The sequence below is a fragment of the Fusarium coffeatum genome (genome assembly GCF_003316985.1).
Source record: "Fusarium coffeatum strain FIESC_28 chromosome Unknown BRIP53273_contig_284, whole genome shotgun sequence".
Taxonomy (NCBI): domain Eukaryota; kingdom Fungi; phylum Ascomycota; class Sordariomycetes; order Hypocreales; family Nectriaceae; genus Fusarium; species Fusarium coffeatum.
The window spans coordinates 1-208,927 of record NW_022158075.1 but is presented as its reverse complement, the minus strand read 5'-3'; the positions used below and the strand labels follow the sequence as shown (position 1 = coordinate 208,927).

The 208,927-nt window shown below is 48.6% G+C and overlaps 63 protein-coding genes across 63 annotated transcripts; 32 read left to right on the top strand and 31 right to left on the bottom strand.

Annotated features, from left to right (window-relative positions):
* Positions 1–2,540: 2,540 nt before the first annotated feature.
* FIESC28_10124 (uncharacterized protein) lies at positions 2,541–2,912 on the top strand (the record flags this gene model as incomplete). The annotated part of the gene is made up of 1 exon (XM_031164259.1): positions 2,541–2,912. One exon carries the CDS (start codon positions 2,541–2,543, stop codon positions 2,910–2,912), a length of 372 nt encoding a protein of 123 aa, XP_031011744.1.
* Positions 2,913–4,448: 1,536 nt separating this feature from the next.
* FIESC28_10123 (uncharacterized protein) lies at positions 4,449–6,939 on the top strand (the record flags this gene model as incomplete). Its single annotated transcript, XM_031164258.1, has 3 exons — positions 4,449–5,236; positions 5,290–5,997; positions 6,054–6,939. 3 exons carry the CDS (start codon positions 4,449–4,451, stop codon positions 6,937–6,939), a joined length of 2,382 nt encoding a protein of 793 aa, XP_031011743.1.
* A 193-nt stretch (positions 6,940–7,132) lies between these two features.
* Positions 7,133–9,250, bottom strand: FIESC28_10122 (uncharacterized protein; the record flags this gene model as incomplete). The annotated part of the gene is made up of 2 exons (XM_031164257.1): positions 7,133–9,173; positions 9,234–9,250. 2 exons carry the CDS (start codon positions 9,248–9,250, stop codon positions 7,133–7,135), a joined length of 2,058 nt encoding a protein of 685 aa, XP_031011742.1.
* A 598-nt stretch (positions 9,251–9,848) lies between these two features.
* On the bottom strand, positions 9,849–12,648 carry FIESC28_10121 (uncharacterized protein; the record flags this gene model as incomplete). The annotated part of the gene is made up of 4 exons (XM_031164256.1): positions 9,849–10,991; positions 11,106–11,151; positions 11,868–12,411; positions 12,468–12,648. 4 exons carry the CDS (start codon positions 12,646–12,648, stop codon positions 9,849–9,851), a joined length of 1,914 nt encoding a protein of 637 aa, XP_031011741.1.
* Positions 12,649–13,172: 524 nt separating this feature from the next.
* Positions 13,173–14,383, bottom strand: FIESC28_10120 (uncharacterized protein; the record flags this gene model as incomplete). Its single annotated transcript, XM_031164255.1, has 3 exons — positions 13,173–13,863; positions 13,918–14,190; positions 14,256–14,383. 3 exons carry the CDS (start codon positions 14,381–14,383, stop codon positions 13,173–13,175), a joined length of 1,092 nt encoding a protein of 363 aa, XP_031011740.1.
* Positions 14,384–15,966: 1,583 nt separating this feature from the next.
* Positions 15,967–17,364, top strand: FIESC28_10119 (uncharacterized protein; the record flags this gene model as incomplete). Its single annotated transcript, XM_031164254.1, has 1 exon — positions 15,967–17,364. The coding sequence occupies one exon, from the start codon at positions 15,967–15,969 to the stop codon at positions 17,362–17,364; it is 1,398 nt and encodes a 465-aa protein (XP_031011739.1).
* Positions 17,365–18,050: 686 nt separating this feature from the next.
* Positions 18,051–18,652, bottom strand: FIESC28_10118 (uncharacterized protein; the record flags this gene model as incomplete). Its single annotated transcript, XM_031164253.1, has 3 exons — positions 18,051–18,072; positions 18,127–18,571; positions 18,622–18,652. 3 exons carry the CDS (start codon positions 18,650–18,652, stop codon positions 18,051–18,053), a joined length of 498 nt encoding a protein of 165 aa, XP_031011738.1.
* Positions 18,653–19,749: 1,097 nt separating this feature from the next.
* On the top strand, positions 19,750–20,637 carry FIESC28_10117 (uncharacterized protein; the record flags this gene model as incomplete). The annotated part of the gene is made up of 3 exons (XM_031164252.1): positions 19,750–19,761; positions 19,810–20,067; positions 20,296–20,637. 3 exons carry the CDS (start codon positions 19,750–19,752, stop codon positions 20,635–20,637), a joined length of 612 nt encoding a protein of 203 aa, XP_031011737.1.
* Positions 20,638–20,825: 188 nt separating this feature from the next.
* FIESC28_10116 (uncharacterized protein) lies at positions 20,826–22,185 on the bottom strand (the record flags this gene model as incomplete). Its single annotated transcript, XM_031164251.1, has 4 exons — positions 20,826–21,479; positions 21,533–21,619; positions 21,679–21,821; positions 21,879–22,185. The coding sequence occupies 4 exons, from the start codon at positions 22,183–22,185 to the stop codon at positions 20,826–20,828; spliced, it is 1,191 nt and encodes a 396-aa protein (XP_031011736.1).
* A 524-nt stretch (positions 22,186–22,709) lies between these two features.
* FIESC28_10115 (uncharacterized protein) lies at positions 22,710–23,606 on the top strand (the record flags this gene model as incomplete). Its single annotated transcript, XM_031164250.1, has 4 exons — positions 22,710–22,877; positions 22,938–23,052; positions 23,119–23,269; positions 23,582–23,606. 4 exons carry the CDS (start codon positions 22,710–22,712, stop codon positions 23,604–23,606), a joined length of 459 nt encoding a protein of 152 aa, XP_031011735.1.
* A 1,127-nt stretch (positions 23,607–24,733) lies between these two features.
* FIESC28_10114 (uncharacterized protein) lies at positions 24,734–27,638 on the top strand (the record flags this gene model as incomplete). The annotated part of the gene is made up of 4 exons (XM_031164249.1): positions 24,734–25,327; positions 25,383–27,344; positions 27,400–27,542; positions 27,596–27,638. 4 exons carry the CDS (start codon positions 24,734–24,736, stop codon positions 27,636–27,638), a joined length of 2,742 nt encoding a protein of 913 aa, XP_031011734.1.
* Positions 27,639–30,506: 2,868 nt separating this feature from the next.
* On the bottom strand, positions 30,507–31,043 carry FIESC28_10113 (uncharacterized protein; the record flags this gene model as incomplete). Its single annotated transcript, XM_031164248.1, has 2 exons — positions 30,507–30,789; positions 30,841–31,043. The coding sequence occupies 2 exons, from the start codon at positions 31,041–31,043 to the stop codon at positions 30,507–30,509; spliced, it is 486 nt and encodes a 161-aa protein (XP_031011733.1).
* A 186-nt stretch (positions 31,044–31,229) lies between these two features.
* Positions 31,230–34,574, bottom strand: FIESC28_10112 (uncharacterized protein; the record flags this gene model as incomplete). Its single annotated transcript, XM_031164247.1, has 1 exon — positions 31,230–34,574. The coding sequence occupies one exon, from the start codon at positions 34,572–34,574 to the stop codon at positions 31,230–31,232; it is 3,345 nt and encodes a 1,114-aa protein (XP_031011732.1).
* Positions 34,575–36,311: 1,737 nt separating this feature from the next.
* FIESC28_10111 (uncharacterized protein) lies at positions 36,312–37,079 on the top strand (the record flags this gene model as incomplete). Its single annotated transcript, XM_031164246.1, has 2 exons — positions 36,312–36,583; positions 36,641–37,079. 2 exons carry the CDS (start codon positions 36,312–36,314, stop codon positions 37,077–37,079), a joined length of 711 nt encoding a protein of 236 aa, XP_031011731.1.
* Positions 37,080–37,376: 297 nt separating this feature from the next.
* FIESC28_10110 (uncharacterized protein) lies at positions 37,377–38,475 on the bottom strand (the record flags this gene model as incomplete). The annotated part of the gene is made up of 2 exons (XM_031164245.1): positions 37,377–37,537; positions 37,596–38,475. 2 exons carry the CDS (start codon positions 38,473–38,475, stop codon positions 37,377–37,379), a joined length of 1,041 nt encoding a protein of 346 aa, XP_031011730.1.
* A 1,018-nt stretch (positions 38,476–39,493) lies between these two features.
* FIESC28_10109 (uncharacterized protein) lies at positions 39,494–41,165 on the top strand (the record flags this gene model as incomplete). Its single annotated transcript, XM_031164244.1, has 6 exons — positions 39,494–39,568; positions 39,721–39,831; positions 40,026–40,292; positions 40,378–40,566; positions 40,642–41,031; positions 41,109–41,165. 6 exons carry the CDS (start codon positions 39,494–39,496, stop codon positions 41,163–41,165), a joined length of 1,089 nt encoding a protein of 362 aa, XP_031011729.1.
* Positions 41,166–43,765: 2,600 nt separating this feature from the next.
* Positions 43,766–45,371, top strand: FIESC28_10108 (uncharacterized protein; the record flags this gene model as incomplete). The annotated part of the gene is made up of 2 exons (XM_031164243.1): positions 43,766–45,039; positions 45,092–45,371. 2 exons carry the CDS (start codon positions 43,766–43,768, stop codon positions 45,369–45,371), a joined length of 1,554 nt encoding a protein of 517 aa, XP_031011728.1.
* A 771-nt stretch (positions 45,372–46,142) lies between these two features.
* Positions 46,143–48,174, top strand: FIESC28_10107 (uncharacterized protein; the record flags this gene model as incomplete). Its single annotated transcript, XM_031164242.1, has 2 exons — positions 46,143–46,268; positions 46,321–48,174. 2 exons carry the CDS (start codon positions 46,143–46,145, stop codon positions 48,172–48,174), a joined length of 1,980 nt encoding a protein of 659 aa, XP_031011727.1.
* Positions 48,175–48,291: 117 nt separating this feature from the next.
* On the bottom strand, positions 48,292–49,293 carry FIESC28_10106 (uncharacterized protein; the record flags this gene model as incomplete). Its single annotated transcript, XM_031164241.1, has 1 exon — positions 48,292–49,293. The coding sequence occupies one exon, from the start codon at positions 49,291–49,293 to the stop codon at positions 48,292–48,294; it is 1,002 nt and encodes a 333-aa protein (XP_031011726.1).
* A 1,449-nt stretch (positions 49,294–50,742) lies between these two features.
* On the bottom strand, positions 50,743–55,955 carry FIESC28_10105 (uncharacterized protein; the record flags this gene model as incomplete). The annotated part of the gene is made up of 4 exons (XM_031164240.1): positions 50,743–50,804; positions 50,995–54,668; positions 54,714–55,013; positions 55,060–55,955. The coding sequence occupies 4 exons, from the start codon at positions 55,953–55,955 to the stop codon at positions 50,743–50,745; spliced, it is 4,932 nt and encodes a 1,643-aa protein (XP_031011725.1).
* A 2,102-nt stretch (positions 55,956–58,057) lies between these two features.
* On the bottom strand, positions 58,058–60,214 carry FIESC28_10104 (uncharacterized protein; the record flags this gene model as incomplete). The annotated part of the gene is made up of 1 exon (XM_031164239.1): positions 58,058–60,214. The coding sequence occupies one exon, from the start codon at positions 60,212–60,214 to the stop codon at positions 58,058–58,060; it is 2,157 nt and encodes a 718-aa protein (XP_031011724.1).
* A 1,068-nt stretch (positions 60,215–61,282) lies between these two features.
* On the bottom strand, positions 61,283–72,201 carry FIESC28_10103 (uncharacterized protein; the record flags this gene model as incomplete). Its single annotated transcript, XM_031164238.1, has 15 exons — positions 61,283–61,694; positions 61,767–62,233; positions 62,295–62,477; positions 62,533–62,547; positions 62,611–62,876; positions 62,927–63,142; positions 63,194–63,209; positions 63,315–63,442; positions 63,509–63,563; positions 63,609–63,667; positions 63,733–63,795; positions 64,208–65,559; positions 65,619–71,248; positions 71,363–71,524; positions 71,575–72,201. 15 exons carry the CDS (start codon positions 72,199–72,201, stop codon positions 61,283–61,285), a joined length of 9,651 nt encoding a protein of 3,216 aa, XP_031011723.1.
* A 2,094-nt stretch (positions 72,202–74,295) lies between these two features.
* Positions 74,296–75,806, top strand: FIESC28_10102 (uncharacterized protein; the record flags this gene model as incomplete). The annotated part of the gene is made up of 2 exons (XM_031164237.1): positions 74,296–75,270; positions 75,342–75,806. 2 exons carry the CDS (start codon positions 74,296–74,298, stop codon positions 75,804–75,806), a joined length of 1,440 nt encoding a protein of 479 aa, XP_031011722.1.
* A 1,066-nt stretch (positions 75,807–76,872) lies between these two features.
* FIESC28_10101 (uncharacterized protein) lies at positions 76,873–81,575 on the top strand (the record flags this gene model as incomplete). Its single annotated transcript, XM_031164236.1, has 5 exons — positions 76,873–77,503; positions 77,562–79,570; positions 79,626–80,196; positions 80,261–80,634; positions 80,688–81,575. 5 exons carry the CDS (start codon positions 76,873–76,875, stop codon positions 81,573–81,575), a joined length of 4,473 nt encoding a protein of 1,490 aa, XP_031011721.1.
* Positions 81,576–85,769: 4,194 nt separating this feature from the next.
* On the bottom strand, positions 85,770–89,272 carry FIESC28_10100 (uncharacterized protein; the record flags this gene model as incomplete). Its single annotated transcript, XM_031164235.1, has 6 exons — positions 85,770–86,195; positions 86,245–86,613; positions 86,663–87,404; positions 87,457–88,420; positions 88,474–88,928; positions 88,977–89,272. 6 exons carry the CDS (start codon positions 89,270–89,272, stop codon positions 85,770–85,772), a joined length of 3,252 nt encoding a protein of 1,083 aa, XP_031011720.1.
* A 1,632-nt stretch (positions 89,273–90,904) lies between these two features.
* Positions 90,905–95,174, top strand: FIESC28_10099 (uncharacterized protein; the record flags this gene model as incomplete). The annotated part of the gene is made up of 14 exons (XM_031164234.1): positions 90,905–91,029; positions 91,076–91,185; positions 91,236–91,494; positions 91,547–91,577; positions 91,653–91,705; positions 91,752–91,820; positions 91,866–92,260; positions 92,307–92,380; positions 92,432–92,458; positions 92,508–92,599; positions 92,647–93,323; positions 93,374–93,695; positions 94,037–94,089; positions 94,711–95,174. The coding sequence occupies 14 exons, from the start codon at positions 90,905–90,907 to the stop codon at positions 95,172–95,174; spliced, it is 2,751 nt and encodes a 916-aa protein (XP_031011719.1).
* A 78-nt stretch (positions 95,175–95,252) lies between these two features.
* On the bottom strand, positions 95,253–98,183 carry FIESC28_10098 (uncharacterized protein; the record flags this gene model as incomplete). The annotated part of the gene is made up of 4 exons (XM_031164233.1): positions 95,253–96,219; positions 96,440–97,357; positions 97,412–97,701; positions 97,941–98,183. The coding sequence occupies 4 exons, from the start codon at positions 98,181–98,183 to the stop codon at positions 95,253–95,255; spliced, it is 2,418 nt and encodes an 805-aa protein (XP_031011718.1).
* An 808-nt stretch (positions 98,184–98,991) lies between these two features.
* On the top strand, positions 98,992–102,031 carry FIESC28_10097 (uncharacterized protein; the record flags this gene model as incomplete). The annotated part of the gene is made up of 3 exons (XM_031164232.1): positions 98,992–99,298; positions 99,371–100,130; positions 100,336–102,031. 3 exons carry the CDS (start codon positions 98,992–98,994, stop codon positions 102,029–102,031), a joined length of 2,763 nt encoding a protein of 920 aa, XP_031011717.1.
* Positions 102,032–103,527: 1,496 nt separating this feature from the next.
* Positions 103,528–105,187, top strand: FIESC28_10096 (uncharacterized protein; the record flags this gene model as incomplete). Its single annotated transcript, XM_031164231.1, has 3 exons — positions 103,528–103,863; positions 103,912–103,970; positions 104,020–105,187. The coding sequence occupies 3 exons, from the start codon at positions 103,528–103,530 to the stop codon at positions 105,185–105,187; spliced, it is 1,563 nt and encodes a 520-aa protein (XP_031011716.1).
* Positions 105,188–105,876: 689 nt separating this feature from the next.
* Positions 105,877–107,583, bottom strand: FIESC28_10095 (uncharacterized protein; the record flags this gene model as incomplete). Its single annotated transcript, XM_031164230.1, has 3 exons — positions 105,877–106,049; positions 106,097–107,152; positions 107,232–107,583. 3 exons carry the CDS (start codon positions 107,581–107,583, stop codon positions 105,877–105,879), a joined length of 1,581 nt encoding a protein of 526 aa, XP_031011715.1.
* A 1,471-nt stretch (positions 107,584–109,054) lies between these two features.
* Positions 109,055–109,495, bottom strand: FIESC28_10094 (uncharacterized protein; the record flags this gene model as incomplete). Its single annotated transcript, XM_031164229.1, has 1 exon — positions 109,055–109,495. One exon carries the CDS (start codon positions 109,493–109,495, stop codon positions 109,055–109,057), a length of 441 nt encoding a protein of 146 aa, XP_031011714.1.
* A 2,547-nt stretch (positions 109,496–112,042) lies between these two features.
* On the bottom strand, positions 112,043–114,055 carry FIESC28_10093 (uncharacterized protein; the record flags this gene model as incomplete). Its single annotated transcript, XM_031164228.1, has 3 exons — positions 112,043–112,114; positions 112,166–112,215; positions 112,273–114,055. The coding sequence occupies 3 exons, from the start codon at positions 114,053–114,055 to the stop codon at positions 112,043–112,045; spliced, it is 1,905 nt and encodes a 634-aa protein (XP_031011713.1).
* Positions 114,056–117,077: 3,022 nt separating this feature from the next.
* Positions 117,078–119,228, top strand: FIESC28_10092 (uncharacterized protein; the record flags this gene model as incomplete). Its single annotated transcript, XM_031164227.1, has 1 exon — positions 117,078–119,228. The coding sequence occupies one exon, from the start codon at positions 117,078–117,080 to the stop codon at positions 119,226–119,228; it is 2,151 nt and encodes a 716-aa protein (XP_031011712.1).
* Positions 119,229–120,486: 1,258 nt separating this feature from the next.
* FIESC28_10091 (uncharacterized protein) lies at positions 120,487–121,029 on the top strand (the record flags this gene model as incomplete). The annotated part of the gene is made up of 1 exon (XM_031164226.1): positions 120,487–121,029. One exon carries the CDS (start codon positions 120,487–120,489, stop codon positions 121,027–121,029), a length of 543 nt encoding a protein of 180 aa, XP_031011711.1.
* Positions 121,030–121,615: 586 nt separating this feature from the next.
* Positions 121,616–123,082, bottom strand: FIESC28_10090 (uncharacterized protein; the record flags this gene model as incomplete). The annotated part of the gene is made up of 1 exon (XM_031164225.1): positions 121,616–123,082. One exon carries the CDS (start codon positions 123,080–123,082, stop codon positions 121,616–121,618), a length of 1,467 nt encoding a protein of 488 aa, XP_031011710.1.
* A 2,329-nt stretch (positions 123,083–125,411) lies between these two features.
* On the top strand, positions 125,412–126,642 carry FIESC28_10089 (uncharacterized protein; the record flags this gene model as incomplete). The annotated part of the gene is made up of 3 exons (XM_031164224.1): positions 125,412–125,615; positions 125,665–126,379; positions 126,434–126,642. The coding sequence occupies 3 exons, from the start codon at positions 125,412–125,414 to the stop codon at positions 126,640–126,642; spliced, it is 1,128 nt and encodes a 375-aa protein (XP_031011709.1).
* A 501-nt stretch (positions 126,643–127,143) lies between these two features.
* Positions 127,144–128,737, top strand: FIESC28_10088 (uncharacterized protein; the record flags this gene model as incomplete). Its single annotated transcript, XM_031164223.1, has 5 exons — positions 127,144–127,316; positions 127,365–128,004; positions 128,048–128,419; positions 128,476–128,582; positions 128,638–128,737. The coding sequence occupies 5 exons, from the start codon at positions 127,144–127,146 to the stop codon at positions 128,735–128,737; spliced, it is 1,392 nt and encodes a 463-aa protein (XP_031011708.1).
* A 309-nt stretch (positions 128,738–129,046) lies between these two features.
* On the top strand, positions 129,047–131,347 carry FIESC28_10087 (uncharacterized protein; the record flags this gene model as incomplete). The annotated part of the gene is made up of 1 exon (XM_031164222.1): positions 129,047–131,347. The coding sequence occupies one exon, from the start codon at positions 129,047–129,049 to the stop codon at positions 131,345–131,347; it is 2,301 nt and encodes a 766-aa protein (XP_031011707.1).
* A 1,301-nt stretch (positions 131,348–132,648) lies between these two features.
* On the bottom strand, positions 132,649–134,586 carry FIESC28_10086 (uncharacterized protein; the record flags this gene model as incomplete). Its single annotated transcript, XM_031164221.1, has 1 exon — positions 132,649–134,586. The coding sequence occupies one exon, from the start codon at positions 134,584–134,586 to the stop codon at positions 132,649–132,651; it is 1,938 nt and encodes a 645-aa protein (XP_031011706.1).
* A 12,994-nt stretch (positions 134,587–147,580) lies between these two features.
* Positions 147,581–149,997, top strand: FIESC28_10085 (uncharacterized protein; the record flags this gene model as incomplete). The annotated part of the gene is made up of 2 exons (XM_031164220.1): positions 147,581–149,500; positions 149,599–149,997. The coding sequence occupies 2 exons, from the start codon at positions 147,581–147,583 to the stop codon at positions 149,995–149,997; spliced, it is 2,319 nt and encodes a 772-aa protein (XP_031011705.1).
* Positions 149,998–151,717: 1,720 nt separating this feature from the next.
* Positions 151,718–153,258, bottom strand: FIESC28_10084 (uncharacterized protein; the record flags this gene model as incomplete). The annotated part of the gene is made up of 3 exons (XM_031164219.1): positions 151,718–152,261; positions 152,309–153,026; positions 153,075–153,258. 3 exons carry the CDS (start codon positions 153,256–153,258, stop codon positions 151,718–151,720), a joined length of 1,446 nt encoding a protein of 481 aa, XP_031011704.1.
* Positions 153,259–153,865: 607 nt separating this feature from the next.
* On the top strand, positions 153,866–157,450 carry FIESC28_10083 (uncharacterized protein; the record flags this gene model as incomplete). Its single annotated transcript, XM_031164218.1, has 9 exons — positions 153,866–153,966; positions 154,017–154,331; positions 154,379–154,638; positions 154,683–155,173; positions 155,235–155,256; positions 155,308–155,356; positions 155,413–155,424; positions 155,844–156,438; positions 156,485–157,450. The coding sequence occupies 9 exons, from the start codon at positions 153,866–153,868 to the stop codon at positions 157,448–157,450; spliced, it is 2,811 nt and encodes a 936-aa protein (XP_031011703.1).
* A 617-nt stretch (positions 157,451–158,067) lies between these two features.
* Positions 158,068–158,714, top strand: FIESC28_10082 (uncharacterized protein; the record flags this gene model as incomplete). Its single annotated transcript, XM_031164217.1, has 2 exons — positions 158,068–158,540; positions 158,648–158,714. The coding sequence occupies 2 exons, from the start codon at positions 158,068–158,070 to the stop codon at positions 158,712–158,714; spliced, it is 540 nt and encodes a 179-aa protein (XP_031011702.1).
* Positions 158,715–159,021: 307 nt separating this feature from the next.
* Positions 159,022–159,982, bottom strand: FIESC28_10081 (uncharacterized protein; the record flags this gene model as incomplete). The annotated part of the gene is made up of 3 exons (XM_031164216.1): positions 159,022–159,131; positions 159,182–159,617; positions 159,665–159,982. 3 exons carry the CDS (start codon positions 159,980–159,982, stop codon positions 159,022–159,024), a joined length of 864 nt encoding a protein of 287 aa, XP_031011701.1.
* Positions 159,983–160,767: 785 nt separating this feature from the next.
* On the top strand, positions 160,768–162,596 carry FIESC28_10080 (uncharacterized protein; the record flags this gene model as incomplete). The annotated part of the gene is made up of 3 exons (XM_031164215.1): positions 160,768–160,943; positions 160,993–161,075; positions 161,128–162,596. The coding sequence occupies 3 exons, from the start codon at positions 160,768–160,770 to the stop codon at positions 162,594–162,596; spliced, it is 1,728 nt and encodes a 575-aa protein (XP_031011700.1).
* Positions 162,597–163,310: 714 nt separating this feature from the next.
* On the top strand, positions 163,311–164,639 carry FIESC28_10079 (uncharacterized protein; the record flags this gene model as incomplete). Its single annotated transcript, XM_031164214.1, has 1 exon — positions 163,311–164,639. The coding sequence occupies one exon, from the start codon at positions 163,311–163,313 to the stop codon at positions 164,637–164,639; it is 1,329 nt and encodes a 442-aa protein (XP_031011699.1).
* A 1,509-nt stretch (positions 164,640–166,148) lies between these two features.
* Positions 166,149–167,063, top strand: FIESC28_10078 (uncharacterized protein; the record flags this gene model as incomplete). Its single annotated transcript, XM_031164213.1, has 2 exons — positions 166,149–166,597; positions 166,673–167,063. The coding sequence occupies 2 exons, from the start codon at positions 166,149–166,151 to the stop codon at positions 167,061–167,063; spliced, it is 840 nt and encodes a 279-aa protein (XP_031011698.1).
* Positions 167,064–167,400: 337 nt separating this feature from the next.
* FIESC28_10077 (uncharacterized protein) lies at positions 167,401–169,030 on the bottom strand (the record flags this gene model as incomplete). The annotated part of the gene is made up of 3 exons (XM_031164212.1): positions 167,401–167,532; positions 167,584–168,725; positions 168,781–169,030. 3 exons carry the CDS (start codon positions 169,028–169,030, stop codon positions 167,401–167,403), a joined length of 1,524 nt encoding a protein of 507 aa, XP_031011697.1.
* Positions 169,031–169,967: 937 nt separating this feature from the next.
* On the top strand, positions 169,968–170,217 carry FIESC28_10076 (uncharacterized protein; the record flags this gene model as incomplete). The annotated part of the gene is made up of 2 exons (XM_031164211.1): positions 169,968–170,084; positions 170,134–170,217. 2 exons carry the CDS (start codon positions 169,968–169,970, stop codon positions 170,215–170,217), a joined length of 201 nt encoding a protein of 66 aa, XP_031011696.1.
* Positions 170,218–170,449: 232 nt separating this feature from the next.
* On the bottom strand, positions 170,450–171,902 carry FIESC28_10075 (uncharacterized protein; the record flags this gene model as incomplete). The annotated part of the gene is made up of 3 exons (XM_031164210.1): positions 170,450–171,407; positions 171,452–171,510; positions 171,558–171,902. 3 exons carry the CDS (start codon positions 171,900–171,902, stop codon positions 170,450–170,452), a joined length of 1,362 nt encoding a protein of 453 aa, XP_031011695.1.
* A 429-nt stretch (positions 171,903–172,331) lies between these two features.
* Positions 172,332–174,370, bottom strand: FIESC28_10074 (uncharacterized protein; the record flags this gene model as incomplete). The annotated part of the gene is made up of 2 exons (XM_031164209.1): positions 172,332–174,218; positions 174,266–174,370. The coding sequence occupies 2 exons, from the start codon at positions 174,368–174,370 to the stop codon at positions 172,332–172,334; spliced, it is 1,992 nt and encodes a 663-aa protein (XP_031011694.1).
* Positions 174,371–175,052: 682 nt separating this feature from the next.
* On the top strand, positions 175,053–175,550 carry FIESC28_10073 (uncharacterized protein; the record flags this gene model as incomplete). Its single annotated transcript, XM_031164208.1, has 3 exons — positions 175,053–175,067; positions 175,117–175,201; positions 175,255–175,550. 3 exons carry the CDS (start codon positions 175,053–175,055, stop codon positions 175,548–175,550), a joined length of 396 nt encoding a protein of 131 aa, XP_031011693.1.
* A 934-nt stretch (positions 175,551–176,484) lies between these two features.
* On the bottom strand, positions 176,485–177,024 carry FIESC28_10072 (uncharacterized protein; the record flags this gene model as incomplete). Its single annotated transcript, XM_031164207.1, has 1 exon — positions 176,485–177,024. One exon carries the CDS (start codon positions 177,022–177,024, stop codon positions 176,485–176,487), a length of 540 nt encoding a protein of 179 aa, XP_031011692.1.
* Positions 177,025–180,098: 3,074 nt separating this feature from the next.
* Positions 180,099–180,798, top strand: FIESC28_10071 (uncharacterized protein; the record flags this gene model as incomplete). Its single annotated transcript, XM_031164206.1, has 4 exons — positions 180,099–180,101; positions 180,155–180,418; positions 180,475–180,731; positions 180,789–180,798. 4 exons carry the CDS (start codon positions 180,099–180,101, stop codon positions 180,796–180,798), a joined length of 534 nt encoding a protein of 177 aa, XP_031011691.1.
* A 276-nt stretch (positions 180,799–181,074) lies between these two features.
* On the bottom strand, positions 181,075–182,976 carry FIESC28_10070 (uncharacterized protein; the record flags this gene model as incomplete). Its single annotated transcript, XM_031164205.1, has 3 exons — positions 181,075–182,447; positions 182,497–182,608; positions 182,656–182,976. 3 exons carry the CDS (start codon positions 182,974–182,976, stop codon positions 181,075–181,077), a joined length of 1,806 nt encoding a protein of 601 aa, XP_031011690.1.
* Positions 182,977–184,382: 1,406 nt separating this feature from the next.
* FIESC28_10069 (uncharacterized protein) lies at positions 184,383–186,187 on the top strand (the record flags this gene model as incomplete). Its single annotated transcript, XM_031164204.1, has 5 exons — positions 184,383–184,558; positions 184,611–184,890; positions 184,938–185,149; positions 185,201–185,468; positions 185,519–186,187. 5 exons carry the CDS (start codon positions 184,383–184,385, stop codon positions 186,185–186,187), a joined length of 1,605 nt encoding a protein of 534 aa, XP_031011689.1.
* Positions 186,188–186,571: 384 nt separating this feature from the next.
* Positions 186,572–188,395, bottom strand: FIESC28_10068 (uncharacterized protein; the record flags this gene model as incomplete). Its single annotated transcript, XM_031164203.1, has 3 exons — positions 186,572–187,838; positions 187,884–188,009; positions 188,355–188,395. 3 exons carry the CDS (start codon positions 188,393–188,395, stop codon positions 186,572–186,574), a joined length of 1,434 nt encoding a protein of 477 aa, XP_031011688.1.
* A 486-nt stretch (positions 188,396–188,881) lies between these two features.
* Positions 188,882–190,226, top strand: FIESC28_10067 (uncharacterized protein; the record flags this gene model as incomplete). The annotated part of the gene is made up of 2 exons (XM_031164202.1): positions 188,882–189,990; positions 190,037–190,226. 2 exons carry the CDS (start codon positions 188,882–188,884, stop codon positions 190,224–190,226), a joined length of 1,299 nt encoding a protein of 432 aa, XP_031011687.1.
* Positions 190,227–190,506: 280 nt separating this feature from the next.
* Positions 190,507–191,984, bottom strand: FIESC28_10066 (uncharacterized protein; the record flags this gene model as incomplete). The annotated part of the gene is made up of 2 exons (XM_031164201.1): positions 190,507–190,566; positions 190,617–191,984. 2 exons carry the CDS (start codon positions 191,982–191,984, stop codon positions 190,507–190,509), a joined length of 1,428 nt encoding a protein of 475 aa, XP_031011686.1.
* Positions 191,985–194,152: 2,168 nt separating this feature from the next.
* On the bottom strand, positions 194,153–196,101 carry FIESC28_10065 (uncharacterized protein; the record flags this gene model as incomplete). The annotated part of the gene is made up of 3 exons (XM_031164200.1): positions 194,153–194,173; positions 194,223–194,741; positions 194,797–196,101. The coding sequence occupies 3 exons, from the start codon at positions 196,099–196,101 to the stop codon at positions 194,153–194,155; spliced, it is 1,845 nt and encodes a 614-aa protein (XP_031011685.1).
* A 2,867-nt stretch (positions 196,102–198,968) lies between these two features.
* On the top strand, positions 198,969–200,330 carry FIESC28_10064 (uncharacterized protein; the record flags this gene model as incomplete). The annotated part of the gene is made up of 2 exons (XM_031164199.1): positions 198,969–199,369; positions 199,430–200,330. The coding sequence occupies 2 exons, from the start codon at positions 198,969–198,971 to the stop codon at positions 200,328–200,330; spliced, it is 1,302 nt and encodes a 433-aa protein (XP_031011684.1).
* Positions 200,331–200,462: 132 nt separating this feature from the next.
* Positions 200,463–201,136, bottom strand: FIESC28_10063 (uncharacterized protein; the record flags this gene model as incomplete). The annotated part of the gene is made up of 2 exons (XM_031164198.1): positions 200,463–200,581; positions 200,659–201,136. The coding sequence occupies 2 exons, from the start codon at positions 201,134–201,136 to the stop codon at positions 200,463–200,465; spliced, it is 597 nt and encodes a 198-aa protein (XP_031011683.1).
* A 5,460-nt stretch (positions 201,137–206,596) lies between these two features.
* Positions 206,597–208,262, bottom strand: FIESC28_10062 (uncharacterized protein; the record flags this gene model as incomplete). Its single annotated transcript, XM_031164197.1, has 2 exons — positions 206,597–207,575; positions 207,628–208,262. 2 exons carry the CDS (start codon positions 208,260–208,262, stop codon positions 206,597–206,599), a joined length of 1,614 nt encoding a protein of 537 aa, XP_031011682.1.
* Positions 208,263–208,927: the final 665 nt, after the last annotated feature.

Sequence of the window (208,927 nt, the reverse complement as noted above, 5' to 3'; positions counted from 1 at the left end):
AATATTGGGTTTCGGCTGTGCATAAAATGCGTTGCTTCCATCCGGCTTTTTCCCTCTTCCTTCCACCAACACCGCCCATTACTACACTGAAACAATAGACTGCTAGTTTTTAGAAACTACTAATTATCCTTTATGTGACAGTGGTGGTTCCTAAGGGATAAACTAGTCTGTACTAGGTTTATGTTAGCAGATACGTAGAGTATAGATACTAAGTATTACAAAGTATTACATCTCTGTAATAAGGTTGTTAGCTTTACGTAAGCTACTTTGCTAAAAGGCAGTCTTAGCTCCTATAATTGTTATAGGTAGCTGAGTAAAGGTAGCTTATAGAGGCTAAACCTCTGTAAAGCCCTTATAAGACCTCTGTAAAGGGGGACTTTTAGTACTCCTTTACAATCTCTTAATAGTAAATAAGTAAGTAAGGTATATCTGCCTGTAACCCTGGTTGCATAACCCGAATTCTTAAATCTTAAAAGTTGTATTTATTGCCCGACCAAGCGAAATCACCATGCTACAGGAACCTCTAACCTGTCGCTTTGCGCAGGAACTTGCAGCTTCTGATACGTTCTCTGTCCTTGTATGCATGATAGTATTGTGCAGGGAGATCGATAGCCTGTCAATTGACGTAAAGAATTAGATACGGCAGGCTGAGATCCAAACAGGCCACCACTGTTTTACCAACCGATTTGAGATGCCAGCCTCTGGAGATCTTGTGCAGCTGTCGGCAGCCATGAGCGGTTCTATGTCAGATCTGGCAGTCCTCACGAGACGATTGGGCGTCTTGGCAATACTACAGAGGTGGGCCGATAATGTAGCGGCAGAAGACGAGACCAACCTAGCTTCAGCTACGGCGGTCCTATGCACCGTTCAGCAACACTCATCTATGCAGCAGCTAGACGTTGACTTCTTCAAAAAGAGAACCCAAATTCTACAAGCTGTAAGTAACCAGCAATGGTCTGTTCTACTATACTGGGACTGACTACGTCAGATGTTGCACTTGACCGGCGAGCAAGGGAACCTAACAAGCCGAGATATCGCAATAGACTCGCACAGTCTCGCCATACTTGCACGGAATGATACGTCAGTAATGAAAGGGCTTGCATTTTTAGCAGCTATCTTTGTTCCACCCGCCTTTGTCTCGTCCCTACTGAGTATTCCTCTCTTCGACTGGGGATCCCCAGATGAGGGTTCAAAAGATACAAGTTTGTCTCTAGGAACAAAGATCTCAGCATCACCAGCCCGTTGATGCTGATTACGTTTTCAATATGGGGGATATTCCTGTATTGGGAAAGATCAGGGCGTAAGAAACGCACCAATACCTTGGCATCGTCTGGATTTCAGGAATCTGGAGGGCGGTCAGAGACAACTTCCCTGATTGCAAGGCGGCGACTTTCATAGCACCCGCTACAGAAAGGGGAATAGAGTCGCTTTGTCCGTCGGCCCTGAGGTCCAGAGACGAGTGCTGCGGGAATTTCTGTTGAGCCGATTAGGTCCAAGCTCCTCAACTCACGAGCGGCACGGGACTACTACCTTGCAATGCTCCTGATGGATTCTCATAATCTGTGACTACAGATGTCTTGGACCAAGTTGAGTTAGCAACTGAAGTGGCAACTTCCTCTTTTGCTTCGTCTAAGAACGAATTGGCCGGAGACAAACGCGTCATCTTCATCATCTGATCCATGGCCTTCGTCAAGTCCAACAGTATCGTCAGCTATGAAAGGAGAGGCATTTTTTGGATGATCAGGTAGAATGTATCCTAACACTCTTCGGACTATTTTGTACTGCGATAGTCCGAGTGGTGGAATTAGCGAGAAGCGAACGACGAACGTTGAAGAGCGATTTTGCAGGGTATGAAAGCATAGCCTCCGAGCTGATGACAAGGTACAGTGTGAGGATAACAGGGTATGTGGGATGATCAGCTAGCTCTATTGCGCTAATTTCATCGTGTAAGTGAGGTTCCAGAAAGCCTTGCGCATTCTAGATTTAGGTCGCAGGATTCCTCGCTTGTGAAGCTACGTCAGCTATCCACAGGCAAAGCTAAGCGGAGCAAAATTGAGCCGAAAGTGGTCGGACGTGTTCCTCCACACACAACCTCGTCTCGTGCTGTGGCATGTATCTTCTTTCACCACGTAGGATACGGTAGCTGCTCTTGTTGAATTGAATCGAATTGTAATTGTTTTTCTTAGGTAAAGTATGTCGCTGTTTCAATGTTGGGAGCGGTGGAGGGACGTAATAAATTGCCACACAGCCGCAATTGTTATGTCTCAAAGTGGTAATTGCCGAATGAGGCGTCTTTGACTGGGGTGGCTGTTGGTCGCGAGTTCTCGGCTAATAGCTGAAAAATGTCAGAGTGTCGAATGTTTCGAAGGGAGAAATCCACTATTGGATTGAGTGCTTGGCAAAGGAAGAGGCTTAGATGAAAAAGTAATCTAGAATTCGAGCCGCGACAACTATAAGAATAAGCTTAATCCCGTATAACAAAACTATCAACATCTCACTTCAATCAATCAATTCAATACTCAAACAACCAAACCATCATCATGCATTTCCCTACCATTCTCTCCAGCATCGCTGCCTTCTCCACTGCCGTCGCCGCAGTCCCCACGGAGAAGCCCTACGTCGGCGTCGCCATCATGACTTACAACGGCGACGACTCCCTTCCCATGAACGTCCCTCTCGGCGTTCTCACCCACGACAAGAGAAAGGTTACCGAGATCGAAATCGCTCGCGTCTACTCCACCGTTGATGGTGTCAAGGCTCCCAAGACCGACCAGGTCACTTGCCAGATGTACAAGGACCAGTACGGCACTGTTCCCGCCAGCAAGGACTTTACTGCCAAGAAGGGCGCTGTTATCAGCACCAAGGGTGTCGACTTCGGATGGATTCTTTGCCGTGTCAATGCTTCCAAGTAGGTTGCAGTGAAGCAGGGAATGTTGGAGGATCGCATTGGCTTCTCTGACAAAGTACCCGATGAGTACCTCGTGGAACTGAGACGGGAGGTTTAGTTCTGAACTTTCGCTTGTATCTATTATCCAGCTTAACAACGAGTGTGTTATTCTATGTTGCGATGTGAGAAATGACATATGGTGTGTCATAGTGATTTGGACTTGTCAGTAAGCTATTTGAAACAAGAAGACTTCTCACGTGCTCATTGAAGAGACTTCTGGTCCATCAAGGTTGTTTTATCAGAGAGAACGACCGCATCAAAGTCCTCAGAAGTGAGTGCACCTTTCACATAGGTAATTATAATGTAGGGCTACAGCTTGTTGTGATCTGTTGTTGCTGACGATGGAAATAATGACGTTGGGCGGGTCTAGGTTAAGATGTCAACGGAAATAGGTCGGGCAAAAGTGACACGATAAGCAATCGGTAGGTCATCCGATAAGAGACGATAACCGATAAGAGACTAATCGATAAGCTCAGATAAGTTATCAGCCAACGCGCACGATCAACACCACGCGACCGTTGTTGTAACTCATGGACGTAGAATGCCACCCTTTGTCTTGTGCGACAAGGTTCAGGATACTAAAGTCCAATTGACAGTGGCGGTCCCAGTTGTCAAAAGACACGTGATAACTCGGCAATCGGGCCCCAACGGTCCCGGCCTCCCCTTGAGTTCAAAATGACCAGCTTTCATTTGTGACTAACTGAGTATCGCGTCGCGATGGACTCGTCGGATGTTGCTAAGTGCAATTTCATCGGTGCCATGGTAATTCATTCCCGGTTGCGTTTGCTCAGTTTACTGGGTTTGTAGCTGGAAACCTCCAAAATACGTAAACATCAACAAATGTTCTCCGCAATCCGCAACGACCTTAGCCAACAGCTTGTTTGCTCTGTTCCCCAACAAAACGGCGGAATTTTCTATCGGGAAATGCAGCCGTGCGAGTTGCAGCGGGCAGGATATCGTAGATGAAACATGCAACGGGAGGAATTAAGCATAAGCGAAACAATGGCACAAATGGGATTGATCGGGTAGGCAGATGTCTATTGTAAACGGTGACACAACAGCCCGGAAGGTGTTTCCGACTGCCACTTTCAATCCACAGCCGATTTAGCTGTAACCTCCGACACCAAGTTGACTCCACTATAAATGTTTATGCAACCCTGAAAACCAAGCATTCAGCTTGCACTTGCGGACACTGTTTGTCGGTGCGGGCAGTCGCTGTTTGCCAGCAGTTGCGGTGTTGCAATGCACCTGCCCTGGAAGGTGCGAGAATTCATTGCAAATAAGAGTTGTGGCCTTGCCACCTGATAACCAGCGCTCCTTCCCGTCCAACATCAGTCCCGGACCTTCCTCATCTCAACATCCCACCCCTCCTCAACACCTCTTGCAACTTCTTCCTCTTCAACTTTCTCTTCCACAACAGCAAACTTCTCCTCTTCAACCACCACGATCGCTCTTCACCCCCTATCACCAACACCGTTCACGCAATTGCGCCGCCGCCACCATGGATCTCGTCGACGGCTCATTCGACCCGACCTTTGTCAAATGGGTCAAGACCACCGAAACGGCCCTGGCCGAGGCCCAGACGAAGAAAGGACAGCTTGCCACCGACCATCCTGACAAGGACACCGTCAACTCAACCTTCATGATCCGAGCACTCGGAAAGGCCATGATCACGCCTGGCCTATCCCCTGCTGGCAACTTTATTCGAATGGCCTGCGGAAGTGACTACCCCTTCCCGAATTCCAAGCTTGTCGAGGACTATATGATGGCTCACCCCATCACCACTGTCGAAACACCTTACCCACCCTGCACTGTTCCTGAGAAGGACCTCAAGCCGATCAGCATCTCCGAGATGCGCCTCGAAACTCACCATTGGGGATCAAAGGTCCTCCTGCACAAGATGTCGTCTACCGACCGTCATGAGGCTGTCATGTTCATCGCTGAGGATCAGGCGGGTAGAGCTGTTTTGCTCAAGCTGTATCACCAGCCCTTGGAGAAGGAGATATCCTGCAATACGACAATGTTGGACTATCGTGTTTGCATCGTCAAGAACCCTTTCTTTCAGCTGATTAATGACACCATCTCCCCAAACTTCTCTCAGATCCCCCAGTCTTACTACTCACTGAGAGTCGATCATCCCGGCGATATCGTTCCCCTGCGTCATGGCGATGGACGAATCCCCGAGACATGGAAGGTTGATCCATGCCGAGATGACAAGACCAGTCAGGGTTACCGCGATGACGGCAACAAGGCCTTTCGCAAGAAGAATTGGGCAACAGCTCACCACTCGTCAGTCACACCCCCTCTATTCCCTCAATAAGATCTAACATCTTGAACTACAGGTACTCCGAAGCCCTCGATGTCGCCGAGACTCCCGAAGAAAAGCAGTTGGCCCACCTCAACCGCGCGCTCACCAACCTCAAGCTTGGCCGACCCGCCGAAGCACTGTTGGATGCAACTCAGGCTTACGATCCCGAAGCGCCTACCGAAAAGGCTTTGTTCCGTTCTGCCACTGCCCTCTACAAACTCAACCGGTTCGAGGATTGCGAAGCCATGCTCATCGACATCCTGGACAAGTTTCCCGACAGCAAGGCGGCCGAGACGACTCTTCTGTCCGTAAAGACACGACTGACGGAGCAGCACACTGGCAAGTACAACTTCAAGAAGATGTATGAGGCAGCCAAGGCAGCAAAGGGTGCTCCCCTGATTGATTGCGCCACCTACTCGAAGCCTGTTGAGATTCGGGAGTCGCCTGGTCGTGGGCGCGGTCTGTTCACCACCAAGGCTGTCAAGGCCGGCGACTTGCTCCTCATTGAGAAGGCTTTTGAGTATTCATTCATCGACGAGACTCGAGTGATGGACAAATGTACCCACATGGTCAACTTCAATACCAAGCGCCTGACGTCTGGTGCATCGGCGAATCTCTGGCCCAAGGTTGTTCAGAAGCTGTACCATGATCCGGAAGCTCTCTCTGCCTTTACTGATCTTCACCATGGGAAGTACAAACCAGTGGCGGCTACCGAGGCGGATGGACGTCCTGTTGTCGATGCGTAAGTTGACCTGTCCCTGGTTCCCGATGGAATACTCACTGATCATGGTGTCGTAGCTTTCTTGTCGAGAAGATCCTTTCTCTCAATTCATTCGGTGCCCCGCGATCCACTCGCGACTTCTGTGGCAACAATGTCTGGAGCGGCAACCCTGCCCCCGAAGTCTGCGCCTCAACCCGCGAGAAGCCTCTCTTCACCTCCGTCGGCGTCTGGCTTCTGGCTGCTCGCATCAACCACTCTTGTGTCGGCAACTGTCGCCGCTCGTTCATAGGCGACATGCAAATCATCCGGGCTGCTCGAGATATCCCGGCCGATACGGAATTGACTTTTCCGTACCGACCGTCCACTCACTCGGAGTCGTACCAGGATGTGCAGAAGGGCTTGGCCAAGTGGGGATTCAAATGTGATTGTGAACTCTGCAAGGACCGACTCAAGACCACCGAGGCTGTTCGCGTCCAGCGTAAGGAGCTCAACGCGGACTTCAACAAGCAGCTGCCTTCCGATAAACAATTCGACCTCGACAAGGCCACCAAGCTTCTGCGTGTTGTTGAGAAGACCTACCGCGGCAAAGCCGCTAAGCAGATTCGTTGGTGCATCGCAGACCTCTACGCCTACGTTGGAATCCGCTGTCGTCAGGATGGAGAGTTTGTAGAAGCTGCCGAAATGCTCATCAAGGCACTCGAGACCATGGGCTTCGTCATTCTCGCAACTCCTCCCGATGATGGTAGTGCCCAGGCTCGTTTCGAAGTCAAGCAGTGGGGAATGATGGAACATCACATCCCGTGGCTCTTCTTCCAGCTGATTGAGTGCTACGAGGAGATCAACCCGTACTTGGTGCCTGTAGCCGAGCACTATGCTCAGATCGCGTACTCGATCATTGTTGGTGAGAAAGATTCTATGTGGGATGTTATGCCCGCTACTGGCAGTAAGGCGCCGCGAACCTGATATTGAAATGGCTTTAGGCGAGGGTTGTGTTGATGAACAACAAACCAGTGTCCTTACATAGCCAGGATCGAGAATCTTGCTATCGTGGATGGAAATACGCGCATGTACCGAGGTGTAGGAGTGCCATAAATTGAACCATCACCCAGAAATTTGTCTTCGTACCATGAACTTTATTCCAATGTCGCTGATTGTTCTAGGGTGCTTGATTTACTAAACGCGATTCTACAACAACTCTAACACGGTCCAAATTCCAAGCCAGAGCAATCTCTGTCTCAGTATTTCCATCCCGATGAGAGGCGGCTCGGACACCAGCGAAATAAACCCCAGGTCTTTTGTACGCACACGAGAAGCGCAGATCAACCTCAGGCCCCACGTCAATGTCTATTTTGGTATACTCGCCGATGCCAAGAGGATCCCATTCAAGCGCAACGATCTGACCAACGCCATCCGGTACTTGGGCTTTGACGTGGAACTCTTTTATTTCTCCTGGAGCTACATGGGCGCGCTTCGAATTGTCCACAAAGAGCTCAACAACAGGTTGGATGCCCTTACGTGCCGACACAGATAAGGGGACCTTAACTTGTCCCTCGACGACAGTGTAATTTGTAGGCGTCGGCGGAGTAACGTTATTCTCGACCCACGCCATCATATCTCGCAGATGCTGCTGGTAGAGACCGGTGAAATCGACGACCCGACTCGAGTGGGGAGCTTTAACCTTTCCCATGACATGGTCTGCGTTATCGCTGTAGTACAGACGATAGTGATCTTCAAGGCTACCTTTGGCTTTAAGAACCTGGTTCTTATACCAATCTGCATGCCAGGGTAGGGCGTCAAAATCTAAAAGGTTGTCCATGACAATCAACTTCATCGTGATGTTAACTGTATGTGTACCACCTCCTGAGGCTGATTTTGAGACGATTGGTCCCATCAAGATATCCCGTTGAGGGTAACGTGGTTCACCGTTCTCATCGCGAAGATAATCATAGCCGTAAAACCCGCTGTCTTCCGGTGGTAATTGGTGACGGTGGTAGGTATGTGTGGCGAGGTACCAGCGATTATCAACCTGGATGCGAGCACCCGGCACTAGAGCGCCAAGCGTAGTATTGGAAGCGCCGGCCAAGATGTGTACGGTTCTCGTCTTGACATCTAGCATGCCCGAGAAATGACTACGTGAGCCATTAACCCTGACGGAAAAGCCGAAGCCTACAACGTCGGTAACGTTCCCCGGCACAGTCTTCAGTACAAATTCGGATATCAACCCATCGTGACCTGCAGTTACGGTCTCAATGGCACTATCAAACCGGACGAGGGCAGCGCGAAATCTTTCTCCCAGTGCAGACTGGTCACACCCTGCGTACCCATCTTTGTTCCAAAAGTCGTCAGCATAAGTGGGATCAATACGCTGGAGAATGGGAACCGTCGTATCCTTGAGCGTCTGCCACAGTTGCGTACGGTTATTTGCGATAGACTCCCAATCTTCCCATGCTCTGGTGGGGACGCCTAGGTGTTGCGTCTCGATCAAAACCGCTCGTTCAAGTTCATCAAGGACCTCATAGGGGTCGCCACTGCCACCAGGTTGAACTGCATCGATGACCTCTTTGGCGCGCTTCTCCAGGATCAACCCACCCAAGGCTCTGATGCCCCAGTCATAAGGTATAGACATCGGCGTTGCCTGCACGAGAGCAACACATCCATCCCAGACTCCAAGCGTGTTCTCAGCGGCTCCAATGACTTTGAGAGAGCCACCACTACCACCATAGACATATCCGCGAATCTGGCCAGAGGAGGTATTATAGTACTCCTGTGCAATTTGTCGGGAAAGTTTGGCAAGAGCTGCGTCGGCGCGGTATCCTATCGTTCCCGAGGCCTGAATCGTGTAGCCACCACTCTCGACTCCAAACTTAATAGCATCATCTTCGGCGATAGATGTCTGGAGAGGGTACATAAGCTGGAAGAACCGCCTCTCCCATTTCGACTTGGGAGTGAGATAGATGTTGAAGTCGACGTCGGTGCCGTTGAAATGGCCGGAAATCCTGCGATGGGGTGTAGGGATCGTCTCGTCCGTCTCGTTATCGAGGATGGGGGAGTCGTAGTTTGGATCCACACAGTCTGCCGTAACGAAGAGAGCACCTGTCTTGTCATCTGCCACGCAACGTACTCTTTCTCGTTGAGGGAGTAAGGACAAGGCAGAGGCACCTGATATCGCAATCAAGGTAGTCAATCCTGTGAAGAACCTGTAAAGTAGAGCGTTAATTGGCTTATTCTAGGCAAGGCCCGGTTAGAGAAAACCATACCTCATGGCAGAAAGCATCGTGCCGGGAGAACATAATGTGGGTAGGACACTTCTGATTAGACACCTACATAGTCATATAGACCTGCTCACAAGAGCTCTCCCCCTTCTGACCTATTCGTCCCTTAGTCTGACAGCTTAACTATACTAGAATTAGAACTCTATTCTTACCGTAATCCCCGGAACGATGACGTATGTCCCAGAATACTTATTCCGGTACGCCGGGATAACTCTGACTCTGAGCCCCGAAAGACTGGGTTATTTTCGGAACCAAGACGAAAATAAGGCGATTGGTCGACAGCTTCGGCGAACTCTAGGCAGATACCATCGGTTGACGTGGCCCCCCATGCAAGCCATTTAGGGCGGATGGGTACTGTCCCAACAAATCGGCTTATTTACGCATCTACTCGGGGTCTACTAGTGACACATCTGGTGATAGGATACCCGGCCATGCGTACTTAATATCATCAGATACTATATTTCCCAGGCCCCTAATAACCAGAATCCTTTGACCCATACTCTCTCTAGACAAAATCATTATTTACAGCCCATTTCATGTGACTTATCTCCTCGCTCATGATGCTTGCGACATCTTGTTAATATGTCCCATATATTTCAACTATTCTTGTAACTTGAGATATGAGATTGGCCAAGAGAGCCACTGACGAGAATCTTCTGTAATAGCGAGGATCTCTTTTATGATATGGGATGCCCAATCATGTATGAACCAATGCCGGAACTCAACTGTCCAAAGTAACACGCAGAAATGTCCCAAGATGACCATCGGGATTAGGTCTCTTTGACGCAACCCTTCCATGTAATCGTCCCCAAGCTGGTAAATCCAGCATATAACATCTTCAAGTTTGCCAACTGCATCCAAAGCAGCGTGTTGCCCATTGCCAAGCGTCCTTTCAAAACAGCTCTCAAGCACTTCCAGCTCATGTTCGTAGGCGTTTTTGAGCTTCTCCTCGGTAGTTCCAGTGATTGCATGCGAGATATTGATCAAGGATGAGCGCCAGTCTTCGATGCCCTCGGCCGTGTCGGTCGGGGTGCTGTCTCCTGATATATCGCCGCTTGGTACTGGAGCATATTCTGCCAGTATGCCTGAGAATATTGCCGGCCAGCCTGCTACTTCAACAACTGAACGTACACCCCGAAGGAGATGGAGCCATGAAACGTGCCCTTCGATATTGGTCAGAAGGAGATTCCCAGGGCTCGGGCCTTTGGCAAGAGCCACAAAGCATATCAGGACGGATGTCAGATAAGCCGCCGGGCTATTATCTCCACCAAGGCGGCTGATCAATACCGTCGCTGGCTGCAACGCAGTCGTCAAATGCGTTTCCGCAATTAATAAATATCGCGACTTCTCAATAGGCTTGAGTTTAGCCAGATGATATGATGATAACGAGAGTAGAAGCTTCAGTATACAGTTGTGCTGAAAACCTATTCGAGGAGCACCTTCAGACCAAAGACCGGGTTGGGTCCCGTCGTGAAGGGTGTCTGCAGTCTTGGTCATGTAATTGTGGAAAAGCTCAAGATCCATAGTATTTAGATATTCGGAGCGTTCTATAGCAGACTCAGCCGCGTGGCATCGAATCTGATCAGCCCAAGATACCCAATCTGATCTGGGACGTCCTGGACCCCGAGGTTGAGATTCGGATCGGGGATTGGGAGAAGCCTGAGGTGGTGGTAATTGGGGAGAGAAGTCGCACCAGACACCAAACTGGATGCATTTTCCGCATTGCGGTTTCACTTCGTCGCACTTGAAAAGTACAGATGGTCAGAATGATGTATTATGGCATATCTTGAGTAAGCGCAGAGAAAAGGGTAGGATGAGATGGGATGAGCAATGGCTGGGTAGGTCAACACTACTAACCTTGATCTTTCTTCTTTTGCAGGTTTGGCAGCCGAGCCGAGATTTTCTGTGGGGTTTACGCATATTCGTACAAGAGCCAGCGCCTAGGGGCAGTTCAGCGGCGAATTCACTTATCAACTAGACCTGCAGCGGTATGTTGACGTGGGCTGTCCTGTTGTTGATGATTTGGCAGAGTAGAAACTCGGTAGACTGAAAACTCTCTATGACGGTAATACGCGTATTCTCGGACTCTCGGATGCACGGATCACTGCACTTAGACTAGCTTATACGCATCTAAAGCGTAAACACATGATTGGTCAATCTCTGGACCACGACGAACGGCGCCTGACATATGGCGGGAATGAAATGAGTGCAAAACTGTTACCAAATGCCGACAGGGACAGGAGGTTATGGGGCGTTCTGCTTTTTATCACTCGGAGTCAAGTCAATCGCAAAAGTGAGGTCAGACTTTACATACATTTATCTGGGAATCGCATTGAAATTAGAGGTAACTTTCATTGACAGCTTAATTAAACTTTATCAATAGTTATACATGTAAGGCTGAAAATAGGATATCTCCTAGTAATCTGAGCACAAGGAATAAGAACGGAAAGGGCCGAAAACTAAACTAACAGAACTTTCTGTATGTCCAACTATCTCGATACCAAGGGCAGATCCTCCTTCAAAACGTCTAGCCGTCGAGCCTTCATAATCAGTTGACCCGGATGTATGACAAGAATGATTACGATAATAGCCAGCATAAAACAACAGTCGAAAACATACAGGAAAGCCTCATTTGACAAAAGAGGGCCGTCACCTCCTTGCTTATACTCAACAATCCTGACCAAATTGCGTATCAAAAACAGGCCGCTCGTGCAGTATAGCGTGATAAAATATCGGCGATAATGCGTTATAACACCTGCAAGACACTCGACAGGCGGGTTTGAGCGGATCCTGAGCTGCAGAGTGAGAACGCAGATTATGAACAAGGCAAAAGCAAGAATCTGAAGAACCAGTCCGGCAATGATGATGGTCTGACCTCGCTTCGCCTCTTCAATGACCTCACTGCCTGACATGATGGCACCTGCAGTCTGCGTGACAAAGCAGATCAGATCAATCAAGACGAACAGTTTGGTGTTCCAGCGCAAACTTATAAGGGAGGTTTCTTGAGCCTTCAGAGCTCTCGTGATTCGACCGAGACACATATAGATGGTGGCGGCGAGGAATGGTGGTGCCACAAGGACGAGTAGGTTTTGTATTAGAAAAGGCAGTGTTTGTCGGAGATTGTCGTGAGATCGTGATCGAAACCAATAGGCGGTAGCCCCCACTACAGATGATATTAGCTACCGGGAACTACTAGAAGGTGGTAGAGAGGCTACTTACTGCCGCATCCTATGATCATGGGGATTGGAAAGGCTGATCGATAAGGGAACATCATAATAAAGTGCGCGATACCGACCGCTGCAAAGAGGCCTAAGAAGGCATATGCTGGAGCTTGAGATGGATTGTAAGGGTACAAGTCAAAAGGGGCGTAGCCTTGCGGTGTTGATGTATCGTTTGCCATGGTTTGTTCCGGTGGATGGCTCCAATAGATTGATGGTGGTCTTCGAGTGGTTTACGTGTAGTATGATAGGTATAGCTCTGAGAGTGAGGTGTGTGTGTGTCGACAACGTTTGAAGAAATGATAATAACGCTAACAGGTGTGCTGAAGAATGACGGGTAAATGTTTAAAAAGTCCAAGACCAGCAATTTCGCAAAGGAAATGCTTTATATACTAGAGACGTCCCGACAGTCTTGCAGCCTCAAATAATGCAATGAAGAAATGATACGGTATCTCCGAGAAATCGATTGGTTGTCGATGTTTACGCATTCGGATATGCTTTTGGTGGAACCTCTAGAAAGGTCCACCCTGTTTCTGCTTGTCTGACAGCCTCCTGACCCACTAACTTGACCACCTAATTCAGGACCGAGCAATCTCTTTCCTGTCTTTCAAGACATGATGGCAGTGCACAAGTGGGGTATTAGTGATAGACGAATCTCGTTCAGACATATTCTATAATACGGACTTGAGACCGCTTCATCTATAAACTAAAAAGCAAATACCTGGTCCTCTAATTTGCTGACAGGCCGCGCCTTGTCAAACCCTAGACTCTCTGTGATTTTCTTCATTCCACTGACCATAGGAGGAGGTCCGCATAGTAATATCTTGACATCCTTCTCCGGCTTCGGTAGCCAAGTCTGTGTCATCTCTTCTGTGACGAAACCAACTCCACCAGTCCAGTTCTCGGGTGGATTATTAAGGACAAAGTGGACTCGAATGCCGGCATCTTGACTAATTTCGTCCAAATCCTCTTTTAGTAGGATATCCTCAACATTCACATTGGCAAAGATGAGATCAACTTCGGTCTTGTCACCGTCGCCTCGCCCACGTATAATTGCTCGTATGATTTGGAGCATGGGCGTTATACCAGTGCCGCCAGCAATCATGCCAAAATGACGAACCATGTTGGGTGTGTAGATGAAAGCACCCTTTGGTCCGCGGATTCTGATCTTGTCTCCTGTTCTAAGCGAGGCCACATGTTGAGATATGTTCCCTTGAGGATATGTCTTGATCAAGAGATCAAAATATCCAGGTTGGTGATCGCCTGATATTGGTGTGTAGGACCGAATGATCTCTTTTGTCGTTCTGTCGGGTTGGGGTATCATTTCTCCGATGGAAATGTGCTGGCCAATGGGCAGACCGAAGATGGAGTCGGGTCTGGGTAGCTTGAACCGGTATCTGGCAGTCTCGAGTTAGCAGAATTCCATTGATATAGGAGCATCCATGACTGACATAGCGACGTTGTGAGAAACAAGAGTCTTTTCTTCAAGTTCAAACTCTTGAAAGACGTCCGGTTTCAGGATCTTCATACCAGTCTCCTTTGCGTGCTGAACAATAGGATCAGGTAGTTGCTGTACAGGATCCATTTTGGAGGCTGGGTCCAGCTTCAAGGTGCCAATTTCAAGCTCGGGGAGAATCTCATGTGCTTCGTCTGAGTGTCCGGCATTGTCGTAGGCTTCTGTAGCATCTTCACCCGCAACTTCAAGCAGAAATTCTGCGCCTCCGCTGTAGGTCTCCAGATTAGTACGATACAAGATAGCAAAAGGCGTGATTGGAGTACAGACACTTACGGATGTTCTTGTAGGAAAGAAGTTACATTGTAGACCTTGCCGTGAATAGCGATGTAAATATTATCCTCGGTATTGTGTGACTTGACATCGGCAAGACTGAATTCTTGAGGCAACATAAAGGGCGACATTCTGAGACCTTAATACGGTAGGGAAGATAAATCAAGTTAAAACTTATCGACTTGTATCCAACGCTTCAGAAGATAAATAAATTAGAATTACCTAGACTAATTCGTTGACATGATATATTTATAAAACACCTTATACACCGTTGTCCTTCCAGAATTGCTTCCCGAAGGGTCGGGACTCTCGGGTTTTTCGGGTCGAGAAGCCGATGCGTCTCTCCTCTACGCCGATGTAGGAATTTAATCCCAATGTAGTAAAGATCCAAAACTCATCACGTGCCACCCTCGCTTGTCTAACCGAAGTTCTGGCGCTAGGACTCAAAACGCGTCGTTCGGATCCGACGTTTTCGCAGGCTGCAGCAAAGTGCTCCAGGGTAATATTTGATCCACATCTCAGCCTCCCGTCACGTATTACTAAATGTACTGACGGTTAGTGAATATAATAGATTTGAATCGTAGAAATAGTATGACCGATGTGTTTAACTTAACTATACAGTAGATAGATGAGCTCATGACACTACATTCATCCACCCCTTTTGCTCACCTTTCCGCGAAATACCGTTAATAGAAATGAGTGTTTGAAACTTCTAGCTCGTGAATTCCTCGTAATTAAATGTCTAAAAGGTCGCGAACTTTGTCTTGTTTGCAAAAGGAAATAATTCAATTTACAGGGTCAATGTAGATCGTTCTCAAGGGGGCTGTGCAGCTCCCTCAAGAACGATGGCGCATCGCACAAACCTCCTAGCACCGAAAACGATCGGGTCCAATTCGGCGACCAGAACCAGCCACATCTTTTATGCAATGGTCAACCGCCATCATGAATTACTGTGAAAGATGACGAGAGATATATCTGAGGCCCATCTGCCGTCTCTGTTGTGAGGACAATGTCACGCCAGGTAACAGGAAAGAGGAGTACATGTATCCTAGTAAGCAGCTGGACTGCATGGTGAGTTGTACAATGCAATACGATGCCCTGTCAAGCGTCACGCGACCGCGCCATGCCTCATAGAGGTAGATCTAATAGGCCGAGTTTACATTTCAGCTTTGATGGTTCCAGGCTAACCTCAGACAGACTAGGTCTGACCAATCAAATGCGTGTTGTATGATGCTCCCTTAATTACATTACCCCTGAGGGCTGGACCGTTCTACAGAAAGTCACCACCCATTCCTGGCTGCCTCCCGTCAATAGACTAAATCAAGACAGATCGGTAGTTCAATCGGTATTGGCCGATTCCGAGCCAACTGTAACGCCCTTGCGAAGCTCAGGTATTTGTTTCTTGCAAGAGTCTCCACTTCTGGTCAGGGTCCTCATTTAACCATGTTTCGGTCCAACCCATCTTGGCAAATGCTTATCTTTGAGCTTATTTCATGTCTCAATAGTCTGAACGCTAATTCCCCAGACCAGCCATCTTTACCAAGTACCGTTACCCATTAAGGAATGTCATTGCCCTTCCTGATGAGCGGCGCAGTACTCGTTGGGTATATAACCTGACTCCCTTGCCCCTGTTGTCCCCCAGAACTTCTCATCCGTACCCCACAAGCGTAATCAGCTCTTTTCTTCCAGCTCACATTCAAAGACCTCTATCGTCATGTCCGACGCGGGTGATCACGAGTCGCACTCCAAGTCCCATACCACTTCGGAAATCAGAGAGCGCATACAAGTCTCACACCACCACACTTCCCCGCCTTCTCCCTCCGTCAATCCCATCAACCAACCTATCCCCGACGATGGACAAGATGATCTCAACTACTTCAGTGGTCCTCGAGATCTTCAAAGGCACTCCAAATGGCCCCTCATGCTACAGCTCCACGGCTCTATCATGCCATCCCTGATCCTCCCTCTTTTGCTCGTCGCCGGTTGGGCAACCGCTATCACCGTCATCTCCAAAAAGGTCCATGACTTAAGTGTCAACTCTGTTCTTCTTACTATTCTTGGTTTTGTAGTCGGTCTCAGTCTTTCATTCCGTTCTTCTACTGCCTACGAACGTTACGCTGAGGGCCGTCGATACTGGGGAACGTTGGCTACTGCGTCGCAGACCCTTGGTCGTGTTATCTGGATTCATGCTGATGATAATGGCGCTGGCAACCAAGACCCTCGGGAGATTCTTGTCAAGAAGCTTGGTATGCTGAAGCTTATCGCTGGCTATGCTGTTGCTCTTAAACATACCCTCCGGTTCGAACACTGTGCTAGTCAACCAGACATGCAACCATACATCGCACACCTGGACACTTTCGCCGGGAGGACAACCGCACCAACCAAAAAGGCCACAGCTTTTGGAAAGGTTGCTGGCCACTATCTTGGTCTCTCGTTTGCCCAAAGCGATCCTCGGAAGCATCTCAAGAGAGCTGAAGAACACCAAGGAAACCTTCCCGTTGAGATCTTAAACCATCTGGCGATAGGTCTTGACTCTATCATTGCCAACAAACAGCTCCCAGTCTCTATCCACCAGACCATCGCTTACAATCATCTCACCACTCTCAACGATGTCGCTGTCGGTTGTGATCGTGTCCTGAACACCCCCTTGCCTGTCGCATACACCATCGCTATCAGTCAAATCACCTTTGTGTATGTCATGCTCTTGCCATTCCAACTGACTGGCCCACTTGGTTGGATCGCCATCCCGGCTACTATCACGGCGGCTTATATCATCTTTGGTTTACTGTTTATCGGCCAGGAGATTGAAAACCCCTTTGGTCATGATGTCAATGATCTGCCGCTTGATGTCTTCTGTGAACAGATTGCAAACGATCTAGACATCACTGCCTCGTTTGATCGACGGGGATCCGATCACTTCTTGCTTGGAGGCACGCCACTACACCCTGTCAGCTCTGCTGTGGGTCACACATGGATGGAGTACAGTGAGGAAAAGCTCAGAGAGTCTATCAGAAACAAACCTCATGTTCTCTTCAATTGGCGACGTCAGGGCGGAGTTAGGCCGTCTCCTACAGGCGCTCAGACTAAGGAGAGAGATGGAGACATGGTTTGATGTAGGATGCGAAAGATCAAAAACATATAATAGTCGTTTTAGTATTACGAGATAGCTTATGTATTGATAACACTAGAATCTTTCCTCCAACCCAGGCAATTTAGACAAGCCTATCCTCTTGGCGCTGTATCTCGGCAAAACGCTACCATTTTAAGCCTAGGTCCTTTATTCACAAAGGAGGCAACGAACATCAACGTTATCCGCGTATATGCATACGCCGCAAAATCAGGCAGCGGCCAAGGAAGAGTCCTACTTGAGAATTACGAAAGGTAATCATTGTTCAAATACACAAGTAAATGGCGCCTACAGATAATCATCTTTACTCTCAATGCACCTATTATCATTACCATCAATCATAGACTGTCTTCTCATTAACTACTCATAATGTCGGCATTAGACGCAGACCTCGCTCCCAAGTTTGCACCATTCCTTGGCATGAATCAATAAAGTATGGTGGGGTAGCAGCAGTCACAGGCGGAGCGGTGGTTCGGCCAAGATGGTGGTCAGGTAGACGTGTTAGCCTGACGTGTCCATTGATCTTCGAAGTCACAACGCGGCGAGACTTGCTTTATAGTATGAAGTATAAAAACTATAGGACGCCTACTGTAGGGCCATCTTGACAGTAAATACTATCATACCCAACGGTCCACCAATGGCTGTGAACATATCAATTCGAGCCGCTCGATTCAGTCATCAGTAGTCATAAGCCTAACACACTCATGTTGAAAAAGACCATGTTGCCAGAGAGTCGGAATGGCATACCACTCCACCCACTCAGTGCACTTCCAGAGAGGTTTTCGCTCTTCGCCTGGACTGTAGAATACATATTCGTAGTCTCCAACTTTCTCCTTGAAAGGCTCGACTTTCCCTTGTTTGCTCGGGTTTGAGGCTTTTTGTTGAGGCGGCGTGGGTAGGGCACTGAGAACCGAGTCCCACTGGTGAATAGAATCCGTGTAACCAAGCAGTTCCTTGGAGTAAAACGTTTCCAACTCCTCTGGATTCTCAGTCTTTTTGCTCTCATAGCTCATTCCTTGTCTCGATGTGACGTCGCCGGTAACATGATAGACGGTACCAGAGCCATCATTTTCAGTTTTGACGAATATCGCGTGGTGGAAACGACCAGCGGGCATATCGGGGTCTGGGAGAGCCATCTTGCTCTTAACCTTGAAGACATGCTGATGCAACCTTATAAACAGAATGGTGGATACTGAATAGACATTAATGGTGTTCTGAACCAAATGAATTGGTATTACGTACTGTAGAGTATCGACGAAATGGCGCCTTTCATTCTGAAGTGACTTCTGAGATCGTCGCTGAACTCTTGCGATGTTTACCCCGCAAGCTCGAACAGAAGCTTTACACGCGCGGCTAACGGAATAAGCATCAAATGAGGAAGCGCAGGTGAGGCGCTTACGATCAATATAATATTGGCAGCTTTCGCCGAACGAGTGGCCAAGGTCTACCGGAGCCAAGATGCGCTTGACAATGCTTAAAGTTGATGCCTGATAACTTGCATATGAACACGATTGACCAGATCTGGACTCTCAGCACATGGCGCTCCTGCATGGATTCGAGACATGGCGGAGACTATTGTATGTGTAATTCCATGGTCCATAGTCATTCGTTTTGCAAGATTTCCAAATTACATTCCGTTCGTCGCATGAAATTGTATGTTCAGCTAACTCCAACCCTACTGCTCTTGTTTGTTTTTGTCTCTGGTTATTGGCCAAGTCATTTCGGCTTGCATTATTGTTTTCTATATTTTGCGAGGTAATTTTGGGAGTATCTTAGATGGCCTTGTCCAACTTGACTCAACATTCTGCCAGCGTAGAACTTGCCAAAGTCATGTAGAACATTAGCCCCTGGTCCGAAGAAGCCACGGCTGTAAAAAGTCTCCAAGCAGTAGTCGCTCTTGCCTGGGCCGCAACAATCCTCCCTACAGCATGTAAGCAGTAAGCTTTGTGGAAATGCCCCGAAGGCAGTACAGGCTAGACTCAAGTCTTCAGCTATATCAAGATTGTGGGCGATACATTGTGTCGAGGAGAAGAAAAGCTCGTTCCTTCCCTGGACTTTTTTGAATAATAAAAAACTCAGCTTCAATCTTAATAACCATACTTAGCTTCTTGAATTGGATTGGATGGGTGGGGTCTCCGGCTTGGCTTAGAGTATTTAAGCCACACGAAACCAATGTCCAAGCACGTGGGCGCCACAACAATCTAGCCACCTATCCACCTACTGCCTGTGTCGACCCAGAAGACTCTTGCTTCTGCTTGTCCCATCCTTACATCATCACTTGAAGTGTCGGCAGACCAGCATTCATTAGTCTTTTGCATAAAACTAGATAGATATAAATCAGTCCGTCTGCAATTCGAGATCCACGGCACAATGCCCCGCAAGGTATGTTGAACAAGCCAAACATGGGCAATTGCCACTCATCCTTTACAGAACAAAACCGCAGCCACTGTTGCAGAAAACCGAGATGCTCAACGCAGGTCTAGAGCCCGGCGACAAGAGCTGATTGCGGACATGCAGAGTCGATTAGAAGAGTACGATAGGAAAGGCGTAGCGGCCTCTATAGAGATGCAACGCGTTGCTCAGGCCGTCAATGTCCAGAACCAACGACTGAAGAGGTTGCTTGTTATGTACGGAGTCTCGGAACCTGAAATTGTGCAGTATCTATCTTCCCCAGAGGGAGATCATGCGGTATCTAATTCTCGACGCCGATGTAACACGTGTGGACATTTTTCACCTGGATTATCTCAAACAAGAGCTATATTGACGGATGATCCGCCACGGAGGTTGTCCGGGCTTGCGTCACTCGCGGCTGAAGAGGCCGTGCCGACCCTCATTTCAGCACCGTCGAATTCGATCCTGCCAACACCTGGCCGAGAACAGCCATCATTTACCGAGCCACTGACCGTATCAATACAGACCCGCGAAGAAGATGACAGAATTTTCATGCTTGAAGAAGAGGAACCAGAATTGCACCATCCAACTCACAAGGGGACCAGGATGGATCACAAAGCGTCTGACAGTCTTCCAGCCCAAAGGGACGTGCTCTCTGACACTTTCGAACCATCAAACTCCATTATTCATTCTTTTGACCATCCGGAACCGCTAGAGACCCCGTGTGACAAAGCGGCAGAAATCCTTGTTGAGCTTCGCGGCCACGCAGATTCGTCGTGGGCTCGTGTGGCCCTGGGGTGTTATGGGGTTGGTAGCTGTTCTGTGAAGAACACCGAAATCTTTCGGCTCATGGATGATATCGACTAGGTTCGCGTCGCCCAGGACCTTGAATTTTGCTACTTCGACCGAGGATTGGAAACACGCTACTATTGATGGATTCACAGACTTCAGATTGAGAAGATTGGGAGAGACTAGACATTTCATCTATCAATAAATACAGAATCATCTACAGCATGTCTGGATCCGTGTTTTCTGTCCAATTTTGGCTCAACACTTTACTTCCAACCCCATCTGTTGGCCATCCAGCGAACAGCATACACCAAGACTATCAAGACCGGGACTTCGATGAGTGGGCCAACGGTGGATGCCAGGGCTTGGTCGCTGTTGGGGCCAAAGGTCGCAACTGCCACGGCAATAGCTAACTCAAAGTTATTGCTCGCAGCAGTAAAGCTCTGCGTGACCATCATCGGCAGCCGGAAACCGAGCATCCTGCTGATCAATAAAGTAATGAAGAAAATAAGCACAAAGTACACAATCAGTGGCGCTGCTACCCGGATAACTGATACAATCTGGTGAATAACTTGTCTACCTTGGGATGCAAACAGGATGAGGATAGTATAGAGTAGACCAATGAGAGACCAGGGTGCAAGATATTTGAGGAAGGTGTGCTGGTACCAGTCCGGTCCAGCAATCTTGCGAAGGACAATTCTCGTGATGATGGCTGCTCCGAGAGGGATGCCTAGGAATACAGCTACACTTTTTACAACGACACTGTAGGATATATCGATCGTACCCGACTCGTGGCTGATGACGCGGATAAAGAAGACAGCCATTGGGGCAAAGAGGATCATTTGAAGGATTGAGTTGATAGCAACGAGGATGGCACAGTATTCGTCGTTGCCGCCAGCAAGACCGTTCCATATGAGGACCTGAAGGCAAGGTGTCAGTGTTATTTGTCAATGCCTGAACGCGATGAACGAACCATGGCAATACATCTCCCAAGACCGACAAGGATGAGACCAGTGCGAAGCTCCGGCTTATCAGGGAGGAAGGCCCAGGCTAGGGCAAGCTGTGAGGTACGTCAGTATCTTGTCTGTGAAAAGCGACGTCTCGATGGAAAGGATTCACCATAAGAAAGGGAGCAATGATCCAATTGACAAAAATGCTAAAGCCAATCTGCTTCCACATCTCTCGATGAGAGAAAGGCTCGTGCAGGGACTCATAGCGGACTTTGCAGAGGATGGGATACATCATAACGAGTAAACCAACAGCTTGCGTATGCGTTAGTTCCATGGATTAAGAGATTAAAGCTTCTGGGGAAAACATACCGATCGGCACAGAGACATCAACAAATTTTCCCTTTTGTAAGGCTGGTCCGGTTTCAGGAACAAAATTTCCCAGAAGTATACCAATGACCATTGCCAGGAATATCCACAGGGCCAGAAAGCGGTCCAGAAGACTGAGTCCTTTGAAGGCAGACTGTTGTTGCTTCGCTGAATCATCGTGGTTTGTGGTCACGTCTGTGGACTCTGGATCTTGGCCAGCCTGTTCAGTGCTTTCGTCGTTTGGGCCTGCGCGTGGCGGGCTAGGGCTCGGCTCATAATTGCTTGGCTCGTTCTTCGTCTCCGGATTCATCTTGAAAGCAGGCAGGTGGCGGCGCGTGGGAGGTCTGAAGAAATGCAGTTTTGCTGTGCGGTAGATGGTATCTGTTTGTAGTCCTGCAAACTTGGACGCGAATACAATCTTATTTATGTGTTAATTGTGGCGGTCTCTCTTACGTTCCAAGACTTACACCAATTTAGACAATTCCAATGGACGCTGCTGGAAACTTGTCGTCAGCCAATCGCAGCCTCGACCTGACAGGGCCCCCTGCTAAGCGAATTTGCCTGGTTCCTCGATTGCCAATTGACCAATCAAGGCTTAGGTATGACAGTGTCCCTGGAATCCCACGTAATTTTGAACTCCAACTAATCATGGTGGGGGTATGACACACTCTAGTAGGCCTGATGTTTCGCATTGTCCGATATGTATTGGGCCCTTCAATGGCTTAAAGTTCAGGGGCGCCTTCTTTCCCCTCTGCCAAGTGATCAATGAACCTCGGAAACTCTCTCTTAAAATCGAGCACTCGTCCTCGCCTCTTTCTTTTCCGCTGGTCCAAGATGGCCTCTACTGATGCCTCCACGTCCTGGCATGCTGCCTACCCTCCTCCGATCAACAAGACTCCCGGGGCTATGACACGCCATGCGGTGCTTGATATGATGAAGGACAGCAACCTTATCGCGGGCAAGGACTACGTTCTCGTTGATCTCCGTCGCACAGATCACGAGGTAACAATCACCCTTTTCGTTTTACGAAGCAAGCATGAACTTACCCATTCCATTATCTAGGGCGGTACCATTCGCGGATCTATCAACCTACCAGCACAAAGCCTTTACCCGACGATAAAGACGCTGTACAGTCTATTCAAGTCGGCGGGAGTCCAGAAGGTCATCTGGTACTGCTGTACGTCTTTGGTTCACTAACCCCCCAGCTCTAAGCCTTACGGAACAAGCATGCTAACCTCCCCAGCATCCTCTCGCGGCCGTGGCCCAAGGGCGGCCGGGTGGTTCAAGGACTACCTGGACGAGCAAGGGGATAGCTCCATGGAAAGTGTGATTCTATCTGAAGGTATCACTGGCTGGGCTAAAGCTGGTAGCGAGTTCGTTGAGTGGATGGACCAGTATGATGCAAGTGTTTGGAGTAGCAAATAGTTGACCTTTGCAGATGTCAGCATTATCAGTCTAGCTTACAGGCTAACTCGTAGTCTGCATCCCTGGTAGCCAAGTAAGATTGGCCCAGAAAATCCGTCAAATGACGTTCCATCTCATGCGTTTTCGAGCACGTGTTTGGGCTTGTCCAGTTGACCGTATTCCCAAAGTTCAGGCCGAGGCTCGGCGAGTTTATTATCCCCAGAACTCTCAATTTACCAGCTATCCTTAGTGAAACGACAACCTTTTAGTCCTATAATTGCAACTGACTTAATTGCGTAAAGCCCCGACAAGCCCTACGGCAAATAGTAGCTATTGCGGAACTAACGCTCTGATGACTACCTACCTTTGTGTCTCTTCTCTGGCTACTAACACCGACCCCCTTCCAGTTTCAGGTGTTTCTCAACTTGTCGTTACACGGCGTCTACTAAACCACTAACACTAGGATCCTTGAAGTTTCATCTCAATCTCAAAACGAAGGCTAATGTTGTAATCAACCCAGGCTCAAAATTGGCTTACGCTTATCCGATGGCCTGTGGCAAGTAATATAGGCGCGCGGCTAGAGGAATGATTCTGGAAGCTCACCAGATTATCCAACTAAGTCTTGTCAATTATACTAGAGGTAACGGGGAAGGTAGGACGTAGCAGTAAAACACTTTCGGAGGCTACTATTCGAGCAGCTCTCCCTGTTCACAACGAATATAGCATTCAATCTGAGGATAGAAGGGCCCATACGATTGAACATTTTATTGGTTCGAGTGTGCATCGAACCCGGCCTAATATAAATTCTCTGTGGTTAAATTTTGCTTTGCCATACCTACAGCATCAGCAAGTCTCGCGATTAATCTTATCTCGATATCTTTTTGATATTTTCAATTCACTTACTGTTAGACAAAATACGCTTATTTACAGGTTGGGTTGGCATGATACATGTATTTTTCCCACTCTTGCCAGTACCCTTTTTTTCTTGACTAGACTCATTTGGATGACATTCGCCGGCATGAATAAAACAACGAAGAGAACAGGAAGCCTTTGTTGCTTTGGTGTTTGCATGCACCTTTCTATATGCTCAAAAGTAAGTACCGCACTACCTATCTTTCCTGCTGGAGGCTTCTTGAAAATCTGCAGGACTGTCGGTAAGCTTCGAGGGATTATACGGTAGCATTTATAATCGAGTTTATGTTATGCGCAAACGCGCAATTAGAGGAGCGACATTCGTCTGTCTGCCAAGCATAGGAAATAAGCCATGCCTAAGCCTGGTTGGCAGCCTGCTCTCCCTTGTCTCTTGGAGATGTGTCGGCACATCATTGGCTAACGTTCTTTGCTTTTTCTGTATGACCATCAAGCCAATGCCTGACTTGACCCCGTTTCCCCGCTCACCTTTTCTCCTGGATGCTCGACAAATCTCTCTTGTTACATCACTAAAGCGATCAAAAATGAAGAAGCGATATGACAGGCTCAAGCAGAGATTTCGCTCTCGCGATGACGATATTGGATCAGCCAACACGCCGGATGTTTCACAGCCAGCTGCCTCAACAACACAGACGCCAAATTCCTTCACTCAGCTGACGGGTTCGACTGATGATAGTGCGTGTAATAGCCGTACTGCTCCACCGATTGAGGAACTATCCGTTAGTACTGTGCCTCTTCAAACAGCTCCTCGCGACCAAGATACTTGCTTGAGCCTCTCTGAGAAACTCTGGACCAAGGCCTACGATGGTCTGAAAGAAAAGGAGTCCGATCTAGTTCAAGAGTACGAGAAAATACTTTCCAAAGTCCAGGAAGAATGGACGGAAACTGCCACGCCCTCGGAGATCGATAGCCTGCAACATTGCAAGAATGACAAGGCTCGTCAGATGTGGAAGTTGGTCTACGCGGGACTGGAACGGACCAAGCGTCAGGCAGAGTACAAGGAAACCGCATCAAGCTTCATGGAAGCCATCAACAACATCAAGGGCTTGATTGACAAGGTTGCCAAATATTCTGCTGAAGCTAGCATCGTATGGGTTGGCGTTAGTCTTGGTCTCGAGGTAAGGCGCAGCAACAATGATATATACCCGAGAACTGCCACTGATAAGGTCAAAGGTCCTCTCAAATCCTATGAAAGAGCCAGGTCTCAATAGGAAGGCTATCGCATATGTTTTGTCGAAGATGGAATGGTATTGGAACCTGGCCGACGTGGCCCTCGGCCAAAAACAATCGTCGTCTCCATCGACTCCCCCCGATACACTGCGAAACAACCTCGAAGGTCATATAGTGGATTTCTTCAAAAAGCTTCTTCTGTTCCAAATGAGAAGCGCTTGCCTCTACTATCGCAATTGGGCATCCATTATCCTCCGAGATATAGTCAAACTGGATGACTGGAACGGCAAACTCACCGAACTGAAGGACGCAGAAGCCGCTATTCGGAGGGATATCCAGCAATACAACAGCGAAGATGTCAAGGTCAAGCTTGCTGGTATTGAAGACAACTCGACACTACAGGCAGAATCCCTCGAGAATATCTACACTGCTATTCGAGACGAAGCGAGACGTAGGGAGATGAAGGAACAAAACGAAGAGGACAAGAAGTGCTTGCGAGCCTTACATGTTACGGACCCTCAGCTGGATAAGCAAAGAATCCAAAATCAGAAGCATGGTCTGCAGACGGATTTATGCGACTGGGTTTTCACCAGCACTGCTTACGAGCAATTCATGACGGATAACTCAATTCGAGTCCTGTGGATCAACGGCCTTCCTGGCAAAGGAAAAACAATGTTGGCTTGCGGAGTTATTGACAGGTTGAAGAAGTCCCTAAGGCCACTCGCTTTCTTCTTCTTTGAGGGTTCGGCGGCAAAGGACAACTTGTCTGGAGCCATCCGAGGCCTGCTCTACATGCTTCTTGAGTATCAGCCGTCTTTAATGTCAATTGTACGCCCTCACTACGAAAGGATGGGAGAGAAACTCTTCGACAGCCACAATAGCAGTATCATGCTGGTCGAAATTCTCACCGAGATGTTGCAGGATTCATGCTTGCACGAGGCAATCATGGTTATAGACGCTCTTGATGAGTGCAGTGAAAGATCCGATCTTATTGATGTCATCAACAACCTGTCACAGTCGTGTTCTACTCAATGGATTTTGACTAGTCGTCCTTGGCCTGAGATCAAAACAGAACTGTCTGCTGCCCAAGGAATGATCTTGCTCAGTCTCGAAGATGAAAAGGAGTCGGTTTCCAAAGCCGTGAAATCCTACATTGTCACTACGGTGAACAATTTGGTTAGAAAATGGGGAGATGATCCAGCTCTGAAAGAAGCCATCTCTGAGTACATGTACTCACACGCAGACAACACATTCCTTTGGGTCGCCCTCGTCTGCCAGAGACTGGCTAGTTCAAGAATCCCCAAACGTCGTGTTTTAGAGGTACTCAAAACTTTCCCCACTACCCTCAATGATCTGTACGACGCTATGATGACGCGAATTCTGGGCTCAGAAGAGAAAGATCGATTGATTCGGATTCTGGCTACGGTTTGCGTTGCTTATCGACGACTGACCCCAGCAGAGCTCGCGACTCTGGTGGGTGATATGAAAGAAGACGATATAGCCGACGCAGTCGACTGGTGTGGCTCCTTTCTCAACTGCCAGAATAACGAGATATTCCTCATCCATCAGTCTGCCAGGGACTTCTTGGTCAACAACATCCCTGACACAATTTTTCCTGAGGGTATCGGGTTTCAACACCATTCCATGTTTTTGAACTCATTGGAAGGTCTTTCCGCTACGCTTCAGCGAGACATTTATGGATTAGGCCATTCCAGATTGGCCGGTGCTCAGCTCCCTACTCCCAATCCTGATCCTTTAGCCCGGATTCGATACTCTTGCGTTTATTGGGTCGATCATCTGAAGAGCTCAAAATCGCAGTGTGAAACGAGCGATAACGAGCTGGAAGATGGTGGTCTTGTCCATCAGTTTTTTCGATCCAAATACTTGAACTGGCTAGAGGCGCTAAGCCTCTTACTTAAAGTTCCAGAGGGAATTTCAGCGGTCCAGAATCTTGAGTTCCTAGCAGTAAGTACCCAACTTTTCAACCTTTGACCATTGTCTAACTACCGTGGTGACACAGACGAAAGCGACGGGATTGGCCGAATTGCTCCTTGATGCTCGTCGATTTGTTCTTTATTATAAAATTCCCATAGAAGTTGATCCGTTGCAGGTGTACGCTTCAGCACTTGTGTTTAGCCCCACCGGAAGCTTAGTTCGTCAACTGTACGAGAGCGAATCCTTGATCCGTATAGTTCCTCCCAATACTGCGGGATTAGATTGGAGTTCGTGTCTCCAGACAATGGTATTCGATGCAAATAGGAAGTACTGGCTGTTGGATGCGGTTTGTTTCTCTTCAGATGGCCAATGGATAGCTTCAGGTGAGCATGATATCAAAGTCTGGAGTACATCGACGGGTGCATGCTTAAAGCCGCTTCAGGGTCATCTAGACTCTGTTACCGTTCTGGCATTCTCACCCAACAACTTCTTCTTAGCGTCGGGTTCATCTGACAAGACTGTTAGATTATGGCACCCGTTGAAAGGAACATGTACTGGTGTTTTATACGGCCATAGTTCAAACGTTGTTTCACTGTCGTTCTCTCCAGATTCCTCGACGGTAGCATCGGGTTCAAATGATGGCAGCATCAAATTATGGAATGTCACCACAGGAGCCTGTCTTGGGACACTGTCTTACAATGCGTCTGGACGTTTCATATCAGTGGCGTTTCTACATGGAACGGACACATTGGCCTCGGTCTCGGATCTAGCCAGGATTGATGTCTGGGACTTATCTACTTGGAAACTAAAAAGCATAGTCGAGTTCGACGGTACTGACCTTGCTCACGTTCACGCGGCTGCTTTTTCGGCAAACACCTCTCAAGTGCTACTTGCGTCATCTTGTGCCCTCAGGATCTGGGATCTATTCGCAGGTGAGTGGGCACACAAAGCCTACGATGACCATACGATGTATTCAGTAGCATTATCACCGGACGGCACACGAGTAGCTTTCGAGACATCTGGCACGATTCATGTCTTGGATGCTCATACCCACCAACATTTGCAAACTCTAGAAGGGCATACCAGCATCGTTTCATCATTGGCTTTTACCTCGAAGGGAATGCAACTTGCATCAGGGTCATACGACGGAACAATCAAGATCTGGGACCTTGATGCTGCTACGAATTTACCGACGCAAGGCAGACAAAAGATCTCACCCCCGGTTAGATTTGTTAAAGTATTATCTGATGATATGTGTCTCTCAGCCGACTATGAAATCTCGGTTTTACAGGTGTGGGATCGAAACACAGGTTCGTGCCTAAGAGTTTTTCAAAACCGCTTAGCTCAACGCCGACGGATGTTTTTAAATTTACCTTTATCCTCGGATGACAAATGGCTGGGGCTGGTGTCAAACGATGGCTGTCTCGGAATTTGGAATGTGTCTACAGGTACACAGATTCAGGATTTCAAGGAAGAACACGGCGGCATCACTTGCGTCACTTTCTCTTCAGACGATGCATTTCTTGCCTCTGGGTCAAACAAGGGCACTGTGGGAATATGGGATCCAGTCACAGGGGCCTGTCTGAAATCATTTGGTGATATATACAATGGAACAGTCAATTCCCTTGCCATATCGCCCAACAACAGGCGGGTGGCCATTTTGTGTGATCGTGATACCGTCGGTATCTGGGATGTTGCCAATGGCGTCTGTCGATGCATCATTAACAAATTCGGACTCGACAAAAGTTCAATCTCCTTGATAGCATGGTCTTGTGATTCGAAAAGACTGGCGTTAGGGTTTCATTCAGGATTCATCCGCATTTTTCATGGACTAAACGGTTCAAAGCAACAAACACTAAAGCATATGGGTCATATTGTTCAGGCTTTGGCCTTCTCGCTGGACGATAAAATGCTTGCTTCAGCGTATTGGAACGAAGTCAAAGTCTGGAACATAAGCCGAGGCTACTGTCTGTGCACGATAGAAGGATATACTACTCAACTCGCGTGGGACTCCAATAACAAATCTCGTCTCCAAACCGACTTTGGCGACTTTACTATCCCTCATTACCCAACCGAAGGGGATGGACAAAAACCAGCGATAGACGCGATTCCTGTAGGATTGGGGGTCAGTTCCGATCAGGCGTGGATTTTGAGGCAAGGATTCCCTATACTGCGGCTTCCACCAGAGCATCGCCCGATTGTGACAGCAGTACAAGGAAATGACGTTTTCATTGGCTGTAGAACAGGGGAGTTTTATTGGTTGAGGTTCCCGTCCCTATAACCGAACTGCAGATACAACATCATAAACATAATAATCCTGCCATGTTTTCTATTCAAGTTACATTACCCGAATCTTAGCTGTTTACATATAATAGAAATATTTAAGACTACTATTTACCTTTAGACGTCTTTAGGACTTCTTAAACCAAGGATTCCGCAAAATCCAACTAATCAACATCTTGACCTGCTGACTCTCCATCCCCGATAGATCCGACCGCAACTCATCAATCATCTCCTCCATATAACACCTAGAAACCTCTCCCTCCTGTCCCCCCTTAACCTTTCTATCAAACATCTTCCTCTCAGTTGTAAAATACAACTCAGACCTATTCCACTGACTGAACAAATCATTTGGCAAAGGTCAAGCCGTTCGTGGAATTGAAGAAGCTGCTCGTCGTCTTTATTCACATCTGGGATTTGGAAGAGTCGAGTGTTTGTGATGAGTTCGAAAATTAGACAGCCAAAGGCCCAAATGTCCGATTCTTTGCCGATTTGGTTTTTGAGAATGGCTTCTGGTGATCGTAAATCGGTTGGCATGGGAAGTCTCGTTGGGGAACTATCGATGAAGTATGCTGGTTAAGCTTGATTAGTCTCAAGTAAGATATCGAGATAGGGTTCATCACGCAAAAGGATATAAAAGAGCAGAGATGACTTACCACCACCAAAATCAGTTAACTTAACTTCAAAATCCTCCAAATCAACAAACCCCGTCAAAGGCTGCGCAGCATAAAGACACCTCGGTACCCCTTCCCCTTCCCCTCCCTCAACAGGCCAAGCAACACACCGATCCTCTAACCTCTCCTCCTGACAAACATCCCCTTCAACGCCCTTCACCGCAAACAGCATATTCCCCATCTTCAAGTCCCCATGCCCAATCCCATTCTCATGCATCTGCACCAACGCTTGCAAAACCTACTTCAGGATACTCTTTGCTATTTTCATAGGATGTCGCGCTACCATGGCATTCTGCCGTCGGTTGTATTGTGGGAATTCGTAGACTAGGTTGTCTACGCTTGGGCCCATTGGTTCGAAGATGAGACATTTGAGTTGTCCGTTTGGACCGGTGTGGGTGAAGTGGTCGAGAAGATGGGTGATATATCTGCTGTCTGTTTTGGCGAGATGGTTTAGGATATCGAGTTCTCGAGTTGTATCACTGTTTGCAGTGATGATCTTTAGAGCGACATAGCGTGCGTTTCTAGTCATCGAATCAGCAAAGCAATCAGGATTTATGATATCAGATACTGACTTCACATCCCGCGCGAGCCAAACAGTCGAAAAAGTCTCCCATCCAAGTTTCCTCACGACCTTGTACTGGCCATCTTTGAACTCATCGCCCAGATGGACAGGATGATAGCCTCCAGGACGGTATGACTCAAGCCATTCGTACGGAGCTGATATCTTGTCGAATCTCAGCTCTTTGTCATTAGGAGGTGTAGAGAGAGACGACATCTTGGATCGAGTTTAAGAAAAATGAAAACATCAGTTTTGCTCAAAGGCGAAATTGGGATGATCTAAATAATTGTCATGTGTACCTCAAACAAAGAATGGCCTAACACCATTCCGCATATCATAGCGCTATTGTCCAACGCCACAACAGCAAACATCTCCCCCAGCATAGACAAGAACGTCAATGGCCTACTCCTTCCCCATCCTCTCATCACCAACAAACAACTCGGTCCCCTCCCCACCCATCTGCGCTCTCACAACCACCACCTTCTCCTCCACCTCCCTCTGAATCAAAAACTGACTATGCGTAATAACAATAACCCACCCCACAACAGTCTGCGACATGACGCCCAGCCATCTCATAACAGCTGCTTGCCCCGCATTATCCAAATTATCGAAAACTTCATCAACTAACACATAATGTGCGCGATGTGCGCTTTTTGCACGGGCAAGTTGGAGAAGTGCGAAAAAGAGCGCCAAGTCAACCCTTTTGCGTTCACCGCTGGACCGTTTACCGTAGGCCAGAGAAGGAGATACGGCGAGAGTGGGGTCGAGAACGTCGGGCTCTTCGAGGAGGGAGCGAAGCATTCCTGTTGCTATGTGTTGGTGGCGCGTGTCATCGTATAACACCGTAAGAACCTGTGCGAGAAGACTGTTGAGTTCAGAAATGACCTTGTGGAGAATATGCTCCCGGAAATTAGTCGTAGCCGCCTTGCCCTTCGTTGCGCGTTTGGTACGTTTCGTAAGTGACGAGGACCAAAAATTAAAGAGCTCGCGATCAGAGATAATACCATGTCGCTGCTTCCGAAGCGCTTTGTACTCCGACTTCAAAGATTGTAGAGAAGATTCTTCGGTTTCGGCCAGGTTTTTGTATATGACTGCGTCGCGTTGTTTAACAGCGACTTGTTGACGTAGGTCTTCCCGGGCTTGTTGGGCTATTTGTTGTTGTTCCTCTCGAGCTCTCTGAGCGTCTTCTCGTGCTTTCTCGCGAGCTTTTTGAGCTTTCATTGCTTGTGCGGCTTGTTCGCTCATCATCAATGCGTGGTTGATTGCTGCCTTTTCCTTGCGTTTAAGACTTTCTATATGTGATGTGCTGGTTTCGATGTTTTGGCGAATAGTTGCAGTCTCATCTTGAGTTTGCGACGCAGTTTCCTCCAGGTCATCCTTGAATCCGAATAAAGATCGCAGATTTCTGAGAAAGCGGCTGATAGCAGCTTGTATGTCAAGTAGGAACTTCCGCAGACCGACGGGACGAGCTGCGTCAATAGCCGCCTCCATAGCATCAAGTTCGCTCCTCAGCTGCCGCAGGGTATCCTTCTTGGCACGGATCTGTTTCTGGAGTGTCGCGATTCTATCGCGAGTAGCCACGCCAGATTCAGCTTCTTCGGTGGCGGCCGGGGTTTCCTGCTCGTGGCTTTCAGGCTCATCTTCCTCGCTGGCGGTGGTTCGCTCCTCATGACGCTCTGGTTGATCTTCCTCAGCTTTCGCCTTCAAAGACGCAACAACCTTGGCCGCCTGACTCTCAAGTCGTCGACGCGTCTTGTCAAGCTCTTCAAGCCTTTCCTCGCTGTACTCCATAGTCCGTTTGACGGCCTCCAACTTTCCCTCGACCTCGCTAACCTGTGTATCAATATCCTTCAGCAGCATCTTGGACATCTGTCCACAATGATCCAATATTGGGAGTCCAAGCGACGACTCGATCAATTCTCGTCTCTGAATTGGCGTCGAGTTTAAAAAGCTCGCTGCACTTTCTTGACTCAGTAGCACAATCCTGACGTATGTGTCGTAGTCTGTTCCCAGAAGCTCATTAATGGCAGCCTGTGTCGTTCGCGAGGTTGGATGTTCGAGATGAGGCTGATCTTCGCCATGTAGAGATACAACGATGCGGTTCTTGTGGACTTTGTGTTTCCGATAGCGTGTTATGGCGTAACCGTTGGCGAACTCTAGTTTCACGGAACAATCTTTGCCAACGGTATCGTTGAGGACGTCGTTGGCTGCCAGGCCATTGCGGATGCATTGGCCGAATTGACACCATACTACAGCCTCGATCAGCGTACTTTTTCCAGAACCGTTATCACCGACGAGTAAAGTCAGTCCGCGTGGAACATCGCGTTGGAAATCGATAGTGATGGTGTCTTGTATGCCGAGGAAGTTGGTGACTGTAAGCCGGCGGGGCTCCGCGACGAAGATGTTGGTAAATTCCCCTGCAAGACCGCTGTCGGAACTTGTGCCAAGAGCTTGAGCTGATCTGTCGAGAAAATCTTCGTAGTTGATCTCCATTTCGCTGTCCTGGTCGGGCATGTTGCGTGAAGCTTGGATCATGCGCTGGCCAACTCGAACTAATTCTTCTCGTCGCGGGTGAAGGTACTCGTCCAGTTCCAATAAATCGACATATTCGCGCGCTTCAGCAAGCAGATCAAGTCTTTCAACTTCAGGCGGGGCGTCCAGAGTAGCTTCGGCGGTACCATCGGTCGCCGGAACCAGACCTTTATCGGTCGCGCTTTCGACAGGCTCCTCCAAAGGTTGTATGGCGGCGTCGCTGGCGGGTACTGACGCACCAAGACTTTCGACCGGCCGTCGATTGGCATTCGGGGCAAAATTCGTATGAGTCCAGTTACGCACACTTCGAACACCAAGAGAAAGAAGTTGATCGCGAGCGGTGACGTATTTGAGGTGCGAAGGGCTGCCGAGGAGCATGACATGCTTGTCCTTGACAGTCTCTTCGCCGATCTCGCCCGTAAGAACCTTTTCCAAGTCAACGGCGATATACCCAACGGCATGCGGATTAACCAGCGTTCCATGCTCAAGCGTGTCGGGGTCCAATAAAACAACACCGCGCTGCTCATCATGAAGATCTCCCCAGTTCAACTGGCAAGGCGAGCCCAAGTACGTAAGACTTCCCTGCAAATCATCGCTTTGGCGACCATCCTGAATAATTGTTTGAGGACTGTGAAAATGGCCAGTAAAAGTTCTCGCCAAAGACGCAAAGCGATCCGGCCCCGTCAAACCATAATACCTAACAGAATTCGTCCCATTCGGCACAAACTTCTGAGTGATAGCCTTGTTAATCGCCAAATGCGCAAAAGCAACCGTCTCACGCGCCTCTTGAGCGTCAATCGCATCAACAGCATCCGTAAGCTCCTCCTGCTCCTCCCGAAACGGCAACAATAGAACCCGTCGTCCATCCCACTCATGTTTCGCGATGACGCTATGAACCGAAACATGTGGGGCAAGCCTCTTGAAATTCAGCGCTTCCAGGGCGGTTGTCTGATAATCACGTTTATACGCGAGATCGTGATTTCCGAGAATAATGTGAATGCGTGGGACAATGTCGCTTAGGTGACTGATGAAGCGGTAGCAGGCGGATAGGACGTGGGTGGGTTGCATTGTGCGGCTTGTCAACAGGTCGCCGCAGACGATTACCCGGGCGGGTTTGTGGTGGGCGGCGGCCGATATGATCCATTGTGCTGTTTGGCGGATTCTGTCGAGGTCATGATGTTTGAAGTGAATGTCGCTGAGGAGAAGCCATCTCATCGTGTTTTGGCTGATGATGATGAGATGAGTAAATCTTCAGTGGTCAGATCTGTGAATGGTTGGTCTGTGCTGACTAAGGCACGACGTCAGTTTGTCGTAGGGTAACCACTCAAAGCTGTTCTATAGGGAATAACAAAAACAATGAAATGCTTGCAATGTTTTGCAGAAAGTGAATTAAAGAAATTCTGACTCTTCCTATTTTCCTGAGGGGCATTGTCATGTGAATTTCGCCGCTGCCGTCGATGGTGCGGGACAAAAGCATGTGTACAGTGATGAATTGGCAGTCGCACTAACGCCTCGCAATGGTCAACGACACAAAGAGTTCATATCGAAATGTCAATGTGAACTAGGGAAAAGATATTAGTGAATATCATGAATTCCATTGATAAGCACATCAGAGGTGATCTGGAGATACGTAGTAGAAGGAGGAATAAGTCTTTTTACTGTCGACTATGTCAACTTTTGTCCCTCACCATCTTCAGACTCAAACTATTGAGAAGAACAAAAACTGATCATCTCACAATATCAAGCGACACACTGTATTTAACTATCAGGTCTTGATGAATCAACATGTTTTCCCTTCTCGGTCAGAAACTCATCAGTTGGTGGAGCGCAGGACATGCGCGACGTCGCCCTATCACCGACAACTTGCGGCACATCACCTCCAGCAAGTTAGCTTACCATGGTCGGTTTAAGAGTACCAAGGCACCTCCGAGCATGAGTGTGCACGACGTTATCTTCAGACCCTACAACATGTATGGAGGGAAAGTATCTGAGAAATTGTCCATCACGAACTTGGTATTGGCGAAAGCCCCACCTGGAACTGCGAAGGCAGTGGTGGTGTAAGTTGAACGGTGGTCGATGTTGTCCCAAAGCTGACCTTTATCGCAGCAATGGGTGGCACACTAGCCTAGGGGAGAAAAAACTTCACTGTACTGTTGACTACGTTGATCTGCACAAACGTCGTGTGACCCGCGACCATGTCTTTCCGAAAGGATCGTGATACTGGCCAGTCCGACAGGTTCACCGCTTCAGGCTAACTGTGGATGATATTGTTTGCATTTTTCTATTAGAAAACGAACTTCAGGGGGTATATCATAGGTACAAAGCCTTTTTCGTCAATTGATCAATGAAAATAGAAAATGAAAGATCATGGCTCTTTTCATCGATACTTGCTCTTATCTTATCTTTTTATCGAGTTATCTTATCTTATCAGCCGAGCCGGAACAACGGCATCAATTGCATCTCCATACAACCTCAAGGTCGCATTCTCAGCTCGATAACACATTGAAAATGACTTCATTTGCCCAAAAAGACCATCCGGAAGAACCTCCAAACCCAAAAGGCGGTATATCGTAGCCATTAAATATCGCTTGCCGTAGAACAAATGTAGAACGGAGACGGATAAATTCTCCGTTTCAGACCCCTTCCGCGGAAAAAATGCCCTTTCTGTCTCAGGTTCACCACCGTCCGATCCCGACAAGGAAATTGCGGGCACTCAATTCCGAATTAACCGTAACAATCCCAGCACGACCCAATGACAGATCGGACGAAAGAGCCGCCTTGTTTCAGGCCTCCAGTCCCTAATATTAATATTACTGCTCTCGCCAAGTATAAACATCTCTTATATATAACTCTCAGCTGTGTCCTTGGCAGCTTGGCTTTCTGTTTCTATCATTCCATTCACATTCACTTCACTTCTTTTTTCCACTTTGACCGTTTTTTATACTATTCATCATGCTTCGAAACATTGCTCTTGCTGCACTTTCTGTGCTTCCTCTCACTCTCGGCCAGGTCGCCGAGGATTTTGAGAGCGGTTGGGACCAGGTTGCTTGGCCTACCTACGCTCCTGACTGTGATCAGGGTGGAAAGGTTGTTCTTGACAAGACTACCGCTCACAGCGGAAAGAACTCTATCAAGGTCACTGGTGGATCCAACGGTTTCTGCGGTCACAAGTTCTTTGGTACCGACGCTATTCCCAGCGGCGATGTCTACGTCCGTGCTTGGATGTAAGTACAAAGGTCATTTCTTTTTGAGGATATGAGTGGGTGCTAATAACTTTATAGGAAGTCTGAGAAGGCTCTTGATGACTCTCACGTCACCTTCATCACCATGCCCGACGCCGCTCAAGGAAAGGGCAAGCACCTCCGCATCGGCGGCCAGAGCAAGATCCTCATGTACAACCACGAGTCCGACGACGCCACCCTCCCCGACCTGTCCCCCGACGGCATCGCCGCCTCCAAGAACATCCCCGCCAACACCTGGCAGTGCCTCGAGTACCATCTGTCCCCCGATGGTACCATCGCCACCTGGCTCAACAGCGTCCCTGTCAAGGGCCTTGTCTACAAGCCCAACGACCCTGCGCCTTACACCAACGGCTGGAAGAACAGCAAGCCCAAGCCCAAGATCCAGGGTGTTTACTTTGGTTGGGAGTCGTACAGTGGTGCTGCTAACACTTTCTGGTACGATGACATTGCTGTCAGCTCTAAGCGCATTGGATGCTAGAGGATTGTGGAGGAATGAGTTGTATATAAGATTGGATAGGACGTTGCCAGGTGCGACACTTCTTTGTATCTATTTTACCAGAGTATCTATCTGCCAAGCGCAAGTTATACTATTTCTGTTCACAGGTGAGGTTAGTTTTGTTCAAGTAACGAATGTCAATTATTTCCAAGTAAAGCCATCGCCTTGGCATGTGGCAGAATTCGCAATCTAGATCTACCCGTTCCCGTATTAAGCCCGCCATTATATCCAGCGGCACGATGCCAAGCTTCTTGGCAGGTACCATGTCAAACAATCCGATCACTGAGATCCCAGCTTAAAGTTCCGTCTCGTACCAAAGTATCCAACATCCAAAGTAACCATATCTTCCAAGTAAGCCAAGTCAACCTTCTTTGGACTCTCATTATCCTCTTGAAAAAACTTGGCGACACGCTTCGCAGTCCAATTGGGGTTTTCGTCCACTACAGACATCGTTAGCGATCAATCAACCTCTCCAGTCAGTACGAAGGTAAAACTCACCAATCCAGTGTCCAGCCTTAGGAATGATATCAATCTCAACATTCTCAGAAATGGGCTCAAATGAGTCTTTGAGAACCGACTCCAATCCCAAACTCGCTTCACCACCCATTCCAAGAAGCGGTACGCTCAATTTACTCTCATTCAGCGAAGTCTTGAAGAACTCGGCATCCTTGGCAACAGTCGTAGCGGAGAATGGACCAAGCATAGCTCTCAGGAATCCGGGCTTCGAAATACTGCTCGTGTATCTGTCAACCGTCTCTTCACTGAAGCTCTCAACACCAGAATAACTGCCATGGTAGAAGTACCACTGAAGAAACTGCTTCTCTTTTCCTGACATGAGAAATTCTGCGAGGTCTGTGACTTGAAAGAAAGCTAGTTGCCAGTTCTGATATAAATCCCAGAACGCTGCTGGGTTGGCGGACTGCTCATACCCAAATCCCGGAAGAGGGTATTCAGCCAGTGCTAATCTCTTCACCATATCAGGATGCTTAATAGCCAGCGCCGTCGCCATCCCAACACCCTTATCATGCGCAAAGACATACGTCTCCGTAACGTTCAAAAAGTCCAGCACACCCTTGAGATCTTCTGCTGACGCAGCAGCGGTGTAGTCATTATCAGGAGGAATACTCGAGTCCCCAGCACCACGGTTATCAGGTGCAATAACAGTGTAGTTCTGAGCGAGGATAGGACCAATGAATTGCCATGTAAGACTATGTTGGGGATTACCGTGGACGAGAAGAAGAGGAGGACCGGAGCCGGCGTAGCGGAAATGAATGCTCACATCATTTAATGCGACTCGGCCGTGAGACCAAGTGTCGAATGATGAGAGGGCTGTTGCGACGGATGCCAATGAGGCTAGTGTAAAATGAAAGAAGCGCATCTTGAAGAGTGTTGAAGAGGTTTGTCTCTGAAGAATGAAACTCAAAACTGACTTCATTGATCCTACTTATATTTTTATTCTCTCTCGTCTTGATCAAGAACTTGGCCACTAACACAAGGTTTGTGATCCTTCTATTGTTAAGCTCCGGCTTCTCCTTTGGGAAACCGGTGTTCCTATTCGGAAGTGTGGATCTCGTCTTACACCACCAACCAATGAATAATTTGAACTACGCGGGCTGTCAGCAAGCTGAATAATGCTCAAGGCACTTAAGCTTAAAATGCTATTGGCCGTAAGTTCAGGAACGAGAAGGATTCGAAGCTTGGCGTGAGGATGCTTGGAAATTGACAGATGCATACGTAATGGCCAAGCTTGAGGGATTCGCTTGTGATTGACGTATTGACAGCTGGAGAGGAGAAGCCATCGGTATCTGGTCCAGGTAAATTCCTCAATCGTTCTTCTACCCATTCACCAAGGTTCTTAGGCTATTAGCCATCCTCTGAACAGAAACCCGATGCCCCCTCACAGGTGAACGAAACCACAAATACGCGGGATCACACTACCCGTTGGAAGATATCCGCTATTACCAGTATAGTTACAGCACTTCAATATTGAGCATATTCTCTGAGACATGCATTAGACACGTTGCGCTTGGGGAGTCTAGATCAGCTCGGCTAAGCTATTGGAGCCTTTTGACTGGCCGAATAATTAAGGCGTACAAACTAGAGCTTAGCTAGCCACAAAGAAGAAAAGAGGCTGGATGGAGGTGAGCTGAGACGGGGGATAGATTCAGAAGTTACGAGCTGAAAGAGAAAAATAGCTTAAGAAATGCAGCCTGTTATCAAAGTAGTTAGTCGCTTGCTCGGCCGGCATGTGTTGCATCTGCTGGTCTCGGACATCAAGTCTATAAGCATCATCATTGCCCTTGCACATTTTCTGAGCACGGCTTTCAACTACTACTCTTTATTGTATACTTAAACTCTCGAACCCTCAGCAGCCCTTTATCCTTATTCCTACAACCATGTCTGTCACTTGGAATCCTGTGGACAACGATGATATCGAGGTCAAGAAGGCGTTCGATACTCTCAGTCGCTCGGTAGATAAAGTTGTTCTTTCATCTTCTGGCCCCGCCCAGTCTAATCGGTTCATCCTGCGTTCCAAGAGCTACTTTGGCAAGTCACCTCAAAGGACTTGCTCCCGGATCTCATATCGAATCATGCTAATAATCCTGAACCAATAGATATTCAGGCCTATGTCTTAAGCGGAAAGGACTTCCCTGGGAGTTCCACTGACTTTGATAGAAAAGTCCCCGAGTCCGCTTTCAGAAAGCTCTCCAAGTTTGATAGTGAAATCTACAGTGTACGTCCGAGACATAATGGTCGGTTGTTGATTATCGTTTGATTTTTACTAACCTTTCTTCTCCCGAAAAGCGAACCAGGAAGGCCATGGTAGCTGTCGGTTCCACCTGCCGGAACTACCACCAGAACCACCTTACCAAACTCAGGGCGTCAATTCTGTTTTGCACCCCTTCAAATATTCGTTTTTAATTTAAGTTGATCAACCCTTTGTATACAGTAATTACTGGCCGGACTACTATGCAATACAGTGATAGCAGTGTTGAGTTGTTGGCGGCAGATGATTTCATAAACTTACGACGCCAACTTGACATCATCCTGGACGAGAGGTACAAGTCGTCCAATGATTTTGATGACAACTACAGAGATGCCAAAGAGGCATCCCAGATGACTTTGAGCATGCTACGAGACGATGCTAGAGAGAAACAGCGCAACACAGAAGAAGTCATGCAGACTCTTATTCGAGTAAGGATTGCCTGTCCCCTTTACAGGAACCCAAACCTCTTTAATATGGGCCGTGGCTGACATACCTCCTCTTCCCTCCGTTCAGTTCAGGGACAGAATTCTAGAGAGTCAGTGGGATATCGAATTTCTTATCAAGCAGTACAATACCGGGTCCGTTGAGAACAAATCAGATAAAAAAGCGCCTTACCTAGAAGTCCTCAACAAAGACCTGGCCGACAAACTCGCCACTTTCAACAACAAGGTGAAGGAGGCCCAAGACAAATATTCTGATTGGGTATGTGATACCCCCTTCTCCCCACGGCTCCTTCATATATTAGAAGTTAACCAAATACTGACCCGTTTGCTGTAGGAGAAAAACGCTGCCACTACAGTCGGCATCTGCTCGATCAAGCCTCTTGGATGGATTGTCATGGGAATCCAGGCGACCAAGGCTTCTGATTTGCGCAACGACTATGATAAGCTGGAAACCCTGATTGCGAAAAACCAACAGAACCAAGAGGAAGAGACACAACTTATCATATTTGTGAATCAATTGATCACCCAGTACGCCGGCATCGATCAGAAGATGACCGAAGCCATCGCAGCCATGAAGGAGCTCAGCTTCCTCTTCAGCAATCAGGCTGAGTGCTATGACAAGATTGCTGCATCTATCCCCCGCATGAAACCCAGCACCGATATGAGAGCCCGCAAGCAGTATATTCAGTCACAGATGAAGGTGACGGTCGATAGGCTCAGAGAAGTAAGTCAATGCTCTTCTCTTATACCTCACCTATCAACTAGTTCAACTAAGCCACGCTAACCCCGTTTCTGCCTTAGTTGAAAGTCGTGGCCGAGGAGTTTACCAGAAGTTTCATGAACCAAGTTCAACTCTGATATCCTTACCTATCTCAGAAGGCAGTTGATCAAGCCACTCAGGACCAAATCGGCGAGTTCAAGAGGATGATAGATGACTTATGAGAACTCTTGCTGTCCTCAACCGCTTAATTGGAAGTTTTCTTTTTGCCAAGAATTTCAGTCGTTACTGTATTGAATGAAAGTCACAGTAGGAAGGCGAAGGAAAACGGTGCGAATGCTGCTGCTTGAAGTGATAGCTGAGCATTGCTAGTTGGCTAGCATATACTTGAAGTCACCATCCACGCCGGTTCCTTATATCGCGAGATGTTAGCAATTTTCTATTCTATCAAAGTGTCGATTACGATATGCAAGACCAATCTCATAATCTTTAGCAATGATGACTACTCAAACTCCATCATTATCGCCAAGTCGGCAATTACATATTTACCGTAGCAGTTGATGTTGATCATCGGGGTCAGCCGTTCCCGACTGCTAAAATCATGAATTTTCAGTGATAGTGGCAAGTTGTATTATCATCAAGTAAGACCGCCGGAGTAGACGAAGGAATTGAATCATGGAAGTGGATTCTAAAATCCGGTTTCTCTCCAGATGAGCTATTCCTGAAAGAGTTACTCCGTCGCATACCTCCATGGGGTTAGCTGATATGTATTAGTCAGGGTACGAGTCGGGGTAATTACTTACCCGGCCGAGAGAAAAAGGAAAGTGGAAGCGAGCAACATACTCACCGCTGCTGATTGGGTCAAAGGGTCAGATCCAGGGTAATGTGAATCTCATGAAAACATTTCTAGAATTCTTTGTTGGACTCTATCTCGTTGTTTATCTAGATTATAGAGATTAAGAATGATCATCTTGAGCTTATGTAGAGATTAATTTATGCTTATTTCTGAACTGCCATAGTGTACCAACACGTCTTTATGCTTCAATCTCAATGGTCCATTCATTATTGATTGACCCATCTTCACCACGTTCACAATCAACAGAATGCAGGAAAAGGCCACAGCTCGCAAGAAAGCTATACATCGGTCAATTACTGCTGTCCTCAACACCGAGAATTCACCATGATCAAACGAGAACCCTCTTATTACTCTCTTCTCGGTGTTTACGCGGTCGTGATACGGTCCAGCTATGGACCGACTACTCAGACAGCGGTATGTGGACAAGCGAGTACGGCTATCACGGTTAATAAAAACGGCAAGCCGGCGAGCCGATAGACGAATCTGGCGGTCACAGCCTTTTATCAGAACTCACGCACATAAGCGGAGTCATCGCGAGACCGTACAGATTCCTCCGAACCGCGTGAGTCGATTTCGCATGAACTTGACCTGCAGAAATTGATAAGCGGGAGGCCAGGCGAACAGACATGCATGTAACGTTGACACTAGGACAGTGGATCTCTTTTCTCTCCCGTGAGAGAAAAACTGGTGCCTGTCAAGCAAGCTACACGGATACCTAGACGGCGTCTGTATTGGTCTGAGTGTTAACTCCGGTCCGGTCGTCAGGTTCACGTCTCCAAATTTCCCCCAAGTCCATCCTTGAAATCTCACCACAGTGGATCAAGAACAGAAAATTTTGTTGAGCACGAAGCAAAAAGAACTGGAGAAGTCAAGCTTATTAAACAAACCCCAGAAATGAGGGGAAAAGCAGACAAAGGGTCTTTGGTTTGTTTGTCCACAATTTTATTAATTCGCCGTGTTTCAATGGCTGGGACTCCAATTTCCCCGAGAGTTCCCCGTTTTCCCCCAACTTGCAGTTATTGAGTACTAACTTGGCAAGGAATAACCATGAATCAGTAATTGGAGTTATTTTATCACGCTTTTTGCTATTGTGTCATAGTTGATCTTAGCTAAGCTTTCAACTGCCGCTGTTCCAAGACGGATAAATCGGCCAAGGCTTGTGCCTAGCCGGGATGTGATCGACAGGACATGGCCGAATGGTTTTCGTGGAAAGGCTTCTAGAGAAACCTTCTAGAATATATCCCGCGGGATGTCTAAACTCAATTGACGAGGTAATTCTATGCAACGCACATACTGTCATTCGTGCCGAGAGGATATTCTGTGTGACAATGGTTCTTCGGCGTAAATAATCCTGTTGAACATATCTGGAGTCTCAAGGTAACCCTGGCTATCCACTGCCGTAGACGCAGGTCCTAGCGGGAGCCTCATAGCCTGCCCTACAAAAAATGTCCCAAAGCAGTTACTCCGAGTCTCGTCCACTGGTCCATAACAGAGTGTCTCCCACTTTTACCCTCCGATTCTCCAACTCGCGACTCGCGACAATGACGAAGATGGACCCGGTTCTCCACTATATTTCGAAGCCACCGAAAAGAGACCGTGCCGTAATATCCGTCTAAGTTGACAGTCAACTCAACTTGTACGAGACAACAAGAGAGGCATTTGGAAACGATAACAAATTCATATCACGTTAATGATCCATATCTCATGATTCAAACTAACCCCCACATACGGGGCAATTGCCCTCCGTATCCCATGGGGCTCCGCAACAAGACTCCCTCTAGCTCCAACTCCGCGATGATCCATCTTGTATAAAGAACTCCTCACCACCTCCCCTCATTGTCCGTCCATCACCTTATCTGTTCACCTATACACAGACCAGGCAAGATGAGCGTCCCAACATATCTCGGCGCAAGCGGCAAGCCCCTCGCAATCCTGCAAATCGCCGCCATCGTCGCACCCTCCTTCATCCTCTTCGGTTACAACCAAGCTGGCATCGGCGGTCTCCTCACCGAAGAAGATTGGGTAAAGACGTTCCCCGAGATCGACACCGTCAACACCACCGGCTCTGAGAAGAGCGCAAAGTCAACACTGCAAGGCTTTGTCGTCGCGACGTTCGTTATCGGTGCTTTGATCGGTTCGCTTTCTTGCTCGTGGACTGGTGATAAGTTTGGACGACGAAATGTTATCTTTGCGGCTGCTGTTTGTACACTCATTGGAGAAATCCTTGAGGCGTCCAGCTTTGGTCTTGCGCAGTTTATCGTTGGAAGAGTTATTATTGGTCTTGGTATTGGACAGTTGAGTTCTATTGTTCCTGTTTGGCAATCTGAGACTTCTGCTGCTCAGAACCGTGGTCGTCAAGTCGTTCTTACCGGACTCTTCATCTGTCTCGGATACGTTCTCGAATCATGGATCAACCTCGGTTTCTTCGAGTTCGAGCACGGTTCCGTGACATGGCGCCCTCCCATCGCCATCGCCATCATCTTCTCCCTCATCCTCATGGCCTCCATCTACTGTTTCCCCGAGTCCCCCCGCTGGCTCGTCCTCAAGAACCGCTCCGAAGAAGCGCGCCACAGCGTCGCAGCCCTCCGCGGTCTCCCCATCGACAGCACCGAAGTCCTCGCCGAAGTCGCCGGCATCGAGCACTCCCTCGAAGAAACCTCCGACAAGGCAGCTCGTCTTGGCGACATGCTCAAGATGGGCGACGATAAGCTCCTCTACCGCTTCATCCTGTGTATCCTTCTCCAGTTCTACCAGCAGATGTCCGGTTCCAACCTGGTCAGCGTGTACGCCAATATTCTTTTCCAGAAGAACCTTGGCTTGGACGCCGAGACTTCCAAGGCTCTTACCGGCGGTGCCCTGACCTGGAAGTTCCTCGCTTCGTTCGTTGCCTTTTTCACCATCGATCGATTCGGTCGTCGTGCCGTGTTTATCATCAGCGGTGTCGGTATGTCGGCTTGTATGATTGCGCTGGCTGTTAGCACCTCTTTCGGACCTGAGAACAAGCCTGCTATGATTGTCGCTGCTGCCTTCATTTACTTCTACAACACGTTTGTTCCCATCGGTTTCCTGGGTGCCAACTTCTTGTACTGTACTGAAGTCGCGCCCATCCGCCTCCGAATGGCCATGTCTTCCATCTCGACCGCCAACCATTGGCTATGGTAAGTTTTTCGCACCTCACCTCTTGAGTAACAAATATTAATAATTCTTCAGGAACTTCATTGTCGTCATGGTCACTCCCGTCGCTCTCGAGAGCATTGGCTGGCAGTACTACATCGTATACGCCGTCATCGCTGCCTGCGTTCCCGTCTCGGTGTACTTCTTCTTCCCCGAGACCATGGGTCGCAACCTCGAGGAGATTGAGCTCATCTTCAAGGAGTCACCATCAGTCTTCTCGACTGTCAAGTTCGCCAAGAACAGACCTCGCAACACTCCTCAAGAGTATCTTGCTGGCAAGGAGAAGGCAGACCACCTCGAAGAGGGTGATGAGTAAAAATTGGTTTAGCGAAAAGAAAGCGATTGTGTTTATGCTTGACGATAGAATTACCAGACTGGAAAAGTCTTGGAATACAATGATTATGATCAATGACCACTGTTGCACATTTTTATTCATGATGTGCACGTTCTCATCATGCGACTGCATCGAATTAACCGGTGATCATCAGATAAACTTCCATCCAATTCGTGGAAAGATTAATAAACTCTTGACTTGCAAAAACTAATCTCATTTCAGGGACTTAGGCCGAGCCAGTTATGGAGCTTCGTTGAAAAATACGACCTTGAGCCCACAAGCTCTCTGACGCGCACGAATCCAAATGGCCAATTCCTCCAACCCTTGTCTTTACTCCAACACGGAATCAAGCCATGATCGGCAAAAGTCTAACGTCATCCACCTCATGGTTTATCCACCCCAGAATTCACCCGCCATGATCGTCTTCTTCCCCGCATTCAATTGATCATTCTCCAGGTTCTTTGCTGAGCTTCACCGGTTAAACATGTCTTGAGTACCATCCTCGGCATTGGACATGATTCGATCGTCAAAAGTGCGGAGAAGGATCATGCTTAATTCATTGGACCGCTTGGTACCTGCAGCTTTGTTTCTCTTAGCCCACGTCACATGGAAGCATTGAATCATGACTGGGGCGGATGAATATAGGCGAGTCAATTGGTTTATGGCTAAATAGACGGTCAACTATATATATATGCATCATCGTCCTCTGACATTCTGACTGCAACCTCATCTGCAGAGTGTAAGCTTTTCATCATGGTTCGCTTCAGTTCACTCCTGGCGGCTGCGGCATGCTTTGTTGCTGCCGAGTCTGTCAACATCGAGGTAGCATCCAAGGGCGGAAATGCTACTAGCGGTCATCAATATGGTTTCCTCCACGAGGTACACACACTTCCCAGGGCCCCAATTAAAACTTATACTAATGCAATGGCAGGACATCAACAACTCTGGTGATGGTGGCATCTACGCCGAACTCATCCGCAACCGCGCCTTCCAATACAGCAAGAAATTCCCCGTCTCGCTCTCCGGCTGGCGTCCCATCAACGGCGCAAACCTAACCCTCAACCGCGCCGGCGAACCTCTCTCCGAAGCACTCCCCGTGTCTATGCGCGTCAAGCCTACCAAGAACGCCAAGGAGATTGGTTTCCTCAACGAAGGCTACTGGGGCATGGATGTCAAGAAGCACAAGTACACCGGTAGCTTCTGGGTCAAGGGTTCCTACAAGGGCCACTTCACCGCATCTCTGCGCTCAAACTTGACTGATGATGTCTTTGGTAGCGTCAAGGTCAAGTCAAAGGCTAAGAAGGACAAGTGGGTTGAGCATGAGTTTAAGCTTACCCCCAAGATGGATGCTCCTAACAGCAATAACACTTTTGCTATTACTTATGATCCCAAGGGTGCTGATGGAGTGCTCGACTTTAACCTTATTAGTCTGTTTCCTCCTACTTACAAGGGTCGCAAGAACGGTCTGCGCATTGATCTTGCTGAGGCTCTCGAGGGTCTTCACCCTAGTCTTCTTCGCTTCCCTGGTGGTAACATGCTTGAGGGTAACACCAACAAGACCTACTGGGACTGGAAGGATACTCTCGGACCTCTTCGCAACCGTCCCGGTTTTGAGGGTGTCTGGAGCTACCAGCAGACCCACGGTCTTGGAATTCTCGAGTATCTCCAGTGGGCTGAGGACATGAACCTCGAGATCATCGTTGGTGTTTACGCCGGTCTTGCTCTCGATGGTGGTGTTACTCCCAAGGATCAACTGCAGCCTCTCATCGATGATGCTCTCGATGAGATTGAGTTTATTCGCGGTCCTGTTACGAGCAAGTGGGGTAAGAAGCGTGCTGAGCTTGGTCACCCTAAGCCCTTCAAGCTTTCTTACGTTGAGATCGGTAATGAGGACTGGCTTGCTGGTTATCCTACCGGCTGGAACAGCTACAAGGAGTACAGATTCCCCATGTTCCTTGAGGCTATCAACAAGGCCCACCCTGACTTGACCGTTATTTCCTCCGGTGCTTCTATCGACCCTGTCGGTAACAAGGATGCTGGCTTCGATATCCCTGCCCCCGGAATCGGTGACTACCACCCTTACCGTGAGCCTGATGTTCTCGTCGAGGAATTCGATCTCTTCGATAACAACAAGTACGGCCACATCATCGGAGAAGTCGCATCTACCCACCCCAACGGCGGCACCAAGTGGGAAGGCAAGCTCATGCCCTACCCCTGGTGGATCTCCGGTGTCGGTGAGGCCGTCGCTCTGGTCTCCTACGAGCGCAACGCCGACCGTATTCCCGGAACATTCTACGCTCCCATCCTCAAGAACGAGAACCGCTGGCAATGGGCCATCACCATGGTCCAATTCGCCGCTGACGCCGCCATGACCACCCGCTCTACAAGCTGGTACGTCTGGGAGCTCTTCGCCGGCCACCCCATGACCCACACCCTCCCCGTCAAGGGTGATCTCGACCCTCTGTTCTACGTCGCTGGTAAGAACGAGGACAAGGGCACTCTTATCTGGAAGGGTGCTGCTTACAACACCACCAAGCACGCTGACGTTCCTGTTTCCGTGGCCTTTGAGGGTGTCAAGGCTGGTACACAGGCTGAGCTTACTCTTTTGACCAACAAGGAGAAGGATCTTTTTGCGTTCAACGATCCTCACAAGGGAAACAATGTTGTTAAGAGTACCAAGAGTGTTATCAAGGCTGATAAGAAGGGTGCTTTCAAGTTTACTATGCCTGAGCTTAGTGTTGCTGTTCTTGAGACTACCAAGAAGAGAAAGGCTTTCATGGGTTAAGCATGGAAGCCTGGAGGAGTAGCTTTACGTGTAAATAGTTAGATACTTTGAAATGATGAGATACGTCAGATAAAAAGATGTCATGTTACAATATGAGTTCAACTTGTTTATTGACTATTAAGACGAAGTTGTGCTATCTGAGGCCGTGTCATCAATCTCTGCTTCTGAGTCAAACTCGCCTTCAACCCCATGTTCACACCGTCGTGAATTCATGGGCTCTTCAAAAGAGAAAAACTCCCACTCAAAAGGTTGATCATGCGGTGTGTCAGAAACCTTAAACCCCCTAAACTCAACTTCTTCACCCATGAAAGGAATATTGATCCTCCCAATAAACTTAGTAAACTCATCATCGAGAAACTCGATCTCGCCACACTCTGGCTCGGAGACAAACTCGCCACTTGCAATCTCCCTTCCTCGCAGCCGGAATAAGAAGCGTCGGCCTGTTGAGGGAGACCATTTCGGTTGTGGCGCTATGCATGTCTTGGGGTTGCACTTTCTGAACGTGACATTCGGATCGGTAAGGTCGTAGGAATGTTCCAGGGCGTCCAGGGCTGAGGTATTCGTTGATAGGAGCATTACTCCCTCCAGTTCACCAAGCTCAACGTTTGCGCAGGTGACATCATCTCGCTGAAAAATATGCAAAATTTGCATTTCGCCGTGATGATAGTCATGACGGAATTGGAGTTCGTCGCACTTGATGATGTATGATCCTTGAAGACGACCACGCGGTTTATTAGACAAATACTCGTAGTGCTCGCCCATAGCCTCCAACCACGCCATCTTCCTAGCCCGCTCTCCTCGACCGAAGGGATAAGCGACAGTCTCTGCCAACCCCTGCACCTCGCCGAGTGACCGTCCAACAGCGATACGACGTGAATCATCACCCACGACGGCTGTGAACAAGCCGAACTCGTGGGTGGCTATCTTGACGAGAGTGTGAAATTCCTGTGTTCCCAGGATAAGAGGCTTGGCTGTCTCTTTTGAGAAGTGGGATTGCAGGAGTGAACGTGTGACGACCTCGTATGATGTCGTCTGTGGTTGGGGGGCGGCGGCGGTGAAGGTGGACATGTTCAGCCCGTAGCCGGGGGTGACTGAGGGCAAGGTGTCGTTTCGAGTCATGATGATAATTATGGAACGTTCTTTTTGTTAATAAGAAGGGATTGTACTGTTTGTCCGAGGTACTTGTTTTGTTTTGTATAGTATCGAAATGGTCGTGAGTTAGTCTTCTGAATTGTGCTAGAAAGCCCCCCTTTTATATCTAGAAAGTCTTTGTCTAGAATTACTGTGTAAACTTCATTATGCGTAAAGACGAGTTTATCTCTGAGTTTGAAGTTAAGGGGATGTCACGAGTTGATGTTTTGAAACTTTAATTTGGGCGGCACAAAGCAACAAGATGAACAGAACAATGGAATCAGGTGCACGAATATTCTACTTTCTCACACCGGCACCGATCGTATGGACTGATCCGACGGCAGTCATCTGAAATTCAAACGACTGGGCATCCATTATGGCCGATGCTGGGACTCCGTCCGTTGGTTTGACCGCTGATGGTCTCCACAGACACGGTTATATCAACTGTCTGTAAAAATGGGAACGGGTCGTGGTTCAGGTTATCTGCGTGGAGTGTTTGTTCGAGCTGTGGAAGACCGACGATGATTTACGCGATCATACCTGAACACAAAAGGGACCCGACATGAGTCCCACGAACTCTATCAACCGCATACTTGCGGAATTCGAAGTATGTGGGACAATCTGAGTAACTATATAAACCTTGAGCAAGTGCATGGGAGGTTTCGTGCATCCAATCATGCGCGACTGTGGCGGAATTACCGCTGCCGCTAAATTAGATACAGATCCCGCTCCACTACTGAAAGACCAGATCAAGAGCAGATCGGATGCTCTCTAAACGTTCATTGCGGTCCTAGTCGATGATGCTAAGGACATAGTTGTGAAACTGTTTAAACTGGTCATCCTCTTTCAAGGTAAAGCTGCGAATCTTTTGGATATTGGGGATCTGTTTCTCCTTCCAAGCAATAAACAGCCGAGCTTCAGTCCCATGCATTGCGACGTTGATGTTAATGGTTCGGTCTCGATCGGGATAGGACTCAAGTCTTTAACAGTTGCTTGTTGAAAGTCCCCGCGGTGTTAACACAGGCCGCGGTCCCTCGGCTGCTGTGCGCCGGGCTGAATCGCGGTGATGAATGGGCTACTTATTGGAGTATTGATATTTGTGTCAAGGCGAAGATGGGACTGTAAGCGAAGGGCCGGATCGAGGAGACTAGTTGTTTCTCTTCCTCCATATCCTCCTCCCCTCGCTCTAATAGCAGACCTCCAACACAGAGAAGTACACCCCACCCCTCAGCCAGATCGACACTAGAACTGTGCATACTTGCCGCTGCGAGACGCGCTGCGCATCCTAACAGAAGTCGAAGACAATGAAAGATGCATGCTCCTTATGCGAGGGTTCAGCCTACCATGATCAGAGTGATCCAGAAGAGTGACGTCTGCCACCTGTCCATTGGGTCCTTATTCAGCAGCACCGTACCAATACAAGCCGAAGCGTCATGATCAAAACTGTTCTTCTGTTGAGTGCGCATTGCGGGCATCTTCAGATGCGTCACCGCCAGACTCTAGGGCATTAGGAACTCACAGATCAGGCATCAGCGATCACAATAGAGATAAGTTGAATCCAATGAAGTAAATAAATGAAAGTCTAAAACGCCAATATGCAGAAAAAGCAGTCTATGAAACTTTTAACCCAACCATGCAATGCAATAATAACAAAAAGCCCCCATTAAACCCAGGTTTAAACTCTCTTACGAGTAAACCTCTCAGCAGGCCATCCCTGCATAGTAGCCTTCTCATCAACAACATCGCCGCCCATAATAAGCGTATGTTCCAACAAACAACTATCATTCTCCATCCTAGCTCCACTCAAAAGTCTACTTCCCGTCCTCAAAACACATCGATCTCCAACATCAACCCTGTTCAAGTCGAATTTGCCTCGTGTGTTGATATGAGCTACCACACTTGCGTCGTCAACGACGACACGGTCGCCCAGGCTGATGAGATCGGGTTCAGTGAACATGAGACTTGGCGAGCCGTTGGCAAATAGCGCGCAGTCCTTGCCGATCTTGGCGCCGAGGAGACGGAAGTAGAAGACGATCCACGGTGTGCCGGTCAGGAGACCCAGAATGCCGTTGCCTGCGTAGCAATTCCTTCGAAGACGTTCGATACCGAGGAAGATTTGCCAGCGTTGACAGTAGGAAGACTTGTCCCAGTCGTAGTTGCCGGGTGTTCGACGACCCATGAGAATCCACTTAGATCCAATCACGATACCCATAGCGAGAATGGCTTGGACAGTGGTAAGCACAGCCATGGCGATAAGCATAGTGACGAAAATTGCGGCTAGATCCTTCCACCAGATAGCATGGGTGCTGATGAGCTGGTTAAGCACAACACGAACGATCTGGATCGATGAAATACTAGCTGCGTCCCAGTAAACAGAGGTAAAAACAGCGAACAAGGTAGAGTAGCAGAAGATGGCGAAAGGACCAAGGACATGGTAAGGCGCAAGCTTGAGATAGAATGCTCGTCCGAATGGAGATAGATCTTGAGCCCGAGCGTCCTTGTCGAGAGTTTCATCAGTGACACTACCAGAACTGGGCTCAGAGTCACTGTGGAACTTCTTCTCATCATACTGCATCTCACGCAGGGACGATTGAGCGCTGTTCTCGGTACTCGAACCAGTAGACAGACAAATAGCATCGCCGCCGTGAGAACCAACGTACGTTGTACCTTGAGCGTAGTTACCGTTTCGCTTGGTCAAAGCTCCGGAGCCCATGGTAGCCTTCTCGCCGATGGTGACGCCAGGAAGAAGGTTGACACGATCAGCGATCATGGCGCGGTCTTGAATGGTGATCTTCTCAGAACCAATGCCATCAGAAGTAATAAGAGCAGATCTTGAGCCGAAAACAACGTCGTTGCCGACGTCGATGAGATGATAGTCACCAATACCAGGACCAGTTCCAGGCCAATAAACACGCTGTCCAACCTTGGCACCCAGCGCTCGCAGCGCCATGGAAGTAGCCTCGTAATGCGTACCGAACATACTCGTCAAATCATGAAGTTTACCCGTAGGATAAATTTCCTTGATCAGATTCGCTCTCCAAGCAGAAACGGTAGAAGTATCCTGCTTAGACGTGGCGCGAAGCTTACCGAAGACGCAGTCCAAGATGGACTTGATGATCATGACGAAAGCGAAGAGGAAGAAAGGTCCGAAGATACAACCTGCGACGCGAGCTAGGTAGTGGTATCCGATACGAGTAGGCTGGCAGAACCAATCGACACTGCTTCGAAGAGGAGATGTAGAAGAGGAAGCCTTGGTGAGAACCATACCGACGAGACCACCGGCCCATGGAAGGGCGGCGACGAACCTGGCTAGAAACTTGAGAGGGAAGGTGAATAGGATGTTGAGAAGCCAGTGGCCTTTCTTGCGCTCGCTGGGGAGTTGATCACGGTACTCCTCGCTGGCATCCTGCATCTCCCAAGTAGAAGAATTGAAGCCCAGACAGGTGTTGGCTGGCATGGTAGTGCCCGGGACGACGATAGACGAGAACCCAACAGTGCACTTCTCACCAATGTTGATGCGACCAAGATACATCGAAGTGTTCCCTTCAGCGGCGAACGGACGAGCAGTACATCCAGTAATGTTCGCATCATCACCAATAGAAACAAGATCCCACTCTCCAATCGAAGAACCCTTGAGCTTGACATTCTTACCAATTGACGCACCCATTAGACGACAGTAAATGCTCAAAGTAAAGTCATTGGTAGTGAAGAAGCCCTTTCCACAAACAGCGACAATCTTCTGCACCAACCACCACCGCGTATGGTAGAATCCCCACATAGGATACATACCCTCACGATAGCGTCCAATGATGAGCCACTTCGCGATAATACCGACCCAAGGAGAGACGAAGCGGGTGACGGCACGGGAGATCAGCATGGAGACGACCAAGTTGACGAAACGACCGGGGACGGAGGCGTTGGTGGCGAGTTTCTGGCTGTATGCCAATGCGACGAAGAAACATGTCCATTGGAATGCGCGACGGAGGGGGTAGACTACCATCATGGGAACGAGTTGGAGGATCATGAGAAGAGGGCTCGTAGAACTATACGTCTTGGTGCAGCCTTCGACGGTGTCTTCTTGATCACCGCCCTCCTTCTTGGCCTCGAGCTTCGCATCAACATGCGCGGCAAGCTTGGCCACAGTACCATCATTGAAGACGGTAGTGATGGGGATGGAGATATTGAACTCGGATCGAAGAGCAGCGAGGAGACGTCCTGCGCGTAGAGAGTCACCTCCAAGAGTGAAGAAATCCACATCGCGCGGGATGTCGGATGGTGGAAGAGAAAGGACTTCGGCGAAGGCTTTGGTGATGAGACCTTCAGTGCTTCCTTCGAGTTGCTTCATAGAGGCTTGGAGAAGTTCGTCGAGTTGAGATTGGAGAAGTTCGATGTTGACTTCGCCGGAGGAGTTGCGAGGGAGGGGGCGGTCGAGAATGTGGATCTCGCTGGGGATAGCATAGTTGTCAACAAGACCAACAAGTTCGTGACGAATGTTACTCGTCACGGAGGAATCGACAGTAATGTCGCCCGTCTTGGGAGCCAAAACTGCTTGGGGCGCACCATCAGAGCCCTGAAGACAGAACACATCGACATGACCAGGCACAACGCTCTGGATCTGAGATGAGAGGGTGTGGTAATCCACCCGGCAAGGCTGAGACTCAATTGATACAGAGAGCTTGGTATCAGGCGGAGGACAGACAGCATCCCAATGTCTTCCCATATGAGGCGTGTCATCTGTAACGGTGGGAAGATCCATGCGCTTACCCAGACTAATTCTTAGAACCTTGCCGTTGTTCTTGGGAACGTCATTCATGTAGGCGATGAGAACAGGCCATTTGGCTTGCTGAAGAGAGGACTTCAATGCCGCATGAAGAGTCCTGAGATCCACGCGAGGAACATTGGGTGGTGTGACGAGGACCACACCGACGACTTCTTGAAGAACATCATGGCTTGCCGAGAAAGCCAATGTTTGCGATACACGGCCATATATAGGTGAATCCACAGACCGAGAAGAAGTCATGATAGCGTTCTCAACTTCAAATGGAGAAATAAGCTCGCCACCACGGTTGATGACTTCCTTGCTTCGACCGGTGATGTAAAGATAACCATCATCATCCATGTAGCCCAGATCTCCGGTGTCGAACCAGCCGCTGGCGTTGAAGGGGGATTTGTCGTATGTACCATCAGGTCGTAGATAGCCTGGGAAGACGGGCTCACCGCGAACACAAATGCGACCGACTGTGCCGTTTGGAACAGAGTCTTCTGACCAGTCGAGGATGGTGAGTTCGGGACCGGTGCTGATACCGGACGTACCTTCGCGGTCGAGACGGTAGTTCAGTGGTGGTGTGGAAATGGGCATGCATCTGAATCTGTTAGTGGGAATCTGGCAACGAGGTGAGGTGACTTACTCTGTCATTCCATAGCTGGGAAGAACAACACAGTCGAAGGTATCGCGAAGCTGATACGCCAAAGAAGGAAGGAGACCACCCGCAGCATTGCAAGCAAGTCTTATTCTGCTCTTGCTAAGCGCTTCAGGCCGGGCAGCTGCTTCTGCGACGATGACTGAATGCATAGAAGGAGAAGCATAGTACCATGTCGGTTGGATAGTCTCGGCGACATCCCAGAACAAATTGGCGTCGAAGGAGGGACAGCAGACTGTTGAACCGCCCGCAAAGATAGGCGCAAAGATGTTGCGTACCAAACCACCACTGTAAAATGTTAGTAGGATATCGAAGTGTGGAGTGATAGACTTACACATGATACAAGGGCATCATGTTCAGACAAATGTCCTCCGATGTAAGACCCCATGATTCAATAACGGCGACTACACCAGTGACGATAGAATGAGTCGTAAGCGGCACAACCTTCTTCGTACCAGAAGTACCACTCGTGAAGAGAATAAGACTGACGTCATCAGCCTTATTAGCGACACGATCCGAACCAGCAGATAACGCATCACCATTCAACGTCTTGACAGAAAGACCCTGTCCAGCGACCCAATCGACGAAAAATACCCGAATTCCATTCTCTGACACCCATGGTGCGTTGAGTTGTAGCTTCTCATATTCTTCATGTGTCGTCAAGATAAAATCCGCTCGCGCTTGTAGGATATCGGCTCGGAATTGTTCTGGACCGGCGGCGGGGTTGATAGGTGATGCTGTGTAATATGTCGTCACAGCGATACAAGTCGCTGCTAGAAGAGGTCCATTCGGCACGGCGATAGAAACAACAGGTTTGCGCGCTGTGTCGACAGGAAGTTGGAAGTCGTTGACAAATTGGTGTAGTTCGCGATGCGAGATGACATCCCCACCACTAGATGCCCTCAGCGCAGGCTTATTCTCAGGCGCAATAAACTGTGCAAGGGAAGAATATGAAGCCTTGACCAAATCCGACGTCTCTCTTAACAAAAGAGCAGACGCTTCATCTTTTCCAGTTTTCACATCCTCGGGAAGATGTTTATACACTCGCGTAAGACACTTGACAAGGGCAAAAACAGGCCGCGGTCCAGACTCCTCTTTCAACAAATCGTGGAGGATCTGGAGAGGCCGCGTAGACGACTCCCCTGTGGTGGGGAGCGCAGCCAATAGCTGTGCTCTGTCGGCTCGTAAAGACTGGCTGTCATGGCCGAGCTCGCGCATCAGCTGTTCCATCTTACGAGGGGAGGGTGAGCTAGGCTCAAAACGAAAGAGAACGGAAGAAGGAGTGTATGACAGAAGTTTGTTGGTCTCAGATCAGATCGTCTAGCGAATATCTGAAGATCTCAATGTTTTTTGCGATTAACATAAACTCAAGTGACTTGCTCACGGTCTATATACTTTCATCACTCTCCTGACGATCCTGTCTGACCGTTCTGGCAAGCTGCCTCTCAAACACAGTTTACATGCTCACTGCCTGTTTCGCTACAAGATTAAGGTAACAGTATCCTCTTTGAGTGTCTATCACTTGCCGTGCTTAGCAAAGGGGTGTAATACAGTCCGTGCTTGCGTGTTCTTAGATATCAGATATGCCTGTCCTGGGATTATTTCCACTGCGGCTCTGCTATTAGTCGGACCGTATTCTTGGCATGCATGTCACTGCCTAAAGAGGAAAGGCTAGTGGATGTACTGCCGAACGCTAGTGCCGGCTCTTCTGGGAAGCCTCGAGACTGTGGGATAATCCCACTCAGTCCTGCATTGTGAGGCAGAACTTTATTGAGTTTCTTATCATATTGCTGATATATCGTGCATTTCACCACAAAGGTTACAGTCCGGACACGGGCATGTATCACAGCCCGAGCAATTAGCCTCAGGAACCCAATGGTCCACAGTGTTGCAGGCACAGACTCTGACTGAAACCTGTCAAGGCCATTAAGCTTGCTTTCCTAGTCGGTTCCCCTTCCCGGCGAACCAACTGTGGCTACTGTCCCCCAACTAGCAGGGGTTCGTCACTGACCGAGTGGCCCAGTCCAGTGGCTTGACCTGCTTGAGTCGTCACATATGGACCCCGTCTAAGCCGCTCGGTCTAAGCGACATAAGGTCCTAGCACTATTTTTTCCACTAAAGCTTCTAGAAATGACGATGGTCGGCAGTTAAAATTCCCACTGACACTTTGACGTGTTGAGCGGGTCTTTGTCCTGAGACACACAGATACTGATCAACATCGCTTTGACTCTCGCATTTTTGCAACAAGTTTAAAAAAGACGCACGTAGAAGCACGGATAAGATGCAAAACGAAAAAGATTTTTCTTTTCGACTTGAACGCGTCATGACATCACTGCCTCAATTGAAGATCTATGGAGAAGAGATGATAGGTTTCTATGTTTGGGCTATAGTACAGCATCTACTATACGTGGGCGGAATGAGCCACCATTGGTCGACGCGTATATGTAACGTCGGAAATAAAGTGCTTACGAAGCTTTATCCAGTAAGGTTCTTAAGCTTGTATACAACTCTACAATCTTATCTGAAGGATGAATAAACAACTGATCTACGGGATGTCGCAAGGGTGATTACGCGGTCAAGGATCATACATGTCGATCTTTACAAATACAACCCCCCAAGAAAAGAACGGAGAAATTCTACGGACGGTCCGATTGCGACTCCAGATTGTTTCAGTCAAAAAGCACCGAGGATTATCCCCCATGGAGGCTCCGATTCAGTGGAACAAGCCTCATCGAGTGGACAAACAAGCATAATCCAGTGGCAGGCAGAGCAGGGGAGGTGTCTCAGGTCAATGCCATTGGCTCAGCTATCTCAGCTCGAGTCAACCGAATACTTTCCAAGCAAAGCCAAGATCTACAGTAGATCTTCAATTCTCCTAGACAGCCCCGCGATTATCCGAGATTGTTATCGGTGAAATATAATTTCGTTCTCAAGTTTCACAGTCATTGGGCAGCAAGTCAGTGCGCGGACCGAATTTCTAGGGACTTTGAGTCCTTTTTTCAGTTCCTGGTATCTGTCAAATATCGTCGGGACATGCAGAATCGGCCCTGATGTAGGAAGATTTGCAGTAAAAGTGGTGCAAAGATCAACTTGAAGATGGAGATGTAGATTAAAACTCGATGCGATGGATAGATTTGCTGTTTCGGGAAGGATCACGATAAGGATTACCCTGAATCTCCATCTGTCATGAGAGATTTCACGATCATGACTTCATAGTGGAAGAACTTTCGGGAGCTTTAGGGTAGAATTGCTATTGCATTGTGGGTTGAAGGCACAATATTTTCATCACATTACCCGAGATCACCCATAATGGATACCGAGTTCGCTATAGGTTATGAACTTCGCCGAAAGGACGGCTCCTCTGCCAGCGACAAAATATCGTCCTTGTTGAAACTGAACGCCGTTACGGAAGAATTCTTTTCCGGGAAGGCTTCTTTCTCTACATCCTCGGTATCAACAACAATAGCATAATCTGAATCCTGCAACTGAAAAGCCAACCTGGCAGCAGTTAGTCTGTCCTCGCTCTCGCTGTGGAAAATCCCCGCGTAATTCTCGATCTTAAGAGTTCGTGTTGCCCAGTCAAACAATTCATCTCTCGCATATCGTACTAGCTTGTTGTTGGTCTTGTGTACAATCTCAACCTCGGGTATCGTGCGGTTCCTGTTGATGGGAAGGAATCCCGCTGCAGCGGCAAAGGTTGGCTCATCCACTGGTGTAAATATGAGGCTGACCGAACCACGTGGCTGGCTATCTAACAGAAGAAGCAAAGTGTCGTCTGCTAACTTCTGTTGACCAAGGACCTTTACTTTGGGTGGGTCTGAGCCCTGAACCTGGTAGTATTCCATGCCCATTGCCAGCCGGGGAAACTGCACTAGTATCTCGCTTCGTAGTAGGAATCCATATGACGGAACTTGCCGTTTGTCCATGGCTTGGATAATCGCCGTGCGCAAGACCTCTTTGTCTGATTGGCTAGAGAGATGATTTGCCAAGCTTAACGCACCGTCGACAAGGGCATCAGTCCAGTTTTTGTCGATGTGAAAGATTCGCAGAGATTCGGATGGTAGATGTGAAGGATCGGAAATCAGGTAGTGTACAGGTACGCTGTTGAGAAGTAGACGATTGAAAACCCATTCTTGAATGGAGGCAGAGTCCGTATTCTCTGGCATCATGGGACGGGAGCGAGTGGAAGCATCAAGACCATCAATCAGACCAGAAAGTCCAGCAATAACCTCGTGCCTAGAAGTTAACTTCTCTGGCCCTTGAGTTTGAAGACTTCCACGCAGCCTAGTAAGCGCAATGGTGAAGTTGCGGTCTCCCAACGCCAAGGCTTTACCCAGCTGCCAAGCCGAAACATACGAGATATCAACAAGACCCAGATCCGGATCGTAGATCCGTAAATCTCCGTCGAACTTGGCAGCATCCTTGTTCAAAGGATACGGCACCCGTCTTGGCACCAGTGGACCGCGGTACATAGCGGCTGTTTGCTCGCCCGTTTGGGTTCGGTGACGAACGAGAGCGTAACCTTCATTGAGCCTTTCAGAAACAGCGGTACTGTCACCCTTGTTAAAATTCCGGTGCCCGGATCCGAGCATAGACAAACTTAGGTTCTCTAAAGAAGTGCCAAGATCAACCGTGTTTGGCGGTATAGCATTGTAAGACCAACTATACAGACTGGTCAAGATAACACGGGACTTTCCGTCCAACGACGTGACAGGGCGCCCGTTAATACCCTGTAACGAGACCAGGTGCGCGAACACGGGAGTAGAGTTCTCGATATCATCGGGTCCTAGCCGGTGAGATATGACTACACTCGAATGAGCAGGGTCATTATCCTCGTCCCTACGCCCGCTGCGCACATGCGGCATGAACCGAAAAGGCGATATATCGAAGAGTGCTTCTCCTTCCGAGTCTGACTTGGTCGTAAAGAGACCCTTGAACAGATGGCTGCGAATAGCAATGACGCTAGTCTTGTTTCCAGCATCCTCATCGCTATCTGTGCCGGGGATAAGGTTGGCTAGTGCGGGGCCCTTGATAGATCCAAGATCACCAACGGAAATGTCCCAGCCAAATGTGTCGTTTATCTTGGCCTCCACATGCCCGAAGAATGAGGCCTGTTCGTTCGGCTCAAGGTCAAGCTCGTCGCGAGTAAAAATGAACAAAGCAAACCAGGGTACCGCTGTGTTTCCAGGGTCTGGATCACCGTTAGCGGCTCTGTAAGCCCATGGTAGCCCAGAATCTCGGAAGACCATGTGTGGGAGGGTTGCGTATGAAGGTGCTGTTTGACGTGGCGCTGGGAATACGGAAAGAATATCTGCAGATCCGTCATCCGCGGCGCTCAGGGACCATCGTGCTGGGACATTTCCAAGCTTATCTCCCGCGGACAAGGATGTCTGAGATCCGAAAGACCTCTGTTGATGATCCTCCAGGGTTGGTACAACACTGTTGCCTACTCCCACGCTGTACTCATTGGGGTCCAAAGAAATTGACATGTTGGTTATCTCTTCACCGCTGGATGAATTGATAGAACTACGAGGCTTTCTAGTTAGAGAAATGTCTCGATTAAATGTCTTGGACCCTGCGGAACTTGCCATTTTGTGGCTGGCTGAAAAAGCAAGGATTCGTTCAGGCTATTGGAGAGATTGTCAGGGATGATGGTCTAGAATTGTCTTGTCTCACCTGGTCTCTCATGACTCAATCTGATGCTTCCCATCTCTCAGTAACGATTTAACTCCTGACTCGGAATAATCATTCAAGGCTGTGCAGCGAATGGCAGTCCATCAATTTAATGTGCTTCAAATAGCCAGCGCAATTGGCTGAGAGGACTTACAGCAGAACATCTCCGCATTGAACACGGGAATTCCCCGGACTCAGTATACCATCCAGATTGACAAGAATTAAGATTAAACAAGGCTTCAACAACTGTATGCTTGTCGTTGAAATTGCTATATGAGGCCTTGTGCAAATTACTGGAGTCATGAAGTCCTAATGATGTGAACTGATTAAGGAAAGCCTGAATCATCATTATCACGATCGGTATAGCATAGCAGATAGGTACCGCTAATCAATGTCAGATCTCATTGTTTCTAGTAATGGAAGGTGAATCCTTTTGCCTCTCACGACGTATTGCTAAAATAATAAGATTGTAGTACAACTAAATTTAAAAACTTAACTATTATAATATTATTATAGAGAGTAGGTTATATATTACTAAGCTTAGCTTTATTATTAAGCCTAAAGAGTAGTATTATAGTATTAGTACAGGAGGTTTATTATAAAGTATGAAGTAATATAATAGGCTCCTCTTGAGTTATTTTTAATAAAATCTCTAAGTAGTTTTATTACTATTTACAGGTCTCCTAGATCTTAATAATATTACAGAGGTTATCCCTAAACCTAGCAGGCTGTAACAGATATTAGCCAGCTACATTATACCCTTGTTATTAAGGAGTTAAGACTCGTTACCCTGGTTTATAACTATCTCTAGCACTTCTGCCTACTAGAGATACTCGCTATTACTAAGCCAAAAAGGCATATCCCTATAAACCTTGATTCCTAACTTAGAAGGAAATGTTTCCCCAATCCGGGAAAGCTTCCCTAAATAGTTCCTTTAGTTGATCTTCCTCCTTCTTAGACATGTTGTTATCTGAGCTTAGATAACTTGATAAAGAATTATCTAGGCTTGTAGAATTATCAGCTGTCCACTCAGCTGATGTAGGCACATGTAAACCATCTGGGTTCTTGTCAAACGTCCCTTCTCGAACCTTTGAGACGTATTGTCGAGCAATGCTGGCAAATTCAGAAATTATGCTGCCTGGTAATGCCCCTATTGATATAGAATCCATGACAGCGAAGTAACGCGAAACGGTATCAAGAAGGGTAATATTCTCTTCTGTCCTGGTATGGCATGGATTGTGGATGACGTGGTCAAAGAGAATGAACAGCGCAGATAGCGGCATTATACCAGAAACGCTGCAGTAGGTTAAAATAAGGCGTCAGCTCAGCCGGATAAGTAGCTATCTCAGTATTTTGGGATGTACTCACAAGATTGGGATATGAGGCTCGAAATCAATAAAGACAACAAGCTCTGCAACTGTACGAGCAGCATTTATCAGATTTTTCTCGCTTTCTTCACGAATGTTTGTTTCGTCCATGTTTAAATGGAGAGTCAACCTCTCTAAGCCGAAAACAATGTTGTAATACGCGTACTGAGTCTGCAACAACACTAGCTTCATGCTCGCAGTCAGATCGCCATTATACTGGATAGCCTCTCCTGGTCTAAAGAACGGAGGTATGGACATTCGCCAACCATCTAGGAGATGTCGTATGCGCCTGATACCAGTGGCAAGCACTGCTCTGGAATTAAAAGAAGCGCTGACTGAAAAGAGTTCTGAGAATGCTATTGAGGAGATTCTGGCCAGACGAATTGCGGATGTGAACCAGTCGTAGTCCCCGAATACTGACTCAGGGGAGACAGGGATAACACAACCGATGTCTTCGTCCACCAATATCTAGTTTTAAAAGAAATCAGCGACTTTATAGTACATGCTACGCATAGAACGGAGTACTTACTGAGCTTTGGCTTTCTGAGAAGGCCGACAACTTCTCAATGAAGTAGACGGTCCAGAATGACTTGATTTGAGTAGCATCAGAATTGCGAGATTTATGGTATTTCAATGCTTGGGCCATTCTCGCAGCTTCAGAGATAAGTGTTTGGTCGAGTTGAAGACAGCAAGCATTCATGGAGAATATCGACTGTGATAGACATTGTGAGTCTGAAAGCTTGATTTTCTGGATTAATGCAACTCACCATTGCTGTTAGTGCCTAGTACATGGCATGAGTATTCAGTATCAGAAAATGAAAAAATTGGGGGAGTACCATGCATACCTGAAGATTCATCAGTCCAATCGGTGGTGCTAGTATTTCTGACATCTTCCCAAGTGATACTTGGAATAGCTCCCATGCCTGATCTTGGTGAGGTACAAAGCTTCCACAATGAAAGAACTGGCTGCCGAGAGCTAGAACAGCATGATAGAGTGCACAAAATGCAGGGTTAATATGCAACACATCATCGATGTATGCATCTGTAGCTTGCGAAATGAACTCTGATTGGTTAAGAAAAGGATAGACAGGATGGACGTTCGTAAAGAAAGCTAAGGTGAATTAGATTCACGTTCAATGGATATATAGCTGTGTAGGGTACCTTTGATGAAAGCTTGTACCATTTGAGGTTCGGTCCTCACAGGGTCGGCTTCTCGGAAATTGATCCCTTCTGCTTGTGAAGTCTGTCTTTGGCAGACACGTTGTTTTATGAGGCCATCGAGATTTGTCACAAGCTCCCGTAAGCTTTCAGTACCGAGCCTGTCGGCCAGCGATGTGATTCTATTTTCGGAGAAGAATGTTACAGTTGAGCTTGGAACTGTAGAACTGTCAGATAATTGTCTATATGTGTTCTTATTAGCTAACCTACCTATATTATCAGGTACCTATAAGGTAAAAAGTGTTAGTACTACTCTTCAGAATATTTATAATATTTTGTAAAAAGAAAACAGATAAAATCTAAGAAAAGAGGGATATCTGTAGACCTTTACTACTGTAGATTCGTCGCATAGGACGACATCTTGAGGGCCGCATCGGAGGATTTTATCAACAAAAAGCTCATTATCGGTAGTGATGGCGTTATCGACCAGGGAGTTAGGAAATAGTAAATTCGAGGATACTACGATCCCAGTCCGTCAGTATTTTATGCGCCGTCAACAAGTATGAACTCTCGTCATCTTCTTACCTTTGACCCCAGCTCTGCGCCTGAACTTGCTAAAATTGCAAGCTTCGTTGCGGTTCTATAGTTGTCAGGCATTTGAATCATTAGGTTAGTGAAAACATACAGAACAGTGGACGCAGATGGTTTGAGTTGCCGGGTCTGAGTTCGGCTTCGGGGGCGGCACTAGAAATACGCAAAAGGTGTCAAAACGTCGCTATACAATCGAAGCTGCCAGAGATGACACGTACCAACGCACCGAACCTTTCGTAGCCTGCACTGGCCGCAAGACTTGTTGAGGGTCATATCTTGGTCTATAAAAGGGTGTTGATAAGAGCGGGATAGCCTAGTTGCGATATACTGGCTGGCTAGTAGTACAGAACGAACTAGCTTTTTCTACTAAGTCATGGTGAGTTAATGCCTCTTGCCAGGTATGCCTCGTGTCAAAAAGGTGTGGTAATGCCTCAGGCGCAAAGAAAGCTGTATTTGTCAGCCACGTAACCTTGCATCCTTGGCAAACAAAGTCAGCAGCATCAGCATAACACGTGGATAGAACAAAGGCCCAGAACAAGGTTCATGTTACGAAATGTCTATTTTATGTTTTTAGAAATGAACCAAGATAGAACAAAACCAGATCCATCAATCAAATCAAATATGAAACAAGAAAGAGGTGGTTGTAAGTAAGCACCGTCTATGCAGCCGCACCGCCCAACACCTTGAACAAACCCTCAGCGGCATGCCGTCCAAGTCCATCCAAGTTTCCTGTACCTAGTAACTCGAGCACACTAATATCATAACCAAACGCCTGTCTCCACCAGCTGCGCATTTCCACGCCCACGAGTGAGTCCATGCCAAGCTGTGACAGCGGCACTGTCGTATTCAAGTCCTCGTCCGACCTTAAAAGGAAGCCGAAAAGCTTCTTGCCGATTTCTATGGCAAGCAGGTTGAACGATTCTTCCGTCTTGAGGATTGAAGTGTCAGCTTTGGCGCGGGCCAAGAAGGACTTGAGACCATCACTTCCACTAGAACCCGCTGTGTCAGCCGCTGACTTGCTGGCATTGTTGTGATACACTGCCATACGGCGATCTTTACGCCAGAAGGCCCTGCTCTCCTTGCTGTTGAGGGGAATCTTTGTCGAAAGACCGAGACCAATGGTGCATCTATCGATGTACTCTTCGTTCTTAGTGCTGGCGCTTGTGCCTGCCTGCGGGATCAAAATCGCAGCCGTAAGGGCCTCGAGGAGTTCTGGCTCAGTGATACCATGAGCGCTGACGGCCTTCATCCTCTTGAGTAGAGCCTCGTCTTGTGACACGTATCCAACGTCCTGCACAGCACCGATATCCAGAGCTGAGCATGCGAGTCCCAAACCAGTCCTGTACTGGACAAACGTGTCCAGGAAGGAGTTTGCACCGGCGTAATTGGCTTGTCCAGCCTGACCTGTGACACCGGACATGGACGAGAAGAGGACGAAAAAGTCGAGATTGATGCCGGCCTCAACAGTGGCGTGATGGAGATTCCATGTACCAGCCACTTTGGGCGCTACAGCCTGGTTCCAGTGGTCCAGGCTCATGCGGATGAAATTATCATCACGCAGTACCATGGAAGCCTGGATGATTCCCTTGAGGTTTGGAGCCTGAGAGATAGCCCGACAAACATCATCTCGGCTGACGACACTGCCTCTGACTAGCTCGACATGGCACCCCATACTCTCGAGCTCACGAACAATGTCGCTATCGCCTGGACCTGAGCCTGCGCTTCTAGACATGAAAACCAAGCGTCGTGCGCCTTGCTCGACGAGATGTCTTGCTACAGCTTGTCCGAGACCACCAAGGCCGCCCGCTAGGAGGTATGATGCCGAGCTGTCAAGCTCCAACGTGCGGGTCGACTTGGCGACCTTTTTCATGTCGACTTTGATACTTCCGTCGAGGTTGCGGATACAGAAGACAATCTTGCCAATATGAGTACCCTGCTGAAGGTGGCGGAAGCCTTCCTGTACAGACGAGGCGTCGAATATCTTGCGAGGAGTGAGTGGCTTGATATGACCCATTCTAAGATGCAGTATTATTGTTTGGAAAAGCCTAAAAGTGACATCATTGTTAGTTCCGAAACAAGACGAATCAGAGAAAATTGAACTTACTCCTTGACCAAGGACTGTCTTCTGGCCATCTCTGCGTCCAGGTAGAAGCAGCAGTAACTTCGACTGGCGAGGAACACATCCATATCGAGTTTTCCGTGGCCGAGGAAATCACGTTTGCCAATCTCGACAAGTTTACCGAATTCCGCGACGCATCGCCAAGTTGCATGAAGCAACTCTCCGGAGAGCGAGTTTAGACAGAGGTCCACGCCACGGCCATTGGTTTCCCTCATCAAGCCTTCCACGAAGCTTGCATCACGCGAGTTGAAGATGCGGTTCCGCGACAGACCGAAATTGTCAACAAGATATCTGGCCTTGTCTTCGTTGCCAACTGTCGCATAGATCTCGGCCCCAGCCATAGTGGCAAGTTGCACAGCCGCAAGGCCGACACCACCAGCTGCGCTGTGGATGAGAACTGACTGCCCCTTGCGCAGGCCACCTATGTTGAAGAGCGAACACACCGCCGTTGCAAAGACAGCAGGCATGGTAGCTGCGTCTTCAAAAGACAAGTCGGCGGGGATCTTCTCACAGAGTCTTTCGGGTGTGAAGACATGACTGGCAAAAGCTCCATCGGCCAGGAACATGATGCGATCGCCGGGCTGGAGGTCCTTGACCTCAGGGCCGACGCGGCGAACAACACCACCGCCTTCAAGACCAAGCCCGGCCTCAGGATAAGGCACGACGCCCAAGGCACCCAAGACGTCCTTGAAGTTCAGTCCTGCAGCAAAGATCTGGATCTCAACGTCGTCTCCTTCCAAGAGTTTTTCGCCGTCTCCATCCTTTGCCCAGTGAAGAGTGCTCAGACGGCCTGGCTTTGTCATAGAGAGGGAGACCCTTGTGCCATCCACCAAGCTAGCACTTGGCTCCGTTGCAGACTCAGTAAGTTCACTCTTGAGAGAGAAGGGGTAGATCCGTCCAACCTTGACCATTCCATCGACGATGGCATACTCGTAGTCAGGCTTGAGGTCTAGTGCGTCACCCTCTTCAGACTCGTCCGCGACTCGAGGTCTCGCCTGGAACCTGTCAAGAACGTCTATGACAGTGTTGAGGGAACTATCGAGATGGTCGACCTCGCAAGTAGCAATGTCCAGTAGCGACTCGGTGCGAATAGTGCGAACAGTGCCGATGATCTGAGCATATCTAGGATCCTTGCAACCAACTTGGCACAGATGCGTCACCCACAGCATGCCTGCACCAGACGTACCAAGACCTTCCAAGATACCTTGGAAGGCTTTGAAGCGATTTTGATTGATACCGTCAAAGAAGGGTGTGCTGGCATCCAGTAGAGAGACGATATCCTGAGACTCATCTGGCAGTGTTTGCCCAAGCTGGCGACGATTGACGGTGTAACCTCTCTCTTGGAGCTGGCATGACATAGTTTCCGCTAAGGGCTCTTCTTCATCACAGAGTAGAACAATTGGCCTATGGTTGGTCTTGGATCGAGGTCGTACTCGAGCAACCATGATGGCATTCAGCTGGTGGGGTTCCTCAGCATCTCGAATCACGGCGTCCAAACCATCAAAGCCTGCCTTCTCGAGCTCTTCTTCCCAGCGGGCAGGAGACACGTAAGGCTGCTCTGGCCGGCCGTCTGGTGTACCATACCACCAGCCATGGAGCGTACCGAAAATGTAGTTGGGCCACTTGGAAGGACTGTCGAGCTCATGAAGAAGCAGTCTACCATCGCGGTGGTCGAGAAGCTTGTGCACATTCCTCAAAGTCTCCTGAAGGCTCGCAGTTGCGTGAAGAACATTGGTCGCAATAACGAGATCATACTTCTCGTCATCTTCAAAACCTTGCTCGGTGGGGTCCTTGCTGATATCGAGAACACGGTATTCAATGTTTCGATAGCCCTTGAAACGCTCCTTCGCAGCAACAAAGAACCCGGCTGAGATATCAGTGAAGGTATACTTGAAGTACAGCGGCTGTCCAACCGGCAAGATCAAGTGCTTCAACATGCTGGCAGTAGAAGCTCCCGTGCCAGCTCCAATCTCCAAGATTCGCAGATTGGGCTTGCTGTGTGCAAGGTGGCGGATAAAATCTGATCGATCGCAGGCATCTGTAGCCACGTAGATCTTGGTCAGAGTTCCATCAGCGAGGAGCATTTCTAGGGCATCCGTAGTACCAGTGCATAAACCGTCGATGTTCTTGAGGACCTTCTCGATGGAAGATGCACAGTCCTCAACGGGGGTTCCCTCCATCTGCTTTATAAGGCTTTCTATTCTGTTCAGGAGAGTTGAGTCATCCAGAGAGGTCAGGGTATCTTCCGGCTCCTTCATGACTTGAGAGTCAATCCACTGCATGTATTTGTGCATGTGCTCGGGCAGGGTATCCTTCATCCGGTTGTTATCTCTGATATAGTTGATGCGTCGTTGGGAATAGATAAAGCACATGCGAACCATCTTATCTAGAAGAGGTGTATAGAGATGGCGTGGAACCTCGGGTTTGATGAGCGTGCTAGTATCGAGGAAGTCGATATGGGGCGACCACGTGAGACGGCTTGAAGTCAGCTCCTCGCTTAGAGCCTTGGGAGCAACTTCTGATTCCGCTTTGCCACCATTCTCAGTGGGCACTTCCTCGACAGGGGCTTCCGCAGCATCTGCATCCTCAAGAGGCGAAAGCTTTGCTCCCTGCATATCAAGTACAATCTTGTCATTGGCGATGCATTTGACACGACTGATAACCTCTCCGCTACCCTTGATAAACACTGCCGAGGCCACAGCTCTCATGTCGTCCTCTGGGTCAACTCGGTGAACAATCACCCGATCAATCTTGGTAGGGACTCTTCTGTAATGCTTTGCCTCGATATGGCCTTGGGTAGCAGCAAGAGGGCCTGATTGGATACAGGCGTCGATGACGGCAGGGTGCAAGTGGTAGTATTGTTCGTCGCCGCAAAGGTTTCTAGAGAGTCTCGCTGCTGAGACACTCTCCAGAGACCCCGTCCTGATGTCCTCCAGGCGCTGGAACTTGGGGCCATAACCGATACCAGCTCGACTAAGTACGTCGTAGTATTTTCGTCGCTCTACCTTGCGTGGCAGCAGCTCAGTTTCAGCGGGCGTGGAAGGTCGCTCAGGTGTTAGCTCTTCTGCCATGGCCTCGCCACTGCAGTGCTTGATCCAGACATGGCCGTTATGCGAGGCAATTGTCCACGTCCACCACTGACTATTCAGCGAATCGGTCAGGCGTAGGGGACGGAATGTAGTGACCACCTCGACTGGAGTCCCTTCAGTCAAAACCAATGCCGAGTTGAGCACCATGTTACGAATGGTATATCCGTTCTCTCTAGGTGAATGGTCTTGTTGACGCGGGCTAATCTGCCTGATAGCCTCGCCAATCATGGAGATGTAGCCAGCGCAAGGGAAGATGACATTGTCTTCGATGCAGTGATCCCGCAGCCAACTAGCATCGTCAATCAAGAGCATGTTTCTGAAACTGGGTTCCAAAGTGGTGCTCTCGAGCTGACGAATGCCCAGGAGCGGATGGGCAGGGAACTCGCGGTACCTCCACTCGTGGGAAATCCTCGACTCACGCCAGTAATTCGCGTCGTGGTCCCATGGATAGTGAGGGAGCCCTGGAAGCGAAGTTGTCCGGGTCGTCAACTTGGAGAAGTCGATGGGAATATTGAGCTCGTACAATCGGCCAACCGAAGTCAAAAAAGATTCTGCACAGTCCTCGCCACGGGTCATGGCCCCGAAATACGGCGATGCTGAGGTTGAGCCATTGCTGACTGCCGTCATAATTTGCCTGACGGGTCCTGCTAGGGCTGCATGAGGCCCGATTTCAAGGAACACGGCATTAGGAACATTGAGAATGATTCCCGAAACAGCACCACTGAACAGCACAGGAGATTCGAGATTCTTTTGCCAGTAGGTACTGCCAAGCTCGTCTGCTTTGATGGCCTCACCCGTGCCGCTGACGCTTGAGAAGAACAAAGGACCATCAGAAGAGGTTGCGCGAGGCTTCTCCTTTCGGTCGACAAATTCTGGCAGATGCTTTCGAAGAGTGGCCATGTACAAGTCGCCGACCTCGGCCATATGGTATGAATGATAGGCCTTGTCAACCTTGAGCAATCTCGCCGTGATACCAGGATGCTCCTTTTGGACAACTTCGACTGCGGATTGGACTGCGTCCGTGTCTCCAGAAATAGTGACACTGCGAGGCGAGTTCTCACAGGCCATGACAACTTGGGGCTCAGGTAGAAACTTTTGGACCTCGTTCCGACCAAGTCCAATCGCTGCCATAGCGCCAGGTCGCTTCTGCCCTCTAGCCGCAAGCCCTCTTTGCCAGGCTATCACGATTGCCTCCTTTGCCGTAAGACCCTTGGCTGCGTAAGCTGCTGCGATCTCTCCGCTGCTGTGGCCGACTACTGCGTATGGAACAACACCAAGAGATGCAAAGAGGTCCACTAAAGCAATCTGAACAGCGGTACACAAGGGTTGGGAAAGCTCGGCTCTTTGAACGCCAGACTTCCTCGCCGGTTTGAGAAGCTCCTCCTCAATGGTCCATTCCAAGCCGCCGGACACGTCTTGTAAGTGCTTGTCCAGAGATCTAATGCTCTTCTGAAACGCTAGATCCTCGCGTAGCAACAGCTCACGGCCCATTCGGGGCCACTGAGCACCTTGTCCGGTGAACACCATAACAAGATTGGGTTGAGTATTGCCAGCTCGAACACCCTGGGACGCTGCGTCCGGGATCTTACTCAGACTGGCCACCATGAAAGATCGGTGTGGCAGATGCTCTCGTCGGTTGCTCAACGTGTAGGCCAGCTCCTCAAGCTTGCTGGGGTTCTTCTCGATCCACGCCTGCAGCTTGGTTGTCATAGCCTGAAGTGATGCCGACGACGAGGCAGAGAAGGGAAGAAGATGGCTCTTATCATGGACAAGCTCCCCGCTTGTGGTCACATCCAACTTCTCGAGCGGCAGGCCAAAGCTTCGAGCCGAGTCCAGAATTGCATGCGCGTTAGAACCTCCGATTCCAAACGAGTTGACGCTGACTCGCTCAAGACGATCCTCTGGCCAGGGTGCCGCATCCAGTGGAACTGTAAGCTTTCTTTCCCGAAAGGGAATCTTCGGATTGCCACTAGTAAACTTGATATTCGGAGGAATTGTGCGGTTTTCCAGTGAAAGAACCGCCTTTATAAGGGATGTCAAGCCAGAAGCTCCCTCAGAATGACCCAAGTTAGGTTTCACGGAGCCAATGTAGACGCCAGCATCACCGAAGACCCTGGCCACGGCATTGGTCTCAATCGGGTCGCCTACAGGGGTTCCGGTTCCGTGACACTCGACAAAGGCCGTCTTGGAGAAGTCAGCGATGCCTGCATCTGCATAGGCCTTTCGCATCAAGGCCTCCTGACTTTCGGTGCTGGGTTGGGCGATTCCTTGGGTCTTGCCATCACTATTTGACACAACCGATCTGATTACGGCTCGTACAGGATTTCCATCTCTGATTGCAGCATCGAGCGGCTTGACAAAGACTGCTGTAATAGCCTCTCCTCTGGCGTAGCCATTGGCATCGGCAGAGAAGGTTCGACAGTGGCCTTCAGGTGAAAGGACGCCCTTTTCAGTCATAAAGGCTGTCATGCCTGGTGCCATAATCAAGTTGGCCCCACCAATAACCGCTGCCTCGCATATGCCATTCTGTATAGCCTGAAATGCTTCGTTGAGACAGATCAAAGCCGCAGAGCAGGCGGTACGGACAGTCATACTAGTTTCCAGTTAGCTTGGGCATCTTGAACAAAGCCAGATTGTGACTTGCCATGGGCCCTTGAGATCCATCTCATATGAGATACGGCTGGAGAGCATAAAGTCGCTGTAGCCATCGACTCTGTTCACTCCAGACTGTTGATGATCCCTGTTTTGCATCTCGAGCCAGTCCTCGCCGTAGCTGCCCATATAGCAGCCAATAGACCGACCCTAGATTCTGTTAATAATACTTCTACCCAGTCTTTGTGGGATGCACTAACCTTAAAGTCTATCTCTCCAGCGTCATCGAAGGCCTCACGCACAACTTCGAGCATACGTCTTTGCTGCGGATCAGCGAACTCAAGCTCAGCTCGGCTGAGTGAGAATCTGGCTGCATCCAAGCTTCCAAGTTTCACGTTGTCATCTAGGAAGTAGCCATACTGAGTTGCAATGGTCCCGGGCCTGCCCGAGTCAGAGTGATAGGCTGAGATGTTATAGCGGGACTCAGGCACGCGGCTTCTCGCATCACCTTTGGCTAGAAGAAAGTCCCAAAGATCTTGAGGACTTTCCAAACCGCCGGGAAGACGAAGTGCCATGCCGCAGATGGCGATGGGGACGGGAGAATCCTTTTGTGGCAAAGACGGGTTGGGAGAGTGAGCCACCCCATTCCCGTTGACACCGTTTGTGTGTCCGTTTTGATGACCATTGACATGACCATTGATATGACCATTAGTATGGCTACTATTAAGATCACTTGAGTGACCATTGGGATGCCCATTAACAGCACCTGTAAGAGTACCATTAGATGTCCCGTGGGTGTTGGCACCATTGGCTTCTGTTGAGATGGACTGAGAAATGGACTGCCCCAGTGTAGACGTGGCACTGTCCAAGGTATCCATTGTAGACATTGTGAATGTTTGTGTTGAAGCGAAGTTAGGAAGATGGTTGGAGTAAGGAAGTCTTGTCTAAAGAGATTCTGTGGCACAAGATTTCTGGCTTCTCGAGGTCTTTAGTGGTTATAAATCCTGGAAGAGTATACCATCTGTTGGGGGCCTAAGAGAGTGTCTTGCCTCATGATACCATGCAGCTACTGAGACAGCCCCCACCCTCTAGGCCTCGATCTTTACCGTCGTATGTTTCTATGGCCTCTACAGTACGGCTGAGTTGTGATTTGAGAACTGTTATTTGGAGTTGAACCTGATCAAGAGCTGACGCAAACCGCGCGCCTAACCTCGCCTCTAAGATACATCTAAGCACTATTACATTCAAGGAAGGTCAGCCAAGCCTTGAACCTATGACCTGAACTTCCGTAAGTGAGAACCCCCGAGTAAGCTGCTTAGAAAGCTTTCGGCTCCTTCTGACATAGTCAAGTGTCCGATGAAAGGACATAATCTTACACGTACGATCTTCCACATAGCTTTCATGCATTCCTTTAAGCATGCCCCACTTCATTTTACTCAACCGGTCCACTCAATTGCAAGCGCTTTCCTTTTATCAGTTCAGTATCTCACAATTCCCCTTGTACTGTATTTCGGTCCTTTCCCTATACAGATTGAAAACACTTATACGCCACGCGTCGTTTAGAAATGTCTTGAAATATGTATTATAGCGGCCGTCAGCATGCTTAAAGGAACCGATCCTAGCTGCATTGCTGGAATCCTCCTGACAGTGGATGCAAGCGAGTCTGATGGATGCCTGTCTAAAAAGGACAAGTCATATTAGTCTCGTCATATTCTCCCCGCAGATTAAATACTCGCGGTTGATCAACGGCAAAGTACTAGGACCTCAGACTAACACAGAATGTTTACATGATACCCTAGGAAATGGTTTATAACTAGTTTGAAAAGGACGAACTGTGCAGCTACAGTCTGCTTTCCCCCATTGTGCTAAATTGTTTCGGGTTAAATGTTTTGAAGTTCTTTGAATCATGTCTCAACAAACTTCAGAGAAAATTGCTTCCATTGGCGCGACAAAAGAGTACAAAGACCCTGAGTTGATGCAATTTCATGATATCCCTGTCTCCTGCACCCTGCTTGTGGCATTACAGGTCGCTTGCGTTATTTTCGAACCACGCAGGCCCCCGAGAACTTCTAACTGACAAAGTGACCAAATTAAGCTTACCATAATCCCATGTAGTCAAATATGCAGTCTGCCATGCTGACATGCCTTACGCATGTAACATTGCCTGGTTATACAGCATCAAACGAAGGCTGCATGGCCGCCACCCACCACCAAGGGGAAGTCTCCGATACCACCCGAAACAGAGCACCATCAGGCCGGCAGTCCTTGATTGGACTGAGCCTGTGAGGCAGAGTCTACAGTCTCTTCTTGAACCTTGCTTTGTGTCCACATTTTTGGCGAGGACAGGCGCCTACCTTGCCCTGTGATAATAGCTCTATTGGCGTCTGCCTTCGGACTCCATTTAGGCTGAAATAAACCTTGCCCCAGTCGAACGTCAGATATGCAATTGAATTTATTCGACAACCACTTGCTTGATAATCGACTCATTGTACGTTGCAGTACATCTCTTGGTATTTGGAGTGTGGGGGCTGTTTCTTTTTGGGCTAAATTATTAAGCTTGGTCTTAGTCTTAAGCTAGTGTGGAAAGGGCCGGACGGCCCGCCTGCGGCACTGACAACACTAGTGCTTACATCCAAATGTATGGATGGATGTGTTGCTAACATACGTCCTTTTGTAATTTTCTTACTAGGAATGAATCCTTCGTAGCTTGCTCATTGGGAATGAATCTGGCAAATATGGCGATTGAGAGAGCGAGGGGGCGATATGGTGGAATTTCAGACAACGTCTGGTCGTCTCTCAAAAGACTTAAGTGGGATAAATTGTAATAAGAGCTAACTGAGCAAGTTGCTGAACTATTATCTACACACTTTCTACTCGCAAATTCTTTTTTTCTCTCCGTACTACTGTTATTCAACTAACCTTTCTCTATTCATACGAGGCATCTACACAGAACCCCAACAGCCCCAACTGCTCTTTTCATCATGACTGTCTCGGCTGGAACCTCATCCTTTGTGGAAGAATGGGCAAAGGCCCAGAAAGTCCGGGGCCCTGACTTGAAGAATGGTGCAATCTTCTACAAGAATCTTGAAGAGGAACTTGACGCCAACAGAGCTCAACAAGCATGCGCCATGTTCCACACGAACAATGCCACTGTTGACTTTTCCTCTTGCGACGTCGTCTCCCTCGGCGTTTCGGGGGTTGTCAAGCAAGCTTTTCTTGAGGAGCTCAAGGCCAATCCAGACTTTCAGCTGGGTGCTTCTGGTACTCGACCTCTCAATGGAAACTCAACCTACCTTGAGACAGTTGAGAGAGAAATTGCACAGTTTCATGGTGTCGAGTCAGCACTCTTCCTCGGCTCTGGTGCCTTGGCTAATGAAGCAATCTTCACTGCCCTTGCTCGCCCTGGCGATGCAATTGTCTATGATGAGCTCGTCCACGCAAGCATCCACAACGGCATGAAGAACAGCCTTGCGTTATGCCAGAAACCGTTTCGACACAACGATGTGAATGATTTCGTGGAAACCCTCATGGCAGTCAAAGAGTCCCAGCCCCAGATCAAAAACGGTCAGAGATCTATTGTCATTGCCGTTGAGTCCTTTTACAGCATGGATGGAGACGCGTCCCCACTCAAAGAGCTCGTGCAGGCCGCCAAGGAGATCTTCCCCGGGGGTAATGCGCAGTTTGTAGTGGATGAGGCCCATAGCTCTGGCTGCTTTGGCCCACAAGGCAAAGGCTACGTTAGCATGCTTGGTCTAGAGAATGAGATTGCCGTGCAGAACCAAAACTACGGTAAAGCGTTCTGCGGTTCTGGTGCCACTATCCTCTCCAACGCCACGGTTCGGAGGATGCTGATCAACCACGCCAAGCCGGTCCTGTACTCAACCTCGCCTCCCAACCTTATTGTGGCTTCTACACGGGCTGCATACAGGTTAATGAGGGCTGGAAAGACTCAAGCGGTATGTTCTTTCAACCCCTTCTTTTCCATGTATTTTTGTATACTCAGTAGCGTAATTGACAAGCGAGTTAGGCTCAGGACAAAGTCCAACATCTCGTGAAGCTATTTCTTGAGGAGATCACTGAAAACCCTATATGGGACAAGGCTAATGATGCTGGCTTTCTTCGGATTCCTCTGTACGAGCAAGACGACTGGGATGCTTTGCCATTTGTCAGTCAGATCTGTCCTGTCTGGACCAAGCCTAAGCATAACCTCTACCTCGCCATACATCTGCAACTGGCAGGGTTCCAAGTCTATCCGATCAGCTTCCCTATTGTTCCAAAGGGAACAGACCGGATCAGGCTGGTTTTCCACGGCCACAATACAGAGGAGGATGTCGAAAACCTTGCCGCATCGATTTGCAGCTGGGCCAAAGAAACAATGGAATGTGAGGCATACAATCGACGAAATGGATCCAGTGGCCAGATGAAATTGTGCTCTGCGGCTCTTCATGCTCAGAATCTTGCTGCAAAGGAGTCCATGAATGGGTCGACTTAGATAGTCTGAGAAACTAGCATAGACCATGTCTCAATAGGTTCACTTGTTTCTAAATCGATATATCAAATACATTGTCTACAGCCTACCTTGCTTTGAGTATCTGAGTTAGCCACATATTGATAAAAAACATTGTAGTTAACTGCCACGTAATGCGCTTTGAACCACGATGACGGACCCAAACTTGGTGTATAACCTAATCTAACCCAAAAGTCCTCAAACAATTAGCTGCTGCTACCTTCGTGGCGTAACTCAGTTCAAATCAGAAGAATGCGTAATTTTAACGCTGTCATGATTTGCAGCGGCTCAAATGAGAGCAGTTCCCCGGTTGGGGCTAAATCCTCATGGGACCACTACCGATGCAACATTGGGGGGAGGCACAGTCAACTCGTCGGAGAAAATTGCGACTTTTAAGCTTATGCGGGGCTTATGTAGCTTATGTCTGCCGAGTACGGTACCTAGTCTAAGATCCATGTCTGTGGATCCGATCAGCTTAGTCGAAGGAAGGCGGCTCAAGTTTCTCCCGTTCTCACAATGCCAAGAACCGAACACCGAGACACTAGTCTCATTCGGACAGTTTCCTGACCCCGTGCCAAGTATATGCACTTTCGAATCGTAAGCCAGCGGAGGAATTTCTTCAGTTGACACTGCAGACATCCTTGGAATTGATACCATGGCACAGCCGATGCAGGCATGTATTCCCCTTGGGTTGTGTTGGGAAGTGAGATTGTGTGCGAAACGTTCACGCCCATGTCTCCCTTGAGATTCCGTCTCACACCCTCGACCAAGACTTGGACCCTGTTGGCGCTTGATCAAAAGTGCCAGCGTGGTGGGAGTCGGAATACAACACACCGAGCTATGTAGTGGCTCGGGGCCGAAGCGGCCTGATCAACGACTCAACAGGGAGGTCTGTGTCTCCCATTCAAAGGGCACGTACGACGCACTTCCTTCGCTCTCTTGTCACATCTTTCGATAGATGTTATACCACATCTATAAAGTTGTTGGCTATTGTATTGTTAACCAAACTAGTCAGTGGCATAACGCTCTTTCAAGATAAGGCTGCTTCACCATGTCGTCCAACAGTCCCTCGACAACAGAAAAATCGAAGGAACCAGAGGAACAGCAGCTTCGAACCACGGGTAAACATAGCCCAAGGAACTCCGTTACAGACCAGAACATCGAGGAGCTCGTACGAAGAGTCAGCAGCACATACGCGAAGCCAAACTCGTCGGGAACTTCGACATCGTCACCACAGCCTGATGATGATACCCCCAATAATCCTCTCAGTCCAAGACCTGCCAGCAATCTGGATCCAAACTCAGCAACGTTCGACGCTTATGCCTGGACCAGGGAATTTACCAAGCTCACAGAGTCGGATCCGGATTCTGCCCCGCCGCGTGCTCTCGGCGTAGCATTCAAGGACCTCAGTGTCTTTGGCTCGAGCACTGGAGCGCAGTTTCAGATGTCCTTCGGAAATGTCGTAGCCAGAGTCGTCAAGGATCTGGTGAGGCTGGTTAGCAATAGCAAGCGCAAGGAACAGCGCTTGACCATCCTGCGTGATTTCGAGGGTGTCGTCGAAAAGGGAGAGATGCTCTTGGTCTTGGGCCCGCCAGGTTCCGGTTGCTCGACATTCCTGAAGACTCTTTCATCTCAAACGGCGGATCTTGAAGTGAGCCCAGACGCGTACATCAACTATCGAGGTAAGCTCTTCACTACTTGTTCGTTTGGGGGGCACTTTCTTCTAACATGGTAGCTCAGGAATTGAAACGAGCCGTATTCGTTCCCCCTTCCGTGGCGATGTTCTTTACAATGCCGAGCTTGACAACCACCTCGCCCATCTCACCGCTGGAGAGACTTTGACCTTTGCGAGCCGAGCCCGTAGCCCCCGTCACATCCCAACCGGCTTCTCCCGCCAACAGTTCGACCGCATCAACCGTGACGTGATGATGGCGATCTTCGGTTTGACGCATACGGTTGATACCCGGGTGGGAGACGTTGTAGTTCGCGGGATCAGCGGCGGCGAACGAAAGCGTGTTAGTATCGCTGAAGCAGCACTCACCCGAGCCAAGTTTCAGTGCTGGGATAACTCTACAAGAGGCCTTGATAGTGCCAACGCTATTAGCTTCTGTCAGAACCTCCGTCTGCAAGCAGATTTACTTGGAGTTGCATCAGCTGTCAACCTTTATCAGGCACCTCAGTCTGCATATGATCTCTTCGACAGGGTGACTGTTATCTACGAAGGGAGGCAGATATTCTTTGGGAAACGATCTAAGGCCAAGGGTTATTTCCAGGAGCTAGGTTTCCAATGCCCAGGCAGGCAGACAGTACCCGACTTCTTGACGTCAATGACCAGCCCCCATGAGCGTCGTATCAGGCCAGGCTTTGAGCATCTGGTTCCCCGTACGCCAGACGACTTCGCCCAGCGATGGAAGGCCAGCAAACAACGACAACAAATCATCCAAGAGATTTCTGAGTACGAACAAAAACATCCCTCTAGAGAGAGACTCGAAGAATACCAGCAATCCAGACGTACCGAGCAGGCCAAGTCACAGCGTACCAGTTCTCCGTACATGATATCCTACGCCCAACAGGTCTCGCTTACCTTCTGGCGGGCCTGGAGGCGGCTTCTCGCAGACCCAGACTTTACCATCGCATCTCTACTCTTCAACCTCATCATGGCTCTAATTCTCGGCAGCATGTTTTACAATCTCAAATCAGATTCCTCGAGCTTCTACTACCGCGGCGGAATCATTTTCTTCTCTTTGATGTTCAACGCTTTCAGCAGCCAGCTCGAAGTCCTGACCATCTATGCCGAGCGCCCCGTCGTCGAGAAGCAGAACCGATATGCCTTGTACCACCAGTCTGCCCAAGCAATTGCTAGCTACCTCTGCGATCTTCCCTACAAGATTGCGAATATGTTTGTTTTTAATATTCTTGTTTATTTTATGGCTCACTTGCGGCGAGAGCCAGGCCCTTTCTTTTTCTTCTGCCTTGTCACGCTGTTGGCTACACTATCTCAATCAGCCATCTTCCGTACCCTGGCAAGCATCACTAGAACTCCAGAGCAGGCTATGGTTCCTAGCGCTCTCCTTGGAATGGGTCTTATGATCTACACCGGGTTTACCATGCCAACAACCTATATGCCCGGGTGGTCATGGTGGATGGGCTACATCAACCCTCTAGCCTACGCCTTCGAGGCCCTCATGGTCAATGAGTTCCATGGAAGAGAGTTTGCATGTGCAGCGATGGTCCCGCGAGGGCCCAGGTATGAGGACTTATCACCAGAGTCACAAATATGTTCTGTAGTGGGCTCGGAACCTGGAACATCCGTTGTTGATGGAAGCAAGTATCTCTCCCTCGCCTTCGACTACCAGCATTCGCACAAATGGAGGAACGTCGGCATCCTTTGTGGCTTTACAATTTTCTTCTTTTGTGCTTATTTGGTCATGGCAGAGTTCTCAAAGCCACCAAAGACCAAGGGCGAGATCCTCATCTTCAGAAAGGGTCAGATGCCCTCGGTTGTCAAAGGAAAGAAGTCAAACGGTGTTGATGACCCAGAGGCCCAAGCCCAAAGCGGCCAGGCGGTTGAGAAAAGCGACTTGTATACCAACGACGGTTCGCTCAACGCAAAAGGCCTCACCGCAAGTACATCGGTATTCCACTGGGAAGGTCTTTGCTATGATATCAAAGTCAAAGGAGGCGCAGAGCGCCGTCTCCTTGATCACATGGATGGTTGGGTGTCGCCAGGCAAGACCACAGCTCTTATGGTAAGCAAATACCGTAATTTCTTTAGCTCAGAGGACTAATGGTATGCAATAACAGGGCGTTTCGGGGGCTGGTAAGACGACGCTGTTGGATGTTCTCGCAACTCGTGTCTCGGTCGGTGTTATTAGCGGCGACACGTTGATCAATGGCATCCCAACAGATGCAACATTCCAATACCAGGTAGGATACGTACAGCAGCAGGATATCCACCTCAGTACAATGACGGTCCGAGAGGCCTTGGAGTTCAGCGCAATCCTTCGGCAGTCATCTGAAATCCCCCGGGAAGAGAAATTACGATATGTTGACTACGTCATTGATGTCTTGGAGATGCAAGACTATGCTGGCGCCGTCATTGGTGTGCCGGGCGAAGGTCTCAACGTTGAACAGCGAAAGCGGCTTACTATCGGCGTGGAGCTAGCTGCTAGACCTCAACTTCTAGTCTTCTTCGACGAACCAACATCTGGACTAGACTCCCAAACGTCATGGGCTATCTCGGTGCTTATTAGAAAGCTTGCCAATAGCGGCCAGGCCGTTCTCTGCACCATTCATCAGCCATCAGCTATCCTCTTCAACCAGTTCGATCGTCTCCTCCTGATTGCTCCAGGAGGTAAAACTGTCTTTTTTGGTGGTACGTGACTGCCTCCCTGGCTGCATGCACACGCAAGTACTCGAACGATATTGACCTCTCTTAGACTTGGGCGATAACGCATCGAGCTTGATCGAATACTTCGAGAGAAATGGGGCACCCTCCATTCCAGCGGACGCCAACCCAGCCGAGTGGATGCTTGAAGTCATCAAACCTCCGCAAGATGGTTCGGAGGGCATCGACTGGCATCAGGTTTGGTGCAATTCTCCTGAGTACCAAGAGACCAAGAAAGAACTGTCTCGTCTGCGAGCCCTTGGTTCCTCCAGGAGTAACGTGAGTGCTGTCGAAGATAAATCTCAGCATCAAGAGTTTGTTGCTTCCTTCTCAACCCAGTTCCGTGAAGTGATGATACGTGTTTCGAAGCACTTCTGGAGGTCTCCCGTGTATATGTGGTCAAAGACGGCCTTGATCGCGCTGTCGGTAAGTCACAATAACAAAATAGACTTTTGACCTGAGGCTGACATTCGATACAGTCCCTCTACCTGGGCTTCAGCTATAGTGCGAATAACTCTATCCAAGGTCTTCAGAACCAGCTTTGGGCTATCTTCATGTTTCTTGTCCTCTTCATCAACATCAACGAACAAATCATGCCCATGTTTGTGCCACAGCGCAACTTATACGAATCTCGTGAGCGGCCGTCCAAGATTTACCGTTGGATGACATACATCATGGCGAATATCCTGATGGAGCTCTTTTGGAACACGGTAATGGCTGTGATTATGTATTTCTGCTGGTACTACCCAGTTGGGTTTGTCCGAAATACCACCCCAGACGACGAGGCTATTCGTGGATTCCTTGTCTTTCTCTTTCTCTGGGTCTACCTCCTTTTTACCAGTACGTTCGCACACTTTGCTATCGTATGGATTGACCTCCCTGAGACGGCGGGTGTCCTTACAAGCTTGCTTTGGATGCTGTGTATTCTGTTTTGTGGTATTGGTGTCCCTCGAGCCGACCTCCCCGGTTTCTGGACATTTATGTACCGGGCCAGTCCAGCAACCTATCTAGTAGGCGGTATCATGTCGACTGCGGTGGCGAACAACAATGTCACTTGCGCCGATTATGAGGTCCTCCACATTGTGCCACCATCTGTGGGCAACATGAGCTGTGGCGAGTTTCTCGGACCTTTTGCTGAAGCAGCCGGTGGACGTGTGCTGGATCCCACCGCTCACGATGAGTGCGGTTATTGCCCTATTGGTACCACAAATGACTTTTTGGCGCAGTTTGACCTCAGCTATGATACACGCTGGAGGGACTTTGGACTTGTCTGGGTATTTATCTTATTCAATATTAGCGCAGCTCTTGGACTTTATTGGGCTTTTCGGGTTCCTAAGAGAAAAGGCAATAATGTTAAAAAGGCTTGAAGGTAAAACCTTTTGTTATATTCTTCTATGTTATATATTATATATCAACCTTGACATCTTAATTACACGCATTGTTCGCTTTGGCTGGAGATTTCTCTCTGTCCACTCGGAGTGCTAGTATGTCTTTAGCTTTAGCTCAGATCTGCTCACGGGATAGACTTTTACGTCTGAAATTCATCTCCGAGAAGTGGTGATGTATCTAATTTATATCCAGCATAGTATCTTAATTAGGAAGTTCTTATTAAAGGTGCCTGAAGCACCTACCTCGTATATCAGCCAGACCTCTCCGCCCAAGCTCATTTCTAGTTATAGTTAGTATATATATATATGGGAATTGCTATACGGGCATGACATTTTGGCTACACGGGCATGACTTTTGTGGCATCTGATTCGCTAAGGCCCACATTTGTTAGCACATCTCGGTTCTGCCGACAACTCTAATTTGTACCTATAGTTTTCATCCCTTAATGACTGACGTAACGCTCTCCATCAGATAATTAACTATCCATTACTAGTTTCTCAGCCCTTGACGATTATAACCTTCCATTATGTCTGAACCAGAGCCTACTCATAACTCAGAGAGCAATTCAAGGCGCCGAACCCGAAGGCCGAGCCCGAGCGATCAATTACGTCCTCGAAAATGACAGCGACAGACCCGACTACCCGAGTGTAGCCCACCACTGCTTACGGATAGACCACAGTCAGCTACCAGCACCGCGACAAGTATCGACCAGTACTATGGTGACGGCGACGAAGATGCGCTTGGAAACCTCTTCGCATCTTACCACAGGCTTTTTCAAACTTTCCACAGCCTCACGGATCCCAGGGGCTCCATGAGCCATCATGGGAGCTCCGTTTCGATCACGAGATACACCTTTCGAATAATTTCCCATCCGGACAAACACGATCGCAGCGAATTAGAACACCCATACCAGGCCCTGAAACCGATCTACCACTGTCCTCCTCTCCACCACAATCCACCCAACGACCCCCAATTGCAACAAGGGCCGAGTTTGAATCCGTTTTGAAGTTGGTACGCGAGGTTATCGGGGAGGAGAAGAGACTGACTATTGAGCTTGCCCGGTCGTACGAACGAGTACGCCAGTGGCGAGAGAGATGGGGCTGGTCACCACTCAACTCAGATGCCTACGAATCGCCCCCGCCATACTCTCCGCCCCGAGGCCGATCTGTCTAATCCCCCCAAGCACCCCCTCGGGTAGTCAGATCTTCTCCTGTCGAACAGTCCTCGTCGCCTACCCCAGATCCCATCCCAAATCCACCGATCCCAGGCGATGCAGCACCATCAGCCGAGGCTCTCTTCGAATGTGTAAATACCTTCGCAAAGGGGCATGGGTTTGGTATTGTTCGTCGGAATACTTACTCGTATAAAGGCCGGAAGCTCAGGTATTCATTCCAATGCGACCGATTCGGAGAACCCAAACCTACTGAAGGCGTAGGGATCCGACAACGGAAATCTCGGAAGTGTGGTTGTAAGTGGATGGTCGTTGCAGAGGCATTAGAGGAGGATAAGTGGCTTTTACGACAGCACTAAGAGCACGCTCACAGCTATAAATCGACCCAAAATCGTCAACCACTTCATGGGTTTTGTCAGGGAATTTACGAAAAGCGTATCTACAGGGTATGTATTGATCATCACAAGCTACCTCTGAGAGAAATAGATCGACTGACCAAGTTGTAGTGGCTTGTGTAGAGATTAGAATACACGATGAAAAGTCTCTAGAGTGTGATTTCCTATATATTTGACAAGGTACAATGTTATCTCACAATCTTTTGCTCGTTCGCTCTTCCTCTGCTCCTGTTCCTCATCAAGTACTTATTAATTCAACCTGAATTGCCGAGTGATCAATCTGTGCAGAGTTTCAATTGATACCATTTCTATTATCTCAATAACTTCATGATCGTGTTTTGATGTAGTCGTCGTCATCATCCAAATCCAGATGTTCAAGTTCTTGACGATATTCCAGAGAGACCCACTGTGAGTTTGACGCGCGTCTAAACAGTGATGCGCGCACGCCCGACGATCATTGATGTGGCCCAAAGGTTGTGGAGATGTTCGACAGGGTTCCGAGATTCATAATCGAGGTGGGCCAGACAGGGCTCCACGATCTACAAGCCCGCATCTGATAGGTACACGGCTCTCCACAAGACAAGCTACAAAGTGGGCTTGAGTGGGTTTGGCATGACATATCGTGATTCTACGCAAAATGAGAAGTAAGGATGTGAACACATAAGGGGTCGAATCAATTGAGGTAAAAACAAAAGAGACAAAGATAAATTACTGTCGTAGTCACAAAGACAGTGATATAATACTCGGTGCTCGCATGCTACTTCAACTACAGTAACAAAAATATAACTCCCCCATGTCCACTGACTCAATCTTTCTCCACCTCACAGCCTCAGCTTCGTCAAAGGCCACGCAAGCAACTTCTTTACATAGATCTAGATATGTCCCTTCGCCATACAAGCCATATATTTGAGGCTGACTATGAAGAATGATCTCATTCGATCGCAAAGAGACATTGATAGCGCTTATCGATATAGGCTGTATACCTCTGTATGATGCCCAGGAAGTTGTGTAGACGAGGATTGGGAAAGAGGAATATAAAAGAAACGATGTAGTATCCAATTGTAAGAATATAGAGGTTTTTCATTGCAGCTCAATCTCCATCCTGTAGAGTGAGTAGGTATGAAGTGAGTAAGCAAGCTCTAGCTGACCTACTGCTTAGCTGTTTTAGCTGTCCCTGTACAAGCAGTTGCTAGTTGTTATGTGTAGATAGGTGAAGGCTGTCTAAAGTAGGCTTCCAAGAAGCAGTAGACCTATTAATAAGAGCCTGGTCTCTCTCCATAGCATCCACAAGGGCGTCGAGTACCACGCTCAAACAGCATGTCACCCATAGCGCATTTTCCCTTACACTCTCTAGGACGACCCATCTTTTCCCACCGCCGTCTGTTTTGCCTATTGAGAGCATCACGACCAACAAGATCTTGAATATGGCGATGCAGCCTACAAGGGCACGTGCCACACTTCCAGCATAATGGGCGACGTGAATTTGGTCCAGATTCAGGAACCCGATCGTTCCAATCGAGTGCCCAAACGCCTTCTCCTATGTGGCCGAGGAGGAGAGGGTTGGGGAATCTGCGGCGGTAAGTGCGGTACATATGTCGAGATGACAGGCCGAGGGCTGTGCTGTCGATAGGGTCAAGATGGTCAAAGATACACATCTTGAGCTCTGGTGAGAGCTTGTGGAGTGGATGGGTAGGTTTGAGAGATCTCGTATGTTTGGGATTGTCCTTCTGTCGATGTTCGAGATCGGGCCGATGATTGGGGGCAGGTGATGTGGCGGTCATGCTTGGGGTTATGGTTATCGTCACTCTGGTGAATGACGCTGTGGTCACGACTTCAAAGTGGGTGTATTCCATCTTGTCAAGGCTTTATACCTTTGCAGGTGGTAAGAAGTTTGGAATATAAATGAGGCCTGGATGAAAGCGACTCTGAACTGAGAGATGTAGAATGAATGGGAAAAGAAGTGAAATGGAAAGGGAAAGATGAGCAGGTTGATTTGTATTTATACTACACAGAGAAGACGAGATCGTGGATTTACTTTGGGGTTTTGATTGACTTTCTATTCGACTTCATATTGCCTCACTAATGCCGTTGTGTTAAGCTTCATAACTGCATAGCGGGAAGTTTAAACCCACTGGCAATTAGGAAAACGTTGCTTCCAATGAACTATAAGTTGGAAGCACTATGACTCTGGTGTTTCCACAAGAGAGTTTTTTCTCACCTTGCCTAGATCCTCTACCCCGGTAGAAAAAATGGTTCAAGGTGAACGTAAGACTCAATGCTTTCCGGGGTTTTCACTTTCTTCCATACAACATCGACTACGACAACAGCTCATCACGCACAACGGCCTCCCTCCATACATCATTTAAGTTTTCTCAAGACGGAAACCATTTAAAGCATACAGACAAACGAGCCCAGTGAAAACTCGCAGGTTGAGCCTCCATCCGTAACAGTCACCTCTACGAAGGTGCATCGCACCAAGCGCAACGACAATTTGGGTTTATTATTAAGTTTCCTCCGTGCAATTAGTCACACAAAACCATTATCCGAGAAAACATCCAAAAGTCAGGGAGAATGGAATATTACAAAAGAAATCCACCACATATACCTCACGGCATCTCAGCATAAGTCAAGCTGAAAGCAACACCCTTCTCAGTATGCGCAAGATCGACAGGCAGGGTAACAAGAGTAACTCTCGCATTAGCATCAGTTCGCGAAGTAACAGCTCTGTTCTCAGATTTGACCTGAGGAGTGTTGATGTCGACAGTAGGTTCGTGCCAGAGAGCGATAGTGTACTCCTTGCCGACGATTCGAGAAAGATCGCCGAAGCCGTTGAAGGGGGCCTTGATTTCGATGCTGCGCATGTACTTGACGCCGGTGGCATCGTTCATAGGTGCAGATCGTTGAGTGATCAGGACCTTGCAGTACTTGTTGGCGGCCTTTTCGTCGGTGGCTTTGCCGTTGACCTTGGGTCTGTGACCGTCGATAGGGGCTGAGTCGCGAGAGATACCGTCATCGAGGAACATTTCGTAGTCCTAATCAGTTAGTCACCATTCCTATACTAGAAGCTCAGAAGATACTTACGTTGTCCTTTCCAGGGTAGACGTGAAGAGTAATAGGGTTAGGATCCTGAGCAGGAAGAGAAGGATCGGGAATGTAGTTTCGAACAGCGATCTTGGGAATAATACCACCTTCTCGGATGTACATAGGAGTGATGTAAGGGATTTGAGCATCATCAGCGCTGATGCGGCAGTCGTACTCGATGTGGTCTCCTCCGTTGGCGGCCTTGTTGAGAGGAACACCGAGATCGTCGGGTCGAAGGTTCATGGGGAACCACTTGTCGGGGTAGGGGAGGTAGAGCTTGCGAGTAGCGCGCTTGGATTCCTCCATGAGCGCTGGAGCGACGAGGAGGTCGTTGCGGACCATGTACTGGCTGCGAGTGTACCATTGGTTCTAAAGAGCAAGAGTTAGTTGAGTATGGGTATAGTGACGGGGCACTTACATCGGCGTTGAAGAGACTACGGTCGATATCATCGGTGATGACCATCGCTCTGGCGATGGGCAGACCAGTAATCATGTTCTCAAACATAGCATCATACATGAGCTGCATGAGACTGTATCGGAGTCTAATCAAGTACTTGCAAACAGGAAGAACTGCCCTGTAAAGCATATTCTCACGACCTTGATACTTCCAACCATTCTGCTCATAATGCTTCTGATAAGCATAAGGCTCCTGGAACAGCTTACCATCCTTCCTCATAGTCCCCTTCCTGGGTCCATCGATCCAGTCACGTCGCTTAGTGTAGTGGTTTCGGAACCACGGCAGAAGCGAGTAAGCAGAATACCAACGAATGAGCAACTCGGGGTTGACAAAGTCACGTTCATTCGGGACAAACTCAAAACCGCCAACATCCTGGCCTGAGATGGTGATACCCGACATTCCGAGGGCGAGCACTTGGGCGACCGAGATGTCGAGGAATTCCCATGTAGACGCGTTGTCGCCGGTCCAGAGACCTGCGTAGCGATGGCTGCCCACGAAAGAACCGCGTCCGATGATGAAGTTGCGACGGTCCTTACGCCATTCGAGGCTGTCGGAGATATTATGGATGTTATTCAGGCCGTGGTATGTTGCTTTGTGAAGGTTGTAGCTGTAGAGGGACCAGATCTCGATGGCCTTTTTACGGATTGACTTGTCCGCATCTTTGGACCAGCCGTCCGAGTCGAGGTTGAGACGGAAAGGAAGACTAGACACATTATTATTGGCAATGAGCGAGAGTGAGAGTGGTGGCGACTTACCCTTTCATATCCCCATACTCTTCAGCAATACATGGACCAGTCATATCCTGCCAGACAAAGTCCAGACCACACTCAAACAGATACTTATACTGCTCTCCCCACCACTTGCGAACCTCCTTGTTGTTCAAGTTGGGATAGTGTCCAGGATGACCATTTCCCCAACCATAGTAAACGCCACCGTGAAAAGGCTTTTGAGTGTTGAAGGTATCCACAAACTTGGACTCATCCGGCTGGTAGTATTCAGGCTTCTTCGTGTTGGGATCGAAGAAGATCTGGTTTCCGACAGACCAGCCCACATAACGGTGGTCCCAATAGTTAGGAGCCGTAGGATCAAGATCGCGATCATCCTTGATGAAATGGCCCTTCTCAAGACCCTCATTGAGAGTCTTGTAACTGTCGCTGGGCATGGAGCTGATGTACGGTGTAATATTGGTACTGCACTTGACACCCTGCTCACGAAGAGTCTTGAACATCTTGACAGGATCAGGGAAATGGTTATCACGCTTGTCAATAGTGAAAGTGCGATAATCATCTTGCATATCAACATCGATATGCATACCATCAATAGGAAAGTCATGCTTGCGGTACTCAGCAACAGACTCAAGAACAGACTCCTGGCTGTCGTAGCCGTAGCACGCTTGGTGGTAGCCAAGGACGTATCTTGGCTTGAGACGCGGCTTTCCGACGATGGAAGTGTAGGTTGAGACGAGATCTTGCATGCTGTCTCCAGCGACCATGATGGCGCGGAAGGCGTTGAAGCGAGTTGCCACGCGAATTGCGCCGGCATCTTTGACGCCTACGTCGACGCAGATATGCGAGTAGTTGTCGATGAAGGTGGAGACTTGAGAGCGGTAGCCTGGGTGGGAGTCGACTTCGATCCAGAAGGGTTCGGAGTGGTACAGAGGCTCACGGTCATCGAGAGGGCCTTTACCGTAGACGTTCTGGTATCGCATGTTGTCGAAGTCTGCAATAGTCAGCATCTTCTGAATACAGGTCATTAATCGGTGTGTGACTTACTGAAATAGTTCATGTACGTCTTCTTCTTGAACAGATGCTTACCACCCTGCTCACCAAAACCCATAAAGTCCGCAGTAACAGATTTCTCGACTGCAAAGACAGTCGCACGCTCAGTGTACATCAATCCCTTGGGTCGAGTCTTCCAAATGATGGCCGCCTGGGCACCCTTTGTCTCATGCAAGTCGATCTTGTCGGCATGGATAGCCTTCTTTTGGAGCTGAGGCAGCTTCTCGGCAGGTGGCTGACTTTCGAGGACACGAACGACGGTGATCTGGAAAGGGTCGCGCTGGATGTAGATCTGAAGCTGGACCTGACGATTGGGAGTGTTGGGGTTGAGCACGGATTGGAAGACGATGTATTGCGGGTCTTCGAGGACTTCAACGTCCCAGGACACCTTCTCGAGACCATCGAGGGTCTTGATAAGCGAGCTAAGGGTATCCTTGATAATAGTTCGACTACCGCCATTAGCCCAGTACCACTTCTCAATCAGGTAAATAACTTACGTGTTGAAATCGGTAAAGTCCTCACTCTTCTCATTATGCGGATCAAATCGGATCTGCCAAACCTTGGGACGAACGAATTGAATCAACAGAAGTGAATTATCGTTGAAGCGAAAGACGCGGCCGTGGCTACAAGCAGGATTCTTAGTTCCATCGCTCATAAGCTGATCACTTTCCTTGAAGCTGATTGATTTGGGACGATTGATCTTGGTAGAGCCATTGTCAATGCTTTGGAAGAAGTCATCGGATTTGACAAAATTGTAGGGATCGCGAATCTTGACGTCTTCTGCCCAACCCATGATGAAGGTAGTTCAAGTAAGTAAATAGATAAGTGAGTGTGAGTGAGTGATGAAGAACATGAATATTGAGAGAAGAAAGGTCTGTATTAATACTTGATGCAAGAATGTTTGGGTTGTTCAGCTTACCATGTCGTGTAACTAATTCTGTACTTCTGATTGATGTTGCTGTGGTTCGTCTCACTTACATATGCAGCTGTGGATTTCAGGTAATGAAGTGACTAACATTATTGATTAATGGACGTGAAACTGCCGGATGGAGGAAGCTGAATGCATCGCACGCTAAGAATTACGAGTTTTTGCAGGGAGGGGTTGTAGTTGGCGGCGTATAAGCGGAGTTGCTGGAAAGGGAAGTGAGGAATTGTAGGCACTCACTCATTTCTGAAAGACAGAAGCACTCACTCACCAAGTTGGGATTGACGTGGGGGATTCACCGAGGGAAGATGTTTTAATATCTGATTATTTTGAGAGGAAAATGACTTCGGATGTTGCTATGAATACATTTGATGTCTCTGCTTCGAGAGCTGAAGGTGCGTTGGTATGTGACTGTTTGTGACCCGTACCGCGTTGAGACAAATACCGATGCAGGTCTCAGAAACGTCAATTTTCTTCAGACCAAGAGACAACAGGTGCAGGCGTGTATATGATACCGGAAGGATGCTCAGCGAACATAAGCTACCTGCAATCCAAGGTAAATGGAATCTAGCTCAATTGACGACCATTCACATCCCGCTCGGGCATCGGGCTCAAAACAGATCACAAAGGGATACTTTCTTCGCTGTTGGACCCTTCAGAATTGTCGCACTAATTTCACGAGCTAATGTCGGCTCGTACCGTGGCGCATACCGCACTGCCGGTTCTTACGTTGAAGCGTTACCATACTGGGTGTCAACGGCGAAACCGGAAAGAACTGAGCCAGAAGCAAAGGGATATGTCATTTCCACTAAGCCTCAAAGTCTCGAAACCGAGGCCCTCAGACACATCTTCAAGCCAAGCTTTCCCTCCGATTGGTCTGACATGTCTCAGGGTCTTCGGTATCGGACTGTCAGCGCTTGGTAGCACAGTATCCTAATCCAGGTAGGGTTGCGGCTGAAGATCTTCAAGGGACCCTTTCGTGTTCTGCAATAAAAATAAATGTTCCGGAAGGCTAGGAGTAACGCCATGGTCATAGCGACATTCTGCAAAAGAGGGGATCTGAGACGAACTGGTGGGAAGTGAAGAAATGCTCCGCGACCGCGAAACATTGAGTACATTGACAACCAATCAGCGATGTATCCGGTACCATGTCATGGGCTCAGACTGGCGATGCTCTACCTCATATGGTATTTTGGCTGATGGTGGTTTCAGGATTTTGGCATGCAAGCGTTTCTCCACGATCAGGTCGTTACTCTTTGCAGTGCGGCTGAGAAGACAAAGACTTCATTTGAGATAGTTGCAAATGTAGTGAGCTGTCTGCCAGGACGACGAGACGCAGCTTGGACTTCGATGGATATCTTACATGTGATCTTTGGTGGTAATTGAAGGCGAGTAACCTGTATAAATATCTTCACCACAGCATCTCTATATATCTTCATCAAACATCACATTCATTCATTCATTCATTCATTTAACACTACAACTTACAAGATCGTTATCATGTCTCCTCCCACCATCGCTGAGCCTTCCTTCGGTTCTAACATCATCGAAGACAAGCGCTCAGACGGCTACTGGGTTGAGACCTTTCACTTTGACAAGGAAGACCCCGTTCCCGGTATCATCACGTAAGTCCTCTCTTCCCGTTCAAATATCCAGCTCACAATATCCTAGTTCCGGCTTGGTCTCCGGCGAGATCGAATTCATCGACAACCCCATCGCCGTCCACGCCGCTTCTGAGAAAGCTGGTACCAACGGGTATCACAACCCCGAGGTAACTCAGCGTAAGTTTCCCTTCCACTTTCCCACCTCTACCTTCTTGCTAAGTATTCAGCATGGACCAAGCATCTCATCGGCAAGTTCGATAGCCCCGTCGCCGTCGTAGCCTGTGACATCACCAAGAATGGCCTCATGGATCTCATCATCTGCCATACCTACGGCCCTTTCATGCTCAAGTGTGATATGGCGGGCGGTTGGGTCACTTGGCTTGAGAACCCTGGTCGTGATAAGCTTGGTGATGGGAAGTGGAAGGAGAGGAAGATTGGACGATGGCCTGCTATGCATCGTATGAAGGCTGGTTACTTTACTCAGAAGTAAGTGTATCTGAGGATGAGTGGTGTTGTGCCTGTAGGCTAATGTGGATAGGTCGTTCCTTGAGGTGGTTGCTGCTTCTGTTGTTCGTGGTGAGGCTGATAAGGCAAGTCTCCAATTCTGGCCATGAGTCGATAACGGTGTTGCTGACCCGAGTTAGGTTACTCCTATCCCTATCATCCGATTCCAGGCACCTGAGAACGTTTTCGACGCGTAAGATACTATACCTCCAAAGAGCTTACTCAAGCTGACTGTTTAGTACCGAGTGGCCCCGAAGCATCATCGACGACGAGCACTTCACCGTCATCCACGAAGTAACCCAAAAGAAGTAAATCCCCCATCCCACAAGCCACACAACCACTAACAATGTCAGGTTCGACGGCCCAGACGGTCTCGACTCAATGATCATCTCCTCCCGCGAAGGAACAACCTGGCTCCACTACGAAGACAACGTCTGGAAGCGCGACATAATCGGCATCGGCGAACCGAAAGAGCCCCGCCAACTCCCCAACTCTCTGTCCCCCGGCTCCGGCGACCACTGGGGATCTGGCTGCGCGGACGTTGGCAAGTTCGGTGATGATCCTTTCGCTTACATTGCCACTTTAGATCCTTTCCATGGAATTTCGGCGTGTGTTTACACCAAGACCAACCGTGGTCTTAAGAATGTCGAGTGGAAGAGGCATGTGCTTGATACTTATGGAACGCCTAACCAGAGACTTAAGAGGGGTGATGGACCGGGTCATTACATTGTTTGTGCTGACTTTGATGGTGAGTTGAAGCGAAGGACCAAGAGGGATTGTGCTAACCATGGTAGGCGATGGTAACGATGAGTTCCTGCTTGCGCTCTTTGGGCCTCTTGATCGCGATGATAAGGACGAATCTATACCTGTAAGTAATCCCTCGGTCGAAGCCACGAGACTATACTGACAAATCGTCCAGCCTGCCCAGGGTCCTCACCCACTGAAGGTAGGTACACTCCCAATTCCTCTTGTGAACTACAATCTGACTAGTCTAGGGCATCATGTACTACAAGCCCATCGATCTCGAAAAGGGTATCTTCGCCAAATGGCGCATCGCCGACGAATCCTCCGCCCGTATTGCTATCGGGTAAGTCCCCAACATCCCGTCACCAAGACTCCACTAACAAACCCCAGCAACTTCGGCGGCGCCGGCAAACTCGACCTCGTCTCCATCGGCTACAATGTCAAGCAGTACTACGAAGAGCCCAAGCCCGTAACAACTCTTCACCTCAACAAAACCGTGTACGCCTCCGAGACTCCAACCCAAGCTCCTATCGTTCCCACTGCTTGGGATAACGAGGGTCTTGTGTACCTTGCTCGACCTCATGAAGTCCAGCAATCGCAAAAGCTTCCGCTCATCGAGGTGGCCAACTACGCTATCAGCATCGAACTTCACCCCAAAGGTGGGAAGATTCAGCTTCAGAAGGAAGACGGTATTAAGGTTCTGTACGGCTCGATCCATAACGGAGATGATACTCGCAAACCACTGGGTAACTCGGGCTTCCCTGCCATTACACCCGTTACCAGCAAAGACTCCACTTTCAACGCCGGTGATAACGGTGCTATCGTTCTTCGTCTTGTCCCTACCGGCCAGGACGGCGAGTGGGCCAAGACCGAAGATGTCCCTGTTAAGACCACCTTTGAACTTAACAAGCTCGGTCTTGGTCTCGAGGCTCTCAAGTTCAAGAAGGTCGAGGATCTTTGGTTCGGAGGGGCCTTCAAGGGCAAGGATTTCTGGAACATGACTGGTTTCCACTTCCGTTTCGCGGATGATAAGACTGAGATTGCACACATGCAGTTCTGGACAGCTGGTAAGTCTACCCATCCCTTCATAACATCATCTCACTAACATCCATGGCAGGCACCAACGTTGACTGTGGCGTACACAACCACTCCGGCGATATCTTCGAGGAGATTCACATCTGTCTTTCTCCTGGTACTGGCAACGGTGGCATGTCTCGTCTCAAGGATGGCAAGACCAAGGCTACCAGCGAGAAGGACTTCGACCATGTCGCGCTCCCACGTCTCTATGAGCATGGTGGAATGTGGTACCGTGATTCGTATGGCAATGCTGTGCGAAACAAGGAGAATGCTGTTTCGTACCCTTACCACAAGTGGCAGGCTGGCAGTGGACCTAACCTTGATGTTTGGATGGCTTTGGAGTTCAACCCTGATATTGCTCTGTAAGTCAGTGGACTCAAGCTATCCGCATCTACAGCCTAACAGATGGAAGGGGATTGGGGGTTCAAATTTAACTTCTTTCCTTTGTTACAATTACTTTCGTTTGTCATATCAAAAACCTTTCTCTTGAAAGAAGGATTCTTCTTAAATTTACTACAAACTACATAGTCGCAAATTTGCGCCGTGTGTAATTCTTGGTCTCAGTAAACATGAATAGTGATGAGGTTTAGTGACCTGCACCTAGCGAGACCTTCAACCGTTGGGATTACAGTCGGCTGAGCCATTACAGCCGAGTTAGAGAAGACTGTTCTAGATCAACACCCCCATCTCTTACAGCCTACAGTACAGCCTGCCAGGGTATTGTCGTAGTGGAGTTGGACCCAGCGGATAATGCAGGTAAGCGCCTGGCATCCCCGCCCTGCAGTGGACGGTTGGTTCCAAACAATGCAAGCACAGAGACACAAAAGAGTGCTATTGCTTCTATCAGGGATTGGGCCAGGCAGAAGTGACAGATTTCCTTGATGTGGCATATCTTGATTCGTTGTAACGCGCCTACCAGAAATCGAGTCTCTTGCTCGACAGTCTTAATCTTGTCACTCGACAACTCAGTTCAGTCCCAGAGAAACTCGGCTTCACCTTTCATTTCAAAGATGTCATTCACCAAGACATATTTCCTTTGCCCGACATCCAATATTATTCCTCCACCACCAACAGGCACATTATGCCTCGGGTCAATCATCCGCTCTACGTCAGCACCACAATACCCTATGAACAGAGGCAGTATTGTTCCCGTGACCGATACATTTCCGCCGTCCGAGGAAACAGATTGGAAGAAGACTGTTTCAGATGAGAGAGGGCAGTCTCTTGGTGTCTACGCACAGTTCTTGCAAGTGGCTACCGGTGGACTATCACTCGGCCCAGAGGCGGACTTTGAGCACAGCAACAGAACAGAAAGCACGTTCGCCTTTGACAAATTGACGACTCTGGCATTCGAACCGACATAGGCGTATGTGGAAGAGGCTATCAAGGCACCGGCTGTGCAGAATTGGCTGAGAGAACTCAGACAGAAGCTCAAGCTCGTGAATGAGCTCTTCATGGTCACGGGCCTCAAGATCGTCAAGGGTGCCCAGATCAAATACTCTACGTCACAAACAACTACGGTCAAAGGTAATATTGGTGTCGACATTCCATCCCTGGGCACAACCTTTGGCCCGAAAGGTCATTGGACTCGCACGAATGGTGATACAACGGAGTCCAATCGTGAGTCTGAGTTCGTCTTTGCGTTCTCTGTGAAGAGGTTGAGGTTTGGGCGGAGAGTCAAGCTTGAGGAGTATACTGAGGGCGCTTTGATGAAATTTGGTGGAAAGAAGGATGATGATGAATGTGTGTTGGTTGAAGAAGTGGATGGAGCTGAACTTGAGACTTCTGAGCTTGCTCTCGATGAAACTGGGCATGGGGACGTCTATTGTGTTCGAGCTTAAAGAATTCACTATATTACATGGCTTCAGTAGGAAGCCCCAGTCGTTAATAGAAGGTTTTTTGCTTAATTGAGGTTTCTATCAATGTCTATAAATGTTCTTTTTGATATGTTCAATTCTTGCATAAACAAATTCCCTCGTTGAGCCCTTAGTAAAGAGTATGTCAGGCGTGATACAGTCGTAACCCGCCCCTCGCTTTGCGGCCATCTCCTTGAAGACTGCATCCATAGAGCTGTCAATCTTTAACCACGGCCCCAGGCGATCACTTTCCACAGCAACGTTTTGATCCTGCTGCCGAACAAATGATAGGACCGATGCGGCCAATGCTGCCTCGATGGGTGTTGCAACCGAGGTCCCTGACATAACGTTGACGCTCTGATCGTGTCCATTCATACCAGCCGGCCAGCGAGAGGAGACTCTCTCTCCAAGAAGACTAAAGTTGACGTCTGTTTCACTAGCCGTTGGGTTGAAAGACGAAGGGTTACCATTTCCATCGGTCGAGTGAATACAGAAAACGCCGCGACATTTTGCTGGGAAGGCTCTGGAAAGATTTGCTCCATCGTTCGACGCAGCCGCGAACAAAAGCGTCCGCTTGCTCAAGGCATTTGATATAGCTCGGCTCATTCCCTCGTGCTGTTCTCGAATCCCGAATGACATCGATATAATGTCTGCATCCCATTGTTCGACAGAGTAATTGATTGCGTTTGCAATATCATCGTAAGTATTCGAATCCAGAGTTTCCCCTCGCGCAATTCTAGCGACATATATCTCTGCGCATGGTGCCACTTTGAGCAGAAGTCCCAAAGCATGAGTGCCGTGTCCGATTTCGTCTCGCACTTCGTGTGGCTCTGTTCCGTTAATGAAACTCCTCACTTCCTTGACTCTCGGCTTCGGCAATTGCTGGTCTTCGAAAAGGAATGGGTTTTCGTTATCCAGTCCCGAATCCAAAATTGCTATTCGTACTGGCTCGACGTGGTCGACATCAAGATCTACAAATTGATAGATAGAGGAAAGTAGATTTTCCATCGATCGTTCTGAAAGTGGGCTTCTGATAGATTATTAGTGATAAGTCTTGTAACAGATGGTATACACTTTACTCTTTTTCAGAACCCATCTGATGACTTGCATCAAAAAAGGCCAAGCTCGTCTTTGATGGTGGATTGCAATGTCCTTGAATTTGACATGCCGAAGAAGGTTTCGCTAATGAATAAGCTTCTGACTGTAGGGTTGGATAGCTCGTCGGTATTGTGTTAGATATTGAGCGATACGGACTGGCCCTTGAAACTTCGCTCGTATGTAGTCGGACAACCTCCCGGCCGATGGAGCCCCAGCAAGAGGTATTTTGCCGGGAGTCAAACGAGCCCAGGTTGTCCAATCGAATGCCCCATGACTTGGATACGACGGCCTCTAGTCGTTTGACAACATTTTGATAGAAGAGTCGTTGAACACTAACATCCTCAAAACCTGCGCATTCTCCAGTAGGATAGTAATCACCAGTAAGGCATGCTTTTGTAGCGAGGTAGTAGTCAACGCCAGCGTCATCTTCCAAATCTTCAAGTTTATCGAGACAGGTATACATATCGTCATTGACGCCTTTTTCAGCATTTGAACGCTTCGACATTAGCTCCACGGGTATGCAGTAGTGAAGTTCGCATAGGAGTATACCCAGGGCTAGCACACTGGCATTTGGATGAACGATATGTTTCAGAGAATCAGAGCCTTCTGAAGTATGTGTAGTGCGAGCTGAGACAGTCGGAACATGCTCCAGAGACAGGAAAGGTTTTGTGATATCAGGGAGCTCTCCATCCTTCATTGGCTCGAAGAACTGGATTTTCGAATGATCGAAGGAGAACTGTAACCAGGGTGTCTCCAAGAATTGGAGGAGTGCCGAGGCCAGAGTAAGAGCCAAAATCCGCTTCCCCTTCAGTGGCAGTACCGATTCACCACGAAGTAATTCTTTTTGGCGATTGAACAATGCTAACAAGGGTATCGTTCGAGATACTCGGTCACTGCCAAAGCTTTTCAGTTGCGGTCGAAGGCGCTGGAATATTCCATTCTCCAGAGCCAAGTGTAGGCAGTTTCGCTGACCGAGGGACTCTGTGATGCTCCGGCATATATGAGCAAATTCAGGTGGATGGCTAAGTATGGGCTCAGATGCACACCTGGATGTGCTATTGCGTAAGTCTCTGTGTGGGAGGTTTTAGTAAGAACAAGACGCATAGAAGCCTTCGGTGGCTTACTTGACGGTGATTTTGCCTTCTTGTAATGTAGTAGCTGGTACGGACCGCACGCCAAAGAAGACTTCGAAGCTGGCCTCAGCCTCGAGACCCCTTGTGTGTCGCGGCAGTGATAGTCCCACAGTCAGGCCCGAGCACTTTTGGCAAACACAAACCCAATGCATTCGCAATGCGTCGTCCAAGGTCATCAAATGCCGCCTCATCAGCATTGCAAAGTCGGCATCGGGGTCTTGGGAGCTGGGCTCATGGCTTGACTCTTGACGATATGGAACTTGACGCCTCTTGCTTTCTTGCTGCAAATTTCCGAATGTATCCAATATATCATCGCATCGTCGTTGTCTTTTTCTTCGATGGGTAGATGTTCGAGGCTCGGCATACGGATCGGCCGTTGGATTGTTAACCATGTGGCAAAGTCCTGGATACCGCTCAAGTCCAGGTTGTCGGGAATTCTTTACATGTCTCGTTAGTAGATGGGGACTGAGGGGCCGAGGGATCGGGGACATGGAGTTTCTTGTATAAGAAAAATACTAACAGAGTCTATCTCCTGGTCATAGTCGTCTTGGACATAGCGTTCGCATGCACGCAAAGTCCTTTCGACGCTTTCTGGGTCCGCTCCGTCAAGATCATCCTGTTGCGAAAATGCATCTGCACGTAACCAAGCCTCTTGTCGCCGTGTTTTCAGTGACTGAGGCTTTGCTGACTTCTGTGGCCGGATCCGAGTAAATATTCCAAGCACGGATTGGAAAAAGCCTCGGGGATCATCGTCGTCACCCATTGTCGTACATCAAAGCTGAAGACTTTAACGGTCCCTCCGGGTTGCTTGTCCACAGGAACATGAGTCAATTGGCGGCAGGGCTTGTGACCACTGATCATATCAGTAATTATGCGCAATCGCGCACTGCTTGAAACACTGCAGGGGTATGTACCCATTCCCCCAGCCAGATAGGATCCATTGTCATAGCGGTCAAATTGTCCTCTACAGAATTGGCGCTTTCTACAAGCGCACATCCATTCGCATCCTTCTGAGAGCAGCGCTTACCTGGACCAAATCAGAATCTTGCGTAGCTGCAAGTTGACTACAAGTCGACTGCATCATTCACGCATGTGTGGCTCGGACATCTCGAATACGACGCGCCCAGCATTCCCTGTGACGTGACATGTTGGTTACGGCTCAAAGTGTTGGTATTGACGAAATAAAGAGGACAGCAATACTCAGTCGCTTCCAATACCAAACTCTGCCCAATCCAAAATCTCAGCTACCAGTCAGGATCCTGCCTGACTTAAACCCGAATGCAACCAATATCAGGTCACATTGCCTCAGTCTACAGCGACCTGCTCTAGCAGGGTCTTGAGCGCCCGAAGCCCTGTCAGGCTGTGTCGAAGACAGGGGATATGATCGCTGTAACGAGTCTACAGTACTTCCGCCAGACCCCGGTACGAGAATGCTGAGGGGAGCGGGGAGGGAACAGAGCCAAAAGTTCGGACATGTCAAACGGACCCTATCAGTTCTGTCTTATGGCCGTACATGAGTCCACTGACTTGTAAGTTCGTTGATTCGTCGCATTGAATCGCGTCACTTCATCATGGAAGGACTACAGCCCTCCGGAGAACCCATGGACGATGTCTTTCTACGAGATGACCCGGGACCGACAATTGCAGAGCATGCGGCACAATGCCAATATCTTCTTAACAAATATATGACTATGCCGGAGAGCGTACCAGATCCCACTATCATGGACGACCAGCTGGCAAGGTTTTCTTTGTGGACTTCAAATATGGATGTTTACGGCCCGCCCAACGTTTCCTTGGACTACAGACTTCGATTCAGCCCTACAGCTGCGGATATCGTACACGAACTCTTGAATCTTATTTGCGATACCCTGCTATCCTGTGAGTGATACCCGATACCCATGCCACATTCGACTCAATCGAATAGCAAGGCTAACAAGAGCCCGGACTCAGTGAAACCAATCGACCAGCGACCGCCACAAACTCCCAGTAGAAAGAGGCGGCGTCTCTCGGTGCATGGTGATTTGGAAGTTACAGGCGACGACTACTCAAACGACTCGGACAGTGACATCGATTCAGAAGAAGGGAACCTTCTTAAGATAACCGAGACAATAGGCGGAACAATAACACGGCTTTTCCGTTTATCCAACGCCATTCGGAAGTCTGCCAAAGCTAACCGAGCACGGAAGATCGAATTATACAAGGACGATGAGGAGGCAAACAAAGCAATAGAGGAATTGCGTCTTTACACCAAATGCTATATTGAATTCCGATTTCCGGAGGCTCCGAAGGCCCTCTGCTCCACTCTGGTTGAAGCCAACGCCCTACGACTTCGACGGCTGTATTATCAGCACTCTCACCGACGCCGCATCGACTTGAATGTCCAGAAGCCAAACCCGATTCCAGCTCCTGTTACAGTTGCTAAAGTGGCCGAGAGCAACCCGAAAGTACGATTTGCGGACAACCCGTTGCCAAAACCCCTGACAGTCAGCAAGATCCAGTCCCCGTCTCCGGCGCCAGCAACCAATGCAACTACTGCTCGACAGACCGCAGTAGCAACCCTCTACGCCGAGCCCGAGACTGAGATGCCTCGTGCTAAATCTATCCTCGTCAATAACAAATTGTCGTTCCCTCCCCTGCCGCCGACGCAGCAGTGTCCGTACTGCGGTGTTATTATAGAGTTCAAGAATATCGCAAAGTCATCGCTGTGGCAGTAAGCAAATCGTTCATTCCTTGCGATCCCAGCTAATATCAGTAAGGAACCATGTCATCGGAGACCTAGAGCCTTTCATCTGTGTTTTTTCTCAATGTCTGGAAGCATGTCATCACGGCCACAATATCAAACCTCTCACATTCGAAACATCAAAGGCCTGGTCCAATCACATGGAAACTGCTCACGGACAGACCTGGAAGTGCAGAGCCCCATCTCACGATCCCATAGTATTTGAAGAAGAAATTGCATACCGAAAGCATTCCATTGAAGAGCACGGCGTGCCTGAAACGTACATCGCAGCCCTGAGCAACGCCGCGCGGAGAGCAGTCATCGATAAGGTGCTAGAATGCCCATATGGAGACGATTTCCAGCCCGCAGAAAAGGCGGGGTCTAGTACTATCTTCTCGACCGATGCTCTCGAGTCACATGTCGCCGGTCATATGAAGGAGATTGCTCTACTTGCACTGCAGAAGCTACCAACTGACGGTGACGAGAACGTGGAGAACATCGATAGCGACCAACCTCCAGAAGACGAAGTCACCACAGGGTCATTTGGAATTACACGTGCATCAATGTGTAGTATACTGGACGATGATTCATTCGACTTTCCAGACAGCAAAGATAATGTTGATATTGCAGGAAACAATGTGGATCACCGTGACGGACAAATCAGTCACGGCGTGACAAAGCTCAATCTTGACGACAAGGACAATTTGAGGATGTCCAAGCTTCGCCAAGCGGTGGAGTCTGGAGATTCAGAGTTAATTGAAGCTCTTGTTCAGAGCGGTATGAAGGTCAATCTCAGGGACGAAAATGGACAAACAGCTCTGCACTACGCCGCGGAAATGGAATGGATGCAATGCATAGAAGTCTTGGTCAATCACGGTGCGGATCCACATATCATCGACCACTCTGGAATTACACCAATCTCTTGGGCTGTGATTACTGGAAAAGAAAGTGCGACTAATCGACTGTTGTTTGAGGACATCGCTGCGACCTCTGCGGATATGGATTCTGCGTTGACCTGGGCAGCCCGATTGGGAAGGATCGTGATTGCTGAGAAGATTATCGAACGTGTTAGATTCGTGTCTGGCACTCAGTTGCAGGAAGCGGCAGCTTCTGGTGAGACGGGTATTGTTAGGCTGCTCCTCGACAATGGTTATGATCCAAACCGCCGTGATGACGATGGTTGGTCTGCGATACATTATGCGGCAGAACAGGGCCATCTAGACATTGTAAGATTACTGCGAGAGAGCGGTGCTGAAGTCTGTGCTATCAGCCCTCACGGCATGTCGCCGTTGCATTGCGCTGCGAACGGAGGCCATGCTTCGATTGTGAATTTAACCCTCCAGCTGGGTCGCTTGGAGATCCTTGGGTTAACAAGTCACGGTTGGACTGCGTTACACCACGCGGCATACATGGGTCATTCGGATGTCGTTAAACTCCTCCTGGAATACGATCCAAGCATTGCCACGCAGCAAGACAACGATGGTTGGTCTGCTCTGCATCTGGCCGTGGTTCGTCGAGATCTAGCTACCATCCGTGCCCTGCTCGATTGCGAGACACAGATGCTTCTAGACAACAACCGCAATACTGCAGAAACCTGGTTTCACGGATGGATGGGTGATCGTGACTTGACGTTTACGAAGTCGTGCTGCTGCCAGGCCTTGACAGGCCTTCGGCAAGCTGTTACCTTGAGCAGTACTCCGTTGGTGGAACTTCTGTTAAAAATGGGACACGACATCAATGGAACGGATTCCGGAAACAGAACTGCCCTATACTATGCTGTCAAGAAGCCCAGACTTGCCATGGTTAAATTGCTCATTGCACGCGGGGCTGATCCAAACATTCTACCCGTGGGGAGAGTCAGCTTCGCCAAAGCTAGATCAACATATCGATGATGATAAACATAAGACTATATCAACGCATTTAGACGACTGGTGGAAGCGGCTGACGGGAAGGAGAGGACAGCCTGAGTCTTGAAAAGCTACAGGCATGGGTGAACTCAAGGCTTCGATAAGGTGTATTTGACCATAACAGCAACTTCCATTCAATATATCGAAAGCTGGACATGGAGACACCAGGACATAGGAGGAACCAAATAGGAACAGGTTTTAATGCTCAGGCCCTGTTGCCTATCCATTCAGGATGACATATCTGATACTGGAAACTGTCCATTCCTCTGTCTCTGGACGTATTATAAATCGTAATATATACAAGCAGCCACTCAGCAGTATCTTAGCTGTCGCTCGATTTCAATGACTCAAGGGTCTACTGAGTTTTTCTGAGGAGCAGGTCCTGCGATATACACAGATGAACAAACCAATATTAACGATCTTTTGCTTTATGTGAAGTCAGATGATAATTGATCGCAGTGTACATACGTTCGGAGACAGGCTAGGTGTCCCTCAAGTTAAATTCGAATGAGAATAAGATATAGGTAAGGTATAAGTCAACCCCAACACCCAAGAGATAAACTGACCTACCAGATGTATTCTCAAATATGTTTGACTTTATTGAATCTGATCATTTGGGAAAATAGCTTCTACAGTATCTCATAACTAAATGCTCCTAGATCTAAATTCCTAAATGTTGCATTATAAGACCAACCCTTCCTTTCAGACTTACGGGTTAAAGGCGGAAAGTTTCTTAACTCACCTAATAACATGAATATAAACTTGCAGCGCATCTTAACCAGAATGTAATATTGAGGATGATTGTTAGTTACCGCTGTTACTTTGTATATTGATATCCGTTCAAAAGGTGGGCTTTCAGCTCGATGAACCTTCTGCTCAGTCTTCGCCTTATAAATGATAACCAAGACTCCATGTTATGCCATATTATCCTGTAATCCTGCCCCGGCTTGCATTGCAATCCACAGACCCTGTCTAAAAGACCCAACTCGTTAGGACTCTTACACAATGCATCGTATCTATCCAAACCCCGTGATATCACACAATACCTTCTATCAAGTTTGAACTTCCCCGCTTCTACGCCCATTGTCAAGCAAGACCACATCTCGAAGGCAAAAAGATATAAAACTTCCCCATCTAGATAATCTATCGCGATCTCCCCGGCAGATAAGCGCAGATCAGAAATGGTACAGTATCAATGTCGTGATAAACAACTTAAGCTTAAATGCAGATGTCCGGCCTTGGCCCGACGGATATTTCCCGTTTGGGATAATGTCGTTGTTTGCGCGGCAAATGACGCGAGCTCTCACAGGCCCGCTAAATGCCTATCTTGATGTGCTATCGCCGGTATGAGATACTGGGGTGGGATGGCCCTTGTATATAACTCCTGTTTCATCTTGACTATTTGAGTTTTTCGAAAAAGGATACAGGTTGACTTTGTTTACATATTGCTACCATTCGTTGGATGTGAGATAGTCGTAAAGATGGCAACCACCACCACCGAAGCGCCAGTCCAGGTGTCTCCAGCCGAGGTATCTCACCCTCCTCAGACAGGCATCTTCAAACACATCTCCAAAGCGATCCCCTATTTTCGCAATCCTCGCCATGTCTTAATTCTCAAACTCGACTGCCTTCTTCTCACATGGACGTTCATCGCTGGTATTATGAAAGAGATGGATCAATCGGCTACAACGCAGGCTTACGTTTCTGGTATGAGAGAGGCGTTGGGATTATATGGAAATGAGTTGGTTATGTTTAATACCTTTTTCTCGATCGGATATGCTATTGGACTTGTTCCTGGCCAGTTGGCTCAGACGAGGGTGAGTGAAGGAATTATTGATAACGGTATGGCGTTGCTGACTTTATAGGTTCGACCGTCTCTTTTTCTACCGACTTGTGAGATTATCTGGGGACTTTTCGTCTTGGTGTAAGTTCAGTCTAGCCTATATGTGGTATATATAAACTCACACATATAGGACATGCCAAGCCAAAAATGCAACAACAATCTACGCCCTCCGCTTCTTCCTCGGCCTTTTCTCCGCCGTCTTCTGGCCCTCAGTCGTCTCCCTAATCTTCAACTGGTACACCCCCAAAGAACTCGCGCTCCGAATCGCCTGCTTCAATGTCTCCGACGTAGCAGGCGCCATGTTTCTCGGTGCCCTCCAAGCAGCGCTGTATAAGAATCTTAACGGCGCTCACGGCATAGCTGGTTGGCAGTGGCTGTTTATCGTCTCTGGCATCATCACTATCGCGCAAGGCATTGTGGGATTCTTTGTCATTCCTGATACACCTGCCTACACGAGGGCGAAGTGGTTGACTGAGGCAGAGAAGGAATTGTCGAGGGAGCGTATGGGCGATTTTGGAGCCAAGACTTCAAAGTTGATTCCTGCGGATGTGTTGAAGAGCAAATTGAGGAAGTTGATTACGCATCCTGTTACCTTCTTCTTCCTTGCTGCGTTCGCAATGAATGCGTGGGCGCATCGAGCGAATTCTTACTTCGTTCTTTATATCGAAAGTCTGAAGGATAGTGCTGGGAACAGGATGTACAGTACATACCAGGTCAACATCCTCCCACTGGGCGGCTACGCGATGCAAATCTGCACCAACCTAATCCTGAACGGATTATCAGACTGGAAACACTGGCGATGGCAGATCAGTTGCGGTTGCGCCACGATGCTCGGTATAATGCTAAGTGTGCTCTGCGCCTGGCCGTCCGACCATAAGATCGTTATGGGATTTTATTTCATGACATACGCCGTCAACGCAGGAAGTCCAGCACTGATGGCATGGTTCGCCGAACTAATGCGCAAAGAGCCCGAAGCCAGAGCTATTGTGGTTGCGCTGACGGTCATGATCGTTTATGTTGGGCATGCGACTATTCCTCTTCGTGCTTTTAGGGTTGCGGATGCGCCGGAGTATCCTATTGGATTTCCGCTTACGACTGCGTTTTCGTTTGGGTCTGTTTTTGTACAACTGGGCATGCTTTGGTGGTCGAGACGGAATCAGGGATTGCAGAATGGTGGATATGATCGCACTGAGGTTAGGGAGGATGAGGAGAGTGCGAGTGTTGAGTGTGATGGAGTCAGTGTTGGGGAGACGAAGGAAAAGACTACAAGTCCTGTCATCTCCAAAGTTGATGGATGATTCAAAGGTCATTCCTGTGCATAGCAAATTTCAGTATAATAGGCTTGGTGTTTTCAAATTCCAATACAGATCGAGTCTCGTAACATCCGTCAGATTGACACCACACCCTCAATGCACAACGCTGTCATCTGCCACCTTACGTGCAACCCTACAATCGACAGCCACTAAGCAGTCATGGAAGGACAAGGTACTTCATTGGCTTCGACGTATTCGCTTATGGGCACGCGGCGTAGTAAGCTGAAAGAAGTTTGGTAGGTACATGGCTTTACCTCGTTCCCATGTGATACCCAATTTAAGGTATGTCTCTGACCGTTAGTCACGCGAGCATCAGTGGTTCACCAATTGAGTTGTGGGAATAAAGAGGATGGCTGAGTGAGTGTTTTCCCATGCGAAACCTTTGCGCCTCTGGACGTTTAACCAACTACCAACCAGAGTCAAGCATGCTGTATCGTCATCTCAGATCTGAGAGACACAATCAATTGTCTCGCATCGCAATGGCATTTTGAAAATGTGAATTATGAATATCTTCCTAGCTAATACTGAGATCATCCTATCTAAAGCTAGGTATTGGGTATCAAGCACAGAGCACGACTAAAATCCTCACACGTATATACTAGACTGATATGAGGGAAAATGTCGAATAAATGTCAAGGCATCTAGATGCTGCTCGCTTTAAGAAAAAACAGTTTTTAATCCTCGTGGGTGGGAGGACCAGCGTAGTTCTTGTGGCCCCAAGCCCAGTACCAGATTCCAGAAACCAGGCACGCGAAGACGAAGACGACGGGGGCGTAGTTGACGGTTTCGGGGGTAACGGGGAGAGCGGAGGGCATGCAGAAGAGAGGCATGGCGAGGAGAGACCAGCCTGAGAAAGTTAGCGAGATATACTATAGTTAGAGACAGATGACTTACCGAGAGCGATCCAGTTGGCAGCGGCACCGAACTTGCCAAGGTAGAACTTTCCAGTCTTGACCTGCTTGCGGCCAGTGAAAAGACTGATGGCAATTGGAGTAGCGTAAGAAGCAGTCAAGCAAATGACACCAACACCAGAGAAAGCGTTGAAGGCAGCCGATGAACCGAAGTAGAGGATACCGAGGATAATTTCGACAACCATGCAGAGCATCATGGCATTCAGAGGAACATCGAGAGAAGTGTTGACCTTGGACCACCACTTGGCACCGGGAATGGCACCGTCACGAGCGAAAGCCCAAGTGCATCGAGAACTGGCAGTTGTGCAGCCGATACCGCAGATGATGGCGAGGATGATGAGAGGGAACAGAAGACCGAAGGCACCACCAGAGCTGCCGACAGCGCTCTTGATGATGAAGGGCACGGGCTGGGCTGAGAGGACGACCTGCTGCATGTCGGGGAGGACGAACATCAAAGGAACGACGAAGAGGAGACCAGCGAAGGTGTTGATGAAGATGGTAGCGACCATGGCCTTGGGGACCTGAGTCGAGGGGTTCTGAACCTCCTCACACATGGAAATGATCATGCCAGTGGAAGAAGTGGCGTAAGCAGCATGGAGAAGACCGACCATGAAAGACCAGCCCTTAGAAGGCCATCCAGAGTTAACCTCAAAGTGGCCAAAGACGAAGGCAGCATCACGACGACCCTCCTTGGCGATAGCGAGGACGCAAACGACAATAGCGATAACACCGGCAAAGGTCCAGAAGACGGCGGCGGTGTCAATCCATGGAAGCCACTTGTTTCCGAGCGAAGAGACGGCGTTGCACAGGATGGTCAGACCCAAGAAGACAAGGAAGACCTGGTAGGGCTCGCCGGACATGACGCCGACGCCGGGGCTCGACTCGAAGACATTGACGCAAGAGACGATGAAGAGGGCGGTTCCGAAGTTGACGGCGAGAGTGATGGTGATGTTTCCAACGATGTACAGCCAACCGCAGATCCAGCTTGCAATGCGACGCCATCGAGGAGGGGAGAGCATGAAAGCTTGGTAGTAGACGCCTAATCACGATACAATCAGTTTAATTCACGGGGACAGAGACACAAGAGACATGGCTCCAATGGGAGGGGAGGAATGTACCTCCAGCTGTAGGATAGACACTGGTGATTTCACCAAGAGACGCAGCTACACAGACAATAATGAGAGAGACGGCGACCCAACCCCAGATAACGTTGACGGGACCACCGCCGACAAGAGGATAGGCCAGGGTGGTAGCGAGACCGTAGGGAATGGAAGCGAGGACGAAGGACATGAAGGCGACCTGGAAGGTAGAGCGGTTTCGCGACAGCTCAGCCTTGTAGCCCAGGTTCTCGAGGAGCTGATCGGCAGCTTCATTGTTGCCGACGGAAGCCTTTGAGCCTCGACGAGGCTTTTGCTCGACGACTGGATCCATTGCACCTGTGCTTGTGCTGCCCGAGTCGTGTTTGGACATGATGGCGGCTTGGAGAGATAGACGAGGGGGGGGTTGACGAAAGGGAAAGGGAAGGGAGAGGGAGGAGGAGGGGATTTAAAAACACAAGACAAAGACAAAGAGAGGGTCGGATTGAATCTGGGGAATTGAAAAGTGACGGACGGGGCCTTGAAGAAATTTGGAGTAGCGGATTATCGGGAAACATGGGGGGCCCCCTCCAGGCTATGTAATGGGTGGCAATCAAGCAGGGAATCAAGTCCCTCCCCCGAGACGCGTCCAAAAGTGGAAAAGAGTGGTTTTAGAGTGGGATGTTGCGGGTTCCATAGAAGCCAAGACCCAGTCTAGACAGTTACAGTAAGCCAGGACTACCTAGCAGTTAAGGGTACCTAGGACGATGAGAGCAAGGGACGGGGAAGATTGATGATACAGTAGTCTGACTGACTGTTGGAACCAACAGCATTAAATCGAGGGTCTAGAAGCATCAGTTGTGATGGCAATGGTTCATGCTCTCAAGACTCTTGACTAACCTGTACCTGTACTTGTCTCACTCAGTACCGATGCTTTCCTCTCTTAACCACAGCCATGTGCTCAGTAGTCTACCGCAATCAGTAGCTTGCCGTACAGAGATACCCAAGCCCGTACAACCACAAGCTCTTCACTGATAGGTCCAACCCGTAAATGCCATCTCGTCTAGCGCACGCGGGCTGAAAAGGAAAAGAGCTCGCGCGATTCAAGAGGTGAAGATGATAGGCTGCTACGTCATGAAAAGAGTGGAACCACAAGGCGGCCAGGCCGACACAAGGTTTCGGCATCAAGCTGGAAGTGGAAGGTAGATTAAGCTACTCTCAGCACTGAGGTACTCTGATAGGATATTGGTTGCTGCTGCAGGCTACGTTACAGTTGAACGGTAGAAGAAGAAGAACTGTTCAGGTATTGGGCCAAGCTTTCAGGTTAATTAAACCACCAGAGACCGAGTATCTGTGTACCGAGTATAGCTATAGGTGGCTGAAGGTGCATGTGAAACAGAGGGATGCTCATGCAGGTCAATTGACTGACAGACAAACTCAATCAAACAAGCCGAATGCCGGGTTTCGTGACGATCTCTCAGCTTTACTTTACCTATTTTGGTGAATATCCTGTATGTGATCGTCAGGGTATCAACAACCCATCCCAGTCTGCCATGATTTTGGTGTCGCATTATAACGTGCATCTTCTGGGGTTTGAGTTGAAGCTATCGTCAGTCATCTAGGATGAAACAAGATAAACATGCACAATTGCACCCTTCACCTTGGATAGCTTCTGGCCTTATTCCTATCTAAGAAGTCCGGCGACATTGAAGTCTTTACCGGGACACGTGATCGGTTAAGATGCGGATGTTGTGTTGATCAATTGATACGCTTGTCATGACGGGCCGTTCCTTGCATGCTGTTGCAGCTGTATGTATGTATGATAGGTATATGTGTGCCGTGCAGTCGTGATATCCTCGTGACTCTTAACCCCGTCCTCCATTGTAATCAGCACCACCAGCCTTTCTCAACCTAACAACAATATCCTTCTCCTCCAACTCAGACTTATCCCCCGTCGTAACAGCAATACTATGATGCGAAAGCTGCCTCTTAACATCGCCGCTCTCAATGCTCACGCGCGCCTTGCGCATAACCTTTGTATTCTCTCCAATCCAGACAACCAGTATAAACTTGACTCGCGTGCTCTCCTTATCGTTGGCGTACTCGACGCGCACGTAACCGTACTGGACTTGTCCATCGTCGAGTTCGTTGACAAGCTCTGCTAGACCGCCCGTGCCCGTCTTGGTGAGCGACAGCTTGTTGCCGACGGCGGAGGCGTACGAGATTAGCAGCCAGTTTGTGCTATCCTTGTCGTCGCGCACGGCGTCGTAGGCTGCGGCAACTTCGGGTGCGTCGAGGCCGGACATTGTGTAGTAGTATTCGTATATAGGAGGAGGGTATCGTATCGGTCGGTGCACGTATCGAATCAGATCAGATCAGGTCTAGGATCACAAGAGGAGGGAATAAACTGGGCCTGGTACGTAGCCAAGGTATCCAACAAGAACAATTGAAGAGACAATTGAGGGACAGAAAGAAAAAAAGGGTTCAAAGCTTGGTCAAACCTTCAGGAGGTCAAAGGGTTTGACTCAGGGGGCATTGCCTGTCTTTTTTTCGCTTCCCTTCCCCCTCTCTTCCTTCGTCTAACCCTGTTCTCCTCCAGGGTTTGGGATCCATTGGGTTTTTTTTCTGCTCTGGGAAAAGCTCGGTTATCTAAGAGTGTACGTATCTTCTCACCATCACTCATCTATTGGTTGCAATTCCACACGCTCTAGAAGACAGGAGATGATCCATATTTAACTACCAAGACGCTAGAAAATAAACGGACAGACTCCGTGAAGCCCTCGTGGGTTTTTCTTCAATTCTTCAGGGGGGAGCTGAACTTGAACGGCTCCTCTTACCGGAGACCCGCCCCAACGCGAACAGACACGTTACGGGCATGGCCTGAGACTCGTCTCTCTCCACGATTTAATGTTGTTTTTCAGTACGTAACAGAACGATTAGCTATTCCCCTCCCCCGTGGGCAACTAGACACTTTAATTCCCCTTCCGAATGTTTAGGTCTTGTCCCGTGCTGAAGAGGGTCAGAATGAGGTCAATTACTCCTGCTTTACTGTTCTTCTACCTCCTTTAATAGACACTGAACAATTCATGACACTGGAATACTCGTAATCGATGGCCTCCTGCAGCTAAGGCCGAGCTATGGTAATAACAGGGACCCGGATATCCAGCTCGATCATTATTCCTTCTTTGAGCGATACCGAAGCTCAACCCTTATCCACCCCCCATGCCAATTCCCCATCTCCCCGTTCCTTGAAGATGATCAATACGGCAATAATCACAGTCTTTCAATCGGGCCGAGAAACCACTGCGAGTCCAACGGCATGCTAAGCCCGCCCGTTTCACTGGGCTACGAGATAAAAGCCCGAAACGTCTCTCTATTCATTACGTCGAGGTCCCGTTAATGATCCATATAAATGCCATTCAAGGCTAAATTCTGACGACATGGCATTAGCTTTGTTCTCATCAAGCTGAACTTCAAACACATGGGATAATCATGCTGCTATTTTCATGATCATCACTGCACGTTTAAATAAAAATGCAGAGAACCCCTGTTTGATCGTGCAACCAACAGACATTCTAGACTCCTTCCCCTTTCTCACACAGCGTGTCTTTCCCTTGTCTGTGGCTTACTTGGCTTGCAGCAGACCGACCAAAAACACGTGCAACTCCGACTTACCCGTGCCATGGATGTCGCTCGCAGTGGATAGGCCCAAGGACACTGGGACCTAAGCTAGGATCCCCTTGGTCCCAGTGAAATTGACCCTATGATAGCAAACCGCCATCCAAGAGATTTAGTAATGGATAAGAAGGAAAATGGCTCATTTTATGTCAACACTTCGCATTCGATAGCGGTTATACGCGCATTGAGACTGATCGGCCGAGGAACGTCATATCTTAGGCGAAATTAACTGATTCTTGCGCAGAGGATAAATGTTGTTCCTCTTCTTGACAGGTTTTCTTTCGTCTTGACAGGTTTTCTTTACGAGATGTGGACTACGATCGAGGCGATCGAGTAAGAATTAATAATGATTAATGCCCGAGTCACAGCATCTTCGTTACTTGGAAGTTGGAGCAATTGACAAAAATGCGCTTAAGCTAACCATGAAAATATCGCCGAGTAGCATCCTTGTGAGTGTAACAAGTTTGAATCAGAATTATCAGAGACAGCTACGTGGCTTGCCGCTTGAACGCCATGTACATCACGCAATGCAAATTCCCGGTAGATCATCTAGCTGTCGTTATTAATATCAATGTGGCGTAAAAAGGAAGAAAGTGAAACGACTATCGTCTCCTTACTTGAGTGCGGCATCTTCGCTAAGCGCTTGAAATAGGCTCATCTTGGCGAGGCGCTTCTATTGTTCTAGGCCTGGACGTGTTACAGATTGAGATGATGAACTGACTCGTTATTCTTGGCTGTGATTTAAATGTTGATCCTTTAGTTTCAATTCAGGTCTTGAGAGTTGCGCTTCTGCTTGCAGTTAATGTTATCCTTCTACCTTGATAAGTCCGAGTCCTCGTGGCACACTGCGACGACGTAACCCAGCCCAAGTTGTTCTTTACGTAACTTATTAGCAGATATTCCCTGAAAACCGTTACTGTTGCCCTTGTTTTCTCGGTTAGAGTCAATACCAAATTCATAGTCGCTAAAGGGGTTATCATTGGCATTACCCTGCAGACATGCCTTTGCCAAAGAGCAAATTGATAAATGTCATCTGCCATTCCCGAGTATTTCAGTAGTGAATAATTGATTTGCTCATTGACTTTATACTCATACAGCAAAGGAAAGCATCGGTCAAATGAAAGGACATCCACCCAGCTCCATCCCGACTACCACGGTAATTGACTTTGTACTCCTTAATCCCGCGCATAGCGCTCAGGGAACTTGCCCTTCACATCAGCCACAACCTGTACACTGATATACCGACCCTACAGCATATTAGCAATCAATGGACGCTCATGCAACGAGGTCAAACTTACGATCCAGCGACACATGTAGAATCCAATACCGGCGAAGTAAAGGTGTGGATCTGAAACCATTAGCAAGCAGTCTTTCATACGCACAGAAAAGTTAGATGAAAACTTACGACCAGAATAGGTCACATAGCCAGGTGACTCGCCTTCCTCGTCAACAGCCAACGTACTCACATTCTCCAGTCTGGCAGCCGAGTCCTTGTCGACGAAACCAGCCTCAGCATACTTCGCAGGTAAATCCTCATCCTTATACCCAGTAGCAAGAACAATACCACCAGCAGGAATCGTCTTTTCCTCGCCGGTATCCTTATCGTAAACAACGAGTCCCTCATTCGTCAACCCCTTTGCTTCACCTCTAGCAATACGAATCTTATCCTCGAGCACCATATCAAAAACCCTTTCTTGATCCACATAGAACGCACGTCCACGCTCTTCATACGCACGACAAATAAGACAGACTTGCTTTTCGACTTGATACCCCTTTTCTTCAAGCAACTTATGTCTTGGCTCCATGACTTGATTCAGCGATGCAGTTAGGCCATTGGCCATATCTCGCATAACTGCCAATGGCATAGAGTTTTCTAGAAAGTCTGCTGCTTCGACGGGCATTTGGCCTTGATAACGCATCGAGATGATGGGAAAGAAGACTTCAAAGTCAAAGAGTGTTGTAGGACTGCGCTGGAGCATAGTTACGCTCTTTGTGCCGTTGAGAGCAAGATCTTTGGCGACATCGTGAGCTGAGTTGCCGGTACCAACGACGATTACATCGAGGTCTTTGTATTGAGTAGCGTCGTGATATTCTGATGTGTGCTCGATAGGTCCTTTGAAGGCTTCTCGATTTTCAAGGGATGGAACGTTCGGGTTTGCTTTTGAAATGAGAAAGCCGTTAGATAGAACAAGATTCTTTGCTTTAATCGTGGAAGTATCGCCAGACTGTATATCCTTCAGGTCAATCGTCCAATGCTGGGCACCTTCATCCCACGAACTTCGTACGACCTCAATACCTCCGAAGAAAGGAAGCTTGAGCTGCTCCACAGCAGAAGACATGTATCTCGTCAGATCCTTACCACCCATGTACTCAGGATATCCTTCCTTGAGAATGGGAAACATGGGCAGTTGCACCATCAAATTATTGTGATGAAGAATAACGCTCGAGTAGCGTGAGGTAGACCAGTTACCACCTGCCTCAAGCTCTGTGTCAAAGACAGCGACATCAGCGCCTGCGGAGTCGAGCATGATGGTGTTGCCAAGACCGCTGCAGCTTCCGCCGACGACAACGACGTCTAGGATACCGGAGACATTGGGAAGACCTTGAGCTGATGGTTTGCCGCGTTGAGAGCTGTCGATGAGAGACGGTGACTGTCGGGGTAGTTGTTCGAAGGGATGGTCAACGAGCTCCTGAACAGCTGTGCTCAAGATCCAGATAAGCCACTTTCCATCAACAGGTATGAGCTTAGCTTGTCCAACACACTTGGAACGTGGGTTATCTGTGTAAAAACTAAAGGGAACATCCAGACAAGCAAGCGTAGGCGCAAGGCGCATGTACTGCGGTCCCATCCCCCACATGCCCTCCTTATCAGCCGAAACATCAGACGGATTACGCTTGTGGTCTTCAGCAAGTGTCTTCCATGCTGAGATGATCGCATCTCTTCCATGGATGGTGCGTTTGTCAAATGTGAGGGTAAGAGAATCTCTCCACCACGAGTCTTCGACGAAGAGACTCGCTAGCTTCTCCCAGTCTGAACTGGTGATGGCATCCGAGAAGTCTTTGATGAAGTCTGTGGCGACTTTAGAGGAATCGAGGGTGTCTTCGCCTTCAAAGGTTGGGACGTTGGGAAAGCTGGACGGAAGATCTGCGACTTTCGTCCTGGGGCGTTTGGGATGTCCTATGGCCATGATTAATAATGTAGTGATAGAAGCAACAAAGGAGTATTTTTGAAGAAGATTATGTGTTCAACAAGTCTATTCCGACTTTTTGAAATATACTGCACTCGACAAAACAGCAAATCAGACCGTCTTTGGCGGGAGTTATATAGAAGATAGACTGAGTTTCCCATGTAAAGGACTGGCAAAGCGGAATTATTAATCCTGTAGATATCCCACATCGCTATTATATACTTCGGTCTATTGACGAATTGGATCACTTCCAAAAAGTCCGAGGGAGGTGATGGAAATAAGCACTAGTTCCGTAGGATCCTACGGGATAAGCACAGAATCCGATATAACCGCGTACAAAGAGGGAAAGGAATCAGCCAAAACCGAATGCGTGGTTACTTTTAATGGTAAAACGTGATTAGTGCTGATGCAGAAGGATTGGTAGGTAAGATCAAGTGTTGGAGATGGGGTTGTGACCAGTTAGATATTTCGGATAGGCTGGATGAATAGTGATATAAGCCGGAGAAGGATTTAAGGATTCGATACCATGACGCATTAGGGATAAATTACGAAGTTGCACGTAATGTAACAGAGTTTATTGTTAGTACACTATGCGCGATATCACGGGGTTTTGGGTGACAATGTCTTGTATAAGATAACAGTCTTGTGTCCTGGAAACTGTGGTAAAGATAAACCGGCCATGTTTGGATAGATGATAATATCTTACCACAACATAGATCAAGGCTACAAAACTTACTAACAATGTCAGCTTACTCTCAAATAGAATACCCAAAGGATGATATATCGCCTTTCTTGCAGGTTGAGGGCGCCTTCGCGGGTCTTGGCCAAGGATATGGTTCCGCAGAGTTCAGGTAGCCCTGCAGCCGTGGTATTTCCAAGATTTCGAATTTGGTCTTAGGGAACAAATCATCAGAAGAGAGAATAAATGCTGCTCACGGTGACTTTAGATGAGATGGTACGATAAGGGTGTCCAAGAATGAGGAATATCAGGGAGGTCCTCTTTCAATGTAATTCGAACGTCATTCTTGCTATCTCCTTTCTCCTTTTCCAAGCTCTTCTAACCCATCGGCACGTACCTAATCCCTCCGCGAAACCAAAAGCTATTTCCTCATGTCTCATGAATTACCTCCTGAGAATAAAACCGCTAGGCCAAGTATTCAAAAACAGAGACCCTTTTACTTGCGGTGACGGCTATATTCTTTTCGTGACATCCTCATTCCACATCATAGGTAGTCCAGACAAAGGGGGTAGTCCAGCCAACCCCAACCCTGGATATGTCTCAACCGCCGTGCCGCCGCACCCGCAACAGCAAAAAGCTTGTCCACTTCTCCATTCCAGCAGCATGTCATTATCCGCTGCTGGCTTGTGGTCATGTGATCGGCCAACTTTTGTGCTTTTACGAGTAAGGCTACACAGTTGAGGCGGATAAAAACGCGGATCTTCTCATTCCTGGAGTTGCAAGGGGAATGTCGTTGCTGCGACGGCGTCAACTAGTTTATTGGAAAAGGTCCGAGCGATGCAGTACAGGGAGTGATTCTGCAGAATCGTGGTTTGGTACGATGATGTTTCGTCGTTGGGAAGCTGGATGCTATACTTGAATTCAATTCTAAACTTTCTTCGTTGAGATCGTTGACGAGCGTTTGAACTGCAAACCTTCTATTTTTGGGGATCTAACGTTGAGATCGTTAGTCTCGGCCGAGTCACAATCATATAGGGTAGCACTACTTCCAATTGCCCACCCGGATTATTGGGTTATCAAGGGCAGTGCATTTACCGCCACATGCAAATTCAATTAGAGGGAAGATTAAATTGAATTCCTATCAAGCAAATCTCAATCACATCTTTACTGGAAATGAGCTTATCGATCAAGTTCATCTATGAATAACATGAACAAGATCTGATCTCATGTCTACAACACAGCCCAGCAACCCAAACTCCCTACATCATACCTCAGACAACATTTATGAAACAGCCGATCATTCGTTGCGGGCATGAGTATCCAGTTTACCATCCACCTGGAATTCCTGCGCTGCAAACATTTCAGCCGCAAGCATCGTCAGCCAGTCAACCACAGACAAGCATCCAATGTCTCAGCCAAGACGGACGAAGCACGTGAGACACTCCATACGCGTCCTGTCGAATCCAGTCCGTTTTCAGTGGTGAAAGAACCTGTTTCGGCTACCCAAGTTTCGCTTGACAAGTGACAATAAATGTCTGAGGTGAGGAGTTCGGCTGGTTGCTTTTTGTTGCCACAGCATGAATCTCGAGTACCGCCGTTGCCAAGAGGGATTGTAATTGTGAGTGGAAACGTTGTGTTGGTTGAGTAAGTTTGGAGTATGTGATTATTCACTACGTATGTGGACCGCAAGGTTGGCCCATCTAGTCGGCTCACGAGCCTTGGCCTGCGGAAGGCAGGAACATAGTAAAGCACCGGGAAACTGGTAAGAAAATGTACATCGCACTATTATCGTGAGTCTTGAGGTCCCTGATTGAAGGGAGAACTGCCAGGAGTCAACGGCCGCTTCCATGCATCCGGTTCCTTGGAGCGGGTTACAACTTTAGGAATTAGTCTGCAAGCAGAATAGACAGGTACAAAAATTACATTCGTTGATGCCGAATCCAGAATCTCGTACCTGAGTTGGTGAGACATTTGGCCAACTATCGTCGTATAGTGGGTAAGTTTGGTGCTGCCCTTGCGTGTCTATACCATTACCAGGCTAGCCATCACGTCAGGAATGTCGCATGCAGGGCGGTTGGAATCCCATACACTGCAACCGTTGTTAGTGAATATCGTGAACAGTAGTCCAATATCCAACTCGATAGTACCGAATTCTTGTATATAAGATGTAACAACTTCCTCCCCAAATCACTTCTCACTCATCCTCACTCTCATCTTCTCATCGAGGCTCAGTCCATTCTTTTACAACAACAACAACATTCGCTTTCCAACTCAATTCACTCTTTATAATCTGCACTTTACAACAAAAAGTTCATTTTTGGCTTTAATCAACCTTCAACAACAATGCGTTTCACTCCCGGTCTGCTCCTGGCTTTGGCCTCGAGTGTTGCTGCTCAGCGCTTCACCAACAGCAGTACTCCTGTTACTGAGCTTTCCACTGCCACTGGCACTGAGACTGCTATCCCTAGCTCGTCTGCTGGTCCTCCTGCTCCCGTCGATCTTGCCGATGCCGATCTCGGACCTGGTGCTTCGTTGACCACCCTTCCCGACGGTAGCGTCGCTGTCCTGCTCAGTGGTATCGCCAACGGTGTTGCTACCTTCTCTGTTGGAGGCGGCCTCCCTGATGGTATCTCCCTCGGCGACTTGATCCAGATCTTGTTCTCCATCCTTGTTGAGGCCCTTGAGAACAACGGTAAGCGTGCCGCCACTGACTGTCAACTCGAAGTCACTGTCGATGGTCAGCGGGTCTTCATTGAGGACCTTGAGACCACCGACGGTCTTGTTGGCAAGTCCACCAATGGAGCTGAGGCCGGCGCTCAGGATCCCGTCCTGAAGTTCAACAACATCTGTGGTGATAACCCAGTTGCTCTGACCGTTGCTAATGTCAAGGTCGCTGCTGACGACGGCACTGGTAACGGTGGTGGCAACGGTGGTGGTACTGATCCCATCGTCACCGACTCTACTCTGACCAACGCTGAGGGAGAGCCTACCGGCACTGAGACTCTCACTTTCTTCCCTACCAACTCTGAGGGCGCTATCACCAACTCTGAAGGCGAGACCATCATCCCTACCGACACCGCTGCTACCAACTCCGAGGGTGCTCTCACCAACTCTGAGGGTGAGACTGTCACTGCTACCGGTACCGAGACCGCTCCTATTGCCACCGCTACTTCTCCTGCTGGCTTCCCTGGTTCCATCGGTAACTTTGCTCTCTTCGGCTGTGTCGGTTCCAACAACGGTTTCCCTACTTTTGAGCTTTCTGAGTCCTCCGGCTCCATGGACCTGGACCGCTGCGCCAGCAACTGTGATGGCCGTGGATACTTCGGTGTTCGCGACACTGACTGCTACTGTGGTGACGAGATCGACTCTGACAACACCAGCCGTGTCGACATTGACCAGTGTGACATCGAGTGCCCCGGTGATGACTCTGAGTTCTGCGGTGGTGATGCTCCTCTCGACCGCATGAACCGCTTCAGCCGTCGTCAATCCGCCATCCCCAACACCGTCCTCCTCACTGTCTACGTCTCTCTCGGCGGCTCTGTTACCCTCACCGATATCCTCACTGCTACCGTCACTGACCAGGACACCATCACCACCACCTTCACAACCACCATCTCCGACGCTTCCACAACCGAGACCAAGACCGTGACCGCCATCTACGAGTGCTACAACGGCCAGTGCTACCCCGAGACTGGCAAGGGCGGCCGCATCGTCTACGTCTTCAAGCCCTACCCCGGTGAGGAGTGCGATGGCGAGTACGTCTACATCTCTGAGGCCTGTGACTGCAAGGGTGGCTCTCAATATGTTCCTCACTACTGCTCCAACGGAAGCTGCAACGGCAAGCAGGTCTACAAGCCCGAGCAGTGCGATGACTGGTACAACTACGATGTCTGCTACACTCCCGTTGACTGCGAGTCTTGCGAGCACGGTCAGGTTATCTACAAGCCTTGGGAGAACAGCTACGGTACTCCTGAGCACCCCAAGATGCCTGAGATTCCTGCTTGCTCCCACCCTGAGTGCCCTGCTATTGAGCACGAGTCCAAGCCTACTCCTCCTTGCGTCGGTGACCACTGTGAGGACTCTGGCTCTAAGGGTGGCAACAACGGCGGCTCTGACTCTGGTTCCAAGGGTGAGACTCCTTGCGTTGGCGACCACTGCGGCTCTTCCGACTCTGGCTCCAAGGGTGAGACTCCTTGTGTCGGCGACCACTGCGAGGAGACCGGCTCCAAGGGCAGCAACAACGGCGGCTCTGGCAACAACGGCGGCTCTTCCGACTCCGGTTCCAAGGGCGAGACTCCTTGTGTCGGCGACCACTGCACCACCGAAGGCTCCGGCTCCAAGGGCCAGAACAACGGCGGATCTTCCGACTCTGGCTCCAAGGGCGAGGCTCCTTGCTCTGGCGACCACTGCGAGCCCACCATCGTCAACGGTGCTGGTAAGCAGGCTGTCAGCGGTCTTGCTTTCCTTGCTGCCGTTGCCGCTGCTCTTCTCTAAGCGCAACTAGCATCTGATAGCGACTTCATTTCTTTCTTTCTTCTGCATAGAGGAATAGCATTTTGGGGGGAGTAATTTGATGGTGTCTGGCTTCGTTGTGGTTGGAAAACTTAGTACGCATTGGAGGGTTAATGGGTAATCTACTCAATTTAATATTTGATCAAAACTTTTCGTGCTTGCTTGTGACTGTGACCTGAATGCTTGCCTGTGTTTGCACCTCGATCTCGGTGATGGTTCATCACTGACTTGGGAGCTGAGCCGAAGCGATTGCGCCGCTTGGTCTGGTGTCTTGACAAAGAGCAGATACTGATCGCAAACGAGAATCTTGTTCAATCTGTCTTGTGTTTTGGTGGCCAGCAGCATACCCTGTATACCTGTAAAAGAGTCACTGAGTTTGTACAGAGTAGGGTCATGGGCCTGGCCTATGCTTTGACTTCGCTTCAGCTGTCAGCTCGCCAGCTAGCCGATCGATATCTCCACCAGCAGCCATACGACGACCCATGCAGATGACCATGAGCACCCTCTGCCGCATAGTACACAAATAATTCTTCCGTCAGGTACTCCTTAAGAGAATAGCTTCCAGTCTAACTACCTGTCGATGTCATTGTATCTCTGTGACTACATTCAATGGCGACAGGCTGCGTCAACTGGCCTTCTTGATATCAGCATCAATTAAGCCTCCATATAAATTTTCAACGTCTGTGCATGATGCAACCAATTTCCCACCTGATCTGATCTCACCTCTTGGCAAATTGGTTCCACAGTTATGTCATTAATAAGTCTCTTCACTTTATCAACTTCTCACATATCCATACATACGATACAGTAACTGCCTCAACTGCCATCATCAACACCCTCAACAGAAAGCTATAAAAGACCCTTAGAGTTCTATACCAACATCCGCCATAACCGTTGCCAACATCTCAGTGACTCTGATCCTTTCCCAAGTTGCCTAGCAACTGGGTCCTCTAGTGTCCCTTGGCGCGTTCCCACATCCTGGGAGTGATACGAGCCCGGGGAGCCACTAAACCCAGAAGGCAAAGTCTGCTAAATTTGGATTTACAGGTGATAGGCCCAGGTACAGTAAAAACCCCGGATTAACCCCTTAATGCGCCAACCGAGACAAAAACTCGCCTCTAGCCGACGCGTACAGACTCGAATTTCTCTCTTTTCCCATCTCTTTTCGCATCACCACCTCACATTCGTTATCCAAACCATCTACAGTCGCTTTTAATTAATACTATTCATTTCCGCCAAAATGTCTACCTCTGTCAGCTCCGCCTCCGCTGCTAGCAGCAGCACCGCCTGCGCAGCCCAGCTGTACAACCAGCCCAACCAGGACAACACCTGCGCCATGCCCTACTCCAAGGACCACATCTCCATGATGGAAAAGTGCTGCGGCGACGCCCAGATCGTCAGCTACTACGATGACTGCGGCATCTACTGCGTCGCCATCGACCAGTCCACCGACGCCCTCAGCGAGTGTCTCTTCAAGGAGGGAGCTGGCAACACCGACGTCTTCTGCAGCGGCAGCAAGAAGGTGACCAAGACCGAGGACGCCAAGGTTCCTGCTACCGCCCAGGCCAGCGTCGTCTCCAGCAAGGACGATGATGATAAGGATGATGATGATGAGAGCAGCTCTACTGGTACTTCTACTGCTACCGGCACTGCTTCTTCGGCCGATTCTTCTTCCACCGAGACTGATGCGCCTTCTTCTGCTGCCAAGAGCGGTATCAGCACCATGGGTGTCGCTGTCGGTGCTCTGCTTTTCTCTTCTTTCGCTTTCGGTTTCCAGCTTTAAGCAGTTTGCGACTTTGCATCTTTCTACATGTCAATAATTTGGATGGTGGTTATATAATGGGCGACAAAAGAATTTGGATATTTTAATATGTATTAATTGGCGAACAAATACCCTCGTTTGTGCAATCGGTTGACCCTGAACTCTCGCGACCCATACGTGACCTGTGCTCTTCGGCTACAGTACAAGCCTGGATTGAATGTCTCCATATGAAGTAATGGCGGGTCTGAATGTTTCGTCCACAGTTGCAATGATGGAAATGCACGTCATCGAGGCCCGCATGGTCAATGTTCTGGAAGCCAAGGACCATAAGCCATGAAGCCTCATTCCTTGGGTTCAACGGCTATGCAGGAATGCGCATCGGCGGCTTACTACATGCATGTATTGGACAAACTCAATCGCCATTATTTCGCGCTGGTTGATCTTGAGTCTTTTTGAAGAGTACCTCAACGTAGCCCAATTGTGTTATACACATTCTAATGGCAGCCTTCATTTGACCTGTCCCTCCTACAACAAAACAATTGCATATGGCGACAAAGGCAAGGCAGTGTGCCAGACAAACTCATTAAAAAACAATAAACACATTTAATCACTCCCTAAAAGCCTCCAACTTCATCCTCCCATAATACAAACACCACCCCCAAACCGCATCAACAACAACAATATCCGCAAAACTAAAAACAAGACTCCCCCCAAACACAAACTTGTAATACCACCACGCATTCCCATCATTCAAATTACTAACCTGACACACAATGGCCCACGGCAAAACATACAGCAGATTACTCGCCAAACTCTGATACAAATACCACTTCGGTCGCGTCGCCAACAGAATCGTCGCAAGTTGTGTTGACATGGCGTAAAAGATATAACACCAGTCCAGACTCTCCCACATGTAGGCTGTCACATCGGCGACTTCGTCTGAACCGCTTATATACCTTGCGAAAGGCTTGGCGCCGAAGAGTGTTAGGAATATCGCGATGGGGACTTCGAAGATGAGAGCCAACGTGAGAGACCTCAGTGCTGGACGTGTGATGTTCTGTAAATCCTTGATCGAAGCTCGAGGTTTGCGCGTGCTGATATCCATCCGTCGTCGCCAATCTCCCCAATTATGTCCAATAAATTGCAACGCTGTAGCTTCAAGTGCTTGAACGGGGACCATGATCAGTCCCCAGCGGATAGTATTGAAGACGCCCCAGGCAGTAGCATACACCGCGCCCAACGCAACAATAGTACTAACAAGCCAAAGATACAATGCATTTCTCACAGCTGACTCGGTGAAGAAGATAAGGCCAGGTGGAAGAAGGACTTTGAGCGCATCGAAACTTGGGCGTAGTTTATCTTGCGGCTCGCGCGGTGTATGTTTGACGAAGGAGTATGTATTCGACCACAAGAAATACACAAGGCCGGCGATGGCAGCGACGAGGTTGCAGACGAGCTGTATAGTACCCTGCATATTCACCGTAGGCGTGAAGTTTCCGACGTGGAATTTGGAGATAATGAGGAAGTCTAGGATGATATTGACGGCGAACTTGATGCTGCTGATTGCCAGCGGGATATCGGGCTTGTCCAAAGCTCTCGTCGCTGTTGACACAGCTGTTTCCAAGGTCCCAGCAAAGACCGTGAACGATGTGATCCTGACATATGTGAGGCTCACATCTCTTATTTCCTCGGGGACGAAGCCTCTAGCGAAAGCCTCTGCAGCTGCGACAAAGATGATACTCAATATCAAGCCCAGCACTGATTGAAACAGCATAAGAGTATGTGTAAGCTGCAAACGCTTCGCAAGCGACCTAGAAGCTTTATCACCAATAATAACCCACGCAGCTCTCGGTAAACCCTCATTCACAGCCTCAGAAGCGGTGTTCATGTACGTGAATGCATCTGTAAGAACAACCTTTGAAGAGTCAATATTGGAGACCCATAATTTGGAGAGCGTGCCGTAGAGGGCGGGGAGAATGAAGGATGCTAGATTGAAGAGGAGAGAGCCTGTGTAGTGTGTGCGGTGAAAGGCTGAGGAGCGGATGCGTCTGGTTATGCTATTAAGGATCTTCATGGCGATGAATTTTAAGATGGAATGCATTCATTTGGGAGGTTTGGAAGATGTTACGATGGGGAGTTGGTGCTGTGATACCGAGAAGGAGGAGTTGAAAGCGGCTGAGGAGGGGCATTCAGCTGGTCGGCCTCCCGCATAGTGACGAAGCCACAATTGGCAATAATAGGAAGATTTCCTCTCGAAACAGAGATATAAGAAACAACATGTTGAACAGTTTAGGAAAAAATTTATTTGGATTGATGTTGTCAGTGAGGTGCGGATTGGCAGAATTGGCGTGTAAGTGCTGTAGTGGAGAATTCCAGTGGGCACAGCCTGTAGAAAACCGCCCGCCCAGTCGACCTTACAAAACCTACCAACTTTCTCAATTGCAAGCCACCTCCCAACCATACAACAAAATCTGAATGACCTCAAAAACATCAAAAAGGAATTGTCGCCTGACAAAGGCGAGTACTGCGTAATCTGGGAATCGAACCCAGGGCTCCCCGATACTTGTTGGTTCCTGAGGAACTCGACTGGCAACGGAGAATTTTACCACTAAACCAATTACGCTTGTGTTGAAGTTGAAGTCCGAGAAAGTAATGCGGTACAAGAGACAGACGACCGTGACCATGATGAGACTTCTTATTAATGCGCGACGGAAGTGCTGTTTTAATTGTCCATTGGAGATTGATGGCGAGTTTGCGACTTCAACAGATGGCTGCTGTGTGGGCGGAGCACTGGGAGGTGATTTGCAATTGAGAGACTGCGATCTTTCTTGCCGCTGTCAGCGCTTGCGAAAAAAGAGCTCCAGGATATTGACATGTCAATCAATATCCTTGTTCCCATGCTCGATGTAACATAAGAAACGCCCAGCTGGTATTGTCTGTGTTTGTATCCATGCTCCTTGCTTGCGTGATACCAGTCGAACCCACGATAGCTTTGACACTTTGTGCCACAGCCTGGCACCGTTTGCTCAATTGATCAGACCGTTTGTCTTTTTTAATGTCAAAGACCAAGAAGCGCATAGCGGCACAAGCCTCAATTGAACCGTCTCGGTCTTAATTGTCCCTCTCTCAATGGCCTCTTTACGAGGTGAGTCGGGTCTCAGATATTCCGTTTAAACCTCAAACAATCCAGCCCGTGATTCAGATCAGATGAGCCACTGCCGAGAGTCACTATTCCAAATATATTCAAAGTACAAGACAAGCGAGATACGCATTGATACTGTCATCCTCATTGGCACTGTTATCTTCGGTGGTACTGCCGTCCTGTCATTTACCCATCGCGCATCCTGCGGAAACAAACCGGTAATCTTACTACGACTCTGACTTATCACACACACTCATTATTTGTAAGGCTCTGCTTATCCTTACATACATGGGGCAATTCCGCTTAGCGACGCTAGAACACCCCGCGTACCTTTCTTAGTCGGTCAGTGTGTTTGTCTCAGTTGATAGTCATGCCTATCACAATCCGATGCAAGGGGTAGCTCTTGTTGCGGATCTCGGCTGCAACGGTCCAGATTCACTGTCAGGTAATTTGTCATTTTTTTTAATCTATACTACCTTGATCCATGGTGTCTTTGTTAGTTAAAGTTGCCTCTGTTGTGTTGTTCTGTCTTACATGCATGCACGAACATCTCACCGAAGCGGGATACCACAGTAGCTGAACATAAAGTGGCAAGTAAGAAACAAGGACATCGCGCATATATTCTCTGCAAGGGATTCCAAATAGGAGTCATGACTAAAAACTCCCGCTTTGCATAGAGTGGACTCAGTAATCTCAAAGATGCCGTTCGTCGCGAGCAAGATACGGCTTATACCGTCTTGCGGAAAGGCCCTTCTACCAAAGGGTACCAGAGGGAAGATCTCAATAGCCAGCCCGCACGTTAGTGTCCGAGTGTTGTTATTCTCCGGTTGGTCAACTTTGTGCTACCGGGCCTTTCCGAGCTACTGCAAACAAGACTAACATAAGTTTCGCATGGTAGCGTCGTGCCCAATGGTGGTCGGACCGCTGCAAACAGCAAGAGCCGGAAAATGTGGAGTACGATATGCGATCTAATCCGGGCGTCATGGACACTACCAGAGAGGAAACAACTCCAACTACCGGGATGATACAAATTAGTATACAGACATGCTGCCGCTATTCCAATGCAGTCTAGGCTCGCCCGTTTGCGTAGAGTCGATCAGCGGATGACGCTCAACTTGTAATTTCGAGACATGCTTCCCTCTCTCTCTAGCCATCCTTCCAGTGATGTCTCGTCTCATATAAAGTCCCCGGATGATCGCCATCTGGGAATAACGGACTCAATTCATCATACATTTCTTCTCTTCGCTTCTTCCCAGTCAAAATGTTCAAATCTCTGGCTCTCTTTTCCCTTCTCACTGCTGCTTCGGCACGCAAGTGCACAAACATTACTGTCCCTGTATCTCTCACCTCCGAGAATACAGAGTTCGGCATTGAGACTCCTCTGTCAAAGATTGATGTTACGAATTTTATTATCAATCTTGCTAGACAGGGTGGTGAACCTTATCCTCTTACTATCGCCAAGGGTGTAAGTGATCCCAGCTACTAAGGTATGGGAGGGAAGCTGACTTGAGCAGAAAAAGAATGTCACCGGTACCTACGATCTCGCAGCAACATACTGCGAACCCGACGCCGGTCCTGGCCATGAACTTCAGATCATGACCCACGGTATCGGGTTTGATAGGAGTTACTGGGACTTTCCCTTCAAGAACTACAACTACAGCTACGTCGCCCGCGCTGTTGATCAACACGGCTACTCAACCCTAACATGGGACCGTCTCGGCATCGGCGCTTCATCCAAGGGTGATCCTCTTAACGAAATCCAAGTCAACATCGAAATCGCCGCTCTCAAAGCCCTAACTCACAAGGCCCGCGAAGGCTCCCTTCCCGGCTGCGGCTGCAGCGGATACTCCAAGGTCGTACACCTAGGCCACTCGTTCGGTTCAATTATCAGCTACGCTCTCGCGAATGAGGCTCCTGAACTTACTGATGCTATTGTTCTTACCGGCTTTACTCAGGCTACTGCCTATTTGCCTTGGTTCGCTGTTAGCAATAATTTTATCCCTGTTACAGACTCGCCTGCCAAGGGCAAGTATCCCCCTGGCTATGTCGCTACAGCTTCAACTGTGAGCGTGCATACAAACTTCTTCTCTGAGGGGGATTTTGATCCTGAGATGTTGGAGGAGGCGTATAAGAAAGCTCAGCCTGTTACGCCTGGTGAGCTGTTGACGTTGGGTGGACCTGCTGGTGTGAACAACACATACACCGGTCCAGTCCAAATCGTGACTGGATGTAAGTTACTCACTCACACCAATTAACTCCGGAACATATTCTGATATCTTCTAGCACGCGATATTCCTTTCTGCGGCGACAACTGCTACTCTACCACCAGTGTAGACGAAGACCTTCCTTCATTGCTCGACTTTTCCAAGAGATTCTTCACTCAAGCCTCGCGGTTCAACACAACTGTTGTTCCAGGTGCTGGCCATGGACTGAACTTTGCATACTCTCACACTTTTACTTACGATGCTATCTTCGACTTTCTTTCTGAGTAACTCAATTGACATTTAACGATAACCTCTTTGTTTATTTGGCCCAGATGTACATAGCTTGCAGCTTATAATATATTTCATTACCCATTGACTACTAAGGAATAAGAATGATCCGTCTTGGATCCATACCGAGGCATGGAATCTTCCATCATCCGATTTTATTTCCATCCATCATCGTATTCTTAGTGGAGGTCCGGCTGTCAGCGGTTTGCGCAGGGAAAACCCCCACTTCCAAGACCCTGAAAGCCACCTGTAACGGGCAGGCGATTAGTGAACTGCAACCACTAGCTTCCTGTTTCGTTGATGGCTTCCGTCATAACAAAGACTCCGAGGCCCATAGCGGGGTTGTCGCTATCTCTATCTCGGTGTCTTTCAAGATCCCCCACTGCTATTTGTTTTTCTTCCTTGAAAGCTACACGAGGAATCTCTACGACTTCACGACAGAGATTCGCTACACCTACGACTTACGCGCAACGACGACCGTTCTCGAATACACCTGTAAAGATGGTCGCTGAAAACTACGATGCTGTCCTCAAGGGCAAATACCCAGGCAAAGACCACGCCAAACGCGTCGTCGACCTCATCCGAAAGGACATCCCCGATGCGAACGGTATAATCTACCTCGAGAGTCAAATGACTCGCATGATGGAAGACAGCGACGAGCCCCAACCCTTCCGGTGCGTCCGATGTCCTTATTTCTAGACCACCCTCTAATCTTCAAACAGCCAGCGACGATACTTTTACTACCTCACCGGCTGCAACCTTCCCGACTGCCACTTCATCTACGACATCCAATCCTCCAAATCAATCCTCTTCATCCCTCCCATCAACCCCGACGACGTAATCTGGTCCGGCCTCCCCGTCAGCATCGACGAGGCCCTGACACAATACGATGTGGACGAAGTAAAGCTCACCACCGAACTCAACGCAACCCTCGTCCACCTCGGCGCCGAAAACCCCAAATCCTCCGCCTTTGCCATCGCGAACCAAATCTCCGACCACGTCTCCTTCATCGGCTTCGACAACAAGAACTTTGAGGTTCTCAAGAACGCTATCGAGGTATCCCGTGTCGTCAAGGATGAGTACGAGATTGCTATGCTGCGAAAGGCAAACTACGTCTCTGGCATCGGACACCGTGCTGTCTTTGCAAAGGCCAAGGCTGCTAAGAACGAGCAGGAGCTTGAGGCCGTGTTTATGGAGCGATGCTTTGCACATGGATGTAAGAAGATGTCGTATGATCCTATTTCTGCGGCTGGAAGGGCTGCTGCTACGCTGCACTATGTTGGAAACGATGCTCCTACAGAGGGAAAGCTTAACCTCTTGATGGACGCTGGTTGCGAATACAACAACTACGCCGCCGATATCGTAAGTGCGCCCTTTCAACGTTGAACCTCTCTAACAATCCCAGACACGAACATTCCCCCTCTCGGGCAAATTCACCAAAGAGTCGCGCCACATCTACGAAACGGTTCTCAAGATGCAAAAGGCTTGCATAGACGTCCTCAAGGAAGGTGTTCTCTGGGACGACGTCCACGTACTAGCCCACCAGATCGCCATTGACGGTCTTCTCGAGGCGGGTATTCTTAAGGGCGACAAGGATGAGATCCTCAAGGCTCGCACAAGCGCTGCTTTCCTTCCTCACGGTCTGGGTCACTACCTTGGTATGGACACCCACGATACCGGTGGCAACCCCAACTTTGCCGACAAGGATAAGTTGTTCCGATACTTGCGCGTGCGAGGAAAGCTGCCCGCTGGCAGTGTCGTTACCGTTGAGCCTGGTGTAAGCACCCATCTCCAACAAAACATATTGATGACAGCAATTGACTCACCTTTCAGATCTACTTTTGCAAATTCATCATCGATCCTTATCTCGAAGACCCCGCGCACAGCAAATTCATCAACAAGGAAGTCCTAGACCAGTACTGGGATGTCGGTGGAGTCCGGTAAGTCACCGTCGCGCTATTGAAATGAACCTGGTTTACTAATTACTATCAATAGTATTGAGGATAACATTCTTGTCACTGAGACGGGACATGAGAATCTTACTGATGTTCCTAGAGAGTTGGATGAGATGGAAGCTTTGGTGTCTGCAGCTTAAACAGCTGTCTAGATAAAAACTTCAGCTGTCTAGATGAGGAATGACAGATCTGATTAAAAATAAGCATAAATAAATGAGTGACATCCAATCTATAAATAAACAATCTCGCTTCCCCATATCGAAATTCGAGACTTAGAGAAAACATTATTTGTCTGGATACGGTGTTAATATTAACCCCTGAAAGTCACACGGTGCAATTTCTACAATTGGCCACATTCCCAACGTTTCTCCCTGAACAAATATTCTTGATCTTTCTCCAACAAAACACTTTTCCTTTTATTACACATCTTCAAAGGAAGGGAAAGAAAAATGAGCCATTACTTTGAGAAACGACCGGAACCTCCTCCGCAGTTCCTGCGTAAGCCCGTAGCGCCGCCGACTCCGCCGCCCGTGTACAGTGCTTATCCTCCGTCGCAATTCGGCTCCGCATATGCACCTCCGCCGCAAGCTTCCCCAGCGCCATCTCCGGCGCCATCGCCGTCGCCGTCGGCTTTGAGGACTCCTACTTTTGAGAGCTATAACCCTTCCAATTCTTATACTGGTTCAAACTCGTATGACCGACCTTCGACTTCTTACAATCCTCCAGCCGCTTCGCCAACATTCGCGCCATCTCCGAGCTCGTACAACCCTGGGCCAGCCTCATACAACCCTGCTTCCAGCTCTTACGCTACTCCAAGCGCATATAATCCGCCTTCGAACTTGGATATCCGCCCTTCAACATCGTATAACCCTCCAGCTGCATCACCGACATACGCTCCCTCTCCAAGCTCTTACAACCCAGCTTCAAGCTACAATCTCCCACCATACAATCCCGCCTCAACACCATCAACCCCAGTCCCATCATACAACCCATCTCTCCTCCCTCCCCCTCCACCCCGTCCTCTCAGACCAGTCCGCTCAGCAACAAACCTAACCAGCGCCCACGCTCCGCAACAATCAGGTTTCTTAGACCCCAAGGGAACTCACCAAGTCGACTTTGTAGTCGACGACCTTCCCTCTCCAGCTTCATTATCGCCAGGCCTTTCTCCTACATTCCCAAGCGATGCGCCACCGCATGAGATCCGTCGCGTGAAGAGCTCGTCAGCTCTCTCAGCAGCACTATCAACCCATCCACAAGACCAACAAAAAGACTCATCAAAATGGAAGACAGCACTCGGCGAAGCCCAATACTTTGCAGGAGGCTTGATATCGCACCCCGCAGAGTCAAATAAGCATTTCAGCATCATCCGTCATTCTCATGCACTAGTCTGGTACAGAGGACCTTCTACATCCGTACCGATTACTATCCTCTCCGATGAACCTCTACCACCGACCAGAACGTTATGGATGCAACAAAAAGGCTTCTCCGGAAACATGGGCATGAGTCTCAAAGCGCTTATGGGAACGACAGGGACGTGGCTAAACGTCACACCTGCTACAAGAGCAAACGTCGAACACCTCCCTGAGGCAGAAGAGCGCGGTATACAACGTGACTTTACACGTTTTGTCAAGAAAGCTTCAGGAAAATTGAAGAATCACGTTCCTAGGGAAACACACATCGTGCGCATCCCCGCAGCCGCAACAGACGGCTATTTCCGCCTCGTCGTCTGCGCAGGAGAAGATAACAAGAAAGTCCTCTGCGGAAGTCCCGTGTTTCGCATTGCCAGTACTTCCACAGACGTCAGCACCGTTCGAGGGTCCAGTTTGAGTACTATGCCTCTGGAAATGGGTATCAAGATGGCTACCACTATTGGATCGCAGGTTGCGAAGAAGTACACTGGTGTTGCAGGCGTTGTGGTAGAACAGGGTGCTAAACGACTCACGCCGAGTAACGCGGCGATTAAGAAAGTTGCTACTACGGCGTATCAGAAGTCAGGTCTCGGCAACGCTGTTAGTGAGAGCTGGAAGAATAACAAGGCAGGTCGATATGACCCTTTACTCAGCGGTACAGCACTCGATGCGCCGCTAGAAGTAATCGGCAGCGACGAGGGTCCCGAAGCACCATTTCCTTACAAATTCGCCGGCAAAGTAGTTCGCGGAACAGGAATATCGACGAGAGAATTCGGTATTCCCACCGCAAATCTAACTGAGGTCGGAGACGATGTAAAGATGCGCATGGGCGGTGTCTTCGCAGCATGGGCACGCGTGATTCCCACACCCGCCCAAAAAACCGAAGATTTCGACGACGACTGGCACGAAGCAATAGTAACAATAGCCCCCCTCCGCAACGCACCACCCGGCGTCGTCCAACGAAACAAAGTAATAGTGCACATCCTGCACGATTTCGAAGACACTTTATTCTTCGACATGAAGATGAAGATCATGCTAATGGGCTACCTACATGCCTTTTCCCCCACACTATCCAGTGAAGAGATTCTGGAGGAGCATTCGCGCAATGTCATGACTACGACTGCGAGTCTTGCGCGGGATGCTTGGGGTCCTGAAGTGAATCTTTCTGCGACGAGGGCTGCGAAGAGTGATAGGGGGTTTAAGGAGAGGTTGGGGGATGCGACGGGTGTTGTGCAGGGTGGGTTGGATAGGATTCCTTCGCATTGGGTTGGTGTTAGGAGTGAGGGGCAAGAGATGAGGGATCAGGTTTATGGGAATGGTGGTTTGTGGGTTGCTAGATAGTATGGCTGTTGTTGGATATTGGCGTTGGTGGTTGACTGAGATTGGGTTCTGGAGTTTGGGCAATCTATTGATAGACAGAATAAGATAATACAATAGAACAAAGACAGTCAGCATCAGATTGGAAATGTATACATGTCACCTACACGAGCAGCGCATGGCAAAGCCTGCAATATCTTGGAAGATAAACCGCCACGGCTCCGTCATAATGAGAGTGCTCTAGACCTGCAATTATCCTTCACATGTAGCAAGTCTATGAAGCCTTGTCAGACCATCTATAGCAGGCGGAAGTGTTACGATGCCGTCAAGTAACAGACTCAGTCTACCTAGCCTCCAACGTCATATCGTCCTCCGTTCTCCCAAGATGCACTTCAACATTCGCTCTGCAGCAATATCACGATAAGCCAGATCTTCACTGCATAACTTCATCATAACCTTCTCACCACCTTCCCCCGTATCTAGACGGGATGATACACAAGCTCCCCTCATCCCACCCCCAGAACAAGCCTCCATTGTCAGGATCCTGAAACCCCTCTTCCAGAACACCGTGGATCTAACAAGGCCGTTCTATCTATCAGATCATCTCAGCCCATACGCGTATCCAGGTCCAGACCCGACGTCAGAAACTATGCACATCACCCTCATGTAAAGACCCAAGACCTCGACTACCGAGGTTAATCGAATTCCCATTCCAAAATCATGCCGTTCTGACGAAACGACGCTGCACGTGCCATATCATATCATGTTCCCTCACGAAGAATCAGACCACGCCAAGTACAGGACCAAGAAGCCATGTGATATGATACCCTCCAGACGAAAAAGATCTTCGTGATGCAGGGTCTTTGCATTAGACCCTGAAGAAAGGGACGGTGTAGAGGTTGAGTTTTTCACATGGTGCATTGGACCCTGAATCCCAGTAGACCGTTCAAGTTCAATGCACTACTAGAGGGACTAGACTAGGGTTGAAGAAGATTGTGTCTATGATCTGATGGTATCACGACATATTACATGCTTGGCTGTGGGGTTGATCATCCAGGGTCTCGGTATTGTGCGGAATCAAGGGGTTCTGGGCTCGTCTAGAGAAGTGGGATAGGGTCGGCGATGGAGACATGCAATCCCTGGAATCAATGCGTCGAGGGAAGAGATAACTAGATACGGATGAACCGGCAGGCTTGCTTAGGTTGGTCGTTATTCGTCAATCTATCTCACTATCCTCACCCTCGGTACAATGCTTCTGTAGGTATCCCCTCGCTCTTTAACAGCCATGCCTATCACCGTCTGTAACGTGAACCAAATAGACGTTCCTAGTAGCGAGGGTTGTTGCCGTATCCTTGACCCTGACCATAGCCTTGGTCTGGGTTGTGCCCTCGGTTCTGTCCATATCCTTGGTCTTGCTGGTAGCCTTGGTTGTAGCCACCAGATTGATGCTGCTGGGGCGGAGGAGGATACTGATCGGGGCGGTACTCTTGGTGCTGTTGAGGCCTGTACTGATCCTGCTGGTATCCTTCTTGGTGCGAAGGTCTGTATTCTTGATGAGATTGGTTGTGCTGTGGTCGGTACTCGTCGTGCCCTTGGGGTCGGTAGTCACCCTGTCCTTGGGGTCGGTAGCCATCGTTGCTTTGAGGTCGGTAGCTATCATTTCCTTGGGGTCGGTGGCCGTCATTTCCCTGAGGTCTGTAGCTATCGTTGCCTGGGGGTCTGTAACTATCGTTGCCTTGGGGCCTATAGTCATCATGGCCCTGCGGCCTGTTGTAGTCTTGACTCTGATTCGGTCGATGACCCTCCTGGAACTGCGAAGGAGGATTATACGGCTGCTGTGCCGGAGCCCCATACCCTCCCGAACCTCCCTGCGAAGCCGGCACAGGCTGGTTCGCACCACCAAGGTTCGCAGCAGAAGGATCTCCAACACTAACACCCTCGTTACCGATATCATCAGGCACAGAGATCTTGACCTTGGGTAGATACTTCTGCACCTTCATCTCCACCATGTTCTGCACAAAGAACCAACTCTGGCGCTCAAACTTGCGGTGTCCTCCGTTGACGACACCTAGAATGCTCTCGCGTAGTGTCTCTTGGACCTTGCGGACAAGACCGCGGATCTTGTTGACGAGCTTCGCTTTGATGTCGTCGCCGAAGCCGCGGTCGGCCGAGTGCCCCGGTCCTGCATCGCGGTCGAGCTGGGAGTCGAAGGGGTTGCCGCCGAGGATCTTCTCCAGAGGACGCTGGAATTGATCGGGGAGGAGTTCAAAGAGTTGCTTCTCGATACCACCAAGGATCTTGCGGAACTCAATGCGGACTTCTCTGTGAACGCGCGCAATTCCTGTGCTGAGTTTGTCACTAATGACCTTTGAGAAACCACCACTATCCCCATCCCCATCAGCACGAGCACGATCACCACCATCATCCCCAAAGCCCCTCGAAGCACCCTCATTAGACTTCTTGTTCCCAAACAGTCCTCCAAGTCCCTTGACGAGATCCTTGACCTGGTCCTCGATCTCGCCCTTGACACCGTCTCCCAGATCCCTTGTACTCGTGTTTCCGCGAAGCCAGCGCTTGATGTGGTCGAGAGCGATGCGTGTGAATTGTTCGGCGATGGGGGCGTGTTGTTCGCGGAGCTTGAGGCCGACTTGTTCTTTGATCTCGGGGCTGATGAGACGGGCTTTCTCTTCGGGGTTGCGCGCTGCGTCTTTGACGGTGCCGCTGAGGACGCCTAGAAGGCCATCAAGCTCAAAGCCGCCTTGACCTCCAGAGCCTTTGCCGCTGTTGTTCTCGAGATGGTCCTGCACGGCGTCGATAGCAAATGACAGGAAGCCCTTAGCACCACCACCACCACCCCCACGAGACGAATCTCCTCCACCGCGCGACCTTGTCTCGTCGCCTCCACCCCGACTCTGTCCCTGTCCCTCTGTGATATCGAAAATATCCCTTAGATCATCACTCGCCTCATCAATGTTCTTAGTAAAGCTACGCGTGAGCTTGGCAATCTCGTCTGCAAAAGGCAACGACTGTCCACCATAGGCATCAGGCGCATTATCGTCCAAGCTCCTTGAACCAGAAGGGTTCTTGTCTTTGTTGAACAGCGAGCGAAAGGCGTCGACAACCTTGTCTTCGAGACTGTCGATGGTCTTTTGCTGAAAGGTTTCGAGCTCGTCGGTGATGCGGGGTTGGATCTGAGGGGCGAGGGAGTCGACGTATTCGTCTACTTTTTTGAAGAGGACTTCTGGGACTCCACGGGAGGACATTTCGGCGGTAGCAACCTGTAGGAATAGGCTCTGGTTGATAGGAGGCTAAGGAAGAATAAGGTTATTTTGGTGATGTTGGGCTGGGACGCCTTGATGGAGCTTGAGCTGAAAGGAACTGGGCTGAGTTGAGCTTGATCTGGTGGGGGAGCTGAGGTGGCATGTGACGTCAGCTTTTGAGGTCCACTTAGAACAGCAGTCAATCACTGTAAGTGAAGAGAATCACTTCAATTAACTGCAAAAACATCGCGGACATTTAGTTATTAGAATTCTGTTAACAGTCCTCTTTACTCTATGTATGGGTGCGTGAAAAGTCCTTAGTGTGGATCACAATGCCTACGCCAACATGCAGAATGTCCTGTCAGATTATGCCCAGCTCACTGCAACACCAATTCTGACGCTCATCTTGAAGTACCCTCATGAGCAACAGGTGCTGATCGCTTGATACATTAAATGTCATTAACATATTCTTGAGCCCCTGACTTGAAGGGTTTGGGCTCTGCCTTCTCAATTGGCGTGCAAAGTCGGCAATGCTTGACGAGTGTTTAGAGCCATTGGCACGTCCTGGTATAGGAACAAGGGATCATACAGGATCTTTATTCCGGATACAGTCGTCCTCACCCATACCTTGGTCTCTGAACTATAATACTATCATCACGTTGGACTTATCTGAGCCTGTTAAATAATATCAAGGACAGCAAACTGCCGTGATCTCCAAGGTTGATGGTCTACGAGAAAGAATTCTGTTAGCATGTTTCCCGATATCCGATTGTCAATTCAGCTGGCTATACAGCTCATAGAATACTAGACTACACAGCTACCTAGGTCGTGTCATTTTCTATCAGTATGAGCGTGTCCTTTTCAGAAACACTATGCACAATGACTTCCTCCTTGCCTCATCATATTTCCAAGACCTCCAATGCCGTCCATCCGAACCTCCAGGTCCTTTGTACACCTAGTAACGTTACGGTACCTTTCAAATCAGTCATGTATAACCAGGCTCATTGCCTCCTGCTAAGTTCCAGGCATATGCACAGCGCAGTGGCAAGATCATGTTACCCGCGGACTTTGCTCGGGTTGGGCATCAGGTCACGACACAAACCATGTGATATTGACACCAACGTCAGCCCCTCCTTCAACACGTTTTGTTGCAGAAGGTAGTGAAACTCAACCGGTCAGCAAAAATGCCAATGAGTAATGACAGTTCAAAGCGTCAGGGATGTCGAGTGACACAGCATATGTATATATCGTTGCAGCTTGTATGCCACCTCTGACAACGAAATAGCCGCTTCTAGCCTCGTGTCGGTACTACCCAAGCCATGCGTCCGATCATGGTAACGGTGCCTCGGGTTCAGAGCTGTATGGTCTTCGAGATGGGTAATTCGGATGCTATGTTCCCGGTCGAATCGGTCTGCGAATGTGACATTCTTCAACATGATGAAGTCGAGAATATTCTTGATGATGCGGTCGAAATCCGGGGTGCATGAGATGATGATAGTAAAGAAAGATCACCATTGACCACATTATGTTATTGGCTTGCCTTCACCGGACATCAATTGTGGTCGTTCAAAACACCAGCGCCACCTACAAGATACATACCCTAGATCTAGACCCGAGAGTGTCTCCCACGCCGCCACGGTAAACGGTCGTGAGCCGCCACCCGACAATGCTTACCTCACCAGTGTTCTACGGCAATTAATCAGAAACTCGTTATCTATCAAGGTAATACAAGAGATACACTCGCGAGTTCGGCCTCTGTGAGAAGTCATATGGCCCGGGCCGTTGATATGGGTGTGAACCTCAAGATCTAGAACTTGGTCAGATACACACTTGACGAAACCTAGCTCTTCACCGGCCGACACTCCGACTGTGCATTGGGGGGGCAAAGTGAAGCGAAAGCAACGGTGAAAATCTGGGGTACTGAAGAAAGCAGATTTGTCATCGAGCATGAGCCGTTGTTGCAATGAAGACTTGTGTATGCACTAAAGGTGGTATACATGAGATCTCAAGCTGTGGCTACCCTATGTCTGACGGTCTTTGAGTTTACAAGGAGATAGATAAGCACTGCCCTGCACCTCGTACTGCAAAATTGATTACAAGGAGTCATTTGACATGCAAGAAATGCACGATATGAGCAAGACACAGCGGGAAGTGTCTCAGGAGCATGCATGTAAACTGTACTGTACCTCACAGCGATTCATGAAGACTGCAGAGCAGAGATGCATGGCTGAGGCGGTGAAGAAGCTTCGAGTCCATACTCCAAAGGTTGCAGTGCAAATGTACCATAGTACATACAATAGTGAGGCGCCCGCCCGTTGAGAGAGAATGAGATTGGTGTGGCGGATTGATTGCTTGTGGTGGTGGCTCACTTCTCACACGATGTGATGCTGGCTGCCCACCAACAAAAACTAAAAACTCTCCACCTCCGCGTTCGCTCTCAACTAACTCCGCGTCTACTACTCTGTGCAGTAGAGTAACGTTGGAGGGCTTGAGGGGGAGGGGCGCAACTTCTCCATTCTCCCGCTCTTGCGTGAAATATTGAAGCGTTGAGGTATCACGAATAGCAACAATTACGTAGGAAGACGAGCGAAAAGGGATAAGGATGAGGGATATTGCTGTGTATGGGGAACCACTACCACTAAGCCGTCCAAACCCTCTCATCACAAATGAAGCTGAACAAGGCTCCTCTTTGTATACTATGCTGCATGTCATGTCATGTCATGTCGGGCGCCTATTCTATTCCTCTCTGACTCTTCCGTGACTCCTATCACCTTCCAACTAAACCCAAACAATATAATTAAAAGACCTGCGGCTCATGCCAGGGGGTTACAAAGTGGATTGAGCTCCATCTTAAGTGTGAAATCTACGTTAGAGGCTCTTGTACGATCATCGTTAGAATGGGTCCCTCGCTCGGCCGCCATGGACAAGGGGGGCCTACCTACTCGCACTAACACAGCAACAATGATACCTTGGGAAGACCGAAGCTTGGCGTTGAAATTGACAGTGAACTGAAGCGAATACCATAACCGTGCACCCCCGGTAGAAGAGCTTTGGCCCACTTCAATCCAACCTATTGTCTTTGTTAAAGGCCGATTCGCATACTAGACTTCGATGGTGGTGATCATGTTTCCTCTGCAGCGGTACGTCATAGAACAGTCATTTTTCGTAGCAAACGAGAAAGAAAAGAATTTCCCCGTGGAGAGGAGTTTTAAGGGGATGTCTGGGGGAAAAGGCGTTCAATTGTTGAGTTGAGAATTACTGTAAAAATGGATGTGCAGCCAGGAATAGATAAACCAAGTTTAGAAAAGATTCCAAGTCCCTGTGCCTGGACGAGAACAGAGGTAAACTATCCATAACAGAACAAGTTTTGCTGATCAGAGGGCCGAGCCTCAAGATGGTGGTGTGCAACCATCTCGAACGAGCAAAACATGGTAGCTACCTTGAGTTTGTATCTACAGTACGGTCCAGTCAAAAGTGCCAATACAACAATATTCCCATATTTAAAAAAGTCTTGGTAGTGATGTGGAGCTTTTGGACTATCCATGTTTGAAGGAAAGCAGAAGCAACAATAGACGACTCGACTCGAGAGAAAAGACTTGGGAGAGTAACTTCCTCTGTATGGTATGCCGGTTTCAACAAAGCCAATCCGGCTTGGTTCACCGGGCCTTATCTGACCGACTGACAGGGTAAGAGAAGTTGGAGGGAAGCAAGGGGTAGATCAGCGGGGATATTAAACCACTGGGAAGCCATTTCCAGACACATTGCCTTTCACTTTGGTGTTGAGGAGGAAGCCTCTCTAGTTTCCCCCTGCGATTGCGATTAGTGGTTGGTAGCCAAGGAACCAGGATCTTCTACCAAGGTGGTGGGGGGTTACCGTTGCTTAGCGAGTCCATGATAACGGGTGCGAGGGGGGGTACCACCACCCAGAAGAGGAGGAGGAGGAGGAGGAGGAGGGAGGGGAAGCAGTAGTAGTGAGTTTGCTGTAGGAAGCTCGCAATGGAGTTATCATTCTGACCATTACAAGACCAATTAGTTGGATTGCAGTAATATAGTCAAACAGAATAAGAATGCAATGAACTGATTCAGCCTTGGCAGCTGAAAAGGTCTAGATTGAATGCTATGCTATCATGCAAATTAGACGACGCCATATTCCAAGAGCCAAAGCTTCCCGGCACCATGAGTCGATGTTTGGGATGGAGTCTGTCATAGTACTCAAATCATGCAGCAGCACGATAAACCATGACCCTACCCTCGCTAGTAATAACAGACAGAACAGCTTGGACACTGCAAGGCAGAGCAAACCGGAGGAAACATTCCCATAATTCATCACATGAGATTCCTTTCCGAAACGTCCGATAAAGCAGGTTCTGGAGAATTCCCCATGCACATGTAGCATCGGGTTCTTGATGTCGGCCGAGAAGGGAGCTCTTACTTTGTCCCGATGTAGCTAAGGCCGAGTCTCACGAGTTTGGTAGAGTCGTCAGTTAACTGGTGTTAGTCTAAGGTCACGATCGTACTTTGTGGCTTGGAAAGAGGGGGTTCCCAATGGCGCGGGGTTGGAGAAAAGGTAAGGTGTCTCTCGTTTCTGCAGCTGAGGGAGAGGAGCGGTATACTCGTTCTGTAGAGTATCCGTTTTGTACATACAGTAGGGTGACGTGCAGACGGTTGGATGATGACAACCGAAAGGAAAAAGAGACCAAATTAGCAGGACTCTTACTGTCTCCATGAAACTGAAGCCATCAGCATCAGCATTGCTCAATGGTAAGCTGGCCCCGCTCCGGTAGTGACTAGACCAGTCCGGGGCGGAAGATCCGGCAAAGCTTAACCACTGGACCTCTACCACTCTACAGTAAGATACGTATATAGCGTCGCGTTAAACAGAAACCGTTCGTTCAAACGAACACCAGTAACATACGGTTCCATCTCCACAGTCGTACCGATAAGACGAGACGAACGGCGTCTGGGGAGATACAGTAGGCAGTTAGCCCAGGCGCTTACGGTACTGCAACTGCAAATACTAAAACACGAAAGGGCAGATTGCAGATCACAGAAAAACGTTCCCCGCATTCAACATGAACCAATTCCTGTCGAGAACCGTATCCCCAGACTGCAGGGAGAGATGATGTTTGATGATAACGCTGAGCATACATGTACGCCAGTCCTGTACGGAGTGTTGACTTGCAGCAATGAGAGGCAGGCGTACGCAATGCAACCGCCCAAGCGTCATCATCTGCAGTTTCGTTAACGTGCAACGAACGGCGCTCTTCTCATTGCGGATGTGGCTGCGTATAATGGCGTATGTGCTCTTCCCATAATCCATGGTAACGTCGGTGAGAAGTGCCTCAGCAGGGTCCCTATGCAACTTGATCGCAATTCGTGCTGGTGCTGCCAGAATTGTTATGTGCGAAGGGTCCTTGGCTCTTGTTATTGCCACGGATGAAAGAAAGGGTCCTCGCCTTTGGGAGTGAGGGTGTAGAGACGACCAAAAAAGGTACCACTGCACGAAGATCCCACACACACACTAAAGCATCATGATACAAGCAAGATTCTGTGGCATTATCGTTGCGGAGATCATCAACGACGATCAGGGTAGCAGACATTAGCAGAGGCTGGACCCTTTTTTCTTGTTGAAGATCTCCCTTGAACTCTCGTCTGTTTTTCGCCTTCAGGCTTGGCTTGGCTCAATATGCAAAACACCAACGATAAATCGTAATTACGGTCTCGGCATGAGGATCCTACTCGGTATACCCTCTAGAGCGCGAACCATCAGATCATCGTCTTGGCTTAAACTCAATGAGCACAGGGTCCCTGGCATTTAACATCCCGCGCGACCCACAACTCCGGTGGATGGGGAGGATGTGATGCTCTGATATCAAGGGGCTGAGATAGTTACATTTTTGATGTTTTACTTGAGTTCCTTCTAGACTGTATGAAGGAATCGCCTTCTTTCGAATGAGGATCTTGTTGCAGGTTGTGCCGTGCCCACTCGGACTCTGCCGGGTTCGCGAGCTGAGAATGAGATATTTTAAAAATGCAACCCCCATCCCTTGAAGTGGCAAATTGCACACGCGGAAATAACATCTTGAAGAGTTTTTTTAATATCTCAAGATCTAGGAAATGATGTTCGATATGAGGCTTGAGAGCGGGAAGTTTAGTTTTAGTTTAGTTAGGACCCTTGACAGGAAGGAAGAGGCTTGAAGCCATCATATCTCAGCGGCGTAAATAAATCTTTTACTGGTCTATAAAGTTGAAAGATCAACAATTAATTACTGTGATTCAGCCCCAAGCGGGTCTGCGGGTACCGATACGATTGCGGTTCCATTTCAATTGCAGGTCCCACCTGAAAAAGAGTCTATTCGAGACTCGACTCTCGACTCTGTCTTTTTTTCAACAAAAAAATTGCGATAGTTGAGAGTCGCCCTGTGGTCCAAGCCATCCTTGAGAAGTCAACCCCTGTCAATGAACTGCATGGTTAGCGAAAGGCGCCAATTCCAAGCCACGGATCCGAAAACAAAAAAAACACCCGTCGCTTGCAGTAACAGTAACAAGGGTGGCGTGCGAAACATAACATAACGATATCGTTACAGTACCTGCGAACCGCAAACGTAATGCAGGAGATGCTCATTTTGCATATCTAGGCATGTAGCTTATATTGAACTTTTGATATCGTCCCGTTGTTTAGTATATCGCGCTACAGCTTCACCGAGGAGGGGCAAACGTCAAAGATGGATGGTTGTGTCAATGTCATGATACAGAAGAAGCGACATCGGAGGGTTTGTGTTGTTATGTCGTCAAGTAACCTGACATGATGGCATCGATTAGAGAAAGAAAGGGGGATGGATGGGGATGGTTACACACAGATAGGGACCTTCAATTCAGCTCAACAGAAGGGAATCCCTGTCATATGTGCACTGTACTGTTGCTCTCCCGTGCTTAATCGTACGAGCAGGGGTGGTTTCAATGGATCTTGTTCAAGAGAAGAGATAGATGGATTTGTCCAATTGCATATAATCGGACTTGATTTCCTGAGTAGCCACTTTGAGAAGTGATCACATACATAGTAAGATACTGTAATATAAGGGAGAGTAAAACAAAACGGTTTTCTTTAGCGCCATGACCTTACGTTTTTGACGCTCAATGTTACTCACGTCTTCTGTTGGTGTGCACACGCATATGGGTCTGTTTGATGCGAGGGGACAGAAAGAGATTAAAGATGCCTGGATATTATTGACTAATGAGTGGCGATGCCAAAGTCTTGGTGTTGTGCTTGGATATCGAGCTCTGTTGCTGTAGTCTGGTCTGGGCACTGAAGAAAGTAGGGAGGGAAGCTGTCACTTTACAGTGGCGAGTTAGCAGTCAGCACCATCCTGTAACCTCTTCAGTAGGTGGCCAAACAACCACCAAGGAAACTCTCTACACCATCAAGGAAGATTTATGGTTGGTTGGGGTGATTTGCAGGGTCTTTTTTACTGTTACTGGTGCTGCAGAGTGATGGTTGGCGGTTGCGTGATAATAGGACAGAAGACACAAGGTTTACATGTGAAAGTGGCACTAGAGCAAGCCATGGTGAGATCGCTAACGTTCGCGCACCCAACAAGCTCCCAAAACTGTTAAGATGAGCTCCCTCATTACGAGGCGCTATGGTACATGTTGGGTCTCTAAACTGAAAGGGATCTAGTAATAGCATTCGACTGTCACCATCGACTCATTAATATCCTTTTAAAGAAGTTGATGAACAATAAATCTCTAGACTCGGCGATATTATAGCTTGGAGGCATATAAATGTGTCAATCATCAAGTTAAAGACCTCAATCCCCACCACTCTTTGATACAGTAGTGAACCGTTTTGAATGAAATGTTGGACCAACCCTGGAGATGAAAATTTTCTTGACCAAACAAAAACAAGCGAGTCTAAAATAGACCAGTCCCAGGCTGACAGGAGTGTGAGTGGGCGATCTGGTCTGTGCATTTCCCATCCGTTATCTTTGACTATACACTAAACCTAAATCGTAAAGGTCTTATCCGTCCCTTGGGCCTTTCGATCTCGTTAATAATCTCGTCGGTTTTCATCGCTTGCAAAACAAGCTCAGGACTAAATTAATTTGTTGCGTGGGGGGCAGATCTGTCAGTTTACTCTGCCGCTTGAAGCGCGGGAATTTTTAATTGTATGTCTTGTAGGTATAATGTTTTAGGACCGTTAGGAACGACAAAGCTAGCATCGGATGCATCATCCCCTCTGGGCTTGGTGTAATCTGCGTTGCAGTAGGCAACTCAAAGACAACCGCCATCGCTCTGCGAGCTATTGGCACTTGCATTCAGCGACTGAAAGGCGGTCTCTACAGTACTGAGTCTGTCTTGAAGACAACCTGAATCATGTCTCTCACGTATTCTGCCGGCGGTCAGCAGTTGTCTAGACATTTGCACGCGCACAATTATTGTCTAAATTCCAGTTGGAGGAGAAGGAGGAGAAGGGCTTTTCTACCCCAATGCGAAGAGGCGGTCGGTTTGTGTCAGATAATAAGTGAGACAACCACACTGCTAGCAAGTAGAGCATTCATTTCATCTGTTTGCTTTTTGTCGCAGGTTACAGTGCCACTTTTCCCCATACCTTGGTGCACCACCTCTCAACTCTACCTACTCCAAAGTGGACTTGGGGGAAAGGACAGGCTACAGGCATCGTGAGACGTGACAAGACCTGGGGAGGCTAGTCCAATTCCCATTGGAGAAAGGACGGGTTACCTGACTAACGCTCACGATACGGTATCACGACATGACAAGGGGGATGGGCAAGGAGTTGCTCTTTTCTGTTCCAAGAATAATATTGCGACAGTAGATCTTAGTAATTGACAACGCTGCACTGCAAGTCTGGGGTTGAGGCTCAATTGCTTATGTCTTGTCTTTTTTCGCATACTGTAGATGCTTCCATCACATCGTGCTTGTTTGTGGTGAGACAATGAAAGAATGAGCGCGTGGTTTCTGTGACGACCTACGTCATTGACGACGACCATGTCACGACATTTCAAGACTGGGCATTTATTACTGGGCAGAAGTAAAAAAGCGTTTTGACCGTGCCCCCTTCTTGAATCCGATTGAACCACTGCTCTAAGCGAAGGCATTCATTCGTTCTTCTATGCATGTATCCAATCGCTAGACTCCAAATCTGCCGGTACAACAGTAGCCCTGCCCCATGCTTTGGGGAATTTGTCTGCGCCGTGTTTTAGACAAGGGGCTCTGCCTTGGATTTTTTGGAGGCTCAGAAACTGAACTGAACTCAAGACTGCGGCTGCAGCACTACAGTTGTAATATCCGTAGATCCCAGTCGGTGAGAGAATCCGTCTCATTATTGAGTTTGTGGGATTATGTGCCGAGTAAAGTAGTATTGTTCCTCCCGTCATCGAGATTCATTCTTGAGTTTGAGCATCTGCCGAGAACGATGGCATTCTATTGTCTGTCTTTCCGGGTGCACGTCTCCGGATCATACGGAGCGGGAGTTATGTTGCATACATACAGGAGTTAGTCAGGACAGGGTCACGATGTTCCTGTCGCGGACGAGGGAAGCTGAAGGCTGAAGAAGCTCCGGGCTGGGTACGATAGCTATTGAGACTAACCGTTAATCGTCTGGACCCAAAAAGCTGTGTGTCACTTTTGGGACCAAACTCCACAGGCGTCTGAGAGCCGCTACATGGATGTCATTCTTGCTTTGCAACGCAATGCCTATCCATCGAACAAGCTTCCTACTGACCGTGCTCTCCATCTAATTACGGAGTACGACTAGTTATTTCGTCATCGTAAACCCCCATTCAATAGAAACAACAGCACAGAGGTAGAGAGAGGCACAGACAGATGTGTAAAAGCTGAGATCAGCCTCACGAGAAATGCACACTCTTGACCGAGAGCTGCTTAAAGAATGCTACGAGTACCTTGGCGTGCGCCACGAGCTATTGTGATTCGATGATCTGACATCAACCTTGGAAGCGAAAGAAAAAAACCAACGGGCCTAAGACCAAAAAGGGTGTGGGCCGAACAGAACAGAGAAACACACACAAACTAAACTCGCACCTCATTGTTGGTGCTGAGACGTTCTGTCTGTCGCTGTGGCTTCACTGTCTCTGTTGTTGATGTTTGTGAATACACTCACCATGACGACTAAAGCAGCAATGTCTCTTCTCTTATGTTTCTCATGGTTTTGTATGTTATGTATGTAGATTCTGTCGTCCCCCTCGGTTGCTTGCACTCTTTCTCTTGACTTTCTGTTTCTTCTGTTTCTTCGTTTTCAGCCTACTACAGATTGATCGCAGAAGCAGCCTCACATTCATTCATTCATTTATTTCGTACAATCAAACCTTCTTTTGCCTTTCCTTTCCTTTCCTTTCCTTTCCTATTTTATTTCTCTTTCTCTACGTTGTTTTGACGACAGACGTTTTTGTCTATTCTATTCAGCGGTACTACGAAAGTGTAATCATTACTGCGTATTGTGCCTATCAACAAGCATCTCGCTAAAAAAGCCAGTGCTAAACTTTCCGGCGGCGCATCCTCAAACCAAACCAAACCAAACAAGGAGCTCAATTCAGCCCCTGCCCCATGTTCACCAAGTCCATGCTCTCGTAGCATTTTGGGGGAGATCTCCGCTTACAAGCCAGTCCTCTCGTCTACTCTTTTTTTATCTGTCGATTCTCTGATACTGGGTCTTTGATACGATACGATAACCCATTGCTCAGATCATATCCACTCTTTTTTCAACACCCTCACTCAGATCAGTCAAAAACCTCATATCATTTTGACCTCGAACTAATTCATTCGGTATCATATGCTTCAAGGCCAAGACCAAAGCACGAAATATCCCACGCTTTCAAAAAGTCGCCTCTTTCTATCTCTTTTCTGTTACTCGCCGCCATCTGACGCATACCGTACATGCTGTGTACTGGATCCGGTAACCATCAGCAGTTGGTAACATCATTCCTCTACAAACGTACATAAACAGATGGGGATTATCAATCTTATATTTTTAATTTTCTGCACCTGAGAAAGAAAAGCCTCTCGGAAACTCAAACTTCAACACCAGGAATCGGCAGACGCCAAACCCCGCCGCCATCAAAAAACGCCAATCTTTCTTCATCCACCACAGGTTTAGGTCTGCAAACACCAAGACCAACAACGCCTTCGTCTTTTTGGGGGTCTCCTCTTTTTGCCTCCGCCTCATTTTTGAAAGAGATCCAATTCACTCATATTGAAAAAGGATAGAAAAAGGCCTCTTGTCTGAAGTCTGGTCTCTCCACTACTCCATACTCTTCTACTACAACTCAATCCACATCTCCAGTCCTCCACCCCACGGAGAAGTAACAGTCAAATTGAGACCCGCCATAAAACCGATGCAACGAGGTTGAGAGAGTTTATCGATTGGTTTGATACTCTGCAGTAACAGTAACAGTTCATGTAGAGTCTGTCTGATACTCGTAAGTGCACAGCATCAACATGATGCCACCCTTTCTCACTTCTTACTCTTACTCTTACCCTACCTGTGTACTTTACGGTACCACCAATTCTCGTTAGCTCTATCCCTCCCATCCCATCCCCACCCCTGGTCCTGTCCTGGCCTGCAACTCAAATCCTGCCCCATCCTGCCCATCCCTGCCTTTTAGCACCTACCACCCATCCATCTTGTTAGTCCCCATCCATCTTTTCCCTCTACTACGACTCTACCATCAGACGGCCCATGCCTACGCGGCTCTCAACCTTGTCGTACTAGCCCATGCCGCTCAGGCCGGCCCCGGCGCTGCCTCTCACACCTCACTAAACCTCCATTGGCAAAGTACACCAAAGGGCCAAGGCAGTCGTAGCGACAAGGTCAGGTCAACCAATAACCCGTCAAGCACCTTGGTTTTTTTTTTATTGGGGACCTACAGATCCAGAGGCAACTGCAACTGGACAGAACACTCAAAACCACCTGGCTCCCCGCAGCCATCATATCTTATCCTCGATTCCTTTCCCAGCATCCACCAGCTCTGATTGCTGTTCAACGAGTTTATGACCTCAACTCAAAAAAAGGACTGATTTGACTTACTGACTTCAAGTGTCTCTATAGTATCATCGGCCATCATTTATTTGTTTATTTGTTTTATTTTTGTTGTCTTTTTGTTTGATGCCTCTGTCCTCATCATCATCTCGACGAAGCTCCTAATCCGACGACTACCGCCTCTTGTTCAACGTTATCATCGGAAATCAGCTGCAGTATCACTTCACTGTGATACACTATCACTCAACTCATCAACTCAACACAATTGCCGAACTGTTCCTCGTGGAATCATCCTTTGCTCAGTTGCTGGAATATTGCCAGAGCATTATTGTCCTTCTTCGAGTCGACAGATCTTTGTTTGTTTGGCTTTGGCGCATTGATCATGTAAGTAGTGGCACCGCACTAAAACACCCACTGAATTACACTGCACTGTACTCCCTGTAATCCTCAACACCACAGCGCCCGCACAGCCCTCTCGTTCCTCGCGACAAATGGAGCAAACGAAACACAGACAATTAAAAAAAAAACATCCTCTCTCTCCATTGCCCACTTCTCCTCATCCTATTCACTGCATACTTCAGTGATTGTCTATTTTTTTGGTTACCCCAAATTGTCCATTGTTTTCACCCCTTCTTGGCATCTTCTCTCTCGTCTAATTATGCATTGCCACAAAAGTTCCCTGTTTCTTGACCATGCTAATCCGTTCCTTCCCCGTTATTAGACCTGATCTCGATCAACTCCTGCCTTGATCTTCATCGAAAAGCGCTAGGAGCAAAATCTCCATCGCAACTCAAAGCAACACTTCTCTGTCTCCTCCAAAATCTCATCTCGCTCGAGACGAGAAGTTTCATCAACCTCATTTACCCTTAGTTGATTCTTCTTTTTACCTCAACGTGGTCAAGCATCTGGAAATCGTCTCCAGCTTCCACGGATAAACCTTTCCCTCCTCCCTTCCCTCTAATCTCACACCCAAAAACCTTGGGAATGCCTTACACGCCGCCCTCACATCGATCTCCCGCTTCGTCAGCCTCTGCTTCGCCCGTAGCGAGCCGGAGGTCGTCGCTACAATCGAGTCCGAGACCTAACCTACCGCGATCTGCTTCATATCTTACCAAGCATCGACGAACACCTTCGGCTTCTGCTCTTAGCGATGGATCAACAGGGACGCTGACACCGCAGGGAACATCGGAGGATCTCAAGAGCATGGGCACAGCAGTTCCTTCAAGCGTTCGCCAATCACCACCACCCGTGACAGACGAGCGCACAATGCCCATGGGTGCTATCATCTCGCCACCCGATTCTGCTTCCTCCGGTAGCGACGACGAGGAGCAAGAACCCCAGATTCGAGGTCGAAAGCTCGACAAGGCTCTACGAGACGCCGTTAGCCAGATCCCCATGCAGCGCTCATCATCTCCCCAACGAACACAAATCCAGCACAATGACAGCACAGAAACATTACAACTACGCCCTCGCAAGGATGGTGTGCATCTAAGCTTCAGCACAAGTGCTCTCGGTGATCTTGCCAAGGGTCGTAAGATGGGTCATGTTCGATCAGCGACCGAGCCCAACGCTGCCATTAACATGTCCGACAACTCGCAGTCGGTATCTGAAGAGGAGATTGACGAGGATCTGCTTAAGAAGCCTCAAATGGTGCGAAAGAAGTCTGGTGAGCTCGTCCGACCTGCTCTTCGTCCTTCCTCAAGACGCCGCCCCTCAAGTATGCCCGGTACTCCCATCTTCTCCAAGGCTGTTCACTTCGATTCACATCTCGAGCACGTCCGACACTTCCTGCAAGTGGACCGACCTCTCGCTGTGAGCGCTGGCTCTTCACCTATTGACAGCTACGAGAGTGACACCGAGTATCCCTTCCCTGGCAACGGCAAGCAGACTGCCCGCACTCCTCCTTTTGAGTGGGAGATTCTCACCACAAACTTCCCCCATGATTCGCCGGCCCGTAAGTCGTTGCCCGTTCGACTAGAGAAGGTTTGGCTATCGGCCGATCAAAAGACTCTTTTGGGCTCTGTGGCTGTTGCCAACATTGCCTTTTCCAAGGCCGTTACATGCCGTTTCACTCTCGACTACTGGAAGACCACCTCGGAGGTCGCCGCTGATTACAGCCACGAGATCCGCCCACGGGAAACTCCGTTGGGTCATGATCGCTTCACCTTTTCCATCAAGCTCGCTGATACAGCCAACCTCGAGTCCAAGACCCTCTTCTTCTGTGTCCGCTACACCGTCAACGGACAAGAATACTGGGACAACAACACCAACTCTAACTTCCAGGTCGACTTCCGCAAGAAGCATCTGCCCATGAATGGCAAGAACAATTTCCAGGGCGCTTCTTCTCGCCCGGCCAACGGACTCCCCCGGAGCAGCCGACGTACCGGCAGCGCCAATGTCCCTCGACCCAAGTCGATGCCTGTTGGCTTCAGTGAGTTCGGTGACGACGCAAAGCTCAACTTTGACCAGCCCATCCACGAGTTTCTCGGCGAGTCTGAGAACAGCACTGGTGGTCTTCGCCTCAAGTCCAAGTCGGCTGGTAACCTGGCCAGTGATAACATCTCTAAGGACTTTGGCTCTCCCAGTGGCCTCGCCTTTTCTAACCGATACGACTTTGGTGCTTCCTTGAGCGCTGCCGTCCAGGCTGCCAAAGAAAAGGAAGCCGCTCAGGATAAGGATGGTCTTTACATGAAGGCCAACGTCCGAAGTTCCAAGCCCAGCCTTATGGTTCCTGAGCCTACCAACAACGCTAAGAGCCAGGCCACCGCCCCCGGAGCTACTTCTCCCAACTCGACAATCTCCAGCTCATCATATGAGGAGCTGGTTAACAAGTACTGCTTTGTACGTGCCCCCGAAGTCCGCCCTGCTTCACCCATCGCTTCTGGCGCCCGTCGCCCTTCCCTTGTGCGCCAGAATCGTAGCATCATTCACCCCGCCCATCGGGATGGCACGGCAACCCAGAAGCAAGATCAAAGAATCGGTTACTAACAGTCTTGTTGCAGTTTGGATCAAAACAGTCGAGCCCTAACATGAACGATACTACCCTCAGCGCTACCCGCTACGACGGTGCTGCCGCTGGTAACCACCGCCGCAGCCATACGACATCGCTTGGAAGCCCCAACGGATATAGCCACCACGCCGGTCCTGCAGCTCACCATACCCTTCAGCTTGGTGGCGCCTTTAGCCCACCGTCGGGTCCTTCAACACCAAAGGATGGATTCCGTGCTAACAGCACGTCGCCCACCCCGAAGCCATCGGCTGCTGCCAGATCGGCCTCACCTGCCTTTGTATCTTTTGATGGTACACCTTCTAACGATCTGTCGTATCAAATCCAACAACAAATGATGGATCAATTTCCCTGGTCGCGCGATGGCCATGCTGCCACGGCGATTCGAGGATAGGGTCATGTCGCCGACCGTGGTATGGAGTTGGACTGTTCATAATCCACCAGCAACACGACATTAACAGCAACCCAGATTGCATTGCTATAATACACCTTTCACTATGGGCTTCAAGGCATCACCGCCGCCCGCTATATCACTACTCTACCTGGCTGTTTGACCCGAAACAGCAACAGCCTTTGATCGATTGATCAATGGTATGCTTGTACGGCTTACGGCCATAATTGTTTGGCGTTTACGGAATTGGACTTGTGCAAGCCTGGCATGGCATGCCGGGCATCCGCATTGGAGTTTGGGAGTCTTTTATCACCCGCGAGTCTTTGTTTTCCACTTTGCTCTTTGCGGATATCACCGCCTTTGTTACCTTGCTGTTTTAATCATCGGACCTCAACCTGTTTGTCATCTCCATCTTTGACTACTCTCCGTTGAACGGACAGAGACAGTCTTAATAAGGAATGAAGTATTTCAACAGAAGGACCTTGTTTTATGTGTGTTAGTTGAAAGAGCGAATGCCTGGTTTTACGCGTATCACGATGTCTCCCTCAAAGATGACCGACCTGATTGAATGCGAAAGACTGTATAATGGCGCAGGGGGGAATGGAATTTGGGAATATTGAAAAGTTTGCTTCCGCATGGATGGAATGCAAGGAATTTGTTGCTTGGAGTTGGTTCATAACAGATATACATTATACTATACACAAAGCTGCCAGAATGCGATGCAGGTACAGCTCAAGAGAATCATTTGCCTCTGCACAATTTGGTCCGTCTTATTTCCAGTGAAGATATATGTTTGTGTGATTGCTCGTTTGTGTCTTGGTGATTACAACTGTGAATAGGTTGGTGAGGTGATGAGATGACTGATGAGAATGAGTTTTGAGTTTGAGATAAGCTGATCAAGAGCCGCGATAAGACGGACATGGCCGGTCTCGCTAATCTCACCGGAGCGCCACCGTTGAAGATGATTGGACGAATCGTAAGAATGGGTTGTTTGGAACCTTCCATTACTGGGTGGTCTTATCAGTACTTTTGACAACGGCTTTTCTGACTGGCGTATCGCCATGGCCCTCGGAGATGTGAGAATAAGAGAATATGTTGTGGATGTCTGTTGAATGGTGTGTTTCTTTGTTGCTGTTGACTAGATGCGATACCTCTCCTTCCCAAGTCAACGCCGTCGCCCATATAATTATACCTCTTCCCAGGAGAATGGAGGGACTTGATGGTTAGGAAGGCTGAGCCTTCTGTGGTTAGACGGTATTGTCCGCCTCAGTTGCTTACTGCATATGACATTGGAATATGTAAAGGTCAATTGGAGCTCTCTTATGAATTGCAAGATACCAGATCGTTAACTTCTTCGTCATGGATTACCTATAGCCAAACTGTTCTCTTTCTCGTGTGCATGCAGTCTACTGACTCTATCTGAGACTGTCGATTGGGACATTGTCAATCTTTACGTCTTGATCTCATGGGTATGTATCCAGGTTCTAAGATGTGATGGCTTTTTAGATGGCTTAGGGATCTCTTTTGGTACATTATTTTATGTGAGTAGATCTTTGTAAGGTATAAGCATGGTACATATTCCCGATATAATGCTATAAGATGTCTATGGTTTCTGATTCCTGCGCATATCTAGATGCGATGTCTTCTTACACACTACCTCAAGCTGGCTGACACGACCGACCAGACGGCCACGCATATCTACCTGCAAAATAACTTGTGCCGTCTAAAAGACATACTTGAAGTCCAAGCTCTGATCACCTTCCTTACCATTACTATCATCACCTCTCGCCAAAGCCTTCTCCTTCTGTCTCATCCTCCACTTAAGAAGACCATAAATAAGTCCAATGCAAACCAACGCAATAACCTCGCCTCCAAGCGAGATGGCATTTCCAGTTACGTATCTCGGAGCGTCTCTGATGGGATAAATCTGAGAAGCTGCCATTCCAGAGGCATTGCCGATCGATATGATGGTAGCGATAGCGACGGAGCGCTTGTAGTCTGGCTGGACGTTGTTGGAGATCCAGGTTACTACCACGGTGTTGAAGGAGTAGACTCCGCTGCCGACGAGGAACATGGCAAAGAAACCTGCACCTTTATGGCCTGTGCCGACAGCGATTGCGTAGCCGGCTATGACAAGGAGGGGGGAGTGGATGAGACAGATTGCTCGGCGGTTGAGGCGATCGGAGACGTATGTAGTGGCACCCGTGAAGATGGATGCCAGAACATAGACGGGAATACTGAGATAGTTGGCTTGTAACGAAGTATAGCTGCACTCTGTTAGTCAAGCTCATAACAAGGACAGGCGAATACTTACTCGAGACCTTTGAGAAGGGTAGGCAAGAAAGTTCCAAAGCCAAACAATGCAATAGAAGAACAAAACAAGGCAATAGAAGCAAGCCAAATAAGCGGATCAGTAACAGCCATACCAACCTGCTTCCAAGAGAACTTGACAGTTTCCTTAAACGGGTTATTGCGCTCCTTGATGAGTCTCATCGTCGCCTTCTCCTCAGCGTTAAGAAACCAAGCCGTCTCAGGAGAACTGGGCAAGCTCAACCAGCAAATAGCTCCAACAAGAAACGAAATAGCACCTTCAATAATAAACAGCCATCTCCAAGCAGATAGTCCATGTCGTGCACCCATACTCTGAATCCCATACGCAATAAGTCCTCCTAAAGCTCCAGAAAGCGCAATAGATACATACAGCACAGCCATACGTTTACCTTGCGACGCAGGAGGATAAATCTGCGAAATGACAAACATGAGTGACGGAAAAAGGCCAGCTTCGAAGAAACCGAGTAACACGCGACAAGCAATGACTTGCCCGTAGGAGTGCACAAAGCCAGTACCAAGCGTAATAGCACTCCAGCTAATAATTGCAATAGCAAGAACCTTTCCCGGCCCGAACTTCTTAACGGCGAGAACCCAGGGTGTTTCGAAGATGACGTAGGAGATGTAGAAGTACATTGATACGTCGTTGAATTGGGTTCCGTGCATGCCTGTGTCTTCTTCGAAGCCGAAGACTCGGGCGTTTCCTGGCGAGCGTCAGCAAGAGTGAAGGATTGGGAGGAGAGGGAGGTTACCTATGTTTGTTCGATCTAAGTAGGCAAAGAGAACGAGAATGGCCATTTGAGGCATGACAAACTTGTCGAATTTGGAAAGGACTTTGCGTTCTGCATCGTTGCTGGTTATGCTTGTTTCGCCGGGTTGTTCGAGGGGAAGACTGGTGAGGTCTTCCTTTTTCTCGGAAGCCTCCATATGCGACATATTGAATATAGATACAGGTAGTTAATTACAATCTACTGTAGTTCACATACAACAACGATGGACTGTGGACCGTTATGTATAAAGTCCGGGGTAGACCGGAGCCCGGAGCGGGGACTTCTTATCCACCCCCGCATTTGCTATCGAAGAAGCCGTCGGCGGAGACTAGAAGACCCGCATGATAGAGGTTCCCCGGGTATAATTCCTGGGTTTGTACAGAAGATAGAAGCGATAATGCATGATAACTAGATAAGAAGTGGTTTAATGACTAGGCGAAGGGCGCGATGTCACTCGTCTAAGATCAGATGGGCGGAGTCCCCTGCCGTTTCGGAGCATTTTGTGTTGGCCGACGGCCGACGGGCGATAGAACTACCACGGTTAACGGGTTGTAGCCAATCAGTATTAGTGGGAGGGGAGACATGTTTGGATGTGGAATTAAATGGAGCTTAGAGGTAGTTCACCCAGTCCCTCATGATGGAGAGCAACACCGTCGGGGACCGTAGTTGTAATAAAAGATAGACTGGGACTCATCGAGATATGATAACATTTCTCCAAGTTAGACTTGCTATCAACTCACACACATCAGATCGCAAGACTACATACACTCACAATGGGCTCACTAAACCTACCACCTCTGACAATCGCTGAGTCAAACCTCGCAAAGTCCCTACACGAGAGCTGTCAATTCGGCGCAGCGCACCCATGGGGAAAGTACGTCAAACACCTCCACCCAATATGCACACACATTAACATGTATCTAGAGCATCCACAGAAACGGGCATGGCCCGTCTCAGTCTCGACGACTCAGACAAACAAGTCAGAGACTGGTTCATGACCTATGCCAAATCCCTCAACTTAAAGACCTTTGTCGATCAAATGGGTAACCTATTCGCTATCCGCTCAGGAAAAAATAATGAATTGCCTCCTGTTATGATGGGTTCGCATCTTGATACGCAACCTACTGGTGGTCGGTATGATGGTATTCTGGGCGTTATTTCTGGTCTGGAGGTTTTGAGGACTTTGAATGAGAGTGGTGTTGAGACTGAAGGCCCGGTTGGAGTTGTTAACTGGACAAAGTGAGTCCTCATGAGTTTGTTGTAGGGTTCTTGCTGACGATTTGCAGTGAAGAAGGTGCCCGATTCCCCAAGATGGCTGTTGCGTCAGGTGTGTGGGCTGAAGTCATTCCCCTCCAAACAGCATGGGATCTCAGAGAGATTCTCGCATCTGAACCAAAGTCTATGAAGGAAGAGTTAGATCGTATTGGCTACACGGGTGATGTCCCAGCATCATACCAGTCAAATCCCTTTGCCGCTCATTTCGAGCTTCACATTGAGCAGGGTCCCATCTTGGAAGACGAGGATCTCAAGATTGGAGTTGTCCAAGGTAAGAATGCCACTTCTGTGGGAAGCATTGGCTGACAGTTGTAGGTGTGCAAGCATTTAAATGGTTCAACATCACCGTCAAAGGCCGCGACAGCCATGCAGGCACAACACCACTCTACGCACGCAAAGATCCCATTCTGTGCGCAACAAAAATGATCGTCGCAGCTAATTCGATTGCTAAACGCTTCGATGGCCTAACAACCACTGGAATCTTCACCGCTGAGCCCGGAACGGTGAATACGATGGCTCACACAGTTAAATTCACCCTTGATGTACGCCACGTGCAAGACGAGACTCTTTCTAAAATGGTGGAAGAGTGCCAAGCTGAATTCTCCCGCATTGCATCTGATGATAGCGAGAAGGGCTGTGAGGTTGACTGGGAGCTGCTCGTTGATAGTCCTGCTGTCAAGTTTGACGAGGGCTGTATCGCTGCTGTTGAAGCAGCTGCTACAGAAGTGTGCTCTACTCTATCCAACGAGAAACTCTGGAAGAGGATGATTAGTGGTGCTGGGCATGATAGTTGTTATACCAACCGGGTATGTCCGACGAGTATGATCTTTACGCCTACAAGATCGGGGATTAGTCATAATCCTACAGAGTACTGCTCACCCGAAGACTGGTAAGTTACCATATTCTTTGTTTGTTGAGGAATATTGTTAACGTATTTTAGTGCGCTTGGAGCGAGTGTGTTGCTCGGGGCTGTTTTGCGGTATGACAAGGTGCGAGCGACGAGATAAAGATGGAAGGAAGCTGGATTGACTTTGAGGCTCTACAGAAGTGCCATGGTGTAAGTGGCCAAAGTGAAACAGACCGCCGCCATAAACGTGTGTCTGAGCGTATATAAACAAAACAATTGAAACACACATAAATGAATTGAAACATCTTTACAGTTGGGGTGCTTTAGTAGTGCATGACTCTTTCACTGTACCTGCAGTAATGCTAGGACTAACCCAGTAGTCCACGCCCAGCTTCACTGATTCAAGCGCGTCAGCTGCCTGGTCTCTTGTGGATCCCCTGCGATAACGGAACTCTTATCGTAACTTCCGTCATCGTCCAACTAGGCTATCAAGCTCCCATCCCATCCCATCTCATCTTTAGTCCTACCTCAACTTTCTTTTCTTCTTCTTTCATTCCATAACATACTTCTTTTTTTCCATCCTAACATTTATCATCATATCTCAATATGTAGTCATGATTGATTACTAGTATTGTTATTGTTATCATCACACCGACATCCCAAACACAAACACACAAACATTTCATCATGGCTTCTTCATCCGCCTCTTTGCGCCGAAGTCATGGCTCATCCGGAGCCTCATCCGGCCATTCCCATCCCCGAACCTCAAACTCCAACGTATCGCACGCGCCAGAACTCGACATCGACACACTCGTAAACCATCTATTCGCTTCCAAACGCTCGCTTTCGTCAGTGGCGCTCGTCCTGCGCGCAAACGAAATCGCAAACGCTGCGCGACAGTCCCACGAGGATGTCGCTATCCTAACAGCCCAGACGGGCTTCTTAGAAGAGTCTATCCTTGATCAGACGACTATCCTTGCTAGAGTTAGGAGGAGCTTGCAGGGTACTTATGATTGGGGAAAGAAGGACTTTAAGAAGTTGATCAAGTCGATGGATCTTGTTGATGGCGGGTTGGAGCGCACTATGGAGATGTTGCGCGAGACTGGTGTTGAGGAGGTTTTTCGTCCCAAGGGGGAGGAGAGACGGAGTCTTCTTGATTTCATCGATGAAGGGGGTGTGCATGGAGTTCGAGAAGCCATGAAGAAGAGCATTCAGGAACTGCAGGTAAGCAAACCAGAAGCTATCAACAAACATCTATTGACAAAAGTAGGCTGTACAGCAATCTTTTGATGGCGATCTACTCCGCTTCGACACCGACATTAGGAATCTCAAGAAGATCATCACCGACACCCCAAGCCTATCTCCCGAAGACGGCCCGCCCTCAATCGAACTCCTCGAAAGCTTAGTCGACCACTCCGCAAACATGGCCCAACTCCTCGTCTCGCTAACGCACCACTTCGACATGTGCGTCACCGCCATCCGCACAACAGAAGGCGGCGTCGCCCTCGCAAGACGCAGAGCCGCCGAAACAACACAGGGCACCGACGGCGTCTCCATTTCTGGCGTTATCGCCGAGCAGGAATCTGGAATGTCAGACCTCGAGCCCAAAACAGCCAAAGACCGCGCGGAGATGTTCAAGGTCGTTGTCCAAGATGCTGGCGAGGTGGGTGATGTTGTGCAGGAGATACAGGAGCGCCTCACGGCTATGGAGCAGGATTACCTCGTGCTGCAGGAACAGCATGATATTTCGAAACACGCGTACGAGAGCATGCTGCAAGCGTATGCTGTACTCGGCGACATTGGCGACCGACTGTCTGATTACATTGCGGCAGAGGGAGACTTTAAAACGAGATGGGATATGGAGAAGGAGAGTGTTTTTGCAAAGTTGCAAGAAATGCAGCAACTCAAAGATTTCTACGAACGCTACGCCGGCGCGTACGATAGTCTGATCCTCGAAGTCGAGCGTCGTCGCGCGGTGGATGATCGCGTGAAGAATATCTGGCGGAAGGCACAAGAGAACGTGGATAAACTACTTGACAGCGATCAAGCTTCGCGGGAGACGTTTAGACAGGATGTGGGAGAGTATCTTCCTACGGATCTTTGGGCGGGGATGCAGGGTGCTGCGAAGAAGTGGACTGTTGTGCCTGAGGGAGAAGGGGAGGATGAAGGACCGCCGTTGAGGAGGAGTGTTGTTGAGGCTGCGAGGGAGAGACTTGGTCGGATGGAGAGACGGTAGGATGTGTACTGGATATGACAGCGTACATTTGTATTATTGTTAACGGTGGGAATTGGCGTTAGGTTGGATAGCTTGTTTGTTGAATACCACTCTTCATAGCGATTGACACAATGACTCGTAACTGATGGTATGTTCGTCTTGATTGAAGAGAGAGAAGATATCGGCTTGATTGGGGCAGGCAAAGTTGGCCTTGTCGACAATGAGATCTACCTATGTAGGATAAGAGTCCGACTTCAAACGAGGACCTCGTGGTCCCCTTCCGACAGATGTCCCAGCTGAGATGGCATGAAGTCAGTCAAACCCGGCGTCTAAGAGATTCGTGCCCGAACCTCCTTTCATGAACAATTCTGTCCTCATTAGTTCACTATTGCAGAGTCAGCTATCACAGCGCAGCCTAGGTATTATGTGCATTTGATGTATCCGGCTGGGTACTTTAGTCGGACGTTGTTTAAGAGTCCGAAGGAAGTGTATGCAGGGAAGAGAGGGTATTCAGCAAACGGGGACGGGAATTGCCCGATGGGGAAATTTTAAAGACTCACTCACTCATCGGACTCACTTACACTCACAAGAACTTGAACAAACAGAAACATTCACATTCACAAACAAAGATACTCACCATGTCTGAACCACCTTCAACACGGGTACAAACCCCAGACATCACCTCCCCAGAAACAACCCGCACAAGCCACGTCCAATCCCTAATGGACCGCCTCCGCTCCAAATCCCCCATCTACAACTTCATAATGTCCTCCGCAACCCTCACAAGCGTAACCCCCGGCGTCGTAACAACACGCATGACCCTCAACGAAAACCACCTCAACAGCAGCGGCAACCTCCACGGCGCAGTCTCGGCGACCATTATTGACTTTGTCACCGGTCTGGCGATTGCTAGTTGGGATCTGAGAGAGACGACGGGGGCTAGTGTGGATATGCACATTAGTTATCTGAGTACGGCTAAACTTGGCGATGTTGTGGAGATTGTATCGACGGCTGATAAAATTGGTGGGAGTGTTGCGTTTTCGAGCATTCGGATCTCAAAGGTTGAGAAGGATGGGGGGTTGAAGGTTGTTACGTTGGGGCAGCATACTAAGTATGTTAAGAACTCGCAACCGAGGACTTCGGCGTTGTAGATGAAGGTTGTTTAAATGCAATTATGTGAATGAATATTAATTGGGTTATGAGTTGTTGCTGTCATAGGGATGTATATGGTAACCGATACTGGACTTCAGTCTGGACACTCCAGATTGAGAGCAAGTCCAGATGAATCACACTGGACAGTGAGCGAGGGGCCGATAGGCTCATATGCGAGCCCTCAAACAGAGGCCTTGATGCGATGATGTGAAACTTCCACAGGGCACCGCATCGAGGAATTTCTTGATTAAAGTACGAAAATTCGACAGCTCTCTTGAGCCTATTCCCGGACTCCAATACCATATCTTTGTCCCAGTGTGTGTATCTTCTCCGTATTGTTATTGTACAAAAAAAGCGCCTCAAAGTAACCCAGAACAAAACAGAAATAACGTTCGATATGCGCCATGAACACCGATTTACTGCCTCCGAAACGACTCCGCTTATTCGGCACGAGAACCGCTGCTGTGACGCGCGCGTTTTCGTGCGCTGCTGGTTGCGGGGTGCATCTTGTCGTTGCGCTCTCGCTTGAGCTTGTGGTCCAAGACGCGGGCTGGTATCCGTTAGTACAGATTTCATCAATTGAAGGGGGAGGGCACATACTGAGAACATCGTATCCGAATTGAGGGTGCTCCAAACACAAAGCCTTGAACTCCTCCTCCGCCTCGGCACGCAGGGTATGCGAGCGCGTGGCCCAGAAACTTGCGACAGGAGCGCGAATAGTAATATCGTCGTTGCTGGTGAAGGCATAGACATAACGAGCATATGCGATCTCGCCCTTGGCTGTGGAGTTGACGCAGTGGATCTTGGAGCTGGAAAGCGTCTTGAGACCGTCGACGCCAAACTTCTCGGCAAGAGTATAGATGCGCGCGTGCTTGAGGAGTTGATCGCCGCTGTTGTCGACGGAGGGGATCGAGGGGTCGGATTCTAGGACGCGCTGGCCGGGGAGCTTTTTGGGGAAGTATTCGCCTGTATAGAGGTACTCGAGGAAACTGCCGACTGTGTCGATGTCGTAGTCTGGGAGTTCGATTTGACGGGGCTAAGATGTGTTAGAACGATCCAATGGTTGTGTGGGTGGTTGCTTACGCTGCCGTCTTCGACAAAGGCGTCGCAAATATCCTTAAAGTAAGGACTTTGTGTCAAAAGACCTTGATGCGCTGAGAGAATAGACTGATCGCCCGACCCAATGAGTAGCGTAACGATAGGACTCATCAAATAATTGGCAAAAGTTATCCTCGGCTCGACAACTTCGTCCGTAGCAGTAAGCGCCGTCTCGTCTGCATTCTCAACCTGCTCGCCCTCGACATCTTGGGAGTTCTCAGCGGGAGTTTCCTGGGTGTTGGTTTCGGTCATCTCTACGTCGCCCTTAGGCTCGACGGAGTCTTCGGGTTGGTCTGTAGGCATTTTTGGAAAGGAGCGATTGTAGCGACAAACGAATGGAAGGGGTGCCGAAATCGGTCACAATTGGGAATAGTGGCAAGCAATCTGGAGCGCGTGGGATGGAAACGCGAGATGCTCATGAGAGCTAATTGCGCTAAGCTGGAAACGGAAGCGAGCTTAAGTTGAAGAATGGGGCCTTGAGCGCAAGGCATTCCTGCATGGGCGTCATGACTACCCTAGACTTCCGTTGGGGTTCCAGAAGAATTAGCGACGGAAAGCAAAGAAGACGAAATAACTTGGTCATCTTAGGCTACTTAGACCGCCACGTTATTTTGGCAGCCTACACTTGAAAAAACATTACGTCTTTTCCCCCTCTACAACGGGAATCTCTTTGCTTGCCATATAGAAGTTCAAGGGACAAGCTCCATCTAATCCCAAAGTATGAAGGACTCAGTATTGTTGACCAAAAGACAAGTCGCAAGGTTCATCAAAGACCCTAAATTGAGAGAAGACAAGGACATCACTAATCTGACCTCTCTGCTTATCGATTGGGCCCGTGCAACTACCGCTATCGGTGCGCCCCGCCCCCACTACAATCGGAGGCACTGCACCTTCCGTCAATTGATCCATCCAAAAAAGTGACTCCGAAGCAAACACCTTCTAGTGCATCGCACCAACACAACAATCTTCCATTGTTCCTACTTCTTTGTCCTCAAGCCACCAAAAAAAACATACCCTGACCTCGAGGATATAAACATGTGTGCAGCACAGGTAAGGACTCGAACACCCGATCATTCACTGTTCTCACAATGGAGTATGCTAAACTTCTTCGCCAGCTTGATATTAGGCCAACGGCCGATGAAGCTCGAAAGGCTTTCAATCAAGAATGGACGGCTGAGACACAACCTACGCTTTTGCCCGTCTGCGCTTCTGCTCCTGCTGATCTTTTGACGCCGTCTGCTATCTATCTCAAGCTGTCTTCAGGGTAAAGACACCTCAATGCTGCTTTACGTTCTCTGACTCACAATTCGCAGCGCAACTTCCGAATACTCCTTCCTCCTCGAGAGTGCCACTGGTAGCACAGAAACCGTCGGAAGATATTCTTTTATCGGCGCCAGTAAGCTTCTTTGAGTACATCTGTGGTGGGCGTTTCTAAGTCTTTGTTCTAGACCCTCGAAAGGTGCTGGCCACCGGCGATGGCTACGAACACTCCGGCGACCCTCTCAAGACCCTCGAGACCGAGCTCTCCCACGACCGCGTCCTCGATATCCCCTCACTAAGACTACCCGCTCTTTCCGGAGGTGCCGTCGGATATGTGTCGTACGACTGCATCAAGTACTTTGAGCCCAAGACCGATCGACCATTGAAGGACAACCTCAAGATCCCCGAGGCTCTGTTCATGCTTTTCGACACCATTGTCGCTCTTGATCACTTCCGTTCGACGTTGACTATCGTTACGCATATGAAACTACCAAAGAACCCCTCAGATGATCTCCAACCCGCCTACGACCAGGCCTGCGAAACACTCCGAAAGACTCTCGATATCGTGTACCAGCCCGAGACGCCTCTACCAGCCCAAACATTCGTCGAACAATCCGAGGCTGACCAAGAGTTTTCGTCAAACGTGGGCCGTAAGGGTTATGAGAAGTTTGTTACGGAACTCAAGAAGTACATTGTCAAGGGTGACATTATCCAGGCCGTGCCCTCGCAAAGATTCCGCCGAAGCACAAAGCTCCACCCTTTCAACATCTACAGAACACTCCGAACATTGAACCCTTCGCCATACGTCTTTTTCCTGTCTTGCAAGGACTTTCATATTGTTGGTGCTTCGCCTGAGTGTCTCATGAAGACCGACGGTTATGCACCTTTACCTTCGGACTCGCGGTTTGGATACACTGCTGCTGAGGCTCGGTCAAGACCTCGTATTGTCAACCATGCTATTGCCGGAACTATTCACCGTGGAAAGAACGCCGCTGAGGATGATAGATTGGCAGCTGAGCTTTTGGCGTCTAAGAAGGATCGTGCTGAGCATGTCATGTTGGTCGATCTTGCTCGAAACGATGTGAACAGAGTCTGCCACCCTACGACCGTCAAGGTTGATCGACTCATGCGAATTGACCGTTTCTCTCACGTCCAGCACATCACATCCGAAGTTTCAGGAGTGTTACGCCCCGAATGCACACGCTGGGACGCCCTCCGCTCCATCTTCCCCGCCGGAACAGTCTCAGGCGCACCCAAGATCCGCGCCATGGAACTAATCTACGACCTCGAGCAAGAAAAGCGAGGAATCTACGCGGGAGCAGCAGGATGGTTCGGCTACGACATTGTGCGCGTGGACGACAGCACTGAGTCTGCGGACAAGATCTATGTCGACGAGGGACCTATGGACACGTGCATTGCTATCCGAACAATGCTTGTCAAGGATGGTGTGGCGTACATGCAGGCTGGTGGAGGAATTGTGTACGACAGTGATCCTACGGATGAGTGGATGGAGACTATGAACAAGTTGAGTGCGAACTTGAGGTGTGTGGAGCTTTCGGAGAGGTATTTTGGGGATGGTGTTAGTGGGAAGAGTGTTGAGGAGATTATTGCTGATGAGAGGAGGAAGGGGGAGGAGGAGATTGCTGCTGAGGAGTAGATGGGAATAACGTTTGGTTTGAGAATAGAATTTACTACACATTATGATTGCGAATGACTTTGAATGCTTTGTTATAATGACAAGACAACGACAACGACCATGTGTAGTTCGGATCATATTCCTTGCGGTCCAAGTCCAGGGGCTGATGCGGCATGGATACTTGACTTGTTGAGATTTACCTTTGCCAAAAGAACGCACTATATTGGTCATACTCTCTCTAGAAGAAACGGTCGCTTGGGCCTACGATTGAAAGGTAACAATGACCGCTCATGCAGCGAAGCTCGTGTCCACACTTCCCAGATGATGTTCCAATGCGCACCCACTGAGCAGGACATTAAGACTATTGTTCTTCTGAACAAGGATACTCAGAACATATTACGAGCTTAAAGAACAACCTCTTTGTTATTTATCTCATCATGGCTGTGTGAAATAGTAGAAGCGAAGCAGTTGGGTATAAAGTCTCGACAGATCGCTACTCCATTTGGATTCATCAACACTCATCACTCACTCTTCACACTCACACTCTTATCAGATATTCATTCTTGAACCGGATTTGACATTCGCTTCTACACGGTAAGTATCAGGTAAGATCACCGACTTCACAGGTAAGTATCACCACTGTCCAAACACTTCAGGTAAGTATCATCCCCAATCAATCAGCACCTCAAGACTTCACATCTGTATCAACTTCAGGTAAGTTATACAATCGTCATCATGTCTTCTACACTCGACTACTGGCCTCCTATTCAGGAGGCTATCGCCACTAACAACGATCCCTCGCAACCCAACTCTACAGCCAAGGTTCAGTGCCCGATTTGCATGGACGAGATTGCAGTCACGTCGTTTCCTCCTGTCGCACCCCGAGAAGGCGACAATCCCGGCATTGATCCCACTCAAGGTGAGATCCTCCTCTGCGGGCATGTCCTCTGTCAGGCATGCCGCACTCACCACAACGCGCACAACTGCCCCATGTGTCGGGCTGACCTAGGATGCACTGACTGCGGGAAGTCATCTAAAGTGGCGACCATCCCCAAAGAGGGTCCCCCTTCCACTATCCCTGATATTGCGAAGGGAGACGACGGCGCACGATGCGCTGATTGCAATGCCAAGCGCTGGTTCAACGAGCTCATCGAGCAAGGTGAGTGGCCCAACAACTTAGCTGACCTGGAGCCTGGTTTTGTCCCTCTTTTCTACCATGTGGTAGACAAGCTTGAGGCTGAGAAGACGTCTGTCACCAAGGATACAATTACCGGGACATTCTCCAACATCGTCAGGGCAGAGTTCACCAGCATGATTGGCAAGCGGGCAGAGGCTATTTACAACCGCTCTGTCACTACAGGTAACCGTTGGTTCCAGAATACGCCTGCTCGTATGATGAAGAACAGAACCGCAGTACCCGAGGCAGGAGACGAAGCCTTGCGAAGACGGATGGCACACCGGCAGCAACTTTTCCAGTCCTTGACGGATAGTTACGACGAAGAACTCCAAGCCAAGTACGTCGGACCCATTACACTTGAAGAGGCTGAAATAGAATCGCATAGTCACCTTATGATATCCACCTTGGAGCGGGAAGGCCGTCGATCACCGAGCGTGATCCAAGACATATTGCGAAGAAGACGTTCGGAAAACGGCCCTGCAGAGATACCGGCAAGAGCTCCTGCTCCTTTGTCTGAAAGAGATCGTGATGCCGCAGGGAGACAGCAGATGGCTCATGATTTTGCACAAATGATACGAATGCAGCTTTCGGGGCCCGGTTTCAATCCTGGCCCTCCTCGTTTTGCCATGAATGGTATGCCTCCGAATGGTGCTCCTCAGGCTGACATGCAGCAGGATGATTCTGCGGACATAGCTGATATGCCTCTGGATAATGCTATGGACACGGGGGAAAATGAGTTGCCTGGGCTCATTGACCGAATTAACCTGGAGGATGGAAGTATTGTTGAGTATCACTCGGATGGAGATGGAGGTATTGTTGAGTATCACTTTCACTTTATGGACCTCCTTAACAGAGACTCTGAGGCAGAGTACGAGGGAAGAGACTAGACTAGTGGGAGAATATCCTACCTACCTAGCTAGAGGGAGAAGATGAAGATTGGTAAGTTGGAGTCTGTCAGTCGGTTAACGCGTGTAAGTCAAAATACGGGCTGGACCCGGTAAGTGGGAAGTTTTGTTTTGATCTCGGGCCGCACGGCACATAGCAATTGATTTTTATATTTCTTCATTTAAATGATATATCCAAGACTAGTGATATGCCGCATGGTTTACTAACTAGTGAGTATACGTAGTACGGACGGTGAAACATGCAACGGGATTAGGAGTGGGATATAAGCAGAAGCAGTGCGTCCTTTAAGGCTGTACTTTTTAGCGGGGTCAAAAGCAAACAGTTTCAGAATTGTGCCGTCTGAGCCGTGAACGTCGGACGATCTCTACAACAGCAGGACATTGAACGACAGACAACTCGTGACTACCTTTAAGCCATTGATGTCAGTTCTACCTAAGCATGAATACAAGGTGCTGCTGTCAGCTTGTCTGTCACGGGGGAGAGAGTAAAGTTTGAAGCCACGCAACATCCAGGTATTGTCCACGTATTGAAGCCAGGTACACGTATGTTATGGAAGAATCTTCACGGATATCGGCTTCTCTCATGACTCAATTCGAGCGAGGATGATTATCTCAATGCCGGACGGAATATATATGCCGAATATATCGAAGCGAAAGTAAACTACGGGGACTAATATATTTGGAGGAAAAGAGAAAGACAGAGGAAAAAGAAAAAAGTGGAACAGGATAGCATCATCTCACCGCGCCGTGCCGGTATCCGATCGCGCCCAATCGACCCCGGCAAGTCGGCACAGAGACATCCACTTGGAGTCTCCCAGCTTATAACACTCCTTCAAGTATAGGTAGACATGAGTGAATATATGTTCAAGATGAGATGTAAAGATGTATGAATATGATAGAGGATATAGAGAATAGAGTCTTGATATATATTGATACTCATTGTATGTATGCATGTCAACTCGCTTCTTCGGCATCAATTTACAGTAACAAGGGGGGGTGACACTCACACACCAGCGCTAGTGGACAAGCCCGTTGACTTGGTGCTTGCTTGTCTCGGAAGTACGGCTTCACCTATGAACCTATAACACCTAATGAACCCTTTTTCTGCAGTGCCGTCTGTTCCAGCGCAGCAGATCCTCGCACTAAGAATAGAACCACTTATACTTTCCTCTCTCTCTGTCTCTCACACATTTCTGTTCCTGCCTTCACATTTTATTTATCTATCTACAGTCTATTGATTCGAATTGTTAGAGACGCCCCTCCCGTCTCGGTCTTTCGCGCTTGACAAGACGGAGTTTGAACTGTCAAGGGGTGCTAACATAGTCCATTTAAGGCCTAGAAGCCGCTTTTCTGCCAAGATTCCTACCCATCGCCTTCTGTTCTTCTACTCTTGAGCCTCATTCACTCTCAGCCTCGACTTTGACATCACTCCAATTCAATTTACTTCGACTTATGATCCCGCGATAGATGCCTTCCGCTCTGCAGGCCGACATGGACTCCCACGCCTTCGTCGGCCTCCCTACCACAACCGCCATAACCGGTCTTTTAGAAGTCGGCGCCGCTGCAATCGACATCCTATCCGACCTCAACATCTCACCTCAACACGACACCATCGTTCTCAACACCTTGTTGCGGGAAGTGAAAGAATGTCGCTCCTCTATTCACGCCTTTTACAAGACTCTCAATCTTATTGAGAATGGCCAAATTCCTATTCCTGCGCGCGCAGCTTGGATTAGCTTGGACACCCTCGTCGCGACGCTCACGGATACTGTTCTTGCGTTCTCGAGACTAAGTTCGCTGTGCTGTGCGGTTGATGAGGAGAGTACGCAGTCTAGTCCCGAAGATGCGGCGAAGCATTTTGAGAAGAAGATTAGAGCTTTGTGTGCGAGGATTAGATGGCATAATCTTTCTATTGCCATGATGATGACGATAGTGAACTGGTAAGTCACAGCAGCCATGGTACTCTCACTCAAAGAGGGTTTACTACACACGGACCTTGCTGACAGACATAAAAGCCCCGGAGAAAAAGACGCAAAAAACAGCCGCGACGAACTCGCGCATCGAGTAGCCCGCCTCCTCACATTCAACGTCAACCTCGCCTCGCGCCTCCGCCACAACACAAGACCAAGCTCCGGTTCCGGTTCCTCGGGTGCCAAGACGACCGAATCCCCCGAGATCACCCCCGTCAATGTGGGGCGTCCTCCGCCGGCGACATACTCAGGAACACTCTCCAACCTAACTCACCCCAAGGCGTTATCACGAGTGGTTCTGCCTATCGAGTTGAGAGAGTTGAGGGATGACTTTGAGTACTACTCTGGTAGCTTTCCTTCGACGGTGGGAAGTTGTGAGTTTCCTACTGGTGGTGTTCTTGTTGGGACGCCGTACAATGTCACTTCTGCGCGATGAGAAACCAAGATCATCAGTGCAGGGAATCATCAGTGGGTCAGTATGTCATCGAAAGATGACGAAATATATGCAAAGTCGGTGTTTGGGTTGGAAACAAGTTCAAGTTGAGGGAGATTTAGACGGACATTCTTCATTTGGGTTGTTTATGTGTAATGATTTCCTTTTATCACATGGAGTTGATTTAGCTAGGCATTTGCAATTATTCACGTAGAGATATCCATCCAATCAATTAATCAGCCATTACTTGGCATGCGTGTTCTAGGTATGAGTGCTATGGGTATGTTCTGCTTGCTATAACGATGTGCCTGCGATGCTATGCTAGGTATACAACCACTCCTTACATAAAGAGCTTGCTGCCGTGGTACTTTGTCTCGTCAGAGTATGTCTCGGTCTGTACAGTCTTCTCGGTAGATCGCTCAGGGAAACCCTTGAACGACTTGGCATAAGTAGCGACCGAATGAGCAATAAGCTGTGGGTATTGTTAGTGTTACGCTTCCAAAACATGTGATAAATGACTTACCTTTGTGTTCACCTCCCAGGCAGTGTAGTTGACGTTGGTCAGATCGTCGCCGATTTGGTGGTAGTTCTTATCGTACCATTCGCCAGCTTCTCCACCAAACATCTCAGCCTCTCGCTCAGTCTTGACACCCTCGGCACCAGTAGCGATACCACCAGCAGGAATACCACCACGGATAAAACCGTCGTAGTCACTGCGGCCATCAAAGGGGATGAAAGTGTAGTTGAGGCCCTGCTCCTCGTACCAGTCAACGTAAAGGTTGCGCAACTCCTCAGATCCCTTGGGGTTGGCAGCATTGGTAGCGTTGTAGATCTGGTAAGCAAAGTTGGGACTGGCCATCATGTCGTAGTCCATGAAGAGGCGAATCTTCTGGTTCTCTTCCTCGGAAAGAACCGAGACGTAGTGGTCGGATCCGAGGAGACCTTCCTCCTCGGCGGCCCACCAGGCAAAGCGGACGCAGTTGTTGACGCGGTACTTGGTCAGCTGGACAGCAACCTCAAGCACAGAGATGCTGCCGGAACCGTCATCATTGATACCAGGACCCTCTGCAACGCTGTCACTGTGGCCGCCAAGCATGACACAGTTCTCAGGGTCACCACCACGGGTCTGGGCGATGATGTTGGTGGTCTGGATGGTCTTGACCTCGGCGTCGATGTAGGCAATAGCATCAACCTCCTCGCCATCCTTGATCTTCTTGGCAACAGCCTTGCCCTCATCACCACCGAGACCAAAGGAAGCGATGTGATCAGGAGAAGGAGTTCCCAGAGTTCCGTGCACCTCACCCTTCTCGTAGTTGTATACAACAGCCGCAACAGCACCCGCCTTGCCAGCGTTGGCAGACTTTGTTCCAAAGGGGCAAGTTCCGCGGAGGATGAACGCGATGTTTCCCTTGACATCCTTGGGATAATCGGACTCGTCGCATCCCTCGTTGTTCACAAGAACAAGCTTTCCATGGACAGGCTCTTTATTCTTCGTAGGAGGAGTCAAGGCCAAAGGCGAAGCTTCCTTGGGAACATCATTGCCGAGAACAAGTCGCGACTCGAAAACGTTACCCGAAACGGCAGGGAACTGCTGGTTTGAGACGGAATAGTATCCGCCCAGCTTGGCCAATTCAGCGTGAATGTACGACAGCGTGCCGAGATGGCCTGTCAATCAGTCAGTCATGATCATGATAACACCGCCGATTTCGGAGAAACTTACCCTCGCTACCGATGACACGAGTAGGATGACCATACTCGTCCTCTCCATTCTTAGCAATCTCGTAAAGATCCTTTGCTCGCGCCTCGAGATTCTCGGGCTTGATGCTCTTTTGAAGGGCTTTGGTGTCTACCATGGGTAGATCATCGCTGAAGGGATTCCATGAGAGCTTTGGGACTTGGAGGTTGAGAGGAATCTGAAGAGCTGAGACGGCAGTCGCGGCTGCGATTAAGCAGACGCCCTTTGTTGTCATATTGATGGATGATGATGAGAATGATGGACAAGAGAGGGAGGTTGTAAGAGGGAGAAAGTATGAGGCAGGGTCTCATACAAGAGCAGGTGATACAAGCTTGTGACGTGATGATCTTTGAGCTACTGGAGCTTAGCTTGGTTGCCCTGCCAGGAACCCGAGGCATTGCTTATCTTTGGCCTGGTCTTAGCTGCGCGCAAGGGCTCTTTCCCCATCCTGTCCCCGCGCCCTATCTTGATTGGTGTCTTGGCGGTCATCTACCCTGCACTTTGTGTCTTGTCATTGATGGATTGAAAGGTGCCATACAAGCAGGATGAGTCAACGATTAGGTAGGTGTATCATTAAATGATGAGACGCCTGTTTATTTGGATATTATCAATCAACTTGAAATTCTCCTCTGACTCTGTGGTCTGGCAATGAGGATTGTTGCAGCCTTTCGCATTCAACCCATATGTTGAAGCAAAAGTGAACCAACAGGAACACATGGAGCGAGATCCAATAGATGACACACAAAGTACACCACAGAAACATGGACTGGTCGTACATTTTACTATTAAAATGTATGTGTATAATCGCCGAGCGAAATTGAGTACGTTCCTAAGATCTATGCATACACCATGAGTGGTACACGCAGACATTGTTCCTCGCCTACCGACACTAAGTAAAGCAAACACCAAATGAACAAACCATTGTCCACACAACAAGCCCAATAAGAACACTGCACTTCTCACTCGCAACTGCTATACTCCAATTGGTCATGAATCTTACACCCTCATCTTGGCGACAAACCGTCAGCTCACTCAGCTCACCAAACATAGGGTGCTGACATGCTGACGCTGATGAGAATCACTTAAAACAACTCAATTCCCAGGTAAATAACTCTGATATCAAGCTTAAGTCTACTGTATCTATCTACCTCAACTCGTCACCGCTCACTACAATGCATCCCGCTTACACACTATATATCGGTCTTGAAGCCCGTGTGGCCGAGTGGAAGAGCGATATGTACGCTGCCATGAACAACGCGTTTGCTTTGCCGGCTGATGCGCAAGTTCAGGTAAGATGATGGATTAAAGAGGTAGAGGAGGTATGCTTACGATGTGTAGGTTGATGAGAAGAAACCGCTTATTGTTGAGAAGAGAGTGGAGGAAGGACGGGAGGGATTGAAGGAATGGACGGAGAAGAAATAACGACGACATTTGGGCTGGCAATATGAGAATAAACAATGATCTGGTTCCTGGCCACATTACTATGAATAACTGAGTTGAGCAAGGGTCATGAGTTCACATTAATACATGATTACCAAGGTAGGAAATCCTGAAAGAACAGCAGCCCTCCCATTCGCTATACACATGCAGTATATCAGACCACTTCTCAAACCAACATTTCTAGTATTTTACTCAAACAGGTCTATCTATCCATTCAAGGAATGCTCATCTTGACATGATCAACCTTCTTCGTAGCCCGCCCCCCAAATCCCCACCCAATCTGATGCGCAAGCTGAATCTCAATATCCAAATCATCAGCCCAAGCCCAAACCAAACCCGGGTTCTTCTGGAACATTCGTCCCGCAGCAATAAGATCAATTGCTACATCCCCGTCATCCTTTCCACCAGAGATAATCTCTTCGGCGACAGTACCAGTCTTGATACTACCTACCGCGGAGACCAACATCTTGTCGCCGACTACCTTCTTGATATGCTTAGCAAACTTGACCTGATATCCAGGTCCGCCTTGAACCTTTTGAGAAGGATGGTTACCGCCGGATGAGACGTCAATAACGTCTACACCACGTTCAGCGAATAACTCAGCGAGCTTGGCGGCTTGGTCGACGGTCCAGCTTTCGCCGGTGTAGTCGGGGTTGGTATCTAACCAATCCGAAGCACTGATCCTCACGAAAAGAGGCATACTCTCCGGAATTACAGCCCTGACTTCCTCAACGAGCTCCAGCGCAAGACGGGTACGGTTCTCGAACGAACCGCCATACTGATCCGTACGCTTGTTAACAGCAGGTGTGAGGAATGAAGAAACAAGATATCCATGCGCGAAATGAAGTTCAATGACATCAAAGCCGGCTTCAACAGCGCGATTAGCAGCTTTCACGAAATCTTTCTTTAGTTGGTTGATTTCGGGAATGCTCATGCTGCGAGGCGTGGGGTGGTGCTCGTTGAAGGGTTCCGTGCTGGGACCGTATACATCATTGGGCCAGCCGTTTACTTCCTCGGTGGCGGTCGCGCCGGCGCTCAGCCAGGGTGCTACGCAGGAAGCTTTGCGGCCTGCGTGGGCTAGTTGGATTGCGATGTTTGTGTTTTGGCTGTGCGCAAAGTCGACGTTTTTGCGGAGTGTGTCGATGTGGGCGTCTAGCCAAATACCAGCGTCCCTGATCCATCAGTATGATACCATAATTTTAAGGTAAGTACTTACTCAGGTGTAATACGACCATTGGCTTGAACAGCAGTAGCTTCAACCATCATAAGACCAGGCTGCAAACGTTAGTCCAACCTCATACCAACGCCATAACGCCACTTACACCGCGCTGCGCCATGCCTCCGTAATGGGTGATGTGCCAAGGCGTCATGAAACCTTCATGGCAAGAGTACTGACACATAGGGCTGACCCAGATTCTGTTCTGCATGGTAACACCCCGAATCTTGAGGGGTTGGAAGAGTCTAGGCACGGGTCTTCCATCGCTGGGCTTAATGGCGAGACCAGGTGGGGGATCTTGTTCGGGGGTGAAGAAGGGAACGCCCTTTGCTGCCTTGTTGGGGATGGGATGGCTGCATTTTTCGGTCTTTGCTGGTGCGGGTGTTTCCGGTCTTGAGACGGGGATGCCGTGGTGAGGATGGGCGATACGCTTGGTGAGGTAGGCTGCCATGGTGTTGAGTTTATCACGATGAGTTGGTATCACGGTGGGTTAATCTTCAAAGCATGTCACGACACGGCAATAGCATTTATATATCAATCATTATGGGTCAATGACGTGGGTGATTAGAAATGTTGACGGTCAAATAACGGCATGGAGATCTCCATCGCATGGCGCGGATCTCTGCGAGGCGCATTCCATGTCCATATCCGTCGGCATTGAAAACGGAGTCGGCATTGTCTTGTAAAACATTGAAGCATTTATAATAAATAACGTTGCCCAGCTGGTGGGTCGACTATCTATACGGAACTAGACCCATAAACTGATCTAACCTGATGTTCTGCTCTGCTCTGCCGCAAATAAACTAAACTTGTACAATTATAAATCCCGCTCGCCTCATAAAATACAGTACATATATACTCGGTCCGACTCCCCACGTTATCATGGGTCAAGCAACCTGCTGTTCACTCTTCGTAGCCTTCCGCTTCTTCGGTGGCCCGAGTCTTGTTCTGTTGTCGGAGCAATCTTTCCAATTAATCCAATGCTGTGTCTCTTTCGTCCCCTGTCAAGCTCCTCTGCCTCTTCCGTATCTGTCTTGAGGGCTCCAAAGCTCTTGCGACTTCTGACCCGGCGTTCATCATCAGGATCCAAGAATCGGTGAATGGTGCGATGATCCAAGATTCTCTCTTCCTTGTCATGGGGTCCCGCCTTGTCCGTCTTGGGCCAGATATATCCGTAAAGCTTGGAATGTCGTTCGCATCGAGGACATGAAGCTCGTGTAAAGTATGCATTCTGTTGTACAAAGTAACCGTCGCAGATGGTACACTGGATCCAGGCCATCTCAGGTTCTGATAAGAGTAGCGGTGTAAGGAGGTAATCGCCCGGTATCCGCACTCGTGATGGGGGTGTGTCTTCCTTGTAGACACGACGTTGGCTCTTCTTTCGCTTTGGCTGTTCTTCATCAGCAGCCTGGCCCTCCTCGACTGTCTCAATGCTAGTCGCAACAGGTGCAACTGGCTCAACAGGTGGTGGTACCACTGTTGCTTCCTTCAACTTCTTCGACTCAGTTTCGCTTTCGGTTTCGGACTCCAGTGGAGCGTTCAAAATAGCTTGAATAGACATAGTATCCAAACTGCTTCGGTTGCTCCCTGTCTTCTGCTGTGGTGATCGCGAACCCTCAGTGCTCTGCGGAGATACTGGTGCGATCCTGCTTTGATCATTGTTCTGCTTGTTTGCGCCCTTCAATGGTGTTTGCATGGGCTCTGGCGTTTCCTTCTCAGGCGAAGTGACATCAGTCTCGACAACACCGCTTGACGATTCACTAGCCGTCACGGATGTGCCGCGAGATGAAGAATCGGAGACAATCGGTTGAACTTCGAGTTTCTGTCGCTTGGCGGGTGTCTTGGGAGGTGTTGCTAGAACATCGTGTGTTCTCTTGCGACTGGACTGTTCGACGGATGGAGATCTGGCAGATGATGAATCGCGGGCCAGAAGTGACCCTCTCGAGTTCGCCTTCGTAATTCGTGGTCGCCTGTCCGGGTTGGCCGATGGTGTTCGTGAAGACCCAGAAATACTGTCATCTCTTCGTCGTCGTCGAAATGAGTAACCATCTGACTTGCTCTGCTCAATACTGGTCTGCACAGGCGCTGTGCCCTCCGCAGGCTCCCAAGAATTCCTCAAAAGATCCTCGCAAGTCTTGCACAAGCACTCGCAGTTGCTCTCGCCAAAGTAGTTGTCTCCGTACGTAACCGTAATTTCCTCTCCTGCTTCAATCGCCCTCGTTGCGATAATCTCGATTCCGGCATGGCTCGTCCTCATAAGTTTGGCGTTTGCATCGCAATCGTGGTTCGCAAATCGTGCAGGTCCCATAAACAAGCTGGTGCATTTGCTTCGCGAGCTGACAACAATGCTGAAGTCCTTCTTCTGAGATGAAATGGCCTTTTCTTCCTCTGGTGTAATGACGACTTGAACTCCGGATAGGTACTTGATAGCCTCATTGCGCCGAATGGCTCGTCTAGCGGTCACCGCTGCCTCGTGGCTAACAATCGTATATCGGTTCGTCGAGCTGACCTCCCAGGGACAATCGGGTAGATAAATCTGCACATAGCGTCTGAGATGCTTTCGGAAATCCTCCTTTTCCTTATCGGTTTTCAAGCCATTGTGAAATCTTTTGAGTCCGTTTGTCGTCAGCAATCGCTTCTCCGCACTATCCAGATCCTTCTTCAGAACCACCTCCTCTTGTAGAATCTTTGTAATTTCCTCCTCCCTTACACCTCTCGAGGGGTGATAAGATGTGCGGTTCTTAGGAACTGTTGTCCAATAAAAGACCTGGCTGTGTTAGAGTCGCATTGCCTTCTCAGTCATAAACCACTCACATGATCAACCAGTGCGTCAGTGAGAATGTCATCATATGCTGACACTTGAGCCAATGTCATGCGAGGCTTCGGCTTCTTGCTGGTCGCAGTCTGTGGAGGAGGCATTTTGCCAAAATTCGAACTGTTCTTCCAAGCACTCCTGCTCTTGATCCTGCCGTCGTAGATAAAAGGAGCGTACGTGTCCCTTGAGACTAGCTGTAAAAGTCCGAGCGAAAAAAAGAGCGGAGATGTCGATCCTTGGCTCACTGAATCACAGCCTCGTCAAGACGACAGTCGAAGCTATCCAGCTTCTGATGAGCAAAGATGTCGGGGACCAAAGAGAGAAGATCGAAAGTCAATTGCTGCTGTTGTCCAATTCAGTTCATCCGTGCCGCAACGTCATAGCCTTAGTGGAGATTTTCAGTAAGGACCGATGAGAGAAACAGACGAGGCTTAGTCGTACGAAGATGAGAGAATGGTGTTGAAGCAAATGAACCTTCTCAAGGAATCGGGCTTGAAGGAGGGAAGTGGAATGACATGTTAGTCGCCCGCTTGCTATCGACGTTAGGGGTTGCTTTGTTCCCTCCTTCCCTGAATCAAGGCCGGTTTGGGGGCATTGGCCAGGCGACGGGTGGGGCTGTGTCTCTTGAAGTGAGATGTTTAATCAATCAAATGTGGCTCAGTTTCAGCTGTGGCTGAAGCACGTGATGCTAGTCGAAAAGTTCAGTTGGGCACATTGACGATATCCCCAGTTGAACCGTGGTGAGAGTAGAGCTATCGACCCTCCGCGTGCGGATACACAGTCAAGATGATTCAATTAAAGGTGAGCCCCTGTATGTAATACTTATGATTCTAGGTGCTGACCATGACAGACAATGCTTAACTGCATCGACAACTCGGGCGCTGCCCTTGTTGAATGCGTCTTGGTCGTCGGCCAAAAGCGACATGCCCGAATCGGTACGACACGATAACTACCCACGAACGAACCTCAACATAACTAACATCTCCAGGTGACCGTCTTGTCGTCGTCGTCCAGGAGCAGCGTGGTAGCTCCTCCGGTGGTATGGCCGGTATGTCAGCCGCCAACAAGGTCAAGCGAGGAGACATCCGCCACGCCGTCGTCGTCCGAACCCGATACCCTACACAACGCCGAGACGGATCAGTAGTCAAGTTCGACGACAACGCCTGCGTTCTGTTGAACAAGTCTGGCGACCCCGTTGGCTCACGTATCAACGGTGCTGTTGGCGCAGAGCTGAAGCGCAAGAAGTGGAGCAAGATTCTTTCAATGGCGCCTATGCAGGCTTAAACAAATTACAATGCGAATTTACGAAACAAGAAGAGTGTGAGGATGGGCGGTGTTGTAAAATACAGGATAGATCGGGGTGACGGTTGGCTGACAACAGCCGTGTACGAGTGGAATACTGTACAATTATGAATACTATACTCGGGCATATGCGAGGCGTTGATGCGAGAATAAAAACACCTTTCAGCTCTGAACATTTCACATTATTGCAACATATCACAAGACGATTCTAAAAATTCCAGAAAGGACTGCCATGTGCAGCCAGATTGATTCAATCTCCTCCTCTAAGTAACATCTACTGCTATGCAGTTTAATACAGGGCCATAGTAAAATACAGGATCTGGTTCCTTTCTAAAATCCCCGGCGCCAATGACAGAAACCTTGTCATAACCTTGCTAAACGCCTTGCCAAATACAAATGATAATGCGAGCATCCTCCACATCTTGCACAGCGACGTGTCGGTGCTGGGTATCGATACAAAGTTCTCCCTCAAGTGAAAATGTGACCGCATTCGCAGCAGACGTAGAACAGTTTCTGACAAGATTGTTAGAACGACAAATGATTGTTGGCATGTTTGGACAAACTTACCATGCCAGTTTCAGCGCTTCGCTGCTGAGATTGGAAGAAGACAGCTTCGGTGTGCTGGCAACTAGGGCAGGTCTTTGTAGATCGCGGGAGCTGCAGCGCGCAAAAGAAAATAAAGTCAGCCAGCAGTCTTTAAGCGTATGACAAGCGGGTTCCAAGGAAGACGCGAGCCACCAGTGCTCCAACTGCTGTTTCCAACTGTCATTTCACGGTTGGCGGTCTGGTGCCTGCCACCGGAGTATAATACCGAAAAAGCCCGAGCATGTGCCAGCCAGCCCAATGTAATAGTTCATGCCAATAATGTCGTCATATTCATGGTCGTCGTGATGCATTTGATGATCGTGCGAGAGGCTCATGATTCGGAAAGCATGGAGATCTCTTCGAGAAACTCTTCGCTCACGTCGGAGAGGAAGTCATCAGACTCGTTGTTTGTGTAAGAGTCCTCGTCCATCATCTCCTCATCGTACTCGGCATAAGGATCCTCCCATGGCAGGGTGAACTGGCACATGCCTGAGATGGGCTTCTCGATCTTGTTCAAAGAGGCAACCATATGGCAATCGGGCTTGCCGCAGGAGGTGCAGTAAATGACTCCGCCACAACCATGGCAGAGAATAGGTGGAAGGTCACTAACCGTTGGATCGGAGCCAACATCCTGGGTGACACCGGCGGTCTCACCAGCCGAGGTGTTGAGGACATTGCGGAAAACGCAGGTAGACTTGGCGTCCTCGGTGTACTGGCAGGTTCGGCAGGTAAACTGGAGCTTGTGAGCATCCTGATCCTCCTTGGGATAGAGCATGTTGGAGCATTCGGAGCAGAATCGGAAAGTAATCTGCTCGAGCTTCTTGTCGGCTTCGGCACCCTCGTAAGAGGTGGTAGATTGGGGAGTGGCCATTATATCGGTCGCGGTGTGGGTTGTTTTGGGTGGTGGTTCGAGGTTGAACAGGATGATTGCTTGCTTAGAGAAGATGCAAAAAGCAAATGCAAAAACTGAAATACTCGTATATTTCAAGCCGGGAGAAAAGGCGAATGTTCGCGCGTAAGGTTCGAGGCGGAAATGTTGATGAAGGAAGAAGAAAGAAGGGGAGAAATGATGAAAGACGATCTCTTGAGAAAATAGTCCAGGAGGCAGGTAGTGGGAGGGGCTCGCTATGGCAGCTGTTTTCCGTGTCCCACTTTTCCTTTCAGGTGGTTGAATTTGGATGGCCAGACAGAGAGACAGTGCTTGCCTGGTTTTTGGCTTTTGTGTGTGCAGTTGGGCAGAGATAGGGATTGGGTTGATTGAAGTTACAGTTCAACCAGAGTTTGTAGTGAATAAATATTGGTTGTGATTGACGAGGGTTGTTTGAGGGTTTGTTTGTGAACAGAGATTCAGTGTCAAAATTACAAAGGAAGAAAAGACGGAACAGAGATAGAGCTATGGCGGCTAGTCGGGTTTTGTATGGTGGTATGGAAAATCAGCATGACTGAAGTGACTGTGAGCGAAACCAAGGCACAAAGGTTATTCTACAGCTACTACGAAGTTTCATCCCATCAGTGGCCTCGTGTGGGCGGTCACACCCGCGTAAGTGGGCATTTCTCTTGCAGCGCCTTGCTTGCTGACGAGGGTGTCAGAAGAATTGGCCAAAGCCCAAGAGAGAATATAATTCAGTCACTTTTGTCTGCATACAGTCCACTTATTTTGACGCCCTTAGCCTTGGGAATTTTCTGATACCCTTCTAGCCCAGCTATTCTCATGCAAGTGGCAAGGCAAAAACACTGGGGACGTGGTGTTTCTGACAAGGTTTATTTGCGGTGACTCACGAATCAACAAGTACACAGCTCTTGATTTGATACTGGGCGGTGATGCCTTGGGATCATTTCATCTCAAGGCAGCGAGAACGTGCGTGAAATTACATTCAAGATGTTGCTTGATTGGCTCATCTCGCCAGATGCTACTCCGTAGGCCTACGAAACACAAGGCTGGGATGTCCTCAGGGTGTCAGAAGAATTGGCCCCAGGGACCATAAGAGACGAAATAATCTGGACATCTTATGCCAGCTTAGGCTATCGTCTAGGCTACATTATTTCTGTACCCTAAGCCTTGGAGGATTATTCTTCTAACACCCACCTCGGCTGGGAAGTTCACATCATCACTTGTGCGTTAATCAGGCACGATGCAACATCTGTCACGATAACAACTAAAGCTATAGCGATATGCACAATGGAATGGCCCCTATTGATCAGCGAACATGAAAGCGGATGCAGGAACACGCTTTCCACCACCTCAAACAATGTGAGGTGCAGACAAGTGATCAATATGTGGCACATGGAGGGCTGGCTGAGGTCCACGAGACCATCACGATCGCACCAAGGCGGGATATGAGACACGATCAACGAAAAAGGCCTCACGCATGCCCACGTGTATTAATTACGTAGATCCATCAATTACTGTGAATCTCTGTTAGGGGTAATACGGGTTCCCCGTCTGATAGGCTTTCGATAAAGTAGCCAAAGTCCCATTCAAGAGCGGGCTGGGCTGGTTAGATCTCGGTAAACTTACACAGGAATATTCTAAATTTGAGCCTCAGCTTCTGTACGTCACTAGAGCGGTGTTGTTTGTTCAGCTAAAACAACAGCCCACTTACACGATAGAAAGTCCTGTTCTGTCTCAAACTACTGTAAGCTTACACAAACGGTGAGTGAGTCGAGAACAATGCGAGAAAATGAAGGTTTATTACGAGCAACCATTGATTGCCTTACGGATGGTAAGCCGCCACTGACTTGAAATCTAGCGAATTCGAGATCAATGGTGCCTGAGCCTCCTAACGGCAACGGACGGGCTGACTTACACGAGCATCAAAAGTGCAAAGCCCCAATCACAGCCCCAAACCAGTAATACCTCACACATAATCGACATCTGCCTTCTCAATCCACTTCTCAGCGGCCATCAAGATCTGTCAAACATTTCCTTTCACCGCTCCCATAGTCCAAGCTTTTATAGTGTTTTTTTCGCATTTGCTTATTTCCTGTTTCTAGATCTACGCACAGGTAGAATCTCATCAGCTAGACTATTGGTCCAGCTATTAAAACCAGGGCAGCACCACGTAGCGTTTAACTTCGGGACAAGGTTCAGGGCTAGAGGGAGAGTGACAGGCCTGCGTATCATTCGGGATTGACAGGTCAATGCAGCATAATACGTGCTGCAGGATGATACGTACTGCAGGTATGTGCTGTTCATCATTTTCAGACATTCTCGTTTACCCGAATAGAAGGGTGGAGAGAAAAGACTGGACGATTTTGCAGCTGAGAAGAGATCCCATGGATAATGGAATAGACCCGCAATGGTCTTGCTGGTGTTTGAAGCATGGGAAAGCCGCAAACCACCATCGGGAACCACGATGTGTGCACTCTTCAAGGTATTTTAGATACAAACAGCGACCTTCGATCTCGGCTCCAGCTTCAAACACTGAATTATTCCGTTTGATGGATGCCACGGAGATTCCCCCAGGCACGGAAAAACCATTCAGCTCAACTGTGCCACGAGTCCGGTGACGATAGAACCCCTTGTTGAAGCACCCACTAGACGACCCCATGACCTCCTACCCGGTAAGCCAGTCTCTTCATTGGGTAAAACTCAGAAAGTTCCAGAGACTCTCACAGAAAGGCGTCTTGGTTCAAGGGGGAGGTTGTATCGCTGCAGGGTAAATTGTTCTCTGAGCCTATCATTACCTTCCATTTAGTGGATGAAGGGACACCCCGCGTCCAAACCCCGCGCGCGGTTGCCATGCGGCGTTGCTGAGGGCGGGGGTTCACCAATCCCAGTACAGTTATAGCGCTGGAACCTTTCTGATGGACGGCACGTCATTGTTCCAGTAACGAGAAACACAAGGACCCAGATCAGCTTTCAGCTCCAGCTTACCTCCATCTTGAACTTTTCACCCCATCCAAGCTGTATCAAACTCCTCTTATATACACAACATAGACATAATGGTAAGCATCGCGATTCTAGAGCTTCTTGCATTGACTAACTTTTGCGACGACAGGCTGACACCGGTCTTCCTCCTGGTTGGGAGGTCCGTCACTCCAACTCCAAGAACCTTCCTTACTACTTCAACTCGGCCGAGAAGTTGTCGCGATGGGAGCCCCCTTCTGGCACCGACACCGAGAAGCTCAAGCATTACATGGCGACTAACCATTCTGCTGGTTCGCGCCCTGGTGCTGTTCCTGGTGTTCCTGAGGGCAAGATCCGCGCTGCTCATCTTCTCGTCAAGCACCGCGATAGTCGACGACCCAGCAGCTGGAGAGAGGTATGCACCACGTTGCACCTACAAGTACAAGTACCTGACTAATGCAACAATCACAGGCCGAGATTACTCGTTCCAAGGAGGAAGCTCTCGAGATCCTCAAGGAGCACGAGGCTAAGATCAAGTCTGGCAGCATCAGCCTTGGCGAGCTTGCTCTTACCGAGTCCGACTGCTCGTCCGCTCGCAAGCGTGGAGATCTGGGATACTTTGGCAAGGGAGATATGCAGAGAGAGTTTGAAGAGGCTTCCTTTGCTCTTTCGCCTGGCCAGATGAGTGAAATTGTGGAGACGGCCAGCGGTCTGCACTTGATTGAGCGGTAAGTTTTCCTCCTCTGATTCCCAATTTTTGGAGTTTTGCTGATGATGTTTTCTAGTCTGGAATAATGCAAAAAAAGTATATAAATTGTAAATTGACGAAGCAGAGCGTGTGTTCCTCGCCCGACACTTTTCCTTGAGCCCCGTGACGCATACGTATAAAAGAACAATGGCATTGGGAATGAACAAGTTTCTTCTTTTTAATTACTCTGCCAAATCTAATTTTCTACAGTACCCATCCACAACTGGTTTGCCCGTTCTATCCGTCTCAAGTATAACTCTAAACAAACCAGCCATATTCAACGCGAGACATTGTCTATCCAAAATCTAAAGCCCCGTCTGTCTTTACCCGGCCAAAGACAAAACGACTCCCTTGAAGGGTTCTACCGTTGTGAGAACTACCGTCATGACTCCCGAGACTGTCATCGCGAGAGCAGCGTACGGGGCAGCGCGACTTTTTGTTTCGTAAAGATACGACACGCCCATGGCTGCGCCGTTGATGCCGACGGTTATACCGGCGGAGATGGTGAATGGGTCGTCGCCGCTTGCTAGGTCTTGCTGAGCTGTTTTGAGAAGGGGTCGGAAACTCAGACGTGAAGCTCGGCTTTCTGACTCTGGGAGGGAGCGGGTGGAATTGTCTTCTCGTTTGACGCCCAACTTGTCCAGCACGAAGGGGTAGCAGAGTTGACCGAGGATTCCGTTGCTGACTACCAGGGCAGCGTTGACACCGAGATTTCCACCCAGTGCTGCCATTGCAGGCTTGGCAAGTGCCAGTGTTGTACTTCGTGCGGCGAATGCTAACGCTTCAGGAGGATCAAGTCCGATGAAGCTTCCTGCCATGACTGATACAAAGACGTTGCCCGCTGCAGCGGCTGTCGCTATCAAGACTGTCAAGAACCCAGCTAAGCTGAACAGTTGACGCTGGCACTCGTATAATTTGAAGCCCCAGATCAGAATCCCGCACTCAAGGATCGAAAGCGCAGCGTCACCGGCGCCGAACCAAGGTGTTCGGTCATCCGAAAGGGGTGTGCCTGTCGCGACGGAAGTCCAAAGCACGTAAAGCGGAGTGCCGCTGCTAAAGTCCGTAAGCACTTCAGGCAGATTGTCAAAGCCATATGCACCAGCTTTGGCCCGGGTGTATGCCGTCATCAAAAGAGTCGTGAACAAGACAGGATTCATAAGCGTGACGATCGCGTTCTTGAGTTTGGGCATATCCGGGCATAAGCTGGATGTCTTGACTTCGCGTTGGAGGCGTAGCGTGAGTGCCCATATGAACCACAAGACGCACCCGTCGAGAATGCGGTCTTCGTTGGCAGCTGCAGCGATTGGTGCGCCGACGATAAATATGCCCATGAATGAGGCGAGTAGGGGGAAGTTGGATGTCCAGAAGTACCATATCGGGGATACGTCGATGGGGTCTTTGAGGGCGACTGATGACCTTTGGCTGACTGTTGTAGAGGGCGCAATGTCGTGTTCGGGGACAGTGTCTTCGGGTGCTGTTCTGTTCTGAACCTTCACGCGACGATCACCCATGGGTTGAGGAGTGTGTTCAAGGGATGAATCTGAGAGCCAGCTGATTTCGACCCGTGGTGGGATTGTCGTTTGAGGTTGAGGGAGACAGAAGTCGTCGGGATCTTCTCCTGTCCATCTTGCTGCGACGGTCATGACGAGCAGCGCCAGTGCAAAGACCATGACCCAAGACGCAAGATTAGTCACAACTGCAAGGAGTCAACACATGCTTCGGGCTCTTCTGGAAAGAGTACGCACCAAAGTTGCCGATTATACATGCAATGTCGCGGCCACCGAGGATGTCGCCTTCGTTAAGCATGACCAGAGGAATAGGAAATCCCAAACCCAAATGGACATTGATGAAGTCTACCTGCATACCAGTCAGTCCTGCAACCCCAACAGCCACTTCATCCATACCTTTGACTTGATATACCGTCGATACACATCATCAACACCAGCAAAGCACAAATAAGCCAAAGCCATACAACAAAAAGTCAAAACCATGCCAAAGATGGACGAAAAGAATTCAAGCTCGACAGGAGCCAAAGCCCTACTGAGACCCCAAATGATGAGCTCGCTCATGAGGTAGATGACGACAACCCAGCCAAACTCGAGGACATTGGTGGTGATGTAGGTGAGTCGCTTCTTCCAGAGTGATGGCGACATGTCTCGGGTGGATTGAAACAGTGAGGATGGTGATTTGAGACAGCGGGAGATGTTGGTTCTTGAGGTGGACATGGTGTTACTGAGCTGGAGGAGTGGTTTGGGGAGACGGAGAGGGAAAGAGGTCGTTATGGACACCCTTTCGCAACTGAACTTGCGAGAGGGTGAGGATGGTTAAAAAGGATTCGAGGATTGGGAGGGAGATTGGAGAGATTGTGGGAGTGACGGGACCGTTGCGGATAGCTTCTGGCAGCTGGCAGACGGCTGCACTGCAGTGAATGCCACATCCACTCCAACCTAATACTCCATTTACAGTGGTTTACGGCAGCTACTTAATTGATAGTGGAGAGCGAGTTTTCTATCTGTTGAATTGTAAAGGGAAATAAAATGTAGGGACCCGAGTATCTACAATCTAGATCGGACTCTTCACAGAAATTGTTTGCGTCTGACGGGAGCGGGAAATCCTCCCGTGTCGAGATTTGATAGCTCCCACCCGTCATTTCTTTTTCTAGACCGTCGGGCTGTATGTCTTTTCTAAGGGCTTGTTTGACATGAAACGTCATGAAAGACGGAAATAGTTTTTGTAAGTTGAGACACGACTTAATCCCCCGTGGGGTTGGGCTGAGACTAGAGAGATGTAATATGGTACGAGATGGGCGAGTACTTGGTGACGCCCTTCTGGGTTACTACATGAAAGATGTGAGACGGGAGGATGAGGGGTGTTTGAGGTGTGATATTGTGTTTGGTAGTTTTCTCTTTTGATGTCTCTAATCTCCGATGGCAATATAGTCTACCAGATACCAATATTGACGTCGGGTCGTGGAGATATCTTCAGCATCATGGCCACAGCAGAACATAACCAAGCCTCAACCCCTACATTAACCTCTTCTGCAAGGAGAAAATGCGCAACCGTTAGATACGATCTCATCTACTGCAATCTTCTCCAATGATCATAGTCCCAATTGACAATCAACGTCCAGAGTAACCTGCAAGATGCGCTGTAGATGTTACTCCAAGTGCTGTGACCCCGCTGTAAAGTACATGCCACTAAAAAAGTGCACCTAAATACAGGGGTCCTTCGTTTGACCGCCCAATGTCTCGGATCTTGGGCCGACGTCTTTAAACGGTTCTCTTTTTATTTGTTTTGTTTCCAATGTGAGGTTATCTCCAACATCCTTTTTTCATCATACAAACGTCGCGACACGACACACTGCAGATATTCTCAACAAATGATTGAGGATTACTCTGATTGCGGTCGGTCATTAGTCCAATCTGAGTTTTGGACCCCTGAGACTTGAGGCTTATCGTTACGCCGTCTCATCGTACCCAGCACTACCAATTATCCAGACAAAAGTGGTTGCTCTCAAGAAGTCTTGTTTGTAACATCAAAGACCGCTTACCTGGAAAATACAAACGAAACGAAACGTCTACTGTTCAACGTTACCTTGAAAAACGCCACTTCGCTATTCCACAGGCCCAAAATGGATTTCAACCCCAGGGATCGCGCAGAAGCCCTGCTGCTCAAGGCTGCCCGCGCGCACGGCATCCCCGCCACAAAACAAGACGTGCACAACGCCCTATCCGACACGGCCTTCCTGGAGTGGGCGAATCTGCATCTGGCGACAGACCATCTCCTCACGGGTGATGAGCTGGCACTGTGAGCCTGTAACCCGGTTGTCCTTGTTTGTAATACTGACGAAAGGATCTAGGTATACCGCGCTTGACAAGAGTGGTCAGGTCGATCGACTTGCAGAACTGCATGATTTGGGAGAGGTGCAGGCGGTGAATGAAGATGATATTCGTGCGGCTATTGAGGAGCTGAATAGATCTACGGGGGAGATTAATAAGCAGACGGAGACGTTGAAGCAGCAACAGGATGCTCTTGCGAGACTTGTCAAGAAACGAGATGAGGCTGAGCAGGCGAGGAGGGATTTGGAAGAGGAGCGTCTTAATAAGACGAAGCATGCGCTGAAGAAGCTGGTTTTCGAGGTAACACACACCCTTTTGTGAAGTGGAACGGTTCTAATTGTGTACAGGTTGACGGAGAGGCGCAGAGTCTTGAGTATCGTGTTGCCGATCTGGAGCAAATTGCCAAACAGTCTCGCGATAATGTGAAAAAGACGGTTGATGGTGTTTTTCAATCTGATGATAAGCTTCTGTCTAGTTTGCAGAAGTTGGGTTGGGAACTTGATCAACAGGATCCTGAGGAGGAGAAGTCGATTGAGAAGTTGCGGGAGACTTGCATGAGGTATGTTAGTCCCCTATCTTCCTTTGATGAGATTGATGTTGACTCTTGTAGATTGATCAAGACTACTGTCGAGACCCTTCGCACAAGATTGGACAGGATTTATCTTGAAGCTATCCTTGCAGCAGAGCGTTCAGGAGATGTCAAGGACGCTACTCAAGACGACGTCAAAGCTCTCGAAGAAGAACTCGAGTCACTTTACTCGGAGATTCTACCCGTTGCGCAAATGTCCACTGAGCAAGAATATCTCGAACCAGCACTCAAGTCAACAGATGCTCAAAGCGGACAAAGTCTGCACCGCTCAGCCGTGGCAGTAACATACGTATGTCGACCTTCACCATCTCACTTAGTATTTCTCACTAACACATCTAGGTCAACGAATGTCTCGATCATCTCGTAGACAAAATTACACTCCTTACAGACCGCGTCGAAACACTCAAGTCCCACAACGCAGCAGCATCATCAATCATCGCCACCGCAAAAGCAGAATCATCCGCATCTTTATCCCCAGAGAAGAAAAAGTCTCTTCGCGCTGCTATGCCTGCATCACCTATTCGCAATCCCTCTCCAATCCGCATGCGTGCAAACACAGACGTAAACCGTCGCAACAACAAAAACCGTCGTCGTTCGTCTGGCATCTTGGACGAGCCCGCCATAGAAGCTCTTCTACGCGATCTAACTTTGTCACTTCCCGACTCCGAAGATGCATCTATCCAAGACCAAGTATCCGCGCTGAACAAAGCGTTTAAAGATCGCTCGGGTAAAACGATGGATGTGACGAGGGGTGCGCAGGAGAGTTTTGAGGCTAGTGTCACGGCGAGACTTGATGATGCGCGGTTGGCGATTCAGTTGCTGAGGGATAGTGTGCTCGCGGAGAGTCCGTTTGGGGAGGTTTTGATGGTTGATCCTGAGTTTGAGGGGTCGGTTGTGCAGTTGGGACGGGATGTGGAGGGTGTCAAGGAGAGGTTGGATGGGGTTGTTGAGAAGAAGGCTTTGGCGAAGAGTGTGAAGAAGGATGAGTTTGTGCAGAGGTGGGCGTAGGGATAGTCACTTGAAAGGGGTGTGTTCATGTTCAAGGTATATATTTATCTACACATGCAACCAAGCATGATCAATAAACATAGGCTGCGAAAAAATACTATCCAAAGAATACTGTTCCAGCCCCTCGTATAAATCTCCCGCTTCAGCAAGTGCCTCACTCATACTCGGTCTCTCCGTTCTCCGTTCCGGAACAGGGTGAACGAACGTTGTCTGTACACTAACTGTTGTTTTAGATGCACCCTGATCTCCACTCGGTGCTACCGCGTCCATGATATCTGAGTCGATGAGTTGCCAGATTTTTGAGGGTTGGAAACTTATCATGTTGTTGTCGTGGGCTTGGCTGGACATTGTTTGCAGTTGATGAAGAAGTTCGCGCTGGTAGTGTTAGTACTCAGATGGATAGGACATGAACAGTTTGGGGTATACCTTTTGGATGTTTCTGGGAGAAGGATCGGGCATTGTTTCCAAAAAGTCAATGCACTTTCTATAATTCTCTTTCGATGTTTCTGATACTTTTGTATCACGCGCATACTGGAATAACCAAGGAATCGTAGCAGTCGCAGCAACCATATCCCCAATCAACGGATCATAAACCATTAATCCACGATCCATACACGTCTGAACCAACCGCGTGACCCACGCTGAATGGAACATGGCTTGATCAACAGTCTGTTGAAGAAACAACCTCGGCTGCGACGGTCGATTTGCGCGGCGTAGAGTAACGAGGTGAATAAAAGGATGATTCAACAGCGCCTGTGTCGCATGGGCTGTTATCTGGAATAATAACCAAGGCGCCCAATATTCTCTATGTCGTTCGAACTCCTCTGGTGTTCGTTCTGAGAAACCAACGTTGCGAACAAAATGTATATGTCCAAGTCTTGACTCGAGATCATATAACGTGTTGGTTAATTGGTAGAAATTGGAGTTTGTATCAGCTGGATTATCCGCTTTTCCAATATGTAGTGCATGGAGATATGAAATAACATCTCCGCAAAACGATACCGCGCGTACAGCATGGGAGGTAATTCCAGGATCAGTTCGTAAGTCGTCGCGGATGGATTCTAGGTCTGGTGCGTACTCTTCATCACCTAGATACGCAGGTGGTGAAGGTTCCCGTGCGCTGCGCGGATATTCTGGTTTGGCGTGTGTTTGCGACAGCAGCGTAAACCGCGGTGCGAAACCCTTTTCAAGAATAAAGACACTCCAGTAACAACGTAAACTAGCGTCACCTTGAGGATTACTCGCCGATTCAGAGTATCCTGCTCCGCGTACGAGTTCAAGTCTACTCGCAGCCCCAATCGTCATCAAAGCAAGCGCTGGCCGACCTTCTAGGATATCACCTAGCGCAAGAAGACACAGCGCCTGTGAAATTTCAAGCTGTGCTGTTCCGCGCATGGCGAGTTCCAAGACCGTGTCTCGCGCGGCACGGGCGTGAGAATGGATAAGGTCAGCTTCTTTGGCGCTGCTGGCGTCGTAGGGGAGGTTTGAGAGGGCTAGTGCGAGGAAGATCCATTGGAGAAACAGGGGGAATTTCTCGATGCGTTCGCGTAGACCTTCGGGGTTGAAGAGGGGGAGGGGTTGGAAGTAGAGACGGCGGCGGTATTCTTCTACTGCGTTGTCGAGGGATGTTGGTGATGGGGTTGATGAGGACCTGGTGGTGTTAGATGGCATTTTTTGGGTAAGAGAGGAGATGTACCATGGTTCGTCGTTGATGTTGATCCTGTTTATGCGTCTCGATGTGTTCTCAACCATGGATCCCGTCCTGTTTGGCATCGACTCAGGTGTCAAGACGGAGCCATTGCTAGATGAAGGAGCCGGTGGCCTATCCGCACGCAAGTCAGTCATGACCGTAACCAATTCTTGATGTCTCTTACCCAAGAAGCTCATCAATCTCCCCAACCTGATCTCCAAAGCTAACACGACCTCTCGACCCCACCGTTCTACTCCCCGTTAGTACACACCCTCCCTTCTCACAGAATGACTCACGCTCTAGAAGTCCTCCTCTTCCTCTTAACAGTCTCTCTATTCCTCGGCAAATAAACACAATCCTGCTGCAACCGTTCACAGAAAGAACAAATCGGCCTTTCACCAGTACATTTCGTCTTTTTGCGTCTGCGTCACTTTCTTAGCTTGTATACCCCAGATTTTGAGGAGACCCATCACTTACCGACAGCCTTCACAGGCCCGCCGAACGGATGATTCGGACATGATGGATCTACAGGGGATTGTAATTTCTATTACAATGTCAAACTGGGGAATCGTGTAAGTTGTTTGGTGAGGATGAGGGAGGTAAGATTACTCCGTGCCCACCTTCTTGGCTTGAGTATCCCGACACGTGACCTTGGAATTGGAGATGTGAGGGAATCGGGGTTTTGTTTACAAACCCTGTATTCTATGATTGCATGTTGAATGTTTTTATATTCGCTGCTGAGACTTTGTAGATACGTTTCTGATAACGTTTCATCCGTGGCTTTATCTGGGACGTTGGAGTGATAATTCTCCGTACCCATGTGTTGAAAGACCGTAAACAACCATTGGTCAATGCCTCGAACCACGGAGTTTTACAGCAGTTTTCCGTCTTGACAACTGACTTACACGCCATCGTTCCATTATAAAGCAAGCTCTTTTTCTTTATTTCTCTCTTACCTATATCCTCATCTTATCATTGTTCACTGAGTTACTTATTTCTTCACAATGACTTCTCGCAAACCAGTAGCCAAGAATGAGTCCATCGTCATCGTGGGCGCAGGCGTCTTCGGCCTCTCAACAGCCCTCGAACTCTCAAAGAGAGGCTACAAGAACATCACAGTCCTAGACCGCTATCTTCCTCCCGTAATAGACGGAAGTAGCGTCGACATCTCCCGCGTCATCCGCGTAGAATACGCAGATCCGTTCTACGGAAAGATGGCGCGCGAAGCACTCGATGGCTGGAACGGGCAGTACGCAGAGCACTTCCACCAGTCAGGTTTCGTCATGCTGTCTGAGAAAAGCGGAAATACTTTTGCTGAGCAGAGCAAAACTGCTAATAAAGAGTTGGGTGATGAAGTGTTGGAGGAGTATGAGGATGCGAGGGATATTAAGAGGCAGTTTCCTGCTGTGCAGGCTAAGTTGGACGGGTTGAAGGCTTATTATAATAAGACCGGTGGTTGGGCGGATGCTGAGGGGGGAATACGGCAGTTGGCTTTGGAGTGCAGTCTTGCTGGTGTTTCCTTCGTTACTGGCCCGAGAGGAAGGGTTGTGTCGTTGAGGTATAGTGGACGAAAGGTCACTGGTGTCAACGTTGCGGGGGGAGAGCCTATTGAAGCTGCGCAAGTCATCCTTTCTACAGGAGCGTGGTCAAACCATCTTCTACCCATCAGCCATGCCTCTTCAGGTTCTGGTCAACCAGTTGGCTTCGTCCGCTTAACACCTCAAGAAGCAGAGAAGCTCGCAGACATGCCCGTCATGATCAACTTGAGCACTGGAGTCTTCATCTTCCCACCCACACCAAAGACACATATCCTCAAGATTGCGCGACACGGGTATGGATGGGCGACTGAGTTTGACGTCAAAGATCCCTTGGGTGAATCCAGGACCGTTTCAGCGCCCAAGAGCGACGAGAACAACGCTACGGCGAATTATCTCCCCGAAGATGCGGAACGAGCTCTCCGTGAAGGTCTCCAACAACTTGTCCCCGAGATCGGCAATCACGAATGGTTGAGACAGCGACTATGCTGGTACTCTGATACACCCGAGGGAGATTTCATCGTGGACCATCATCCTGACCGCGAGGGCCTTTTCCTAGCGACGGGTGGTGCTGGACAGTAAGTTACCCGACCAAGTGAGGTGAAGATATACTGACGAATTTAGTGGTTACAAGTTTCTGCCTGTTCTGGGACGGTATATTGCCGATTGTTTTGAGGGAACGGCTTCTGCTGAGTTGAGACATAAATGGAGGCTGAGGGAATCTACTGGGAAGGATATGGTGAAGCAGGGTGATGGAAGTCGTGCTGGCCCTCCTTTGCGAAAGTTGGCGAAGTGGGAACAGGCTAAGCTGTGAGTGATAGATTGTATTACTATAGATACTAGACTAGAGCTAAATCATCTTGTTGAATAACCGGGAGTAAAAAGTACAGTTCTACGACTATCACAGTCAGATTGTATGATCAATCCGTTTGCTTATGCATGAGAAACCTACGATAGGCATTGGAACATGTCACGTCTACGTTTACGCATGGCCCCTACGGTGGTTTGTTGGTGCTGTATTATATGGGATATGGAAATATGTGTGACATGGAGTATCCCGTCGCTCTGGACTTTTACTCACCAACCTGCCATTCTTAGCCAAGAGGAGCACAAGTAAATGGACTCTTGACAGTTCCGTGGTCGTACTGATCCATCTGAGTAATGTTAGTCACTATTATGGTCTCACCTATGGTGGGGGACTTACAATATCGACGACCGAGGAGTAGGTTCCTGCGACCAAAAAGACAAGACCAAGCATAAAAATAATGATGTTGACGATCGCAATAGGGAGGTTTTTGCGGCTGTACCATTTTCCTTTCTTGAGGAGCATGAACCACATAGTCGCAGGCCAGTAAAGCGTGAATCCAGAATTCAGCAAACTGGACGTAATAGCAATCAAGTCGCTGAAGAAGGGAATAGCCTCAGCAATGACAAAGCCAACCCATGTAAAAATGCTGATCAACACCAACCAAGAGATCCATCCCTTGGGAGTATTGATATACTTGGCGATCGAATTCTCATGGACACGTCCATGGATGTACCGCACAGCAACGGTCGTGTTGATAGACCCGCTGATGAAAATAACAGGTAAAGCGACGCCGAAGGCTACCTTTGCGACGAGAGGTCCTGCGGATAACAGGGCAGGCGACTTTACGTCTACTCCAACGAAGGAGTAAATGAGAGCGCCTGTAAGGGTATAGATGAAGATTTCTAAACCGCCAAGCGTCCAGATGGCTTTCATGTAGTCGGTAGGCGTATGCATTTCGTCCATAAAACTGAACTGTGAAATAGAGAAACTGTACGCGAAGAAGATATTGCAAATCGCAATGAATGCCTGCGCGAAAGTGATGTCCTCCTTGGGCCAAGCTGACCAATTCGTTGGTTCGGGTGATTCTCCAGCTTTGATGCCTGTCGCGATGATGGTGATTCCGATAGCAGCAATAATGGACACAAAGTCAATGTAGCCGAGAATAGCAACCTCTGCAAAACTGGGCGGTATCGCGAGGATGAGAAGGAGCACGGCAGAGACGACGCCCCAGACAAGACTGCAGATGTTGCTCTCTGTGAGGGTCGAAAACGCAATTGTGCCTGTGAGACAATGCGAAGCAGTAAGCAGCAGAAGCTGAACCGTAACCATGCCTCCAAAGATCTCGGCACCCCATCGTCCAAACATGAGACCACCGGCCGCAGGATAATGCTCTACATGCGGATATTTGACCTTGACCTGGCCAACAATGTACGAAGTGTAAATAGCAATCAGGCCAATCCCCACTGAACAAATCACACCAGCAACCATGCCCAGCGTAGCAAAAGCGCCAGGGATGGAAAGGGATCCCAGGGCGACGGCTTGGACGATGAGCACGATTGTTAGGCGCTTCCAGCCTAAGCGGTTGAACTTTGCTTTTCCGTCGAGGATTTTGCGTTTTTCGAATTCGGTTACTTCGCCGATCATTTTTTCGCTGGTTGAGTCTGAGTCTTGGGGGGTGTTGTCGGAGAGGATGTTGTTGTCTGTTTGGGGAGTGTCCTTTTTCTTGTTGGCGGGCTCGGCCGCGGGAGTAATGTCGTTGTTCATGTTGGTGGTGTTTGTTTAGATTATCGGTAGATCTTTCATTGTCACACAGACGGTGTAATTGAGAATCCGAAGGTACTTGCGTTCCAGGTGAAGAGAAAGGTAGGTGAGTGAGTGAGTGAAGTGGGACACGACAAGTTTTGTATTAATGCTAGCTAAGGTAGGGCAACATGAATGACTCCCCTTTAGACCGACGTCGGACGTGGAGATTAAAACCTGTCATTGTAAAAGCTGGGAAGAGGCAAGAAAAGTCTGTCAGTCCATGTCATACGAAAGCGACCGGAACCAGGACCACTCCACGATCCATGGAGTCTAAAGTGGATATTCCCGTTGGTGTTTTCTAGAAAAAGCTTCTTTTTGAGGCTCTTGGTTGGTTCAGTCACTAAAAGATCCACCAACTAACGTCAGTAGCCTCAACAGCCAGTAAAATCTGAGTTTTTACAACATCTTTCTTGGTCTGTATTTTCACCTTTACTCGTAAAATATATAATATTTATTGGCATTTGGCTATGAGAATTGAGTTGAAGAACAGATGTCTTTGCTGGATGGAACAAGGTGATCGTCTTTTGTGGATTCTCTTACTCAAAAGTCGGTCCATTTTACCTAATTGCTCATAGCGGAGGGGCCGAGTCATAAGATGATATCCTCTTTTTCGCCCCTGAGACGCGGAGCCGATTGTGAGCTGAGCTGAAGGTCGTTGAATGCCGGGGAGGTCAGCAGAGTGCGGTTGTTCAGGGTCTAAAGTTTATATGGTCAATATCAGCCTTGCTTATATCAAGGGACATGCATTGCCTTGGTGTTCGATCTACACTGCAGTAACGGTTATGAACGGTACTGTCTTTGGAGACCCGTACAAGTGACAGGGCTTTGACACTAAAGAATTGATCGTCTATTGAGTGGTTGGCCGTTGGTCTAATGAGGCGCTATGGACTCGGTAACGCTTTTGCACGCCGTCTTCCGAAGAGCCGCATCTCACGATATAGCGACGCTCTATTGGTAATACGCACGAACGGACATGACCGATTTTACTCATGTTTTCCCCAAGTTTCTCCAGATTGATCTGCCAACTCAATTATGATCCCGCGATAAGCTTCTTTCGATTGCATGACCCGCTGTGTTCGCTTTCACAACAGTGAAGTGCTTAGATCCGGGGTTTGAGATTACGTTTGAGAATTTTTGAGTAAACAATCAGGATGGTGGGGGACACTAGATGAAGCTATCCTATCTGCCCACCATACGCATCGCGAGCCACCGTCGTCGCGACGTCAAAGACCCAGCTTTCACCAACGCCTCGCGATATATCCCATCGTATCGTCTACCTCTCTTACATATAACCAAATGTAGTAGAAAATATAGGATCCCATTTACTCTCCTATAGTTAAGCTACTAACTAGTAGATAAGTAGTTAAGTTAATAATAACTAATAAATCCCTACTACTATATATTTTTAGTATTTTAACTTATTTTATGTTACTATACTTAATAACTAAATTAGGATATAGCTTAGGCATTAAGCCTAAGAAATATAGAATAGTAAGGTAAGGTTAGCTAGGTAACTTCAGCCTTGTTTAGTAATCTACTTATATTCTATGTAATAGATGTAAAGCAAGTGGTAATGTCTTATATAGCAGATTAGGTTGTTAAACCAATTTCAATTTGTATCTAAATCAAGAAGATTTGATCCATTATAGAACCCCTTCACAAGACGTAACCTTGATGTGCTAAACCAGGGAATTTTATTAGCTCACGTCATCTTGAGCGTAGATAGTTTGCTTTATGCTTATAGGTGATGCTGATGGTCATAGAGTCTTATTTGGCGAGCGGCTGGAACGGAAAGAGGATAAGTTTCAGCCCATTTAGATTAGCTGTCATCAATTTGTCGCTCGAAGTCTTGATACCTTAATCTTCGCAAAGGACTCTGCATGACATACGATCATTGGCTGTTGATGGACGGTTTATGATATCTGAATAGTGAGGTATGGTAATTTTCTACATTGTATCTCAATCAACTTATGTACTTTAAGAATAGAGTTAGATTCAGGAAGGAAGACAGAACGTGATAATAAGTCGTCTACACATATGCTATCACTCCAGGACTATCTTCTGTCCCCTGAAACTATAAAGGTTAAAAGCTTGGCCATGCATCAAGCCATGAAAATACGCATGTCCAATTAACCGATAGTTTCCATTCCCTAAAGGACGAATTATAAAAGGCACCGAGCCACCATAAAACAAACAGACCTGATCTCCATTCCTTGCACCTGCTGGAACTAGACCAAAATATCCATTCTTGGTTATGCAGAACACTCTCCCAATGGCCATACGAAAACCCTCGTGCATAAAACGAATCCAATGTTCCGACCAGGTTTCGTCACGAGGATTTTCAGCGAAGCAATTGATCATATTCCGGAAAAGTTCTCGTTGTCTGCCAATGTCGTCACGTTGGTGAACATCTTTATCGTCAAAGAGTAAGGTACGAATAAAAAGATCTTCGATATGTTGGTCTCCCGGGTACTGCCTGACTTGGAATAAGAGCAAAGTGCCTTGTACTATGAACTTGTTGATTGCCTCCATTGGGGGTTCTCTGGCGTACTGAACTGATTGGGTTGTGCAAACGACGGAATCGAAGACCCCTCCGTTGACCACCAGAGTTGCGCCCTGTACAATGATATCTGACGGAACCAGTTGGGAGGCCGCATAGGTTGCGTCCGAGTTAGTGGCATAGATCATAGAAGGCTCACTCGTTCGCCTGTTCCAATTCTGTCAAGTAATCAGACATGCAATTAAGCATCTTAGAAGTATTGCAAAGACTTACAGGCACCCAACTGGGAAAGCCTTGGTATGTAGTCGTTTCGCTATCGATGTTATAAAGCAATTCTATTCCTTGGGCCAGTTCTATGAAACGTTTGGCAAACAAGAAGAATACTTCTGGAGTTGGTTCAGAGTAGGTAACGAGATGGGTGAAGTCTGCTGTATCAGAGGCCAAGGCGTACTGAGAGTAAAGCATGTCGCGGGGATCGGTCGCGTTCGCACCTCGAGAATAACTTAGAAGATCAATAAGACGTTGAAAGTTGCTGAACCTGCACGATGGCACAGAGTTGGGCGGAGTATGGAATAGGGTTCTACGCATCGATGCATACTGCATGAATTCAAGACCGCCCACATCGGTTCTCCAAGACGTGTCGTAGGTCTTCGGCAGCGGGAAAGAATAAAGTTGCTTCCCACGACTATATGTGTTCAAGAGCACATAACACCTATCCATGAGAACAGGGCATATTAAAGTATCGCCCAATGAAATGAAAACTAATGATGGCAAAACATATTCTTGCAGAATCCACACCCGCGAGAAGTAGGGTGATTGTGCAAATCTGCGTAAATTGTTCCAGATAGGGTCTTTAACAGAGGGGATTCCATAAGACTCGAGAGTACGGACATCATTCGGTCCAAGAATGACGTCCAGTTTTGTAGTCGAAACATCCGGCTGATGCGGAGTAGGGCACTTGCGGATATCCGACATGCACTTGTCGCCTGCCCTATTGATCTTGTGTATAAGTTCAAGGAACTCAGTGGCGTTCTCCTTGGGATCATAACCCAGTTCAACATGAACAGAGCGAGCTTGGGTGTATATTCTCGCCATCAGCTTGACTTGAGCTTCCCGTTCAAGAATATCGGATTGATTGATAGAAATAGCGTCGATCCAAAAATAACGTTCTGCTGGTGGGTTTGGATATCCCACGCGGGGTATTCTGTGTTCAAAGCAGACTGGGTCGAGTGTTGCCAAGTCTATTGCTGGCCTTGACAAAGACTTCAGTGCAATGAGCAGGCTATGTCCTACTAAGAACGGTTGGTCATCCAAATAAATCTCATATAGACGACTCTGGTCGCCCCATACATAAGAGAGGGCCACATATTTCTGAAAATGGCAATTAGGCGACGTCTCCGCATGTGTAGACTTAGATACTGGATTTTCGTCTATGGGTGATATCTTTGGATCGCCGTTTAGATCGATCACAGTAAGATGACAACGAAATTCAGCTTCGTCTGAGGATGCTATCCTGATAAGGCGGATTTCTGTAGGTGTTTTAAGAGGTGGATACCGAAAGTTTGCGTTTTTAGCCATGTTGAATTACTGATAACTTAATAGCGAGTATTTGGCCAGAAATTTCTAGTCAGGACAGTCAGGTTTATGACGCTCTTAAATAGGTCAATAGGCAGCAAGGCATTCTAGCTGCTTTAACTGCTGATTCTGCCTTGCCCTTAAGCACTTTAGTTTCCTTGAATAGTTATCTTTAGTATATAAAAAGTTAATATTATAATAACTTAATAACGCTTATTGAGTTTATATGTAAATTTAATTCCTTTTGCAAGCAAGGAGTAACCTTTACACTAGTAGCCCAATAACCTATATGCGATTGATACCATTCGCGCGGGACATGAGTCTTTGCAGGTTTTTGGATCTGAAGCCGCACAATATCGGAATCGTAGACAATGACTTGACAAAACAGCTAATGGACAAAGGTGTCTTGAAGCCTACTTTCCACCGAATGGATAACCCATCATTATTATGCATCCCTATCGCCGGGTACCTTCCGTTGCTCCAAGCTTGTGCCCTGTTCCGTACTTGAAATTTGCTGGTTCAGTATTCTGGCGGTTGGTGGTGGGCGGACGAGTAGTCAGCATTTGCGCTAGGTCCTTGACTGACGATTCTCCCCAAGCCCCGATGATCTGCCATGAATCGTTTCCTGCTTGAACGGTTTCTGCGTCGTACAAATGATCTTTCGTTGATATAAGTAGTTGCACGCCAGAATCGCCAATCTTTACATCATTAAGCTTATGAGTGGGCCGGTTGACGCTTTGAGTCTCGTCTTCAACATCGAAATTTGCGCTCTGTTCCATGATAAAATTGAGGGAATGACAAACAGCTGATGGATGTTGTTGAGCGCAGGTGAATTTGATGCTTTGTAGGTCAGAAATTTGTATTTACAAGACTTTTGGGTTAGGTCCAGGTTTGGGCTCTACCTGCTCTTATTCTTTTTTAGCCGCCCATGCACCGGCCAGCGGCGTTTAGCTGGCAGCTAAAACGTTCCTAGCACTCCATCGTAACACCCTACTTCACTAACGCTTTTTGTATTTGACTACCTTTCCAACATTCTCGACCCTTATCAACAGCTCGAGTAATGATCGAACAACGAATGGCTTAGCGCACGCAAGCGCCTGCGCTTCGTCTGACAAGAAAATTCAGGCTCCACATGAATGCATGTCTGGATGAACGACCTTTCTCAGCCCCAAAATCCGACCCTCCTATCACGTCCCTGGAGCCCGACGCATTCCACCTTACGGATACAGCCTCCCATTTCCGCCTTCCCCACCAGCGTGCATCGTCCTGTGAGATCGTCGATGCGTTCAACAGAGCGGCTAATCTTGCAACGTAACAACCATTGACTGGAGTGATAATCACTCATTGTGGCTCGCTTAACAAAAAGCCAACGTGGTTCACATTGTAAACATAGCGCAAGAGGACAAAAGGGTCCCCAAACGCGAAAGCAAAACGTAGCCAAGGTGTTGGGCCTAATCGGGGTCAGAACATTGCTGTTCTATCCAAGACTAAGTGGTTCTAAAGTGCTAGAGCCAACAGTTCTCGCTTCTTGTGTCCTAACCTGGAGCCAGCAGCGTTGCCTTTTTAGTACAACCTCGTAGCTGTTGGCTTCAGAAGCAATTCGTATTATCTAAACAAGTTCAGGATGGCTTCTCTGACCAAACTTGGCAATTTTCAGCAACCACGTGGATCGCGAAGGAGACAGCAAGCCAGCAAGCTCAAGAAAATGCCAGGGCACGTCAGGATGAGATGGTAATTGACAGAAGGGAGCGCCTGAAAAACATTGCCGTTCTTCATACCCCGTGCCGATCCTCTCGTCGATTACGAAAACGGTCAAAACGCCCTGCCCATCCGCTTGACTTGGCTCGTTCCTTCTGTCTTGCCCGATCGAGGCAACCCCGTCCTTCCACCTCGTCAATGATCTCTTGCAGTGAAGCACTTTCCAGGGGCGATATGTTCTGACCGCCGACACGAATCACTGATGCACAACTTTCTGACCCTGCAACATGTATCGTGGTCAGCGCGCCGAAAATGACACTCGTCTCTCGTGCGACCGATGTTGGAATAACGTATCATTTTGGAGTACTCCCTCGCTGGAAAGGTTGACATGACGATAAAAAGTTCAATGGTCAAGGAGTAAATCGTTATATGTGTAGTATTGTGATAGCCTGTCGCTGGACGGGCGGGTGATGTAGAGTTAGAGTTGCGGACGATATATCTACAAGATTAACTCCGGCTGACACCTGTAGAACTGATCTCCAGCTCCTGGTGTAATCTGGACCCTAGGTTCCGTGGCTAATCATAGATCACCCAAGGGCACAACAAAACTTGACATACTTGATATCTCGCCATCATGGATGCAGTAATCACACTATTCGTTGACTCTTAATTCAAAAAGAAATATTTTAATGCAGTTCTCCTGAGTACATTCGAATCTGTCAGTTCTACGACCCAAGAGCACGTTTTGGTTTTAACAGCTAAACTTGGATGCTCGTCCACTGCAGAAATCCCACCAACTTAGCCATGGCGTCTGATGGGCGCTTCCATCTGCGTGTGCTTTGAGTCCGCTCCTGCTTGGTTCATCCCAGCCCCGTCAATCGAGCTCACAGCGGGGTTCTTGGCTTGGTGTCCAGCCTTCCCGGAGTATTAGAGAACACCAGACATCAGTGGACAGGGGGCATGATGGAGTCCTGGAGCGATAACCGCCGATCTCTGCCCAAGCGCTAACACGAGCCAATCAATCACTACTGTCGCATGGGGTGAGGATGAGGTATTTCACCTCGATGCTCCCTCGCAATTGACCGTGAAACCTGAATCTCAAATTGTGCCGAGAACCCTGTTGAACTTCAATCTTCGCTCCGATCAAAAGTTGGCTTGCTACGGATGTTACAATGGACCCAGCAAGCATCACCGGCATTGGACTAGCGATTGTTCCCCTTACGATCCAGTCGATCAAATCACTTAAAAGCACAGTCACTCATTACAAAGGCCGCGATAAGACCCTGGCTAGACTATACCATGTGCTTGAGGATCTAAATAACATTCTAGAAGCACTAGAACGAGCTGTTGCCTCGGAAGCATCGGCGCGAGCTCTTCTGGAAGGCCCTGTTAACCGATGCAATCTCTTATGTCGCGAATTCGAAACGGCCATGCAAGCATTTGGCGGGACGTCTAAGATGGGCTTTAGAGATTGGACTAAGATGGAGTTTATGAAGGGTGATATCAATGAGTTCATGGATAGATTGGCAGGATATAAAGCGACGATTTCGGTAGGCCTAGGTACTATCACCATGTTAGTTCCTACAGGCCGGTCAGCTTGAATCATAAGTGCTAACTTCGGTTGCTGCCATAGGCAAACATCTAAACTCTCTCACAAAGTGCTTGAAGAGTACAACGAAATGATTCAAGATACAGTTTACAGCCTCAACATCAATCTACAACGACTTGATGGGAAAATGGACCTCATTATTCAAGGAAGCAGAAGCGCCAGCGTTTCAAATAAAAGCGTTAACCTAGAGGATGAGAGGGTAGTAACGGAGCAATGCCTCCAAATTTGTCAAGATGCTAGCTCTTACATTGGGTCTTTGGCAGATCAAGAAGAATTCCTGAAGGATCAATTCGTCTCAGCACCTTTTGCTGGCAGGCAGGAGCTATTCGAGGCACAATTGCTTACGCGAAGAGCCTTGAATGAGAGCAGAGACAGCATTGCCCAGACCGTCGGCCGGCTTCAGGAACGCTTGGAGTCCATGACTACAAATGACACATCCAAGAGTGACCTTGGATATCAACAATTACAGGGTGATTTACGGACATCGAAGCAATGTCTGGAGCTGTGCAAAAAAGCATCCGAGCAGGTTGCGAATCAAAAGGTCTATACCGTCGGAGAGATGGTTGCTGACAGTGACAGTGATCAGGTGGTGATCACAACTCTTGCAGACCTTTTTGATGTAAAGAAAGCATCGTCAACAAATGGGTCAGCGCAGTGGATAGGATCCTTGTCCGAAGAAACGGCGCAACAGATTTCTAAAGATCGATACGGTAGTCGCTTTGGTGCTGTGGTCACGAGTGGAACAAGCAATATCGTTAGCACCATGCCTTTAACAACCAACACCCGCGAAGTCAATAGCACTCTAGCGGCACGGCCTGGAAAAGCAGGGCAGTCAACGGCGCGAGAGGCAGTACAGAGACGGCCTTCTCCCAACGAGATGAGAAAACGGGCAGCGGAAAACGGCGATGAGAAGGAGGAACGCTGATACAGTAACAATTTGAATCTAGGGCCATCTTTTCAACATCTGACAACCCCCAGGACTACATTTCCATTCGCCCCTTAGAGTTCATCCCCCACTGCTATGCCGAGCTTCACTACGTTACGCGTGACCCAATATCTAAGGCATTGCAACTTTACCAGTACTTCCACCGTCATTGAAAGCGCCTGTGATATCGACACCAATTTGACCAGGCTTAAAGGAGATGCTGGTCAGAGCGCCTTCACTTGCCTGCCATGCTGATGGAATCCTTATTATCTTCTCAGATCTCCATCATCCTTCCAGCCTCGTCGTGCCCTTTCTGCGATGATCATACAGTCCTCAATGTACGTCTCGGGTATCGCAAGGCTTCTGGATCGAACTAGTTGGGAAGGCCAAGACAATTGTGAATGAGAGTCCCTTAGCCGGTTGTCGTGTCTAGTCTGCAGATCAAAGTCCGCAAGACTTTGCGATCTGTAGATCACTACAACGCCATACTTGCGGCCACCCATGGTGATTGCTATAGATTTCCGTTTGAGGTCAACTCGAGTGTTGCTTGAAATGGTCGTGATGTCAAAGTTTAGCTCAGATGCTTCAAGCCGCTCGGTCGGGTCGGGGCATTGGCCCTTGACTTCAAAGACGAAGACTGCGTCATGTCGGGTTAACTGTGCGGCTTCTGAATCACTTGGGCCTCGTGGAACAAGATCCAAACACCCATTAATGCATTCAGAGACAACTGTTCGGGCATCTCCCACTGTCCCGATTGCCCTGTAGCAAGTGACACGCAAAGCAGAGATGTCAGGTCGAGGAACCATGTTTTAGTAGGATCAAGGAAGATAGGGGAATGATAACAAAGTTTATTGATCAATACACAGATATAAGCTTGCAAGTCCATGTCTTATATCTTCACCGTTAAGCTGGATCCTTGGTTTTGAAGCGTCAAAGACAAGCTGACTTGTTCCACTTCTATCGTCTAACCCCATCGCACTGTTGGTTCATATGATGGACCAACAACTACCATATTAACCTTTCTCGTACAAGGCCGAGTTCTCGTCACATCAGAGTGTACCTGACACTCTTAATGAAGCTAAAGCTAGAAATTAGCCGCAGAACAACCACCCGGGAGCCTTGATGCTCACTTCCTGGAACTAAGCTCTTTGGCGTGTCGCCGTCAGCCCGAAGTGATTCAAATGCTGGGGAAAAAACAAAAGTCAGAGAATACATGCACTCTTGATCAAGGGCAGGAGCCTTGATATCTGATGGCTTTAAGATACCCTTTATGGCTTACACCGACCGAGTTCGACTTTGCAACATGATAGTTTGGAACCAAACAAAGCCTCTACTATCGATCAGTGATTAGGTGCAGTAAGCGACACGGTCAAACGGCTGCACGTGGTTGCAAGAGCCCTGTCATAACTTAGTTTATCTCACCACCTTCTCGATCGAGGTGCCAGGCAGATCTGCACCACCACTACGATTCAATGGATTTTGACCTTCTCGTTTCAGCTGCGGATGAAGCGCAGTCAATAACGTCCAACTTTTAGCCCGCCTGTCAAACACCGGGGCGTAACGTACTGTGGCGTCAGGGTTAGTATACCAGTCCAAACAGGGGCTAGGTTTGAGAGGTATAATCATTAATTCACACCACTGCACACTTAGAAGACATAACCCGACTCTCAGCATAACGAGAGGACCGACAATTACGGAGCCAACCTCTGACAACTACATGCCTAACAACCGGATAGCCGAGTTTAACGCTTCGATGCCTTACTACAAAGCCGAGATACAAGATCGACGGTGATGAAGACGGTGCGGTGAACCATCGGATTCTCTCGAAGTGATAGCTGAAATGGCACTTTGTGGCGCCCGGCGATGAGCTTGGAAAAACGTCTTGATAGGCCATTCCCCGAACCGAGCAGCACACTTGCAGAGGCCCGAGGAAGCCAAACTCATTGGGGTTAGGCTCTCACTGCCTAAAACTAATGATCTTGGCGCGACTGCGCGATACGTCTTATAGATAGCTTTTACAAGAGCACCGAGCGTCAAGAGCTGGGGTTCTGGGGATGGATGGGAACCTGCGACATTCCCAACTGCTTCCGACGCTCCAACCGTTTAATTCTGAGATCGTTTCCGGAGTCACAGCCTTGGAATACTCATCGCGGGGGCGGAATTTGATGGGAAGTTGACAAGTCCACCCAGACCAACAGCTAATGCCGACCGAAATGGAAAGAAATTGCTTGCGCGAGGAAGCGCAAGGGGAACGGTTCCGGGCTGCTGGGTATGATGGGCATTGCGATGAAGATTGTTTCTCTTTGAAATGCCAGGACCTCAAAAGGCAGCCATACGTGTTCAGGAAAAATTCTTTTTGGACGAAGCTACTGCTAGTCAGATATTGTAACCCTACGGCCGAAGCAAAAGCCCATGGCATGATTTGATCCAAGATACACACTTCGTTATACCCACTTTTGACATATAGCCCTATCGCAACGCCGGCAAAGACAGCGTTACCAGTGGGTCCAGCGAACAAAAGTCTCCAGGGATGGCTTCGTGCTGGTAACAAAGGCTGACAATCGAAAAGCCATGCATGACGACACGTCACGTTAAGAGTCTCGTTAAGATATTATGCTTCTTGTATACCATAACTTTGAGAAGCGTATGAGCACAATCGACAAGTCTCCATGAAATTCTATCCCTCATTTCCGAGGGCAAGAGATGTAGATATCGTGATTCCACTTCTTTTGTTCGTTGGCTGGCGTTCCTTGCATTTTTCAGCCTTAAGCATGGGGTTGAACCCACACCAGATGCAAAAGTGATGTTGGCTGATCACATCATTCCATTTAATTCCGGAGCGCGAAACTTTATTTCTTCTTCTGAACCCATGTCTAGTGCATGATCGGACATGCTCCCACTATGGAGTTTAATGCTTGACAGCAAATACAATACTTGACTGCTACCCTTGTGGTGTTGGCTCTTATGGCGCGTTAACTCAAAAGCCTTTGGCCACACGAACAATCACATTTGCCTCGGCACGCTACTTGTCTGTAGTGAGCAAGAACATCGGCCGAATTTGTATCGAATAACGGCTTTGTGTGCCGCTCATTCAGGCCATTGTCATTATCATTCACTCGCGAGCTTGTGAAGAAGTTGGGTACGGGGACTTTCAAGGTCTTCCGGGGTGTATAGAGAGCCGAAATCAATACCAAGCCGTTCTAATAAAGGAGCAGAGACGGGGACTACCACACAGCCAGTGCTTTTAAAGCAACCGACCAATTAATACTATAGACACAAGCTTGTCACCTCCTTATCGTTCGATTATTGCATCACAATTTGTTTTTACGATCTAGTCGTCTGGGATTGCGGCTACTGGAAATGGGGCAGGTTTCGAGACCAGTGTTACAAAGAGGATTGCACTGGTTAAACCTGTGGAATAAGGCTTGTGTTTGAACAATAAAGCCAACAGACGCATTTCAATATACACGACCAAATCACTAGGAAATCCAACACCGTCGAAAGAATAGCCAAAAGAATCCTATAACTTCAGGAATAGAAATTTCGCGCCAGTGTTACAAGATGGGGAAAAGAATGAGTAAAAATTGCAGTCCAGGTACGGAGGCTCGACAAGCAACATTCTCGACATGTGTGCAGTAAAGCCAACGTTGCATCTTCACTACGCAAATACTTTCAAGTCATAGTTTAGCCTTGGCCACTCAGCTATCAGCTACCACACACTGACTTCATTGACACCGCTTAGGAAGATCACCGATTGCCCCAGGCTTTTCAGGTCCCAAGACAATCCCAGGTGAGACAAGAGGCAAAGCCGCATTGATCTCATTCCAGTAACGCTGGAAACTGGGGGCTACGGTGTTGCGTTCACCTAACCCTCGCGGTTCATGTTTGGACACAAGGTCCGAGAACTGTTAGCTCTAGCACTGCCAAGACCATTTAGTCTTGGATAGGGCCAACAGCGACTCTAGAACCTTGCTCACGGTGAACTTTTTAATCATATTTCCTCTTGGGTCTGGCAATCTCTCGTTTTCTAGCGCAATGCGCATAACGAAAATCACGTTAGCTTTCTGTCATGCGGATCAGCATAGGTAGCTGTCGCCTTGACACTCGTACCACTTCGCTAAATCTGTCACAGATCTCCAGAAGCAAGACATGTGGTGGAGAAGGCGGAAATGGGGGGCTGTGGAAGACAGATACATGGGGACTCTGGGGAATATAATGAAGCAATCGGCTTCTGCTGACGATACATCAGCTATCAAGACACGCATAGGGTATCTAGATTCGTTAGAAACAAAGGCTCAATTACAAACGCAGCGCTCGCGGGGGATCAACTACTGCTGAAGAATTACAATCTAACCACGATCAACGAGAAGCTGACGCCAAACGCCTGCCGCAACACGCAGGAGCCGTGTTCAATGGATAGTTAATCACAAGATCACTTAAACGAAGTCTATTGACTGGTGTGTTGAGTGAGGGTACATGCTGACCCCCATAGAGGTACGCCTTCCGCCCACTTCTGGATCCTGTCTTGCTGAACGCTTGCAGTTTGATCATCCACTTCGCTCTCGCCTTCGTTGCCTTTGGAGGGGTCCGATTTATGCAGCACATCGCCTTCCTGCCGGGTAGACTGTTGACCACTGTCTTCAACCCCAAAAACGTGTTGAAAAGTTTGCCAGGCACTTGGGTTATCCGGATGGGTTATGGTGGTCGATTCATCCTTCGTGTTATCATTCGATGTTGGACTGAGCGATGAGGCATGAAGGGTGTCAGATTACTGGTGGCCACAGAAAGTATTATTAGAAGAAAGCTTACCAGCGTCCAGGGAATCACAGTTTCGGCTCATACTGCAAAAAGAAAAAGAAGAGAAGAAGAGAGAAGTGAACATGAAGCTGATCTGCTCAAAGGCTTCCAGGAACGAGAGTCTAGGTATTGAGGGTCCCTTTTGTACCATTCAGCCCAGCAAATCCTACAACCCCCCGCCCCACCAGAGCCTCATTCACAAGAAAGCTATACAGCCATACACCGACCTTCTTTCGGGGCGTCGGGGCGTGAGCTCGCACACTTATGCAAGAACACTGAAACTTGACACCTCTTCGTCTTGCCGCTAACCACTAACAGAGTATCCTAGCTACGCAGCACATGTACGTTCACCCAACCATGCAACTCATGCAGCCTGCAAGATCTTTGCAGCTGAGTTACCATACTTGCAATTGTTGTGCTCCTGCTGGTTTGTGGGCTCACTTGTTGAGATACCTACGTATTTAAGCCTGGTCAGTGTGGACGACAGGGCGACTTCAAAGTCAAGAGATGGTGATGCTAGTGTCAATAACGACTTCAGGGCTAGAGGTAGCCGAGGGTTATCCGTTGAAGTTATGGCGGAGTTGCCAAGGTATAAACTCGGGCTGTCAGTTGTGTCGATATCGTTCATCGAACGTCCCTAAATGTCATCCCTGCGAGGATCTCAGAGATCTGTGAGGTGGTTAGTTCACGATTGGCCCTCTCATGACTCCGACTCCTCTTACGATTCAATATCCAAAAGGCTTGTAAGCTTTAGCGTGTCAAGTGGGCATGCCGAGCTGCGGGTAAACTAGTATTTGACAGTTTTCCCTTCTAAGAGCCAATAATGCGTCCATAGGTCCGGCCTCCATCTCTAAAGTGTTTCTGTTATGGTTCGGCTGCGCTGGAACAGATAATAAACTTATCAGCTACCATGGGTTACCAAGATACCCGGTACAGCGCGCAACTTGACAAGGGTAATCTACTCATATGATGATGCCTTATATCGATGTTATGTGGTCCACCCTTTGGGCGAGAGTCAAGATCCGGGTGGGAACTGCTGCTGTAGTTAGCCTGTAAGGTATAGATAGATGTTACATTAACGTGTCTGGCTACACACGTGATCGTGACTGGTGGGCAACGCCAACTTCAGAGGTATCGTACTGTCTTCTCCACTAACAAGCCTGGCCCATCGAGCTTATACTTTGCGATAAGCATTGCAGAAATAGCCATACTGCAGTATTAGCTATGCTAGAGGTAAAAACTGTTTCTTGTGGCTTCAAGCCTTTTCTCATTCTGTTCTTTTCAATATCGTAGACAAATGATTGTGGGTAGCTGCTATGTATGTATTATTATGCCACTAAACAACATGAAGGGACCACACTGAACATTCTGGGAAAGGAAACATGTATTAAAAACCAGAAAGCACACCGCCACCAGCCGCGCTGGCTTATATAGCCTCATGTGCTCATATATAGTAGCATTGAACTACTTTAATGGCCCTTCTCGGTACCGATACCGGTCGAGAAACCCTTGGATAAAAAGACTGCCGAATCTCGCCTCTTCTTCTGTGTAGAACTGTGTGCACTGTTCTGCCTTGCGTTCTTTCTCGCATTCCTACGAGACATCTCTTCCTCCGCATCCTTGATTTGCGACCGTGTGATCACGTACCCTCGGTGGACCATTTCTGGAACTTGGTTACCGACATCATCCTCCTGTTGGGAAGATGGGACAGAAAATGCTGGCCAGACAACCTGTATGATGTCGTCCGTTTCCATCGACTGAGATTCAGCCGTGGGCGATTGCCCTTCCCGATCCGATTTCTCTGTCCGCGTTACCAAGGGTTTCCCAGCACCGCAGGAGGACTCAGTCTTGCCGTTGCGTTGGGCTGTCAATGACGGAAATGCCACCCAATCCTCAAACATATGCGAGGAGAAAACCGGACGAACTGGTTCCAGTAACTGCTGAACGACTGACCAGGCGTTGCATGCCTCCGCTGAAACCTGACGCAGACGTGCCTCAAACGCTTGTCGCTGCGAAATGGGGACCAGGTCGGCGAGTGCGTCTGATACCTGGTCAACGACCATCTTGACGCGAACTTCTCTAGTTCGAGCCTGTCTCGTTGGCTGTATCTTTAATAGAACTGCACGTGCGAAAGCCTCATGCAGCGGGTCTTCTGTCTCCAAGTCCCGTAGAACATCATCAAGGTCATTGTTCTGGGTAAGGTAAGTTGATCTAAAGACATTGTCAGCCAAGGCTATGCTGTATATCCGAAGGCCGGCAGCAACTCTCATTTGCTTGGCGGCCGGTGAGTTAGAAGCAGGTAGTGGGATAGTACGCTGGATCGAGGCGTGATTCCGAACCCTTCCCCATATTGTCGTGTCGGTCAAGCATGTGTCGTCTAGAGCAACGCCTATAAACGATTCCACAAAGCCGAGACAATTGTTGAGTATACTGTCCAAGGCATCTCCACTACTCAAGTATATTAGCGATTGATCAAAATAGCACTCCAGTTCTAACGAACATTTCAGCTCTCCTGGCCTCAAACTTATCAAGTTTGACCATGATGGAATGAAACGTCATCAACCTTCCGTGCGCTTCCTCTAAGTCTCTAGCCAGGTCATTTATGCGTGATTGCATAGACTTTTCCGCGCTTCTCAGTGTTGCCAGCTCCTTTTCGGCCTTCGTCGCCTTTTCCTGCTGTGACGCTTTGAAGTCCTCGAGAGAGCTAATCGTGGACTCTTTTTTCTTGATCTCGTTCATCAACTGTTTAGCAGCTAACGACTGGCCTTCGAGCTTGTCTTGAAGTGTCGCCAGTTGACCTTTGTGCTTCTTAATATTGTCCTCAGCCGCTTGCTTGGCTTTGAGGGTCGCCTCATTCTGTGCTCTCTGGGAACTCAGTTGCTTTTCGAAATCGTCATTTTGTCTTTTAGTCTCAGCCTGATGCCGGGACAGTGCTTGAATGTTCGTATCGTATGCGGTTTGGAGCTTCGCAGTGTCTCGCTTGAGTTCTTCATTCTCCCCAACAACTCCCTTCAGGGTATCGAAACTACCATCAGAACAGTACTGGTTCAGCAGAGATACCAATTGGTGAATGGCCTCCGACGCATCTGGACAAGCTGGTAACTCCTTGGCGCGCTTTTCACCATTTAGTGACATTGTTGGTTGGGACTGTGTCTATAGAACGCAGTTGTAACCTTTATGTCGGGCATGAGTATATTGGAATGGGAGAGGTATAGGATGAGGCGGCAAAGACGGGGGAAGCGACGACAGCCTGATGTATTTAGCCCGTGACCTTTGGTCAGCCTACATGACCAAATGTGGTTATCTGGTAGGCCTCCCATCACATCACAGATACGTGCATACATGAAGGCCTGTTGGTTGGGTCGACCACAGCCTGGTCGACAGCAAAGCTGCGGGGTCGTGGCAGATTGCCACAAGATAAGAGGAGTCGTCAAGAAGTCATAAAACGGTGGCATAGATCGTGTACGCAGATCTGTTGTTCATACTTGAGTACCAAAATCTCCAGTGATACTGAGGTTGTAGAAGTTTGAGGTATCGCGGGTCTTACAAACATCTCTCTTGCCTTTGTTAGTCAGACAGCGCGCCCAAAGGCCAAGACATGTATGTGTACAATCAGCTCAGTAGTCCTAGAGTGCTGAATGGAATAGGAGACCTGCAGAATTATATAGGAACTTTCTTGTGATACGGCAGCTTGCGGACGGGTCAAGATCCAGAACCAATTCCTGAAGCTTAGACTTGCGTTCGATCATCAACATTATATACCATTTTACCGCCTCTTTCTTTCACATACGACCAAAGGT